General features: G+C 38.0%; 10 protein-coding genes across 11 annotated transcripts in view; 4 read left to right on the forward strand and 6 right to left on the reverse strand.

The window, feature by feature from the left end:
* Positions 1–20,343: 20,343 nt before the first annotated feature.
* Positions 20,344–24,872, reverse strand: LOC306760210 (zona pellucida-like domain-containing protein 1; the record flags this gene model as incomplete). Its single annotated transcript, XM_079246009.1, has 10 exons — positions 20,344–20,480; positions 20,626–20,655; positions 22,530–22,632; positions 22,732–22,903; positions 23,024–23,104; positions 23,187–23,284; positions 23,374–23,446; positions 23,548–23,732; positions 23,931–24,360; positions 24,859–24,872. The coding sequence occupies 10 exons, from the start codon at positions 24,870–24,872 to the stop codon at positions 20,344–20,346; spliced, it is 1,323 nt and encodes a 440-aa protein (XP_079102135.1).
* Positions 24,873–32,583: 7,711 nt separating this feature from the next.
* Positions 32,584–38,061, forward strand: LOC306760540 (heat shock cognate 71 kDa protein-like). The gene is made up of 9 exons (XM_079246427.1): positions 32,584–32,981; positions 34,931–35,140; positions 35,229–35,434; positions 35,579–35,731; positions 36,128–36,683; positions 36,758–36,960; positions 37,050–37,248; positions 37,337–37,569; positions 37,669–38,061. Exons 2-9 carry the CDS (start codon positions 34,936–34,938, stop codon positions 37,855–37,857), a joined length of 1,944 nt encoding a protein of 647 aa, XP_079102553.1. The 5' UTR covers positions 32,584–32,981; positions 34,931–34,935; the 3' UTR covers positions 37,858–38,061.
* A 482-nt stretch (positions 38,062–38,543) lies between these two features.
* Positions 38,544–130,793, reverse strand: LOC306760077 (lens fiber membrane intrinsic protein-like; the record flags this gene model as incomplete). Of its 2 annotated transcripts, XM_079245855.1 has the most annotated exons (5): positions 38,544–38,605; positions 38,679–38,813; positions 38,895–39,044; positions 39,365–39,540; positions 130,756–130,793. In XM_079245855.1, 4 exons carry the CDS (start codon positions 39,537–39,539, stop codon positions 38,544–38,546), a joined length of 522 nt encoding a protein of 173 aa, XP_079101981.1. The 2 variants fall into 2 exon arrangements, with proteins under 2 accessions (XP_079101981.1, XP_079101980.1); XM_079245854.1 differs by lacking the exon at positions 130,756–130,793 and having other exon boundaries at positions 39,365–39,539.
* Positions 49,356–128,809, reverse strand: LOC306760211 (roundabout homolog 2; the record flags this gene model as incomplete). Its single annotated transcript, XM_079246010.1, has 25 exons — positions 49,356–49,522; positions 49,828–50,007; positions 52,164–52,262; positions 52,454–52,767; positions 54,312–54,450; positions 56,287–56,574; positions 56,655–56,791; positions 56,880–56,922; positions 57,813–58,016; positions 60,234–60,411; positions 62,708–62,826; positions 64,696–64,912; positions 65,118–65,239; positions 65,547–65,713; positions 81,176–81,344; positions 81,544–81,625; positions 85,953–86,158; positions 86,547–86,718; positions 89,490–89,614; positions 95,271–95,398; positions 98,484–98,622; positions 98,702–98,822; positions 100,082–100,239; positions 113,728–114,054; positions 128,755–128,809. The coding sequence occupies 25 exons, from the start codon at positions 128,807–128,809 to the stop codon at positions 49,356–49,358; spliced, it is 4,056 nt and encodes a 1,351-aa protein (XP_079102136.1).
* Positions 130,794–150,719: 19,926 nt separating the features above from the next.
* esamb (endothelial cell adhesion molecule b) lies at positions 150,720–209,338 on the forward strand (the record flags this gene model as incomplete). The annotated part of the gene is made up of 8 exons (XM_079246379.1): positions 150,720–150,774; positions 196,137–196,282; positions 198,149–198,350; positions 198,817–198,984; positions 201,848–201,892; positions 206,732–206,854; positions 206,949–207,078; positions 208,867–209,338. The coding sequence occupies 8 exons, from the start codon at positions 150,720–150,722 to the stop codon at positions 209,336–209,338; spliced, it is 1,341 nt and encodes a 446-aa protein (XP_079102505.1).
* Positions 209,339–210,444: 1,106 nt separating this feature from the next.
* Positions 210,445–217,310, reverse strand: acad8 (acyl-CoA dehydrogenase family, member 8). The gene is made up of 11 exons (XM_079246486.1): positions 217,195–217,310; positions 216,542–216,642; positions 215,196–215,365; positions 214,764–214,873; positions 214,585–214,661; positions 214,364–214,501; positions 214,120–214,255; positions 212,496–212,593; positions 212,211–212,363; positions 211,555–211,657; positions 210,445–211,473 (listed from the first exon to the last, which is right to left on the reverse strand). The coding sequence occupies exons 1-11, from the start codon at positions 217,301–217,303 to the stop codon at positions 211,418–211,420; spliced, it is 1,251 nt and encodes a 416-aa protein (XP_079102612.1). The 5' UTR covers positions 217,304–217,310; the 3' UTR covers positions 210,445–211,417.
* Positions 217,311–217,883: 573 nt separating this feature from the next.
* thyn1 (thymocyte nuclear protein 1) lies at positions 217,884–221,641 on the forward strand. The gene is made up of 8 exons (XM_079246157.1): positions 217,884–218,019; positions 220,108–220,164; positions 220,235–220,404; positions 220,482–220,550; positions 220,970–221,062; positions 221,143–221,238; positions 221,320–221,470; positions 221,543–221,641. Exons 2-8 carry the CDS (start codon positions 220,116–220,118, stop codon positions 221,587–221,589), a joined length of 675 nt encoding a protein of 224 aa, XP_079102283.1. The 5' UTR covers positions 217,884–218,019; positions 220,108–220,115; the 3' UTR covers positions 221,590–221,641.
* A 2,921-nt stretch (positions 221,642–224,562) lies between these two features.
* On the reverse strand, positions 224,563–232,267 carry LOC306760420 (vacuolar protein sorting-associated protein 26B-like). Its single transcript, XM_079246254.1, has 6 exons — positions 231,560–232,267; positions 228,421–228,577; positions 228,075–228,239; positions 227,312–227,487; positions 227,044–227,186; positions 224,563–224,911 (listed from the first exon to the last, which is right to left on the reverse strand). The coding sequence occupies exons 1-6, from the start codon at positions 231,780–231,782 to the stop codon at positions 224,774–224,776; spliced, it is 1,002 nt and encodes a 333-aa protein (XP_079102380.1). The 5' UTR covers positions 231,783–232,267; the 3' UTR covers positions 224,563–224,773.
* Positions 232,268–233,827: 1,560 nt separating this feature from the next.
* jam3a (junctional adhesion molecule 3a) lies at positions 233,828–243,520 on the reverse strand. Its single transcript, XM_079246605.1, has 9 exons — positions 243,416–243,520; positions 238,111–238,182; positions 237,892–238,005; positions 237,538–237,690; positions 236,256–236,458; positions 235,620–235,719; positions 234,699–234,825; positions 234,524–234,575; positions 233,828–234,135 (listed from the first exon to the last, which is right to left on the reverse strand). Exons 1-9 carry the CDS (start codon positions 243,462–243,464, stop codon positions 234,100–234,102), a joined length of 906 nt encoding a protein of 301 aa, XP_079102731.1. The 5' UTR covers positions 243,465–243,520; the 3' UTR covers positions 233,828–234,099.
* A 15,563-nt stretch (positions 243,521–259,083) lies between these two features.
* Positions 259,084–266,702, forward strand: part of igsf9ba (immunoglobulin superfamily, member 9Ba) — a gene marked incomplete at both ends in the record, with an annotated part of 67,793 nt that continues 60,174 nt past the window's right edge. The window contains one exon of the mRNA XM_079245775.1: positions 259,084–259,147. Coding sequence (XP_079101901.1) covers positions 259,084–259,147 — 64 coding nt within the window. The remainder of the gene's footprint in view (positions 259,148–266,702) is intronic.

Raw genomic sequence — 266,702 nt, forward strand, 5'->3', positions numbered from 1 at the left:
AAAAAATGCTTAAACTTATCTATTCAAACTCTTGATAACTAAATGGGTAAATCAGCAACAGGCTAGTAATAGGATTTAAAAGAAAAAGGGCATCGGAGAGAAGAAGTCTTCATTTAATTGGACATAAAGAATCACATCTGAACAAACAGTGCAATGTGAAAGTCTTTAACTACTCCATGTTTCTTTATACAGTATTTTGACATGAAAACAAGAAAAGAACAGCAATTTATTAGAACATGCAAGCATAAATTAGAATACAGAAAATAAGGCTAAAACAAAGTTTGAAGCCAGTATTATTTGACTCCCTTCATCCTTTAATCAGGTGCAGTCTGAACCCTTCAAGCTTTCTGGTAATTTCTTTACCTTGTCTTCAGGAATAGTTCTCTTGAAGAGCATTTTGAAGCCCTTCTTTGGATGTTAGTGGTCCTTTCTTTTATTCTCTGGCAAGAGGACCTCACCCTTCAGTAATGTTGAGGCTTGGGTTCAGGAAAAGATTAATCACTCCCTAAGATGTAGTGCTACTAATTTGCCATCCAGTTTTTGTGTCTTCTGGCATACGTCTGCTTTTCCTTTGCTTTCTTTCCTTAAAGTGGAACTATTATGTACATTTCAGGCTAGTTTGTTTTTATTTCTGAGACCAGAAGGGCTGGGATTGATCGAGTTATTGTCACAAATCACTTTATTTACTTCAGACCGACCCTCTCCGTAGGCTGTCAGATCAGCCTGTGGACAAAACGAGTGGATTGAGATTCTTCCGCATTAAGCCCCGCCTCCCGCCACTGCACTACATCGGGAGCGCGCACCGCAGCTGCTTTCGCCGTCATTGTAACGTCTCATAAACAGAAGGATTAGGTTCATATGAACTCAATAAAAAAAAACAAAATACAATGTCAACACATAGCATACAGCCCTACATGTTGGAACCTGAATCAGACCCTGAAAACGAAGTGGAAAACAGCAACCCACAGCAACGAATGCAGCAAGATGTCTCTCTTTGGTAAACTCACCAGCCATCGTTGGAAACAACTTTATCCCACGTTTTCCGCCTGATGTATTTGTACATGCCCTTGTTAACCAGTAGAAGGTAACCTATCACCGAACCTTATCCCCGGGACGTCACAAGGATTTCCAAGTAGAAAAAACTCTCTAAAACGACGTGTTTTTCGTTGCCATGGAAACCGAACGGAGAGCGTGCTGGAACTCAAACTCAAACTCAAACATGCGTTTAGGTGATAAAAAAACAGTGTCGTTCACATGTCTGATGAGGATTCAACACTGTAACACTGTAGAAAGCTCAGAAAACTCCAAATACCATAATAGTACCCCTTTAAGAATGACTTTATGACAGCTATCGTTTTTCCGAGACACTTGATAATGGAGCAGCTGAATGGGCTAATACGTTTCCCAGGTTCTTCTTCACTTGTCTCAGGTCCTTGTTGGATTTTTCACCATTTCTCTAAAGCCTCACTTTCAGATACTGTTTATCTAGTGAATATACTTTTTAGATCTGAGACTTCTCCTTTTGTCCTGCCCAGTTTCCCTTTTCCTTAAAAAAGAACCACATGCATACAGCGTAGAAATCTGAGATATGCCATATTTTACAGCTAATAAACCCTTAAAAATAACCATCTCAGTTCTAAAATACAGTTGTATGTCTGTCAAACTGGGTTATCTTTGATAGTTTTTGTTAATGCAGTTAAAGACATGATAACAAATGATGTGCCACGGGACAGCCTACTAGTAGCAAAGCTGCTAATTATCAACTTAAAAATCAGTTCTTGGATAATAAACACAACACTGGTTCATCCAACTTTGAAACACAGTGAAAAAGCATAAAGATCATTGTTCAGGAGTACTTTTTAAAAAAAGTTGTGTTGCTATTTGTGAGTAAATATATGAAATTCGAAGTGGCTTGAGATGTTTGCCTCTTACTGGTGATTTGCAATAAATATATTAATGTCAGTGTTGCATCTTATCAACAAAATCTTCAGAGGATCCAAAGACACATCTAATGCACATGTATGATACATGCGTGGTTGAAAACTGGGACTATAGTTCATTTCCAGCTCTGTGCAGTTAAACAGGTAGCAGTGGAAATCACTGCAATGGTTTGTGAACACTTCTGAACTGTTAATCCTCACATGCAAGTTTAAAAAAAACTCTAACATGCAATGAAAATAATATAAACAGAAAATCCTTCTGCCATCTGTGTATCAGAGCTCATTTCAGATGGCCTGAGCTGAAGCGGAAAACTGTCCTATGATTCGATTAAAGTGAATAAATGAATTAGATTCTTTTTTGGAAGTAATGCACACTGTGTCTTCTAGGCCAGAGAGGACTACAACCACTGACCTATTTCTATCACACTTAAAAATCCAGCATCAGTGGTGATAAAGAGGTGTTTAAATATCTTGCACATTTGGGAAGGCATCATTAATACTGAGCGGTGTTTGCAGGTTTTGGACCAACACACAATCCCATATTGATTTTTCCTCCATGGGAGGGCTTCGTTACTTCTGCAGGGCAATGCCAAACTCTTTTTCAACATTGTGGTTCTGTGGTAAAGAATGTGTCTGCTGCTCAGACCTGTTGCCCACAGAAAAATTTGGAGCTTTATGAAATGATATACATAACAAATTAGGCCTCAAACTGTTGACAAGCTCTTGGTTTTTTTTTTTTCTGTTTTATCTGCTCTTGGCTTCATAAGTAACCTCATACTTGGAGATTAGAGTTCCATGTAACTGAATTAAAACAGTGTGAGATCCTCCATTCAGTCTAAAGAGAGCATTATGTTGATTTAATTCTTTCTGTGCCTCATTCAGCAAGAAATGGCTTCCTGCTTTTGCAGCGGGGAAAGAACTATAAATAACAGTGGTGCAGAAAACTTCTTGACTTGAGCACTTGCGTGCCTCCTTTGCTTTTCCCCAACAGGAAGCTGGAGACGGTGCTGAACAGCAGTTCGCAGACGGATGTCAAGCTGAAGTACCTGACAGGAGAGTGGTTTTATGAGGCCAAGTCTCGCAGACACAATGACAAGATCCACGGCTCTGAGATCATCCTAGCATCCATGAAACAAGGGAAAGCCGCCGGTTTAGGTGTGTGTTCTCTGTGCTCTTGCTTGTTTTGTTTTTTACAAAAGTGGAAAGAACCTAGTTTCATTTGCTGCCCCAGCGCTAAAAGATATAGTTTGATATGTGTCCTCATCCTTCCCATGATCTAAATAAACTCTGTTTCATCAAACTGTTATTAATCTGCATTATTGTTCTGAGATGTCTGTAAACTCCTTTCTCCTGCAGACGGGTCTCTTAGAATCGGCAGATCCAAGTCACCCAGCAGTCAAGGTTCAGACTTCATGGCTCCACCAAAACCTGCCAGATGTTTGGAGGCACCACAGCCACAGGAGATAAAGTACGTTTATTTTTAACTTTGTTATTTAAAACTTGAAAATTCCCATGTTTTCCAGTTCTTCATTAGCTGGAAGCCAGTCCTCTCTGAGACATTTCAGGATAAATGTTTGAAGTTCAAAAGGTACTCACATTGAGTTATGAGAGTCAAACATGCTAAAACATCTTTGAAAGATGTTTTTACAGCTCTGTCCAGATAAATTTATGTGTGTGTTCAGCTTGCGCTGTGTCTTGTGATTCAACGTGTGTAAACATAGGTGGTGCTGCTGCTTGAAAATAGTTTGTTTTATAACACAGCGGCTACTGTTCCACTCACAACACACTGCAACGAGAACAGATGAACAGTTTAGTAAAACATTTAAATATTTAATTAAATTTCCACTTAGTGGGGAAGTCACCCCTCTAAGTCAGCTGAATAAAACCAAATGTGGAGTTAACTGTGACACAGCTTCGAGTAAGGACAGTTCTATTTAAGCAGAGTCAATATTTGACTTGACTAAACCTCTCTGGGTATTTACTCTGACAAGGCTGCAGTTCCTGTCTCCTTTTGAAGTTTATTACTGAGTCACATGCGCTTTAAAAGCAGTCAAAGGGGTTTTATCCATTTTCTTCAGCTAAAATATGCAAGATATTTAGTCTTTGTATACATTTGGAGTACCATTGATGTCCTGCTTGACTGGCTTGGGTGGACAACTTATTTTTTTCGATGTTAGAAAGCCTCAGTCGTGCACATCTCAGCAAACATCTGAATAAAGAATATTATACGACTGAGATTCAGCCCAGTCACCATGTTGAAATGCAGGGTCTTAGTCAGGTTTTATATTGTAGTGTGTAACGCTGAAATACTTTATAAATCTCTGAATTTCAATATTTCTCTGATCATTTCATTGCTTACAAAACTAAAAAAAGAGAAGAAGAAGGAAACAGCCTAACAGCATGACAAGAGATGCATGTTAGGCCACACGGCTACATTTTTCCTCTAAGCAGCATAATCCTAGAAAAACTAGTGAAAAGCTTTGCAGAAATAATTATTGCAGCCTGTCTTTCAGTGGGAATGTCCTTATTGGATTTTGCCCAAGGAAGACACCCCCACTTGCTTCAGCTGTAGGCTACATTTTTGGCTGAAATGCAGCTCCAGATGGCTTTGGGTCAGCCTGGAGCCCTGTAAGAACTGTGTGTGGTATTTTTTCCACAATACTCACCAACTTTTTCAGAATTTTAGGATTTTTGTTGTTGCGTAACATCTTTGGGGTTTCTTTCCATCTCAAAAATTTTGATCAAAGTGAATTTGTTCATTTGCATGGAGAATATTGTAAACATTGCGCTTACTGGTCAGGCCTTTACTTCAGCCGATATTTGTTTTTGGTGCTTTTCTTTTCAAGAAAATGCAAAATCTTATTAATTCTTTCCCCCCCTTTTCACTCTTTTTGGTACAGCAATGCAGAAAAAGAGAATTGTTTTTCAGCAGTCCGCTCACCAAGAATGGTAGGCATCTGCATTAAAAAACAAGTTAGTGCAAGTTTTCTAAAGTCATCTGCAGCTTCTGTAATGTAAATAATTCATTTAATTTTACTTCAAGCCGAGGTACAACCCTTTTAACCGTGCTTCCCTTATTGTCATCGAGCCTCCTGAATCCAATCATGACTTTTCAAGCGGCCAGGTCCGGGAGCCACAAGAGACAGGTTGGATCTCAGATTTGGTCCAGACAAATTCATAAGAGTGACACATCTGATAGTGCAGTGATCTTATATTTCTTCTTCCCTCTTAGCGCCCGCCTCTCCACTGAAGAATGCTCCAGCGGTCGAGCCCAGTCTGACTTTAGGGGGCTCCATCACATCTGAAAGTTCCTCTGTAGGTTTCAGGCCAGTGCCAAAGAAAAGGACGTTTCTCTCAAGATGTGCCATCAGTCACTCAGAAAGCAATGGCCAACTGGGGTCGAACACTCAGGTAAGACCGGTTGTTCCTGCTCCAAGACGGAGCCTCCAGAAGGGATCCACTGTGAGCTCAGACCAGCAGAAGAACCCAGATGTAACACCTCAGACAAGTCCCTCTAATCAGCTAACTCAGTCTGTACAGCCAACCAGAGTGGCAGATGAAAACTCTTTGCAACCGTCACATGATGCAGTTTCTGCAAATAAAAGTCTGGAAGGAGAAAGAAACCAGCCCTCTATTGCAAGCAATAGGTCAGTGGATAGTTTTTACTCAAAATCCTTAATTAAATCCCCACAAAATTTCACTGAAACTCCAACTCTGTTGCGCTTCAGACCCACTACGTACACCAAGACTGATGTGTCGGCTGAAAGAGAAGCACCCCAGAGGTGTAAAGGTCAAGATGATCGGACCCAAAGAGATCACATAGCTTTGAACTCTTTCAGCAAACCAAGCATCAACATCCAGGAGAAAGAAAACAGCAGCAGTATGGGAACAGCAGTGAGGCTGGAGGAGCTCAGTTTACCTCAAAGCACTGAGGGTAGGTTTATTTATATGATACAAAACCCATTTTTGCAAAAGTAAATTCCTTTTTTTTTTTTTTAAATCTGTATTTTCCTGTGTCCACTGAAGGTTTTCCAAGGCAGAACTCCAAGAAATGCTCTTTTTGTTTTTGATCTATTTTCCTGATTGAAGCTTGCACAAGTGCATGATATAATTAAATGAATATTTACAAACCTACAGATATATGCACACATACAGGGAGGCATATATCTATGTGTGAACCAGAAACAAACAATAAGAAATAAAAAGGAAATACAAATAGTAATAGTTCAGTGTGATCGCCTGTTCAAAGGATCTTATTCTCTTCTGTAATAAAAAAAAAAACCACATATTTACACATATTTTAAGTTTTACAAGTGAGTTAATGTGTATTCCAGAAAACTTCAAAAGAAGAAGACTAAAGACTGAAAATTGCTTGATGTACTGCAGAATACAATAATGAAACATGATTACATTTCAACCGCATTGAGATCCTGCAGCGACTGCTTCCACCCCAAGACAGACTTTACCAAAGTTATGAAATGCTCCTTTCAGAGAAATTTCTACATAGACGTTGTTTTATGAGACAAAATATTGAATTACTGCAGGAGTCTGTGAACGGTTGTTTTGTGTTATTTTAATTGAGGAAAATAAGAGGTCAATGACAAATAATGCGAACCACCCTCTCACGTCCTGCTTTTCAGATCCAGATCCTCCCGTGTCTTATGACCTCAACTTTATTGACAAGTCTGACCAGCAAACCCAGAGATCAAATCACAAGCATGTGTTTAAATTATCCACTCAGACCACCAGTCCTACTGGTGAGGAGGAGGAGTCCATTGTGAAGGTGCTGGACTGGTTCAACCGCAGCACAGACAGCCGCGATTGGCTGAATCCACAAGATGGTCCAAAGGCCACAAAGAGCTCTGACAGACGACAAACTGTCTGCAAATTACAAGATGAAGATTTATTAGCGAGAGATGCTTATAGTGATAGACATGCAAGTGACAGAGAGGGGGAAACACTTGAAGCCAAGAGGACTTGCTTCAAAAGACTGAACAATGCGGATAAAGCGTTGAGAGAAAAACAGAGAAAAAGCAACAGGGAACTGACTGAAACGCAAGATGTGAAAGATAACCCTGATGAAAGCCAGCCACTAAAGATCTCTCATCTAAAGTCATTCTGGGAGAAAAGCAACACAGGTCCTAAGATTCTTATCAGCAAATCAGTGACGCATGATGACAAAGGACTAAACCCTGCTCACCTTTCAGCAGAGAAACAGGCTGATATGCCAACTGTTCCTGGAACGTACTGTGAAAAGGGGATAGATGATAAATTCAACTCATATCCAAATGATGAAAAGGAGCAGCAGCTGGCAATCAGTCCACAGATAAATATGGTTGGCAGCGTTTACCTAAATAATCACCAGCAAGGAGAAAGTTTGATGATTAATTCAACTCAAATGAACAATAATGATTCGGTTTATTCAAAGTTGCTCTCCAGCCCCCAAAATGTCGACCAAGGAGTTTCAGATGCTGAGACTTTATGTGTAACCCGACTGAGTTCATCAGAAAGAATGACCATCAAGCCAGTGTCTGACAGTGCTTCTATAGTCAAACCAAAGCTGCAGCCAGATGGTTTTTCACAACCGAGTGAGCTGATCTTACAAGAGCTGCTATCAAACACCGTTCCTGTGCTTGAGCTGGATACACGCATAGAGGTCAGTCCAGACTCTGAGAAGCTCACATTGTCCAGAAACAACCCAAATATGGACTTCAAACCAGGTGGAGATGATGTCCAAAGCAACACCAAAGCACAAATTTGCAGAGTTCCAAGTGCAGACATAAAGAGGAGGGACAGTGAAGATAAAGGTGTGCAATCAAGCATGTGTCCTAAAAGGAAAGAGGAGGTACCCAATAAAGACAAGACTAACAGTCCTCACTTAAACAGGCAGACATCAGCGCATCAGGAGAGCACAGCAGAGAGGATAAAGCAGCTTAAATCCTTCTGGGAGCAGGAGCGCAACAAGCCCATGTTTTACACTGGTAAACCCAAAGCTTCTGGAGAAGGTAAATTTCTTCATGGAGCCAATCTGGCCAAATTGAATAAAAGATTTACCAAGTCTGAGTTTGACTTGAGTTCAATTGGAAATGGGTTAGGCAGCGATGAGGAAGACAACAAAAACCATGCACATTTTACAGTTCTCCCACTAAATCAGAGGTTAGATAAACTGTCTCCAAGCCTTGGCGCAAGTCGTACCCAGTTCAACACTCTGCGGGAGTTCTGGGACGAGGCCAGCTCCGACTCCCGAGGATCGTTAACCCTCGACAAACCCAAAAGCCCCAAGCGAAAAGAGCCGGTAGGTGCTCAGCTCTCGTCCGTGGACTTAAAGAGCGTTGACTCTGAGATTTATCGCCTAAATCCCGCTCTGGAGAAAACAAGAGGCGCTGTCCTAAAGTCGTCGCCATCTCCACAGAATCGATCAAAGTCTCCGCATGATAAACAGATGGGGTCTGGGTCAAGACTGCTGAGCGACAGCAGGAACAACCTGCCCAATTTCCTGCCGGCCGAGTCGGGGCAGCCGAGACAGTCCAGACGAAGCTCAAAAGACTCCAGTAGAGAAGAGAAGCTCACGAAGCCACAAAACAATTTAGGTAAAGAGATTCGAGCTCCAAAGAACAAAAAAGACAGCTTTAGTGTTACCAGCAGTCGTGGAAATTCTTTGCGCCGTGCCACGAGCATGTTCAGTCTGAGTGTTGCCGATGAAAAAGATCCAAACCAACTCAGAACGGAAGGAAATCCAGTCCACTCCCAGAGCAGAAAACACAGGCAGAGTATTGATAAAGGCTCTTTGTCGAAAAGATCATCAGAGGAAGCTGAGACTGTGGCTCCACGTGCACGGGCATTTGTTCCTACAGACTACCGTCATTACCTGGGGATGACGGACAACACCAGCATCCACACATCGCTCGCCCCAGCAGTGAAGGACGAAGTGTCAGAGGTCAAGACCGGGTATGATCTTGACCTGAGCGGACCAGTGAGGTCCAGCACACCTGTGAACTCAGATGAGCGTCACAGCAGGAAGAGCAACAAGACTAATCAACGTCCAGTGTGGGCAAACTACAGTGGGTCAGACTCTGGCCAGGAGGCATCAATCAACAGCACGTCGGAAACCTGGTCCAACTCAAGGACCAGTTCAAACCGTGAGCACCAATTTTATTCTTTTTTTATTAAAAATTTTACCTAAAAATTCAGATCAGTAATAATATAAATACAGAGTTTCATTTTAAAAAGGAATTTAGTGTCTTTAGGAACGTTGGCTTTACTTTCTTGTTTTTCTTTTGGGTCTGAATTATTTACTGAAACCCATGGGGTAGTAGATAGCTCTCACCATGCTTTCACTCCGGCGAGACAACAAACACAAAATAACGAGGGGATGACTAGATATAAACATGGCTGGCAACCACCAGGAGTGACCGGAAACTGCATACAGCTGCTGAGTTTCCAGAAAGTCTGCCTCCGCTTGTAAACAAACCAACATGCACAATGACCATTCCTGTTATTAGATCAGCAGACAAGTTCCGCTACATGAGGATAATGCTGTTATCAAAATGACTGTACCAGATGGATTATTTCTGTTTCTCAGATGTGAATTATAGTAAGGATAAACTGTGTGCATATAGCATATTTATTTGATAATATGATCAAAGTTGGAAAAAAAGAAAAGAAAAATAGAATTAAAAACAACACTACAGCACTCTTTCCAGCAAAAAACTGGTGGATGCAAAACTGAAAATCATCTTTTCAGTTGTTTGTTGCCACCAATAAACAGAAAAAAAGTTAGACTTCTTGTAAAACAAGATTCCACATCTTCATGAGCAAATGTATTGTAAATTTAATGGCCCAATAACATTTTGTCTTGTTGGATGAAAAATCTGTATAAATGAACCATATATAGATTTTAATTATGATATTTCTAACTATGTCATGATGTATTCAGTGCTCCTGATGTTTGCATGCTGTTTATCGTCACCATGGCGAGGAATCCAGCAGTATCCTTGATATCATGTCCGTGTCGGGTTGTCTGTGTTTGCCGTAGCATTTCTTTGTAAACTGCCAATGTTTAGTTTGTGGGCTGAACAACACATGGCTGTAACTTTACTGAATCTAAATGTACAACTGGAGTTTCACCTCAAGGCAGAAATACTTCACACCTTTATGGTATTCCTCAACCCCAATATGTCAGAGAACATAAAAAGCTCATTGAATTTCATTTAGCTCCTAAATGTTGTTTCATTTTGGCAAGTCTGTTCAAATCCTATCAACATACACTGCTTGATTCTCAAGCAGATAAAAGTGGCTTTTTAGGTTCAGTCCTTGCTGCTTTCGTTGTTATATGTTCATTTTTAAATCTATACTTGCATATAATAATTATGTTTTGAGGAGCTGCAGTTTTAATCTGATTAATCCATGAATTGTTAAAAAAAAAAAAAAAAAAGAATTTTTCTTATTTCTCAAATTATTTTAAAAAAAATGTTTTTATTATTTATTTTTGAGAAAATAAAAAATTATTAAAAAAAAAAAAAAAAAAAAAAAAAAACTTTTCCCAGCAAAAATGACAAGCATTTGTTCAGCCCAGGTTACCAAATATGAAAAAAAAACACAACAACAGGCCCATTTAATTAGAGCTTTTTTCTCCAATATGAAGGTGAAAATGAGGATGACGACCAAAATCCTGTTAGGAAGGCATTGTGGCGAGCAGAGACACGTCCTAAAAATCTGGCTAAAAGTATGGAGGACATCACAGCATCTATGTCACCACGTGAGCACCTGCACTGTCAAGAACAACTTTTTTCCTCCTCAACTGTGCAGATCATTTTATATGACCGTTTTTTTTCTCTCCTTGATTATCCGTTTTCTTTTCTTCTTCTTTTTTTTTTATTTTACTGTTTTTGCAGGACAAGAAGGAAGACCAGACCCAACTGTTGATCTCAGGCGCAGCAGTGATGGTAAAGTATTCAGTTTCTTTTATATAATGAACATTTTGAAAAGGAAAATTTATCCAAATTTGTTCATTCTGCATCTCAATGAACCACCCTGCAGTTTCAGCCATCACATCAGCGTCCTCACCCCTGTTTTCGGATCCAGACCACCTGAAGAAAATGAGCAAATCTGTTCCTTCGTTCTTACAGAAGGAGGTAAAACATCTCCTGCATGCAATAATGCAAAAGGACAAAACGTGCTCTGCATCTGTGTGCACAGAGCTTTCTGCTCCTCTGTCTGTGTTTCAGCACAGATACCAGAGAGGAAGACTGATGGCAGGCAGCTTAGCAACTAACTTGAGTAGCTCTTCTAGCATGGTGTCTATGTCATCTGTATGTCCACACACAGCCGCATGAATTCCTTAAGCATGATTCCTGCATCCCACTCAGGGATTGTCCTGTTGTTGTGTGTGCTGCTTTACTGTTAAACTGAGCAGAGAAATCATCTGTCTTTATCTCAACTCGTGCTTTTTCTGCTTTCAAAATGTCCGCCATAAAACAGGGGTTTTAGAGTGTTTTCAGACTTTTAGAGATTGTCGGTGTACGAAATCCCAGTGAAGAAACCATGCACTTCAAGTAGACACTGGTGGAAAAATCAAGGAGTAAGCCCTCAAGTTAGGCTTTCCTCTTGCAAAGCCAAAAATTTAGTTTAAGAATGAAGATCTCAAGCCGTTGTAACCAGGGTTAGGTTTTCTCTAGTCTCATGGAAGTGAAATGAGACAATAACAACATAGCTCAATGAAACAAAGAAATTCCATCAGACTTACAGTCTTAAAGGTGAGGTGGCTTCAAGATGTATAGAAGACTCACCCAATGCCAGATGAGATTGTCTTCAGCCCCCCATTACTCTCAACAGGATAAAACAGGCATAGCTGATAGATGGAGAGACCTACTGCCCACATTATCCACAGTGGGACTCGGTCAACATCTCTGTCAAAGATTCACATAGAATTCTCCATCATTGCACTGAGAAATGTGTGACCTGTGTGTGTGTGTCTGTGTGTGTGCACTCTTAGCTGAGTGGAAGTGTGATGACCATGTACGGCGGTGACATCGTGGAGGTTCAGGGAAGCATCCAGTTCTCCATCAACTACGTTCAGAGGCTCAGAGAGTTTCACATCTTTGTGGCAGAGTGCCAGGACTTGGCTGCGGTTGACCCGAAGAGGAGCCGCTCCGATCCGTGAGTGACGTTCCTGATCTTTGAATATAAGATGTGGTGCAGAAACAGTTAGTTAGTCAAATTGCACAATATTGCAAAAAGTACTTTTTCCTTGCAAGATTCAGCATTGGAGCATTTTAAATGGAACTGTATTTAACGAAAAGTAAAGTAAAGTAAAGTAAAGTAAAGTAAAGAGGATCAAATAAGAGGAAAATTATTTTTCAAATCACTTTTCCAGCCAAGATTTCCATTCAAACTTCTTCAGGGACTTTACATTAAAAAAAAAAGCAGCTAGCAAATAGTTTTTTTGGTTCACTGTCTGATTTGTTAATGTTGAGTGTCAGTGCTTACTGGTTTTGTGGGAGTTTTTTTTTTTGTGGGATTTGTTGGGTTCTTGAAAAATGGAATAAAAAGTGTGAAATAATCTCCTGACAGACAAATGTGCTATTTGGATGCAACAATAAGTCTACTGTGATGTTAATATAAAAGCTTTGGTGAAATTTGCATGTGGAGTTACATATGTAAATTAATCTATCTACCCAGGCTAATATTGAATAACAAAATATGACTTCTTTTAGCCTGTTTTAGAAAATTGTTTTATAATTACTAGTGGTGTATTCCCAGTTCTTTGAGTATTGGATCATCTGTATTAACAAGTACATTTTTAATTGATAAAACATCTTTTGTATGCTTTTTTTTTCTTCGTGGTCACATTGAATGTGTTTTCTGAATTTTGCATTTTAAGGTATGTCAAAAGCTACCTGGTTCCCGACAAAGCTAATCTTGGAAAGAGGAAAACATCTGTAAAAAAGAAGACGCTAAATCCATCTTTCAATGAGATCCTCAGAGTAAGAGCAGAGACACTCAGAGGTTTTCCCACACTGTAACGCTTACCTGACAGACACACAAAAGCAGCTTTTCTGTTTTAACAGTATCGTGTTCGCATGGAGTATCTCAGAACCCAGACGCTCATTCTCTCAGTTTGGCATCACGACACCTTTGGCAGGAACAGTTTCCTGGGTGAGGTAGATGTGGACCTCTCCAAGTGGGACTTTGACCACACCCAGATGAATTACTTAGCTCTGAAAGCAAGGGTAAAGACAAACACACAAAGGCTGCTTTATCTGCAGCTGTTTTCTCATCAAATAACAGCTGTTTATCTTTGTAGCCAGCCTGCTTATTTATTTCCTTGAATCTATTCGAGCTGCTTATATTACATGCTGAGTATGTAAAGCTTTCTCCGTTTCAGACCTTACCCACTGTCGAACTGTCCAGTGGTCGAGGGGAGATGAGACTGGCCATACGTTTCCTGCCACAGATCACCCACAGTGAAGGTCTGCCATTTATTCTCTGCTTTTTAAAATATAAATGTTTAATATAGCTCGTAAGATACTAAACTTTAAAAGTATCCTCAAACAGACAAAGAGGAGCAGCAACTGATGGAAATCAGGAAATAAATTTACAAAGAAAATGTGCACTTTAGCATTCTTATCTGTTTCAAGTTGTATGGCCAAGAAACTAAGCTATATTTCACTGCATATTGTTTTGCTAGATGTTTGTGAATAATATTTACATCATATGTACTGGAATAAACTAAATCACTACATTTTGGACCATAATAAGAGACTTAACCACACCAAAACATGTAAATATTTACATTTGTAATAACTGTTTATTCTATTCTATTCTACAGTCATTTATCCAAAGCGACTTACATATGAGGGAGAACAACACAAGCACGAAATCAAACAGTAGAGGACATCGTAGGAAGATGCTAGTGGACTGTCCAGTTGGACGCAGGTCCTTACATGATGTGCTACGGGCTTTTTTTTTTTTTTTTTTTTTTTTTGTTAGTTTTGTGTTTCACTCTTCCTACCCCATAATATCACGATGTTAAAGTACAAAGATACCATAGGTGCAAAGAACTGGGCTAGGTTCTCCAACTTTCCAACAAATATAGCTATACTAAGTGTTGAAGAGCTGAGTCTTCAGCTTGCTCTTTTACCGAAGCTAATAATGCTACATTTTGTTGAGGTTCAGCAGGAATTTTTTATGCTTTCATTAGATTTAGCTGATTTAACAAGCTCTTAAGCTTTAGCTCTCTGACTGTTCCTCTGTGTACAGAGAGAGCACAGATGTATGCAGTCGCTTGCAACTGAGAGCAGCTGGCAAGCAAAGATGTTGCAACTATTTTATGGGGGGGAAAAAAGTACAATTCTGTCATGACTACCCAACACAGTGGTACTTTTCAAAGCCAGCCCAGAAGCTTTGATTAAAATAATTTAACAATCGTGTAGGCGAATGGATCTTTGCCCGACAACACTATCGGGGTTGTCACAAGATCAATGACAGATGTGCCAATCTTTAATCTGACTAATGCATTTTATCAGTGTTTGGATTGGGCTATAGTGTCTTGGTGAGATGGTTATGTCAGTTTGTGTGCCGCCAGCAGAACTGGTAACATATTTTGTGGTTTTCTGTAATTTTAGCAAGTAGATGTTGAACAGCAATGGGCCCTAAGATGGATCCTTGGCTACCTCCACAGGCTATTTTTGTTCGCTCAGATTTATATGTACCTTCAGACACAAAATTGTGACGGGGACTACGTCATTACACGGAAGCTGCTCATGAACAACGTAATTTCAGTTGTTCTTTTTTAGTAGTGGCTCGATGGCTGCTGTGTTTAGGGTCCGAGGGAACCCATCTGAAATCAGATATATGTTTACAATCTGCAAAATATCTGAGGCTGAAAGCCCTGTTGTCAAGACAGGAAGGGGCAGTTTTCAGATGGTGAATGACCTCAACCAGATTTTTAGGAATTATTGGACAAATGTGTGTCATGGTGTTCCTGATTCCTTTGAGTGGACACACTGATGACATTTGACCTACCCCTGGACTGTAAGCACTGACTGAATGTCTGATTTATGTCAGTAACGAAAGAAACAAAGTCTGGTTGGATATAAATTCTGAGATTATTGACATAGGAGGATTTGTTAGCCTGTCAACAGTAGTAAAGAAGGCATGAGCATCGTTGCTGTTCTTAGCATTGATGTCAGAACAGAACAACCGTCTTGTATATCTCATCTCCAGATTAAAACTCTCCAGTCTCTCTTAATGAATCTCACAGTGAACCTGCAACTTTGTTTTCCACCACCTGCATTCAGCTTTTCGATATTCTTATTTTTCAGCTCTGACAAGTGTGGATGTTTTCTTGGAGGACTCTTTTTATTTGGCAGTGATAACTTTCACCTTGGTGGGAGGAATGACAATGGTGGTGGTGGGGTGTGATGTCTCTGTGTGTGTGTGTGTGTGTGTGTACGTGTGTCTCTGTGTGTATTATAAACATTTCACTGGAATTCCCAGCAATTAACCTTTTTTTTTTTTTTTATAACCTAGGACTAGCCTTACTTGTTCATAATAACAAAACATGCCCCAAGCAGTGTCTCCAGGAAAGCCTTGTGGTCTTTACTATAACACCATGTGTCAATAGAAGTTATATTTTTTTCTGTAAAAAAGACTGATTCAGAGAATCAAAGCACAGGTGAAACCTGTCACTCTGCTGTTTTTGTAAAATATGGTCAATGGAAAGTTGACCATATTTTGTTGTTTTAATAAATAAACAAACACATAAAAGATGAGGGTGAAAAAATTCTTCTCAACGACAACTCGGTGGTTTTATAGGTTCTTTTTTATTTGTTGCATCAGCGTGAACCATGTAAGAGTTTAATTTGGGGTGTATTCATTGCAGCCTTGGTAGAAAATAAAGTAATAAAACAAACTCTTTTACTTCACTTCATTTCAATTTTGTTCTTAAAGAAAATTTTGATTGTCTCATTTGAAATTAAATTTTTTATAAATAAAATAGTGAATTTTAGTTATCACTTAGTTGTCAAAAGTCATAATATTTGATTACTGCATTTTGGCAGTGAAATCCAATTTTTTTTTTTTTTTTTTTTTTTTTTTTTAAATAAACATTTTGTGTAATGTAATTAAAGGTGTTGCCAAAGAAGTTTCCAGTACTGGAGAGATTCACATTTGGGTGAAAGAATGCAAGAATCTACCTCTCATCCGGGCCACCATTGATCCATACGTTAAGTGGTGTGTTCACGAATCATTCTGCTTTAAGTAAGTCAGAAATTTATTTTACACGCTGTGCAGTAATTCTCTTTTTGTCACTGGCCTTGTTTTAAGCTTCGTGCTGCCAGATACGAGCAGGAAAAGTCGACAGAAAACACGTGTGCTGCGAAGGACAGCAGATCCAGTGTTTAATCATACCATGGTGTATGATGGCATAAGTGAAACTGACCTAACTGAAGCCTGTGTGGAGCTGACTGTCTGGGACAGAGACCGGCTTGCAAGCAACAAGCTGGGGGGCCTGAGGCTTGGAGCTGGAACAGGTATTCAGTGGAAGAATCTTATATTTGAGTAAGACATGATTAGCTGATTCAAAAACATTTAAGCTCAAGTGGGGTCAAAAACCTGGTCGTGTCATTATGAGTCACACTGAGCCACCGAGTTATGCACTTATGTATTTAGTGTGTCAGGTGATGAAATGATCCTCTTGGTCAAGTTGTGTTACTATTTCCTAGAGTCTAACATGATAATTTTATGGTCTTCTCTCTTCAAAGGCAAAGAGTTCACCCAAACAGACTAAAGTCCAGAGATGTTCAGTTACATAATTAAATACAGCCAAATAATTTAAATGAAAGCATTAACATCAAGTTAACAACAAGGAGTGTTTTGATATTTCACATGACCTTTGCCTCAAGTTATTTAATGGCGCTCATCTCATCTCATCAACTTTTTCCAGAAGTCCACTTTACCACAGAAAACAGTAGCTAACTGCAGACTAAAATTTTACAAAACAACATTTATATCATCTGAAACCAGAAACTGATGATTACCAATGAAGGTGTGATCTATTTAAACTTTGAATAATGTTTCATGATTAAAGTATTTATCACAAATCAATTGTGAATGACTTTCAGTAATTGCAATGAAGTTATGAGGCAGAATATTTAAAAGCTTTTACTGATTCTCCAACAAAATGTGGAATTCCTTTAAACAAAGGTTACCAGGGATTAATGATGTGTTTTTCTGCAGGCCGAAGTTATGGAGCTTTGGTGGACTGGATGGACTCGGGTCCTTATGAAGTGGCCCTATGGGAGCGTATGATGGCTTCCCCGAATGAATGGGTGGAAGATGTGCTGCCACTGAGAATGCTGAATTCTGCAAAAACTGCTTTAAAATAAGTATTCCAAATTATAAAAAGACATTTATTTTTTATTACTGCTGATAAAAACATTGTAAATGAATTATTTTACAGATTTATGCGTTCATTTAAGCCAGCCATTAAAAAAAAAAAACTATATTTCTTTAAAAACTCAAGACAAAAATTCAGTTCAGACACTGGAGTAAAATGTTGCTACCCAAAGTTTACTTTCCTTTTTTGTTGTTTTTTTTTTTTTTTTTTACAGTACAACACGGTGCTTCCCAACAAAACCAGGTGTGCCGAGTACAGTCGTATGTCTGATAACATCACCCAGATTCACTTTGAGTTTTATCTTTAGTGCCAGTTCACAACAGAAGTTTCTGATGACTTTAAAGAGAAATCCAACAAGTTCAGTTCAAGTCCAGTTAAGTCCAACTGAATCCAGTTCATTCCCGTTCAGTCTAAAGTAATCCAGTTCAATCTAGCTCAGTGCTAGAAACACAGTGCTTCAAATCTTCAGTTAAATCCTGTGGGTTGAGGATCCACAGGCCAGCGACTCACAGTGGAGAGGAAGAACAGACAGAAACCTGCTGCACAACTAAACTTAGACAGAGCTGCCATCTATCCCGACTGGTTGGGACATGAGTGGATAGAGACACAAACAAAGATGAAACCATCCAGTCAGGGATTCCTACGTGACTGTCAGCACGTTCTTACACACATGACTGGATGTAATGTGGTCAAAGTTGAATTCAGTTAACCTTTGACTGGTGTCAGTCCCTGGGCTCACCCAGCAGACTGCTGCTTAGTCCAGTAACAAACTGTTCCTGCTAGGACCAAACCACCGGATATAATGCATTTCAGAGTAGTGGCACAGATGTTGGGGTGTGTGTGACAGTGCTCACAGTTGAAACCATATCAATGTTGTGTCCTTACAAGTGATCTTTATTGCAGCTGTATCCTCTAAAAATCGGGCTTCTCAGACTAACATTTGTTTAGTTTATTACAATTGTTAACTATAATGTTACAGAGCAAACTGTGTTTGACATTATATGGCAGTTAATATGTTAACCACAAGTGGGATTAAAGAAATTTGATGGGTAAAAAAAATCCTCATGTCCCTTTTTTTCTTTATGAATAAAAATAAATAAAAGTTTATCATGCTGGGTTGAAAATTTAGGACTATTACATTTATGATGACCTGTGCTTTATCGGGCGACATACTGAAGTTTTAAACGAGGTTTAGCAGCAGATCAGGATCAAACTTAATAGGTTTTTTCATTCTCTGCATTTTCAACTAGATGTAAATAGTATATAAACTCAATGTAACTAGAAGCACTCAGGGAGGGCAGAGCTTTGCCAAGCCAGTGATTGCAGCCATTATTTTTTAAATAGAAGCTCAAATGGTAAAATTGCCCACATCTGTCCATAACAAAGAATCCTTTAAAAAAAATTCCTAGAGCCAGACAGTGATCCGGATCACCCCCAAAATCAAATGATATGTTCATTTTTGAGATTTCCTGAAAATTTAATCAGAATTTGTCAAGACAAACAGACAGATGGACATACAAAACCAATGCTGGCAAATACATGACCTCCACCTTGGCTGAGGTGAAAATTTAATATTGTCTCAAAAAGAATTTGTCAAAAGATAACACTTTCATAGACAGCTTAAAACTGAAACTCTGAACATTACATCTTCTCAGGCAGATGTGAAACCAAAAAAATAAAAGTGAACTATAATCTTTCTATTTTTATAAGTGTCAAAAATTTTAGGCTCAACAAACCATCCTGACCCATTAATCCTATATCCTATCCTTTTGATCTGTCTGCCAGAGATCATCATGGTTGAGATCATAAAATGATCCATTTATACTCACACAAGGTCTTTCCTAAACCGAATCAGGAAGCTTTCCCCCTTAACCTAACCAACTTTGCCTGAAAACTATTACTTCTAGTTTCACAATGGATAAAATCTTCTGTCTTCTAGGTTAACATCCCACAGAAACCACCCATCCACCATTATTTTAAACTAGTAATATGGATAAGGTGCATTATTAATTTAGACTGACCTGATTTAAAACAATGTTATCAGTTAAACCCTTTTGCATAATGCCCTTGTACATGGGAAGTGTTGTGATGCATTTGAGATACCTGAATTATTTATATAATTGCTGTCTTTGTATTAACAGTAATACAATACAGTAATACAAAGGAATATGTGAGTGTTTAGAACATTTTAAAACAAAGAGGCCATCCAACAAATATTACAGGAGACCAAAACAGGAACTATAATTGTGTCATTATCATATTATAATATAATAGGTGTTTGCAAGTTTGTTTCTGAGGCATGAAATAGACTATAAAATCCACTAACACATATAGAAAGGTATTAAAACACGTCTATTAATGCAGAATATATTAATTCAATCATACACTTTCGTTTGGTTATCTGAGGTCAGGACAGGAACGACACCAAATCTACTATATTACGAATAACAAAGATACACTGGATTCCAGAAAAAATGAAAGATTTTCATATTTATTCTGTATTTCTGTGTACCTTAATAGTAAGGTACTTTACTGACAAAACAAGACAGTAAACAAACTGTCAGATCCATGCAAACTTCCCACATAATTGGTCCAATGATCACTATTTTATACAAACAATAAAACATTCTCCTCAGTGAAAACAATCCCAAAGAACAGTTCTAATTGATTACCAAAACATCTCAATGTGAGGCTGAGAAGCTAAATAAAACTAACATTTAATTACAATATACCATTATAATACAGATATATAAAGCCCTCATCTTCATATTAACTATGTGATTTGTACTGATTATAACATTGTGTGAAGAAAGCTGGTGACCCCTGTATTGTGACATTATGTTGGTGAAATGATAAGCCTACAGTAATGAAATGCAACATGTAGATGCGTCCTTTCTAGTGTCCCTTATGACTATCTAATGTAAAAAGGGTCATGCTTTGTAGATGCATTACGTTCACTGTTTGGGGGTTGAATAAAAGGGCTCCATTCTCAGTCAGAAGATGTTATGGAATGTGATTTCTTCTTCGTTTTATGTAGAGCCCAAAATAAACAGTCAGGGCAGCAATGAAAATAGCAATGATGACAATGCAGATGATGACAGCCACCAAAGGACTGCTGTAGTTGACCTCGGATGATGCAGCTGTTGGCCCAGGAAAGAAAATGAGAATTAATATCAGAGTCAAACATTGCAAAATGAGCAAGAACCAAAAAGAAGCCCGTAAGGGTTCATATCAGAGTACATGCATACAGAAATGAGGATCTTGAGATATAATTCAGATTCTTACCTTGAGAAGCTGCAAAAGGTTTAGCATCTCCTGAAAAAATAAACCAAGAAACCAATTAAACTTTGCTACTAGTCACTTTTTCTTTTACAGAGCAAGTTGTCTGCTTCAGGGACAAGTTTGTGGTAAAAATGCTTTTTCACTTTCTTGGATAAGAGTTAGATAAGTGCTTCAATAATTCTCGAATTCAACTTTCCTGTTACATTGAAAGACCTTGTTAAATTCAGTGTCTCTGGGTCTACTTTAATGCATCAATACAATTTAACTCCAAAATAATCTGAGCCATTACCATAGCCTGTATTCACTTTGGAGCCTTCCAAAGCATTTTATATCTAAAAGCAGTTTAAATGTATTTACATGAGTCACATCAAGAAAGAGAGACTTTACACTCTGTTGAGGATATGAATTTAAAACTCACATATCAAATAGCTGTTTGCTCCCATATTAAGATGTTTTTTTTTTTTTATTCCAATCAGAGAGTTGTTTTTTTAATATATAAAATCATAAAAGAATGTACTGATATCTGTTCTTGAAGGCTAAAATAGCTTTCAGTGACATGCTTCAATAAAAACATGCATCTTCAGCTGCTTCCTGAGATCCTGTTTTTACCAGAGAAACTATGTGTGTATTTAACCTTCCCATTAAACCAGTGTACCTTTAGGTGAGCTTAGCTTACTGCCAAACTTGAAAACAAAGTAAAATAATTTGACTTGTTGAGTAAAAACAACAAAAATCAATCCAACGACCCCTCCAAATCTTCCTTCCTTAACTTACCAGTTGCTTACTTTAGTTTAAGTTCACTTAAAGCATCTAACTGAGCACCATTTGCTTAGTTTTACTCTGAAACAATGAATATGAGTGTTAAAAGTCATCCTATTCAGATCTGGTCATCTTTAGTGGCCTGATCCGTTACCAATCACCCTTCTGCACCAGTATTTTAGTAAATGCAAAGTTACCATGACTTCAGCCTTGAGTGTAAGATACAATTTTCAAGTCAATTATTAATGTTAAAATAACAGAAAGACCACCGGAAACTACTATTTAGTCACTGATTACACAGACATATCAGTTGGTGCTCTACATAGCATGAAAAGACTTGAGAATCAAATGGGAATTTACTAGAACTTATATACACTGCAGCATCTCCTCCTCCTGCAACTTCTCTCTTCTTATTTTACCGTCTCTTTCTCAACAGAAGATGTGAGGATAAATTTTCATCTCTTTTGGGTGTCAAGACACCAGAAAGGAGTAGGTTTGAAGTATAAATATTTAATAAATAGTTTATGCTCAAATTGATTTTCAAAAGGTTAAATTAAACAATATTGAGATTGTAAGACATAATGCTCTCAAGCTTTGAACCAGAGCAACTGTGTTATCATAAACATCAAACTCAATATTATAATGAAGTGATCAAAAATGTCTTATGTTCTCTATTTTTACATTTAAAAATTTTTTTTTTTAAATGCAGCATCAAAGGACCAAAGTTTAAAATGAGGACTTTTTGGTCTATTGTGAGTGATGATACAGTAGATGAATAGCTAATTTCTCAATCCAAGGAAAACTGCTAAAATAAAGTACAATCCTAACAGATTTAAAGAATGCAATCTAACTTTCCTTAAATTTCCCAATGAAGTTGATAATATATGGTTAGTATATATTGTATATAGTATATATATAATATAATATAATATAATATAATATAATATAATATAATATAATATAATATAATATAATATAATATAATATAATATAATATAATATAATATACTAAAGTTCCTCAATTGATGAGAATAACAGACATAATTTTCTATTTGCTCATGACTTACTGTTATGTTCACATTTTAAGACTTTATTTGCTTTACTAAATAGATATCTTTATTTGTGGTTTTCCTGCTCTGCAGACATACCAGAGGTCTGTTCGCCCACAAGTATTGGAGGAGAGCTGATTGTAGCATTGATTGGCACATCATCCGCCTCCCTCTTTCTCCTTCTGTTTTTAGATCCACAGACCTATAAAAAAGGAGTAATAGTGAACAGACCTTAGCGCAAACAGTCAGCATTGTGTATTGAAAACTGAATAAGTTCTAAAAATACGCCAACTTTACTCACAGGCACCAATGAGCTACAGGTGGATGCTTCACAAAGTCTGGTGGCACAGTGCAGGTAGAAGGTGGAAACTGTAAGATTTTTGTGCATCACAAATCTGAACGCCTCAAAGGAGAAATGTGCTTTCTGTGAAACCCCATTGAGCTCCACTTTAGTCTGCTCATCACGCTCGCACCTTGGGTGCAATGAAAGATAAATGGGTTATTGTAAAATGGAAGTACATGAGTTCCCTTGGAGTTAGGTGTCAGTGTGGGTAAAAGGTTTTACTTTGTATGGTTTTATCTATGCAACTCACCCCACAAAGAGGTCATAATAGGCCGTTTGCATTGGAAATGGACTTGTTGTAGCATAGCATCTGTCCAACAGCAGGTTAAACCTTTAAGAACACAGAAGCAGAATTTAAAATAATCTTTGTACTGATAGCCCTGATTTGGAATAAACTGTGAAGGTGTAAGTACCTCTCTGTCAGATTGGTAGCTTTAACTGCAACATGAATCTTGGTTTTAAGGTTGAGCCCTGTTTGTGGAATTGTTAGTATCTCTTGGTACTGAGCATCCTGTTCCACAGAAAAGAAAATAGAAAATAAAGTTATGTAAAAGCTTATAATAAATGCATAATGATCCTGTAAGCTTGAACAGGTCTCACTTTGTAGAGCTGCATACTCAGCGTGCTGATGAAGCTACCGTTGTTGTCTCTGATGGCAACATTCACGCCTGATCTGCATTGAATAAAAAAAAAATCCATGATATTTTTAAAGTATATACAGTTTCAGTGGTGTTTCAAAACACTTAAGTTTTTACTGTCACACTTTATACTCACACGCCAAGTTTTGTGTTGTTGAGCAGGTACTGCATCGGATAGTTACAGGAGAACTTGTACAAGATCTGCGGGCGATAGGTGATCATACCCGCAGAAGGGTCTTTAGATGTAACCGTGCCAGAGATGTTCACAAACTGGACATTTGAGAAATCAGCAAACTCTCCAGTTCCAACTTTACTGCTTATCTAATTAAAAAAAAAATGGAAACATGAACTTTAGTAAAATATGCACAGATTTAAAATGAAATATATTATCATGACAGAACCAGAACTAAACTTTCCTCCAGTTAAAAATAATTTTATTTTATATTAATCTTCCAACGTGCTTGAATCATTCAATAAATCATCTATAAGATCAGTAGCAGAAGGTATTGAACGGTATACCTTGTAGTTATTGCCGCAGACTGAGAGGGAACTTTCATTAATAGGGAATCTGAATTTTAAAACAGGTGGCGTGACGCTCCAGTCGGCTCTCCCAGAACACTCAAGTCTGTTCTGATTATTGAGAACCATATGTGACTCGTTGTAAAGAGCGTGGTACACTGGACAAATGTAGATGGACAGGTCGACATACTGGGTGCCGCAGACTACAGTTATATCAGAGTTTTCTGGAAGACATAAAAATACAAGAAGCAAATCAAAGCAGAAGTTTGAAAAGGACAAAATGCAAAGCGAAAAATATGGGAAATAATTCAAACCTGGAGGTCTGTTTGTGTCACTAACAATACATTCATTTGGTATCTGTGCATCAGCCCGAAGAATTAGGCCAAGCTGGCACAAAAGGATGACCAGCTTCATTGTTGTCAGTGGGGACCTGTGAGAAAACAGGAGAACAAAGCATGGACCCATTTCTTTCAAAAAGACGTGCTTTGAAAGAAAACTTTTAAATAATGGCCACATTTTTTGGGGATGGAAAAGGAGTCAAGTCAACCTTTCTGTACAAAAGTGAAAAGCCCAGAAAGGTAATAGAGTTACATGAGGCCATTATGCAACAAACGGTAAGCAGTCACTCGCAGAAACAGAACATATGTGCATTGTAGTTAAGTTCAAAGAAAAAAATTCTCAATAACAAATTCAATTATATCTCAAACGATAATTTCTCATTAAAACTTTAAAATGTTAGCATATTAAGAAAACGTAATACTCTCAGATTTGTCATTTTATTTAAAATGCCATTTTCTTTTGATTAATAATACAAACACCATATTTATTCCATTAATGTCAAATTTTAACATTGGGTTTGAATCTTACACATCATAAAGAATATTGTCTAAAATATCAGACCTACAGATTAGATCTTGTTGGGACTTACCTGTACGTCCACATACTGCATCATGCTCTCCGTCAGCACATCGCTCCATTTATATTGCCAGGTGAGGGAGGCAGGGAGGGAGCACAAGTAACCTGAACTGAGTTCTGAGTATTGCATACATTTTTATTAAAACAAAACAAAACAAAACAAAACACTTTTTCCACTTTGACTAGAAATCCAACTGCAAAATATTTTCACCAGAAATTGGTAATGTAAAGGTTTTGTCATAAACTATTCTTAGTGGAAGCAATATCTAGTGCTTATACAAATACGCTGATTCTTACAAAACAAGTAGTCAGTAGTGTAATGTTATTCCACTACAGTAAAAGTACGACAAAAGTCGTTGTTAAATTAAGTGTTTTAAATGAGAAGTATACAGTTGGCTCATAAAGTTAGTCGAGTATAATAAGTAGCAATTAAAGGGGCATTCTTAAGTGAAAACTCAGGCATGAGCTACCATCCCCTGACATAAAAACACATGATTTCACTTTTAAATTGAACTTTAATTTTTTTTTTTTTTTTTTTGCTTTAATTCAGTTCATCTGAAATAATCTTCACTTACTAGATTTAAAATCTGATTAACTTCCTTTGAATTACTTATATCACAAAAAGATTGTCATGGTTTCTATTGGCATAATTTAAAATGTTTTGTCTTTTGGCCGTATGTCTGCAGCTTGGTCATACTAGTAATTTAGAATAGTAGAATTTATTTCTGCTCATTCCATCATATTCATATTCATCGCTAAGTTTCAATACTTATTGAGGAAAAAACTGCAAAGTGTGGTAGGTCTCATCCTCTGTTGCTCTGGTGCTCAAGGCTTGCTCCTGTGCTGCCATGATTAGCTCCTCTGCCATTCAGTCCAACCATCTCTGGCCATTAGTAGGATTTATTTATTATCCACCAATTCACTTATCTGTTGGTGCAGTGGTTTTTCCTCCTGTGATGAACTCTGAAACTCCTTCTCATCCAGTTTCCATTGCCTGAAATATTCACAAAGTTCTTCATCCCTTGGGATGGTCTTCCTGATGCTTTGATGTTTCATCTTGGATAGTGGCACTGATGATCTAGGGTGCTGAGCCCGAGTGCCTCTGGACACTCGATTTGGGGTGAAACCCTTCTAGTATCGTGAGCAACTTTTATGTTTTAGCCTCTGTGGTCTGAACTTCCACCTTTGGCCACCTTATTATCCAGCAGGGTATCTGTTCACTAGCAAGCCAGCCATGCTAGCTGGCTTGCTTGCAAATCCCAAATCCTTTTACCCAAATTCTTTTTCTTGCCACTGAGCTGACTTCTCAGGACCCGCCTTACTCGCTGCAGATATTTGACCAATTCAGTGTTCCTTGTGGTGTCTTCATGGTTACCATTTGCTTGTGGTATTTTGAGGTACTGGTAGTTCTCTTCAGCATCAGTCATTCTGTCCTCTGTGATGCAATATTTCCTGTATGGACTACCGTCCCTCTCTTAGTTGCCATTTGGCCACATTTATCCAGTCCAATTGACTTTCAAATGTCCTTGTTGTAGATTGTGGTGGTGTGGAATGATGGATACCAAAGTTTTTTAATCAATACTGATGGAAATACTTTTTGCCCCTTAAAGGAAAATCATGATTGTAAAGTGTGCATTCAGGTTTGTTTTTTTTAAATTTTATTTTATTTTTTTTTATTACAAAAGCAGTATGAAATAGGAATAAAACTCAAACTGTAAAGAAATGCTTTTAAAATAATAAGAAAATATAGTAATGAGTAAAAAAAAAATCTAAAATGATTAAAATACAATTTTCATCAATTTAAAGAAAAATTATTCACATTTACTGAGTAGAAAATTAAATAATTCTATTTTCACACGGTAAAATGTATTTGATTATGTTTTATGCATTTATTTTATTACCTAAAACTCTCACAAATGAAAACAAATGGCATATTTTGTATCAGCAGTAGCATGTTGGTATTCAGCTGAAAATAGATTTAATGTTTAATATATGATAATAAAATCATTGTCATCTGAATAAATAGTAATTGCTACAATTTTTTTTTTTTTTTTTTTTTTTTTTTTTTTTTGGTGTACCAAACTTTTTTTTCATTTGGTTTTTTTTTTGTTTTGTTTTTTTTGTTATGTTGTGAATAACAGATTTTTTTTTAAAGTTTCAGTTTTTCTTGGAAAGTTAAAAAAATTCAAATTAATCATTTTTGGCATTAATGATGCAAAACAAAAGATATATTTTGTTAACTCAGTACTTGTTGGAAAAAGGTGCTTAGAAATAAATTAAAGTGATGATGGTGTAAAGATCTTGCTCACTGCAGTCATTTTAAAGAAATAATTCAATTTTGTTATTAATTTCTAGATGCTATTATAAGTGAAATGTATACTGATACAGACAATGTGTTTGTCGTGTAATTCCTTTATTATATTCATTAAGTACAACCTTTCTGGCTATACAGATTCTTGATTGCTTCCTTGTGTGTCTAAGAAAATACGTATAACGTATACACACAAACAATGCTGCACTTGTCACAGGCGTATGAAAAACCAGGATCACAGATCAGATCTCAAGTGTTTTCCCTCGAGATATTTTGGTGTGCTAAAGTCTCATGTTTATTGTTCATAGTGCAAGTTTTATAATGTTTTTTGTTTTGTTTTTTTGTACACTTAAAATAGTGTCAGTGCTGTTTTTGTATCCTGTCCAAACAAAAGACACACCCATTTTAGACACAGAGGGACTCCTGGGACCCAAAAGAATGGTACCATAATACAGCCTGAGGATACATCCTGAATAAGGTCCCTGATAGACTTACTTTGGTGTATCTCATATCAAATGCCAGTTTTAATCTCTTCATTGTTGTCACTAAACAACATTTGTCTGCTAGCAATGCCATCAGTGTTACTCAGGGTACTTATTCTCAAATTTAGACCCAAAGGCCTTTAATGTGGTCACTCTGGGGAAAAAACATTTACCAAAGGCTAACACGCTTGGCTGATTTGGTTCAGGACCTCTACATAAAGCAAATGTTTTTATACACGTGTACGTGCTTCATTAGGAAATCCACAATAAGATTCAGCTGGGATTTTGCCATAACTTGAGTGTGATTTGACAAGGAATTAAACCTCAGTTTGTATCTGAAAGTCAAGCTAATAAACTGTAACATAAACACAAATTATTAAATGTTTACATCAGAAAAGATTAAATCAAGTAGGACATGTTGTTCTCTTCTGAGCAAACCAACGCCCATCGGAGGTTTTGATGACCCATAGATACTTGACCTGCCTTATCACTGATATATCAGTGTCAAAGTGACTCTATACAAGTATGTGGGTCAATAAGTGTTACGACCCAGACTGCTAGGGCAATTGAGCCGCACAAAAGAAAAACCTGTGGCCAGGTGTACATGTGGACCAAGACAGATTTATTGTCCAAGGAGGAAGACAAGGCAAGAATAGGCCAGGAATGGCCTCAAAATAGCCAAACCAAAAGCAAAACAAGCCCGTAAAGTGGTTATCCAACAAAATACAGCATTGGTTTAACTATTCCAAAACAAAAACTAACAGACACAACAGGACTGGATTTTATACAAAGTCAAAAAGTCCTTCCAGAACTACAACACGTTAGAGCCACAACACAGGCTGAGGGCAGACCACGACTGAGCCAGTGGTAGCCCTTGAATGAAAGACTCCTGGTGTCTTTTAAGTCCTGGTGATTAGTGGAGTCAGCTGAGTCCGGAGTTCCAATTATCCAATGGGCAGGGTGCAGATGAGCAGGTGACATGAAGGACCAATCCCAGCCAGAAGGCAGCAATCAGAGTTGTGTTTGAGCAGGAATCCCAGCTGAAGGTTCAGAATTAGTAAACTGAAAAACAATACAGGCAGCCATAACAATAAGAAAAAAAAAATCTTAGAGGAGTTGCATCAACTTGTCTGCATTTCATGAAAACGACCTTGACTCACATGATGTGGTTTCAAAGCACAATCTCTATGTAGAGAAGACCTATAAATGAATCTTGTTTAACATCATTTGAAGTCAACAGTTCCTATCAAGTACACACAAACAGGAGAAGCTTGAAACAACAAGGACTAACTCCAAGACTTTGTTTTCCAGGTTTGTAAAAAGTATTTAAACATATAAAAATACAGCATAATTTGCTAACTCTGGTTTGCTAAATGCATCCGAAATTGTAAATGGATAACTTCCCACCCACATTCAGTCACACAGCATTTCCAGGTCACTTCTCAACTCAAATAATATGTGATTTTAAAAGCATAGCTTATGCAATCACAAAGTGACTGTGCAGTAAATTCGGATTTGCTTGAATATGCAATAGTGTCCCACAAAGTAAGAGGCATCAGACTGTCTTGAAGTTTTTCACACACAGTTGATTGTGTGGCAGCATGAAACACACTGCAGTGAATAAAGTGATCCTTTTCGAGTGCATACTGATTCAAGCTGAATTCAGATTAAGTGATGGCAAAAATAAACATCTATCCACTTGTTAATCAAGGTGTGACTTGACCTTTCAGCTAGCTTTTTTTTTTAATATCATGGTTCATTATTGATCATGCCACACAAAACAAGCTATGCAATGAAGAAAATCCCAAACTCGAAGTCAATTTAATTTCACACCCAACTGATCCTCAAGAATATATTCAGGAAGTATGATGAAACCTTGCAATGATGCACATGAAACCTAAAGTAAATCAGTATTTCCCAGGGTTGCAGTTTCTGGAAGCTTTCTCTTTGTGCCCTGTTTTTTTCTTTTTTTAAACATCCTTTACACTATGTGAAAAAGTATAGGTACCATATGTCTCATGTGTCCTAAATGTAAATGACAGAAACATGAGAAATAATAGACTTTCAATGGACAACAAAGACAGTACTGATATTTACAATGAAGCAAGAACAGCACTAATGCATGTGTCAGGGGATAGTTTTGTTATAGGTATGCAATGAAAAAAAAAAAAAAAACACTTCATAACACTTCAATGGCTGTTTATGAAAGCTGTTCTTGGGAATATATTAGGTAAGATTATTAGCCTGTAATCACAAAATTGTGGCAAATGTTTTTCTTGTAATACTTTTAGCAACACTTAAATAGCTTGTTTTTGCATTAATGATGTAGAGGCATAAAATCTAATATTTATTCAGTCATTCATTTTCCTAACCGCTTAATCCTATTCAGGGTCGCGGGGAAGCTGGAGCCTATCCCAGCTGTCTTAGGGCGAAAGGCAGGGTACACCCTGGACAGCTCGGCAGTCCATTGCAGGCTAATACAATATAAGGATATTTTTTAAGTTTGATTATTTAGCAATAAAAGTATAAATTATTTAATTTCTTTGGTTTTTCAAGCCCCGAAAGCCAACTGCAACATGAAAAATAGTTTTTTCCCCACAATAGAAATTATGACAACAATCAATGTGACCCCAAAAAAGTACTTTTTCTGCTCCACTTTAGTAGAAACATGCACATAATACCTTTTGTTTAATTTTAGAATATGAAATTTCTCTTCCTTTCTCAAACACTTCTATAGGGTCATCTTAACTTTAAACTATTAAATTGTTTAGTTTTATTTTATGATAGGATTTCACAGAACTATTGCCTGTAAATAGACTGCTCTGTACTATGAGTCACACGTAAAACTAGATTCATGCAACACCCGAGTAGTGCCAGCATTGTAAGATGTTGTGAGAGGAGATGCCCTGTTTTTTAGAGGTCATATCAGGACACATGTACTGCATTGTAAAAGTAAACCAATCCCAATGTAAGTTATAAACTTGATCATCTGTGACCTATTTGACCATTTTCTTTTCGAAATACAGCCTGTGAACTCAGTGTTTATTATAATCTATCAATCAAAATATCAATCTATCAAGTAGGACTTTTCTGGTGATCATACATAGTCACAGTGTGACTACCACGCCAAGTAAAAAGTAAAAATGTGTGCTCACCACTATTTCACCAGAACACAGTGAGCAGACTGTATTTCACTTTTACTGTAATCATTGCTGGCTTTGCCGTGGGGGCACAAGGGAGGTAGTTCCCTTGTCTGATTGGCCACACCTGTCCTATTCACACCATGACCGTCTGGTTGGTTGCCAGAGAATTTCCCATATTTTAAAACCCAGAACTTGACAGGTATGCCCCTACCGACTGCAAGTGAATACACCCAAGACATTAGTTTGATCTTTTGATTGGTTCCCTGCATTTGGTTTGAAGAAGCTTTGAAAACATTTGCTGATGACAGAGGAAAAGATGAGCTGCTGCACTTTTGCATGATGGAGACTTTTGTCATAAGAAGTTTTGAATTGCATGAAGTTGGCTAACACCTGTGCAAAGTGTTAAAATCTACTTGCCTTAATTAGCATGGAAAATGTTTGTGTGGTTTGAGAAATAAAGAGAAAGAAATTAGACACTTATTCTTTACTATAGATTTATGTCCAAAGACCTTAAACTGAAAATATGCTGATTAATGCCATCTCTACAGATTATAGTGAACATGCCTGTGTTATCTTAAACTAAACCAGACAAACTGTTAAACTAGGTTATCCACATTTTAATTTATTCAACATTTCAGTTACTATTCAACTACATAAATAGTAGTTTATCACAATTAAATTATACTTTTGTCACAATATGTTTGACAGGTGATGAAATAGAGAATGTTGTCATGAAAAAGAAGTCATAGTTTGGAGCAAGGACGATGCAGGTCAGACAGACACAGAAAGGGCCTGAGTCAGCCTGGATGGAGGGGCCATCATGTGTAGAGATAACTATCCAGGGCCAGAGCAGTAACCATAAAACTCCATGTGAAAACAAATAAATAAAATAAGTGATGCATTTGTATTTATTCCATTTTAATGTAATTTATTTGTCATTCTGTCACAGCTGGATGAATTAAATTACATTATTACCCACCCACTCCACTGGTGGCATTTGATTTACTATCCACTACAACTTCCTATGCCACATTGTAAAACTGTATTTTTTTTTTTCTAAATATGATATTGGTTAAAGAGGTATTAACTTGGTTTCAATCCATACCTTTAGGAGCTGGACACATCTGACTGACAACTGTTCAGTATCATATAGCAGCAGCACACCTATCAGCCCTACCTCTATTTGCTGTACCCAAATGTCCCAGGGGGATTATCAAAAAAAAAAAAAAAAAAAATGTAATCAATGCAACATTTCAAGTCTATGAGGTTATTTCAAAATGACCATTGCATAGCAATGACCTAGTCCTACACTATGCTAACATTGTCTGTGGAGAATAATTCTGTAGCTAATTTGGAAACTTTTCAATATTAACAGATATTTTCTCAGGCAAGAGCTGCAGGTCCTACACAACCAATCCTGACAACTTTTGTACTCCCTCAAAAATTGGCACAGGGGTAGTAAAACAGTTGAAATGAAACATATTTATTTTATGCTAATAGATCATTTTTATCTTCTGACAGATTTTTTCTAGAATCCTCACTTAAAACAAACTTGTTCTGTTTTCCTGGTAGCAACAGTTGTGGAAATCAGGCAAAGGATTTTTTCAATTGGACAGTCTGAGGAGGCAGGAAAATTGCTGAAAGATGATTGGCCAACCTCGGTACTCCTGCGTTCTAGAGAATTCTGGGTGGGGAGGGTTTTTTTTTAAGACGAGCGGCCGCTCCAACTGACACAACTGGCGATTGGACGTCTAGTAAACGGACACCGACGGCGCTCGAGACTCCCACCACTCCCAGTGCTACAAGGCAGCCAGTTGCACCAGTTGCTGCAATCAGAAACTAAGAGAGTGTTTAAATTAAACAGAGCTGTGTGGCGGTAGGTAAAAGTTAATTTTAACAATAAATATTTGTAGCCCGCGAGGTGGACGTGAACTTTATAGTAGTACGAGTTTCTGAACGTTAACGTTAAAGTTGACAAGTGTTTCGTTTAATGTAAACTTTGGCTTATTTGATTTAAAAAAAAAAAAAAAAAAATCTTATTTAATCTCCTCAAATTCTAACTTTACGTTTACCAGTATTAAGACAGACTATCCTGTCGTGATAATAAGGCTGCAAAAGTTTGCTTCTCTGATAAGTTGTTTTCGACGCTGGATGCCACGGTGAGATTACACCCAGACTGCATCTCTTATCCCATTTCTAGGTAGGTATGTTTGGAAAGTTGCTGACGCCAGGGACCTTTCTTGACATTTCTATCGATATAAAATCAGCTGACAATCAGGAAAGATCCGGAAAGTTCGCAGCTCTCTAAAACACGTGGTGACACGCCCTCCTGCTGCTGTTGGCAGCTCAGGCTCATGTTGCAGCATCACTGAGATGCTGCTTCATCCTGCTGCTTACTGCTGGTGTCATCACACCCAGGCTCCTAAATCTAAGTCATTTTTTATAACTGCCATTGCTTTTTATAAGTATGTGATATTAGGAATCAAGTTGGATAGTTTAAATCGATCAATGTGATAATTATGCATATTTTGTCATGAAAGCATAGCGACCCCAACCAGCAGCTCCTAGATAAATGTAGCTTAAAGCAGTTTTTGTTGTTGTTTTTTTCCCCCCACCCTTCCTTTCAAGAAGATTGGTCTGACAGACATCAGTTTTTTACTTTTGCTTAACTTGAATGCTACTTTTCTACAGTCAGAAATTTGTATGTGGGCTGTGACTTGCATTTTTTGGGGTTTAATGCATTTAATTACTTTAAATCATTAAATTGTTTGAATCTGTGAATCTGTTAAATGTTAAAGAACACTGCTAATCTGGATAAGATGTAGGGGTTTGGTAGATGAATAGGGCTGGACAAAAAAATCCACTCACACTCATGCAATGTGTAAGTATAATCTATCAAGCTTTTGGTCATAGACCATTTACAGAAGAACTTAAAAATGGAAAAGAAATATATATATTATATACACACACACACACACACACACACACAGACCGAAGAAATGCACAATAGCAGAAACAGTCTAACGTCAGGCCTCGGAGATCATACAGTTAAATTCAGTTCAGCTTTATTTGTATTGCACAACTTCACAATAAAGCAAAAGACTTGAGTGGATGGGAAAAAAAGCAGATGTCTCAAAATTCTCACTGAATCTGGTTAAATGATAAATTTGGATTTATTGCACATCAGTTTATTATTGTAAAAGATGTTTTCCAGAGCTCAAACGGATACCCTCACATGTAATATAGATAACATTTCAAAGGCTGAGCTGAATGGAAAAACTGATAATCATCCCCTCTGATCATTCAAAAACTCTTGCTGATTTTACCACAGTGTTGTGGTACTCAACAAAAACAAATGAAAAAATCTGAAGTGAAGTCAGCAGACAACATGCATTATTTTTCATGGCCAGCAGATGGTGACTCATTTGGTTGCAAAACTTTCTTTTTATGAGAAGATTGCAGCTACAGAATGTGATTGGCCCTAAGAGAAGTCAGCAGAGTTTGATGGTTCGTCTTCTGTATGCTGTAGCCTTGCAACCCTGTTTGAGAAATACCAGTGTTAGTAATGATTCCCTTTTGGTTCAGCATAAAGCCAGTATGACAGTGTGTTGATAAACAGTCACTGTAGCAACAGTAAACAAGCTATTTAAAAGAAGGAAAAGCTGATTTCAAATCTTTTTCAGGTTCCTCAGCATTGTGTCCCGATGAACCCTTTATAATGCCTTTTTTAGATTTACCTCAAAATTGTATATTAGAATACATATTGTATAATGGTAACCAGAAAGTGTTTTAATATTCTTGCTGTCATAAAATATTAAATACGATAGAAACCTACATGGTAAGAAACAGATCCTTCTAAAATAAAGTTACTTGTTTTCTCAGACTTAACATCAATGTAGTCCGTCACCATAATGAAGGCAGTTTATGTTTGAGGCATAAAAACAGGTGCTGTGGACTTTCCCTAACAGACTAACAATGTTTACGCTTCTGTTTGAGAAGCTCAGACTCCGTTTATAGCCTTGTTACCCCATACCACAAATGTGCATGATGACATCTGCCTACAAAACATACCAGGAGGGTCATTGAGCCACATAAAATGTCACTCATTTTACAATTCATTGGTTTTTTTGGTTTTTTTTCTCTCCTCAGGAGCCATGTCCAAGGGACCAGCAGTTGGAATTGATCTGGGCACTACCTACTCCTGTGTGGGAGTGTTTCAGCATGGCAAAGTAGAAATTATTGCCAACGACCAGGGAAACAGGACCACACCCAGTTATGTTGCTTTCACCGACACAGAGAGGCTGATTGGAGATGCAGCCAAGAATCAGGTGGCCCTGAACCCCAATGACACAGTATTTGGTATGATTTATTTTCTCCTTTCACTGTCTTTTCAAGTATAAATGACTCTTGTCTCTACTTATCAATAGCATCTTTTATTTCCCCTCAGATGCCAAGCGTCTTATTGGACGTCGTTTTGATGACAGCGTTGTCCAGGCGGACATGAAGCACTGGCCTTTTACAGTAATTAATGATGCTTCACGCCCAAAAGTAAAGGTGGAATATAAGGGTGAGACCAAAACCTTCTACCCAGAAGAAATCTCCTCCATGGTGCTGGTGAAAATGAAAGAGATTGCAGAGGCCTACCTTGGCAAGGTACTTTTCCATACCAAACAGTAACAGAGGAAGCTGAACACTATGTCCTGTGTTTGCTGGTACTTATTTGATGTAAAATGGTTAAAATGTGTTGTCACAGTGTTTCATCATAATCTTTAACCTGCAAGTGTTCCTTGTTCGCAGACTGTAACAAATGCTGTAGTGACCGTACCTGCCTACTTCAATGACTCCCAGCGTCAGGCAACCAAGGATGCAGGGACCATTTCTGGCATTAATGTCCTTCGTATCATTAATGAGCCAACCGCTGCTGCCATAGCTTATGGCCTGGACAAAAAGGTAAGATGAACACTTGGTCTCTGTAGTGTTCTGGTTTTTTCTTTTTAATTCTAGTGAAGTCTTTATGTGAAAGGTTATTGTGGAGATTATCATTAAAATGTCAGATAAGGCTCTATGACTAGTTTCAACCAACATTTAGGACCATTTTGCCTTATGGCTTTCCAATTTTTTTTGTTTGTTTATTTTTCTAATTTAATTTTGGGTTGGTTTTTTTTTTTTTTTTTTATTTATATATTTTCTTTTCAACTTTGACTTATAGAAAAGGTGATGTTATTGGGTCACACAATTCCACAAATTTATAAACACATGATATCCTACCCTTGAGCATTTACTGGTCCCTTCAGTTGTTTTATTGAATAAATTCGAAGTCTCAGTCATGTCATTTTGTAATTTCAGGTTGGATCTGAGAGAAATGTCCTCATCTTTGACCTTGGTGGTGGCACATTTGACGTCTCCATCTTGACTATTGAAGATGGCATCTTTGAGGTGAAGTCAACAGCTGGCGATACACACTTGGGTGGGGAAGACTTTGACAACCGCATGGTGAACCACTTCATTTCCGAGTTCAAGCGCAAACACAAGAAGGACATCAGTGATAATAAGAGGGCAGTGCGACGTCTGCGGACAGCATGTGAGAGGGCCAAGCGAACCCTGTCCTCCAGCACTCAGGCCAGCCTCGAAATTGATTCCCTGTATGAAGGAATCGATTTCTACACTTCCATCACCAGGGCAAGGTTCGAGGAGCTGAATGCAGACCTGTTCCGTGGAACACTTGAGCCTGTAGAAAAAGCTCTCCGTGATGCAAAGATGGATAAAGCTCAAATTCACGACATCGTCTTGGTGGGGGGGTCCACACGTATTCCCAAAATCCAGAAACTGCTGCAGGACTTCTTCAATGGAAAGGAACTTAATAAAAGCATTAATCCTGATGAGGCGGTTGCCTATGGTGCAGGTATGAGCCTTGTGTGTCTGAAAACCAAACGGTAGATAATTTCCACAGCTCATTTCCACATGTTTGATCTGCAGCTGTGCAGGCAGCCATCTTGTGTGGGGACAAATCTGAGAATGTCCAAGACCTGCTACTGTTGGATGTGACTCCGCTGTCTCTGGGCATCGAGACTGCTGGTGGAGTCATGACAGTGCTGATCAAGAGAAACACCACTATCCCCACAAAGCAGACCCAGACCTTTACCACCTACTCGGACAACCAGCCGGGTGTGCTCATTCAGGTAAGAAAACTAAGAGTTTTTCCTTTGCATTTAACAAAGAAAAGGACAAAAAACCAGACCTCTTATATGGGTTAACCTGATATTTGCAGGTGTTTGAAGGTGAAAGGGCCATGACTAAAGACAACAACCTGTTGGGTAAATTTGATCTGACTGGAATTCCACCAGCTCCTCGAGGAGTTCCTCAGATTGAGGTTACTTTTGATATCGATGCCAACGGCATCATGAATGTGTCTGCGGTCGACAAGAGCACAGGCAAAGAGAACAAGATCACAATCACCAATGACAAAGGTAGCCCGAAAAGCCTACAAGCTCTTGTGGAATATGAGGCATAGTCTTATTTGTTTACATTAAATTGATATTTTTCATTGCTAACCAGGCCGCTTGAGCAAGGAGGATATCGAGCGTATGGTCCACGAGGCAGAGAAGTACAAAGCCGAGGATGATGTGCAGAGAGAGAAGGTTGCAGCCAAGAACGGCCTGGAGTCTTATGCCTTTAATATCAAGTCCACAGTGGAGGATGACAAGCTGAAGGACAAGATCAGCGAGGAGGACAAAAAGAAGATTCTGGACAAGTGTAACGAGGTCATCTGCTGGTTGGATGGAAATCAGGTCGGTTTGTTGGCTTTTGCAGATTAAACTTGAGTTATTGACGTACTGAATTTAAAGTGAATATTAATGTCGCCTTCCTTTTATTTTTCGACTCTTCAGACAGCAGAGAAGGATGAGTTTGAGCATCAGCAGAAGGAGCTGGAGAAAGTGTGTAACCCCATCATGACCAAGCTGTACCAAAGTGCAGGAGGTGTCCCTGGGGGAATGCCTGGTGGCTTCCCTGGAGCTGGAGGTGCTCCCGGAGCAGGAGGAGCTACTTCTGGCCCCACCATTGAAGAAGTTGACTAAACTACAAAAGTGGCAGGACCTACATGCTCAAATATATTCTTTCCTTTTGTAAAAGGTGTGTGTGAAGGGTTACCATGTTAGTATTGTTGCAAAGTTATTTAAAAAGTCAAGAACTAATAATTGTTCTTTGGGGGAGTTGTCTTGCTAATATATTTTGTATGCCAGGCATGAGGCATCATTTAGATCCTTTTCTTGGTATCTATGTTCCGCTTAAGCAGACTTGCTGATGTTTACATTACCAGTATTCTCTTGGTTACTCTGAAAGTGTTTCTTAGCTACTTATTCAAACAAAATAAAATATTCTTTTGACTTTGACCCTTTTTTTTTTTTTTTTTTTTTTTTTTTTTTTGGTCCATTATTTTAAAATCTGCCTGTAAAATGTGGCCCAATAAGATTTAGTGATCATTTTGGTATAATACCCACAGCTCAATCGGTTGTAGTAACTGGTACTGAACTGATGATCTGGCATAGATACTTAGAAGATAACTGATATGATGGCAATGTGATTAATAATGCAGACAAGTCAGAAAAATGCATGTTTTTCTTCATTTATTTAACTTATTCATGAATATATACTTTTAAGTAGGGATTGGTTGGAAAGTTCATTTGAATATTGGTTCCTCTTTGCCATGTTTCATGGATGAGTGCTGGTAAAGCTGACAATATGTGTGGAAGTATTTGGCAGGTCAGCGCGTATTCGAGTTTCTTGGGCATTCATGCATCCGGTAGGCGCACATGTAGAAGATACCTAAAAGAAAAAGGGAGTAACAGTATTGGTAAGAGTGCAACGCAACAAAGGGATTGTTATCTTCGATGCAAACCTGAGAAGAATGTGAGCACCACAGCCACCCAGCCCATTATATAGGACCAGGAGAATCGCCAGCTGCCATAGCGTTTTCCATAGTAGTTCACTGTTACTCCAGTGTACACAGCCATGGCCAACAACACAAAGAAGCCTACGCAGGAGGAAATCGCAATGGGTGATATTTTCATGGCAGCACAGAGGTCATTTTGTGGCTGTTGAGAGTGTCACTCACAGGAGATGAAGAAAAGGATGCCGGCTGCAAATGTCTTGTCAAATCCATCAAAGGAGGAGTAGTGGATGAAGGCCATGACACCAATCACAATGCCAATAAAACAGGCCAGCAGGGAGAGAATCATGAAGGCCCGAGTGGCATCCCAGTACGCTGTTAAAGAAAACAGAGACGTGCAATCTCCAGCAGTCTTTACACATCCAATCCTTGTCATATATAGTGAAGGTATGTTTAATTATAAATAATTTATGTCTGTCCTCATTTAAGAAACGACCTGAGATTACCATCTGATGGCTTTAATAATTTTAAAAAAAGAGACGCCTCAGCCATGTTTTGACTTCCCAGTTAAGCCAGGGAGTGAAGTAACCTAAGTGCTGATCAGTCATAGACCAGCTGTCAGTACATTAACAAATATAAATGTGGATCTGCCTGTATGTATCCATGCAGCGAAAGTACAAAGAGCACAGTCTCACCAATGCTGTCTGTGTGTGTCATGCACTTCCCGGGCACGCAGTACCGCCATAGGCCCTGGTGCATGTAACTGCTGGAGTGTCGATACTGCATCCAGTAGTCCGTTGCCGTGGAGACAATCAGGAGTATATTGCTAACTCCAGCACAGAATAACCCACCTCCCATGAAGCTGTACATCCTGCCAAAATACACTGACTGACACACAAGGAGTAAAAAAGAGCGGATCAGGGCTTCGCCACATCTGGCTGCCGCTGCACAACCAGTTACAACAAATGCTTCCTGTTACAGACCGAAGGCCAGCAATGGATATGAATAAAACAATGTGTAGATGTATTCAGGAAAGGGCAGAAATGTCATGCTAGAGATAGACATATGATTAGAGAAAGACAGCATTTAGTTAACACAGAGAAGAAACTAGTTTAATCTGACAAGTCATTAACACTGCCAGACAGAGGTCGTTTCATCTTTACACACAGTCCTCCTCAAATTTATTCCATACCCTTTCATTAAACAAAAGGCTGAATTTCAAATAACTGGAGACTAAAGAAAGGAACGATAACTAAAAGTTTGGTAAATTATAATTTAGTAATATAAGACACTTTTTTAAAATTTAATTAAGTTGAAGAAAAATCAAACAAACAAATCAGTCCAGCACAAATTAGAAGATTTTTCTGATTAACAGTGGGACAAAATACCTGTCAACAGGTGCAGAAGTCTGACTGAGAGGTACAGAAAACACCTGAATGAAGTGAAAACAGCAACGGATTGTTAAAAAAAATATTAGTTCATGAGTAGTGTACCACATTTTTTTTTTTTTTTTTTACATTTGTTTGCGTTTTAAAAGAATATTTGTATTGAGCCAGATTTAGAAAATAATGTAAGGATTTTCATAACTTTGTATTTATTATTACTTTTGTCAATTTCAGCTGTTTTTTTCATTCTTTAATGGGAGTGTATGAATAAATTTGAGGACGACTGTTCATATCTGAAATTCTGAGCGAGTTACATTTTCAGGGATACCAAATGTAGCATGCTAAACAGGGTGAGTTCAATATTTTCTTCCAGCTAGAATCAATAGTGCATCCATAAAAAGAGAGAAAAAAAAGTATTATGTTTGAATATTTTATGCAGTTTCATTTCTCAACCATTTTAAAAGGAAGAAATCAAAATATATATCAGATAATCACTTTTATCTCTAAAAATGCCCAATATTGGACAGACGTTTTTATGACTTATCACAGACTGATGACATACCTTTATCCTTTTTTTTTCTTCTCAGAAAAAGTCAGAGAATCCAATAATCCGGGTTGCCAAACCACAGAGGAGCCCAATATTGTCCAGAATGGCAGGAAAGTTTTGTTTGTGTGTAGGAAACCAAGCGAACAAACGGATTGATGGAACAATGGAGCAGGATGAGCCACAACCAATCACAGAAGATGAGTTTTTGTACTTCAGGGAATCTGCTGAAAATACAAAACTGTTAAAGCGCTGTGCACATCTCAGTAATACTGATGACACTGGGCTTTTCATTCAAAATGCTCTACAACCTCCCACAGTAAACTCATGGCCTCCACTGGGCTCATCTATAATGCTGCTGGGAAAAGAGTTGAAATTGTGCAGAAGAATATTCTGTCATTTAATGAGTTGTTGAGGGTCCTTCCCTTTGTGCCTGCTGCTCATAATGTAACATTCTTTCCACTCAGTATCAGGTGATTTCTGGCTTTAAACGCGCTTTTCTGCAGCAGATAATTATAATTGAAATTGTACAATTTGCATAAAATCGGTCCTGCATTTCATCTTTCAGCCATATGTGGTTATTGATAAAGCAATGACTGAAATTACTCTCACTGCAGTCTCCTTTTAATGTCTTCCCAACCCTAATAATGATAACTGAAAGACAAATTGTGTTCTCTTCAATTTATTATGCATTAAGTCTTACATTTTCAAGTGGAGGTCTTTTAATTTGCACTCAGCAATTCCAGAGAAGTTCATTTAATTAGAGTTGGAAAAATTGCTCAGACGTTTATAAAAGAAAACATATATGTATAATTAGGAAATTGAATGTCTCCAAACAGAATAAATTCCTGAGCCCACATGCATATGATTAGGTTGGCAGAGCAGAGGGTGTGATGAGTGAGGCTAATAAAGCTTTAGGTTTGTTCAGTTTGGGCAATGAACGTGCAATAAAAAATGACATATTTGTTGCAGCACCTTGTGGAAGGAGTGTTGGGTGGTTGTAGGTCAAGGTTAGTGCTGTTGCTTATCAATGACATAAAGTATAAGTGTTCAATTTGAAAGGATTTGAAGAAGTTTTGAAACATTGGGACATTTTTTCAGAACATAGATCAGATCGTAAAGAGTAGAGCCACAAAAATCTGGTATGATTGGTGTTTTCAGAAAGACATGAATACACAAAGAGACACGTTACATTTGATAAGACATTTGAGAAAAAAAACCCACTTTTCTTGTATACTTGGGCCTCAACACTCAAAATAAACAAAGGCAAAGGAAAGAATATATTAAAGGGAGAGTGTCATGTAGAAAAACATGGTTGTGATTCATACTTCTACATATAAGACAAAAATAAAATGTTCAACCTTTAGGAACTGTGCCAAAGGGAATTATCAGGACTAACAGGCAAGTGGATAATATTTTGTACCCACTTTACTCTATTCAGAGCCGCAGGTGTCTGGAGTCTATTCACTATCACACAGAGTGGGACTGGAAACTTGACTGTGAAAGGAAACCTGAGTGCTTTTGGGGAGGACACGAAACTCCACATGGAAAGGTCTCAGCAAAGATTTTAAGAAGAAACTGATCATCACAGCAATGTGCTGCAAAGGGATCCATCAAAAGGATGCTGCTGATGCGGCTGCAGTTGGTGGTTTGGGTTGGACTAGGTTGGATCATACAGATCAAGTCTAAAAAATTCCTGCGCCAAATTTGGGGAATAAGGAAGTTTAGTAATCTTCTTCAGCATTGTTCATTTGGACAAAATATTAAAGAAGCAGTGCTAACGCAGTTACATGACAGTTTCATAGTCAAGTTATTGACTCGTGCTTTTGTAAAATGACAAAATTTATCATCAAATTTTAGAATAATTGCATTCGAAGCAGTCAATAGAATAACTCAACTCCAGCAAACATCTGGCTTGCAACTTCTTTCCGAACTGTGTCTTCCAACTCTACAAACATGTCCTCATTGTTTATTTCTTACTTCTGTTTGAAGCTAAAATTAATACATGAACGAGATACTTTAACAGTATGAACAGTTTTCCGAACATGTCCATGGTAGCTGATGTTTTTATTATTCAGTTTATGTTCTATTGTGGGCACATTTATATAAAACGGCAAAATCATGCCTGCACCGAAACTGTGGTTGCTTTCAGAGACTGGATTGGATTTAAAGGTTTAGGTTACTCCAGTTTTCTTTTTCTTTTTTCTGTATTTGTATCATTTTGAAGTTTTCTGCTATTTTCATTTCACAGTAAGCCCACGCTGCATATACTGACCATAACTGACCAATCTGTGTGGAGTCACTGCTTATCACAATCATCCTGTTAGTCCTGGTTAAATCCACTAGGTGGCGCTTTACATTTACTCTTGCAACATTGTGACTTGGTGCTTAAGTTTTCTCTCTCATTAGCAGGTTTGTTCGGATTTCTCAGTGCTCCATTTCTGTGTTTGATGCTTCTTTCTATCAGTTTATGTTTAAATCTAGTCCTTATTTTGTACTCACTTTAAGTTATAGAAAGCCTCAGTGTATTTTGATGTTGATGTTGACATTTGATAAACCAATATTGCTTTATTTGATTTAGCTTATTAATTAATTTGGACAATGTTGGCATCTGCTCTTCCTGATGAGTTTACAGATACAATACCTGGGGTTGGAGGTTTGTTTCTGTAACCACGTAGCACATAAAACTTGCCATTTAATTTCATTTATGACACACTGTGGATTTTAAAGTCTTCTACCACTTGGAGCTTTGTCTGACTTTGACATCTATAAGCCAGTAATCATCAGAAAACAATCAGTGTCTGTAGAGAAGGTGGTGTAAATTAGCAGATTTGTGAATTGGCTTCATTAGCAGACTGGCTGGACAAGCCTCGGGGTCATTGTGAGGGAAGGATAAGCAGACCACAGAAACTCTAACCCATGCCACGGGCCTAAAAGCATTCAGTTGCTGTACCCCTCTAAATTGCATAACCCATTCAAATTGCATCAGATTAACATTATCCTTGTAGCCTGGCAGAGCCTAGCAGGTATTTGCTAAGGGCAGTCCAGCTCACTTTCCCCACTACTGAACTCCTTCCAAGCCAAAATACTGTAGAACTTCTACTAATAAGATCTGCATGCAGTGGGCTCACACACTGGATGACAGCGTAGACATGAGGAAAAGCCTTTCATATCCCACTGCTGTCACGTTTCAGGAGTCATACAGTGAGATGAAGGCTTCCCCCTCTCATTAAACCACGTTCAAAACCAAGCAGTCTCACGGTTCTGCAATGTGAAGAAGGCATCAGATCATACACAGTGTCTTACATCAGACAGCACATTACTGCGAACAGGATACAACAAACTCAGGGTTTATTTGGACCTCTGGGTCAATTAACACTGGTGTATAAATGTGAGCTCATTTTTTGGTCTTCTTGTTTTTCTCACCATGAGGCCACTGAATTTTCATGTAACAGAAAAAAATTATTTCTAGTTTACTTTGCTTGCATCACAAACAAGCTTTCTAACTTTTATGTATTTAATGTGACTCAATACAAAAATAAAAATACCAGATTCACAGACTGAAATCTTGATAGCAGACAGTTATAATTTCTTTTTTTTCTTCTCACAATTAAGAAATGTGTGCAGTCAATAAGAAATGTACTATATGTATGTGTGGTGGATTAAGCTTTGCCTTTATGATTCATGTACACTATGAGATACAGAGACTCACCCTGTCTTATAAGAGCATCTTGGAATTGATCATTCATTGATCATCAGAGGTGAAATGTGTTTTTTTACAGAGCTAAGGTGATCAGTACTATTATATGATGTGGAGCAATACATTTTGTGTTGCAATATGATATAATACACAATGCACAATACACAATATAAAGAAATGAAATTCAATTTCTTTATTTGTTTACATTAAAATCACTTAGCAACCTGTAAGGAAACCATGTCAACAGTAAAAAAAAAAAAAAAGGAAAGAAAAACATAATCTCAGCTGATTTAGCCTTCTCATCAACAAGCTCTCTCACCCACTCATAACATCAACTCACAAACAACTGACAAACTAAATGTAAAGAGACAAATCATACCTCATAGCATGTTAGGAATATTTACAATCATGACTCAACTCTTCTAATTTGTTACCATATTTATGTAGATCAGTGCGCCTTGTTTCTGCACCACTGAACTCTTCAATGTGCAATCGCCTTTGTAATGAGGCGTATGCACTGCAATCCAAGTATTAAATGCTCTTTATGCTCGTGCTAACAGTCTGATCACATCCCACATACGTTTTTGCAATTGCCTGAGAAGAAACTCCTCGACTGTTTGCCCATTCATATCACAAGCAGCAGTCTTATCATAGGATATATACTAAACATTAAAAATAGAGGAAAAACAAGTCTTCCAATCATGAGCAAAAAAAAGAAAAAAAAGAAAATATAAGTGAACTGAACTGAAAGCAAAACTCTCAGCTTGTACCCTGATGGATGGATTTTATTCTTTGAATTCATTTTTTTGACTTTACAAAAGCAGCGTTCCTTATTGATCAGGCTACATCTCTTTTGTTTATTAGTAGAAAAGCTTTGTGTTGTGAAGCCTTATCATAGATCTTTTATTTAAATTCCCATAATGAATTATTAGTCTGAGTGAGATCCAAACTGTATGACTGCTGGTGTGTTTTTTCCCCCGCCAAAAAAGTTTAAACTGTCTTTGCTCTGTACCAAGTTGCATTATAATGATAAAAAATGAGCTCATCTTCATTAAACATTCTTTGAAAGTGAAACATATTCAAAATTTGATGTTAAAAATAGGAACTAACGGTTCTTGTCCTTTAATCTGATGTATAACCTTGTAAAGAAATTGTGGAAACTCGTTAGTGGGGACCATTGCAACATGGTGAGCTGGCCTTGGGAGCTTACAGAATCCCCATTACAACAAGACCTGGGGGAAGGAAAGACACCAGTTGGTGCAGAAATAAGTCTGAGCAGGGGTGGAGGAAACTGGTACCAGCTAGATGAAAGGGACAACTGAAAGTCTAAGCAAGGGGACATGCCGGGACTGCATGTGCCCTGGGAAGACCAAATGGAGGAGATATTTGAAAGGAAGAAGGGGAAAATACGAGGAGCTTGTTGGAGAATGCTGAAGCAGATAATGGAAGACCTTATGCTACCCATACAGGTCAGGGGCTGAGGATTTACTGGTCAGTCACTCTGCAGGGCCATCAAGCAGCCGGGGATCGGGGGGGGGAGCACAATGGGAGAGCCATCAAAAACATTATTGACATTACCTAAAAAGCATCCTGTTAGCTCTGCGTTAAAAAAAGATGTGTGGTCTAGACCAAGTTCGGTCCTTGAGAGCTACCATCCAGTAACTTTTAGATGCAAGCCTTGAATCAAATGATTGGCTTGTTATCAGGCCTCTGCAGAGGTGGATGACATGCAGAGGAGGAAATTCAGCTGTTTGATTCAGGTGCGTTGGAAAAGAGACGTGTCTGAAAGTTTTCGGAAGGTAGATCTCGATGACTCGAAAGGGGAGCGGGTGTATCATGTCTGATAACTCCACTGACACCCAACAACCTTTGTTTTACATAACTGATGATGTGTATAGGCTATACCATAAAGTATAAGTACCATCCTGTTTTCCTGGTGGTCATATTTTTTTCCCCATATCTGTTATTTTCTGTTTCTAAAGCACGTAGTTTAGTTTTTTTGTTTTTTGATGCTTTCATGTTTACCTTGGTTGCTTGTCAGGCTGCATATTTATATTTTACAGCCTTCCCAGTTTGTTTGTTCTGGCTCAAAGCATCACTCAGCTGTCTGGTTCCAGCCAAAAAACTTTTGCCATTGTGCAACTTAAATTAGCCTGTTTAAGGAATTACATCATGCTTTCCATTGTTGCTGCTGACAGTGCCCAGGTCGGGGCTTCATTTCTTGCTAATCAGCGCAGTGCAGCAGCTCTTTTAATGCACACTTATTTGCATATTTGGACTTGCACAGGTATTTGGTTTAGAAATGCAAATTACTGGATGATTCTTGTTTTTTTTTTTTTCCATCACAGTAGAGTGATTCCATTTTATTTCTTTTCCTGCAAAAGGAAACGGCACAAGCAAAAGTTTTATTTCAGTTTTCTTCGTTATGTTTTACAAAGCCGTCAGGTTCGCTGCTAAATAAAATGGTAATTTAGTTAATTTACTAAAAAGTGGGTACAAAAAAAAAAAAAAAAAAAAAAAAAAGCTGAATTAGCATCCACTGATGATTCCACTATTTCTGGGTTGTATCTTCAGCACAAATTACACATATTATAGCATGAATTGCTCAGTCATGATGACTATTTTTAACTTGAATGTGTACTCCAAAGAAAGGCACGCATTATCATCCACATAGTCTTGCTGTGAAAAACACAGCTGCTATTGTTCCCTGACATTTAGTCCAATTCACACAATGTCTGAAACATTTTTGTAACAAATGCTTTATTATTCAGTTTAAAAACCAACACACACTGGTTTTCTACAGGATTACACTGTACACAGTCACACAGAAATGAGTTATTAAAACACTAACACACAAACATCACACACATGCACCAACACACAAACTCTCGCACACACACAGGCTCACACAAACATTATGGGCTATTAACATATTTTCTGCCTCATGTGCTTTTGCCACACATCATGATTTCATGGTTTGAACTAAACAGAAGATACATTCAATAATCTGCTGTACAACGATGAAACACTTAATCAACTTCCCTTTGCGTAAAAATACAGTATTTCTCCTGTACAACCCTTTTTACTGATAAATCTGATTACATCTTTTCTTAAAAAAATGTATCCAAGATGTTAATATATGCAAAAAAAAGAGGGAAATCACAAAAGAAATAAAAAGGAAATTATTAAAATAACATGAAAAAAAATGACACAAATAACTTGTGAAAAGGCAGATGGCGAGCCTTGATGCTTTCTCTTTCGTCTTCAGCCTTTCAAAAGATGCCATGGCAACAGATTGACGGTTTGCAAAGACACGATCACAGGGAAGAAAAAGGAGGATGTCACATCACGTAATCAGCTCCTGTCTACATGAAGTTCTGGGAAGAAAACACAGCACAGAGGGTAATGAGACAAATGCAAACATCTTCGCTGACAGGGATGTTTAAATACAGATTACACACTAATGCGTGGAAGTTCTTTATCAGTTCAAAGATCAATATGAACCGAATCTTAAGAGGCTGACAGTGATATGTGACATTCATATCAATATTTATCTTATTCTATTTTAGTTCCCCACCAGGTACACACAAGACACCTTTTCATTTAGAAATAGATATTCCTGAAGAATTCACATTCAGCAATAAAAATGATTATTATATAAATACCCCATTTCTTCTATGGTTCTGTTGTTTTTATTCACTGAGCTCTGAGTTCTGCTCAAGTGTGTCATGATTTTTTGTTAAATGCAGTCTGTTCATGAGTAGATGATGAAAACATTCAAATTCTTATAAAACTGAATTCAGACACAAACCTAAGATATGTTCTACAGTCATGTTTCAGACTACTTATAAAGTGTTCAAAGTTAATACATTTGGCAAAAAACATACACCTCTATTTTTGTTCAACCTTTAGATGGGATTTCTAAATGTTGAAAAATCTACTTTTTTTTCTTGCTTTTAAAGACTTTTATGCATTATTGTTATGTAAAAAATAAAACATATCCCCCAAAGTTACCAAACCGACATCTGTAAATACACTTTGAAATGGCAAAATACTAGCCATTCATTGTGATGAGTGTAAAGAAGTGGCTTATGCCTGATCAGTGTCTGGTATTAAGCATTTAGCTGATTAATTCCTCAGTTGTAGTGCAGTCATTTTTGTCTCAAGAGAAAATGAGGAAATTATGCCCAAACAACTCTGACTGGTCAGCTGGAAAATAAAAACAGTAATTTTGGCTCCATACCACAAACCCAAAAACTGTTTAAAATGTGGCATCATATGTGACATCTCCAATTAGGGAGCCATTTTTATTTATATATTTATTTTGCAATAATCGACTGTGGCTTTGAAACATCTCAGGCTCAAATGTACTGTCATCCAAGCTCAGACCTTTATAATGGCAAAGTAACTGTTAAAATCAGCTTTAGGTTTTAGCCCTTGAATGATTTTTGTTTAAGTGATTTACTGAAGCCTTCATGACAGCTGATGATGTGGGCTTCATCCATCTCTGATATGATCTATTTAATGTTCATGTACATTATGCATCATAAACAAGGCATTTGAGGTGTGTTCTGAGGTAAGGGCTCACTCCCCTTTGCTATGAATGCTTGCCTTTATTACGCTGCTGCCGTGTTACATGCACAGAAAGCTAATCTTAACATTAAGGGAAAAAGAAAACCCCATGAGGCCCATAACGTCTTCTTTCAACTCTGAAATTTAATCCATGTGTTATTTAATATTTCTGAGAAAACTACAAACACAAACCTCTTACTTAAACAAACTGGAATTCATGTTTGGTTTCTGAAACTCATATGACGGTGGCTCAAAATGATTTGACTGATTTCAATTAGTCTGTTTATACTTTTAAAACATTAAAACTATATAACAGCCCAGCCAGTTTTAAATTCCCTTTATTTTACCAAAAGTTCCAGCAGAGACAGGAAGGGTGCTTTGCTGCAGTCACTGTGTTGGATAACTACTTCTAGGCTCATGGCAAAACCCACATTTCACGGTCTAAAACCACCCCAGGTCTACAGTAGAACCAACCACGACCACGTTCAAACAAACAGTTCGTCTGCTCCCATTAGTCCATCTAGACGTACCTCATCTCTCCTCCGGCCAGCAGTGGAAGGTCGGGGAAAGGCTTTCCCACCAAGGGACCCATAACCTGACATCTGGACCCTGGGCAGACTGCTTGGCTGACCATACGGGATTACATTCTCATCTGCTGATGACAAGCAGATCACTCAAAGTTGCAGCTGCATTTATTTAGGTTAAATCCTAAGTGATGGGTCAGGCTGAAAATGGACCCCCTGCAACCACAAAGAGAATTACTCCAACAGGATAACAAGTGTGCCTACAGTGGTGGCAGTTGGGTCTTTTGAAGCTTAAAGGGATTTATATGAAGCTTCACAAAAATATTAATACACATCTACTTGTGGTCCAGCTGTTGAAGCTACGTGACATGTGTTGCTGAGGAAAATATTGTGTGCTTTTGTCTTTTTTCCTTTATACATGAATGTTTTGTACCTTTTGATAACCACTTTGTAGCTCCTCCTCTTTGAGGTGAGAAATGTTCTCCCCTCTTTGGAAGAATGGGTGAGTCACTCCCTTCTTTTCTTTCACTGTCTGTTCGGTTGCGGCTCAAAACATCCACCAAGAGCTGCAGGGAGTCATCTGCGGAGGGAGGGGTTGGTAGAGGCGGGAGTTCTGCATTTGATTGATCAGTGATGATTAAAAAAACAGACAAAAGAGGAATTCAGCTTAAAGGGAATGGTTTGACATTTGGGAAATATGATTCACTTTCTTGCTGAGACTTAGATGAGAAGATACCGCTCTTGAGTGTGTGTATTAAATATGAAGATGCAGCTTTGCATGAAAGACTGGAAACAGTGGGGAACAGCTTATGTGGCTTTGCCCTCATGTAGCAGTGAGTCTAAAACACTCTGATTAGCATGTTATACCATGTTTGTTTAATCATACAACAGCTACAATGTGAAAAACAACCACTGGACATGCTACAGTCATTCATTACCTTCATGACAAGTTGCTAGGCAACCAGAGGAGACAGTTAGATGGTTATCAATTATAAAAAATGTTTCAGCAACCAACAAATAAAATTTTTAAAGGCGCTCAACATTTCTTTACATAGCTGATGAAGTTAATGACATCATATTATTATTCTGACTCTTTTTGTCTTTAAAAATGAAATGAAGATAAGAAATACTGAAGGAGGAAGAGTGAAAATGATTAGTAGTTGTTTAGATCCAACCTAGGGATTCAGTCAACATCATTTCATGGTCTGCCTTTGGTTTGTCATGTTTTTCTTCGCAGAGAGCAGTGAGAAAAATCCACATTCCAAGCGGTGACAGTAGGCTTTCATTGCTTAAACTGGAAAAACACTGCCAGAGACCTCTATGCATAAGCTCACTATGTGACACACCATGACCCACAATTAAAATGTACATATCTATGTACATAAATTGTGTAAATGTAATTTTAATAAACAGATAACAGGCCATTCTTTGTGCATGGAGTAGACATTGTGTAGCTGTCTAAGCACCATCAGATAAACAGTCAAACATCAATGCTGGCTCAATACCCTAAACACAAACATGTAGAGATCTTATCAAAGATTTTTTAGGTTTCCTAATTAACTTAATTTCTAATAAAGGTTTTATAATTAGCCATGGAAATCCTAATCAATATTAGTTCTGAAGAATATAGACTATGCTCAATTAATTCAATAATAATAGATAAACCATTGTCTCTTGCTTTTAAACTATTTAATGCAAATATACACAAGTAAATGAATAGAACTGTACACAGACAGAAAAAAATCAAAAGGAGCTCTTTGTAGAAATTAAAGTTTAAAATGTCACATGTGCCTCTCATGAGAGAACAGATAAGGATCATAATATTAAGTTAAAGAATGAAGGAGACAGATGCTCCATGCAAGTGTAGCAGGTCAGAGTAACAGAGAGATGGAGAATACTTTGTTGTTTGGTGCCAAAAAATAAAATGTATTATTATTTATTTATTCTTTATTATCACAATTTTAGAACTACTAATCACAGTGGTTAAGTTAACTTGGACCCCTGCTTGTAGGTTCATGAGTAATCTGCATAGTTTTAACAATAAAAATCAAAATTAGGACATGCTTGTCTTTGTGGAGTTTTTTTTATTTTTTTAGGTAAGAGTGAGTAGTGAATGGACGACAGGGCTAATTAGGAAAGGATATGACGCTATATAAATAAAGTTGAATGAATTGAATTGAATTTTTCCTTTCACTATGTCTGGTAAAACTTTGTGTCTGACGACCAAAGTAAAAAAAAATAAAAAAATAAAAAAAACACCTCAAGGCAAGCACTTGTGCTGGTAAAGTAAACTGTTTTCTTGGAGTCAGGGGTTTCCATACATCACTTCTTGTTTGCTGTGTTTTTGCTGCTCATGCATCTCTGTTAGGTTTGCCCAGAAACTTTTATCCTTGCTTTGGTTTTCTCCCTTCTGCTTAATCAGCTGATTAGTACACAGGTTGGTGGCTAGTTGCCATTGAGGAACAAAGGATCATTAGTTTTTTGTAATCAGGACAAAACGAAAAAAAAGATCTACAGAAGAATCTGAGAAGAAATGCGGTGCGTCTATTTCTCAGCCAGAAGGTTTAGTTAATAAAGTTTTTTATGCATCAATCTTTTGTATAATTATTATTATTACTTTTAGGGCAATCTTAGTGTTGTTGAGCTATTTTACTTCAAACCAAAAATGATAAACTGATACACTAACAGAGCAATGCTGCCACAGCAATTAAATAAAGTCTTAAAAACGAGTACCGTTCCCAATTTTTAAAGGAAAACAATGCATCTTACCTGTTTCACTGTGCAGTTTTCGCTTGTTTAGTCCATCCTTGGGCACTCTCTTCTTACTTCTGGATCTGTGTGCCTGGGCTGCGGGGCCCAACTCTGCAGCTGCAGATTGTACTGACAAGAAAGCACACCAATGTCATCCTCAGAAGAAAAAAAACCCACAAGGTATACTGTGCTTTATCCTAAATAAATCTGACAAGCTTTTCTTGTACAAATACTTCCTGTTAAGTAACATCCTCCACTGTGAGACTTATTCTAATGATGTAAGAGCATTATAGTAAATTTAAACTGACCTTTGCTTAGGCTTTCCCCCCTGAAATCGTTTGCCCATTGGCTAGAGGTGTACAAATCACCGGCATCCCTGGTCTTAGTGTTGGTAAACAGATCCGGGTTGGATTGGGACACCTGGGAACTAAAGTGGTGACGGGCCAGGAGGTCAACGTGTTGACTGCCATTAGCTTTGGCTGCGTCTGAAGAAATGAGAGTTGCTGTGTAGGAGAGCTCTTCTGGTTTGAAAGACTGGCTGGAGAGTTCCTCTCTGGAAGTGTCCATTAAATAGGTTCTGGCTGGCAGTGGAGGACACCAGTCATCATCTTCTTCCTCAGAACTAAAGGACGAATCATGAGTGAGAGCAGTGTGAGCGTACGCCTCTGAGGCAAATGAAAAGACACATGAGATCCATAGGTGTCATATTGAGGTCCCAATTCTGTGACTGGAGGCTGAACGTGCAAGACAAAATTACATTTGCACATAACTGATGGGAGATTGTGAATTTTTCTGGTTACGTTTTTAAAGTTTTCAGACCCACATACTGTGACTGGATGGTGTTACTCACCTTCTGCTCAAAACAACTTAAAATCATCCTAAACACAGCAAACAACACCACACCACAACTCACTCCAGTGGGTCAATAGATGTTACTGACAGGAATAGGTTTCATAGTAGTTCATATATTTTACTGTTTTGTGTTAGAATATTAAACTGAATAATAATTTTAGCTTTATTTAAACTAAAGCCATTAAATGGGAATTCTTACATCTGTTAAGCTGCAGCTATGACAGTTTCTTCCCCTCTTCTAACAAACTGACAGTCAACCTTGTTTCATGCACAAAATATAATAAAGAACTACAACTTTGGGACAGAAATAACAGTATTATTATGTGACAGTAAATGTTTGATGAAATGAAAAAAAAATTAAATATAACTTTTTCAGTTGTAAGACCCAACTAATTCATTCAGCAGACGCCTACTACTCCCACAGGACATCTACGTCTAGGTTCCAATACTCCTTGCAAATCTGAGAAGGCCATATCTAATTTAAATGGCGTCCATACTCTGAGCCACAGAGGAGTAGCTGTGTTTGACCTTATCCAGCAAGCATCACCATACGTGCAAGTGAAGTATATGAGAAAAGCTCGACCTTCAGATTGCACTGGGCTAGCATTCTTTCCGCTCTCAGTTCCTGCATTTAGGTCTGCTGTCATCTAATGAATCCTGATAATTATTTAAAAACAATCTGACTCTATTTTACTATAAATGGTTATCAAGTGGCAACCTGCTTTTTGTATGGATATAATATAAGAGAGAAAAATAATATGTGTCCATGAAAAGGAAAGCAGCAAAGAGTTACAGAGAACAAGATCCACCTCCCTGATTTCTGATGTCACTTTAGTGCCATAAGGGCTAATTTAATGACCAACATGTCATTGAAAATGAAAAGTACTAATCCAGCCTGTCAGATGGATGCTAATGTCATTACAAAAGACGTGGCACAGTTAGAACAGCCCTCGGATCCCACCCCCGTTATGTCCGCAATCTAATGTGTCAGTATTAGTTAGAGCCAACGCTTCCTCTCTGCATCCCCAAAGCGCAATCAACTCGCTGCCTACGGACACAACTGTTAATTTGCAAACTCCTCGGACTCCAAACTTCGCTTAAGTTTCACTTGACAGCCTCTGTGTTGTTAGAGGGCAGCTTTGATATCCAGCGAGTTTTACTGCCTCTGTCACAAAAGAAATGTCAGCGACTGATGTTAATGACAAAGATAAATAAAGACCAGACAAATGAAAGCACAAGAAGTATATCTGCTCCTGAAGGAAAGGAAAAAAAAACAAACTTTAATATACATTTCAGTGTAGAGACAAGTCTCACCTGTGCTGTGCCTCTTCTTTGTCTGATTTTGTATGACCTCTGTCTTTGTTGGGAGGAAGAGGCAATGATAAAACATCCACCCAGGTGAGAGGAGCTGACTTGGATGAGGATTCAGTAGATCTGTGTTGTACTAGTTTGTCTAGAAACACAACATAAAATGTCCCATTTTAGAGGATTTTGGCATTCTTTCCCTCCATGATCTTACTTTTTTTTGCAAAGTCTGAGCTAGCTCATTCTACGTCATTAACCGGTTTGACATTATTTACAGCCCAAAGTTGTGTTTGAGTTTTGTGCTGCAGCTTGTTTCCTGTTCGCCCTGACTCTTAACCACAAACTGCTCACTAGGACCCATAATGAATATGGTCAATCAAATGTTATCTGTTAAAACCTCTTCTGTTTGCTTTGCTTGTTCATGCCTAAAGGACACTTTGCCAGGTTGACATTTTCATCTCTTTTCTCTTTATTTCTATCTGCAGAAACACCTTGACTGTCTGAGGATCCACTGCACATCGGGCTCACGCAGCTTTTTGCTGCTGCATTTCTTCATCTTCATATTCCTAGTTCCTAATAGTACCTGATGTTTTGTTTCTCGTTCAGGATGAGGCAAAAACTAATTTAAAAAATGACATAAAATGGATGTGTAGTGCATACTGTAATTGTGTTAATAGTACAAAAATAAAGCCAGGTGGCTAGAAACATACTTGCTATAAATAAGAATTAAGCCTACATTTATGAATGTTACTTACTTAACTATCAAAACTTTATACTTAAAGAATCAGACATAAATTTATATATGAACAATGATTAAACATGCATATCTGACAAGCTGCTGGAGGTTTCTAAGGCAACAGCACTTTTTCATGTAACCTAACCTGATTACAATTGCCGCCCTTGTAAGGTAGCAATTAAATAATAAACGTAACAACACACAAACTGTCAGATATTGCCACATTTGTGCCATATTTAATAAAATGTCAAATGGTTGCTCTGAAAGGCTTTTGGATTAAAAAAGGAAAAAATCTATCTGCAGACATTAAGTTGTATTTTTCTTTTTGTAGCCCACTTAAAATTTTTAAATGCTTGTAATTTTCTTTTTTTTTCTTTTTTTCTATACTTGAGAGGGCAAGGGCAACTTGTCACTTGACTGAATGACATAAATGAATACATTGTAAGAATATTTTCAATGTTTTTACATGTAAAGGAAGCAAAAACTGAAATATAAGTAAGATTAAAAATCTTAAATCGAGTACACATATGCTTATTTTTTAAAGGTAAGATAATTCTTAGTTTTTATGCCAGAGAATTCCTCTTGTTTTAAGAGTATTTTTACTTGTTTTGGGAAATCTTGACAAGCCAAATTTTCTTGTTCTGTTGGCAGATAATTTATCTTATTATAAGCAATTTACCTAATTTTTGTATTTTTTTTTTCTTGTTTTTTAAGGCTGAGTTTTTGCAGTGTTCAATATTAAAATACATTTCTCTCTTTATTGGGATGCATTAGAACAATTAATCTTGGTTATGTATTAATATTTTTAACAGATTGTTTACATGTTTATAAGCTGCATAAAACAAGATCATTCAAAACGCGCCAAGAGAAGCAGGAAGGGGGGACGGTACCGTTGGATCGGCTGTCCCTCATCACAGCTAAATGCTGTCAGCTTTTCTGTGAGTGTGGTACTTGTGAAGCTGTTGTTATTTGTTCTTCCTGTTTAACCTTTTCCATTGTTCAGCTGCACCAGGCACTCCATGTGCACCCTGACTTTTAGCCTGAAATATTCTTGGTTATGGACAACTACTCTAAATGAGTTATATATTATTGCCAGCTATTACTGTATTGATTTGATACAAAAAAATCTGATAAATCAGAGGAGCTACTGTCCAGGTACAAAAGACATTTAGATGAGCTCTATAAACATTTATCTGTGTTTATGAATGTAGGTTTTGTTCCTGTAAATCACAGACATGGGAGACTCACCGTTGCTTTTTTTGGTATACTGTAGTTTGGCATATTCAGACCCCGACTGACCAGACTTGATGGTCCACTGGTCCAGATCCTGTTCCAGACCAGAAAGCCCACTGTTTGAGAGTACTGGGTTGCTACTGTATGGGTCTGGACCCTGGTTGAAGGACACACTGGAGTAGGTGTCGTAGTATGCCAGCAGGTCATCCTCAGCAGTTGTGTTAATGGTGCTGTAGATGGGGCTGTCGTTGGACGCTGTGCTGCGTTTCTCTGTCTGACTCGGGTAGTTGATGATCCCAACAGCTGAAAAATACAGGACTGTGTTATATTATCAATCAAAACCATCTCTTCAGTACTCTAATGTATGTTACAACGGCTCTCACAATTATAATATCTGTCTGAGTCAATTTTTCCAGAGCAGCAGTTGACTGAGTCTTTGCTGATGTGGGGGAGGTTTGGAGTGGGCCAGGAGTCTGCCAGCCAGGGGTAGTTACCCACGTTTGATCCCAACAAGCCAGGTCTGGGAAGACAGGTTAGAGTACGTCAATGCTGTTTAGGACACAAAGTGGCGCTTGTCATCTGATTCCAAACCACAATGTAAAGTTTACCCTCCGTTAATGATTCCTGATCCTTCACTGTGAGCAAAACCAACTGCATGAAGAAAAAGAGCAAAGATATAAATCTTGTTTGACAGCAGAGAAAGCTTTTGCCCTAAGAGATTTTTTTTTTTCTTTGATTCAGTAGAGGATAAAGACATTTAGTTCTGAATCATTATGTTTCACAATATGATCCATTAAACAGTTTATCTCAAGCGGGGTTCACAAAAGCAGCTTTGAATTGATTTCTATGAAAATACACTGCTGACCTACATACGCTAAGAACGGCACAACAGATCTATACAGCGCAGTCTGCCTGCAATACATAAAATGCGGATGTTTTTCTTCTTCATCTATGGCTGAAGTCAATGTTGTCTAAACTGATGTGATCACAATGGAATCAACACTAAAATGTAATATAATAAAACAGTCAGTGTGAAATACTGGTGGAAAATCAAATTGCGCGTTTTGCTAAAGGCGTGGAGGACTGAACAAATGATTTGTTTATGTGCTTATGCATCACGCCAAAGGCCATATTCCAAACCTTCATTGTTGTCATTATATTTTGCATTGCATTCAGTTAGTCTCTGATGTTTTTCTACATTTCTGCCCTGCAAACTACCCAGTGGGGATAAATACATTTTAATCAACAGTATAAGAGTATGAAAGTGCAAGAATGGTTCTGCCAAACACAACCCGAAATTGAAAACCTTCATCACTGCTGGCGATACCCCTAGAGATCTGTTAGAAACTTTAGTTGAAACAAAATCTGATGGATGAAGCTTTTTTTTTTTCTCTGCATCTTCCTTTCTGTAAGACTTGACAGTTCTGAGCACGTCAAAGTCTTGAGTCATGGCGGTGTAACCTTATTTTTGCTTGTCTAAAACACAACTTGACAAAAACCCCAGTTCAGACAGACAAGTCAAAGCTTCTTATCCAGCTCACCTGCTGGTGTGTATGCAAAGGATGTAGTGTAGTGTCCCAGCTGCTTCCTCCTGCGGTGTCGACAGTACAGCCACCCGCTGAAGCCCATCAGCACCAACCACCCAGCTACACCCAGTCCTGCGATGAAGGCTGGCTGGCAGATGATGCTTGTGATCTGCTCCGTTATGCTCAAGTTACTGCTTCTCTTCACCTCCAGTGGTTGAGCTGAAAGAGTAGATAAAATACATCGACAAATGACAACTTGTCTTCATCAATCTTTGGAATTTTGTACAACAATCAGGTGGCAATCTAAGTTAATAGTTTAGCCTTTTAGAAATGTGCTTTTAAATCAGTTTCAGAGGTTTTGCTGTTGTCTCGAGGTTTTAGGTAAAACCTGTCTGCACAAATGGCATATTAGTTTGTATATTAGGAAGTAGGTCTGGGACGATATGCTTTTGTCCCAATTAAATTCAATTTAGATTTTATTTGGGTGCTGATTCAATTTTAATTGCGATTTGATTTAAATTGCAATTCTCCCGATTCTTCTATATTGCTGAATTTTGTAGACAAAAAACAAAAAAATGTCAGTTTCTTGATTTCAATTAGAAAAAAAACAACAACCCAGTAGCCAGACCGTCATTCTGCTGCTGTAATGCCCAAGAATACAAGTAAAAAGATCAATGAAAACAACAAAAATGACAAAAAAAAAATTATAATGAATTATTTTTACTTTGAAAAAAAAAAAGATTTTTTAACAAAAAAGTTGATTTTAAAATTGTGAAGCAAAAAATCTCGATGTTCGATTTTTCTATTTGATTTTCCCACTCCTATTAGGAAGCTAATTTGTATGTTCTTGTATTTTGTTTTATTTGATAGATTTTTTTATTTTATTTGAATTATGGATTTGGTTTTCATCCTTTTTTTTGTACATCACTTTGGTCCACTAGGTTTGTCTGCTCAATTGATCTAATCTGAGACAAGTGTGTTGGAGTATAAAAGCATTAAAAACCTGCAGAACAGCAGCCTCTGAGGAATCAACTTTGGACTCCCTGATCCAATGTAACCTCTTTCTTTTTATATCCAGTTTATGAATGTAACCCACTGATGTTGTGTTTCTCAGTCAAATCACATAAAAATTTTTGCAGCAGCAAGAAAAATAGCAGCAAGAATCGTGTATGGATGTAATAATGTAGGGATGAATAAATTGACTCGTTTTTTAATGTTATTTTACATATTGCCATGAAACTTGGGTGAATACATATTTTAGGTCTTATTTCAAATATCCACACTACATACTTTAGTACACAAATTACAGCTCATTGGCTTTTCATTCACAAGCAAAGAAGATAATGACGTTACTTTTGGTGCTTTCAATGAAAAACTGTGTCAATCTGACATTTCTTTAAGCCCTTACATTCTGACCCTGAAACTTCACAACTAAATGAAATGCAATTTATTTGGTTCAGTTTGAAAAAGTTGTATTTAGAAAATTGAATCTACATCTACGGAATAAAATGATCCTCTGTTAATACATACGAAATTGTTTCTGACCCTGACCTGACTGAACAAGTTCTGCCTTGCTTCACTAATTCAACACTGGATCAGTGAATGGTTGTTAGAGGCTTTGTGTTTCTACAGAGCGAAACATTGAAAAGCTTAATTGAAACTGACACTTTGGGTTGTTTTGGTTCTGGAGTGGATGTGAAAGAAAGGCTGGAAATGGAAACAGTTCTCCCCACATCTATAACTCCTAACTGCTGGCTGGACTGTAATAAACACGGCACTCCTTTATGTAGTAATCCTTGTCTTATCCTGTCTTAGTGCACACGGTCAGCTCGCAGGTTAGTCTGGCCTTCAGCGAACGGGGATGATTATAAATCAAGAGATCCTCCCGTCCTGCGAGGAGCTTTAATCCATTTGTTCACACATGCAAATCAGGAGCCTGAGATATGAGACAGGATAATACGGAAGAAGGTGGCAATGTTTTATGGACAAAGCTGAATGGATTCTTAATTATCACAGCTACGGGAGGATGAGTATTCACCCGTTCACCACCCTGTGAATGTAATCATACATCTGTTATCTAAAAGCAATATGAGCTTATTTGCATATATAAGGTTTACTTTCCGCAGGAAATGCTGTTGGAAATTGATTTCAATACACTATTTTCCACAACACAAGGAGCTTTACTTGGAAGTGATGAAAGCAGACAAGTAGAAAGAACTAAGGTTAACAAGGCTAATTAAATGATAATCTACAATATAAACACATCTACTGTGAGTTCTTCATGAACTACTTTCACATTATGGAAAAAATAGAATTGATTATGTAACACCTCCTTTTAACAGGCTAATAACATACCACATGCAGCTTTCACCTGCCGTACACTTGCCCTACTGAGAGTCTCTTTGTGTGGTAGCTATAACAGTTTGAGTGACTCACTGAGAAGCAGGCTGACAGGCTGGCTTTCAGTGCCCACACCCAGGCTGGTGATAGCAGCCACCACCACAGTGTAATGGACGTCAGGCTGCAGGTCCGTCAGCAGGATGGACAGAACTGCTCCATCCACAGTTCGGTTTATCTGGCTCTCAGGCTCCACATCATTAGCCAGACACCAGACCTGATTAAAAAGCAGACAGTGAGAGTTAACATTGACATTAAAATGACACAAGGCTTCTGACTGTTTCTGATTCCAATAAAAGGCTTTTATTAAAATCATTCTGGGACCAAAGCTTTATCTGGCAATATGGAGCTGAGAAGAGAGATGCAGGAGGCATTTAATGACCATTAAAAGACTTATTTGAAGAGGATTTTTTACATGTTAGATGAAAATGAAACATTTTAATTATATTACAAAATAAGCAAAAGAAACTGGATTTAAAAGTTGTGGACCTTTTTTTAACATCACAGAAAAAATGTAGTATTGATTATTCAGAGTTCAGTTTATTCAATATTGAAAACAGATTAATTAATTCTACTTCAAAGTTCGGGCCACATTTTCACACAAATGTTTTTCAAATACATTTAAATGAGTACTTTGCTAAATATTTCTTCGATTTTTTCAAGTGATTTAATATTATGTTTTTTTCTGAGCATGCCAAAATATTCTTTATGCTTATCTAAACATATTTTTGCATTTCAGTCAAATCCATCAAATATTTTTTATTAAAATGTTTATTAAAAAAACATATACAGTACCAGTCAAAAGTTTTGAAAACATTTAATAGTAAATTATGCCTAAACATTTGCCAGGTACTGTATTTGTATTCATTTGTGTAATAGACTTGCTTTATATTTAATCCATCTTTCTGTTAAAATTTTCTCTATTTTCTTGTGTGAACTTTTTTCACAAAATATTTGCAGCACTTATTGTGAGATTATGCAGTGCTTTGATTTATTCCACATGTAGGATTTCAGTTTAATATTTGGTTTTAGTTTCCTCAGAGGAGACAGGCAACAACTATCCACAGACTTTCAAGTTCAATGCATGAGAGTTCATTTTAATGTGATGCCGGAGAAATCTGTGTTAAAATGCAACTTGAGCTGTAATGTTTTTATCTTTAGAGAAATGATAAATGACAGGTGCACATCTGCAGTTCACTATGACATGTAAAATGTTTCACAAAGATTGCATAACAATTTGGAACACTGGGAAAAAAAACAAACTTTATTTTTATATCTTTCATAGTTTTGTTTAATTAAGTATATAACCTAATATTTTTTGACAAATAAAATCATTATATTTACAATTATTCTTGCTAATGATTTAGGAGAAATGAACAAAATAGAGTATGCACAATAGTTTGGAACACAATGTAATTAATGACAAGAAGCTTTTAAGTATAGATTTTTCAATGAGGACATTTCGGCCTAGTGACTAAACAAAGATAATGTATTTTGTTAAAGTAATTTTAGTAGGAACCATCAAACTGGTTTACTACTATATGTACACAATAAAGTCTTTTGCTTTATTTGCAGATAGTTTCCACCACAAAGTTTTGGTCTAAGAGCAACACACAGGGCTGAAAAAGTCAGACCTTCAGAGGTGTATGAGCTGAGAGACAATGAGCTTTCTTTGTTTTAACTGGTCACTATTAATCACATTGTTACATATCAGATATATTAATCAACAACAAAGTCATAGTTAATGCTCTGTTGATAACTCTGCTGTTATGTACATATATATTTATATTAATCAGCAAATCTGTAATTAATTAACCTTTTGCAAAGTTTCAATGATTAAGACAATGGCGGTCATAATGAAAATGTGCGCTGAAATACTCTCCAAGGGATTCAATATTTAATCTTCAACATTTAAGCCTTTAAAAATTCTCTGAAAAGAAGTATTTATAGAGACTTGATGTGATTTTTGTCTCCTGTCAAATTACAGTCACACTAAAAACATCCAGATGTTTACAATCCAGCTTGTGTAGCTAGAAGACACAGATGTGAAGAGTAAATCCAAACAGGAAAACTAAAGGTTTTCCTGATGATTAGCAGTCAGTGCTGTGCTGATGCAGACATACAGATAATCAGGACTTTGTTTTGTTCAGAGAATAAACAGATGAAAAGGACAGTCAGTGCTAAAAAAGAAAAAAAAAAGGATGACAAAACATGTACTGGCAGCACATGAACAGCCATGAGTAATTGCGAATTGTTGATTAGGAATCTTTTTCATTATCACCGAAAGAAGAAATCTGGAAAGCAATGAGTAATACCTGCATAGAATACAACTTGTTCCAGTTAGTCGGCTGACTCACTGTCTGACAGTCTCTAAAGAACACACACATACACACATACACACACACACACCCCCCCCCCCACACACACACACACACATACACACACACGCACACACACACACACACAAACACACAAATACAGACAAGAAGAGAAAGAGTTAGGTGTGGTCCAACCTTGTACTCTCGGATGTTTCCACTCTGGATATTATGAGGCGGTGGCTCCCAGGAAACACTGATACTGGAGCTGTTGGTGAGTTGAACCACCGACACAGCCTGTGGAGGATCACTCAAAACTGGTGACAGAACAACAAACAAAAACACAGAGCCATTGTTATGATTATGATTTATTTTTTAGGTCTATGAGTTTTGTGTGGTTTGCAGGAAACAGTGAATGAGATTTGGTTTTATTCTCATTGAAACTGCATTTACATCTACATCATTTAGTTTAATTTAACTCTCTAAGTGCCAAAGTAGCGACAGTAGCGACCAGGCAACGTAACTGAATCAAACAGGACATGCCACCTGAAAGAGAGCAGCAATCTGTTACCACTTTCTAGCGTACGACGACATACACATGTATGTACAATCATGCCACATTCCTTTTGAGGTTTCTACTTAGAGTTTATGAGGAAAATTGAGTTTGAGGTGATCCGGATGAGAGATGAGAGTCAGTGGCTACGTTTACATGGACAACTTTTCATCCATCTGCCTGAAATCAGTCTGATCAGAGATTCCAGCTGTCACTTTTACATGGATACTAGATAACATGACCCAGTCAGTTGTGTTGTTCACGGGCAGATTTTCTAAAATTGTATAATCATATGACCATTAAAATGCTCAAAAACTATTTTTTAACTATAAAACTACTTTTTGAGTTTCCGACAAAAAGTATGTATATGCCACAATCTTGAAAAATTGAAAATTGAATTTCCCTTTTGGGGATTAATAAAGTATTTTTCATTCATTTAATTTAATTTCATTCCATCTGTTTTGCTGCCATTTCTCATGTTTTCCCTCAAATACATTTTGTCATCTTAATCCCATGTAGCTCTAGCATGTGCAGAAACAACATCCACCACAGAAACAATCAGAACGAGCTTTAAGGCGGTAAAAAGGTTAAAACCACCCCTCTTAGATGGAAAACTCTACAATTCCGGCCGACTGGATAACCTCAGGTGTTTACATGACACATTTTTTAAATTATGATTGGACAATTGATTGGATCAAAAAGGCTCCATGTTGCGATACATAGAAGATCACAGAAAGCAGAACTATTTGCTAATTCTCATTCAATATGCAAAAGAGATGACTGAATTTTCTACCATCATAAACTCAGGTTTAAATGAATCATTTATACATTTCAACCTGAATATTGTGTCTCTCTATCTTTTTTTTTTATTTTATTTTTTTTTATCATTATTTAGTCTCCAACCACTTCTAAGCTACAGCCATTTGAATTCCTGATAGAAAAATTTAACATTTTTTTTAAATAAAAAAAAACAACACTTGAAACTAAGCTTTCTTAATTAAGCTTAAGAAATTAAATTCAGCTTTTTAAAGATTTTCTGAGGTGCGTTTAACTGTAACAAGTGGTTTATATATAAATGTTAGAGTCCAATGATCTGTTGAATGAGTTATGTAACATTCGGGTAAATATGTTAAACAACTTAACTGGTTCAAAAACACAAAGGTGGTAAAAAGAAAGGTTCAAATAACAGATTAACATTTCATTCCATGGTAATAATAGTAAGACATCCTTAAAATAATTTTTCTGCTTGTTGTTGGGTCAGCTAAATCTCTTATATCAAGTTTCTAAACTAACCAGATTAACTACACAGACAGAAAAGAAAATCAGCCTCAGTTGAATAATAAACAAACTATATAATAATTATTCCCAATAACTGAATTGGAATTAAACTTAAATAAAAATAAGAAATACTAAAGTAAATAAACTAAGCTTGAATGATGAAAGCTGAGATATCCTGCAGTCAGTGAGAAGAAATTGCTTTTCCGCTTTGTATTAAATCAATGAATTGTCTGAGTGACTCTCAAAGAGCTTGGAAGGAAAGGCTGCTCCACCGATTAGGAGGAAATTATTTTTTTCTTACAGAGTCAAAGTTTTTGTACACGTTAACTTGGATCCATTGGTGAGCATTTCTTACCCTCATCGGGCGTACGCAGCAGGACCATCAGGCTATCGTGTCCCTGCAGCTCATTGAAATAGGGCCGTATCTTAACCTCATACTCTGTGTTGCTGTGGAGATCTACCAAGACGCAGCTGTAGTCAGACGCGGCCTCGACATCTTGGACCAACCAGGTGCTGCCAATCGTCCGATAAAATATGCGATAACCCTGGACGTACGGGGACTGACGTGCAACCTGAAAAGAGTTGGCAAGACAAACAAATCCAGTAATCAAGTCAGCAAACTGTAATGAGCAATGCTTCTACTTCAGTGTAATCTTTTTCTGCAATGTCATGTTCGGAAGAGATCCCAAGTTAACGATTGGGGGATTTGCATGTCCAGACGACGCTACAACTGCTTTCAAATCAAAAAAACTTTTTTCTTTCCTGAACTGAACTCACTGTCCAAGTGATGCTGGCGCTGGCAGGAGACAGAACCACTGGCTTCTGCAGGTAGACAGAAACCTCACCCAGTTCTCTCTGCACCTGTCTGTGGTCCACACCCTGCTCTGCTGGACTACCATCTGAAACCATGAAGAAATTCGTTCAGTTCAGGTAAGACAGGGACAGAAAAATACAGCAATTCAGCCAAAGACGGGAGAAAAATACTTGCTTCTGCCCTACTTGCTTAGAGCAGAAAGCATTGCACTGAGAAAGCAATTAGTTATGTCTGCACATACAAAGCAAGTTTTTCTTAACCACATAGCACATTATCTCTGGCCTACATCCAGTAGCTTTAATTTCTTTAAAAGAAGAGACTGAAATGTGGTGGGACTCTTCTAATCCAAGTGAATTGTGAAGCAGGGATTTCTTTCTGCTTATGTAACTCACCCTGTGTCCTGACAGGCTCAGAGATTGGACTGGGGTCACTGAGGCCGTAAGAGTTGACGGCTCGGACGATGAAGAGATAAACGGTGTTCGGGAAGAGTCCAACAACTGTGTGCCTCTCCTGTTTGATATGGTCTGAGACAGTTTGCCAGGTGCTGCCCACTGACTGACTGCAGGATCACAAGAAATTAAAAACAGTGCAAAATTAGTCTGAAGAAAAAGGAAAACCTTTAATTATCTTAAAAAAAATCAGCTGTTGTGTCTGTGGAGTTTAAGAATAGAAGAGTTACCGTGAGTTAAAGAGTTAACATGATGGGACTTTTAATGTTTTATCACGCAATCGCTGAAATCGTTAAAACTTGGATACTATTCTCAAATTATAAAAGTTATACAGTAGCAAGTGGTCAATACTAAGATGTTTTGTTTTTTTTAACGCTGGGATGCAGCCTGATCTGGTGTGGAAAACTTTCATGGCCTTTACAAACATTGCGCTGAAATATTTTGTATATCCAATCAGATTTACAGGTGTGGTCATAATAAAGTAAATAAAGGTTTAAACAGGTTTTGGATCTAATTTTTACTCATCTTGGGAATAATTTTGCTGCACAACTAACATAACTGATAATCAAGCACACACTTTTACCACACAAATCACTTATTCATTTGTTTGTCTGTTTATTTATTTCTTCACTTATCCGTTGGGTTATCGAAATATAAACTTGCTCACTTCCGATGATCGGCAAACAATTCTTGAACACAATTCAGATTGAAAGTGATGCAAACTGCACACACACAGTCATTATTTTCTCTTTTTTATTGATCCAAATTTTTATTTTAGATCCAAACAGGATGAGTAAACTCTGTTAAATGTTATTGGAAGAGTTAAATTAGGTCAAGTTTATTTTTTTTTCTACGGTTGCCTGATTTTTTATATTGATTGGGTCATGAAATCAAAAATCTTATGGTGTTTGTTCTTGATGTTCCATAACTTCTAAAAAAAAGTTCACCTGAAAATCTATAAACTGCTTGATTTCAGACACACTACACTTTTGTGTGTGTGGAAAAAGGGTTTTAAAAGTAACAATTTAAAAAAAAAAAACTTGTAGGTAAGCTACTGATAAAACATCCTCATGAACACTTTTTGTCTGATATGAAGCTACAACTTCAGCCGATTAGTTTTAACATAAATACTGGGAAACAATTAAATAAAAGACAACCTTTTTTCCCCAGTGGTATAAAAAAAACAAAAAAAAAATCAAAACACATTTTACAGTAACTTAGCAACTCATCAAATATCATATGTGTTTTATTGGTAAATAAGTGTCACTAAGGTCCCTTTTGTTGAACAGATAAAGCTTTTTCCTAAATCTCTCCCTCATGTCAATGAGCAAAAGTACCGAACAATCTTTTAGAAACCATGATTAACAAAAAAAATGGAGGAATTAGTCATATTTCTTTGGATCTTTGAGATTCTTGTCGTCTAGCAATGCAATGCAGGTCTCAGGTGGCAGACAAAGTTTCGCTCGGCCCTTTAATGCAAAAGGGTTTTGCGAATGAGTCCAATGAGGAGCCTACAGTTCACAACTGCGCAGGCACAGCTCTCAAACAGCCTGAGTGCTGTTTAACATTTTTCCTCCACTCCATGGAGAGGAAAATGGCGAGGTAATTACATCACGCAGGTCACAGCTCCCATCAGCGCTGCTTTTCTCAACAAATGCTCTCTGGAGATGCTGTTTCACCATTTTAAAGAGTCAAAAATAATTTGCGATTTGCTTTTTAAGTGGAAACTGCAGTTACTGCTTTTCTCCAAGTATTCCACAAGGATTTCCTGTCTTTTAGACAAAAACATGTACATGATTCTTTGGATGACGTTCAAGAGATGTAGCGACCAAGAAATATTGGCTTACCATATGTGATTTTGTTCTTTTTTTTTTTTTTTTTTTTTTTGCTTCTGGTTGCTTATAAACAAGGATTTCTAGGCATTTGTAGGTGGTGGTCTGACTCTTTCTCTTACATACATATACTGTACATATTTATTTGGGTCTGTACTCTGTAGCTGTACTCTCTCTTGCTCCTGTAATGACTGAAGTCTCTGACTTGGAGTGCATCCCTACCTTCCATAGCCCAAGGACAGGAGAGAACTGCCAGGCTGTCCACTACAGTAATTGTCTCCTCTTTCACTTGCTGTGTGTCTTGCTGCAGCCTGTGGTTGGTTGTTAGAGCTGCTACAGCTCTTCTCAGGACAATGTGGCTAAACAATGAGGCAAGGAGTGTCACAGTTTCACTTCCTGATGTCACTTAACAGAACTGTGTCTCCCTCAGGGAAGGATGAGTCATTCCCAAGGTCTAACAACTCTAAATGAAGAAGACTTCATTATCAAGAAACAGTAAGTCTGAAAGTGATATCTTTATCAGAAGTGGAATGATGAGCATAGGTTGTCTGCAGAACCTTTATTCATGGATATGCAAAAGTAAGGTAGAACATGTAAAAGTAAGGTAGAACTGACAAAAATAACACTTAAAAAACATAACTTGTGTTTAATTGATGCCACCAAGACTTTTTAGCTTAATTCTAATTCAGCACCCAGAATTTAACAGCCTGGCTTTCTAAGATTTTTTCATCCCAGGGTTATGATCCTTTTGCAGACATTATATTCACGCTCATGGTTATAGAAATCAGGATTTAATCAAAGCTGAAAGATTTTTATGAGCTACAGTGAATATGCAGTAGACAGAAAGGCAGAAATAAGATGCTGCAAGTACTCATATCAGAAATGTTCAGATCTGCAAGTCCCACACGATAGTTCTGCAAAACTCCAACTTACTGTCTCTCTACAAAGGGTTTTTTCAGGGGTAAATTACCTCTTCTAGTGCTCTGTTTAACCTCTGGTCCTCTTGTTAAGGATCCTCGAAAAACCCGTAGTACCTGGAACTTTTTTTCTCCAGTCAAAATGCTGCTGCTGGGACCAAAACTTGCAAAACTTTCCCTCAGATTTTACAGTAATTTGACAAAATTTTGAAATGAACTCATTTTGCATCCATGTGGTACTTCAGTTAGTAGATGTAGTTAAATCTAGTCATTGATTGAGTTAGTCAAATTAACCCTCTTCAGTATTAATTGTAATCAATTAAAAAAAGTGAGTGAGTAAAGAGCAAAAGTAAAACTAACTGTACAAGACCACAAGCCAAACATTAAGGGACTATTTCTCAAAGTGTTGCATGTAATTTCTTGAACTTGTGTGAAGGTGTGAGGAAAATCAGTGACCCAGTTGTTTGGGACACAGAGGTTCAGGGTTTGATTTCCTATCTGACCTCAAACGACTTGCCAACAGCAGTTTATGTTTCATGTTGCACAAAACCTGAATAGATGACCCGGTCTACACCCAAATAAAAACCTCCATGGGAAAATTAAAAACCCACCCATTTGCCAAAAGGACAAACAGAAATGCAGCACCTCTCTGCGTGGCAAGGATTCTCGTCATGGCGATTGAGGGTGGACCACCCTGAGGAGAGCGTAACTGAAGACTATATGGAGTTAAACTAATTTAAATGGTTTTAATTTATGAAGTATAACATTTATTTATCTGATATTTCACTTCCAAGTGGGGCTGATAGTACAGCAAGAACCAGCAAATGTTCAACAATCAGCCACTTTTTCTGAACCAACAAATTATGGCAAGCATCAATTTATATATTCAGATTACCTAATTACACGTTTGCCAATATCTGAGGGGATCAATGAGCCAAAGCAGTACGCTAAAAATCCTTTCACTATATTTCTGCTATCAAATTATATGCATCAGGTCTCCAGAACCATTTTATATATTGTTACTTGATTTATATTTCCTAAATACTATGTAAAAGTTGTGATGCCAACTCTTCAGTGGAAGATGCTATTAGGAAAGAAAATCATTTCTTTTCTTTTTGGGAGAATATGTGGGTGAATGACTCATTCAGTGAATAGGCTAATGCTACAACTCGCAGTACCTGCGAGTTAGTAAAATCATGCTTTTATTGTAGTCTCTGAAGTGGAACGTCAAGACTTTTGCTCTTTTTTTTCTTTTGATAACCTGCTTTTTACAACACATTCATATATTAATGTGTCTGGACTTTGAAATATGATTTTTTTATTGCTACTTTGTTGAGTTTTTCACTGTTTTATTACACTGAAGTTCTACCTTTGAAACATACATTTCTCATTCTTTTTAATTGAATTGCAGTATCAGTAACTCACCAGCTGATCCTGGTATTGAAAAACAAATTTATCTTAATTTAAAAAATAAAAATACACAAAGGGACATGCTTATGGCGTCTTTATGTGATGGACAAACTGTGAAATGATAATGACACTAATAATATTTAGAAGAACTCAGAAAACACAGATCTCCACCAAGCCATTACATATTCTTTTTGCAGTGATGTTTCTTTTTTTGGTTAAAAGCTCTAATTGCAAAATTATCCCTACTCCCCCATAGTGAAGAATGCTTTGAAAAATATGCTGAATCCGGGCCGTCGCCTTGGTAATTGAATTATTTGTTCTTCATTTCATTTTCCTTAAAAATTTAATCGTTAAAATTTTTTTAAATAATTTGTGTTTTGTTACTCAAAGATATAAAAATAAACCAACACAGCTGAAAACGTTATTTCTAATTTTTACTTTATTAATTCCAATTGGGAAATTCACCTGCACATTTGACCCATCTCTAGATGTGCAAGAGAGCAGTAGGCTGCCATGTTTCAACACCCAGGGACCAGTTGTAGACGTCAAGGCCCCACAGGTAACAGACTGCCATTAAATTACATCAGTATTCAGATGGTGCAGTGTTTTAGCAAGCTGGGCCAATTTATTGCAGAATTTATGTCAACAGAGCTTCTAAATGAGCCCCCAAAAGCATGTAGTGATCTTGGCCTCCCAGGATTAAAAACATTCGACTGGATTAAACAATAGTTGTATTTCTTTCTCTGCAGTAAGATTGGTCCACACAGGATGAAGAGAGAGTGACCATTTGACCCAAGAGGCGTGGTGACACTCAGAGATTTACACCTTTACTCCCTACAGAATGCAGCTGTGTCAACACGAAGGATTAAAGCACATCTAACAATTTATGGTTGCAGGTCGGGGGAAATGCCGAGAGTCGCATCTGACCAAACCCTGGTTCTGGTCAGAAATGTATAGCAAGTGTGAATTTAAATATGCATTACTGTTATAATTGATAAGTTGCAATAGGCTAGTAAATATTAATCAGAAGACTAGATACAGCTACTAGAGGGCAAAGGTAAGTGACACAAGACAATTAGGTTGCTTTAGAAGTAATATATTTTGAAAGTAGTTGCAACAAAACAAAACAATAACTAAAACCATTAACCACAAAACCCAAAAATAATACAGTATTTACAATGAGAAATATCAAATGCACTTCTTATTTGTTACATCCTCAACCATTTCACAGAAAAGGAATCAAAATAAATCAAACATAATTTCCAAAATCCATAGTCCTGAGTTCTTTTTCCTGTTCGGGGGATATTCAACAGTTCGTTTGCACCGGTGGAATGTCCATAGAGTTATTCAAATTTAGAATGATGGGAAACGCGTGATTAACTGTTGAAAGATTGAGAAGTGGACTGGTGAAACGGGTGGAGAATAGGTGGGAGAGAGACAGGCTACTTTAGCCTCCTACCCAACCAGTGAAAGGGACTCAGGGTCTTCAAGCTCCTGGATAATAGCTCGCCATCACATCACCCATTAAAGGGCACCTGGCCAATTCCAAAGATCATAGATGCCCAAATGACAGGCACAGTCCCCCAGTCCTTAGATCAAGTTGGCCTCTTCAAAGCAGCTGTCCTCAGCTCCTCTCCCACACTACTCAGCTGAGAGGAAGTGAGGCAGCATAAGTATGGAACCATGATTGGCTGGAGAGACCAGGTGAACTGTCATGTGACCAGTGCATTCAAGGACTGAGTGGAAGAGTGGGAATTTTGAATCTCTCATGGAGAAAACATGTTAGATGTTACATTTTTCCCTTTGGTTACACCCTCCCCTCTTAAACCTATGCACGTCCCGTTGCATAATTCAAAGGACAACTAACTATTCGAAGTCGAAGTTCCTAAAGCATCGGATAAACTATGTAACAGAGTCTGAACGACAGAGATCAGCGGATTACCTAAGGAAACGTACTTTAGTCTCCTAGGGGGTGATCTATGACGAGTTGGGTGTCTAAGGCCGGACTCAGTAAGTTGGTTGTTTATACTGTCATTATCAGGTAAGTCGTTTATGCCTTCAAAGTGAGTTGGCTCAGCCAAATCGACTTCAGGGCTGTTCATTCCTTCATATCTATTTTCCCCAGGTACATCGTTAGGGACTGGATGATCCTCTTCAGGTAGGTTTTCAGGTAGATTTATCTCCACAGGATCAGGTTCATTTTCAGGTAAGTGAATCTCTCCAAAAGAAGGTAAGAGTTCAGATAAATCTTCCACAGGTGTTTCCACTGGCTCATCTTCAGATCCAGAAGACAATACAACAGCAGGAAAATTATTTTGTGGAACAAGCCCTTTATCCATAAGAGGTAAATCCTTTAGCGTTTGAAATTTCTCCACTGAAAACCTCATAGCATCAGGAACTAAGTGGACTGAAATCTCTTCAGGCGTTTCATCCTCCTCAGCAGGTTCCTTGGACAAAAGCTGTGCTCGTTTTTGCTGACGAGTTTGTCTGGGTTCTGCAGCAGGAATGGATTCAGACGAGGCACCCAATTCAACCTCCGGAAGAAACCCACATGGCAACAATAAGTCACGGTGTAGAGTACGGGTTGGACCATCCTTTCCTTCTGGCCTCACGGTATAAACCGGTAAATCTCCAGCTCTCTTCACAACAATGAAAATGTCTTGTTCCCATTTGTCGCTCAATTTGTGTTTGCCTCTAATCCGCACATTTCTAACCAGCACTCTGTCACCAACTTCGAGTTGAGAAGGTCGGACATGCTTATCAAAGCGAACTTTGTTGCGACCACTGCTCCTCGCAGCATTCTTTGAAGCAATTTTATAACTCTCCTCAAGTCTCGATTTCAGATCTTTCACGTACTGAGTGTGTGGTTGATGTTCTTTTGCATGCACAGGGAGTTGAAAAGCCAAATCCACGGGAAGACGGTGAGATCTCCCGAACATTAGCTCATATGGCGTGAATCTGGTTACTTCATTCCTCGTGCAGTTATAAGCATGTACTAGCGGTTTGACAAACTCGCGCCATTTTGATTTTTGTTTCGTCTCCAGAGTACCCAGCATGTTTAGCAAAGTCCTGTTAAATCGCTCGACGGGATTCCCTCGAGGATGGTAAGGAGTTGTTCTACACTTCTGAATCCCAGCAACATCACAAAGTTCATAAATCAGCTTAGACTCAAAATCTGGGCCTTGGTCAGTATGTAGCCTTTCTGGAATCCCATAACAGACGATGAAGTTGTCCATAAGGCACTTGGCCACAGTCTTTGCCTTCTGATTCGGCGTTGGAATTGCCACAGCGAACTTTGTAAAGTGGTCTGTAAGTACTAGAACATCCTTTGTGTTGCTGGTGTCAGGTTCTATGCTGAGGAAATCCATACAGAGAAGTTCCAATGGGCGTGATGTTCGAATGCTAACCAGAGGGGCAGCTTTCTCTGGCAAAGTCTTCCGACGTATACAACGTCCACAAGTCTTAACTTTGCGTTCAACATCAGTAGACATTCGTGGCCAGAAGAATCGTGTGCGAACTAGATCGAGAGTGCGCTCGATTCCCATATGGCCCATATGGTCATGCAGACTCTGGAGAATGGTGGAACGGAGTTCTTCCGGCAGAACAAGTTGGTAAGATGGTTGCTCATTGTCATGACGTTTGCGATACAGGATGCCATCGAGAATTTCCAACTTGCTCAGCTCCCTCAAGAAGAGTGAAAGCTCCGGCAACTCCTCTCTAACAGTTGGAGATACTCTGTCACCAGTCTCCAACTGATGGATAACCTCTCGAATGCTCTGATCAGCCCGTTGCATGTCTTGGAGTTCGTCGTTAGAAAATGCAGGGACAACAGGGAGCCCATGCAGATCTCCAGTGAAGGCTTCAGAAACTGACTCAGCTGTGATGGAGAGAGATTCAACGAGAGAGATTTCCGCTTGAGTTCGAAGAAGACTGCTTTGACAAATTGCTTCCACGACTGCAGGAGAGATCTGTTCATCACCATCTGGAAGATGTTGTTCAGCAAATTGGTGCAGGAGCTCATAGTCTTTTTGTATGAATTCATTCTGCGTGCTCTCATGAGGACGACGAGAAAGGGCGTCGGCATCCAAGTTATGTCGGCCAGCTCTGTACTGCAACTTAAATGAGAAAGTTGAAAGAGCTGCCAACCAGCGGTGGCTGGTGGCATCGAGTTTAGCGGATGTCAGAACATAAGTAAGGGGATTACTATCCGTAACCACTGTAAAGTTTGACCCATATAAATAATCAGGAAATTTCTCTGTCACACTCCACTTTAGTGCCAGAAATTCGAGTTTGTGTGCCGGATAACGGCTTTCGCTCTGTGACAATCCCCGACTGGCATATGCTATCACCTTTAGCCTCCCCTCTTGTTCTTGGTAAAGGGCAGCGCCAAGACCAGTGGTGCTAGCATCAGTGTAGAGTATGTAAGGCAAGGCAGGATTAGCAAACCCAAGGACAGGTGCGCTAGTGAGCTGTTCAATGAGAGTAGAGAAAGCAAGCTGGCACTCTGCAGTCCACCGGGCACCAAATGGCCGCCTGGGATCCATCTGTCGGGCATTGGAAACTTTGTTCTTCACTGATTTGTGAAGCGAATACCCCTTTGTCAGGTCATTGAGAGGTTTTACAATTTTGGCATATCCTTTAATGAATCGCCGGTAATAGCCTGCAAAACCCAGAAATGATCGCAAGGTCTTCAGGTTGGTCGGAATTGGCCAGGATTTCAAGGCAGCAACCTTTTCTGGGTCCGTTTCCACACCTCTCTCCGACACAATGTGACCCAAATATCGCACAGACGACTGGAAAAATTTGCATTTGTCCGGGGAAAGTTTCAACCCGTATTCTTTCAGACGGTTCAGCACTCGCAAAAGGCGGTTCTCATGTTCTTCAAGAGTGTTCGAGAACACAATCAAATCATCAATGAACACCAAGACCTCTTTTAGGTGAAGACTCCCCATGCATTTTTCCATTATACGTTGGAAGGTAGAAGGTGCATTGGTGACACCTTGTGGCATTCTGTTAAATTCCCAGAAGCCAAGGGGAGTTACAAAGGCTGTTTTGGCCTTGTCTTCTTCATGCATTTCGATCTGATAGTAACCAGATTTGAGGTCGAGCACTGAGAACCATTTAGATCCAGTGAGGGCTGAAAAAGACTCTTCCAGGTTGGGCAATGCGTAAGCATCTTTTATTGTTTGAAGGTTGAGTTTCCGATAATCGATGCACAGCCGGATATTCCCATTCTTCTTCTTGACCACCACAATCGGAGAAGAAAAAGGGGATTCTGACTCCCTAATAACACCAGCATCCAAGAGCTCCCGCAGATGTTTCCGTACAGCCTCAACATCATGTGGATGTATAGGTCTAGCTCGATGCTTAAAAGGGGTTGGGTCATGAAGATTAATGTGATGTTTCACTCGGCTTGTGCAACCAAAGTCCAGATCATGATGGGAAAAGACTTCTGGCATGGCATTGAGCTTTGATGTGATGCGCTCTTTCCACTCTGGAGGTATCAGCGAGTTGTCAAAGTTGAACTTCAATGGAACAGTTGAGTGTTCAGTAGAGGTGGAGTTGGTCACACTATGCTCCGAAATAACACAGTCGTATGCTCCAAGCTCTCCTATGACCGTAGAAGGGGAAATGAACACGTCTTGCTCCGGAATCTTGTGAGGTGAATGAGCAGGAAGAGATATCAGACAGCTGCTTACACACAAACCACCCGGCAGGCCTGACTCCGGATGCTGTAAGAGAGCAGACTGACTGGTCGAAACATGAACTTTTGCAGATCCTTCAATCACAACTGTGCGGCCAGCTGGAATAACCACTGGAGCTTTACTGAATAAAGTTACAACTCCCGAAGTGTCTCTACAACTCTGCTGGTAAACTAGCTGAAGTGTATTTAGCACAGCCTTATAACCATATGAGAGTGGTTGAAAGGTTGGATTCCCACTTTCACAAAACTGATCATAAAGAGTTTCAAGTGTGTTCATACCAACAAGAATGGAAGTCGGAAACCCTGGTCTCACATCGGGAACTACCAGAGCAAGTGTAGGAATGGTAAATTCCCTCCCAACAAAATCTTCAGAAAAAGTCACTGTGGTCTCCACATATCCCAGATATGGCACACTCTGGCCAGCAGCACCTTCTACATGAAGGAGCTCATTGATTGAATGAACAGGCTGGTCAGAGAGGTGATCATTATAAAATGAGACTGGCACCGTAGTGACTTGAGATCCAGTATCCAGCAGGCATTGACATTTATGACCAGCGACGTTGATCTCTGCGGTGCATCGTGATCCAATTAAACCTTTTGGTATGTGTGGTTTCTTGTTCAGACTGGACTTTAGCTCTGCACACTGAACTGACAGTGACTTCTTGGCGGGACTGGATTGGTCCGGCTCAGTTCCTGGGTGTCCCACACCAGGAACTCGAACTAGTTTAAAGATCCAGTCGAGTGAGAGCTTTGCTTCTTCCATTTTTGCTGTTTCTCCTGAAGTTGTTTACGTTTGGTTGCCATTAATAAAGGGTTTGGTTCCGAGTCACATTGGGGCTTAATGTGCCCGTCCCCTCCACAGCGGAAACAAAATCCAGGCTTAACATGTTTAACAGATTTTCCAGGCTTGGGTCCTTCAACTTGTGTGACAGCAGGAACTTTAAGGCTGCACTGACTGGTGGTCAGCATGGCCAGCTGCTGCTGTATAGCAGTCATTTGTTCGATGAGCTGCTTAGTGAATGACATGAAAGTGGCACACAAATTAGGTTCCTCGCCGGGTTGTACATATTGTGCATGGCTTGTGACTTTATGCTTTGCCACACCCAGGTGCTGCTTCATTCTTATTGCCTTTGATGCATCCTGATCTTCCTCAGTACGAAGGAGTAGGAGAAGCTCGGCAAACTGTGGTGGATCATTTTTCCTCTGCTTTAACTGCAGCTCGACAATAAGGTTGTTGTCCCAACATCCTCTACAAAATTGGGTCAACAGCCGTTTATTCACATCACTTACAGGAACTCCTCCTCTTCTCACGGCATGCTGTAAGGCAACCTGGAGGCGCTGAAGGTATGTGGATGGTTTCTCACCTATATTCTGGTAAGTATCGAGGAACTTCGCGTACAATTCATCTCCATCCTGCACCGTCCCATATGCAGATTCCAATTGTTGCAGGTACACCCCAGGTAAAGTGTCAGGACTGAGATGTTTTACCATATCCGCAGCAGGAGGCAGCAGACTGTCCCGGATCAATCTAGTGCGTTGCAGGTCGGAAATAGATAGATCTCTCAAAAACAACTCAACGCCAGATCTCCAGGTATCATAGTCCGTTTCCTGTGCTGGTCTTGGTACTTTTCCAGAGAATGTCCTCAGCTTATGGGATGACTGTGAACTGTCTCCACTCCGTACAACGTGTTCTACCACATAGCGTTGAACTTCCGGAGGGTTCAGATCACTGGCAGCCATGTTCACAGTGGGTTGCCTTTCTTCCCTCTGTCGATTCTCTGCTGGAACGCTGGGTGCAGATAAAACATTTGTTAATGGAGGTCCTGATTTTGTCACTGTTACAGGAAAAGTCTGTTGCTGTATGACAGCATTGGTAGCAGCCGCAGGATGGTAAAGCTCAGCAATGGACTTATTAATTTGTGCCATCATTTCCTGGAGAATTTCTCCATATTCCTTTCCGGAAAATTTAGCCATGTTCTTCACATCCTCCATAAAAGTTTCAGTTTTTGAAGCACAACCCTTTGAAGCATAAACGTCAGATAGTTTTTCAATAAAATATTTATTGCCCAGCTCAGAAATGTGAATATATGGTAATTTTGGTAAAAGCTCAAAAACAGAGCCCGACATATATTCAACGACAAGTCGACCTGAAAATTCAGAATCGGTACCAGTAATCGGAACGCTTCGTTTTATTGCGCCATGCGATTCTAGAAACTCAAAAACATCGTCGCGCAATTCAGACTCTGTGGCCCCATCTACCAAAAGTGCATTCGGAATTTTTACTTCAAGACTTTCAAAGATTTCCATCTTGGAATTGGTAAGTTTGAATGAGCAAAATAAAACAAAAAATTTTGTATTCACTGTACCAAATGCCCTCCTGGCTAGCTCGCCAAGAATATAGCAAGTGTGAATTTAAATATGCATTACTGTTATAATTGATAAGTTGCAATAGGCTAGTAAATATTAATCAGAAGACTAGATACAGCTACTAGAGGGCAAAGGTAAGTGACACAAGACAATTAGGTTGCTTTAGAAGTAATATATTTTGAAAGTAGTTGCAACAAAACAAAACAATAACTAAAACCATTAACCACAAAACCCAAAAATAATACAGTATTTACAATGAGAAATATCAAATGCACTTCTTATTTGTTACATCCTCAACCATTTCACAGAAAAGGAATCAAAATAAATCAAACATAATTTCCAAAATCCATAGTCCTGAGTTCTTTTTCCTGTTCGGGGGATATTCAACAGTTCGTTTGCACCGGTGGAATGTCCATAGAGTTATTCAAATTTAGAATGATGGGAAACGCGTGATTAACTGTTGAAAGATTGAGAAGTGGACTGGTGAAACGGGTGGAGAATAGGTGGGAGAGAGACAGGCTACTTTAGCCTCCTACCCAACCAGTGAAAGGGACTCAGGGTCTTCAAGCTCCTGGATAATAGCTCGCCATCACATCACCCATTAAAGGGCACCTGGCCAATTCCAAAGATCATAGATGCCCAAATGACAGGCACAGTCCCCCAGTCCTTAGATCAAGTTGGCCTCTTCAAAGCAGCTGTCCTCAGCTCCTCTCCCACACTACTCAGCTGAGAGGAAGTGAGGCAGCATAAGTATGGAACCATGATTGGCTGGAGAGACCAGGTGAACTGTCATGTGACCAGTGCATTCAAGGACTGAGTGGAAGAGTGGGAATTTTGAATCTCTCATGGAGAAAACATGTTAGATGTTACATTTTTCCCTTTGGTTACAAATGACACTTCTAAGCCAAAAGACGAGACTCCATGGCGCCAGAACAACCCCTCCCCTGACGGAGAAGGAGACAGAAGGAATCCAAACTTCTTTCCCCAATTGAAGGAACCGATCTAACTTAGTCTAAAAGACTGTGGTTAATTGTTTTGGTTGAATTTCTTCTTTTCCATTATTTTATCTTGATATGTGATTTAATTCTTTGAACTGATCACACACACACATTAATCATAAACACTGCAGTAAATAATTGTTGATTATGTTTTCCAAGCTTCAGACTTCTCTTAAGCTACTAATGTGAATGAATAAAATGCGAGTTTTCTTTTTAGGATCACCCAATGAGGACGAGTCATGACAATTAATTAATCCACCTTTAATAAAAATTACATGTAGCCAATCTTTTCATGTGTGAAAGTAATACTATAAAATGCTTTCCTTCCCCAGCAAACGAGGAATCTGCATAACTCTGAAAGAATGTGATTTGATGTGTATTGCGGCAGACAAAGCAAGGAATTGAAAGTATCCTGTTCACATTAATGAGATGCAGAGAGAAGGAACTGGAGCTGACCTGATTGGATAAGGTTGGTCAGCCTCTGACAGAAGCAACTCATGATTGGCTGGAAGTTCGAAAGGCGGGTCTGTTTAAATTAGACTGGCAGACCAACTTCCTGAGCTTTTTCTCCTCCAGGCTTTTTGTCTTCGTTTAAGCTTTTTGTCTCCTCTAAGTTTCTTTCTTGTCCTTAGCTTTTGTCTTTAGCCTTTCGTCTTCTTTTCTTTTGTTATTTCATTATAAGTTTTTACCTCTCCGTTCTTCCGAACGGGAGAAAGTACAACAAGTGTTTATTGGTAACCAGTATTTTTCCCGAGATCAGTAATTAACTAGAACCGTAGCTCCAACTTTTTCCATTACGTCTTTACACGTAAAATCTGGAACTATCTATTTTTGGGACAATCTGGATCATCATCACACCGCTCTGGAACTCCGCTGAACGGATCCAGAAGGCCAGAGTAGCTGCGTAGACCTACATCTTCTGACGCTCCAGGGATCCAATTCCCCCGGAAACGCGCCGAATAGGGGACCAACCACCCGCTTCGACCCACACTCCGGATTCAGCGTTCAAAGTAGGATCTGATAGCGCTCTGACATTTGTGATGTCCCAAACCAGTACATCCAATTCTAATTAAATAATTAAATTCGAATTCTTATCCAAATTTAGAATTATTGAACACGTTCTTGTCAAAGATTTAAGTAAGATAATCATCCCGATTTATTTGCTTAATTCCAACCAGTTTCTTCCTGCTCCATCTCATTTAATTAATCTCAGCGTTCTTTATTAATGTTATAAATGAAATTCCATGTTGACAAATTCATCATACCATCTCACCAATAACATCTCTCCATCATTGCTCATTTTCACTGCTGTATGTTTACCATCATTGTAAATAAATATGTATAATCAATTCATCCGTTATTGTCATAATTTCTGAATGCACGATTTCTGGTTCATTCGTTCTTAGGATTTACTCCTTTGAAGTGAGACTGTTTATTGAATTGAGTTTATTTCAGGTGTCTCATCCGCCTGAATTTTAAGTTAATTAAAGGTGATGAGTGGTGCTCCGAGGTAATTAATAAATTCATAATTTGTAGAGGCTATTCCGCTACAAGCATATTTGAGAGTACAATTGTCAGACAAGTATTTTTCTATGAACTTCCAAGACATTTTAATGGTTTTAAGAGTTGATGATTGTTCCATGATACAAAATTTCAAAAACAAAACTGTGGTTAAAAAAAAAACCACAAAAAAAACCCAAGTCAAGTAAAGTGAAACTGAAAGGCTTATTTCACATCATGAATATGAACAAGGGTGATGGAAGATGCTTTTGAAAACAATTTACCCCTGTAACACAAAAATATTGTGTAATTTCATTATTTCATTTACCATTTTCATTCTCCAAGACTTAAATTCCAACAATGAAGTCTACCTAGGCGCTAGCTAGGCGAGAGGCTAGCTGGTTTACTTTCTCTGGTTGATAAAATCTGAGAGAACTGATCAATTACTTGTAATCAGTGTTCTCTTCTCTATGAGAACAAAATACATTTTATGGAAATGTAATCAGTTATAATTATTAGTGTTGTATTTTCTTCAGTGTGAAGGATCAGGTGTAGGATAAAAACATGAATTCAAACAATACCCTCAATAAGTTATTCTGTTTTCTAAGCAGTCTGTGTTAGAAAATCTCAGAAGTTTCCATCATATGCTGACAGAACAAAGTCTGATTTCGATACAGAGACTCTTCTAACTGCAGTGCTTTTATGGAAGGTGTTTTATCATGTGGAAATATAAGCAATACGGGTGAGAGTGAATCTGATTACAATATTAAAAGGGGACTAAAAGCCACCAAAAGACTTACACAAATACCCAACTGTTCTTCTGTTTCTGTGTGTAAACACTTACCTGAAAGCCTCAATAATGTATGAGGTGACAGCTGCCCCGCCTTCATGTGGATTGGACTGCCAGGTGAGGGTGACGGTGTTTTTGGTCACATCAGTCACCACAGGTTTCTGTGGAGGTCCTGGAAGCTGGATAAACTCTGAGACTCTGGATGCTGAAGATGATCCGTCCTCTATCACACAAAAAAGGTTGATTCTGATCATCGGTTTGACTGAAACTGCTGTGGATTCTGCCTTGTTAAGGCTACAGATGGTGCTCTTATGAGAAATACCAGCTCAGTGTGTAGTTTCTTGAGCACACAAGCATTGTGTGAGATTGACAGAGTGTGAAGTGTAACAGAAAGGCAGTGTGGAGAGTTTTGGAGTAAGTACCTCTGACAGTAAGCATCCCGCTCCAGCTTGATTCCCCTGTGGCAGCAGATACCATGCATGTGTACATCCCTGAGTCTGTGTCCTGTTAAACAGCAGTCAGTGTTTATGACAGACAACACAAGTGAAGGGCAGAGAGTGAATGCATGAAAATGGTTTAGATGACTTAAAAACAAAATGGACTGCACTTTTTTTAAAAAAAAATCAAATTCATCATTCAAAGATGGATACAAAAAACCAAAAACAAAACAACAATAAAACAATGAATTTCTGAACAGTCAGACTGATGTAGACATTATTTGCGTCTCTACTTTACGGCATTCTTCTGCCAGCTGTAGGTGTGGGTTATATAAGACTTTTACATATAAAATCAGGTCAAAAAAAGGTATTTTTATGTATTTTTAATGTTAACCTTTTTCATCATGATAATTATAAAGTCAGTAACTTCCAAATAATTTCATAATGATGTCTGATCTAAGATGTCTTCACTGTAATGTATATTATTACTAAAAGAAAATACTCCTGAGAGAACTGCTCCATTTAAACTCATTAATTATTCTTTCATTATGAAATCATAATTAGAAACTGTGCATTTCCCATATCATACCACGTCTCTTTGCGACTTGAGCGAACCTGGTGCTTTAAATTATTGTAGCAATTATGCACACCAACAGTCTTATAATTAGTACAAAATTACATCAATCAAATTTCTTTGTAATAATTGTGAAAGTTATTCATAAAATTGTACAAGAATTGTTCGCGCTGAGCCGGCACAAACAGATAAACATGAGTGGAGCAGAAACAAGCCGTAAACAACACTGAAATGCTGCCACCCCATTAAGCCTGCAGAGCGAATATAAACCAATCCTTATTTAAGTTAAGGAGCAAATCCTCACTTATGTGTGTGATGTCTGCTTTTGTTTTCTTTTTCTTTCTTTTTTTTTTTTTTAAACTGAACGCAGCTGCCTGACAGTGATGAGAGCAGCGAGTCAACCAGAACAGTAACACTGCAGGTCATAACAACTAAAAATTGAGCTGGAGCACATCACAAAGCTCAAAAGAGCTGGGGGCAACTGCAGCGTTCCGTGATAATTGTACGCTTTGTTACCACAAACAGCACCTTTCAACGCATCGACAGGCTCATTATTCTGTGTTAAGATAAAGAAATTTATTCTAGCAGCTTCACGTAAAGGACCCTAAAATTTCTTTGACCAATAATTTAAACATAAGCTTGAAAAATCAAAGCATTTCCCTGCAGAAAAAAGGCTTAAATGAGAGTGAAAGTTTACCTTTTTTTTTTTTTGTCAGTATACCGTAAATACCAATTCTACTTAACAAAAGAAATACTTCTGCATTCTTCTGCTGTGTTGTTGTAAAGTTAAAGCGAGTCAGCATGTCAGAAAATGACTGAATTAATTCTTAACACTTTACACATTCGTTGGAAGCTCAAGTTAGGAATCTTTGGTACTTTCAAGTCCTCAACATGTAAAACCTCCACTTTGCACCATCAGCTTTGCTTATTCAAAAATGTACATACAGCTGAAAACCAGTGAACTTAAAGGGGCTCTATTATACACATTTCCATCTCATTTATTTTAATATGCAAGTCCAGAAGGGCAAGAAATAATCAAGCCTTTTTCACAAACCCCTTCATTCATTTTGTATTGATCCTCTCAGATCAGCCTCTGCACGAAACAAACGAACAGAGAAAGCTCCGCCCTATGTCCTGTCTGCGTCTGATTGGTCAACTACTAGGAGTGGTTATATTGAGCAGTGAAGGTGGGTGTGGCTTTCGTCTTGTGAACATGTGTACAACCTTGAGAAGATTACTAATCACTGAGTCCATCCCCTGGGATGTCACTAAAATTTCGAAGAAGAAAAAATTCTCTAAAACCAATTGTTTCCGTTACCATGGAAACCGAACGTGGAAAACTCAAACATGCGTTTAAGTGATAAAAAGAAATTATGCTACTCATATGTCTGATGAGTATTCAACACTATAACACTGTAGAAAGCTCAGAAAACTAGAAATAGCATCACAGAGCCCCTTTAAGCATGCAGCTGCAGGAAGCTAATCGCTTGTTTTAGGTTCTGTTTGTACCATGCTGCTTCCTTAGCCTTTAACCTCTGATGCATCAGCCCTGCACAACTGCAAATGCTGTTTCAATTTCAGACTTGACATAAGGGCAAATCTGGAATTGATCTCTCAACTTCCTATTTGGAAGACATCTGAAGCTCCTGCTGAGCTACAGTCGCTACCCGCTTCATATAATACTACAGCATAATCTTTGCAATTAAAACACGAGTATGCTGATGGAGCAACAAAATGCATAACGCCCATTTTAGCCTTCTGATCATATATATTGTGATACAAATATATTAGCTGTGAAGCACTTGTCTGGGGCCACACCTTTAAATACTCATTATGTAACATTCTGACCTTAAAACTCCACATTCTGGACTTGTTCAATGACAAAGTGACATCTATCATGTGCATTTCTACTGTATCCAGCAGCTCCCTGAAGCTGAGAAACACTATACATTATACAACTTTTACGTCCGGGGCACGAGGTGTCGTTGCAGCTTCACCGCTTCACGGTATAATAAGGATCTGGCTGATTTGAACACGTAACATTGCTGACTCAGCAAAGAAACACAAGAAGATTAAAAGAGAGAAAGGGACAAAACAAGAGTCATCATAAGATCGTCTTTTGCTGGCTGGAGAGAGCAGTTTTACTTTAGTGATAGCTTTTTATTTTAATAGTATATGTGTAAAATGCCCTGTTATTTTCTAATAAAAAGGAATACCTTATGCAGCTTTACTTCCGTATTTTTTATTAAAGGAACCATTTATACTGATGAACATGTAGATGTAAACATGTAAGATAATAGCCAAGGCTTACTTCAAGGCTAAGTTGCTTAGCAGGCCAAATCCAGCAAAACAAAGTGATGCATACAATATAACTAGATAAAGTCCATGGACATCTCCTCCCTCCCCCAAGGAAGTTCTGTCCTCTTTTCTGGCTCATTCTTAAAAGGCACAGAGGAAGGCGGTTACATATCCATAATTGATCATCATCTGTTTGCAGAGGAGCAGATGAAGATGAGGGCATTCAGTGTTGTTTGGAACATTAGGTGTAGCAAGAACACACACTGATATTCAAGTTTTCCAGTCGGTTCCAAAAGGTGCCTTTTTTTTTTTTTTACTAATGTAAAAAGGGGAAATTATTAATAACTATGAGGTAAAACATTGTGCCCTTTAAACATCTCACACAGTAACATTTACTTGAAGTATATTTTAATTGACCAACTTTTTAGATTTAACAACACTTTCACAGTTTTTCAGTAGCCTTCTCCACCCTGTTGAGACCTCCCCCACCTCCCCCCCCCCCCCCCCCCCCCCCAGCCTCACATTCAACCTGCCTTCCTGTTTATATCATCAACTGTATGCGCCAGCGCGCTTGACTGATACCCGTGGTGTTTGAGTCGGCGCTGTCCTGGCTGAGAGCCAGTCTGCTGGAACTACCATCAGACCATATGAGATCATCCGCCGCAGTGTTGACCTCTGGCTGACAGAAAGCACAGTATGCAGGCAGGTTAACTTTTTTAGATGACTTCAACTGTTGCTAAAATATTGATGGCTGTTAGGGGCATCAGCAGGGTAAATATTTTTAGCTCTTTGCTCGTCATCTCCATCCCCCCCCATGTCAACCCCTTGATGCCACACTAATGCATGTCTTCTGTTCCATTGAGCACATTGGAGCACAGACTTCCCCTGCCTCAGCGGTGCACTGGACCACACCATAATGCTTAAAGTTAGCTGCTGCACACCGCTGCTGAGAGGATGTTGGAGAAAGCAAATGCACCAAAGTCCAGCTAGGAGATTTAATTAAAAGCTGGTTAGATGATTAATCAGCTATCGCAAGTCAATTAATGATACCGATACTGCCTTTGCACTGTCCTGCATACATTCACTGACCTCCAGGTGGGGTTATAATACAAAAGGGCCTTTGACTCCTCTTCCATCAAAGCAGAACACATTAGCATTTATAAACAAGCACCTTCATTAACATTACAATTACACACCGCATGAGCACATAATTGCGCTGGAGAGATAATGCGCCGCCTTAGAGAGGCAGGTCTTTGAAACTCTGTCTCACCTTAATTTTGCTAACAAAAATGGAATTTCTGATCGAAATGAGATAAAATTCTGTGACTCTGTGGCCTGCAGAGAAGGCGACAAAAAGGTCAGAGATGAAACGTTCCATTATTCTGTTCAGTGTTTGTAATTTCCATCAGACATTCAGCCAGTTTTCCTTTCCATTTGAAAGCAGTTGACTTTCAAAGCTCATCCTTTTCAAGCCTTTTCCACTAAATGCTCTCTGCACACACACACACACAAAAACACCCACCTTTACATCTGTGATTTGCAACGTGCCATTCTCCATCAAGGTCAGTCGGGGTTTATTTCCCTGAAGCTTCTCTCCATCTTTCTCCCATGAAATCTTCACTGAGATACCTCCAACTACACGGCAGTGTAGCTGAGCTGCCACACCAGGAGATACTGTCTGGTTGGCCGGGCCTTGCCGAATGACTGGTGGGATGCGACCTGATGGACCTTGTAGTTTAGGTGGAAATGAGATCCATTGTTTAAAGCCGTCAACTTTGGTTCCAATAGCAAAAATAAATCAATTAAAATCAATAAATAAATTTAAAAAAAATATGTACAAAAGGCTGACCAAAGATGTTATTATAAAGTTACCAGCTGTTTTGGGTGAAAAAGGTCAAAATACTTCAGGTGCTTAGCATGCAGAGAACAATAGACTGCATAAAAAGCAAAAAAAACATAAATCAGTTGTTTACAAGCTGCCTGAGAAAGAACAGTAAGCCTTAAATTCATTGCTCCTCCACGGGCCTTACTGTTATTAATATGTTTCCCCTCATTAGCTGATGGTATATAATAAACCTCTGTTTGGCTCAAATATGACTCAGGATCAAAAGCTTACCTCCCTCCACCTCCAGTAGTGCCTTGTTCAAAACACTTCCTGCTACACTGATGGCCTGGCAGACATAAAAGCCTGAGTCCTCAGGGTGAACATCCGTGATGGTCAGCTCTCCGCTCATGGAAACAGAGTAACGGCCAGACTGCGATGGTGGCTGGCCGGGAAACAACAATATCTAAACAAACACAGCAAAATTAAGTTTCTGTAGTGATCCAGTTGATTAACACAGACTTTATGTATGATTGCAGATTTTCTGCTGCTTCAGATTAAAGATGTTATCACCTGATTCTTTGTATTGTTCAAGTAAAAGTCCAAAGAACCAAAAGAAGTTTAATCAAAGCTTTAATAAACAACAAAATGTTCAACGTTCACATTTCAGACAATGAATGCGACAAGTGTTTGGCAATTTAAAAAATTGATTGTGTTGAGATTAGCAAAGCAATTTTGTCCAATCAGAACATTCTCATGAAATGATTTAGGTCAAAACAGCCTGCAATTTATTCAAGAAGGAAATGCAAACACAAAATAAATGAAAAGAAAAGAAATGAAAAGAAACTTGGAATCATTTGTTACATTTGTATCACTGCCACTGGTCAGTGCATTTTAGCTTGATATTTGTAGGAAATCATCATGCAAAAATAGAAATGAGCTCTTTTAAAAGGTTTGCAGTGTTGCCATTTCCCTTTCTAGCCCAGATTTTGTCATTTTGGATGTAGGTTGTGTGTCTTTAAAATATGCCAGATCTTTCATTAAAAATTTCATTAGATTTGGTGACTTAAAAACCAAAAGCAGTTCCACATTGTGATAGAAACTCTGCCATGTCTAAATGTAGACCGGGTGTGCTTGTCCTCATGGGTGTTTTTTTATGCATGTAAACTAATGTACTAGATTTCCAAATAGCTCCACCACACCTGATGTTCAGAAGAAGACTGCGCTTCAAAATCATTTTGCAAACATTAGTCGGAACATTTTTTCTTACCTCTCTTTCACTATCAGTGTTTTCTTTGACTTTTGCCCACAGAGTCTCAGTGAGACATGTAAAGTGTGACACAGTAATATACCCCCCCCCCCCCCCCCCCCCCCCCCCCCCCACACACACACACACACACACATACACACATACACACACACTTTAAATTGCCCCAGAGCAGCCTGAAGCTCTGTAAATGTCCTGCATGGTATGTTTTGCACCATTCACACCAATCTATGCATGAAACTCCCACTGGGTTTCTTTTGTTTTTTTCCATCATCTCGCTACAAAAACATTAGAACATTTCTAATGATTATGACCATTTTTATTTTTACTGTTGTGGAAGAAACTGAAGATAAACATCCTGTTTTGTAGTAAACTATAAATAACATGATTCCAACCACCTGAGAACAAAGATTGGATCTGGATCGTTGTTTTTTTTTTGTTTTGTTTTTTTTAATTTCATTTTCATATTTCATTTTCAAAGTCTTAGCTGTTGTTGTTTTTTTTAAATAACAATAAAAGTTTTATTGAAATATTTAATAAAATTAGGAACATGCAAATAGATTTTTGAAGAATTTCTGAACTCAATTTTAAATTTTACTGATCCTGAAAAGTTTTATAATTTTACTGATTGTTTGACATCATAACTCTACAATTACAAGGTCAAAATGATAATTTGTTTTACAGAACCTTTTTAGGAATCAAACAAAATCAACAAATAACATTGACATTTGGCCTTTCTTTTTTGATAAAATAGCTTTGACATGATTAACATTTGAAAAAATCCAGCTAATTTTCCAATAGATTTTAATCCACTGCTTAATTAATGGACTAATTATTCAGTTCCTATTAGGTGCATTATATTTACATACTCATCCAATGCATAACCACTTAACTCCAAACTATACAGCTGAAAAGAAAAGAAATTCAAATATCTTGGAAGTGGTTGCCTTGTTGTTTTGAAACTTGATGTCCACTAACAGACGTTACATAGCTGTCCCATCCTGTTTTTCTGTGACTGACATGGATGTGAACAAGGGGGAAGGGATGCATCAGTCCATTCAGCCATCCATTTCATTCCTCTAAGAAGCTTAGATTTCAGTTGACGGTCCAAGGTTATAAGGCTACAGATAATCTCTCACATACAGCAAAAAAAAAGCCCCTCTACAAACAGCCAAGCCATCCTGCAGACTGCAGCTCATTCAAAAAAATACATGAAAACATTTGAAACCACTTCTCCGAGTCTATGATCCTGGTTGCTAATTGAGTGACCTTGTGCTAAAAGTTGAAGAATAAGGCCAGTGTTTGTGTGCAGGTTTGCCCTGGAGATACAGTTTCAGCACCTGTTTTACTTCCTGCAAGCCTTCATTTTTTCACTTGCTTCATTTTTCAACCCCCATCCCCATTATAGTGTGCTGCAGAAGCAAACAGGAGGTAAATTTCTCACCAACACAATACAGCAATATCCTCCAACTTCAGTCCTAGCTGCTGCGCCGAACAATGCATCTTGTTGTGTGTGGGCAACTTAACAAAAAAGGTGTCATATTAAATAAGAGAACACCTGCTCCTTTTCTAGTGAGTCCCTGTTGCTGTTAAAACAAAACTGCAGAACGTGGCTTTATGATATAACAAAAGTGCTTGAAACTTTGTTTTTCTTCTTAATCTTCCACCAACACAACTACAGCTTGAAACTGTAAGTTTGCAGTGACTAACTGTGAGATCCATGAACATGTTGCAGATTCTGGAGGGACAAAAGAGCCCAGAGAGAAGAAAAAACACCTACGTTGGAATTTATTTGATCAACAAATGTCATGGTTATAGGTTCAAAACAACCAGCTGATTAGCTTTTCCTGAAAGAGAAACTTCTCTAAGTCTCTGACTAAACAACTGTTATATATATTGGAGCTTTGAGGTTTTTCCTTCTATGTGTGGTGCCCCAAAAGGTTGTCTCGTGCTTTGCTCTAGTCTCTTACCTGGCTGCCCTCCTTCTGCCAGAAAATGGCAGGTGGAGGGTTTCCTGTGGTGCCACATTGGAATGTGATGCTCCTCCCCTGGGTGGCAATCTGGTCTCGGGGCTTTGCAACAATCTGTGGTGGTACTGAAAGACCAAAAAGGAGGGCATCAGTCCATTAAAAAGGCTTATTTTGTTCATTAAAACACCTGTTTGTTTGTTTTTTTACATTGTATGTTTTTATGATGTAAACATCGTAATTCCTTGAACTGCTGAGAAAAGTGGTAACTTCCTTCATTTCTATAAGTGCAAACACAACTATATAAACAAGTAACTCATTTGAATGAACTATAATAGTGTCTTGAGGAAACAAGCTTTTCTCATAATATCTAAATAATTATTGCCAAGAACAGAGCCTAAAGAGTTGCCAGAGGGTGTAAAACTGGATTTTAAACCATCAAATTTAAATCTTATCCAGTGTATGCTGACATCTACAGTATGCAGGTGAACCTCTGCTGACAAGTGCAATTGAATGCAAAAGCAACTAAAATCCTCTGAGAACTACCCCACCTCCCCCCTCGTCTTCCCTTATTATGTAAGCATGCCTGCACAGACAGGAACAACTGCTGTAAATTGCATTAAAAATGGCACACAGCAAGAAACGGTTTTGCAGCCAAAGACTTATATTAAATAGAGGGGGTATAAAAAAAAAAAACAGGGAGAATGGTTTCCCACATTACAAAATGCTAATTAACCCTGAAATAACCACTGCAACTACAAAACATGACACTGGGAAGAGTGCTGAGGCAGTCATCATCAAGGAACCTAAAGAAAGAAAATGCTTGTGGCTATCACAAACCATAATGCCAAGTCATGGCGCAGATGTAAACAGTTACACATTTGGTTGCAAGTGATCACACCATGTCACTATTTTTATCTGGAGAGTGTCAATCCCATCACTTTTCTTGATTATAGTGATGCATTCATGCAACACAGCCTTGTTTACATAAGTAAAAACATGCATCTGCCAAGACTGGCTGCAGGTTATTAAGAGGATGTAAATTTATATTAGCATCTGATGTTTAAATTTAAGGGATTAAAAATGCTGAACAAACACTATAAAAGCTTCTGATTGGGCTCAAGGTATTTTTGTATCTATTGGGGTAGCAGTGACTTAGGTGGGTCGTGGGTTGCTCACCCACCACCAGGTATGAATGGGTGCTTTAAGTGTCTTAAAAATTGCCCTATAAATCTAATGCATTTATTATTATTGCAAGTTTCTGAATAATAGTGGTTAACAGTTCACTGCTGCTATATTTTATGTGACACCACTTTGAGGATGTGTGTCCACATCTGTCTCCCCTCAATCTAAACATTTCTAAACTGATTATGTAAGGCAAGGCAAGATAGTTTCTTCCTACACATTTCTACATAAGGCAAAGCCAAACTGCTGTAAAAGGATCCTAATGTCAGTGTCTTCCTAATTGATGGAAGTGATGTTAACCTCTAGAACCCCAGTCCTGGGAATCTGGAGGGTAATGTTCTATATCTGTACAGATGTGTGAAAAATTCAAGGAGTAAGATAGAAAAAGGAAACAGCTCCTCAAAAAATTGAAGTGAGAACAACTTATCAATTAAATGCAGTAAATTAGATGCACTGTTGTCTCACAGTGAGGAGGTGTTTGCTTCAGTCTCATCTGCGGCATTTCTGTGTGGAGGTAGCATGTTGTCGCTCTGTCAGCTGGGTTCTCTCCAGGTACTACAGCTTCTGCCAACAGTTTGACCTAACATGCATGTTTTTAATTTGTGTTTTCTAAATTGACAGCAGGGTTGAGTGAGAGCGACCTGTCCCGGGTGGCTTGCTCAAGAAATCTCACCTATTTGCCTGATGGATAGTCACAGATATACACTGTGGTATGTATCCCCATTCATCATGACCTTGAACTGGATAAAGTCTGCATGTAAAATAAATGAAAGTACTCAGTTACTCTCCCCCAATCTGTTTACCCTGATCTTGATCAATAATGTTTTCATTAAGCGCCCATCACAAAAGAAGGACTGGATAACTGTTTAACTTTACAAGTTTGCTACTACACTCTTATTACTCTCTCATCTTTAATGAAATAAATCACTTCCAGCTCACCTAGTGTGAAAATAAAACAACAAGAATCATAGCAGCACAAGCCAATGCCATCCTCATGACATTTACTGAGTTATTTTGGGAAAGGTCTCTACAGAGCTGCCAATTTCCAGCTCAGGTCAGATCACTGCGTTATCACATCCTCTGAAGAAGATTTATACTGACCACTGCCTTCTACCCCTAGTCTGAATAATTGGTTCACACTCCACACCCAATGAGGAGCTTATCCAGCATGGTCCCATCTTGGTTACAAATCTTTACACACACAAACACACACACACACATACAATCAACATGAAGTGAGAAGATATTACACTGATCTACATCTTGTCTATAACCATTACCCAAACTCGAAACTTATAACGTGTCTTCAATTAAACGCAGCTCAAAATAGGAATGTGCAAACAGGTTCCACACCGTGAGTTATACCTCCACCTCACACAACAGCACAGCAACACATATTTGGCTCAAGAAATGAGAGAAATGAGAAAACTGAGTCATCTGAGTCGTGTCTTAATATGACATGAAAGTGAAGTAACTGTTGTTGCAAACGCTATTCCCTTTGAGTGCTGCAGCACCTTTAAGCAAAGGCAATGTGTTAGTTACGTATAGCATTTACTGATAACAAACTGTGCCTGCAGTGAGAAGGATTACAATTCTCCATGGACTTGGTATCTGATCAGTGCTTATCTGGTGTTTTTTTCTGTTTGGAAAATATCTGATCAAACCTGTGTTTGAACACCACTTCTGAGATGATGTTTAGTTACACTGAAAAACTGAAGTATTTACTAGATAAAAGCCTTCTCTTCAGTATGTATCTGAAACATGTTGCTAATGTTGATTACTTCAGCATCGAATCTGCTACAATATTACAAAACAAATATTTCTCAGTCAACACATTAATGAAATGAAAACTTCTCCAAAAGTTTCCAAAAATGTCACAGTATGAAACCGGTAATGGACGGAGATGGTCCGCAACTGTGTAGCATTTTCTTTTTTCCTCTTTCCTCCTCTGCCTTGTGTTTGGTTGTTTTATTGGAGAAGTTTTACCATGAATAATTTCCCCTTTATTCATTGGCATAATGTTTGAGAAATGCAAAAATAGCAAAGTAGCCAATAGTCTGTCGCTTTGATCCTACTTGATCTGCTGCCAATGTGCCGATGCTTTTGGTTGGTGTGCCAGACTGTTGTGAGTATTTTTCTGGACTCGCATCACCTTCCAATCGCAGAGGCCTTGGGATTTTTGATGGCCATTTCTGTTTAGTTTTGTTTCAGAATGTACCATGAGACACAACACATCCAGTTTTGATAATCCAGCTGTTTGACAGGCACTGCAGTAAAGAATCGTGTCATTTTTTTGTCATCTACAGGGTTGGCAGTGTCTCTGAGAAACAGTCATCAAACTAAATTTAGCTGTTTGTAGATCAAAAGTGAAATCTTTGAACTTCTGTTTGTAAATGAGACCCTAAAATGTGTGTGTTCATAGGATTTGGCGATGGATAGCGGCTGGTAATAGCAACCAACGTCCATATTTCTGCACCTAGAAACATTCACCTGTGTTTTAGTTTATACATTTAAGAGAAAATAATTAATCGTTTGTAGAGAAATCTGCTTTTATTTTCTTTGAATCTCCCTGTCTTTATTTACAACCACAGTATAGTTTAAAAATGTGGACAAGGTTTCAGTGCACATTTTCATTATCATATTTTTTTTTTTTTGTTTTCGTTAATTCTTTTGGCATTTTGTTTGTTGCTTTTCCCTCTCAGTCTCATTGATGTTCATGCCTGTTTGCACACCGCCCATTAGTCTTGACCTTATGGGAATTTTTTTGGTGCATTTAGTTATGCAAAGTAAGGTTAGTTGGTCTGTCCTCACACAGAGGGAAGATCCTGACAAATGTGCAGCCTGCAAACATTTTTATGAATCTGATGAAGAGTTTTTGTGAAAATCTCACTAGTACAACGTAAGAACAAATATTAGGAGATTCATGAGAAGGCATTGGTGAATGAGTAAACTCAGTGAAGCAGCAGCTGTAATCACAAACAAGACAAGGTGGTTTTATCATCAAACATTTAAAAAGATACAAAGGACACAATCTTTATGATTGTTTAATAAAGTTAGCCATAAACTATTAAAAACAAGGTATTATGCATTCATTTAGTGCACTACCTGCCTTTATCCGTGTGATCACATATTCATATACAACTGGCATACCAACTGAGTTTAACTTCAGAAAACTAAACAAATGTCAATAAATCAATCACAGATATTACTGTGGAGTTTTCTTTGTGGTCTTCTTATGTCTCTGATGTCTCTCCATACTTAACACTTTCTGCTCATCTGCATTTATTTGTGAAGCTGTGGAAATTGTTGTAGAGAATAAATGTGTGTCCCTTTTTCAGCCATAGTGGAAATTTGAGGAAAAATATTCCTGATGGTGTCACAGTGACATCCTGAGGGTCCTGTCTGAAACATGAGGCATCAAATAAAAAAATAAAAAAGTAAATAAATATTGCAAACCGTAGAAGTAAAACAAGAGTGGGGCTTTTTATCAGTTACACAGGAAGACAATTATAAAGCTGCACTTTGTGAAATTGGTTTCGCATAGTATTTCAGTGTTTCAGTTACCCCAAGGCAAGAAATCTCTCTTTAAATTGGTTAAATGGTTGGTAATGCCAGACAAGGGTCACGCTGCATTCTTATCTAAGCCCAAGATGTTAGTTTGGTTGAGACTGAAAGCCTTTCTGCTACATTTTCACTGACTTTCACTGAAGGAAGGATTTACATGTCAAATTATCGTGACATACTTCCATGGACACAGATGTGTACAAGAGGAGTCCTTAATCTGGTGTACGTTAAGTCACTCTGTCTAAAGCTTCCTTAATGCCTCACTGCAGCAACAGGCATGTTGTCAACATGTCCAACCCTAATGGAGAGACTTATTTACGGTATTAAGCAATGACTGTTGCTTTTAAAAACCATTAAGAATACCAGGCAGAAAATAGCTTTTTTTTCCCCCCCTTAAATTACAGTACAACATAAATGCCTCCTTTAGATAAGAATTAGATCACCCGGGAACTTGCTAAATGGGCGGACATGACTGGAATGATGATAGGGTTTGAAACATGATGGAGAAAAATGGATAATTAATGAAATGGATAAATAAAAAAAAAAGAGAGAGAGAATGCAAAAACTACTGGTTTTGGATTTCATTCACACTGATAAAGGCATTAAGGGATGAAGTCATCTTCGAATATTCAAAGCAAGACAGAGAGAGAATGAGAAAAAAAAGGCACGGAGAATAAGGCTGAAGGAGGAGGGAGATAAAGAGACAGGAAGAGAGAAGGGGGGAGTCATGTCTTATTAATACTGTGACTGCTCTCTGGCAGTGAGTTAAAGCACACATCTACCAAACATCTGTCAAATAGAGTAATCCATATGGTTTAACATAAGCTCCTGGCACAACCCTGAACATGGACTCACACAGATGCTCTGATATAAAAACACGATTCACATTGGACATCAAGTGGGAGTAGTCTTTGTGTGGATGCAGTAGTCATGCGACCTCACTCTGAGTGAACGCAGCCTTGGACTGAGAGCTGCTTTATGCATACTCAAGTATGTATGTGTGCTCATATTCAATATGCATGATGTGTTTCTTACCATGGACCTGCAGCATGGCTGAAGCCTCTGTCTTGCCCACGCTGTTCTCAGATGTGCAGGTATACGTGCCTTCATCCTGCTCTTTGACGCGGAACAAACGAAGGTTGTTGCCATTGCGGATTTCAAACCTGGAAATGAAGAAAGTGAGATAATGGAAGACCTAAAAGGGCAGCGCAGCGAAACCAGAAAGACTGAGAAATAAGTCCCTACAGTAATCTACACAAAGCAAAAAAATTACCCGAGTTACAAGAGAACATTATTCCTTTCCATGTCAGTCAACCCGTTACCTGGAATTTCTTTCTAATCACGTGGTGTTATCTGAAAACCATGGAAATAATGGTGCCTTATCTGTGTCAAATATTGCCTTTGGCCTCAAGAAAAATCTTTAGAAAATTACTAATCAAGAAAAATCTTTTACTTTATTTTGTGAACTTTTACTGCTCAATGGAAGATTTTAAAAAAAAGTCAGAACAACCTTTGTGGAGAATTATTTACAGAAATGAATTCAGTAGCCATTGTTTTTGAAAAGGAAGCCATGATTGAAATCTGTTCCTTTATTTGACTAAACTTCCTTCATTCATCAAGAAGACCAAGAAGAAAGTCCTTGAAGAAATATGACACATAAGATAAATTAAAAATGAAAGCCAGAAAAAAAGTCCTAGCAGCCATTAAATGCAACAGCTTCATTTTAGAACCATAACTACTACTTATTTTTTGGATAGGTAAAGCCTCAGACTGCAGCTACAACACTTGCAGCCTTGACCTGTGGATGCATGGACTCCACTGGTGTGGCGTGTGTGTTGTAGTGTCTTTTAAGATCTGTAAGCGAGCAGGTTTGAACTCTATGAATGCTTGTTCTGCACATCCCAAACATGCTCAGTTTGTTTGAGATCAGAAGAATTTAAATGCAAGGCTGCAGTGTGGTGCATTGTTTTCAACATGTTTCTGTCATCAGGGAGCAAGCATTTAGTTAATGTATGCACGTGTTCAGTAACCATGTTAAGATACGTAACATCCACATGCATGGTGGGACCCAGGGTTCCCAGCACAACATTGCCAGAAGCATCCCACTCCACCTACTGGTTCACCTTTTTCCCATAGTTCAGTGTTTCTCCATCCAGGTCCTCAGGACCCACTTCCCTGGATGTTTTAGACATGTTCCTGCTCCAAAGCACATGGATCAGATTGCTGAACGTCCTCATCAGCCGTTTATATCATTCAGGTGTGTTAAAGTAGGGTTACCTATAAAACATGCAGGGCAGGGGGTCCTGAGGAGTGGAATTGAGAAACACTGCCATAATTCATCCTGGTCTCACGTTCTTCCCAGTAATACAATGGTAAAGAAAAGATGATTCATCAGACCAGGTTTCCTATTTCACTGCTCTTTGGTCCGGTTCTAATCCCTGTGAATAAGCACATGGTTCTGGTCATGGGTCAGCATGGACACCCTAACCAGTGTGCAGCTATGCAGACCCATACACACAAAACTGTGCTGGACCAACATGAACTTGTTCAGCTCTCTGAGCTACAGTAGCTTTCTGTAAGACTGAACAACACTTGTCAGCCTTCACTTCCTGCCAGCATCAATGAGCGTCAGCCACCCATGAACCTGACCCAGTTTGCTTTTTTTGGGGGGGTTGTTTTTAAACTGTGAAGAAGCTATGACCCCAACCATCACCATTTGATCTTTTTAAAATCAAATCCTTAGACTTTCCTCTCTTACTGCTCCCACCACATGAATTTCTAAGAGAAAATATTCACTTGCTCCCTAACTCATCCTTCACACTGCCAGGTACAATTCTGAAAAATACACAAACAAAAAAAATAAATAAATAAAAAAACAATCACAGTGATGGACTGGCAACCTGTCCAGGGTGTACCCTGCCTTTTGCCCAAAGACTGCTGGGATAGGCTCCAGCTTCCCCGCGACCCTTAATCGGACTAAGCGGTTAGGATAATGAATGAATGAATTTAAAAAAACAATCAATGTTTTTTACTTTCCTGTTTTCAGTCAGAATGTGTTGACTGCGTTTTGCTAAAATAAAGTTGTTCTTTAGTATCCAAAAAGAAGGAATATTTGATAAACTACATCTTTTTCATCACAATTACAAAAAAAGACCAGTTAGGTTTCCATAGAGTGTAGCAAGTTTAATTTAACACTTGTTATGACCTTGCTAATACCACAGCTAATTTGGTATAACAGTAATATCAGCTAAAGTTTGGGAGCAGGGAGAATATTTACCAGATGGTCCACACTTTCATAGGAAATTTTAACCTCGTAGGTTGACAATGTGTTTCTCTTTCACATATTCACACAAACACTGACAAAGTTCTTATCACATAATTACACTTTGTAAATGCACATTTTTTAATTCATCTTCTTCGCAGTCACACACTGATGAGCATATTTTCAGTTAATGTAGGGGGTCCAGCGTCTTGCCCAAAGACATGCTTGACATGTAAAGGTACTGACAAATCATATCATCCATTTCCCAATTGTTAGAAAATGACCACTCTATCGTCTAAGCTCTGACAGCGAGAGGTCGTTCAGAAATACGCAGTTATGAAAACTAAACTCTGGAGAAGATAACATAGAAAGTAGGGATGGTTTCTAATCTAAAACCATCTTTTAAGGGACTGTGTATATTTCCAAAATGTTTAATTCTCAGAGATTCTATCAATTTTAAGAAAAAAAAAAGCCAAGTAAACAACAAATCAGATCTCAGTGACAGCACCAGGTTGCAGCGCGACTGCATCAATTAACTGATGATTGATTACATAATATGCTTATTCATTTAATGCAGATTTAACCACATCCAATTTACTTTGCTTAAACTGAGTAGTCCAGTGGTTCATGAGGTCTGGTAAAAGTTGCTATTTTAGCATTATTTTTATGGCTCTTATGGAAATGGAAAGTAAATTAAATAATTTAACAGGCTTAGCTAAATAATCGTGACATTATTATCATCATTGAATTTAAAAATGATGGATGAAGCTGGTCACTGAGGATTGTGCCAACTAATGAATACTTTTTGGTCTCTTCCATACTGCTGTATGAGGCTGATATGAATAAAAGAACAGCTACATTGTCACACTCGGTTTCTGGGTCATAAATGTTAATAACCCTCTATATGACTAAGCTGTTTTCTGATTCAGCTTGTGTATCTCAGAACCCTTTATTCACTGGTCTGCACTCATGTCCGTCACCCTCACCTCCCACGGGGAAGTTCCCCTTCCTCTCTTCGCCATCGCACAGTTGGAGCGGGATTCCCATGAACTTCACATATGAAGTCAACAGTCTCTTCCTCCATGACCACCTGGTTCACCGGTCTCCGCACCAACACAGGACGCTCTGCAGAACAAAGGACGGCTCAATGCTTGTTCACTTTATCCTCCCTGTGGGACTTACAGAGAAACTATCTGGCGCTTACCATACACCACCAGCTCTGCAGGATCGCTGTCCCTCTCTCCAACCATGTTCGTGCCCACACAAACATACATGCCAGCATCGCTCTTCCTGGTGTTAGAGATCATCAGTTTACCCCCTCGTATCTAAAAAGCAAGCCCAGTGACAGCTCAAGATTATTTTTCTCCACTCCTTAAATATAGACACAAGTCAATGCTGTCGTCTCCACATTTGATGGAAAAATCTATAGTTATTATTTATCATTTGCATTTAAAATTCTGTAAATCACTCTTGTATGTCTCTACGTTGTGGAGCGAACTGGATTTGTACTTGTGGAACTATGGGATATCTTCAGAGTCAGACTTCAGTTCTTACTATTAATGGATTTTTTTTCTGTTTTCGATAAATAGCTCGTCTACCACTACATCGACAAATTATGTCCTTCTTCAACGTGTCAGCCTCAGTAGGTCACCTTCAATGATGCTTTTCAACAATCACGAACGCAGCTCTTAGTTTTACGCATGAGAGAACAGAATGACAATGACCTGCAAAAACCAGAAACATTTTCCAGTTCATAGCGTAACAAGATGTTCACTTTGAATTATAGTCTTTTGACACTATTGTCAATCTAATTCAATTGTTTCTCCCTTTTGTATAATAGATTTATCCTTGGATGTTGAGTAACGAATGCTGCAAGAAGGAGAATAGAAACGTCAAAGAAAAGTGTAAGTCTGAGACTGAGATGTAACGGGAAAAAAGTGTCTTTATTTCTCATTTTTAATACATTTGAACCATAACTATAGTCTCTAGTCACATTTCTGCAAGTAGGGGTGGCTGTTGTTGATCATAATGGCATCTCAAAGTATTCCTGAGCCCATGTACTGGATATACTGTAGTGTTATTGTTCCTCAAGGCTCTGAGGTCAATGTGCATCTAAGAGTTATTATAACAATCTTAGACTTTCTCTCTATTATTGTTTTAAGCTGCTAAATGTGGCTATAATGCCACAGAGATTTTTCATTTTGAGCGTTTATTTCAACACACTGGCAAATGTGAAACACTGAAGTTATATTCACTGAAGTTACAAACATCCATACAATACCAAATATGATAATTTTCTTTTATTTTTTATCACTCTATAGTAAGTGGGCAGTGAATCTGAAACATTGATTTAAATCATCACTGGGATAATGTGTCAACATGTCTTATTAGACCAATTGGAAACATTGTGGACCATTTTATGTGTTGTGTTCTGATATGTATATGGAAACACAGACTCATTCACCAATATAAAATTAAAAAAAAAAAAAAATAGCATGTAAAGATGAGTATTGTTGGGCTTATGGAGATAAACTGTGTTGTCAGTTCACTTATTGCACAAAGGGAGTATTTGTGTGTAACTTACAGAGATGCGTTCATCTTTAGTGCTGACTCTGACGTTGTTGCGTTTCCAGGACACGGTAGGCTCAGGGTGGCCACGGGGCGGGACGCACTCCAACACTGCAGGCTCACCAGCAGCCACCACCACATCACTCGGGGCTTGCCGGAAATCATCTCTCAGTACTAAGAAGAAATAGCATATGAATCCAATTAGCTTGAGAGGTCCTGTCTTTCTGATGCGTTTAAAACAAAAACTGCATATCAGGCCAGAAAGCAGCGGCTGGACCACATAACCAGTACCATCAAATGAAACACCAGTTTTGTCTTGGGAATATAACTAAGATGGCCTCTTCCTGAGCAAACCGTCATTTTGCTGGGGGTTGACTGAAAACAACCTGATTGCGACTGAGTTCCTGCATGTGCATAGCCGCTGAAATTCCCAACATCCCGTTAGTCTGTGCTTGTTTTAATGTTTTCCCAAGCCTCTGTCTGTCCTGTCAGAGCGAATGAATTATGCACATCTTTCAGTCCAACATGGAGTAAACAAATAATATCCCATTCATAATTTAGCCCATGTGTGAGGTAGAGAAAATTGCCCCAGCATTCAAGAACGAACTGGGCCTCTGATTTAATCTCCATTTTGAAAATATGTAGTGCAACTCAGTCTGGAGTGAAATCAGTCATAAATTAGGAATCCTATCCCCATGTCAACCCTGCAGTTTGGGTTCTTGCCATCCTGTGAATGGGGACAGGATGAGAAGTTTGACACGGTGACCTTCTAATCTTTTGCTGATTGACAAATGAAAGCATCAGTGTGAACTGTGAACTGAGCCTTCTCATCAGACCTCCCCTACAATGGAAACTCATACTTGAATGCTGACAGGCTCATGCTTTCAAACAGACACACGTAACAGCTTCACCCATGACACTGGACCACATCCTGTAGCTAAAGCCTGCAGGCTTTTTATTTTGACCAACGTGTACTATTATTCCAGGCTAATCAATCAATGCACTCTCCTTTTTCAGTTTCATGAATATTTCAGCGATGTCTGGCTGGTATAAAGATAACAGATCGTCTGCATTTACACCCATGTTTGGTGTGTTGCAAAATATTAAATGTTATCCTTTCTGTCATGTGGTAAGTCATGCCAAATGTTTTCGGTATCAAGTTCACACTTGTGCAACTCCAAACCTGCTTTAGATACTGTCATCAAGCACTCTGAGAAAAATCTCTCCAAACATCTTTTCAAAAATCAGAGAAATGGTGACGAGTGTGTGCATGATGTGCCTGTTTTATTCAGATGGGAAAACCACTTTTAGTCATTGATTCCAGTTAAAAACTGCTAAAATGGGAAATTCTTAAAGAGGAGGAAATGAAAATACTTCAGGTTAAAATCATGATGAAAGTGAAGTTGAATGCAGCATCTTGTTGAAAATTCAAATTCTTTACCAAATAAAATTTTTAAAATCCATCAAACATACGTGGTTACAGGAGGAACACTGGAATAAGATAAGTTACTTCCTAATTCCTTTGGCTTGACTGCTGTACCAATGAGGCTCATGAGATTGAAGAGCAGACTGCTGTTTTGTGGAAGAAAATTGTAGTTCATACCAAATACAAGCATGAATTATTTTCAAACAGAATTTCAATGCAATGTTTTTAATTGATTTTAACCATTTAAGGTCCTGGTCTACCATTTGATGATTTTGTGGAAATAAACCTGCCTGAGCTACCTCTCCTGATTAGCTTGTATATGTAAAAACTAAACGTTTTCTAAAAAAAAAATAAAATAAAAAAATTCTGTTTATTTTGCCCAAATCAAATGGAAAATGCACAAAACCATTTTCTCTGGCTTTTTTTTTCTTACTGTGAACAATAAAGATTGACAGTGATTTTTCTGTATTTAGTTTTTGTTCCATTTCAATAATACTGGCACAAAAAATGACTTAAATTCAGAAAAATATCTTAAAATGGAGTCAACCCCCACCCATAAAAATAAAAAGGACAGAGACAGAAACAGAAACAGAAACACAGTTATTTATGCAACCCTAGTTCAGTGCAAATTCAGACAGTTCATATGCAAAATAAACCATGTGGATCCGCGATAGCAACGGGGGCCAGAAAGTAAGATAAGCACGAAGCAGAGTTCCAATCTGAGGGGAGCAAAACCAAGCAAGGTCCCGCTGAACCTTCCCCGCTTCACAGAATATGACATATGTATGAGTTCAAAGAATGAACCATCACAAAGTGCTTATTTTCCTCCCCAGTCCTGACTCTCTTATGTCACACCAGCAGATGGTTTTGTTCCTTTATGTTTTCTACACCGATCACAGTGAAGACACCAAATTTTTGCTGAAGACCTGCATATTTTTTTCTAAACGCTTTGTTTTACCTGCTACTTTCTCTTCTTCACCTGCAGCTACGACTCTGTTCAGCCTGTTCTCATGCTTCTCTCCAGACCTCCTCATAAAAGGCTGCAGTCATACCGAAACCTAATAAACCTTTTCATTTGTAGGTCTGTTGATGATATTAGTCACTAATTTACTTAACTGATGCTCAGACACACCAAATATATAAACACAAATGCATCTACTGTATTTGTTAATATATTGTCATTCTTTAACATCTTAATCCATTTTGAGCTATTTTATCTTTTTTAATTTGTGGGTTATATTTGGTTTATTTTAAATAAGACAGCAAAAACATGACTTTGTAGTCATACAACAAAATTTTGTTTAGAAACTCTCCATGAGACCAGCAGCATTGACAAATATAAATGGGCTTAGTGCAGACAGTACAGAGTAAACAGATATTTCACAGCAAACATTTGGTACACACTGTAAACATTGTATTGCTAGTCCTGGATGTAAGGAGTTCTGTGCACGCATGAGGCAGGGGTAGAGCTGATAACACAGGCTGGTTTGTTTGCTGTCTTCAGTCTTCAGCAGCTAAGGGTGTGTATATGTGGTGTGTGCGTCTGTGGTAGCTGGGTTAGATAATGTTACTCAGTCTGTTTGTGTGTGTCCTAATGGTCCTGTATCTTTCTTTTTTTTTCCCTGATTGGGGAGGGAGAAGCAGTCTGTGACCTGGGTGGATTGAGCCCTTAATAATGCCTCTAGCCTTCTAATATAGACAGTCAGCATTAACTGCATCCAGACTGGGGAGTTGGGTACAGTAACCTCTGCAGCCTTAACTATCTGGACTAAGTCTCTGTGGTTCTCTGCAGTGCAGGTGGTGTATTACACTGTAAGCACAGCAGCACACACAACAGTAAAAGCTCAGAAAAGTCTGTCGAGCTCCTTCAGAAACTCACTAAAATCTGAGAGGGCATTTGCCTTTTTTGAACTGAAAAGCCTCGGTTAAGCTTCCTTCACCTGGTAGGATAATATTAGGAGTTAACATCAAACCCTCTGCGATGTGAACCCCCAGGAGCTTGATCCTTCTGGTACTATAGAGATCCGTACCTTTTATTTGAATAAAAAAATGTGTAAATTACCTGGTTTTCCTGAAGTCCACAACAATATCCTTTGCTTTGGTGCTTTTAAATAGACACAATCACCCCTACACCAAATGCTGGCCCACCTCTCTGTAGTGTTTCAGCATTCGTCTCACTGTGGTGGTGTTCTGAACTCAGTTCTTTATATTCAGGGTAAGTGGACTATATCTGGTTACCCACCCTGAGCTTTTGTGGCCAGTCAGTAAGGAAGACTAGAATCTGTGAGCAATAAATACCAGGCTGCTGAGCTTGTTTACCAGTCTGTGGGGGACTACATCATTGAATGTGGAGCTGAAGTCAGCAAATAGCATCGAATGTAAATACTGACCAAACATAATGAACAATGAGCTGAAAAAAAACTCTGCAGCACCACATTTAGTGCAATGATAAAAACACCAAAAACAATAAGAAGCTCTTTTTTCCTTGTTGAGTAATTGACACATAATTAAACAACAGTTTTGAGTATAACATTGATGTAAGTTAGAACAGAACTTAAAACCTAAGTGAAAAAATAGCTTTGTATTATAAGTGTATGAATCTCAATTAGTCCTTTAAAAGGCCCTGCAATAGACTGGCAAGCTGTCCAGGGTGTACCCTGCCTTTCGCCCAAAGACTGCTGGGATAGGCTCCAGCTTCCCCGCGACCCTGATTTGGATTAAGCGGTTCGGAAAATGGACAAATGAATAGTCCTTTAAAAGTTGGTGTTAAACTGACTTGCACTACTTCACTCTCATTTTTCTGTATTCTTCTGCATTTCAACGTAGCAGCGTTGGCATTTAACCCAACTGCATTGCCAAACCCACTGAGTTTAAATAAATCCTCATCCAAAGTGACATTAACTCTGCTTGTCTCCCTTCAACCATAACCCAGCCACCATCCATTGCTTGACCATCATGTGTAATGGAAATTATCACGGTGCATGGAGGTGTGGATCTAAGAGACAGGAGCCAGGGATGCAGAATCAAGATGCTTTAATAAACTAGACTGAAAACAGGAAGGCTCATCTAAGGCATGGAGAACAGCATGAAGCAAACACAATGAACCAGCAACTAGGAACAGAAACCAAGGACCATAAATACTGGGAAACAGCACAAGACACAGGTGAAATGGTTGAATTAATTGAGTGCAGATGTACTTAATTAACGCAAAGGCAAAACAGGAAACAAGACATGAAGGAACTAAAGGAAAACTACAAAATAGAACAGGAAACCAAAACCAAGAAAACACATGAAATAAGACAGAAATACAAATTCAATAAAGCTTTTGTTTCAGAAAAGTTAAAGAATGCTACCAATGAGACACCAACATCTACTTTGTCCAAGAAATGACAAACTGAAAAATTATTACTGGCCCAGGTTTTGATATATCATTAATTAATAGAGCAGTACACCATATTTAAATGAACAAATTTAATTTTATTGAAGCAAAAAATGATTTCATTCTTTGTTTTAAAAACATTTAGCAGGAGCCCACTCAAAAGCATCCCAAACCCTGAAGATTCCTTTACAAGCTTGACAGAGCTAATGTTTAGATAAAAACCTTTCATTGTCAGCCCCTGAATAAACTGGAGACATCCAATGAAGATATGAAGCCTAAACCTCATTTGGTTGCCTTCTCTTTCTGTACATTGGTGCTCTAAAATGAATAGTTTATGTGTCTGAAAAAATGTAGAAAATAACCATATGAAACATGCTCACATAGCATCTGTGTTGAAAGAAAGAAAACACACAAATACCTCTTCAAGTCTTAAAAGGAGGCATACACAGATAAGTTGCATCGCATCTTAATGGCGAAATGGCTGAGACTGTCCTCGGTAAACAGCAATAAATATTCCAAAAGTTGGTGAAGCAGCAGACTGTTTTCTCTCAGGTCTAAAATAAACATCAGTCAATCCATTTACCTTATCTGGCTGCCTCTTCCACTCCGATTCTGATATAACTGCACCTCGTTGAAATAAAATGGGAGTTTACCTTCTTTATTGAGTAAGAAAATTGGATTTTCTTCCTTGTCTTTTTTTTTTAAGTCCTGTGACATTTGATTAAACAAAAACTGAGAAGTCTCAACAAAGTTAAAACTTTATTTGGTTGCCTATTTTCAGATATTCGACAGACTAATTGAACACTGCAATATTTTTAGACTTCTCTGTATGAGGCCTGCATAGTTGGGTGCAAAGAGACCTTTGCTTCTTTACCAACCAGACTGCAATGAAAAAAGATATAAGCATTCAATTAATCCATGACACACGTCTGCAACGATGACCCATTCACACACCTATAGCATTTGAATCTCTGGCCACAGATCCTCTGAAAGTGAGACATTAAAGAGTTTAAACACATGCCGGAGAGAGGAGTATATTCCTGACATCTTGAAGTGCAGTTTTCTTGGAAGCTGCGTTCAGTGTGATCTTTCTCTCCTCCCGCTTCAAAGTCTGCCACGCCAAACAGAGCTTCCCACAGATGTTTGCGTGTGATGACGGCAACACCATAGAATCGATCAGCCTCTTCAGAAACACAGAGACAATCACCCGCTCCCGTGGGGGGGAGAAGGGGAGGGCTGCTGACTGCAGGAACTTCTCAGACATAAAACGACTGGGTTTGCCGAGTAATCGGCTCTTGCTCCAGCTCGTCAGCTCTGAGTTCAGACAGGCAACACAGTTTCTGCAGGGCAGCTAAGGTTTCACCCTGACTTTGCAGAGACAAATCCTCATGTTCCCCCAAGGCGCATCCTGTGAGCTTAAACAATAAGCAGAGCAGGCCAAAACTATTTCAACACTATTCCTGTTGGTGCTATTCCGAGAGCGACCAATCATTTTCATGATTTTAATATTTCAGGGATATACAGATTAGGAGATTTAATCTCCCCTAGAATACTCATCACTTCATTTCTAAGTGATATTTATCTCTGTAATATATTGTTCAGCTCTGAAGCAAAACACAGCAGAAGGGCCATCTGTTAGTGTTTTTAGGGAAATGAACATTACAGAGAAAAACCTAATAAGATCATACCAAAATGCAAAGGTGTTGTCTTTGAGTTTGCAGCCCAAATGCATCCCCTCGACATATTTAAAGAAACATGGCAGATGAGTGAGACAAAAAGAAGAGAAAATAAACATAAAGACATGAGGCGACAGTGAGGGTGCCAAGCAGACAAAAGAGACAGATGTGTGAACAGAGATCAGGCTCTGCGAGTTCATAGCAGACAGGAAGGAAGCTGGACACACAGTTTTAAGGGCAGTGGAAGTGCACAGTTTTGATTCTGCTGTGACCCTGCTGCTTTCCTCCTATTGTTCTTTTATTTCATGAGCGGTAAACCCATTAGGGAGGTGGTCTAATCCCATTGCCATGATACTGCCCTGTCATAGCTAATGGAGGCTTTGCTTACAGAGAAGAGAGATTGCTTTAATCCAGCCATTGTCTGATTGTGTTGATGGGGGACGAGAAGACACTCCAGGGCGAACAGGCTTCATGATGCAGTTTTAGTTATAAATTCCTCCATGTTCCAAAGTGTGATCACATTTTAGTTATAAAAGCTTCCTCTGTGACGACAACACTGTGAAATAGTGTCTGGCCGAAAAAAGGCTCAAATCAATGGCATTCATCAAGCAGAGAAAACATGTAAAATATATTGCATAAATTACTGTAATCGGGTTATGAACTGTCCAATGTATTATTAAAAACTGAAAGGATAGTGGGAAACTGTTGTCTTCCAGGAAGGAGAATGGTCTGAAAAGCATCTTGAATGATGATGACTGGTGATCATAAAAAAAGAAAAAAAAAAACAATTAAACAGTAAAACTCATCAGAACACGTTTAATAGTGAGAGTAAGAACCCTTCCACATGAGCCATAATAGAACAGCTGTGGAGCCATGAGAAAATCACTAATCAGTGAGGCAAATTCAAGAAAAAGCCTTCAATTTGCCAGGGAGCATAAAGATTGGAGTCTGGAGCAAAGGTCATGTGGTCTGATGAGTCCATATTTACGTTGTTGCAGAGTGATGGGAGCATTGGGTATGAAGAGAGGCAGATGAAGTGGTGCATCCATCGCCCCCAGTGTCTATTCTACAAGCCTGTGGGGGCAGTGCTATGATCTGGGATTGCTGCAGTTTGCCAGGTTGAGGTTCGGCAGCATAATAAGCCCAAAGAATGAGGTCATCTAACCGTTGCTCCGTTTACATGGGAGTTTTAATTCCTGTTTAATTCTGAATTAAAGTTAATTCCGCTTTAAACTGATGAAAAACAACCATGTAAACACTTAATTCCTAATGCAAATTTCTATTCGGAATAAACTTAATTCCGGTGTAAGTGGCTGGTTTATTCGCATTTTAATTCCGAACTATTTAATTCCTCTGTCATGTAAATCTTAATTTCGCTCTAAGTTAATGCCGGTCATTCTGCGCATGCTGGTTACCTCGTCCTGTCCCGATGATGCGCATTGTTTTGCCTCCCCTGTTCAGTGGTCTTCTTAGTTGCTGCAATAAGTGAAGTAGTATGCTCGTGTTTAGCTGGTACTTCAAGTTTATAATTCAAATAGTGGCAAAACTGGTACTTATTATGTAGTTTTTACAAATTACAACTGAAAAGACAAGAAGCATTTATTGCCGGTATACGTCATACATCATGTGCACCCTCTTGTCCAATCAGAACCCTTCCCAACCCGCCGCTCTAAAGAGGAATTCACGAAGGACGTGTCTCATGTAAACCTTCATTCAGGAATTATTATTTTAATGTAAACTTGTAGGAGAATACGTTAATCCCAAATTATTTAATTCCAAATGATTAATTCCGAATTAAATCACATCACATAACCATAGCCTGTCTGAATATATTGGAAGACCAGATTATTCCATCTTCAGAGGTGACATTATGCCAGAATTCATGGGGCTCAAATTGTGACAGAGTGGTTCAGGGAGCACAGGGAGCACCATTTTCACACATAAAATGACCGCCACAAAGTCCAGAACTGAGCCCGATTGGGAATCTTTGGAATGTGCTGGATAAGGCTTTGTGCAGTGGTTGGACTCTCCCACCATCAATACAAGATTTTGGTGAAAAATTCATGCAAAACTGGATGGAAATAAATGTTGCGTCACAGCAGAAGCTTACCAAAACAATAACATAGCAAATGCTTGCAGTTAATAAAGCTAAAGGCAGCCCGACAACATACAAGTGTGTGACCTTTTATTGGTAACTATCTGCACAGCATTCAGATACACATTATACTTGAACATTCTCTTTGTGAAATGAAAACACCACACACAGGAAGATAGAAAACAAGTTGCATTCACAACTTTGATTCCTCTCTAATCCCTCATCAGGAGTAAGAGGAACATCTGCCTCTAAAGCCTTTTAAGCAAGTTTTATTTTTCATTTGTCCTACTTTATTCTAATCCTTCCACACACTGTGTCACTGTGTGTGCTCTGAGACAGACAGGCATTCACATTCATGATTGTGGAATAGGTACCCCTTCTATTTTTACTACTTCCCTTAAAAAAAAATCTAAGAATGAGGGAATAGCTTTCAGTCCTCTCACACTGCCTTATTATTCTGCTTTTACAGCAACCTGGCAAGTCAGCTGGTTACTGGCAGCTGACAGTGAAAAGCACTGGAAGAAAAAGATAGTGTAATGACTGCTGCTGGCATTTCCGAGCAATGCAAGCTTTTTACTACAGCATACTCTACAAGGGAGGAACTACGGCTATGCTAAAAACATGACTTGTGGACCTCAAGGTGTACAACGTGCATTTAAGCAGAAAAGCATTAATTAACCTGCAAATATGCAGCAAATAGGGACTGCCTGCACTGAACAAAGAAATAAATTTTCTTGAATTCTTTTAAACCGTATGACTCAGAGGTAAGGTAATCACTTGTTTGTTTTTTTTTGTTTGTTTTTTTTTTTGGTTATAATTCAAGTCTTAAATTAACTTTTGCATATATTATAATCAAGATTTACAAATAACTACAATGGATACATTCTGTAGAAAATCCAGTACATGAACACAAGGACCAGTATAATAACACCTCATCCTTCTACTACATAGAGGTGGGAGGATGTTCTGAAGGAGTAGCCACAAAGAGGAGAAACTCATGTGAGAAATACCCGGTGACGAGCTACACTTCGCAGCTTCCCTTTAAGAAGGTGAACAGATTGCATTTTATTCAACACAGAATGAAGGATTATTCATGTCCGTGATGGTGTCCCTCCTCCTCCTCTATCGTGTCTCTGAGCTTTTCACACTGTTTATTAGAACAGAATCTGCATGATCACAGTAATCCAATTAAGGAGCAAAGGGTTTGTGTTCAAACGCCACCCATTCCCCAAAAAGCTTCTGTAAAAAAATTATTACAATGCAGAAAATTAGCATTTTCAAACAAGGCACAAGTCTTGTTCAAACCCTACGCATGTTTTGTTTAGACAAGTTTGCATGTATGTTTCTTTCTGACTTTGTCCACAGAAGTCGTTTAGCATTCATAACCTTTCATTTCCATTCATCCCAATGAAAAAACCAAGCTATGAATTACTGAAAACTAAACCTCTGAATATGTATTTTATATGAAGATATTCAGAAGTGAGGCAAAGAAGCCAGTTTGCTCATCAGGTATCCATGGCAATGTGCAAATTATTGGTGTTTAAAGTTGCTAGAAAGCACAAAGAGGAACAAGTAGAATTGCTTGATGGTTTTGCATGTTCTCTTGTTTTTTTTCCTTGATTGAAAACCAAATATCTTCAAACATTTCACATAATTTAACATACTCTATCTGATGTATGAAGTAAGTGTCTCCTTTAGAAACATTAATAACAATAGACTTGTTTGTAAAATTAGTCAAAAAGCCTTTTTATTGTAATAATTAGGCTTTTTGGCTTTGGTTGAAATGTGAGAGGAGAAACAAGGTCTTGGACCTGAAACTCTGATCTTGTCCTTCATATTTTTGCAAAAACACATCCATGTTGTCCACGGTGAAGCAGTCACACATTTATTAAGAAGTTGTGAAAAAAAGGAGAATTGAATTAAACTGAAACATCTGGGTTGAATTGGAATTTATTAACTTCAACCAATCAAACAAAGAGACATTTGTCAGCAATGTTTTGAACTGATTTTTCTAAACTAAAATATTCTTTGTGTCAGTACTATGACAGCAGAGTGCACCTGAAAAGTTAAAGAAAAGTAGAAAAAAAATTTCCAACATGAGACCTTTGCAGTTTACACCTGTCATATGGTGGAATAAAACCATTTCTTGCTGCAACCAGAGCAAAAGAATCACAAGGGTACAAAGAGTACAAGTCTTAGTCATGCAGTTCAACACATTACGCACCATTCACTTAAAACAACTAACGCGGATAAAACCAGGTTAGTGTCAGCTCTCCTGCTGCCTCCACTGGGCTGAACTAGTTGAACAGATGCATCAGTATTAATTACTGCTCAGTAGGAGTTTTAAGCTCTTCCTCTTCCCACCTGTTGGTTCTCAGACCTCTGCCTCACACACAACCCCAGCAAACACAAATTTCTGCAAGACCACCAGCTTAAAACTGGCTTCTCATTAACACTGCATACCCCCCCACTCCTACCCTCTGTCACAGCTAATTGGGTCACTCTTTACCCCACAGTCAGCACAACCTCACACGATGGGGAGGGGGGCTCTCAGACCACCACCATGCTGCCTTAGCATATGCCCTGGATGGCTGCAGGCTCAGAGATTAGAGCAAAACAGGCACTTATTAATACTGTTACTCACTCGTGCCTGCAGGTGAATCATCCCTTCTACTATATGACCATGCTGTAATCTGCCACAGCACACAATGCTAAGTTTAGTTATCGACAATTCAAAGGAGGTAATATACAAGAATACACATTTTATCTGCTCCCAGCTTGGATATCAGCATGACTTGCAGATGCTTACGCCTCCCAATATATATTATATCTGAGTAGACAGTCCCTATTTTTGGACACAGCTGCTGATGAGGTCAGCCAGCCATAAGGACACACACACACACACACTCAGTAAGGAAGCCTCAGCATGGTGGAAGATAAGGCCAAGCTCAAATTGCTGTTTTGTGTTTTTAACAAGGACAATTCAACCTTGCTAATCTGTTTTGCTCTTTCCCCTAATCAACCCACTGACTAATCCATTTCCTTGTGCCAAGGAGCCATGGAGCCCAGAGCCATGCCACGCTGGCACAATTAGCAGTGGGGGGGATGACAATAGCACAATCTTGTGCACTTTCACCAACATTTGAGGAAGCTCACATTTCCCAACAATGCTCCTCAGCAACTGACAACATGGCAACAAAAAAGCTAACACGATCTTGTGACTGGTGATGTGATGGCACACAAGCTGTCGAAAAGCAGTCCAGCAACAATACTGGGATTGTTAGCATTTACAAAGCACATCTGTTCCACCATAACTAATCAGGAATGCTGCATTTTGGTATTAAATGTAAAAATCAATGCATTTTAGTTATTAAAGTTTTCCAAATGTTGATGGTTTTAGTTTAGAAAAAAATCACTGTGGATAAAAGAGAAACTCAGTTAAAGAAAGTAAATATTGCTTTTATGTGCTTTGAACTTTTTTTTTTTTTTTGTCTTTTTATGAAGTCTACTTATATTTAACTTGATATATTCCCATTAAAGTGACTGTTTGTAACATGAATGCAGCGAGTAAAACCCAGCCAATCAGGTCTGGGAGTGGCTTTTGAAAGACCTCAGGATCTGCACATCTGGGCCTTTTTGGGCACTTGCCATTCACACCATGTTGGTATTGTACATTAGCTTATTGACATTGTGGGTTATATGTTGGTTATTGTGTTTCTGTTTAATATAACCCTGAGCATTCTTCTAGATAGGCCTTGTAGGGGAGAGCTGCCATTTTGTTTTATCATATGGGGTTCTTTTCTCTTGTTTATGTTACTATAGAGTAGGTTAGATGTAAGTTTGTACTTTGTTTTGTTTGGTTGGTAGGTAAGTTGTCCTTTTGTTTTGTAGGTAGGGGTGTTTTTTTGTTTGTTATGTTGGCCTTGGCTCTCCCTGACGCAAATGGCTGTCTGGTTGTGGATCTGTGACTGTGAAGGTCTCTGAGCAGTGAATAAATGTGCCCAACTCTGACCTTCTTCTGTGTTTTCATCTGAGGTTGTAACCTTGCTTCTTTAGGTGTTACTCCTTCTTAGGGACGTAACAATTTATCTTAAATATAAGTATAACCATGAATTTTTAAATAGCCTTTAACATTTAAATAGCCTTAACATTTAAATAAACGTTTCCTAGTATTTTCTTCAAATTCCTGCAAATTCATTCAGTTGCTACATTTTTTTAATCATCCAATATAATTGCAGAGCTCAGTATTATTTGCTTCATAGCCTGCAATTTTTTTTTTTTTTTTTTGTAAAATTAAAAGAACATGTATATATTTTTTTCATCTACTTTTCCACACTTAAACCATGTTTGACTGAATTCTCCCACACAAAAGGCTACATAAGTGATATTTTTAAATCTAAAAGGACAAACTTTATTGTCAAACAGTCACCTGTTGAATAATGATCAAATGATTGCATTCAGTTTGCCTACACTCAGTGTAAATATGTTCATTTTTAATTAAAAACACGTTTAAATGGAAAATGTGCATGACACCGGAATCAAAGTGAGATGATGCATTGCTAACAATGTTGGTCTAAGCATGTAATCTTATTGTAAGACACATGACAGTATAAAGTAATATGGCATTCAATTATGAGATTGATAACTTCAAGTTATTTTCAAAGTAATATATTTTCAAATTATTTAATATTTCCTTAAAAGTCAAACTATGAAAATATTGGAAAACATTGTAGTTTTAGTGTTTTGTTTTTTTGTTTTTTTTTTACCAAACCAGTTATGTAAAAAAAAAAAAAAAAAAAATGCAGGTGTTGTCATTAGGACAAAGCAGATAAACACACATAGACAAAATACATCACTGTTTGTTTTACAGCCATGAAACCAGAAAGAAAACCAAAGGTCATAACCTATTCTAATAAATATGTCCTTGTTCAGCAAAAGTTGCTATCTACAGTCTCCACAAGCAGAATTCCCTAGTGCAGCTCCAAAAGGAATCTGGGACACAAGTGTAAAACTCATATATATACACACATACAAATGTAGAGCAAAATAACACACTTAGGTAATTATCAGAAGCGTAAAGCCTTACCTGCAACCTCCAGTGAAGCGTTGCGACTGATGGCCTCTCCAAGGTAGTTGCGGGCCACGCAGGTGTAGATACCCTCGTCTGGTTTGCTCCTGCGCCCGTGTACGATCCGCAGGAAGAAGAGGGAGCCGCTGGGCAGGAGCATTCGGTGAGAGCGAGGGTCATCCTTATCTGTCTCCACACGCTCGCCATCTTTATACCACTCTATGCTCGGAGTAGGTCTTCCCTCCGCCTTGCAGTTGAGAGTAGCGGGCTCCCCCTTGGAGACAATTAAATCTGAGGGGTCCTCCACAATCCGAGGAGCACTGTCCTCAAACCGCGCTCGGTACCCTGTGAGCAGGGATGAAGACAGATATTACATATCTAGCTGACCATATTTCATTCACCCAAACATTTAAGGGTTTTGACAGAGGATAGACAGATAGAAGGAAAGTCATTTGAAAGACAAGAACATCCTCCTTGTTGGTATTTTAGACTTGACATTTTCCCAAACTTTAATACCCTTGCTATATCTGTGCACTGAAGGTTATATCATATTGTATATAAGCTGTATGGCGAGTGAAATATTTTACTGATGTCACTCCCTGCTCCAAGGATGCAATCACTCATGTGATATCATCATAGCCAATCCCCACGTCAGTCAGGACTTTTGCAGATATTGAGATGATGGCTTGTGGAAAGCTGAGAATAAGAAGGGGAGTTCTTAGGATTTAATAGAGGAAAGACCCCAGTAGAGAGAAATTGCAAGGCAGAAAGGAAATGGATAACTCCCATAGCCATCTCCCTGGGGATCCATTACTATCTTTGCTTGGCTGTGAGGGAAAGGCGCACTGCCTCAAGACCCGAGGTAAGCTCTTAGCACACAACAAAATGTCTCCAACAATGTGTTACAGTCAGAAAAATGAATAATTCAAAATGCTGCTGCTTTTAGGTAGCTCTGAGGAGCAGATGGTCTCTTGCTTACTTTTTTTTCTTTTTTTTTTAAATAAAAAGGGAAATACAATGGTCACTGTGCCACAGACCATAATCATGCTCCGACCGAGGCATTAAAATCAGGACATGATCCAGACTGCATGAAAATCCAGGAGCAGTCAGGAGGAACCTAATGACACACATGATGCCATTACATTATATTTAAACCAGAGGCATCAGGATAAACCAGCACTTTTGCTGTAAGCAGATTTGTGCCTTTTCATGAAGTGATTTGATCCATGCAGACGAAAGACTCCACATTAGAGCATAAACCTGAGGTAAATAAGTAAAGCGCAATCTGAGTGCTTATGGCTCACACCCAGGGGTCACAAAGCAGGACAGCTCGAAACACTAATGCAGAATGAGGATGAATACTAATGAAAGTGAGCTATTAAAATCGGTCATGGTGCTTTCAGGACAACCTGGTGTAAAAAAAAACAAAAAAACAAACAAAAAAAAATCCAGAGTCTGTCAGATAATCCCTCAAGAAACCACTATGCGCTTTCTTTTAGATCATACAGCATTTAGTCATTTCTGTGGGGTCTATGTGTAACTTCTGCCATATTAACGAACTACCTTTGCCCACTTGAAAGTCAGTCCTCACAGCTTAATGATGTGTTGAGTTATGCATTGAAAGTACACAAAGATTTCAGGCTCATGGAATTTGGTTACATCACACTGTGGTCCTTTCTTCCCCAGTGCTATGATGGGTTTTATTGCATGCATAGAAAAATATTACTACCACAGACAACTGACCTCTTTAAAGAGTCTTCCAGTAGCTATAAATTACATTCACATACAGGTTCCTTATTTTGTATACAGATCTTTAAAAAATATCAAGATTAAAAGCCCAAATTCTCTGGTGCTGAAACTGAGGCACTAATACTGAACAACTCCTGATTTGAGCTTTAAAAACAAAGACGCATCCAACACTTCCTACAGTATAACTAAGCAGCATCTTTTAATAGATCTTCACAGCATGGGAAACACATCTATTCAACAAAGAACCCCTAGTTTCTAACACCAGGTTGAAACGTGGGTGCAGTGTATTAAAAGGAATTGGAGATTGTATTAAAAGATAGTGCCTCATTCATTTGAAAGTCAGATGCTCAGAGGTGCACACGCAGCAGAAGTGTAAAATAAAATATAAATAAAAAAAGAAAGAAACTTGGCTCCATGAGGTAGTTGTATTCTGCATACACCGTCATTATTTTGAGCCCACAGAGTTCAGTGTCTTAAACTCCAGCAGGCTGAGAGCACACAAACAAGTTGTGAAACAATATTCATACAGTTTTTTTAGACTTAAAAAAAAAAAAAATTAAAGTCAGCAAATGAGTCATAATCTCAATAATACACAATTATTTCACAGTGCTTGAGTGGTGTATTTGGAAAATTGCATTTTGGTCAGTCTGAACAGTGTTGAACAGCGTTGGGCTGTCATGTGACTGTCATTGCCAGCATAACCCAGCGCTGCGCTGTACTTGGTTTTTAAACTTCATATATTTGAGCCAAAATCAATATAACCTACATAGTCATTCTCTTTAAAGAAAGGTCCTCCGAAGTCATAAAAACTTTGTGTAAAGCAACCTTTTATTTTACAAACTAAATATCTTGTGCCAGATAAACGACTAATTATTAGCAGAATTAGCAGAAATTTTCATCTTAGAAATAACTACAAAAACAGAAATCTTTCACAGAGACCAGAAGTACGGCATGATAGATTATAGATATAAATCATATTACAAAGAGAATATTTAGCATTGATGATTTTTTTTTGTACTCCAGACCAGGGTTTAAGAAACCATTACAAAGGAGTTTGCTGTATATTTATATAACTAACATTGAACGATGTTGACATTCTTTATCTGAACTTGGTAAACTGAAGTTTTTCCTTAAGAAAAGATACACGTGCCTTAAATACTCTTGAAATAATGCTATATCTTTACACTATGATTCAGTTTAGTGTGACTCAGACCAAAATTTCCCTAACAGGGACTGTTTGGACAAAATTTTGAACTAAGACCTATTTAGGATGTTTAAGTGTCTTATCTGAAAATAATAAAAGTATAAATAATTTTAAATAATTATTTTAGAAAGTCACACGTGTTTACTTTTTTAAGTTTAACAATACTTGTTTTTGGACACAAACATCTACTATCACACTGTATCACATCTAATTTTTTTAAAAAGACATAAAAACACAAGTCATGATGATTTCAATATGTTTTATAGCATTTTAAAATTGTAGGAACACTTTCAAACTGTTGCGCATTGAAAATATGATTACAATCATTACTGGAAAGTGAATATTCCTCATCTGAACAGTCGCCTTCAGTATCAGCCTCCTCATCACAGAAGATCAGAACCTTGTTACCATGACGTCATTTCCTAATAATGCCAACGAAGGTGCCTTTATAATGTTACAAACCCCACACCACCCCGGGCCTTCTGTTGCTAACTTCTGTTACTTATGTACAACAGACATGATGATTGTGTTGTTTTCCACAAACATTCGAAGATCGGCAGGTGTTTGCCTCTGCAAGAACCTGAGCTAATGTGGTGGGTCCAGATGCTTCTCATTACATGCTCAAGGTTTCTATTTGAATTCAGTACCCATTGATCCATTAGGCAAACATGATTTTATAGTTTCACTAGTTCAAGATCCCCTAAAACAACTATTTTCTTTCATCTGGCCAACAATAACAGATAAAAAGAAATCCATCTGAATAGATTTGGGACTAATTTGATCTGAAAATGTTTCAGTGTGCAAAAATTTGGAGAACCTGTATGAAAGTGTAAAATTACAAAATATGATTTTTTTTTCTCTAAACCAAAGATAAAGAAAAAAATGCTTTCAGTTTCTGGTGGCTTTTGAGTTTGCCAGACACAAAAGAAGCTTTTAACCAAAATACCTGCTACTACAGAGTCCAACATGAAACAAAAGATTTTTGTTTTGAGCATATTTAAAGCTCAACACTGATCAACACCAACATTTACTTAAACCCAGTAATCAGTTGTTGTTCTGAGTGTGGTTGCCTCTTCCTCTGCAGGGACAAGCCTGCCTTGCTGGCTGGTAGATGTTGTAGTGAATAATAGCGCTGCTGTTCAGCAGTTTAATGGTTTCAGCAGATCTTCTTCAAGCTTCTATGTGTGAACAGCTGGTGTCTGTGGTTGGAGACAACTCTGATGACAGTTTCAAAGGGGTGCACCTCATGACTCGATGGGATTCAGTGTCGGGGAGATGTATGGAGTGGAGTGATATTTCCATTGTCATACTGTATATTCAATGTATACAGTGGTGTAGTCCAGGTTATACGTGGGTATACGTGGGTTTGGCCAGGTATACGGAGTATACCCACTTATTTTTCAGTCAGCATTGAGTATACCCACTTCTAACCCCCCTGTGATGCTGCTGTTACAATGAAAAACGTTCCTACACATGTACTTATGTCAACCAGCAGTTCAGCTAAGATTAGCAATGCTACACTGGTGCATTCAGTTAGCAACTGCGTTAACTTTAGCCTGAACAGAGACATAATAAAGATATAGGTATATATGTCTATGAGCCTGTCTCTTACTGGTCTGTGTGCCAGTATTGGTCATTTAATAACTCTTCCTCCCTGATACCAAAGAGCAGAAATTATGTGCAGAGAATGAGCAGATATACTGATGAATCTTTGGGGTAAACTAAATACAGTAGTCTTACATGTTACTTTTTTATAAACAGCGTTGTTTCTGTTTTTTTAAAAGAAGGATGAAAAATTGAGAGTATGCTTACTTCTTGAGGGACCACTACAGCACTGATTGTATAGATAAGGGGTGTCCAACTTTGTTCCTTGAGATCTTCCATCTGCAGTTTTAAATGATGTAACTTCTTGTTACCAAGCCTCTACAGCGCTGGATGACATGCAGATGAGGGAATTCTGCTGTTTTAGCAGGTTTGTTGGAAAAGAAATGCATCTAGAAGTTGCAGGATGATAGATCTGGAGGACTGGACTTAGGCACCCCTGGTATACATGAAAAAAAAATGGCAGAGCATCGTCATGAAGCAAAAATGAGGTAACTTATGATTTTGAAAGATTTTCCACAAGTGCAAAAAACATTTCTTTTTTTTTTTTTTTTTTTTTTTTTTTAGGAAATTAAGTCTAATAGTTATGTGATTTAATAAATATTTTATGTCTTACCAACAGGAATACTGCCTTATTTCTGTGGTTTCTGTGGATCTAATAAAACCAGTAATCTTTCATTAACAAAGACATAATCTATCATCATTAGATCATTTTAATCCTTTTATAATTCCCATTTCTGGCTGCCGTTAAGGCTCTTTGTCTTGCAGTGTTCAGCTTTGTGTGGGCAACTGTGTGTAGGCAAATTGTTTTGTGCACAGCACTTTGGTCCAGTGTGGTTGTTTTAAAGTGCTTTATAAATAAAGCTGAATCTGAAATGCTGTGAAGTCCTTGTTGCTTTCAGTCAGTTTGAAAAGCACAAAATGCCACTGTGACTTATTTTTTTGTGACCCGATTTTATTTGATGATTTGAATGAAATGATAGTTGCCTTCAGATATATCACAACCGATTTTAAGCCTCTGGATATGCAGAAACCAGTCCAGCTGAGATATAAAGTTGTGTTTGAAACACTTCTTTTTCAGATAGAGACGGCACTGAAAATATTAATGAATCAAAAGGCACAACAACTACAACTGCCACACAACAGGCACAATGGAGCATCATGCTGTTGTATTACAGAGAAATAGTGTTGTAAAAGAAGAAGAGAAATAAAAAGAGAATAATTACAAACAGCTTCAGGTGGACTAAGTGACAAGCAACAGCCTGCTACTGTGACAAGTGTGCAATCAGCGCAAAGTCTGAGTCACTTTGAGCTCGGCAGAAGCACATTTTCTTTGTGAAGGAATATTTTCACACTAATGTTTGCTTCATGACAGGAAGATTGTGGTGCACCACTTGAAAGCACCTTTTAGGTAAAAAGAAGCTCTGCCAACCCTGTTTGTGTCACAGAAAAATAAATGTCACGGGCAGTGATGGGGATCTCTGTGAAGGTATGTGTTTAGTCAGATCATAAACACGGCCCATTAGAGCCAGTGGTGGGTCCTCAGAGATATTTGGTAGCATATGGGAATTTAGAGTGTGACTTGATTTGTGTGAACTTGATTTGGGCCATTCTGCTGTGAAATAACTTTCACATTTACAAGGGATGAACAAGCCCAGAGGGACACTGGCTACACATGAAGTGGACTTTCAAAACTATTAACATAACATGGAAAAGATGCTTTGGAAAGTTCTGCTTGTGACAGAAAGACATATAGCTATATGATAGTATTGGCATCATTAACATATTTCTCCTTTTTCTACAGGTCTTCCTGGATAAAAATTGCAGCACATATTTATCTCTCTTTCCTGTCTGCTCCACCCCAACCAGTCGAGGCAGATGCCTTCCTTAAACCGGGTTCTGCTGGAGGTTTTTTCTTCCTGTTCAAAGGGAGTTTTCCTTTGCATGGTCAGGATGAAGAATTGGATCAAAATCAAAATTCTATGCAATCTTAGCTTGGCTATTTCTTATGAATTGACTTGAATTGATGTGTATTTAAATTGCCCTGAGATGACATTGCTGTGAAGTGGCGTTATACAAATAAAAATGTACTGAATTAAATTTACTTCATGGCGAATGAGTTTTCCATTGTAAAATGCACGGCTGTATTTTCATGTTTTGTGTCAAATTACTGCATTTTTCAATATTTTCAGAGTTTAAGTATTATTTTAAATACCTCAGAGTAAGAAATTAGAGCTCCATCCAAGTGTTCCTTCTGCCCTCTAAGCAGTGAATAAAGCAACACCTGAGCATTTCAATGTGCATACACAGCCACAGCCCCACCACTTCACTCTTTAACAGATTTTTATGTAACTGGGCTCATCCAGCATTAAAATCCAAAATAAGTCATTGTGAGACTCCTGCAGTTGCAAAACACACTTCATCTCTGTGCTATTGTGTCAGGGTAAACAAATCCATCATATTTTTCAAATGAGTTAACTTCTACAAGAATGAGGGGCAAAACAGAGTTGAGATAAGCCATAACAGTGAATGGCAGGTAACCTTGAGCTGTCACACAAAATGGAGGCAGCTTTAGGAACGAGAATGTGCTAAGCTCATGCAAGGTTACTGGTCTTTGATGCACGCTCAAGGCAATCCAGAGCACAAACAAATGTGTTGGAGTGAGACCAATTTTCTTTAATATTCTGAATAAAACAAAGAACTACCATTTTCGCTATGCACACTATTTCCTTTTCTAAATTACCTACCTGGCGTAATGGGGTTTTTACAGGAAAAACAAAACTTGATGGATTTTAATGTTCTTCATTATTACAAGTGTTTCTATAAGTGAGGATCACAATCTCTTTAAAAACTAAAATACACTGTCTGGCCAAAGAAAAAGTCGCCACCTGGATTTAACTAAGCAAATAGGTATAAGCCTCCTATTGGATAATTACAGCATGAGCAGTTATCTTTCAGCTACAAGTTATTTCACCCTGACTAAGAAGGCTGAAATCATTAGCATGCATCAAGCACAGAAAACAAGAAGATTGCAGAAACTACTTAAATTGAGTTAAGAACTTTCCAACACATTTTTAATGGACCCATAACCACCGACTGCAAATATTGTCTGCTGTTTCTTACAGTTCAGTTAGTTTAGCAAACTAAGTTCAGTTTGTGATGACTTTATTCCTGGTGATTTCTGTAGACTGCTCTAATATGTGTTTGTAAGAGGCGACCACATTGTGAACAGCACTGAAGTGTAGGGTGGCGCATGTTGTAATAGTGTTGTTTACCTTATATTTTGTGTTTCTGGTTGACTCAGAGGGGAGATATCTTGCTGTATTAAATCTTATGTGTGTGTCCTAGCATGAAGGCTTTGAATTGAAAAAGTGATTTCATGCATGATTTCTTTTTCTCATTAAAGTTAATGTGAGACAGTTATTTATCTAGTAACAAATGCACTTTAATGTAAGATCACTGTCAAATGGGACTTTTTTTGTCTTTATTTTGGGACAGGTCACTACTGTTGTCTGTGCTGACTGAGTTTACTATCAACATATAACCTACTGTGATCTACACAGAGCAAATACACTATTTCTAGTATTGAGATCTTGCCCATTCCAGAGTAATTAGGCTGAGCTACGGACTTGGTATGTATGATAGCTTGTTTCGAGTCAGCAGCCATAGCAGCATGTGCCTGTAAGCTGTACTTTCTTCCTTACTTTGAGTTTTGTTTAATACATCTAAACATTGATTCCAAACCAAACATAAAAATGAATATGGGGCTTCTTTGAGTAAATTATGGGAATAAAAGACCCACAAAAGAATATTTTCTGTGTCCTGACTCATCCCTCATCACCAGGTCACATCTATAATTTTACATGGACATGCAACACATGGGTAATTCCACTTATAAAAGCAAAGCAGGTAGATAAAGCATGGTGCTACAGAATGGCTGATTTAAAAAAAAAAAAATAAGAAAGATACACAAAGATCCAAAATATCTAAAGGCATCTACAACTGAAAGCAAAAAAGCTCCAGAGGAGAAAACCCAAAAAGAAAAGTAACACACAGATCCACAGACCACAGATCAGCAATGGATGCAACTCTTTAGTTTAAGTTTACAATTAAATCACAAAACTGTTCTAGTTTTATCTTTTAATGACTATTATTACTGTGAACATCTGTCTGCTAAAGTATAAAAGTGGTTAAAGTAAATTTATTGAGCAGGCACTTTAACGGTAAGCTAAAAGTCACTAACAACTCACAAGACAAGCTGTAGACGGCCTCAGTTCTAAGAATCTGTATATTCATGCCTGTTTCTTCAACTCATTACCACTTCATCATTTCATTGCTGGCTCTTCTTCTGGTGAAAAAAAAATGCTTTTTTCTATCCATCTCTACCAGGTGAACATCAGATGAAACATCTGATGTCTTTGCTTCCTTTTCAACAGTGTTTGAAGAGTTAAAATGGCTTCAGGGTAGAGACGGATTTAATGTGCTATGAGCTGATTGTGTGTTCAATGATTAGATGAACAATTTAGATAATTGAATCTGATATGTGAAAATTTTCTCATTTATTCACAAAAGAAATGAAGAGAGAGACAGCAGAGTTAAATAAAAGCTCATTAATGCCACACGCCGCTCTGACAGACAAGTTATTGCATTGGTCCTAATTGCGAGCTGACACACACCCACATGTTTGCTCATGGCATTTCCTTATTTCTGCCTCATTGAGCACACAGTGCAAGCTGGGGAAGAGCTGTGAAGGAGATCACGCTCATGTCTTGAAAACCCTGTTGATTCAGGCCATATCTGGCGTTTCTTGGCTCCTAGCTGTGGCATTATATAACCGGGATGAGGGAGTCTGAGGGAGGCTTTCATTAATTAGTATTTACAATTATGAACCCTACATCCTCCCCAGGGGCAGAAGTGTACTGTCACGTTAATGCATGAAAACGCCAAAGAAGGGACGTCCCGTTTTGCTTCAGATCCCTGAGCTTTTTAGTGGCTGCCAACTCAGAGTTAAACAGATGCAAGATATCGGACCTGTCTAAGCTCATGGCTTAATATCTGTCGGAAAAACAACAACAATTTTAGAAATAAAAAAAAAAAAAAAAGGAAACAACCTGGAGGAAGTCAGAGACTAACCTCATCCAAGTTAATGCGAGCAGGAGCGGAAAGCTGGCTGCTTGCCTGTGGGGCTGGTGGCTGTCTGCTGAGATTTCCTTGAAGTCTTTTTAAATTTCACTTCATTTACATACTTGAATAAGCCAAAAGCATTCAAGGTTCGTGTGACATTGCCAATTAATTTCTAACATGTCACAGCAAACTTTATTTTAAAGCAAAGAAGTCGGGTTTATTTTCTGTGGTGTGAATCTGAGAATTTTGAGACCTAGTAGTTCAATACAGCCGTCCTCCTCATCCATCATCTGATCTCTACATGAAGTCATCAGCCAATGCAGAAGAAGTGGGACATCATGAACATCCAGCAACATGACTCAAGGCTGTGGCACATTACACGACTAACCAGCTTCTGCAGCGGTTTCATCATCCAGAGTTGTTTCATCAAGCAGTAATGTGGGAGGCTTTAGTCAGTCTTTGCTCACATGTGTCACAAAGTAATGACCAAAAAGGACAGAGTGGACACAAAACACCAGCAGAGGATTGTTTTTACGATCCATTAGTTCCACAGCTTAAGATACCGGAAAGTTAAATGAGATATTTCGAAGCTGATTGATATTTATTTTGTGTGTATAAGCACTGAGCTTCTGTAAAGCATACTATTTTTTCCTCACAATCACACAGGCTTTTCAGAAGACACTGAATACACCTTCTGCACATTCCTCAAAAGCCACACAGAGCTACTTATTGACTGAGAATCAACATAAACAAGGCCCATCAACCTTCAGCTGTCGTATTTCTATGGAATAATATGTGTGAGAGTCTCATCTCCGCTCCAGCAGAGGTCTTCAGGTTTGTCCTCTTTCCAGTACTTTGTTGCAAATTACACACATTACTGCTGGAAATGTGCACAATAACAGGTGAGTTTGAGAGCAGATACCCTCTCCAGGTTATTGGATGAAGGCAGATGATATGGATGTGAAGTGCCTTTGATGTTGAGAAATTGTGCAAGTTTATCCCTGATAAGGATGGAAAACGGCACCTCACATAATCTACCGGGTTTATACGCATCAACTGTTAGTTGCTTATTTAACATTAAGTATATGATTGTATATGTCTGCCAATAATCAAAGTTATGCCAGACAAAAATGCTAAAGCACAAAAAAAATCTTCACAGTACATGAGAATAAATAGGGGATCAAATTCAAGTGCAATCACAGAGGAAAAAAGTGCATATCTCATTTATAGAGCAGTGCCTACGTATGGCTCTATAAACAACAATCACAGATGAATTATATTCATGCATGAGCTTGATATCAACTTCCATTTTCAGCGACAAAGACCCTGAATAGTCACTTACATTTAAAAAACATTGCTTGCACAACAACTGAAGAGATGGCAACAAAACCTAAAGTAAAGCAGAAGCGCAACTTTAACCTAAGTGAAACTGACATCCTCATCAGTAGAGGAGAGAAAATCCAGTCTATTTCATTTGTTGGTCTCAGCTCAGGACCAGAATAATAAAACAAATGTATCAGCTCACACAAAGACAGCATCAGGGTTACAGATGAAGGATCAGCTGCAACAGATAAATATGACTCTAACCTGCTTTTTTTTCATGTCCAAAAACAATCATCAAGACCATGTCGATCACTAGCTTGTGAGCATAATGGAGCAATTTTCAGCTTTAGAGATGGATATTCAACGATGGAATTGATGGAGACTAAAAGAAAGCTGGAATGGCATTATGCTATTAGAACTGTAAATATGCACGCGGTACCTTAAGGGAATCAGTTATGAAAACTCTCTGACAAGGAGAATAAAGCGGGATGAGTTGCGTTGCAAGAGAATAGCAGCATCAGATACATCCCTGCAAGAAACTAGAACTCTGACCTTGAGGAGAAAAAAATGGCTGCTATTCAGGAATCATTTTTTTATATCTACAAATATCTGGAATATTTGATCATATCTGGAAAGATGCCAGTCGACAATATTAGTTTATTGGCGTATTTTAGATCAGAAACAGCTGGCAAGTAGCCTCATTTGAATCTGTGCCATATCAGATATGCTTTGCAAAGTTATTTCTATTCCCCTTAATTACACCCATACTGCACTCTGTCCACAGCTTTTTAAAATGTTGCTGTTTTCTTTTAATTACCTTAATGGACAGTCACAGCCACACTTAGCTGACCTCTTACATGGCTGGTTGGGACCTCTGGTCAGCCAACCAACTGTTCCTTGATGTGTCTTGAAGCAGGCAAAAAACAAAAAAGGTGTTCACGCGTTTGCAGTGGCAGCTTCTGCATCGTACACCAGCTTACTTGTTTTTATCAATTCTGCTTCTGAAATTCAGATCATTGATAAAGAAAAATCTCTTTTTCTCAGTTTTCAGGTTAAGCAATGTTGTTCTCTCAACAGATGTTACTATTATTTTGTTGTATATTAGTAATGGATGTATAATTGTTGTACTTTCATTCTGTGAAGCACTTCGGTAAACTTCAGCTACCTGGAAAACAGCTGTAAGAATTATTTGACATGACATTATTCTCCAAAGTCAGCCACATTATCTTAAAAACTTTAAATAACTCTCGGGCCTTCGGCTGTTTTGCAGACAGTTGTAAATATGTCAGTTTTTTTCACTGCTAAAGAAACCTTATTTGCTTCCCTGATCTTGCAGTAACTACAGAGCAATCTGTAAAATGTTCTTGTTTCTGAGGTTCTGGAGAAAATCATCTCTGCTCAAATGAGATCATTTATGAGTGATAACAGTGTTATTAACAACTTCTGGTCTGGTTTTAGGGGCACTTTATCATACAGTTGGAGCACTTGCTGAGGTGACCAATGGCCTGCTGCAGAGGGCAGATAGAGAAGACTGTATGATTTTATTTCTTTTGGATTAATTTATTGCATTTGATACTGCCCATAACAGAATCCTCCTACAGTGTTGTATAGCATCCTGGACTGGAATTAAGGATTCGGCTCTTTGCTTATTAAAGTCATATCTCTCTGGCAGAACCTTTTGGTCGCTGTGAGTAAATTTACCCCGGCAACAGCCAAGCTGATTTGTGATATACCACGGGACTCAACCTTAGGCCTTCCTCAATTCTTTGTTTATAAACTACATCTTGTCCAGATTATCTCAGACTATGATGTGAATGAACATTTTCATGACTTATGCTTGTGATTTCCAGGGTTTACAAGTCTCGCTTTCTATCCTAAATCCTGGATGCCGCAAAATTTCTTTAAATTCCATAAAGATAAATCTGATTTTATTATGTTTGGTTCCCTAAATGCTTTACAGGCCTGTTAATTTTTATGTTGGTGATCTTTCCAATAACATCACAGACACTGCAGGAATTGAGGCGTAAAATCTTAATCAACCTTAGTTTTCAGGCTCTTCTCAAATATGTTAAATCTGTTTCTCACCATCTAAAACAATCAAGACATTTCTTTCACTCATTCATTCATTTTCTGAAACCGCTTATCCGATTAAGAGTCGCTAGGAAGCTGGAGCCTATCCCAGCAGCCTTCGAGCGAGAGGCGAGGTACACCCTGGACAGGTCACCAGACCATCGCAGGGCGACATTTCTTTCATCTGCTAGCAATTAGAAACATTATTCATGCTTTTGTCCACAGTTACTACAGCAATTTCCTATACACAGGTGTCGCCCCGTCATAGGTTACCTAAAAATGCTGCAGTAACAAGAAACAAGGACATAACTCCTGTGCTTGCCACCTTAAATGGATTGGATTGGCTCCCTGATACATTTTGTAGTGATTTTAAATTCGTTCTGCTCACCTCAAAGCCTTAAATGGCCTTTCTTCCAAATAAATACACTGGAGACTTATTGCATGCGCCCCTTCGACCAGTGAAAACCACAGATGGTGGCCTGCTAACAAATTGTAGGTCACACATTGTGACAAAGAGAGATTGGGCTTTCTCCTTCAGAGTCCTCAACTATGGAACTCCATGTCCACTGAAGTCAGGGACACTATGTATCTAACTTCCTTATATCCCTGCTTCCCACTTTCTCTTTGAGAAATCAAATTGGTGTTTCTGCAAACTTTTCTCTAGTAGTTTTGTTTTTCCTTAAAAACTGTCAAATAGGGAACGCAAGGAAAGGTTTTGACATGTATGAACTAACTTTTTTTTTCTTTTTACTCTTGCACTTTTGCCATTTTTTGATCAACCTTTGACTGTGGCTGTCAGTGTGTTGCAGGTATGTCATATTTTAGTCTGGAAGTCAGTTGTCTTCAGTGCATCCATGCTACAAACTCTAAATTTAAACATGAATTAGAAATGAACGCACCAGCTGGATGTAAACCATGCAATAAAATGTAGCGCCAACATGTAAAAGCACTGCTCTGAACATCTAGTGGTCAAAGATGCAACTACCTTTCAGACATTATAAAAAAAAAAAAAAAAGTGTATTTGTTTATGTTTCATAACAGCGTCTTTCATATTATTTTCTGTTTTTTGGTTTATTTTTTTATATGATAACTTTTCTAAGAAATTCTAAATAATTCAATTGATTCATGTCTACAAGGTTAAATAGCCCCTTAAGTTTCAAACTAAAATACACAATTCAGTCAAGTGTGAATTTAAAAAAAAAAAGTCTCCATTCTAACTAAGTGTTTGTTTGTTTGTTTGTCTGTTTTATAACCCTGATTTTCTTTGTGATTTGCATTAAGGCTTACAAATGTAATCTCTAATTAGAGCCATGGTTAAAATAAACTATTTCTTTGAGAATGCAATCAAAATCAAGGTTATTTGTTGTGTGTTTTTTTTCAACTATGTGAACATAACCAAAGTAGTTTATTACATTGTCACCAAGAGTTAATGTGCATATAACTGCACTGAAAATAAAAATTTGGTTTTTTTATATTATTATTATTATTTATTAGACGTGGTGCCTCCTCTGAACTTTTCTGCTGCCTGATGGCGTCCCTTTGAGGCCACCTCGGGGATCAGGAGGACATTATGACAAAGTGTGAATCTTCCTGGCATTCATCCACGGTATTTCAATATCATACAAATTAATGCGCATGTGACATTTCTCTTAATGATCCATCATTGTTGGGAAGATGCGCTTCGTTCCCACAGCTGCCAGAAAAACGTGTTAGAAAAGCATCTAAACACAACATTTGCATCCATCTGGAAGGACAGAAAACAAGATAAGACATGTCAGCTACACTACGGCAAACCTTGCCATATGGGCTCTAGATGTGAATGGGCTTTAGGATTGTGTGTGTGTGTGTGTGTGCGTGTGTGTGTGTGTGTGTGTGAGAGAGAGAGAGAGAGAGAGAGAGAGCGTGAGTGAGAAAGAAAGAAGCAAAAGTGCCTTATCAATAGAATTCATCAATATACACATAAAATATATTACCTGAGGCGAAGGTGAGGAATGAAGTAATCACAAGTAGGAAATCTCCAAAGTTCATCTCCACACTGTGCTGATGCCAAACCCGGAGTCTGCAACCTCTTGACCGTGAACTCTGCGTAAATTCACCAATTAAAGCGAACCTCCGGTCACTGAACCGAGCGCAGATTTGACTAAAAACGGAGCAAACTGAACAAAACTAGAGAGCGAGTCTCAGCTGGAACACCTCAAGCGAATATAATAACCCCGAAAAACTTTGATGTCACTCCCAGAAAGCCATGTCAGCAGCAGGATCAGCAGCAGCAGCAGCATCAGCAGCAGCAGCAGCACCGCCCCGGAGAAACCTAATAACTAAACTCAGCAGCATCACTTCTCCGCTCCCGCATGGTCACACACACGCGCGCACTGGTTTCAATTTAGGGTGCCCCGCTGCCGTCGCCAAAAACAACACAAAAAGGAGAGTTAACTATATTTAGCCTAGTAGTAAATGGCAGCACGGTTGCTCTCCTTTTGATGCGCGGAGTTGCAGGTTGGTGCGTTAGTTGGAGCGAATCTGAAGCACCGCACATGTCGGGAGGAGCAGTGCTCTCTCAGTTATCCGCAACAAATCCCCCCCCAACCTCCGGGAGTCAGCGTTTTAAAGAGACAGAGACAGCAGCAGAGCTCTGAATCCCGGGGTTAAAATTGGGGAGCCTCCAAACACACTCAAAAATAGAGGTACCAGCTTGTACCTAAAAAGGTACAAATGCTTGTCGCTGGGGGTGTACTCTTTTGAGAGACATTTCTGTACCCTTCAGTTCTGGTCTATTTTTGTACCTTATCAAGTTCAACCTTACCTTATCAAGTTTTGTTTTTTATGTTTATCACAGGATTAGGCCTGGTCCATGCAATTTAACAATATTATCTTATCATTAATCTCGAAATAATCTTCAAAAACTCAAAATACTGACCAGCCATACACTTAGTTTGCAGCATCTGACCTTCGTTGTCTGGTGTAGTAAATGACTGTTAAGTAGTACTACTGTCATCGCTCAACTCTGCTCCAGTTTGTAACATTACAGCCATTAACACTACATTTTTCAATGCTGCAGGTACCCTTATGGTCGAAATGGTACAAATTTGTACTTTATGTCATTTTGAACCGTTTTTCGTACTCTGAAGGTGTGCTTCTGGTCTCTTAAAGACCAGTATTGTACTTGTGAGAGAACATTTCTTTAAAATGTACCTATAGGTACATAAATGTCCTTATCTTGTACCTCTATTTTTGAGAGTGAAGGATATGATTAACAGTGTTGGGAGACATAAAAGCCCCCCTAAAAATATGAATTATCTGGTAAAATGTTGACTTTAAGAGATAAAGCTCCTGTGTTGTGGGAAATTTATTTCCATTATCTCTCATTCCGTTTTGTTTTTTTGTTTTTTTTTTTTGTTTTTTTTTTCAAATAAACCAGATTTGAGTGTTGTATAGTACTATTATGAAATAACTCATTCCCAGCATGACATGGCTGCTGTTGTGTTAGAGCATGTCCAGCATCATACTATATGCCATCCATCAAATACCTTCCCTGACTGTTCATTGAAGCTGCCATGAAATTAAATCTAGGAATTGGAAGATGTTTACTGGATACCCAAAGGGTTTGGTGTTACATATAAAGCAGGAAATCCAAGCCCATCTTCAGTTTGACCAATTTTACGTTTATTTGTCTTAAAACCTAAATTTGATTCATGTGTTTCTGTTGCTTGTTTCAGTTATTGTTCAGTTTAGTAAAACGGATGTGGTTAGTTGTAGAAGCGAGGACTTGCTTGAGGACAAGACAATATTGCAGCATATGTTAAAGGACAATAAGATGATGCATAAAAAAATCTGCTTATTCTGACCTAATGGAGAGATAAGCCTTCTGGAACTAATAATGTGCAAAGGGCACAAACAAACCCTTCCCTGCCACAATCTTCATTTTCAGGTATTGCAGGATGTCCATCTGCTTAAAAAACTACACACACACACACACACACACACACACACACACACACACACACACACACACACACACACACACACACACACTCAAAGGGGGGACAAACAATTGCAAATCAACCAGCATGGGAAGTCAACCAGTGAGGAAGCATAGAAAACACTGATATAATAAATTTTGAAAAGATGTAAAATAAACATTAAAAAAATAAAAATAATAATAACTGATAAATAGATAAATAATACAATAAGATGAGATTCAATAGGAAAAATAAATAAATGTCATTAAATGAATAACAGCCCTTTATCATGTTATCTTTAGAGAAAAAAGATGGCAGCAGTTAAATGCATCATATGATGTCAAACATTCACGATAAAGAGGTTATATGTGACGTGTTGGAGGTTCTAAATATTAAAATGTTCCATTCAAAGCAAGATTTTGCATTTAGAAACCATACCTTCAAACAGCCTGGATGTCTGTTATCATCAGCCATACATTCAGTATGCTGAAAAGGTCCTTGTTGGTATCTGTGACACTGGAAGAGAATGGTTTAAGCGCTTCCTCAATGGGACGCCAGAATCATTTTATATAATCCCTATGTAACAAAGAAAAGCACCCGAACCTCCAGATAACATGTCAGTTTGATCCCGACTGTAGTACTCGACAACGATTCACAGCAACTACTATTTACATTTTCTACTCACTGCTTACATTTTATTATTGACTTCTATTTCAATAAGATTTCATTTCCCATATTTTGTTTATTCTACATCAAGAAACACGTTCCTTGTCTACAGGCCTGTCACCATCACATATTTCACTCTCTTGCCTGTGAGAGCAGCTCTTTCTTTTTTTCTGTTCCAAAATGAGGCGTCTCACAGTGGAATCTTCTGCTGCATTAATAAACTTGACATACTAACAGCGGCCATTTTTTATTTATAACAACATTGTTCAATTCAGCTGTAATCATTTTCTCAGTTTCATCATCTTCTCTGCTCATGCTGATGCTAATGGAGAGTGTCAACTTGGTTTACTAACATGTTCTCAGCTCTCTGCATCATCTCAGTCCTTCTGCTGAGCATCGTCTCTCAGATTCTGAGGTTATTTGTCCAGCAGCTGTTGTTTCACACCCACTTCTACACAATCTGGCCTCACTGCGTCTTCTGGTGCCATGGGCTTCCTCTCAGAGAGCTATGGACACAAACAGCTCCCTGGGGGGTAAGAGCTCAGTTTCACTCTTTCCCTCTTTTAAAACACTGACCAGACCGGTTCCTCAGTGCCATTACGTCCTCTCTCTCCTCTTTGTCTTCATGTCAGGCGATGGGAGTCCAACATGATGGAGAGTGACTTTTAGATGGTCAGACGCCTGCTCTCTTTTGTTTCTTTGAATAGAGCTAGAAATTGAGCAACAGAAGAGGAGTCCAGATGTCTGTTGCAAGCAGGGGCACAAAGAGAGATCCGCAATGTCTTCAATCTCAGTTTCAGTGGAGCTGTGGACCATATTAAAGCCCACAATGGCTAAATAGGCATGAAATAGAAGCATCTCAACTGGAGAGTGGCTGTCTCTGAGGTGTCAGATAGGATCTGTTTTTTGTTTTTTTTTACTTTCACTCTTAAACCCCAGAAAAGTAATCATCAGAAATTGCTACATTTTTCATTGGGTTTCAGCCCATGCTCTGTCCGATTCTGTCCCTCATTGCATGTTTTCATCATCATTTTTTGCAAATGAAAGGAGAGTAACAAAGGCATTTAAGCACATACTGTATTAGGCAGCCATCACTTTGCTCTTTACAATGAGCTCCTTCTTGAGGTTGTGCTTTTACAGCTGGACATAATATAAAACATTAAATCTCATCTCCTTCATTTATGAGATTTTGTCTGACGTAGACACGCTCTTTGGAGGAACATAACCTGTTTGATTAATTCTTTTGGCAAAGCAGATGATGCCTGTTTTGTGTCTCCTATGTGTGGAGGACCCTGTTTGTTTGTTTTTTTTACCTAATTTCCATCTAATCTGTTTTTTGCTTTATAAGCAAGTTTCTACCTGAATGCACTTTTATAAAACATTTACTTCCAGAAAATTTACAGAAAAATATTACATCCATTCTATAAGGTTATGCTAATCTCAAAGATATGCAAGAATCCTCGTGCCATCCATCACCCTGTGTGCTGTTGGTTGTTATCAAGCAGGTATTACAACCTGTAAACTATGCTACCTGTAACCATGTAGACATTTTTCTCACATCTTTTATTTTTCTGCGAGACTGGGTTGTGTAAGTCTATAAGTCATTTATAGACTAAACCTAATCAGAGTGAGAGAAAATGCAAGAGGAAAAGAAAAGCCCTGTGGATGGTATCACATTGAAGTTGTCTGATTGGCATTCCGAAGGCAAGTTTTATTGTCACAAAAATGGCAAAAGGCCATGTGGGTTTTTTTGTTGTTTTTTTTTACTTTTTTCAGAACATTCATCCCTGTTGTTTCAAGGATAACCAGATCCTTCATCCATCAGTACAGACGTACACTATACAGCTCAGGTTCATTTTAATTGGGGGATTGATTTATGTGTCATTTGTTTAATCCACAAGGATCATAAAGATTTGTGCTTGACGAATTGTTTGCCATCAGTTTTCTGTGTGATGATCATATTGATCTTTTAATTAAGAAGCTAACAATCAATTTTTTTTTTTTTACAAAAGAAAATGGACAACTGCCTCAAGAAAATGTATTTTTTTCTTAAATTAACATGAGATTTTTTCATTCTTTTCGGATTTTACACCTCTTTTGCACCTGGGTTTCCGGACTCATGAGCGTTTACGGAGCCTTTCTGTCTTTCTATTCCTCTCTACTGAAGGTTAGTGCCTGGGAGTGTATGTGTGTTGACAGTACAGGGAGGTACAGATGGTGGGATGTGGCAGTCTGTCTGACTGCAGTGAAGAATGTGAGATTCAGCTGTTGGCCTTTCACCTTCTGAGCTCTGACCTTGTGTGTCTCTGATCACCGTCTGGCTCCATCTCATTACCACCGAACTTAAATACGGTTTCAAACTGCTGCCACACCACTTCCTCAGCACAAAAAAAGGAAAACTTCACTGATGAAAGCTGACATTCCACTCAGGACACTTGGGTCTTGTTCCACCACTAATTAAGCTCCTATTTTCTCCTTTACCTTTATCCAGCCTCTTTCCCGTTGACCTCTCAAGAAATCTGTCAGCGGATTTCATATGTCACAGCAGCAGGGCTGTTGTTTCCCTGCAGTGTGTTTGTGTGCGTGTGTGTGTGTGTGTGTGTGTGTGTGTGTGTGTGTGTGTGTGTCTGTAAGAAAGTACAAAGGAACATTGGATAGCAAGGAGTACTCACAAGTTTATTTATATGTTTTGTGTCCAACCATGTAGCCAGAAGAGAACCCCCCCCCCACCCCACCCCCTTCCCCTCCAAAATAAAAAACAAACAAAAAAACCCAACAACAAACAAAAACATTGATGCATTCAAAAGAGTTATTAATGCAGAAAAAAACACATTTTTAATGTCTTCTCTCACTGTAGTCAAATCAGCTTTTTCTCAACACTCAAAAAATGTTGGAAATATGATACTGATATCTGAGCACTGTCATCGGCAGATCCCAAATTACATATTGATCCAGATGTAAAATGGGTCATCCTTCAGCCATTCTCTAAGTGTGAGGCTGGAAAACTGTCAGAATCTTCATAAATAAAGACAACAAAGTAGTTTTTAGTAAATGCAATTCACCACTTATAGACAAAGCACCTATATGGCCAAAATAAGGTTCTGGAGCTAATGCCAAATTTGGGTTTTTAATATGACATGAGTAATAACTTTGTTAAGCAGAATTAATAGAATTAAAATCTTAGGTAAATGAGAAAAATTCATATAAACTAAATAGGTTTATTGAAGAAAATGGTAATACTGATCATTTTTCTCACTTAAATTCACGGTAGCAATAAATGCACATAGCTCACACTGATCATCTTGTGATCCAATTATAATTTCAAACCCCAGAGCTAATCAAGGAGGGTTTACCAAATGGATGAACTGCTCTGCCTCATTCATTGACACAGGAGTCACCCTGGTGATGCAAAGTCTGCTGGGATACAGAAGAAATTGCTTTAATCCAAACTTGTAAAGCTAGTACATCACTTCACTATCACTATTCCTTCCTCTGGTTGGCCAGTTCCCAGAGTTGTCTTCATAAACTCAGAATGCATGGGCCTGGTTAATGCAGCATCCTTCTCCTCCAATCTTGTGGACCAGGTCGCTGGTAAAAAGTTAGCATTTTTTTCCAGGCCTTAGTTTTTAGGGTGGTACCGCAGTGAGCCAGTTCACGTGAGGAAGAGAAGATTTCATCATCAAAGCCTTTTGCAGAAGTTGCAATAAGAACTGTTTGGGTCATGGATGTTCAAATCCATTTGGAGACCAGTCATCCAAACATGGCAGTCTCTCCTTGCGTGAAGTTTTGATGTACTTTAGCTGCAAAATTGGGCACAATGTCCCATTTGTTGTTGAATTCATGAGGAAAAATGTGGAACTCAAAGGATACGATTGATCAGTGCTCAGATCAGAGACCTACAATGTTGCGTTTGCAGACATGGGCATCAGTTCCATACTTTTCACCTGGTGTAATGGTTTTTCAGAGGCATTGAGCAGTAAACCCAACTTTTAATAACCTAAACGATTAAACCAAACAACAAAACAAAAAAGACACACATTCTGTCAAACAAAAGGTAGGTAGAGTACTTCAGAAAGGTGGCTGTAGAAGGAACATGTGATAGATAAACTAAGAATGTACTGAAATCCTCAGTAGAACAACTTCTGTTCATTGTTCACCCACAGGAAGAATGTCAACTAGTTGCACACACACTCGACTCACAGTGCAGAAGAGAGCATGCAGCGTCTCATAATAGGATGGGAAATTGTCACAATTAGCCCTGCTTCCTTCTGCTTTGCTGCTAAAACACACTTCTCATCAATTAACTGCCCTCACCTGCCACCGCCGTCGTCATCATCAGTTAAGCCTGTATATATGCAGCCTCCACCGCTCTCTCACTGCCAGATTGTCATTGCCTTCATACCTGACCATCCAGCACTCTCACGAACTGCCTGCTCCTAACCTGATCTGCTCCTGACTGCCGCCTTCTGCTTTGCCCCTGGAATCTGCACCCCACAGTCTTCTTGACCAGCAATTGTGAGTTAGTGGTTTTCTTCTCTAACACCACTTTTGCTTCCTGCCTGTGCAGTTGTCCTGGAGGATATTGCTCTGTTTGGCACACTGGAGACCAAAGTTTGACTCCGTCACTAAACCTGCAATTCAAACTGATTCAAATAAAGTCTTTAAATCTGATCTTTTGCGCTGCTTTCAGGAACTGTTGTCCGACTGAGTTTCTGGTGCTGCTTTTGGGTCCCAGCTCCTTACAGGAAATATTCAAATGGCCAACTGCTACAATATAATACATTATACACTTCATAGCTACTACATGTGTCTCTTCTTCCAATGTGTGCAAAAATTACCCATTTCATATTTCCTGCTGAAGTACTGACTCTCATACCAACACTTTGGAATCTATGCTTTCATATTTGCCAGTCAAAATACCAGTTTGATACTTTTTTGAGTACTGACACACCACTCAGCTGATACAAAACATGTGATTTGTTTTCACTTCTGGGAGCTTTAGGCAAAAACAACTGCATGCAAAACCCAACAGCAGTGTACCGGTATTCTTTCTGTGTCACATGACTATGGTAGCCTATCAGATGTCATGACGTTTGTATTGGTGGTGATTAGATTATCATTTTGTATGTTACTTGTACAATGTAGCTCATTGTTCTTTTATGTTTAATTACACCTATCATATTTACATATTCAGTCATTTTCAATTTAATGTGATTATGCTTATACCAGTCTGTGGCTTAAGTTATTTTAAAAAGATTATTTAATTTTATTTTTATTTCATTTAATAAATTTTTTTCAAAAGCATTTCTCTCAAACACTTGTATTTATATTCCATATTGCCCTTGCAATAAAGATATTAATACACATACTATAGTTGTGAGTTTCCTTTTGAAGGGTATAGATTTCAGTTTTGGTATCGATGGAGAAGTAGGCTACAGTACCGTATTGACCGGAAAATTTTCTGATCCTCTGCTTCTGCGAGAGTTCTCTAGAACTGATAAAGCAAAGCTACGGAGATGTGCTGTGAGTGGCTCCAGGAAATAGACAGCACACATGATTTTTATGCTGCTCTTGGGTTCCAAGGTCAGGAGGCAGAGCAGGTTGGAATTTTTAGCTATCTGGACATCAGACTCTAATCTAGTCAGCAAGGTAGCATGCTGACAGTGTTTGTATGTGAATATGTTTCAGTGTCAGGACACTCTTACAGCAGAATATGGTCCTCTGCTTAAATTTGCAATCACTTCTAATAATGCTTCTTATTAAAACCTTCCAAGCAATTGAAAGAAAAGTAAATTTACAAAAAATGATCAAGCAGGCATTTGATCTTTAGCTGTGCAGTGACAAGACAAGCATGATCAATGATATTTGATGCCTCTTGAATCATTCCTTTGAGCTTCTTTCAACAGGACACTATTCATTGTACATTAGATTACATTGAAAAATAAATAAATAGAAATTCATGTTTACTGCAATATATATTCATGTATTTTACATTACTGATGTACTTTTAACCTGGCCATCTTTTTAGATATATATTTCCTAATTTTCAATGTATCTCTGCAATGTTTTCTGTTGGAGATCTCTTAATTTTCTATCACTTAGTGTTTGACAATATTCTTTATTTGAATAGATTTTTCAGTGGATGACATGGTTTGTACTGCAAACAGGCAAATTTAGGTTCCTATGGACAACATATGTAAAACTCAACAAGCTTGGAAGCGTGTTCAGACAAGACAAGTGAAGATAATAAACTTGTACAATTCTGCACAAGCTTATTGACACTGATATTAAACATTTCAATATTTTTGGACCAGTTTTCTCTCACTGTGAGAAATGGCCTTGTCACATGCTTCACATTTATTTGACTGCATCACCAAAAGTTCCCACAAAAGCCGCAACGGAAAAAGAGGGGTTGTCAACCTCAAACTTGTGGACCTATTTCAAACATTCAGTCACGATACATTTCTGTGTAAACTCCACCACAAACATGTATATGTAGCATCAGACAGTTTTTGGTTTTGAAATATGAGGAACTTTTGAGTTCTCAAATGTTATTTTGGGGACAATTAAAAGCAAACAAAGCACCGGTAGTAATGTGGCATTTAGACAGAAACAGAACAAGATGATCTGCACTTAATATTCAATCTTCAAAAAAATGTATTTTGTCCTTCCGCATCTTTGGCTGCTGATTGCTTGAAAACAGATCTCTCGTGTGATTGCCACTTATGCTTGAGAGCCCATTTATCTGTTGTTCCACATTCCGTCACAGTCTTGCTTCTCCTCCATGTTTCTGTTGTGAAAATGCCTGCTCTTCATGAGCCTTTAACATAGTTAACAGGTTATTCATGGACATAATGTCTGTTCTGTTCTTGTTTTCTCTTGTGCATTTCCCTTTTGTCCATTTATGGACTATCTCCTGCTACCACTGCATGTTGTGCACCTCCATCGGCAGCATGTGACAGCTTGCGATGACCTTGCCACACACTCCAAATGAAACACACATTGAATGGAGTGCATTACAAAAGAAGCAAAAGAAGAGAATGACGTTAGACTGAGCTCACTGGTCAGCTGTGGCTCATGGGGTCCATCTGCTGATATTACAACATAACTACATGTTTCATTCCTGCAGAAATTGTTGAAAAGCTGAAACTAGAGCTGCTGGTTGAACCACCGTTCTCACTTCCAGATCCAAGCATCTTAAAGAGAGCAATTCTATGATGTCTGAAAATATTTAGTTTCCATGCTGGAGGGATTATATCTCTTGGCTGGCCTGAGAACACCTTGGGATCCCCCCTGCAGAGCTGGCAAATGTGGCTGGGGAGAAGTTTGGGCTTCACTGCTTAGGCGCCTCCATGACCCGACCCCGGATAAGCAACAGAAAATGGATGGATGTAAGGATGGATATTTAGTTTATTCACGTAGAAGTTGATGCAAATTTATTGCAAAATGTATTATTGTGTTGTATTATTACAACACAAACTGTTTCAGTTTCTCAATAACTGCAAGGATATACAAACACCAAGAAAAAGTCTGCAAAGACATTAATTTATACACTTTATGTCTGAAGCACACAATGAAAACCAAAGGTGGATTTATGCTGTAAACTTTTTTAAATTTACTAAACTTTATTCTCTGGTGGAAATGATAGATTTTACTGAGTACAACTGGGAGGAAAAGTATCCGCTGACTTCATGTTGTTGGATTTAGGTAGGAGGATATCTAGTCATTATTAACCATTTAAGGTCCTGGTGTACTATTTGGTAGAGGTACATTAGCAGTGACTTTGGTGAATTTCTTCGGAAAAAAAAAATTGGAAATAAACCTGTCTGAGCCATCCTTGACTCAGGCAGACCTGAGCCAAACTTAGTGTTTGTTCTGACACTTTTGTTTTAAATTTCAACCATTTCACTACTGCTTTGTGACCTTTACTGTCTTCTTTTTAACATCTCAACCATTTGCTAAAAAACGTTTATTTTTATTCTTGTCCAAAACAAATGGAAAAACGCAGAGTAACATTTTTCTCTGGCCTTTTTGTTTGTGTGAAAGTTAAAAAATGAACTGTTTGTGTTTGGAGGGATTAAAATAAAAGTGCCATTTCAATAACGATTCATTTTTTGTTATCTGTTTTTTATCAGGTTGTATTTAATTAACTTCATTTAAAAAATAATCAACCAAATGCAAGATTAGTCAAGAATTGCTCAAACATTTTTATACTGCTTAATACGCTGATTCAAAATTGTTCCAACTTTTCACTGGAGCTTTGTGGAGATTATTTCCCTAAATTAGGTGATGAAAATTAAATCTTGAATCTATATTAAAAATCTTGAATATATAATATTATATATAATTTGTATTCAACATTCTACCCATGTCTAATCTCACATCAGCACCCAGACTTTGACAGGAGAAAGTGGCCTGCCAGCACCATCCATGAGCCACATTCACAAGAGCTTTCATGGAAACTTGTTGAAATAATTTGGTTATTTAGACAAGTTATGTGATTTTTAAGAATTGCTCTTGCATGCTGAACTACCATTTCCTTCCTCTTACCTGGCACCTTTTTGGAAATATAATGCTTACAACCATTTTGATTAGTCTTTTAAATGTAGATGTCAGAAAAGACTTTATTCCTTTGTTCTACTGTAGCACAGTTGTATCTAATGCCTTACACATGCAAACATATGTGGCTAATTACACAAAAGACCACATGTAACAATCACATGGTAATGAGAACAATTTTGACCTCTTGGTTCCCATGGCAACAGTGACCACATGGTGGTCACCAGCCACTCACCAGCCACATGGTGAGAGAAATAATATCTCTGCAGTCATCATGCTTTCCCCCATTGTTTTGTTACCTCAGTTGGCACTGATTCGACCAAGTGGTAGTCCTGGACCTTAAAGGGTTAAACAGTAATCATGTTGAGTTATATTAGTTTGAGCACAGAACTTCACATGACTTTAAATGACTTTAAATTAGACCTGTAAGGCAGATTATAATGAGTAATTATTAATATAAGGTGTCTGCTGATGATATTTCCACACCTTAGAACTTCTATGGAGCTTCAAAGCTTTGGTAAGTCACCAGGCGTGGGCCTGCTGAGCAGCTGTCTGAGGATCTGAAAAGAAACTAATTGATGCCAACAAAGCAAGGAGGAACATAAAAAGGTATCAAGGCGCTGTCAAACATTTTCCGCCATCTGAAATGTCTGTAAGAAATGGAAGACAGGGAGAATTATAGACAAGGAAGGCCAAGAGAATTTCAGATGAAACTTTATTGCAGCTGAAAAGCAAAGAAAAAAATGCCAAAAATTTGCAAAGGAGTTGAAGAAAGTTTAGACTAATAGATCAGTTGTGTAGCGCAAAGCAGAGCACAAATTACAGAATACATTTATACAAAGAAACTTCTGGATATTTTTAACAGATATAATGCCCAAGTGAAGACTCCAAAAAGTCCTTGATTAAATCTTATTAAATCAATGAAGATTCTGCTTCTCAAAATATTTCCAACAGCACTACAACATCTATCTGTGCCGATTAGAAAAGTCAAACATGTGAAGGTATGAAGGAGGTCTTCTACACAGACTGGTTTGGTGTCATGGGAGTGGCTTTCATCACACAGGTTTTGTTGTGTTTTCAGATGTCACAGGGAGAGAATTAAAATGAGAGAATGACGATTAGGGAAATTAATAGCATGATCTGACTGAGTCACATTGAAGCAAAGTGTTGACAATGACAGAGCTTTCAGAAAAGAAAAGAAAAAAACTGAATTAATGTAACAATTTGGAGTTAGGTCAGTTTATTTATAAAATACACTTAAAAACACAACATATCTAATCTGCTGCATAAATAAGATGAGACAAATTTAAATAAATTAAAAATTCAAGGTAAATAATAAAATAATCTTGCAAAGTAATTTAAACACTGACCAGGACATTTTTATTGGTCATAGAGAAGTAAAATATAACACATTTGAAAAAGCCTTTCAAAGAGAAAGAAAAGACTTTGTCATTCATTTTCTACACCACTTTAGTCCAGTTCAGGGCTGCGGGGACGGGATTCATCGGAAGAATTTAGAGTTAACCTGACATGCATGTCTTTGGATGGTGGGAGGAAGACAGAGCACCATGCATACATGGGAAAACATACCATCTCCACAGAGGAGCCTCACTCAACCCCCCCCAACCGGGCCTTGAACCAACCTTCCTGCTGTCATTTCATTTCCATGTTCCTGCTTGACATTTTTTTATGGTATTTGCTTTTAAAATAATTGAGAACAGATTTGTTTTTAGTTGAGAAAGGAATACTGGTCACAGCCTGACCTGGAAAGCCAGACTGTTTCTGAGTGTTCAGCGTGATCACCATGGGATTCAAGTCTGAATTTCAGAATAAAATGTAGAAACTACAGACCCTACTTACCTAAACCAGTGATGTAGAGCAGTGGTTCTCAAAAATAATCACACCAGCTGTGTTATGGTTTGGACTTTGTGTGTCTTTGGTTCTTGTTCCTGTTTTATTTTGAAACTGTGATTTCTGTCTAGCCTTGTTTCCTGTTCATTACTTTCAACTGGACTCAATAAGTCTAGTCAGGACACCTGCGTCTTGTTCTGATTCTGTCTGCATTTATAGACTTGGTTTCTGTTCTTTGTGCTGCTTCATGATGTTTTTGTGTCTGTAGTTGCCTGTGATTTTTCCATCCTGTCTTCTGTCAAATTGATTTTAGATAAAATCCCGTTTCCTGCATCAGGTCAGCCTCTTGCCTCTCTGTTCCTGCAAATGGGTCCCCACACTTTCACGAACCTTGACAAGCTGTTGATTCTCAGAAAGTTTTCTTCTGACTCTATTTCGATTTAAGATCTTCCAGACCTCTTCCTGTCAGTTCCCCGCATTTTCTGAAAGCCTTTTGATAAAGTAGACTATAGTTCTCAAAACCTTTTTTTTCAATTCCAAGTCAAGTCACTTTTAGTTGTAATAAATAATCCGTTTGCTGCCTGTTCGGCTTGGAAGACTGCATTATAAGGAATTTAAACTCCATACTCCCTTTATTTACCAGCATTTTGTAACAGCACTGACTTTTAGCTTTAACTGTTCTGTCGCTTTCTTCTGGAGCTCCTTGGAGCTCTGGGGGCAGTGCCGTCCACTGCAGAAGAGCCACAACAGTTACCTGGAGAAACATCAGACATCTCTGCAGGAGAGTGCAATGCTAGACATTACTGCTCACAGACCCTCAAGCTCTCAGGTGGGGATATTTTGGAAATCTATTGACTGAATGATGTCATTCTGAAAAATAAAACAATCTTCATCCCTAGCTCAGATGAGGTCATCTCCACATTCTTTATTCTCGCCCAAATCTAATATCCCCTGCAATGACAGCAGAGAGTGATGAATGACTGAAGGCCCATTACACAGAGAGGCTGAACGTGGATGACATTCAGCCTCTCCCTCACACACATACACACATATAATTCACAGACTGTCATAGAACTGTGTGTCCATCCTGTAATATGAGCGTGTCAGTATGACTCCTACATTTTCATTAAAAATGTAGGAGGAAAGCAGTCAGTGTCCAAAGCAAACTAATAGCTCCCATTTCACAGCAAGAATTCCTCAAACCCCTGTCACCTTTTAGTCTGAAGTTTCCAGTTCATTATGTGTGAGCAGAGATGGCTTCTGCTTCAGAGAGCAGGATTAAATTAACAGAATTCAATGACACCAGAGGAAGATATGTAGGTAAATTTAAAATTTCATTCCGGTTCACCCAAGCGAGGAAGAAGTCCTTTTATTTGTTTGGCTTTTATGCAAATGATTATTTCCAATTTAAGTCCTCAGATATGGCTCAACTTCACCAACTTTGTCTTATTGTTATGCTCCTGATGGTTAAATGTTAGCAGGTATCAGAAGTTATACATGTAGCAGGAATTCAAAAGGCTCCCACCATTTTTACTGATTGCTTCTTTCACAGGTGGATGAAGATATTCTAAAACCTTCAAAGATTTATTATGATTATTACCTTTTCTTAACAGTGTAGCTGCCTTTTCGGAGCCCTGACTTCATCCTTTTCCTTCTTTTGATATCATGGCAGTTTTCCAATGACTACAGAGAGCGCTTAGGAAAAGACAACGGAAAGATCACTTGTTTTGCATTTCACAACTACTAAAAATGAAGACTTCAGTTCACAAATCAGCAGATCTTTTCTACTTCAGTTTTTTTTATTTAGCCTATTTTTTTTAATTACCTTTGTTTCAGTTTCAGTTTCCAAGCGTCTTTCCTTGGTTTGAACATTACATTTAAGACAAGAAAAAGATCTTGGATGGAATTTTAATGCACAATTAATCCATGTAACAAATACTTTTTTTAGGTCATCTTGTTGCTTATACAGCTCATTTTGAAATTATTGTAAAGTTGTCGGGCTCTCCAAGCTCTTTTTCATACTTCTGACTATTATGATTTCTTTGTCACCTGACTCATACCAATGGCCTCCCACTCCTGATTTCTAACTGGGGGGGGGTCACTTTAGCAACCACTGTTAATCAGTCATTTGTGTTTTATATTTGCAGTGTATTTGCAGTAATTTTGTTGACCTTTAAAATGTGTGTGTCTGAGTTTTGAATTTATCCAAAAAAAAAAATCAAATTTTCTGCCCATTTTTTCTTTTTTTTTTTTTTTTCTTGGGTGGAGCTTCAAATAATTGAAATGTGCTGCATGGACTAAAAGAATTTTCATAGGGACTCGATAAACATTAATTGTCTATTTTCACTGGGTATGTCCATCACTTTGTTTAAATGAAGCAAATAAAAAAATAATAAAAAAAGAAAAGATCAGGAAGCATGTATTAGACTTAGCTCACACACTCTCACATTAGCCTATGGCAGACTTAAATGAAACAGCTAAAATGTGCATATAAAAGTTCACATAGTGTATCTGTCCACTTTGTTGTTAGTATTTTTAGCACTTACAGTAGCTCATCTCATTATGGTGAACTTCTTAGAAAGAAATATCTTAAAACAGACATGAATAAAATGGTTAAAACATTTGATTAATTATATTAATTAATTATATTAATTATATGAAACCTTTTCATTTATTAATTATATGGCAAGAGTTATAGCTTAAAGTGAATGTATTCAGTAAAGACCTCAAAAACCCATTTACAACTTACAGTCTGTCTGCATACGTTGCTTTGTAATGGGCTGAATTTAAACTAGAAGATTATCCAGAAATGACTAATCTAAGATCCTGTGCTGCAAGCAGTTGATGTTAATTTTCTTTAGGCAAGGCAACGCTAATTTATTTCTTTTGCAAAATTCAACATTAAAGTTATTTAAAGTGCTTTACACTGACAATTAAAATGTTCCAAAATAAGATGCATAATCTATGCATAATAAGCTATAAAAATGATCAAGTTTTATTATTTTAGTGATGTGTGTTCAGTTGGTTGCACTCTGTAGCCTCATCACCACATTACTTCATTATGTAACGTTGAGATATTCTGTCGTGTGATATTTGTAGTGGTTCATCCAGTTTAAATAGTCATCCCAAATAGTAATTCCATCCTTAAAGGGAATAATTAATGGCGTCAATTACAACATTCATACATATCTTTAAGGAAGAATCATCCAACTTAACTGCAAATCAAAACAATTTGACTAAAGTTAAAAAAAAACCCAAAACACTCAGTTTATATGAATAAGATGACTGACGCACAAATTTCACATAAAAAATAAACCTCTTAATATGTGTATGAAATAGGTTGGGTTCATTTTTTGTTACTGTTGTTTTTTATTTGTTTGTCTTTTACACCCTGTTAGTGTTGCTATGGTGTTTCTGGGCAGCCATGATGCCTCTCACATGGATGTCCTCTGTGCTGTGGGTTTTCTTTTTCTCACTCTATGGCATGCTGGTCAGGAGTTGAAACTTAAAATAACCACCTGGTGTGAGCATGAATGAGGGTGTGTCATTCATCATTAAATATCCACAACATCTCCACTAAAGCAAACACTAGTAAAGGTGACGGTGAAACGAGCAGAGAAGGTATTGCTGTTTTGGCTTGGCACCACTAGGTGGCAAAAAAGAATCTAAAAAGCATTACACTTTATAGCAATACCCAATATTGCACTTTTTCACTCCACACAATCTGTAAAATGAATGTGGAGAGGAGGAACTGGTCCTACAAAGCAGTACTGTTATGCTATCTAAATGCTGACTGTCAAGGCTAAGTTGCTTGTGACCACTGAGCACAGAGGTAGCAGCATCTGAGTCAGTTTTAACAATGGATGTATTCAGGGGAAAATGCAAGGAGTCTTCCTTTTCATATAGGCAGCCACAGAGAACTGACATAAATCAGAGGTAGTGAGAAAAAAACTACCAGAGAAACATCTCTAAATGCCAGCTGAGATTAGGTTCTGTCGTGTCAGTGTCTTTTCTTGCAGCAGTTTATCATGTGCACTCAGCATGAAAGCACAGGTTGTAGAGAAGTCAGTTACATGTTTGCAGAATTAACCTTTAAAATGTGCCTGACCTCACAAAAATGTAACTTTATGAAGAAGGAAACAGGCTGGAAAGGCCTGAACATGCAAGCACCGCAGTTTTGGTTTAGTACTTTTTTCACACATAATCACTCAATTATTCACACATTGCACTGACGTCTATTTCCTTATGCATGTGCTTCTCTGATTTACTTTTTAAATGAATGGTTTTGCACAATCTTATACAGAAATGTAGACATTAAAGTCACATTTTGATATAGTAAATATGAGAAGGCTTCTGTAAATCCAAGACATCATGCACACTTTTTTTCTTTCTTTCTAAAAGGTGCCCTTTTAGAGAATTTGGACATTTATTCCCAGCTTCTCTCACCTCTGTTTTTATCCCAGAACACTGTACCTTATCTAAACAGCATCTCCGGCCATGTCCTACAGATATCAACAGAACGATGTGTTCCAGCTCCTATTTTCAAAGATCTGAGTGGCAAACTTGCCTAAGTGTTAAAAAGGTCCTGAATGACTTTAGGATGATGACTCAGCTTTCTTGTGATGACGGGTTTGGAGAGAGGTTCATAAAAACATGCCACAGTGTTCATCCTGGACGCTGTACACATGTACCGGAGCAGCCTAACGCTACAGCCATCCAGCATATTACAACCACACAGCCTGGTGGAGAAATTTCCACACCACTCCTGTATCATTCTGTGGATCATTGGCTTTCTTAACAGCAGTTAACAGAGAGTGCTGGTCAAACACATCTTCTCTGACCTCGTCATCACCTCTTGTTGTTTATTCCTTTTTTGAGAGTATCACATACAACAGGTTTTACTCCATAAATCAACAAAAGAGTCCCCAACTTTAAAACACAGTGAAACCTTGCTTTAATTTAGGTCACGTCCCACTGCGTAAGACTGGCAGACTGAGGACAATGTGCATGTCAAGACTCCTCACATGCACTGTTCCCAACATGTACGAGGCCTAGACAGGGTTACGCTACCCTGGCTGTAGGACACAGAAGAAGTTCTCAATGTTTGCTCTGATGGCTGATCCGCCTCCACTGTAGAGGCAACACATCCATCTCTGCAAACTCCCAAATATTTACACTTTTAAGCAACATAACTGAGCTCAGTATAATTCAGCTTAAATATACAACAGGTCAAAGTGACATAAAACCACTGTCTTAATGGATCAGTAATAAAAACTTGGTGTCATTGTAGTTTTCCCCTGTGGGAGCTTTGTAAATGTTGTCCAAATTAGAATGTTTTTTTAAGAGTAGCATTATCTAATATTTAACTTGTTTTCTCAGTTTTTTTTTTTTGTCTTGTGACCCAGTAAAGTTAGTTTCTTCTCAGACACAAATGTTGTTTTCCCATATACCCAAAAGTCTTGTCTTATTTTTTATTCTCTCATTTATTTTTCAATAACCCCCCTCACTCCAAAATAACAGCACCATACTCATATACTATCACATCCCTTAAAAACACGAGCTTTGGTGCATCTCTTCTCATAACTGATTGAAATGGTGCTAATGCATTATTAGCTGTAGAATGAGGCATTACCACACAATCTGCCCTGACAAACGTGGATATTCTGGAGGCTCCCAGCTGCAGCATATTTTATACAAGGTATCATAACTTATTCAGATAGACTAATAATATTTTTTTTTTTTTTTTTTTTGTCAGGAAAAGATGGCCCTTTTACAATGTTTTTGCATGGAGTATCACCATATCTAACTTTGAAACCTGACAGCAACGGAAGAAAACAGGTTTCACAACATGAAAACAACATGAATAAGTCAGAAACATGGCTTCCTGTTTGACTGAAAAAGAAAATATACAAAACTAGACTGACAGTACCTCAAACATATTTCTAATGAATTAAAGTTTTGGTGGCATCATTTGCTTTTAATAGTGTAACTCACCCAATATGCAGGAAATGCTCTCATTAAAAGATGCAAAGCTTAATACCATTGTAAATCCATTATATTTCATTAAAAATACAGCACGACGACCCACCTGCATTAATATTTCACCTGACAACATAATCATTGTTAGCTATGCAGCAGCCTCACTTACAGTAGATGTGAGACCAGTGTGTCTCAGAAAACCCAGTGACATCTGAAGCTACTCTGAATTAGACTTTTTAATGCATCAGGTAATGCATAGCAACTGAACTGACATTAGATTTTAATGGATCAGTGAATTTGAGGTTTGCTGGAAGAGAAGTTCATTATTTTAATATTTTGTGATGTGTTTTTCTTGCAAATAAGTGAAATTCCTATAATTTCAGCTGGTTTTATTTAGAAAGCGTCCATCAGGTATACCTGCATTTTCAAGTGTAGAAAACATAGATGAAAAGGAACCAATTCCCTTTTCTGTTAGTTACACCCTGGATAGGTCACAGTACAGTAAATCAGAACATGGCAGACATCCACTCACTCCTAGACACAATTTTGAAACACCAGTTAACCTAGCACACATGAATCATGGACTTTGGCAGGAAGCTGTAGTGCCAGGAGAAAGAAACCTACAAATTTCACAGTGTGGTTTGGAGAGAGGATTCAAATGCAGAACCAGAAAGGAGGAAGGTAGATGAAGCCTGTGGATGTTGACTGGACCAAAACAAAAAGCACTACAGGTTACAGGACCATAAACCAAATGAAAAATAAAAACAGAGCAACAAACCGGACTGAGGAAAAACATAAGAAAACAAAACAAAGCACTGATGAAGATCTGGCAGAAAACACAAATGTAACGCATAAACTACGACAACAGATGCATGAGGAAAACATACAAAAGACATCACATCCACAAAGAAAGGACATTTAAAACACATTTTTTTTTTTTTTTGTGAGGACACAATGCTAACCTTGCCACCATCATGCAGCCCACCAGCCTCCAAATCACACACAGAGTCAAACACAGAATTAGCTTTTCAGGGCTAATGATGTGGAACATCATCATCTAAAATTAGCAGTTAGCAAGACAGTATTCGTGGTGTGCAAAGAGTGAAGAGGAAGATTCATTTAAGTTTATTTTCTAATCCCGAACCCTTCTTATAAATACGTCTATGGCTGTTTTACTTGTCTATCTTGTGTAGTCGTGTCTCTCTAGACTCAAAAACTAAACAGCTTGTAGTTTCTCTACTTTAACAGACTTAGCCTTGGCAAGTAACAAGTGGGGTTAAAAGGTATTATTACAGGGTGCTATATCATGTAAAACTGTGCAATCATATTTAAGTAATCTAAAGGCACAGGATGAAAAACTTATGTATTGATATGCAAAATTGATAGAAAAAAGGTAGACAAGATGCATTGAGAAGATATGTAATATTAGACCATTTTCCTTCAGGCTCAATATTTTGCAATTTTTAAACAAAGAGATCCAAACCAAGACCAAAATTTAAAACCCTTATCTTTTGTTCATATCTAACCACCCCATCTATTTATTTAATTAAATTCTACAGGAAAAGTTTTGTGTTACTTTTCAAGTTTTTTTTTTCATGTTGTTTTGAATTTAATTTGTATTGTTTATTTTATATCCTCTTTTACGCTCTCCTCCAAAAGATCTTTCCTTGTGTCAGGTGGTTGTAAATAAATTTGTTCTTCTAAGTTTGTTCTTAGTTTGTTTTGCCTGGTTAAACAAAGGTTAAATAAACTAAATTAATAAACAGAAAATAAACAAAAGGAATAGAAGACCCTAGAGGATGTGCTGTCCTCTCGGGGTCCACGAGTAGCTGATGTGATCCAAACATTTCAGCTTCATGTTACAGTTAGTTTTCATACTTTTTACTGTTCTTTACAGTTTATGTTTATATTGTTAAACATAAAAATACATTTTTTTCCCAGTGTTTTCAGACTGAACTCAATAAATAACATCTTCCCTGAGATCTTCAGCTGGTTTGAATTCTCTTAACTTGCTGTTAAGCTGAATAAGACACAAAATAGTTTATCAAACTTCTTTGAAACTTTCTGCCTTTTTGTGAAGTACAATTTTTTTCTGCTGTGGCATTTCTTGGTATAATAGGCAAAGTTTATGAATGAATAAAAAGGTTGGGTCATGGATTTAATCGGATTTGTCTAATTTGTTAAGAGCAAAGAGATGAATTGAAGTGTTTTTGCTGTCAATGGATGTTTCTCTCAAAATAAAACGAGTGAAAAGCGTTAAGAGATAAACTACCCCAGCTTTACCTCTCAGGAGGTTTTCTGTTCTGGAAATCTCATTTAAACAGCATTTCCATACAGTCTGGAACAACAAAATGTCAAAAACAGAATAAAATTTCAATATAATGCAAATAATAACGTAAATAATGATAATCATAATAAAGATTATGATGATAATAATACTGATAATAAACTAAATGTTCAGTAGTTGACATTTCAAGCAAGTACTTGTGATTGTTTCCAAGAGGGCGACACTGAGCAGCTCAGGTGGGTGAATAAGCTCCTACACTATACTGTAAGAGCAGTGCAAGAAGCGCCAACACACTCCAGCACAGACCGACAGCACAAGTAAAGGTGTGTCAGCCTGGCTTGAAGGCATCAGGTGCGTGAGAAAGAAAAGAAAACTTGAACAGCGCGATCCTGGTTGCTGTGCGCGCAGTGGAGGAGCGGAGCCGCCGGTGCGCCCTGCCATGTCAGCCGCTGTCTGCAGGCGGGATGGGAACAGGAGCGGCAGCTTTACTTGCAGACCTCCACTCGCTGCTTTCTTTAGCGGACAGTTAATTGTTACCTGAAGACAGCTTGCCTTGAAACATCAGCTTTTGGAGTGCGCCGAGTGTTTGGTGTCAGCTTTCAAAGAAGCTGCTGGAGCAGCCGGTGGATGTTGCGTCATGGAGATAAAGAGGAGACTTCGAGCCATGCTGATGTTGATATGGATTTTTCCAGGTAGGCTAATTAATTCATTTAACATTCAGAAAGCGACATGACCAGCAGCAATTTGATGAGTTATGGAACTTTATTACTTTATTTCAAGGGAAACTGCTTGTTTTTATTTAGTCACGGTTTCCCTGTCGCCAGACTCCCCTTTTGCTCCTGCCACAACGTAGAATAAATAATAAATAAAAATAAAATACTCCTTTCCTTTCTACCAACGTATGTCCTTCATAACAGTAAGTTGTGATGGTTTACTGTGATTAATAAAGGCGCGTTTGCACTGTGGCCCTCTGAACTGCACTCTTGTGTACTTAAAATTCCATGCAAGCTGTTTGAAACCCTGAGGGAGTGTAAATGCATTCAAATGCATCACTCATATTACTCCCCACAAGACTTTTAAGCATTAGTTGCCTGTTCAGGTCCCAAATAAGTGTCTTGCAAGAGCACACGCCTTTTATTCCTCTTTCCTCCAAGAACCTTTTTTTTTTTTTTTTTTTTTTTTTTTAATATAAATGCAGGAACAAGCTTGCAGACAATTTACAAAATAAGCCCTATGTAATTTTTACTGCTGTGAATTCCACTGTGGCAGTCCTCACTTGTGTGTGTGTTTTAACAGAGGTCCCCTTTTAAGCTTACAGCAGAGTACTTCTCATCTTAAGAGAGCATAATGTTGCTGCATGGTTGAATGCTCAAATGAATTTCAAAGAAGTCAAACATTGTTACTTCTCTGCTTTCTTTTGATGATTTTTGTCCGCTATGAGGTTAGAAATAGAATAGACGCAGGAGTCTACCTGAAGAAGAAGGATGTCATTAAACAAATCTGAATAAGAAATCCCAGCTCTCTAATTAAATAGGCTTACTTAATTACTTACTTAAAAGCCTTGCTTTTCTCTCCTGTGAGTTCTTTTGCACACTACAACGTTGCATAAGAAATTCTACTAGTTTTAGGAGAATTAGCCATAAATATTGTTTGAAAAAGAGAAACATTGCAGTTTCAATACGCAGAGTTTTGGTGACGGTTGATTTTGCTAATCTCCTGTGAACCCATACTTGCATCATGTGAGCTGCTCCAAAGCAAAAAAGAAGCTTCTGTCTTGCTGCTGTCAGCTGTGATGCACAGCGCTTCCTTCCAAAATGCTGGCTTCCTCCCAGTATGGAGGTCAGGCATCAAGGTTTATGTGTCCAGATATGTTTGGTTTAAACTGAGAATTAGAAAATGATAAAAACTTTAAACCCAACTTACTTAAAATAGCTTGTGTGTGTGTGTGTGTGTTTTGATGTTTTTCTTTTAGTACAGCAGTAGCTACCTGCTTACCTTATCTGAAATGTATGGTTTTAATTCGGTGTTCCTGCATAGAAATTGATGTAGCGTTTCATTACATCTGCTGTGCTGTGGTTTGCTCTTTAGTGGAATAAAACAGATGAACTCAGTTCACGGCTCACTGAACAACAACTCCAGCTGCTTCCCGTTCTATTGATTCAATGGTTTTCTTCATTTGGACCTTGGATTTTCCTTTTTTCCTGCCTGTCAAGGGGATCCTTCTTGTCAGAAATTCGTCTGTCCAAAATTGAGCTTAAATGAGCATAGGGAGCCCAGCTTGTATTGATGAAACAGAACATCTCATTTGCTTTCCATGGGAAGAACCGTGGCTAATTGGCCACTAAAATAAATCTGTTAATACTTGGCTGCCTTCTGGATCCTGTTTTGTACCCATTAACTGCAATAAATTTCATCTGAACTGTACTGTTCAGTAGCCTGCATGTTTAATCATACATATTGTTGCCCATCTGATAGCTCAGATAGGCTTGAGGATTGTGACAAGGTGGCATGGTGTGCCGAACTCACCCCTGCCCCTCCGGCTAAAATGTCTTCCTCTCTGGCCAGGCTATTAAAATATTGTCATGTCTTCAGCTGATTGTGTTTACTGACGGCTGGTTTATAATGAGAAGGAAGCCACTTGGCTGTGGTGTAAGCTGATGTTTGTGAGCCAGCTATATCCCTTTTCAGAGAAGAACTTGCAGAGCTTAGGGTAATTCTGATTATGATTAACTAAACAAGAAATTAGTCGGTCATGGTCCGGAGTTGGAACAAACAGTATTTTCTGCAAGCTGCTGCATGAGAATTAACTATCAGTGCAGAGCTTTGGCAGGCCTCCACAGCTTCCAGAGGATGGAAATAAGGAGTCTCAATCCAGTAGGGCTGGGTGATGTTCACATTTGAGCTGATATCCATACAAGCACCAGTACTTGGAATTTTGTACCAGCCCTGAACAGACCTTGTTTTCAGTGCTCTCCGTATAAACAGCAAAGTCTAATTACCAGATCTGTATCATTAAAGTTCTCTGACTGCAAAGCATTGTATGCACACAACTGTCATTAAGCGCTACAGATTTAAGCGGAGATTGTTTTGCTGCTCAGTCTCACTGTTGCTGGTTTGACAAGATTACAGGGTAAAAGCTCAGAGAGAGTTCAGAAGAAGAGTCTTTGTATTTAAGTCTGTCTTTATAAGTTTTGTGCAATTTTTCTGCTGGGAAGTTGCAGTTTTGCCTTTTCTGTTACTCTAGTTCAATACACAACCTTACACTCCAGTGATCTGGTTTCTGCAAGTGGAAGTCAAAATACTTCAACAAGCATGTTGTCAAGCCTGGTCTTTCACAATGTATAAAAACGAACAAACAAAACACCACAACTAATCACACAAGGTGCATTATGCTGCAAACTGATGAAGCTGTTTCCTATTATCCAGCTCTGGCAACCCAAGAGCTGACTGAGACTGACTGTATTCAGATCTATAACCAAGAACTGCTCATGCCAATTGGGTGCAGGAATGATGGAAAAGAAAAAGTGTTAGCCTGATTATTGTTGGATTCTTTTGACTGTCTATAGCAAATTTCTTCAACGTTAGAGTGTGGACACTTTTGCAGTGTTTATTCTAACTTTAGCAGGACTTCTGCTGATGTTTAAGATTTTTTCCCATTTAGAAAAACTGCAAAGGAAAAGACTGAGCCTAATCTAATTATGTACACAAGCTAAAACAGAAGCAAATCTACTTAATAGTTTGACTCTGACACATTAGTTTCAAATTGCATGAACGAAGGAAAACAATATGATGCCCAGAGACGAGATGCTAGATGGAAGAACAGAGACAGGAGGTGGCAGATACTTCATTTGTATTAATATGAGAATGAAATGAAATGAAATTATATGTAATTACATTAAATGAAATTGATATGGATATTGGGAGAAGGCAGGTAATGTGAATGCCACCTGGAGACAGAATGGTAGACCAGAGGGCAGTTCTAATTTATTTTAATCACATCTATTGGATTAAAAGTTGCAGGCAAAAGATAAGAAGATCTGCTGTTTACAAGTTCCTTTTTGTTTCCATTAATTTGTCTATTAAACTAGGATGAAAAAGTTGTATCGTGTCATTTGTCAAGCCACATACAGATAATAGATTTCACTGTGCCATCAAACAGGTTCAGAAAGCAGAGTTTTAAGGTTTAAAATTTATGTAACTCGTCTTTCCATCTGCACCGATGTTTTCTAAAAGAAAAGCTGTTAACTCTAACATTTAAACCCCAGAAGAAGAGAACATTTGGTACTTCATCTCTGTTTTTGTCTTAGAAATGACCTAATTCTACCTCAAATTAGTTGCTGATTATCTTGCTGCTGATCGACTAATCGATTCAGTGCTGTTTACAAGACAAAGTGTCTCAGCTTTCTCCTCTCCTGCAGGCTAATAATCAGAAAACCTTTCATGCTAGCGTGTCAGTTATCACTCTTCCTTGTCAGTTGCTGAGATAACGGCCCTGGCCTGTTGCATCTTCGGAGCTTCTTTATGGGGCTCAATTTATTTTTTCTAGCGTACGTCTGAGGCTGACACATACCTCAGTGTGGGCGTTTGATGAAGGAGCCTAATTGACCACAGTCTTTTCTGCGTGTCATGAACTCACAGAAGACCCCTGTAGAGGGTACAGAAAGACTGCAGGCAGAAAGGGCCACAGCCATGAAAAAGGATTCTCTCATGTAAAACTGGGTCAAATTAATTGGCTTACGCTCACCACACACTAAAAAGGACAATGGTGAATAAAGACATGTTCCCACACACAACAGCTGCTGTGTGTTTAACTCTGCAGTGACATGGTTGCATGGGAACATAAAGTCATCCGTGTGGACAGTTGCAGCAGTGGAGGTTGACAGGCGTTGATTGAAGCCTTGGATACCGGCTCACTGAGCTGATATGACTTTGAGGCAAGCAATCTGTGATAAATGTAAAACTATGTTAACTCTGATGCTTTTTACACTCAGGTAAACACAGTGAAGCCGCATCCTGTTGCAAGAATATTGCACATTTTGCATATATGGCACGTTTGCAGCAAAACTGTTGCAGTTTTCTGGCTGTGTCTGGCCCCATTTTAAACGCACATTTTGTCCCCTTTATCAACAGGAAGATCATGACCCAAAATGTTCACTGCATCTGCATTTTGATTGCTGAATGGCTCACTTTGATTTTTGCTACACTAACTACATTATTGATTTTCTGTCCGCTGCACACAGTCCAGATCGACTCAGCATAGTGTTAGTGTATTCTCTTCATAGTAGTAAATACGTCTCTGACTGCGAAGGAATTCCTGGCATTCAGGAGATGTAGCTCTCTTCCCTTATTTCCTTTATTTTAAATCCCTTCCTAAGACCTTCCTCTGTTCATTGGCGTTTTACTCAGAAAGAGTTTGCTTTTGTTGCTTGTATTGTTTTTATCGTGTTGTTTAATTGTTTTTTGTTTTTTTTTATTGATATTGCTTTATATCTTTAATTTTTTTAAATATTTCTGCTGCTGTTGGAAAATGTTTTTTGATGCAATGAAATTGTGTTTGTGTAATACATGGCTTGTAAATTGCAAAAACTCATTTTGTGTGTACTTTAGTGTACTTGCAAATGTATTCTTAAATGCACACACAAAAACTAGAAGTTATGAACTCAAAATTAAATTACCACATGCACAAATTACAAAAAATGCACAAACATTAAAATTCGATACAAATATTTTACCTTCAATATGGAATACTTTTATGTTCAAAAAGGCCTCTATGCAGACAAAATGTTAAATACATGTGCATGAATTGCCTGGTACGCACGGAGAAAACTGCCTTTGCACACAGATCAGTTTATATGTGCGGGAAAGGTTTTAAGACTCCTTTAATGCTTCTGGTTGCTGCACAGCTTTGTGCATATGGTGCATTTAAGCGCTGGTGGAAATCAGGGCTCTTCTGGATTTTTGTCAATTTTTCAAGTGGGAAAGATGCTTTCAAGCCAAAGCTGCACAAATAAGTTTAAACAGTGCTTTATACACACACACACACACACACACACACACACAGTATTGTGCCATCTGAAAGGCTTCTGCAGTACCTGTCATGATGTGATGTTTTGTGTTCTCTTTTTTTTCCTGGTTTCCTGCTTTTTTTGTACTTTTTCCCTGTTTAGTTCCCTCATGTCTGGTTTCCTGTTTTACTTTCCTCTTTGTTAGATTCACCTGGTCTCATTTAGTTCATTCACTTCACCTGCGTCTCGTTTTGTTCATGTGTATTTATACCCTTTGGTTTCTGTTCCTCATTGCTGGTTCATTTTGCTAGCTTCCTGTTTTCCTTTGTCAAGTTCATGGAATAAACATCTAGATTCAGCATTCCTTGCCTCCAGTCTTGCATTTGGATCCTCACCTCCACCACCTCCTCGTGACAGTACCACCTGACTCTTGGGGAGTCTGGGACCGTTGCTTGATTTACACGTTAAACGTGAAAGGTCAGCAGTTTTGTAGCAACTGTTCTTTCTACCAGGTTTGGTTCAAGTTGGCATCTATCATCTGATGACTCATCCTCAGGCTTGTGTTTATTTAATATAGGTTATTTATTTTTGGTATTTTGGCTTGACAGTTTTATGTTGTTATCGAAACCGCATCAATCCCATTTTTCAACTTGCTTTTATAACAGTAGTCAATGGAAATGCTGTGTGATCCACCCTATTTGAGTACCAATGTACTGGCAGTCAGCTAAGGCTGGACTGACACCAAGCCACCTGGATAATTGTTATCCTTTCATCAAACCAGACTTATTGAAACTAGCAACACCTGAAGCGGCTTACAGACAGGAGTGTCACCTCAGGTGATGTTACAGTCATTAACCCTGACTGAGTTCAATCCTCCAACATCCCAAAGACCCACATATGCTTGGGTTTGACAGACTCCTGAGCTTACAATCTACGGTTTAGCCTCGGATGCAGCTGGGATTGTAACACTGACCTTTGAGTTCCAGCAGATACAAACATGCACCTCACATAACAGGAGAGAAAGACGAAATGAACAGTTGTAGAAAAAAGAAAAAGTCAATTTAACTGAAGATAGAGAAGAGTGGAGTAAAAATAATTAAAGTTTACTTCTATGTTTTTAAGTGACAGTGAAGATGAGGCAAGTGGGGTTTCATATGTAAGAAAACAGAATATACTGTTCCTTGGAGACAGCTGTGTATGTTGTGACCTTTTTGAAGGGTGTGACTACTGCCATCAAACAAAAGCAGGAAAAACAAACATTTCCTAATATAATAAAATGTTATGAAACCACTACGTGACACTTAAGACGAAGCAACTTATTTAAGATTCAAATCAGAGGCAATTTATCTAAAGCTGTGAGTGAAACACGAAGCCAATCAGTAAGACTTTTGTCATATTAATACATCAAACTGTCTCGTTACCTCCAACAAGAAGGTTGTAGAGGTTTTGTTTTGCTGGCATTTATCTCTGTTTTTACACAAAAATCATTGGATGGTTTTTAATTATGATTTTTTTGTGGGTTTTTTTCTTTGTTGTTTTTGTTTTCTTTGTTTGCTTTTGAGTGAGTCTTATTCTGACTTAGATTCCACTCAATTTTGGGAGCGCAGGTGATCTCCATCTGGATCCAGGAATTTGTTGAAGGACTCTATAATTGCAAGATATCACCAAATTTTAGTATATATGCATATAAGTCCGCAATAAATGGTCAGAGTTCTTGGCCAAAAAATACAGAGGTTTCCAATAGATTTTACAAGCTGTCAAAGACTGTGTCCTGGCTAATTCTGGATACTGCGACCCAGAACAGGAAAAGAATAGGGATATTTGTCATTTTAACCACCGCAGGAGCAAAAATGAACCCATAAAGCCAAATGTGTTAAATTTGATGCATAAAGTTTCTGAAACATTTTGCATCACTTTATGGTAAAAACTTTACTCAAACCATGTTGCACACCATGTAATACTGGTCTCCAACCCTCTGGTAGAAAGCAGAAGATTACACTACAATCATTTTGACCTATCACATGGTAATAAATGATGACAATACCAAAATCTAAATTGTTAAAAAAAAATTCAGATTTTGTAAAAGGGCGAAATAAAGACTTCATATTTATAAAATTGGACTTTTTGCCCAGTGGTTCTAAGGTTAGGCTCCAAGGGGTTAAGATATAAACATACAACAAACACCACGTTATAGCCAAGACACAGTGGAGTCATTGTCATTGTATCTTGGACTCTAGGAGGGCTGTGATGATATGTTTTTGTCCCGATTGGATTCGGTGCCGATTCGATTGAATTTGCGATCCTCATGATTCCCCGATATTGCTGATTTTTCTAGACTAAAAACAAACAATCAAAAAAATTGTACAAAACATTTTTTACTAGTCATTTTTCTTGATTTAAATCAGGAAAAAACAACACAGTAGCCAGACCATCATTCTGCTGCTATAATGCCCAAGAAGACAAGTAAAAAGATCAATAAAAACAATAAAAATTACCAAAAAAATTACAATGGATTATTTATTTGAAAAAAAAAAAAAATGAACAAAAATTCTATTTTAAAATTGTAATGCAAAAAAATCCAGATTTTTAATTTTTTTATTCAGTTTTCCCACCCCTAGAATCTTGTAGTGTATATTGTTATAAATTGAATGTAGGGCTACAACGCAAGGTTGAAATCACAATATCAGTGGGAATGAGCGGCTTGGTGGAGGTCTGCGCTGCCCAAGTACTTTTTTTGTTTTAAAATACAAGGATCTTATATAATGTGCAATGAGGATTTAGACTGATGTATGTTCTCACACATAAAAGAAGATGAACTCTTCCTACATGGATCATTAAATGTTTTGCTCCATATAGCAACATCAACATTTTATGTCAGTCGCAGAACTTCAGCTCATGAACGGCCGTCGCTCACTGACATGTTCTGATATCTGATAATTGTTTTGCCATCATAGTATGACTTTGATGTTTTTGTTTGTTTAAATAAAAATATACATTCATTGCCGTGAGTCATAAAGAATCATAGCTGGACTGAGCGTGTGGAGAAACAGTTTTGTTTTACTTTCTCATCGCTGTCCATGTTCACTAATGATGCGACCATCATGTGTGCCTCATCTGGGGAGAGGACACAGGCTGGACGTATTTTCACCAATTACTTTGTCACGAGGCCGTTCGATCTCATCGCAGATATGACACCGTCACAGCTTTTAAATTGCAGCTCTGCGTAGGAAACTGCATCAAAATGAGGCGAGCTGCATTTGTACCGCTGCTGGTTTCCCTGCTGATCGCAGGCGATAAACGCTGAATCTTAGCGGAGTGTGTCATTTACACCTCAGGCGTGGGTGAGGGTCGAGATGATTTAGTCCAGGTGCACTATGGGAAAATGGCACACACTAATGAGGACCATTCCCTCTATAAATGGGACCTTTGGCCTGGCTGGAAAAAAACTGTGTGAAGTAGAGATACACACACACACACACACACACACACACACACACACACACACACACACACTTACATGCACAGTACAAGACTGCTTATTGCATTTGCTTTATGTTGAGGTTTTGGACAAAGAAGCCAATCAGTGCTGGTGTTCATAGCTCGACAAATGTGTTAAACAAGTGAAACAGATCTTCACATAGTTTCTGCCATTCTTCACGCATTACAAGTGTATTCAAGATACTTTTTTATTAATCTATAAAAGCCTTGTTAGCTTGTCAGCATTTGAAATTATTGTTTTTAACAAGGAGAAGGGTTGATTTCAAAGGTAAATGGAATAAAACTGCTGGCTCCTGAAGAAAAAACAAGTTTTTTTTTTTTTTTTCACTTTACTGTGCAGTTTGAAAATGGGTTGTCTGTGAGGAGCAGATGAGTTTTGCACTAAGATGCCAGAAGATTATAGTTCTGTTGGGCTGGTATCGTGAAGGGGATGAGCTTTTTTTTTTTCTTTGTGGTGTTGTATGAGTTTTCTGCCCGGCCTGATAGATGATAGGTTAGTTTTAAAATGCTGAATGATAACCCTCCAAAACTGGTGACATTTCATGCGTATAAAGACGAAACTGGGGTGTTTGGAGGCAGAGAGGTTTTTGTTTTTTGTTTTTTGTTTTTTTCTGTCCAGACCATAGATGGGAGATTAGTATTCATTGAAGAGCCGGATGCATCCTTGTCCCTTTTTCCTGATGCTTGGCTGTCTCGCCAGATGGAGGGGAGGGCTGTTGGGGCCAGATTAATGCTGTCATTTAGCTGAGGTGCAACCTTTGCGGGCTTCAGTCGTGGTTATGTGAGGCTAAAAAAGGGCCTTCAGGTCAATCCTGCAGTGGATAGGCAACTTGGACCCATAGATTGTTGTTATTCTGTCTTAGATTAAAAGTAGATTATGCCGCACTCCTGCAGTGTCTCCTTATTCCCATGTAATGCCTTCCAAAGGAAAATGCATGTCCTCTTCTTTTTACTTTACTAAAAACATTTTTAAAAATATTTCACTGCGGATAATAAATATGATCACCTTGCACGTCCATCATGAGGTTTGTGGTTCAGTAAAACTTAACAGGACGTCAAATAGATTAATTAAATTTTGATGCCTGCCTGGTGAAGCGCACTTTGTTTTCTGCACCATTGTTAAGTTAAATATCTGGCATGAACTGAGCTGAACGTCAGACTCCTACCTTTCATCTAGTCATTAGATTCATTCTTATCAGCAGTTTTTTTTTTAATGCAGTGCAGTTATTTGTGGAGGCTGAAAAGGTCTGAAAATAAAATAATCTGAAAAAGCTTCCTCCACCTATGCCAGCGTGACGAGGTTCATGCCTTCACAAAGAGTTTCGATGCTTTAAGGTATCAAGCACATGAAAGCCATTACTCACATGACCGATCACACAAACAGTCGCTTATTTCTTAATCGAGTAAGCCTACATTTTCCCTTCAACATGACAGAATAGACCCAACATCCCAAGCTGAAACCCATTCCTCCAGCTCTCTCTATATTATATGACCACGTTTATATAAAGTTGTTTTTTGTGTCTTTTTGTATCTAAATATGAGGCTACAACCCATTTTAATACAGACATGTGCATTGCCTAGACCACCTGTTGATAGCGTTACACTTTGATGTTTACTCATTCCAAACCAGATAATGAAAACATATTTTCTATTCAGTGACATTTCAAAAGTCTGTCTTGACTTGGCTTTGCTCCTGGATAGAAACTCAGCTTCTGTCCAATCACAGACTCCAGATTCTGTCTTGTAAACGTTATGCCTGCCAAGCACAGCTTTGCCACTGCATACTGAAATGTTCGTATGAAGAATGAGTTATTCACAATCCACTGCTTGCCTCCTCAGGGCAAGTGAGCTGCTTTTGCCAGAGATGCATCGGATTGCACTGATCAGACAACAACAGTTAAACTATGGGTAAAATAAATAGAAGTGATCTTCTCATTACAACATTCTGCTTTGAAGCCTCGGTTCCTGCCATTTCTGTGGATAGCAATGGGAACTGGCAACCTTTTCCACCAGAGAAGTAGTTCAGATTTTTTGGTAACGTCACATTTGTACGCCTTGGAGCTTATCTTATCAGTTTATTTATCGATGTTGGCAGGTGCTGGAAATGTTCACTGATTGCATATCAGCAATGAGAAACTATTTGTATGTGGTGCTGTGAAAAGGGAGTCATGGCAGAGGAAGAATAAGTAAAAAACATGAGCTTGTTTCACAGAGAAAGGTGATAACAATGAAAACAAGGTAATAACAACAAACAAGTGTTTCAAAAAGGGGTGGAAATGCCAGCAGCATGTTCAAAAAATAACATGGGAGTTCGGTGAATTTGATGCACTGTGTTACTGCTACTATTCGCCAAGAAGACGCATAATCTGCAAGTTACCATAAATGTCTTGCTTCATTTAAAAGTATTATTTCACTAAGAAGCCTCAGTTGAAACAATATTTTCAATTTCTTTTGTTTTAGATGTGTACTGCGAATCTGTTGCTGCACCCAGCATTAGCTCTCTGGCTGCTTGTATCTCAGCTAAAACTCATCACACTTGCTGCGCAGGCAGGAAACGTCAAGGGTAAACGGATATCTTTTTCACAAAAATGAGTTGTGAAAGGCTTGCATCCTTTTCTGAACGATCAAAAACACACATTTCAGAAGGTCTAGGTTATGAGGTCTTTCAAAATCTGATGTAAAACAATGAAATGTTTAAAATGAGCAGTTTTATGAGATGTGAGAAAGTTCTTCCTCGTGGTGCAGAGGAGATAAATGATAATTAGATATTGTTATTGGCATAGTTTAAAGAGACAATTTAGATCTAGGATTTCAGATTATCAGTTGTGTTGATATTCATAATCTTTGTAGTACGTATATTTGTTTCCTCATTTAAAATTAGCTGAAAAATCAGTATGAACATTGATAAGGAAACTGGATCAATTGCTGCATTCACAACGATTTTGGTATCAATAAAAAATCTTAAACTCCCCACGTGAACATTTCTCCACCAACTTTCTTCAGCCCTTTCTGAGAAATAGGGCGCTCCTTTCAGACCAGCTGGAGAATGTAATCTCTCAACAAGTCCTGGGTCGACCCCAGAGTCTCAGCTGGCCATGCCACATAAACCTATAAAGTGAGGGCATCCGTATCAGGTGCCTTAACCACCTCAGCTGGTTCATCCTAATGTGGGCTAGGAGAAGTGGGACTTCTCTGAGCCTCTTACAGGCTTCTGAACTTCTCACCCAACCTCAGAAATTAGAGCGCCACAAGGAGAGAAGTCAGAATGTTTCGCAACATTTCATGATTTGTGATTTTTTCTTTTCATCCTCTCCAGTGAGAAAGTGATGAGGCGACATAGTTGAGAATTGGAAGTTCTGTGAAGTACTTTTATTACATAAAGACAAAATATTTTCTGAAAAAAAAATCCTCTGTAAATGACTCATATTAAAGTTGGCATGCAGCTAAATCCTTTTATTTTGAAGGCACGGTGTCCTGCGCTTTACCTCATCTGCTCACTGTGTATGTTACTGCAAATCCCCCTGAAACAGGCTTTGTTGTTTCTATAAATCCTCCGTCTTTGGTAGCTTTCTAGCCCCCTGGTGCTTATTGCAACTGTGACATCAATTTAGTTTGTGGATCAAACTTTCACTCTTTATGGTCCCTGTGGTGATGGTGAAGCTGTTGCCATTAAAATGAACACCTCAGGCTGCTGATGCTGAAAATAGAAAGAATCTACCAAGCAGCAAACAAGGCTGAACCAAAGATCATAATCTCAGGAGTCTGTCAAACCCAGGTATATTTGGGTTTTGGGGATGTTGGGGGATTGAACTCAGTCAGGGTTAATGACCATAACATCCCCTGAGGTGATGCTCCTGCCTGTAAGCCTCTTCAGGTGCTGTTAGTTTCAACAAGGGTGGTTTGATGAGAGGACTTTCTTCTTAGCACCACGAGGAACAACCATGCACCAGCCTAGAGGTATTTCACATTGCTGGACCCCAGAAGAAATCTGCTTCTCTGCAAACTAACAAGTTTGGGAGAAAAAAAGCTGAATCGCATAACTGTTTTCAATTTTTTCCAAACTTATAACATGAAAACCAAAACATCCAAATTGTACCAGCACTGCTGTGGAGCTTAAACCAGAAGCATTTAAACCAAATGGGAAAAAAAGCTATGCTTCAAATGGTTTTGCACATGATGTTAGAGATCAGGAGGATAACGTGAACGTTGTCACTGACCCTGAGATGTTTCTGTCCCTGGAATTCCATTTAGAGCCAGCGTTAAAGAGTATTTTTAACCGAACCGATTTTAAATGTCAGCCCTCTCACAGAAGTCACATTAGTGATAGCTTGACCGGCGTATTAATTTCTGGTACTATCATCTGATGTTGTTCAATAGTTAGCAATTTAATTACTCTGTATGTCTCTCTGAGGGACACTGAGCATTTCAGCTAATTGATGAATGATTTGTGCAGCAGTGCCGCTGCTTCTTGAGTGAAAAAGCACAAAGAAAATCTTAATTCTGCTGCTGGTTCTGCATGACAATGCATTTTGATTAACTAGATATCCAACAATAATAATTATACCTCACTTGCGTCAGAATAAATAAATTATTAATCATTTAAAAATGTTATAATATTACAGAAAATGTACAAGTTTATCTCATATATGTATGTACCTGACCATTTACTGGCACTTAGACAGCTATAACTGACTCATTTCACAAATATATATATTTGTATATTTAATGATATGTCAGACTGTTTTGAATAAAGTGACTGTTATTTGGATCTGTGTCCGCAGGCAGCTGTTTTTATCCCAGTTATGGTGTCTATTTTCTACACAAATCCTATTAGTTCTTCTTTCCCCATCACAAGAACGCCCCTGGCAGCCAGCATTTTTTTACACTCCCAGTTGAAATTATTTAAGTTTTGGAGCCCAGCTGCTGCTGTTAATGTCACTTATCTAATCATTTCCCAATCAAAGGTATTGACAGCGGAGAAATAATGATTGGAAATGTTATGGGAGGCAGGTTTCTATTATCAGCTCATATGCCCTGAAACTACAGATATAGATGCTTTTTTCTTTCTCTTAATCCGCTCGGTTTCAACCTGAAGGGCTCAATGTGCATTTCTTGTCAACTTTCATTTTCTAGTACGCATTAATCTATAACATTCAAACCTGCAACACAATAAAGTGTAAGCTGGGACTGTAAAGTTTTTACCATTTTCTGTTGTTCCTTCGCACAAGTTAAAATACTTTTGTGTGCTGAGGATCCCACTGAATAAAGTTTCAGTTGTTTTGTCCTGTTATTTCAACAAACATAATCTGAGGTGCAACAGTATGGGATTGCCATTGTCCAAATTTCCTATAAAACCACTCTTCTCATTTTCTGACAGGTCAATCCAGTCCTTGCACCATCCTCCACTGCAACCATGCCTTGGTATTGTTTGCAGAATTTGGTTGGCAAAGCCTTGTTGAACTATAGATGAATGTCACTGGAAATTATGTTCTCTTAAAGACAGCATAAGTAGCTCATCTATCTCACAAACCTTTCAGGGATGATACAAAAACCTGAAACCTTCCCAGTCCTGAATGTCTTTTGTTTATTTCTTGTAATTTTTTATAACAGGGCATCCCTTTCTTTCAAGAAATTTGAAATATTTATTGGTCTGTCCACATGGTTTGTTTAGTCTAAGCGTATTTGCCTTTTTGCAGACTAGTTGTGTTTTGAGTAAATTCTAAATCAGATTGGTTTCCTAAATTACCAGTTTGTTTCTTTTTTATTAGAGCTGTTCACTGGAGCGTAATTCTATGGCAATGCTATGTGTTTGTGTGTGTGTGTGTGTGTGTGTGTGTGTGTGTGTGTGTGTGTGTGTGTGTGTGTGTGTGTGTGAGAGAGAGGCTAGGATGTTTCTGTCATTGCAGCTGTACTGTCATGTGAACCATTATGTATTGACTGGCACAAAATCACCTGAAATGTGAAGCGTGACTGTGTGAAAAGTGATTGATCAGTCCATCTCTAAACTAGAAAAGCACTCGGAGAGCGCAAACTTTGGCTAAGCATAATATTAAAGAATCCTTTAAAAAAATTCCGGGATCCAAACGGTGATCAGGATCACCACCAAAATGAAATCAGTTCTTTCTTTTCACATTTCCAACTCCTGAAAATATCATGAAAATCCGTCCATAACTTTTTGAGTTATCTTGAACACTAACAGACAAACAGATAAACGGTGGGTAAAACATAACCTCCTTGGCGGAGGTCATAATCATGCATGTACGTATATTAGGTTAAAGCTATTAAAATTAAATGAAAGGGTTAAACTCTTTGATCTTCTTTACCTTTTTGGATCAAAGACTATCTTTTAATACATTTGCTTATCTCAAACTGTGTTGAAACTGCTTTGTACAAGAACTGGTCAGCAACACTGGTCAGATTAATAACTTTTTTCAAAAGTTATTAATCTTCTGTACAGGTTGCATAAAATTAGGAGAATATGACCTGCTTTGTGAAGATCTCGTTTGCACCTATGTCAACTAAGGCAAAAAGTCAATCATAAAATCACATACAATATGAGCTATATATACATATATATAAATATACACATATATATATATATATATATATATATATATATATATATATATATATATATATATATATATATATATATATATATATATATATATATATACGGCACCGTTTTTTATCACCTAAACACATGTTTGAGTTTGAGTTTGAGTTCCAGCACGCTCTCCGTTCGGTTTCCATAGCGACGAAAAACGCGTCGTTTTAGAGAGTTTTTTCTACTTGGAAATCCTTGTGATGTCCCGGGGATAAGGTTCGGTGATTGGTTACCTTCTACTGGTTAACAAGAGCATGTACAAATACATCAGGCGGGTGGAAAACGTGGGATAAAGTTATTTGCAACGATGGCTGGTGAGTTTACCAAAGAGAGACATCCTGCTGCATTCGTTGCTGTTTTCCACTTCGTTTTCAGGGTCTGATTCAGGTTCCAACATGTAGGGCTGTATGCTATGTGTTGACATTGTATTTTGTTTTTTAATTGAGTTCATATTAGCCTAATCCTTCTGTTTATGAGATGTTACAATGACGGCGAAAGCAGGTGTGGTGCGCGCTCCCGATGTAGTGCAGTGGCGGGAGGCGGGGCTTAATGCGGAAGAGTCTCAATCCACTCGTTTTGCCCACAGGCTGATCTGACAGCCTATGGAGAGGGTCGGTCTGAAGTAAATAAAGCGATTTGTGACAATAATTTGATCAATCCCAGCCCTTCTGGTCTCAGAAATAAAAATAAATTAGCCTGAAATGTACATAATAGTTCCACTTTAAATATATTCTATTACACTCAACAACCAGGATGTTGTTTAAAGTAGTTCCTAACATATGAAAATAATTTTTACCAACTTTAACTCCTTAACCACAAATGGAAAATCATTCTGGTTCACATTTGATGATTCAGTAAAATCAACTTAAATGAAGCTGTGTGCTATTTGCCGCAAGTAAAAAGCTGAAAAAGCATGTCAAACTGTCGAAATGTCCTGGGAAGGAGGGATCCTGCTGTGATTCTGAGCAAATATTGTACACAGCAATAGACAGAGCCCCAAATAAAACTAGTTCATGAGAGCCATATGGATCAAACTAAAGCATGTTCCATTAGGTTTTGACTCGGTAAGCTTTTGCAGGTTTCAAGTGACATCATTGTGAACCATTAGCCAAACTGTGATTTTTGTTCCAGGTTTCATTACTTATGCCTCATGTTCGCAGGTAATGTAAATATTACTGTCAGCAGATGAAGCTCCATTGACATCTCACCAGAGGTGTTCACAAGTCCTTTTTTGCAAGTCCAAGTCAGGTCTCACGTTTTTGAATGACATGTACTAGTCACAAGTCACTTTCAGCTAGCGCTGTGATGACATGCTTCCATCCCAATTCAATTCTATTATGATTTTTTGAGTGCCGATTCGATTTTAATTCCAATTCTCAAGTTCCTTCAATATTACTGATTTTTGTAGACTAAAAACAAAAGAAATGTGCAAAATATTTTTTTATAGTCATTTTTCTTGATGTTAATTAGGAAAAACCAATCCAGTAGATAGACCATCATTCTGCTGCTACAATGCCCAAGAAGACAAGACAAAAATTTTATATTGTATTATTTTTATTTACTTTAAAAAAAAAACCAACATTTTTTTAAACAAAACAAACTATTTTAAAATGTGAAGAAAAAAATCCAGATATTTGATTTTTTTATTCGATTTCCCACCCCTACTTTGAGCTGTTCAGAAAATGTCTCCATATTCTTCTGAACACATTCAGTGGAGTTTCAGTGGATTGGATGGAGCTCAGCTCACATCATTTGAGTACACAGATGTAGCCAAGCTAACGTTTGTTGCTGCTGCTCTGCTGCCATCATCCTAGATTTTTACAACACGGACATCGGTATGTGCTGCCTTTTACTTGTCCCTTTTAATTAATTTTTTAATACCCAACATCTCAAATCATAGCCCAAGTCAAGAGTCGAGTTATTGGAAATGCAACATCAGCACAACTCGAGTCAGGGTACCAGACTTGGATTTGAATCTCTGCATCTGACCGATTGTTCTGTCCACCTTCTGGCTTACTTTACCCCTTACCAAGAAGCCTGCCAGAGTGAAAACATCACGAGTCAAAGTCTGAGACCTTGCAAGCAATGAGACTTAAGTAAATAACATCTGTTGCTGTTGCACATTGAAAAAAAAAGGTTCGAGCTAGGATTAGGTTTTATTTACACTTTACTTCCACAAATCTTGAGTTAGACCATGAAAGATTTGGGGATTATTTTTTAAGTATTACCAGCAAATTAACATTAATTGATTATTTTTAAATTCATACTCTAGCCACAAAGTGGTATAAGGAATGGTGTGAAGTATAAATATGTATGTAGGTGACCAACACATTTGTGATGGAGCAGTGACAGGCTGAACACAACTGGAGCTACTGTCCACGGTGAAGTGCAGTACTCAAATCATTTCTCCAATATGTCAGACTCATTTCTACTTTTTTGGAAGGGGGAGGGGGCAGATTTGTTACTTGAGAAAGTTCATGACATTTCCTTCCCATCAGAAATGAAGCATATTTGATGTCTGAGCTTGCCATGGTAACTGAGCTTATCAGGTTTGAGCAGGTTTCTTAGAAGCAGCTGTGTTCACTAGATCAATTTAGAGGAGCAACCAACCCCTGGGCTTGAAATAGAAATGAGCAATTTCACCTATATATATATATATATATATATATATATATATATATATATATATATATATATGTGTATATATATATATATATATATATATATATATATATATATATATATATATTGTACTGAGTGAGGGTAATATGTTCAACATTGTGGATATGTGTAAATCATTCCTACACAGTGTATGTGCAAGATTTTTGTTGTGCTTGTAATTTATTGGAAGTAACCTGCAGAATAGAGGAGATGAAAGCGTCTCTTTTTCGTCAGGCTCTGTTTTTAGGTCTTCCACCATTAGCAATCGCAAAGCTTCAAATGTACTGTACACCCTTTCTGTGTCTCTTTTATTCACAGTCAGCGTTAACTGACATCAAAGCGAGGAACATTTGCTTCTCAGTGTTTTGTAAGATTCCTTTTTATTTGCTACAAATGGTTTAATTAAAGAGGACAGTTGTATTCTGCCTTAGCAAAAAAAAAATCTTTTTGAGCTCAGAAATAACAGTCTTTCACTTTCACATGCATGTCCTGGGTTTTATTTACTCCATTATTTTATGATAATTAGTGATTCTCACCTAAATATTCCATTATATATTTGTTTATCTGCACAACAAGACCAGGTTATTATCCAAAAGAAGGACAGGGTCTGATTGATTAAAAACAAAACAAAAAAAACCAAAAAAAAAAAAAAAAAAAAAAAAACCCACACAACTGTAATGATTAATTTTGATCTTCTGTTCAGAGCTCTCATATGTCTTAAAAAGAGAACAGTAAGTGTTGCAGTCACAGAAAAAGAGATGATGCATGTAACAACACTTATTTACAGTGTTTTCTTTCAAAGTCTTATACAGTAAAATATTTTATTTGATATTTATTTCATAGTTTAATTCATACATTGGAGTTTGTGACACAGTATGTTCACCAGCTTCGCTACATAAATGATAAATTAGTGCAGCACCAGTTGAAAATTAGGAACCACTACATCCATCAAAATTTCAGTTTTCACTGAAGAGATGTTTTATTTTTTGCATCTGTCTTTATTTGAACATTATTTCCATGTTGGATTTGCAAACAGAGCTCAGAGTAAACAAAAAAAAGTGTTTTGTTTAGGATTATGGTTTTGTGTTGGTTTGTCACATGTGCCTAGCTGAGATGTGTTACATAACTTCACTGTCTAAAACCTGCAGTTTTCATCAGAAACACATGAATTATAATCTTTATCTACATTTCCATGGAGGATTTTTTAAAACTTGTGACCAATATATTTCCGAAAAACTGTAAAACTACAGACTAACTTTAAGTGAGTTATTTGACTCACCATTGCCACCAGTCATAAACTGCAAATTCTGTGGGATTTACAAAAGTTAAATGCACTCAAGCATTTTAGTTTTACAATTCAGTGTTGCCTTTGCATTTAGAGAATCAAGATACAATCAAGATGACAGCTCTTCTTCGTGTCTTTTATAGAGCCCTTTCTCCAACTGGCAGACATTTTTCTGCATGTTATTCTTCATCCACAAGCAAGTTTCATGTTTCATATTCAGTGTTGTCAGCAAACTAGTTTTCCTCGCACAAATAGGACATTGCAAGACATGGAGTTTCTCTTCTTGCACACACTGTATAGCCTTTAAACTCAGAAATTGTGGTTGCCCTTCTCATTGCCTGCTGATTCCTTGTCTCATGTTCTGATCAGAGATTTTGTATTTGGAAGAATTGCACAGACTGAATGGACATTTAGATGGAATAATTGTTCCTTACCATCTTGTTGTTTGTGTTGATGGACCCCCTTCTTTTGATGAAACCCTTCTTATTTGCTTGCACATACCAATACACATGCAGAGTCCATTTCACAGTTGGTGGAGGAATTTCGACCTAAATGCAGGCTGATGATGCACGAGGCAGGCAGATGCAGGAGGCAGGAATCCAAGGTTTGGTAAGAATAAAAGCCAAAAAATGTGGAAAATTGAAACAGATACATGCACTTTGCTTTGTTTTTCATGAGCTGTAAGAGGCCATAGTAGGCTAGAATTACAAGTCCGTATCCTATGGAGCCAGTTTATTCCAAAGTGCTTAGAACCTAAATTTAGACAAAGCTATTGTGTACCTGCTCCAACACAGTTGTCTCAAATAAGAATAATACAACAGATTAATTTTAGTCAGATGTGTTGGAGTAAGGAAACATTGAAAACTTGCAGCATTGTGGCCCTTTAGGACCAAAACTGGAATCCTCTGAAGCAAACTTAGAGTTTCTCCACAGATTTCTTTTTGTGGTATTTAATTTAAATGCTGCAGGTTACACCACACGGACACAAATAAATATGCAGTTGGGGCAGAGACAGAAGGATTGCAAAAACTTGTAAAAGTGCAACAACTTCTACATGTGTTGTCAAGGCATCTCTACATCTCAGTAGGTCCAGTGTGTTTTGCTCTGTCTGTGGACATTGTGTTGTCTTCACCAGTCATGTGCAAGTACACATGTGGGCTTTGCGTGGAGGCTCCTTAACATTAAGTCAAGGTAATGCTTTAGTGCTGTATAATTAGATTATCATTAGCCACAAACGGCAGTCAGCTGAAACTCATTCATTTGAAGGGAGCTGAGTGAGTGTTTCTGTAATCACTCTTCAAAGCAGTTTTTAGATGTTTGATTTCAGACTATTTTTCCCTATTTTTTCCTCATTTTCATTTTTTGTGTTTTGAAAAGAGAGTAAAAATGATTTACTTTTAGCCATGCTGGCTTCAGAAATAAATCACAGTATGCAAAAATATTGGTAAAATAGGCACAACTAATCAGGAATATCAGATTTAAACAGGTAATACCAGTTTAGAGGCAAAATCTTAGGTGATAATTGGCAGGGAGGCCAACTCACCCTCCCTGCAGTTCCTGCAGTTCCTCTTTGGCCTCTTGGGCCATGGACAGAGGACTTTTGTGGTGTCCTTTGATGGCTCTGGGATATTAGAAATGGACTACGTTGGCTCTGTGAGTTGTAGGATCAGACTTTTTCAGGTGCAGAGATGCCAGTCCGACTAGTTTCTGGAGTCTAAAGTCAGGGCCGACAGTCCCTCAGCTCCTCCGAAACTCTTTCCAGTTTGCTGCGTCACATTGTCTTGGCTGGAAGACGCCAGCTTTGGCAGGAAGGGCCTTCGCTGTTTGGGGTAGACTTGATCTGTAACAAGATAATCAGTGTTAATGACTTTGGTAGTTTCATTGTCATTGTTGATTAGTGTAGACTTTCTTTTTTGGCCACCAAGATAAGGAGCTATTCTCAGGTTCAGGTTTATTTATACTTCTTTGGTAAAGACTGCGTAGAGTAAGACTTTAGCAACGATTGTTCAACATGTAATTGGATTAGTTGAAGGTGAGGACAATAGTTTTTTGCCCTTGGGAGATCACGAGTCTCTTCCAGGTAGACTGGTGAATGGCATTACAAGGAAGCTTATAAAGCCAGTTATCTTGGTTTATAAGATAAACTAAGATAAATGCATTCATGTCTATCATGTGCCAGATTTTTTTTTTTTTTTAAAAATGGTCTCACATCCATATGCTGCTTTAAGAGTTAGCAAGGTTGTTTTTGCATTTATGCAAATGTGCGCGGTAGAAATGTTCATAAAATAATTCTACCTTTGAATACTAGAAATAAGAAATTCAATCATTTAATGCTGCTTTCAGTATATTTCTAATAAATGCTCTTTTCCTGAAAAGTACACTGCTGTACAGGCACATAAATTACATTTTGAAATTACAAATCAGCATTAGGATTATTTTTGATGCGCTAATCTTGCAGTAAATTTGAATTTTCTGGTAAATTTAATATTTTTGCCTTTCAATATGCAACTTCCTATAAATTGGCCAGTTCAAAGAGAGTTTTTTTTGGGTTTTTTTAACATGAATAATATCATCACTTAATATAAAAGAATAGCAAGACCGGCTGCAAAATCAGTTCAACACTGAAAAATAACATGTGCCAAGCAGTGTTGAAGTCTCTACTTTTGAATATGCAACGTATTCAATCAACGAATTGTCCTGCTTCACGCATCCTCTTACTCTCATCATTAACTTTGTCTTTCTATTGTAATGAGATAGTCTCTTGAGTCAAATGACAGTGGTCATATTATGATGTTGTGTACGACTTTTGTCCATCCCTACTCCCTCCCTGCTAAAGCTAGCTTGGGCTGATAATAAGATTAGAGTTTGGAGAGGCGGCTTAGTGACCTGGCCTAAGAAACAGTGATCGTTTATCTGTAAAGCTGTTGCAGATAGACATGAGTGGGGTAGGAAGTAGCAGGGGGTGGATGTCAGGCTGCTGGGGTTAAAGGGCAACGGGCGCCACACAATCACAACAAAAATGTGTTTATTAAATTGGTTTGTTTCCATCTCTTACAGATGAAAATGCACAGGGAAGTTGTAGTTAACCCAGGAAAAAAACCTCACAGCAGCACATGCATACGTGTACCACTGATGATGCATAAAAGTACACAGAGACATGAATGAATGTCATTTTCACTGAATGTTTTGTTTACTTCTTCACACCAGAAAGTTTTTGCCTCCATCAATGGCCTCATTCATTCAAAATAATCAATGTTCTGTTAAAGTGTTGCAGAATTAATCTATATAAAGTCAACTGTCTACAAAGGAGGCATAAAGCACTTTAAGCATCATTTAGATACAGCAGTTCCAGGGTTTAGGCTTTGGAGCACTTCTGCACTGATTTGTTTTAGTTTTGTACCTGATTTTATATGGTTGCAGAGATTTTTTTTTTTTTTCTCTGTTAATCGCATCAAAACAAATATCACCAACTGTCAGGTATCATATTTTAGATCCATTGCGAGATAACACTCTCAAAATAGCCTCCAGATGTTGATGCACTTTATTAGTTTGAATAATTACTTCAGATAAAGCAGAACACTACAGAAGAGCTTTGATGTAGTTATTAATTTATCTGGAAAGCTGAAATGCACCAGGAAAGAGAAACAAACTTCAGAAGTTAATTCTTACAACGTCAGAAACGGGGAGCAAACGGACATCCTGTTGATGCTTTTATCTTCATGTCCATTATATTTATCTGATAACCAAGTGAAGTCAGAAATAGGGCTGCACAATAGTGGAAAAAATTATATTTATGAGTTTTTTTTAATCAATACTGTTATCTCAGTTGTTTATATGAGTTTATTACATATTTAAAGGAAAAAAATGTTTAATTTAAGGAATTATTGTGTTGTATGAAAACAACACAGCTTTCACATCCATGTTGTGCCGCATTTCTTCTAATGTACAAACACATCATTAAATTTATTTTCTGTATTCCCTAATCCAAATTTTAATCAGTAAATTTGTCAACACTTTATTCAAAGTTGGGATTTGTACCACCAACCTTCCAATTTTAAGATGGTCACCCTGCTTCCTAAACTTAAGCCGGCCCATCTGTGAAAACCAAACTCAATCCATAAAGACCACCCTACAGCCCACCAGCCCAAAGGATTTAATGCTAACATCTCAGTACTACACCCTGAACTGTTTATGTTCACACTTACAGGATTAACTGTAGCTAGTACAGCTAAAGTACCTTTGACTGGTAAAAAAAAAAAAAAAAAAAAAAAAGATACTTTTTTTTGTGTGTGTTTTTAAAAAAAAAACAAAAACAAAAAAAACCACCTTTTTTCTTAAAAAAAAACAAAACAACTTTTTTTTTTTTTTTAAACAAGAATGCCCAAAAGTTCCATTTTTTCTTTCGCTCTACTTTTCTTTGTCACACTCAATGACACTTTTGAAAAACAGAAATAAAAATGTGTTCAGTTGTGACAAAGTTGCATCTTCAGAAGAACATTGTGAGTTAAAATCACATGAGATGGAAGTGCAGTCTAATTTCACACACTTCACCCGTTTCCTCTCGGCTCACTCAGTGATGTAAATGCCACTTGGCAAACCTGCCACCTATTAAGGAAGCAGCTTTTTTTTTATCTGTCAACTTTGTAGATAACAGTAAAGTAGCTTAAGAGGATTTCACATAAATCTCTTTCATATATCTTTGACCATTAGACAGATAAACTACACGTTCCGTCTCAAACCGTCTCAAGGGAGCAACTGTTCTTCATCTAATCCCAGCGCTGAATGAACCACTGTAACAAAACTACACACTGTAATGCATTCACTAGCCACGAACCCTTGAGAGGTCTTAAAAGCCTCTCCTGCTTAATCTGGCCAGCCAGCGCATGGGGGCCATTGAATCCTTTTACACTTTGATATAATCCGTGTTGATTGTGGTCCTTTCACCGCTGCTACATTACTGCATGTCTGAATTGTGTTGAATGCAACCAGACATTAACTTTGCTTCTGTCTTGTGTAATATTGTCTCTTCTTGGTATTGGAAACAATTTCATGTAATTCTCTTGGAAATCGGAAAGGTTACTTTAGAGCTGCATTATGTTTCATCATGTTGCAGCAGTTTTGGCTTTGTTGTGTATTTATGGATCTATTTTTTTCTTTAAAGGGAGTCTGATAGTTGTCTGGGGAGGGAAAGCCTTCTTTCATCTTTTTGATCTTTACCACTCAGTCCATCCTGCTTTACTCACTAATGATCATTCCATGTGAGCGGAGTGCACTCAGGCCGGCTGGCAATTTAAAGAAAATGTACAATTTTACAGTCTTTACAAAGAGACCACCAACAATCAGTGGAATATTTGCCCCCCCACAACAAGTCAAGACCTTTAAATAATGACTATATCTTTTTCTGATTGAACTTGTTATTATTGTTGATTGCTGGGGAAAAAAAATGTTCTTTACCATTTTGTTGAGATTATCAAATAGCTATTTTTGGTCCAAACTGATGTAATACCAGTAAAAAAAAAATGAAGAAAACCCTGTAATGGATATGAAACAGAAGCCAAGTTAAATTCAGCTTTTCAGTTTTATTATTTTTTAAATAATTAGATAAATGTAAAAATCTTCTAAGACTAAAATCTGTATATTACTGGGGGAAAAAAAAACACAACATATTTTATTAATATTTTAATTTCTTGTAAAGTAAATTTTGATATCAAACAATTGATGGATTATTTAACAGATTATTTGAACAAGTTATTTGGAAAATATCAATCATACAAAGGTAGCTGGAGTGACATTTTTAGGCAAGCAAATAAAACCAGGGAATGAGTGAGAATTTCTCAATATTTTGCAATAATCAGTGCAATTGTGGAAAGCAGAACAAAGAACTGGATGATTTTGAAAGGCGGCTCCTTGTGTATACGTGGGCTCTGTCCAAATACCCCGGCTTCCTCCCAGAGTCTAATAACATGCATGTTAGCATACCTGATCACCCAAAATTGTCTGTAGAAATGAGTGCGAGTATGCTGCTGTGGTCACTTGTTTTTCTGTGTTGGCAGACTGGCGGCCCATCCAGGATGTACCCAGCCTCTCCCCTGCTAATTGCTGGGATGGGCTCCAGCTTTGCTGCAACCCTGAAATGGAATAAACAGATCAAATTAAATGGATGGATGTGTCCTCACTTAGAACCTGCATATCACTTTGCCAGAAAACATTTTCTTCAAAGAGCATACTTTTCTAGAGCCATTTTGACTCACACATACTTTTGTGTAATAGTTTTGTTAAATCAAATTATTTTGGGTGTACATGCATATTGTTTCATCGTGCAGAAGTTTTAGTATGAGTCGTTTTAGCTAATCTGTTGTGGGATGTGATTATAACAAATCAAGCAGACATCACATTGTCAGTCCTGAAACTACATATTGCTTCAAATTTAACTTATGCTGGATTAATTGTAAATTGTTAACCAGATTTTATTGTTATTAATTGCAAGAAATGTTGTGAAATTTTTCTGTGCTGCACATTTTCTCACTGCTAAAAGAAAGAAAACACCACTTGTCTAATGAAGTTAGCTTTCACTTAACCTCTTTTACCTTGAGCTGGCTTCTCACAGATGTGGATGTTTGAGTTTTTATGAGCTCCAGATGGTCCAGTACGATCGCAAACTAAATATTATCTAGAGTTTTATTTATTTCTTATCAGTTATTATTGTAACTGGGAGGTTTGAAACTCAATCAAGTTTCTGAGGACCTGAAAATAACTTTGTATTCATTGAAATGCTAGTTTCTTAAAAGTACCATTATGAAGCAGTCAAATGGCACTTTTTATGGTAACTCAGTGGAAAATGTGGTAAAACTGAAATACTAGAGAGCTTCTGTCTGCACAACGAGTTTGCTGACTTTTCTGCAATCACCAGGGCACAAAACTGAGGCCTAACGTCAGCAGGCATCCTTCAACATGACATGAATCTTTACCAGCCCCAGGGCAGCTCTCCTATTAGTGAACCTGCACTTAGACCTGGCTGTGAAGAGAAAATTTCCCTACTGGGATCAATAAAGTGTCACATTAGCACAGTAATGCACAGCAAGGCAGTAAAGCAAGACTGAAATTACCTCCACAAATCACTGCACCACATCACTCACGCTGTGATTTGTGAGCATGTCAACCAGGCAAATACTTCCCTCAGCAGAAGAACATCATGCTTGCACGGCCATCCGGAACAGCAGAAACTCAGACTGTGGCACTGCTGCAATGCTTTCTTTAATCTTTCTTTCCTTCTTTTCATTAACAAGTGCAGCGTGATTGTATTTTCTAAAAATGTTCAGGCTCACATGAGCTTGAAAAAGTTAAAAATCAGATGCATTTCATGTTGTATAAGCACAATATTTCACTTCAACAGACAGAAAAGTAGACTATATGTCAATTATTCTGTCAATTATTACTGATTCTGTTGCTATGCGCCGGGCCACTGGCAGCAAGTTCTTGCAGCACCTGATCTGTTATTCGTTTTTTAGACATTTTAGACATTTTTATCGTTTGTTGTTCTTTTTTTGGTGCTTGTATCAGTATCCTTTTTTTCTTCGGTGTTTTGTTTTTTGCAATGTGCGCCGAGTCCAGAGTTTTTGAGTATACAAAAGAGCGACTGTTGGAGTAATGAGGAAGGCTAAAAGAAATGAGAACAGGTGGAGGTACAAGCTCTTTCTACCCAGCATAATAATGGGAAATGCCAACTCGCTGCAGAATGAGTGCGATGAACTGGAGGCGCTGTACAGAGTGTGGCTTAATTTGTTTATTGGAGTCTTGGCTGAATAACAACATGCCGAACTCATGTGTGGATCTACCAGGCTTCACATCTGTGCGTGCCGACAGACGCGGAGAGGAGCGGAAAGAGGAGAGGTGGGGGTGTTATCCTGTTTTTTTAATGAGAGATGGGTAAATCCCCGTAACGTGACAGTCAGAGAGAAAGTTTACTGTCTGGACATTGAACTGCTTTCTGTTGGCTTCCAAGCGTACTACATGCCACAGGAGATTCCATACGTCCTTGTTGTTTTGTTTTATGTTCCCCCCAGATCAGCATCGACAGTGGCATATGACGTCATACACGACACCGTTGCTTGGATACAAAATCAACACCCGGAGGCGTTCATTGTTATTACGGGAGATTTTAACCAAGTCTCTCTGACATCCTGCCTGACTGATTTGGTACAGTATGTGGACTGTCCAACACGTGGAGATGAGACTCTAGATCTGCTGTATGCCAACAGGAAGGACGTATACAGGGTTCTACCCATAGACTGCATACAAAGAGATGGAGGGAGCCTCCGTGACGTCACTCATAGGTTTCTGAAGAGCTGAATTGAAGCTCGGTGGGCGGTTCCTGCCATCACCATCTTGGCAGGGGCATGTGCGTCGTCTTGCCCGGAAAATACAAATATGGGCAAAGAGGTGGAGCTGAGAGGGGAGCCGTGAGTGTCATGGCGGATGATTGACATCGAGCGAACTCCGAGGTTTCTGTAGCTAAAAGCTAACCAAGCTAGCCCCGAGATAACGGGAGCTAACCAGCTAACGGAGGTAAGTGGGCTAAAGCTAAGTCACATTGTTAACCGGCTAGAACCGGTTGTTCTACGTTCTTCTGACTTGAAGCCGGAGATCGGTTCCTGTCAATCAAAAGAACCCGCCCCTAAATATACCGAACTTCAAGATTAAATTACTTTTAAATGGGCGAGTTAGAAATAAAATCACTCCCCCCCACAGTTGTCATGAAGGTAAACCTGACCTATAAACCGAAAATGGATTTTTGAACCAGACTGTAAACATGTTTATTTCTGCTGTGAAGTTGGCCTTTTTAAAATGCGAGTCTATGGGGATTTGCTGTTTTGCAGCCAGCCCCTAGCGGATGAAGGGGGAACTGCAGTTTTATGCACTTCCGCATAGGCTTCACTTTTTACTGCTGGAGGTTGCCGCTTGGTTCTACCCATTCCACCACTAGGCAGCTGTGATCACAACATTATCTATCTTCAACCCACATACAAACCTTGTGTACAAAAACTTGCTTTTACCACCCAAACCTTCAGGAAGTGGTCACCAGAGGCAATGGATGCACTGAGGGACTGTTTTGGCTGCACTTACTGGAATGTATTGCTGGAGGAGTAGGACTTGGAAGGGAGTGTTGATACCATCACAGAATACATAAGTTTCTGTAGAGACACTGTGACTGTTAGGTGCTATCCTAGTAATAAACCATGGATAACCAGTGACATCAAAGGTCTCTTAAACCAAAAAAATAAAAAGGTATTCTAGTCAGGGGACAAGGAAAAGCAGAAAAATGTGCAGCAGGAGCTTAAAAGGTCTCTGAGGCATGCCAAGATGGAGTGCAAAAGGAAGATGGAAAAGTAACTGGAAAACTAAGACATCAAAAAGGTGTGGAGGGGAATGAAGACCATTACTGGCTACTAGTTTGAAAACTGTCATACTAAAGAGGATGATGTAGACAAAGCCAACTCCCTCAACCAGCACAGGTTTGACAATGCTCCATCCACCTTTGTGTCCCTTTCACCTTTGCTGCTGGCTCCTCCATCTCTGCGTCTGGTTCCTGCACCTCTGCTGCTGGTTCTTCAACATCTCTGGCTGATTCCTTCATCTCTGCAGCTGGTTCAAGGTCCTTTGATGTCTGCAGTGACCTGCTGCAGATGTTCTATCACACTGTCATTGCAAGTGTGATGTTTTACTGTGGTGTCTGCTGGGGGAGCAGCATTACAAACAAGGACTGCAAACGTCTGGACAAACTGGTCAGGAAGGCTAGTTCTGTCCTCAGCAGAAGTCTGAACCCTGTCAGAGCTTTGTTGAAGCAGAGGATGATGAGAAAACTTCAGGGTATTTTGGTTAATAAAAAAAACATCTCCTTCAATAATACCCTGGAGGTCTGCAGGATTGAGAGGTTCAGAAGGTCCTTCATTCCAGCCGCAATTAGACTGCTTGATATTTAACATTAACTTAATCTATGTATCTTTTTCTTAAGAAACTGTTGGAACACCCTGAATATCCCCCTGGGGATGAATAAAGTATCTATCTATCTATCTATCTATCTATCTATCTATCTATCTATCTATCTATCTATCTATCTATCTATCTATCTGTCTGTCTGTCTATCTATCTATCTATCTATCTATCTATCTATCTATCTATCTATCTATCTATCTATCTATCTATCTATCTATCTATCTATCTATCTATCTATCTATCTATCTATCTATCTATCTATCTATCTACCTAACTATCTATCTACCTAGCTATCTATCTACCTAGCTATCTATCCACCTAGCTACATAGCTATATATCCACCTATCTAGGATTTATGAATGAATAGTAAACATAAGACAAATAATATAATGTAGAATATGCAGGAGTAATTTTTTTTAGACCCACCAAAGTTGCAAGATTGTATTTAATTTCTTTACAACCCCTAATAAAGTGGTCACAGTTATGTGTTCTCAGCTGCTCCTCTCACCTCTGGTGAAGCCCCACAGCTGGACTGTAGGTGGACATTTGGGTGGGTGGGCCAAAGGGGCAGTGGGGTTCATCTGCATATTTCAGACGACTGGATATAATGAACAGAGGGATGAGGGCCAGCAGAGCCATCACTGCTAACCATCTGAGCCTGCATCTGAGCTTGAGTTCACCCCGTCAGGCACATATGTAGGCAGAGAGATCAGAAAGCTCATTAGGTGCATTGCTAACTTTGCAATGGTCATGTGTTCCTCTATAAATATCACGTATTACTCAAATATATATATTTATTATTTTCAAATTTGGAAATATTATTAGTAAATAATTAACAGACTTACTTATCATATAAATGGATACCTAAAGTGTTCACTGTCTGCCATGTGCTGAATACATGTTAACGTGACATCCTATTATTAGAATTTTTGTAAAATATTGATATAGCCTATGTAATAGCTAGTGGATCGAGTGATGTTAATTATTAATCACCTCATTTCTCTGGTTAAGGTAAAGACAGACATTGACATGTATGTGTGATGAGCAAAGATCTTTCTATAGTTTAATGAGATTAGGCACCAGAGCAAGATGCACCAAACGGTGTGTGAATTTATGACTTAAACTGTGTGTATGTACAAAGGCAATGACGTGCTTCCACTTCACCGCCATTATATTAAATTGTTAAAAACCATCAGGTTGGCAAGTTTAGAGCAAAAAATCTTGCAGAGAAGGAAGAAAAAACTAGATTACAAACAAGGAAAATATGTTTAAACAACTTCACAGTATTCAGCCTTGTGTGGGGATGGTGGTGACAGAAGTATGAATGTGTAAATGAGTAATATATTGGTTGTTTTATGTTACAGCATCGGCTCAAAGCAGAATATGAGGAATCGTGTTCCAGTAAAAATGTGAATGATCTTGAAATGCTTGCTTTTTTTTTTAAAGCCTCAGTTGTAAGGGGTTCTTACATCCATTAGGTGCAGCTTTGATGCACAGCTGCAGGTATAGTGTCTGCAATTAAAAAGCACGTTGTATCACAGTGTAATGAACAGGCTTGTTCATTTCGGGTTCACGCAAGCACTTTGCACATTGCACTTTAAAATATTCACAGCATTTGGTTATTCACTCTGCACTTGGGGAAGTGCTAATTTGCACATAAAGAAATTGCACATGATTGTTGTTTTAAAATAAATATATTTGTTTGTTGGGATGTTTGTTGCCCGTGGGTCCGGCCGGGGAGGCGTCACTTCCGGTAATGGCGGCCGCCGGTGCTGCGGGGCAACACGACAGTTATGATTGGATAAGTGCAATATATGTGTACATCTTTTAAATTGGTACTTTCTTTTAGGTGTGGGGCACATGCGTGAATGTTCGAAGTGTGGAGTGTAGGTGAGAGTGTATGTCGGGTTTTGTTTTTATTTATGTCCTCCTCTTGTGTCCAGGGAGGCGGCGTCTGGCCAAAAGATTTCCCAGGGACCAGACGCCGCTGGAGAACGTTCCGGGCTGGACCAAGGGGAGGAACGAGACGGGGGGGGGGTGGTGGTTTTAGGATGTAGTATTATTTAGTCTTTAGTTATCATCTGCGTGGTTTTGTTTGGGGGTATATTTCGGTTGGGGGTTTTCTTTTTGTTAGTTTTGGTTATGGTTTGGCGTTAGAGAGTCTGAATATGAGTTTATGGTTAATGTTGTTTTGTGTTACCCCTGTAGAATTTTATGGTTTATCCAATTTCAGCAGACGGCATTTAAGGCACCGTGAACAGATCAGGTTTTTTTTTCTTCTGTCTTCGGCTGCTGGAGAAGCCATCTTCTGGTTTTAACTCTCTGATGCACTTTATTGCACTTGGCACTTTGCAAAGAAAATAAAAAGAAAAGACGTGGACCACCTTCAGCCTGCCTCTGCCTCCCCTCGTTAATGGTACTCACTCCACCGCTCGTGTCTTTCCTGGCTTACACACAGTATGAATGAGTCTAATAGAAAAGACTGCAATAGTACATAAAATAGTGAATTAAACACCTAAAGATGATGAAAATCTAAAAGATTGCTATCAATTAATAATCCAGTGATATGGACATCCTTACCACTTCGTCTTTATAAACACAGTGTGTATTAGAAAAAGCATTTGTAAAGTTTTTGTGTGTATGCATTCTTTATGCAGGTGTATCATAGAATCGCTTCAGTTATAAAATCCTTTGCAATGCTGTCAGGATAATTAAATGTATTGGTAAAGCAGAGTCTCAGTTAAAGAAGACTACTTGCATAGTTACTATGCTTATTCATGATATAAAATAAGTAAATAATATCAACAAAGGACAACTAAACATCACAAAACATATTTACACAAAGGGAAAGTAGAAAAGCACAGGGGGAGTGCAGACCTCCACCACATTGTAAGTTCCACTCTATGTTATAGCCCTGCATTTACTTTATACACACTCAATCTCAGAAGTAGTGCCTACCTGGTAATGACAATTTTTAGATTATATATCCCCCCACACCAGTACTCTGCTTAGCCACTGCTTTGTTTTGTTGGAAATGGAGAAGGTCAAGATGAAGACCACCACACAAAAAAAGACTGATTAGAAAAGGTGCCTGCAGCTCTCATACGGTCTCTGTTCTGGCAGATTTGTGGAGCTGGTGCAGGTTTATATATAGCCGTGGTGTTTGTAGATGGAATGCAGCACGTGCCCAACACCCGCACACCACGCCTGCAGTTTTGATCAAACAGAAGAAGTAGCGGATGAGATGCAACACCAAGAAGCTAAATAGTCAAATAGTTGCTTCAGAAGTTACCAGACGGTTAGTGTGATGAATATTGAAAGTAAATGTAAATGTTATGTTGTGAATGGAACACATTGCATTAAGTTGAATGCAGTGAGCAAAGTCTTAAAAGAAAATAAAATAAAATTCTAAACTCTTGCAACTCTTCTGATCCCCAACACCTCCTTTCTGTTTGCTGTCACTGAGTTGTCCTGTGTGTAGATTTACTCACTAACAGCCATTTTCACTTTATTTTCTTTGTGCATTTCTGGCTTTAGTTAAAATACTTTTTTGCTTGTTCATCCCTGGTGCTTCTGACAGCCGTTGACTTTGTCGGGGCTGTAGGATGTCTAAACTCTTGCAACTCTTCTGATCCCCAACACCTCCTTTCTGTTTGCTGTCACTGAGTTGTCCTGTGTGTAGATTTACTCACTAACAGCCATTTTCACTTTATTTTCTTTGTGCATTTCTGGCTTTAGTTAAAATACTTTTTTGCTTGTTCATCCCTGGTGCTTCTGACAGCCGTTGACTTTGTCGGGGCTGTAGGATGTCCATTGTTGCATTTTGTGTAGTCTACACCTGTAGAATCTGTGGTTGGATTAGAGTGTTTTCTCTATGGTTTATCTCTCATTTCTCTTCTATTTTCCTCTTCCTTTCTATTCTCGTTCTATCCTTTTTTCTATGCCCTGAAATCAGGTCCAGCAGTACTATGTAAATTCTGTAAAACAAACATTTCTTTAAAGTAAACAAACAAATAAAATGTAAATTCAGATTATCAAGGGAATCATTTCAGCAATAAATAAATAAATTCTAAACATAATTTGATTGTTTTATTTTAAATGGATTTTACACCCCCATTACAGGGTTGTGATGCTGTGCACCAGTTTCCTCCTCTCATGACTGTATGCCGTGTCTGCCCTAAATATCCGTTAAAGAACAAATCACATGCTTAAAAAATCATGAGCTTTTGTCATTTTTAATATTTATAAAGTCAGCTGCAAAAGTTGAGAAGCATGTGGAGCATATTTGTTATTCTGACCTAACATGCACTCATCCTGAACTGACCAGTCACTTTGCAGCATCCCAGAACATTCTCCTGCTCAGTCTCCTCATCATACAGTGTTATGCTGGAGGGGCTTCGATATACAGTCATTATTTCCACCTACCCATCCACCAAAAGGTTTAACAATAACATAATATTGAATGACATGATGAAATGCTTTTATCAGGACATTAAAACAGTTAAACCATCATCTGTGCAAAGTGTTTTGTTTATTTATTTTTGATAAATAGAGAACTGGTCCAAGATGAAGTTTGAAAATGTGATGCGACCTCACAGCTGAGCCTAGCTGTCACGTGATGTTTAAATAACGCTATTTTCTCATATTCAAACTTCGATGCTATAATGAATAAATGACATGCTAAAGCTATAGAGTCCATGATTCAGCGGAATTGGGATCAAAGTCAAAATTTACTTCCTGTCCGTTCAGCTTACTTACACACATGAAACTAAAGGGTCAAAATAAAGTAATTGTTATTTTTTTTGGGAGTGGATGTCCTTTCCTAAACATATGCTGGTGTGAACAGTGAATTGCCAGTTTCCACTTCTGACCAGAAAGCAATTCGAGCAGCAAGTTAAAATAAAAATGCAGGAAACGTGTGGCTGCAACTTCAAACCGGGAAAAGTTTTGGTGCTAAAAAACCCTCATCCCCCATGGGTGCACACGCATGACAGGGTGCACACTGCTGCACATGATGCAGCAGTTTACAGTCAAAGGTTGATCCAACAAGAACCAATCTTATAAGTCAGTTTAAAATGAATGATCCGTGTTGTTTAGGACTGGTCAACTCTATGATGGAGGCATGGTTTAAAACTGGGCTTGTTTGTTCCCAGCATCCCTATCAATTCTTTATTATACTATATAAAAAAAATCTCAAACAATCTTTTCATAACAGACATGAGCCAAAGATCTGTTTCGCTTTTCAGGAGTCTGAACATGCATCCAAATGACATTCTCAGCTTTCACTTTTTCACGATGAACTTGGGAGGCTTGATCTTGTGTACAGATTATGAACCTCACTCTGTGATTCCTCTTAAGTGAGAGCTCAGAGAAAATTTGAAATCAGATCACTCAGCTTCTTAATTTCAGTCTCACTGCATTAAGTCCTCCTCTTTTCCCAGAGGCGGTAAAGTGGTGGGGCAGTCTGGGCCATCAGCCATCACGTTCAACCCCTACACTTGAGCAGCAGCAGCAGCAGCTTCATCGGGCTTCATTCTGTCACTCTTGTCAGCACAGCTTGCCTTGTACTCAGTAACACATGACAGATCTGGGAGATAAAACGGCCATGCCTTGCCCACTGCCACATTGATAGTTTATAAATATCTCCTTCAAAGACCCGAGATGGTGTGAGAGGTGGCGTGGTGGTTATGAGCTCCGTTGTGGTGCAACATCGCAGACCCATTTCAGCCCTCGTCTTGTCTTTAATTCCAAGCCACCGGGGCCCGAGAGCTGGCAGGAAAAGGGTTTAGAAAGGACACGGGGGGACTTGTGATGGACAGCTGGGATGAAAAGGCCTCTTGCATCCACTAGTCCAAGTCAGACTCACCAAGTCATCAGAACTTCTGGAAAGGATCAGCTTCCATCCTCATGTTCCACTTTTGTCCATTTATAACATTTAATCAGTTCATAAATTGAACCGATTGAAACCTTTTTAAGTTGAAACACAACAGGAGTCCTTCTTTTCATGGCATAAACACTTGTCTGGTGTTGACTTTTGCATGTGATAAAAGCTTCAATCCTGTCCGCTTGTTTTGCTTACAATTTATTTGTGTTGCGCTACGTCCTGCTAAGAGCGCATTGTTGTTAAACATGTCTGATGTCTGAGCTATAAGAGGATATGTAAGCAATTTAGCATGTAAACAACACGTGTTTCTGTTGCTGCAAGTGTACACACGGTGCATGTGCAGAAATGCTCTAAGGAGAGTTCAGAGTACAAATGCCTTGCGTGTAAAAAGGTTTATAAGGTTCCTGATCTCTAGTAAGCCCCTGTAGAGAGGAAGGGAAAGGCCAGAAGTACACATGCACATAGTTATGCAATGAATAAATGTGTGATGAGAAATATGAGCATTCTGGATGATCATCAGATGTTTGATGACAGAAAGGCATCTCTGATGATTTAATGTTTCTGGATGATGATGTAACCGGGTAATTTTAGGGCTTCTTATGTTTGAATTTGATTGATTTTCACAATATTTCACCAAAATTTGTCTTGGTCTATAATGCCAACTGGGTCCCATTCTCCCACTTTGGGTGTGGAGACAGTGAGAAAATGGAGAGTCCAAGATAGTTTTCATGTCTAATGGCTTTCCTTTAACAGAATTAAGTGTAATTGGAATAAGAGAAATATAAGAAAGTTTTAACTTGGGGGAAAAAACTTCACTAGGTATTTTTTATAAGTTAAAAAAAAAAAAAAGTAGACTAATTCTGCTTTTGTGTGTGTCTTGCAGAAATATATATGCTGAGTATCTTAGCTCACCTTTGTTCGAAGTTCACATCACATATCAGTACAGCTCAAAAACAGAAATCGGAAAAGGTCAGTTTGTGGTCTGAGGGCATGTTTTAACCTTTTCTTGGCAAACAACAGCTTTGTGCAGAAAATGTTTCCAAGCAACCAATCCTGTATTTAGGGATGTCCAGAAGCATTAGGTAGGTGGGAAAAAAATCCTTCCAAATATCCTTGATAAAACCACATATTGCTTTGTTTTTGTCTGAATTAAAGCAGAATACATGTGAGTAGATAATGCAGGAATAGAATGGTAATGCCTCAAGATAAGCTTCTGGTAGCAATTATTCTCTACCCATGTGCTACTTAACTACAGCAGAAGACACAGGAGCAACAGGATAACCTCATTAAATAGTTTCACCTATTTTAAACAGTGGAACACTAATTGGAAGTATAATGCGTTTGTTTTTGCTTTTATGCAAGAAAACAAAGGCAATTGTGATGATTATAGAAAATGATAATAATTTGGATTATATGAATATATTACAGATAAGAAATCTACAGGATCATATAGCAGAACATTCGGCACAGATTACAACTGACTCAAATAAATAATTCATTGTCTTTCTGACAGTTTTATTGCAATTTCGACTTTAGTTATAAACAGAGTGTAATGCAGCTTCATTTGTCTTGTAATTAAAAAGTATTCCATTTTAAAAATATGGTCTCACATTCGATTGGTGCAATGTAATTGGCTGTTGCCATAGTTACACATTTATTATGGGTGTATTATTGGTGCTGCCCGAAATAATGAAATTACAGACACATTATTATTTCTACTCCTTTAGATAATGAATGAAAGACATTTTCTTATTCTCCATCAATGTTTATGTATAATATGAGTAATTCTGAAAATCTTAATGAGGTTAGTAAGAAGTAAGACTAAAGTTGCAACATCATAACCAAAGTGTGATGACCAATATAATTTAATGTTATAGTTTAATGTTTTTTTTAAGAGGATTAACATGATTTTTTACTTTTGTTACAAATACTAAAGGTACTACTTTATAATTTTCTAGTGAAATTTAAAATATTCCCATTACTCATCCTGAGTAATGTCTGCCATCTCATTCCATATATGATATATTTCTTGTATGATATGAATGTTTAAAAAAGAAAAAAAAAGCTCCTGGGGGGGGGTTAAACCATGTGACTTGGCAGTTAGAACCAGAGGGAAGTGATGGGAGTTTGGAGCCATGTGTGTGAGGAGAATCAATTTGAACACAATCAAAAGTTATGAGGGATTAAGTCACTTTGATGAGATAGCTCACTCAAAATGGTTTGAAATAGCTGCAGAGATTACACTAATGTAATCCAATTTAAAGGAGCCTTCCCCAAATATTTATTATTAAAGCACCATCTGCTTGAAGCCTGTAGGGCCACTCCAATAGCAGTTTTACACCAACAACGCTTTTTGTTGTCCTACATTCCAGTCTGTCCTGTCATTCAAAAAGTCAGGGACAGACATACATATATATATATATATATATATATATAAATGTATATATATATATATATATATATATATATATATATATGTATTTCTGTGTGTGTGTGTGTGTGCATTTTTTCTACTTTGTAGAATGTAGAAAAAAATCCCTCTGAATCCCTTTCTTTTTTTTCAACATTTTGTTAAAAGTCATCCGCATTTCTGAACAAGCTACAATGATGATGCTTCAATAATTCATAATAATGTTGTGCTTTCTTGCATGTGTCAGCATTCATGGGGTCATTTTCAGACTTTGCTGACACCATTCTGACACCAATTGCAGCGCAATACTTTCATAACATGCTGTGGTGTTCGGAAAGCCCATTCAATCACAGTAGCTGTAATTTACTTTTTAATTAATCATGTAGCATGGAGGGAGAGCATATCAGATAACAAAAATCTGTCAGCTGCTACAAATGTTTTCATGCTCATTGTAGTAATTCAGATCTGTTTAATCTTTACTCGACTGGCTCAAAAACTCTTGATTTGATGCAGATTTAATTTCCAAGCAGTTAGAAATTCTTATATAATATTAAATAATATCACAAAAGAGGTTACAGATGAAATGTCAATCTGTCTTTCAGTATAAGAAGCATCATCACCACATCTGCTTCATGACGCCACCAGCTCCATGCTACATTTTGTGCCAGAAAAGCATGAACCAGTTGGGACTGGCAAGGCTTCTTGCATTTTCCTCCACAAATGAATGAACAAAATTTGAATAATTTTATGCCTGCTGTACGCTTTCTGATAGATAATAAATTCAGCTCAAACAATTATTTCAGGTTATTTTCCTAAATATTGTGTATGGGGAAATGATGAAGCAGAGAGTAAGACAAGATACAGTGGATTATCCTGATAAAAAACAATGAAGCCCAACCTTACAGCCTGGCTTGACTCCTTCCTTTTTTTTTTTTTTTAATTGTTTGAATGAGTGGCTGATAAATGGTTAGTTTCCTTTATTGTTGAAATAATTGAACTCATTTATCAAATAATAAAGTCAAAGATCTTCAAATATCTTCTGGTTTAATCTGAAATTTTGCTGGAAATTTTGAAAAATGAGAAATAAAATCTTTGAAATCTTGTTGATTTCCACTTATGATGTCATGACTTTTGCTTGGCCTGTGAGAAATAACTTTTTTTTTTTTTTTTTTAATAATTTTTATTAATAATAAACCAAGTGAGTCTCTTTAACAACTTTATTTTTTTAGTCTCATATTGCTAAATAGCATCGGTTGCTCAGACACTTGTCCATGGGCTCATTTAATCTAGACTGGTGTTCGGGTAAATTCCACCAAATCTCTGACTGGTACCACTGGGTATTGGCCGTCTGAAGATTCTTTAGGGCAAGACCCCTCAAAATAAATACTGCTTTTGACCCTTCTCTATCAGATTCAAACATGCATGCTGTAATGCTCACAGAAAACACTCAGTAGGTTATGAACCCTGGTATAAATATTATTTTAAAGTTGTTTTATCTTTTCACAATAGACATCTTGTGACCTGTAGAAATTAGGTCACAAGATGCCCTCCCCCCCCCCCCCCCCCCCCCCAACCACCCACCCCAATGATAAAGATAATCAGTTGATTTCCATGGAGACTGGCTGTTGTGTTGTATTAACGAGGAAATAAGGTGTAAATGGAAACTAAATCTGAGCCTCAGCTAAAGCTTTAGCTCCAGAGAGGGACTCACAGGAAAGAGAGAGAGCGAGAGAGAGAGAGAGAGAGACAAGGGTGGAAGCAGAGATTACTCTGGGAGATAGATTGCGGCTGGTTAAAGAGGATCAGTTTATCTTCACACAGTCCTACATGGCTCCCTGGGGGCTTTCAGAGAGGGACTGACTTTTTATCCTTCACTTGATCATAATGCAGCAGCATTAAGTCTGAATGCCTTGTTAGACCTGCAAATCGTCTGTTTTTAATAAGGAATGACACACATTTTATTTTTTTTTCTCAGAGATGACTTGTGTGTGCGTGTGTGTGTGTGCACACGTGTTTTTCTGTTTTTATACTTTGTCCATTCATTTCTGGAGTCTTGCATTTAGAGATGTAATTGTTTTGGTGATGCGATGAGTTCCACTGTGGCTTTATCGCATAATCAGATGATGTGTTTTTCAGAGTAATGTGCTTCCCCCTATAGACAACACGCAATATTACAACAACCACACATTTGCTCTTTGAATTGTGCCTCAGCTTCAACATGCATGATATGGTTGACAGATGGCTGCAGTGTTTAAGTTTGTTCATTCCTTCTTTCATTGTATTTTAGTTTTTCAACTGAGACTCATAGCCAAGATGCCCAGCAGGAAAATAACAAGTAAAAAAGAAGAAACATTTATTTAAAAAAAAAAAAAAAAACAGAATCCAATTAGCAGATGTAAAGTGTGGCTAGACTGAGGTATAGCCTGTGGTAAATTGTAATTAGGTAAAGATGAATGAGGCTAAATAGTATGATATTGGTATCTTCTTTATTAGCATCTCCAAATTTTCTTTTTTTAAACCTCTAAAGGATTTAAGTTGACTTCAGTTATATCCACATCTTGAACTGCTGTTTCTTCACCCATACACACAAACACACCCCAGATGGAGAGGCCTACGGCTTAGTGAAGATTTAGCTTCATTTAATAAACAATTGAATGACACAGTTCTGAGGATAAAGCTGCTCAAAGAAACACAAGAACAGTCTAGACTCTGGAGTGTGGACACAACATGGCATTATCATCTTGCATTGCAGTTTCTGTGTGCTATTCTGAATCACTTTCTCCATGCGTCCTGCAGACTCCCTGCAGGCTCTCGTCAACATACAGAACAACTTGCTCCGTTCTGGTTGTCTCTCTTCTGATCAAAGCAAATGCATATCAATCAACATGCAACACCTGTAAGGTGCTTTAAATAATTTATCGTTCACATAAATGTAATCAAATACAAAACATGATTGTTTCGTCAGTGAGCAGTTGTTCCAGCAAATACACCTCTTTGTTGTAGGGTGCGACAATGAAGACAATAGTGGAAGGAGATGAAATTGGAGCTCTAATAGGATTTGTGAATGAAAAATTGTCTTTTAAATCTGAAAATACATATTTCATCTGCAGTCTTGGTTACTGTACATTATCAATCAAAACAGGCTGACTAGAGTATGATTGTGATGAAGATATTAATCTCACGCATGCATGTTCAGTAGATGGCCTCATATTTTAATGCTACTTACTCGAGCAGACTTGGAATATGAAGCCTTTTGATTGATTTCCACAGGATTTTTGCACTTAGGCTTCACAAAGCTTTACATCTCCTCACTTGATAACTATAAATGCACTAGATTTCTGTTACGAGAAGCTACATATTACTTAGGTAAATTGTTGCTATTTTAGGCTTTATTACAGCCACATTAAAAGCTTGGTTTACATGCCCGCTGTAAGTCAGACCAGTTTCCGGTGGGTGCGGGACTCCTCCAGAGCAGCCCTTTGTAACAGATTCTGTTTAAACTTCATGGTAAGGAAATCAGTGGTACAGCCCAGGGGGGTGGAGGGTTTCCAGTTTGGGAAACAATAGTTTGCATCTTTGCTTTTTGCACATGAAGTGGTCCTGTGAGCTTCATTTTGACAGCCTCTAGCGACCACTTGGTAGTTTACATGTAAAGCAGCTACAATGAAGTCATGGTCCTTATTTGGTAAAATAGTTGAGCAGGCATGATATTTCAACATAAGAGAAGGAGAATAACCCTTTAAAATCTGACAAAGAAAGGAGGAGCAGAATTCACATTATTTTTAATCTGAATTATTTTCTGGCCTTAATAATAATAATAATAATAATAATAATAATAATAATAATAATAATAATAATTTTTCAATTAAATGGACTTTTCATTAAAATGCAGTCTGATTTGATGTAGTACAAAAAGTATCCACCAGGGGGCTGAAGATAAGCATCAGATGTACAGAAATGGGTTTGAGCACAGTTTAGTATAAGAAAAACCCTCAGTTATAGTGTGAAGTTACTGAAAGAATGAAAATGTGAATACAAGTAGCTAAGCTTCACTTGTGCAAGCTGCAAAGAGCTTGAACATCTACTCCTTCCTCTCCAGTTGTTCTATGAATCGTTCCATCAAATGGCATCCTACTTAGCAAGTTAAAGTGATGTGAGGATCTGCTTAGGATGTTTTCTTGATTCGTTCCGAGGGATGTATTTCACTGGAAGGAAGTTTCAGGCCAGAGCCATGACCTGCTGGAAAGATAATCCTTCACAGCCACCATGAAAATATCATCGTCCTCACAATGCTGTTTATCACATTATAAAATTATCATAATAAATGTATTAATAAAAACAGGATATTTATCACTATTGTGTTGCTGAGTGCCTTTTACTTTATTTTCACTTGAAAATTACAAAAATGCCACTTCGTGTCAAATCTTTGACCAAATAAATTAAAATCGACAGTAATGTTCAGACAGCAGCAACCAAAGATCAACAGGAGGAAAAAAGTTATATGTGTCTGAACAGAAAAAATAATTGTCTTCTGTGGCTAAAATAAAGCCTAGAAGATTTTTTTTATGCACAGTGGCACCTAAAGTGAGCTGGTATGGAGTTGGTTTGGGGAGGATAGTTAGTCAATTGCAGCTTCAGACTTGAGAGAATGATATGCAAATGACAAAAGGCTTGGTCACTGTTGATCTGCGTTTTATTGATCCAACGTGTTGTTTATACTGTTATATTCTGTTTTTTTTTTCCAGTTGGCCTTTATGGTGCTATATCTGTTGACACATTCATTTTACATCCTTTTCAGCTAATAATCTGACAACTGAGGCTGTCCTGAAAGAGAAATATCTGAATGTTGACATGATTTAAAGGCATCTTTACATTAAAAAAAGAATGATTAAAAAAAAGATAAACGCAATAAAAATAGCTTGATTCTTTAAGAGTTAAATAAAGATGATAAACAATGAACGGTAGATCTGCTAAAGTAAAAGGCTAGCATGATAGCATATTTCTTCCCAATGAACTACATTTCAGTAACAAAAGGTCAGACTTCAAGTCCAAGTTCAAGAAATTTACCCAAAAGGACAGTGCGTCGGTGTTTGTTAAGAAAGGAGTCATTATACTCCAAGCTTTTTTACAGTTGTAGATGTTGTAGTTGTTATAGTTTCATTAAATTTTGGGAGTGATGTGAAAGACATTGTGGCTGTTCGGCGGAGGTCTGCGTTGTCCAAATTCTCTTGTAGTTTTCTTGTGAACTTTATGTCAAAGTTTGATGGAATGAGTTTTGGCATTTTGAAAAAGCCAGATGTACAAAATCACAACACGACAAACCATGAACATTATTGTAAGTCCAGTTATTCTTTTTTTCTTGCTTTTTTGCTGAGTACCTGAAGGAAAATACTCATTTATCATCTTTTCAGTTTCTCATTTAGACATGTTAACTTCTGTCCTGAAGAGTTTACTTTTCATCCTACTTTTGTGTGTGTGTGTTTTTTATGTGTCAAGATATCTATTTTGCTTTTAATGCGTCATTTGGTCATGTAAAAGTTATATTAAAAAATATAGTTCAGTAGGAATCATGTGATATGAAATCTTAAAAATGAAGCAGTGATCTGCTAATTGCAATGTAGAGAACATACGTGACGTCCCGATTATGAGGGCAGCAACAGAAACAGTGAGGAGATGACCATATGTTACATAATGTTCAGCGTTTACTCGTGTGAAGTGAGCGGACTGAGCCTGGGATTGTTTGGGGATTACTCAGCAGGATTTACCAGACTCGGAGATTCAGAAATTAAGGGACCCCGTTGGTGGGTTCACACACTCCCAGGAGGAATGAGGTAACCGCTGACACAAAACTACATGTGAAAAACAACTTCTGCTGCTCCTTCTTTTTCTTTTTTTTCTTGCTTTCTGGCTCTTTGACACAAAGTCAGTCTCTTTCACATAGACGTACATTTTTTTTTACTTTGTATCGATGTCCACCACCTCAACGCACCACTCCAGCTCTGCCTAATTCTCCCGCTCTCAGTCAGTAAAAGGAGGAAGGCGTGTCCAGCTGAACAGATGTGGAGATTTTAGCTGGCTATCTATGATTTATATTGCTCGCTCTCTTTCATCCCACCTACCCGTGATCCCTGAGCAGCTATCTAAACGCATGAGGAACACTTTTCCCAGCTTTCTCCTCTGCAGCTGAAGTGGCAGCAGCAGCCATCTTTTTCAGTTCTTGCTGTAGTTTTTATAACCAAGCTTCAAACTGGAGGCGCAGACGGACCCCGGCTGCTGGGATCAGCTGATCCAGCTTCAGTTGTCTGGTTCGGGTGACTGGGCGCCCTGTGAGTTGGACATCCTCCTCACTGCTTTTTTTTCCCCTTTTTAATCCACATCATCTTGTTTCTCTTTTTGTCATCAGCTGTTGTGAGCATGACCACATCCTGATGGTTGTTATCGTTTTTCCTTCTCTGTTTGCATGATTTCTCTTTGGAAATATCTTTAAGTCTTTGACGTGTTGTATTTGTGAGAGCATATTTTCATGTTTGTGTACGTTTTCTGGTCTGTAGATAGATGGGAGCTACAGAGACATGGGAGACTCAGCTACACAGCAGTATTTATATATTTGTGAATATTACTCTGTAAAGTGCAACTCTGTTTATTCATAGCTGTGAGGGGGAAATTTTCGGTCAAATGAAAATTGATACCAGTTAGCTGAAAATTTCTCCAACTTAAAGTGTAATTTTTAGATGCTTCAGATCAACTTGGTTCTTATGTTTAGTTTCATTTGGAAGTGTCCTTGTAAACCTGCAACTCAACTAAATGTATACGTATTTTCCTTTCTAAATCATAGACATTGAGCTTTTTTTGTGATGCACTTTGCTTTTGTTTCCTAAGAAAAGATTTTATTTTGAGCTCATTTTAAAAGCTTCGAACAAAATATTATATATATATATATATATATATATATATATATATATATAATGTATATATATATATATATATATATATATGTATTTTATATGTATATGTATTTATATATATATATATATATATATATATATATATATATATATATATATATATATATATATATATATATATATATATATAAATAATCTGCATATGAACTAAAGAGCTGAAGATTAAAATGAGTAAAAATAACAAGATTTTAGCGAAGTGAAAGTGTCTTGCACCATGCAATAACTATCCCATTTAGTCTTGTTTATGCAATATTTACATTTGGTTTATATTATATTATTATTATACATTTATATATTTTGTAGTACTGGTTTTTCAGAACCTTAGTTATTGTATTTATTACAAAAAGTATTTTCTCTTTGTCTTGTATGATATTTCATATTACTTTGTACTAAGAAGCATTTTTGTTCTTAGAACTCAAATTCAAGAATTTAAACAAAAGGTGCAAAACAACCATTTACAAAAAAAAAAACCCACAATATGGATAGCAAATAAGCTTAGTGGGTAAGTATAGTTATCTTCTTGCAGTTTTTTCTGACTATATAATCACATGGAAAAGTACCAAATATTTGCCTCTTCCAGATTCTCAGATAGAGGATTTGCTTCTTCTTAATACATCTTTGAAATTATGTTTGGCTTTCACAACAATTTTCCCCTCAACACAGTAAGGAGTACAGTTAATACAGCAAGTACAAAGAACTATAACACTCTAGTTAACCCATATGGGCCTGTGTTGTTATTGTTCCAGGTGACACCCAGAAGGTGGAGATGCCCAGCAAAGAGATGGAGGTGGTGAAGGGCCAGATGGTAGTGTTGCAAGCCTGGTACAGCCCCAACTCAGACATTTCCCAAAACACGGTCATTTGGCACTTCACAGGAAATGAGTCAAAGCAGGTGAGAATCTCTATCACCTGTCAAATGTCTGTCTCTACTAATGTCTGTTTGGATCATTTATATTTATTTATATTAATATTTTCATTTCATTTATATGAGAAGAACACAGGTAGTTTGAGGTTGAAATATTAACCCCTTAATCATCTAGACTCCTCATCCGGTCCGTTTTTCTGTATTTTTTAATATAAAAAATAATATCTACAATCTGGGCTGCACGGTGGCGCAGTGGTTAGCACTTTGGCCTCACAGCAAGAAGGTCACTGGTTCAATCCTTGGCTGGTTTGGTCAGTGGCCTTTCTGTGTGGAGTTTGCATGTTCTCCCCGTGTATGCGTGGGTTCTCTCCGGGTACTCCGGCTTCCTCCCACCATCCAAAGACATGCATGGTAGGTTAATTGGTTACTCTAAATTGCCCCTAGGAGTGAGTGTGAGCGTGAGTGTGGTTGTTCGTCTCTCTGTGTGGCCCTGCGATGGACTGGCGAGCTGTCCAGGGTGTACCCTGCCTGTCGCCCAAAGCCAGCTGGGATAGGCTCCAGCTTCCCCGCGACCCTGAATTGGAATAAGCGGTTCAGAAAATGAATGAATGAATATCTACAATCTATTAAACGTTTCATATTTCCAGTGCACCTGTCGACCCGTCAGTAGCATTGAAATATGGTATTGATCCAATTCTACGGTATCAATGCTTTTCAGATAAAATAATAATATATAATAACTGTATTTGCTTATTATCCACAAAGGCTGTGAGAGACCTCCCTTCTTGGACCATAAAACACAAATAAATAAATAAATAAAACAACATCTTTGCACAAGACTTTGTCATCATCTTTGCTGGTTAACATTCCTGGATATATGCACACATCTGTGAAAAATGGCTCATACATTGTCAGAGATTTGAAAATCATCTACTGGGTAAAAAAAAAAAAAAAAAAAAAAAAAAAAAAACCCAAGAAACTATCATGTCAACATATCAGTTGTGATAATATCTTAGTTTTTTGGGGTTTTTTTTTAGCTTTCATTAGTTCGGTTGTGTATTTCTCAGAGTGTATTTCTCCTCCGCTGGCTTCGAAGTTTTCCTTTTAAATCTCCAATAAACATATGTTGTCATATGTTTGACCCTGCTCTAATTTCTTATTGTACAGAAAAGGAGCGCTTCTTTAGGGATTAAAAATTACAATAATTTACGGTGAGTTTGCTAATCCTCACACTAGGTATCAGAGTTCAGCTAGCTCGAAAGTACTCGGCTCAAACTGCGCTTGCTCATATTTTAATCAAAGCACGAGGAAGCACTTTTATATTGCATAACATAGTTTTTTTTTTGTTTTTGTTTTTTTTAAATCCATCTCATAGTTTCTAGGTGTAAAAGGATAATCCGTAGTTCAGGATTATTGCAGTCATCACTGCTAATGTCTAATTCCCAGCTGAAGGAAGTAAAGAAGAAAGGATGGCTGCCATTAAGGGAAAGACATCACTGATGAACATTTAACTCCTTTCTCTGCTTGACATATTATGAACTGCTCATGAAGTTGCACATTTCTGCATGTGCAGCGTGTGTGTCAGCATGATTAATATAATCTAAACAATTTCGGTGTGTGATGCCTGTGAGCTTATCTCAAACAGAAAATCAGCCTAAATTTCAACATCCACCATCTGTACATGTCAGGATTATCTTCATGAAGGACGTCAATTTCTGTTGTTAATCTGCACATCTTGACATGACGGCAGCAAATAGAATTAAAGTCGTTTCATACGAACAGAAATATGCATTCATTTCAAAATGGTGCCATTTGTGATGATGCCGATAATTACCAATGCAGTAAATGCAAAGAGCTGCAAGTTGCTTCCATTGACTGACTCTCTTTGTGCAGGTGATTAACTTCAGCTCAGGCAAAGTCGGGCATGGGCAAAACGAATTCACAAAAAGAGTGGGGTTCAGCGTGGCCATGCCCTCTGCCAACCTCTCTGTCTACATCAACAACACCCAGGAAACTGACTCTGGCCTCTACTTCTGCCATGTAATTGTCCCTGGAGGTCATGGCATTTCTGGAGAGATGCGGCTTAATGTTAAAGGTAACGGGTCCATAGCATCACAGAATTCTCAAAGGTTAGATGTAATCAGTAAAGTCTGTGACGCAGCTCAGTCATTTCTTTGGATTTAAAAAAGTTCAGGCCTTTGTAAGCGGAGGGCACACTTTGAGGGTTTTTGGATGTGCACAGTTTGTTGAAAATAATTTATTTATGTGAGAAAGCTCAGGCCAAATAAAACTCATCTGCTGTTAAGGGATCCAATGGGCTCTGAAGTCATTATGTCATCTTCCAGAAGCAGATGGAAATAGCAGAGGGAGGAGGACCAAACATCTACTTATTTTTATGCAATCTGGCTACTGCTCTGAGAAATCTCCACATTGCAAGCAGTGGATTAAAACTAATGTACATGTTCAGGAAGAGGTTACTGATGTATATCCTTATCTTACATGTGTGAACATTCAGTAATAACCATGTCTGTCTGTCTGCTCAGTCCCTCCCTCTCCTCCAGTGTGCAGCATGACACCTCCCTCTCCTCCAGTGTGCAGCATGACAGGAAACCCTGTGGTGAAAGGCAACGTGACTCTAAGCTGCATGTCCAGTTATGGAAAACCCGCTCCTCATTACAAATGGACCAAGGCGGCGCCCATGTCTGAGGTCTTTTTCTCCCCGATGCAGAGTGAGTATGTCTCCTGTGAGAATGCACACTTACACACACACACACACACACCTATCATGTGTGACCTTCCAGATAATTTTTATTTGCCCTGAATTCTTTAAATGTAATTGTTTTAATACTTTAAGTACATTTATTCAAGTTCTATTTACTACATTTTTATTTACATTTTATTCACAGCAGACATTTAAGAAGTTCAAAACTAAAAAAAAATCTGAGTTCATTTGGATAAGTAGTTCCACTGTCATCATATTAATGTGACAGCTGATGCACTTGAGTCATTATTGATAAAAATATGATGAATAAAAATATTTTGTATTCACATTTTATCTACTTGTGCACAAAATACTTTTGCAGTTTAAACAGTTAATTCAGTTTAAACAATTTGCTTTCGTGTTGTTGGAATTTTGTCCAGCCATCATCATCACAGCAGACAAGGTTTTTGTACCAGAGTGTGCAATAAAAGGTAAAACTGCCTTCTATTAAAGACATAATTACATTATAGACAGATTCCACAACTTTACAAGCAAAAAACCAATATTCACAGAAAGAGAGAAAGTCACTGCAGGATAACTGTCAACAAGATAGCAGGACTGCAGCTTAACCTCAAGGGCTGTTTAAGTCATCTGTTGATAATTAGTGTATTTTATCATATCACAAAGTGAGCAAAAATTGCGATATTTGTTTTTTTCCAATATTGTGCAGCCCTACTTAAAAGTTAGAGTGTCAAAAATGAACCCGTGAGAACCCAGCATGACATATAGGATACATACAGTTTCTCAGACGTTAGACATCTTTTTACAGTACAAACTTTGCTCATGATCCTGTGGAACACAATCAAATTTTTGTCTTCTGGCCTTAATGGACACCAGGAAGCAGAAGAAATGTCCTTTAAAAAAATAATTTTTATTTTACATTTTGTTAAATGGATAAATAAAGACCTCATATTAAAAAATAAAACTTATCTTTATGTTGTTAGTATATCATAAAGAAATTAATAATATTGTAACAATAGTGAAATGGTTGAAATTTGAAACAGTAGTGTTACAACACTTAATTTGGGTTTTACTAACCAAAATCAATTGGTAGAAATGGCTCAGGCAGGTTTAAAGAAATGCATCAGTTACTGAAAATTTACCTCTACCAAATGGTAAATTGTTGATTTGTTTAGGAGTTCAATTTGAGACTGATTTTGTGCATGATAATAAAAGACAGAAATATGTCATTAAAAAGATATCATGTTTCATTCATATGAGAGACTCTCACCACACAATCATAGAAAGGCAGAGTCAGAGGTAAAAAAGAAAGCAGAGGTAACCTTGAAGAGATTCATTTATTTTTTCTCTTTTCAGGCAACTTAACTGTGAAGTAAAATTTTTTTATATATATATATGACAATTTGTATATATATATATATATATATATATATATATATATATATATATATATATATATACGTATATACACACATATATATATATTCATATATATATACATATATATATATATATATATATATATATACGTATATACACACATACATATATATATTCATATATATATATATACGTATATACACACATGTATATATTTTTTATATATATTTATATATATATGTATATATATATGTATATATATATATATATATATATATATATATATATATATATACATACAAATATATATTATATATATTAAATATATATACATATATATATACATACGTATATATATATATACACATATATATTATATATATTAAATATATATACAATATATACATACAATATATATACATACACATATATATATATATATATATATATATATATATATATATATATATGTATACAAATATATTTTTTATACATATATATATATATATATATATATATATATATATATATATACATATACATATACATATATATATATATATATATATATATATATATATATATGTATATATATATATGAAGATTTAAAAAAATAAAAAAAACATCAAACTCTCATTGACTTGTTGTGAATAAATACTTTGCTGCAGCTGTATGTTATTTAAAAAATAATTTTGTCCAGAAAATTTGAATAAACTTCACAGTTTGAGAGTATTCAGACATTTTGCCTGCTGTTGAAGATGCTTCAAATATGTATCAGAGGAAGATCTTTGATTTTCCATAACATGCTGCCTCAAATGCTCTACTGAAGTAGACTCATAGTATCCCGCTCTTTAATTGCTGTCTGTGAGAGAGTAAAAAAACATGTCTTGCATTATTTCATAGATGCTTATTTTAAAATGAAGCTGCAGAGAAAACACAATCTGTTTCTGAACAACAGGACTTAGGCTGATTGATTGCGTATTGACTTAACTGCTTTGATCCCTGGTCCTGATCTCTTCATAACAGAAAAGTCCACAGAATCATAAGATGAAAACTACTCCATCTGATTGTGCATTAACCCAGGCTTTCACAGTGTTGTATGCACACTCAAGCCCACATCACATTTGTGTGTACATTGTCTCACATGCCACGCTGTCTCATAATGACACACATTCAAACGCTTCGCTTTTATCTGCGCTTATACTAACTCTCGTGACTCTTGAACTCTATTCTGCCATCACTGCTTATCTTTTTCAGCAATCTCTCTCCGTTGTCTCTGCTGATCCTCATGCACTCCTCATTTCCTGTTGATCTCATCTAACAAGCCCCATGTCATTACTTGATCAACCCCTCTAAGAAGCATAAGTTGGATTTGGGAATAAGAGTAGCACACATTTTGCCCTCTTCCCATGAGTTTACACCACTCCTTCCCTACTTTTCATTCATGCTCCCTTTCTCTCTCTGCCATCTTCCTTCTGCACAAAACCCAGAATGGAGAGTCTGCCCCCAGCCTATACTTGTCCTTGGGTTCATGGGTAAGGGTTTTCATCATCTTCCACATGTTCACCCAGCTCCAACAAACCCTGGTCCGGAACCCTTGACATCCCCAATGAGCCACATGTTCTGGATTCAGCGTATTCTGGCCTGTAGAAAAGCTTTAAAGGAATAAATATCAACCCAACTTCTAATAATAATAAACCTAAGCTTTTTAGCCTTGAAATTTCCCTCATTTTTTTAATTTTTAGACATTTGACAATTATTCATGTTCAAGCTTTGTTTTAACTTTGATCGATAAGTAGGATTTTTCTTCTTTAATGTATTCACATTCTTTTTTTTTTTTTTTTTTTATAAAGGGTTGAATTTGTCCTTTAAATCTTGGAATATGTATGTTGTGTTAGATTTAGTTGTTCATTTGGCCATTGGCTGTTTTTAATCATTATTATGAGCAATAATCTCAAATGTTCTTGTTTTTTTAACCCCTTAGCATCCTTGCAATCCTGCAGGAACATGCAAAGCATCTTACCTTCAAGTCACTGTGATTCCAAAGAGTTACATTGTCAACAACTAAAAATAATGCTTTATTACAACATTAATAATGAATAATATTTCAAATGTGGTTTTATACGTATTTAGAAAATCTACCTCCATAATAAAAACATTGCTAAGAGTTGTCACTTAGCCTAGCTGGTTATCTAGACAGCAGGCTTCAAATAGAAAAACTAGTTTAGCCAAGCATTGTGCAAACATTAATAATCCACTGAACACTACAAATTATGTCAAATTATTTTTTTTTTATCCAAAACAAGTTGAGAAAAAGTAAGTTAATGGCGTTTTGAATTAGATGGTTACCCAAATTAGGTGCTAGTAAGTTTGTAGGTTTTACTGTTTAGACAACTTTAGCCTACTGGGTTAATAAGCTAGGCCTTGTCTTTAGCAATTCTAACTGCTAATAAGCTTCTGACCATAGACTGTATATAAAGAGATGGACGGAGCCTCTGTGACATCACCCATAGGTTTCTGAAGAGCTGAATTGAAGCTCGGTGGGCGGTTCCTACCGTCGCCATGCTGGCACCGTCATGCGCATCGTCTCACTCGGAAAATACAAATATGGGCAAAGAGGTGGAGCTGAGAGGGCAGCCGTGAGCGTCATGGTGGATGATTGATATCAAGCGAACTCCGAGCTTTTTGTAGCTAAAAGCTAACCGAGCTAACCCCGAGATAATGGGAGCTACCCAGCTAACGGAAATAATCGGGCTAAAGCTAAGTCACATTGTTAACCGGCTAAAAACCGCGGTTGTTTTACGTTCTTCTTACTTGAAGAGCGAGGTCGGGTACCTGTCAATCAAAAGGACACGCCCCTAAATATGCCGAACTTCGAGATTAAATTACTTTTAAACGGGCGAGTTAGAAAAAAATTCACTCCCCCCACAGTTGTCATGAAGGTAACCTGATCTATTAACCGAAAATGAATTTTTGAACCAGGCTGTATACATGTTTATTTCTGCTGTGAAGTTGGCCTTTTTAACATGGGAGTCTATGGGGATTTGCTCTGTTTTGGAGCCAGCCCCTAGCGGATGAAGGGGGAACTGCAGTTTTATGCACTTCCGCATAGGCTTCACTTTTAACCGCCGGAGGTTGCCGCTTGCTTCTGACTGTTGAATATTTCATGCATGCTAATAGTTTTCAATCATCTCATGATAAAATGAATCAGATTTATATATATATATATATATATATATATATATATATATATATATATATATATATATATATATATATATTCTTCAGCTCCACTTTTATTTGAAGATTACTTCTCGTGTAACCGTATTCTATAAAAACCAAGAATAGTTTTGCTTGAATATTTTTTTAACATGTCTTTCTCAAGAATATGAAAGATCATAAAATTCTTATTTCTATTGTTCTATTTTGGCTTTTTTACTAGTTTCAAAAGTTTCAGTGAAACAAAATTAGTCTTTGTAAAGTTAGTCAGGACAGTACTTCAAAGCTAAAGAAACACTTATTTAAATTTTATTGTTATAGTTTCTGACCAGTTGCAACTGTTTACAAATAAATCAGGTGCTAGCCGCTCATTTTCAAGCTCACCTTGATCTTAAAAGTATATCGCTTCTTACAAGGCATCACACTGTCATAGGCCTTAAGAATGTCATGCGAAAGTGAGAAAAGAATCAGTAGAAAGTTTGGTAATTCCCTGTGAATGAAACAAAATGTACCAAATAATTTTGGCTGTAGACTTTTTTCATAGTTTTTCTCAATTAATTCAAAGATTTTACTTAGTTACCTCCGCCGCTTTTACGAGCGTTTATCTGTTTGTTTGTCTGTGTTTAAGACAACTCGAAAAGTTATGGACAGATTTTCATAAAATTTTCCGGAGTTGTTGGAAATGTGAAAAGAACGAACTGATTTCATTTTGGTGGTGATTCGGATCACCGTTTGGATCTAGGATTTTTTTTTTTTTGACGGATCCGAGGTTTTGCGTTCTCCAAATGCTTTTCTTGTTTCATAATGAAACATTTGGTCAAGATATTTGCAGTAATCATGAAAATAAATCCCACTTTTCTGATAATTGCATGTTTTATGTATACTACAAGCTGCAAGAGAAAATGTGCTAATCGCACAAATCATCACCAATTCTAATGGTGATGACAGTGCTGCATGATTTTTGTGCAATGATCTCAGGGCTCTGCAATGGGTTAGCAACCTGTTCAGGCTGTGTCCTGCCTTATGCCCAATGATTCCTGGGATATCCTCCAGCTTCCCTGCGACCCTTAATTGGACTAAGCGGTTAAGAAAATGAATGAATGAATTATCTTAGGCAACACCTGCTGTAACATCAGCTCCTCTCAGTTCTTACTCAACTGGGATCTGATCGGGCTTGAACTTGCTCCAAGCTGAGAGGCAGCTGACATGCAACTAATCTGTCTGAATTGGGTTTGGTGTTGTGGCTAGGGGCCTAGCCATCTGACAAAAAGATCCAAGAGCAGATGCTGCAAGAACAGAGGTTGAGTACAGACAAGGTTTAGTAAATAAACAGTGATGGGAGCCAGAGGGACGATGCAAGAACACAAAAATTCTCTGGGAGGATTTGGAGGTGATTAATGGGCGTTTCAGTGAGGAACAAATCCAAATAGTGACCTGGTTAGTTTACTGAGTCCCGGTGGGAGTCCGTGCAGAGGGGAAGGTGTGGCTGGTGAATAGTTAGAAGATAGAATACGGGGAAGGACAGAGGAGCTTGCTCGAGACACAAGGAGGCAGGTCAAGCAACTCAAGTGAATGTTTTTATAAGTAAAACACTCAACATTGACCAGTCTCTGGTCTGGTCTTCCTGGAACCTGCTTTGTCCCACCTAAGGCTCAGAACAAGCACCACAGCAAACATGACTGTGACAGTTGGTTCTTCACAGCTGGTTTTCAGGCAAAGGGATTAAATAATCAGAGTAGGACAGGTGCACAGCATATTTGTGCACAGCTGCTTTACTGGCATTCCCTTGCATTTTTTTTTTCTCCATTTCCCATAATTTAACCCTAAACATAATTATAGATATAATCTAATTATACTTTAAATTCAAGAGGATAATCCTGCAGCTAGATTCAAACATTCATTTTTGTAGTTAAATGATTCAAATTAAGCCAAAAATCTGTTGATATTTATGTATTTATTTATATCAAACGATCAGATTATATCATCTACTGCTACAATTGTAGCTCTGAGGAAAATTTGTATGTGCATATACAACATTTTTGCATGTATAACATATGTTTACATGTGGAAATGGAGGGAAAATCCTGCACCCTTGACCCACACAGTGAGGAAATCTGAAAAATATTTATACTGCAGAGCTGGTTCACTGGGGGAGAATGGATGCATTTAGCTGCTTAGGGTCAATGCTCTAATTGCCTGCATTCCCACATTTGATTCAATTCTAGTGTTGCAGCAGCAGATATGCAAAGCTTATCCTTGCTCTTCATTCCCCATAACTTTGGAATGACAGCAGCTGTTTGGACACAATGATTTTAAAGAATTTTCTTATCTCTTTCATTAATATGTTGTATGCTGGCATATTGTGAACCATGACTTTTCATCTTGGATGATTAAGATGAGCATTACTTTTCTCGCTTAAGGGATTGACAGTGCAGAGGGCAGCAAACAAACACAAACACTCATCTCTGCCTCAGCCAGAGATGCAGAACTTGGAGGTTTAAATCATGAAATAAACTGAAGGCAGAACTCCCCAGGGAAGTATGGTCTAACACACACAATGATCCCACAACTGAAAGCAGAAACCAAGCCGTATATATACACACACAAACAGAACAAGACATGGGTGGAATGACTTAACTAATGAGTCCAGGTGAGCTATTGAACAGAAAAGCAAACAGGAAACTAGACATCAGGGAACTAAACCAGGAAAACTACAAACTAAAACAGGAAACCAGGAACTAAAGAGAACACATCACGTCCTGACAGCAATATGATGTTGACGATTGGATTTCAGAGGATTTGTTCTGATAAGTCTCTCATGAGGCTTGTTTATTTTTCTGCCGCCTGTATTTGTAACGTCGTATTTTAGAGACAGACGTCATAAGAATAAGCTGTGTGCAAGGTGCAAACAAAAGGGGTCATGACTCTGGGGTGGGAAAGTGTTAAAACAAAAGTAATGCATCTGCAGAAATTTCCAGTGAGTGTCTATATTTAATATAATTAACTCATTTTGTTAATTCAGCTCAATAGCTTCCCAACATCTAATTGTGTGTTTCTGATATTCACTGTCTTCTTGTGTAGATCCCCTGGTTTGCCACACTTACTTAAAAAAAAATTATGAAGAGTTTAACTGCAGTCTTTTTATTGTTTTGCAGATGAGAGACACGGCACCCTCAGGTTGAGCAACCTTACCAAAAGTATGTCAGGAAAGTACATCTGCAGAGCCAGCAACACAGCCGGCTCAGACAGCTGCTCCATTAATCTGGAGGTCATCACCTGTATGTACCCCTCTTAAACTCTGTCTCTCAGTTAGCGCACACTGCAGCTGTGATGCTAATTCACTCTAATTGCTGTTTGTGTTGTGCTTCTCAGCTTCCAATGCAGGCATGATTGCAGCAGCTACTCTGGGGTCAGTTGTGGGACTGGTGGCCATGGTGCTCTTCCTCATATTCATACTAAAGAGAAGACGGGACTCAGAGGAGGAGATGTCGAACGATATCAAGTGGGCATTTCATTATATACACTTAAATGTGGTTGCTGTTCACAAGGAAGGAAACTACAGAAGTATTCTAAATTAGTAATCTGGATATTTTTGTTGGACGAAAATAGCAGCAAACACCAGATGCATTTAAGCAAATCTTAAACATTGAAGGCGGAGTTGTCTGGTTGTGTGTGTTGTGGTTGGCCATTTTCCCCAGTTTGGCATGTAATGGTGAATAAGTATTACAAGGTAATTTGGTTTATTAAGGTTTTGATGTTTAAAATCCTGTAATATATACTTGCTTGGGATAAATGTTGTTACTTCTGCTGACCTGAACTGCAGACTTTTCTTGTTAGGGAATATTCTCTATAAAAAAAAAAGGGATGTTGCAATAAAAGGAGTTTGTATTTAACAATAATCAGTTTTACTTTATTAAATCCAGTTGGGAAATTGCTTCTGTGTTGCTTCCGTCTCTAGATTTACTTGAGAGCAGTTAGGGGGTTAAAGGCCTTGCTCAGGGACCCAGATTGGATCACCTCTGTGAAACTAGTTTATTGGAATTCATTTTATTAATTTTTTATTTTCATCTTAGTTAGTTTTTTTCCTGATCCACTAAAGGTTTAAAAAAGAAAACAAATTAAAATCCACTATTTTCACAACCTTACTTACAAAGTTCTATAAATTTCTTAATAAAAAAAAAAGTGTAAAGTTTTGTAAATCATTTAAATCCAACAGAATTTTTTTTAATTCCTAATATGACGAATAACTTCAGTGACAGGTCTGGACAACAGGTGGACTACTTTAGCATGGAAGGTAATTTACCACAGAGCTGTGATGAAATTCAAATTATAATTGTAATTTTTTTAATTATTAAGGTAATCTTTAGAAAGATATCACCGGGCTTTGCTCAGTAACATTTTTTTTTTCCTAAGAAATATGGTCCTTTCCTCTGCCCCTATTGAATGCAGGAATCTGGTGCAAAGCACAGTTCTAAGGACATATTTTAGTTGACGATAAGGGTCCCGGGAATGGAAATAACTCTGAAACTTCAGAATGGAGCTCGCAGAGCTGAACCTTTCTGATTGGTCAAGTGTTCTCAGCATTTCTTGCCTCAGTTTTCACCACATAATCTTATAAAGTTAAACAGCTCGTTAAACAGCCACATAAGCTCATGAAATGTTTGGTTTAAGCAGCAGGAATACTGTTTGAAGAAACTAAATGTAGACTTCACTCTGTAGTTTTGGGTGTCTGTCCCGTACCTAATGTCATTACTGTTTCATATGGTTAGCTTTCCATCAAAAGTTGTAGTACATAAATTATTACAGCTGATATACTTTCTGGAAGGTCTCAGAAAAGGCTCCAAACAGCTGAGACAGTGGAACTGTATTGTGCTGGAAAATAACACTTGACCTTGAAGGAAATAAAAAATGTGTAACTGCTTAAATGAAAGCTCCAGGTCATTAAAAATCTAGTTGTTGTTGGCTGAATTAGGAATTTACAGAGTATATGCAGTTATTTTCATGACAGAAACATATTTCTTTTTAATACGCTCTTTATGGGTCTAAAGATCACAACCCCTTAATATACATGTATATCTTTTTTTTAGCTTCTCCCTTGTGTGCAGAGATTTGTTTGAATCTTTTTTTTTTTTAATATTATGTGCTACAGATGATGAAAAGAGTTGTTTTTTAATACTATTTGCATTTCTAACATTTGATGTATTGTCTATGTACCAATTTTTGTTTAAAGATATTTGGTTTACTGCACAAATGGTTAAAGTGCTTTTTTTTTTCTCTTTGTCGACTTCAGGGAGGATGCTCAGGCACCAAAGCGAGTATCATGGGCAAAGAGCAACACTGGCTCTGACATTGTGTCCAAAAATGGCACGCTGTCTTCCATAGCCACCAGCCCTCGTTCACGAGACCCCCATCAACCCAACTTTCCATACCCATACTCCCCTATGTCTGTATCAGACACAGGCTCTGTCATCAACGCCTACCAGCTGCGACTTGGAGAGGCCACCTCGCTGCAGGGACTTCCTGGATACAACTTTGGAGGCACACCCACACGTAAATACAAGCGACCTCTAAGTGCAAATGGGGGCCCTCCACAGCTTCTCAGAAGCCCTTTAGTTAGCATTCCCAAAAGGACTGAGGGGGCTCAGCCTCAGGTACCACCTCCACTCACCGTGTCCCCACAAATCAGCTCCTCCACTCTGACACGCACAGGAACGGTCACCGTCATGGTGCCTGCTCAGAGCCAAGCCGGCTCCCTGGTGTAGCCAGCAGAAGCAGCTCCGACGGGCGGTAAAAGGACAGACAGAGAGGATGCCTTTAGGTGGAAAGCACTTTCTCCAAGACCTGAGAGGTTGTCTGAGAAGAAAACATTTCACCTTTGGTTTGTGCTTCATTTGCACAAGTTGTACCTTTTTAGTTTAATGAAACTGACTCAGTGCAGTGTTTCAGTTTCTTTTCAGCTTTCTTTTTCTATTTGCATTCAGGCTGACTACAGAGATATTTATTTTTGTTTGTGTGCTAAAGAAGCTAATTCCAATTTGAGTTGCAAAGTTTAGGCCAGCAGTTTGTCTTGATACAGTCAACCACAATGAATGAATCCGTTGTTTTGCAGTTCTTGCAGAAATGTTTTGGCTACATTTGTTTGGTTTGTATGCTAACTGGAATATGAACCATTTCTCTTTAATATACATACTTCATTTTTATTTAACTTTACCTCCCTGTACAAGGATCATCTCCACTTTTCTCAGGCTAACTGCACTAGTTCTGAGCAAAAACCTACAATTCAGGTACTCAGAAGTATTTCACTTTCTGTCACCCCACATTAACATCATGTTGACTTAGAGATGGTTTAACTTCTATCAATGTCAATATGATTTTGTTTGTACTGAGGGTACATACTTACTGAGTTTTTTGCCTGTTATGGTAGCTGGAATGTAACCAAAGTAGTGAGTATAACATGGTTAAAGTTTATGGTTTATGTATTTTCTGAAGTGCTTGGTTCAAATTCGTCACTGGAAATGTAAGATGCCATGTGATGAAGATGAACAACAGAACACAGCAGCAGATTATTCCCGATGATTTACCAGTAAATCTGCTTAGGATTTTCTTGTAATATTGAACTCTGGAAATACTATGGCAGTGTTTTATTGATGTTGAAAGGCTAAATGTGTCAATTTTAATGCAGTTTTGACTGTTGACAGTTTTTTTTTTTCTTTCTTTTCTAAATAAAGTATTCTGGCGTGTTCGACTGCATTGTCACCAGTTCACATACAGACACAAGCGGACGTGTAAGAGCAACAGAGATGAAAGGAACTCAAGGAAACAAAAAGCAGACTGGTTCCTTTTGGGAAAAGTTTATTTTGGAGTGTGATTGCAAATCCAGAAAACATAAAACTCACACATTTCCATCATTCTGCAGACAAAATAGGGCAAGGTAACAGATTCAATGCAGTAACTATGACATAAATACGATCAGAAAGGCCACTTGGGAACAGATATGCTGCCACTGCATGTGATACAAACATCTAGACGCTCATGTTAAAATAAAGTTGGTGTTGAATCACTGTAAAGTAAGTAGGGAAAAGCATCCTAATCTGTTTATACAAAGTGATTTGAACAGCTAAAAAAAGAAAAGAAGACAAATTCATACCACCAATCCCAGTTTAACCAAAAAAAATGTTACGTAGCAAGAAAAGCAGGAGACATGGATCAACATCTCAGTCGGCTTGGTATTACAAAGTGTCCTCAGTCTACTTGCAAGTTGAACAGTAACAATTACAGTTGTGTGTAATGTTGGTGCTTCATTAGCATTGGCTTTTAAAAGTCATGATAAAGTCTTTCATTACTTTAAGGGGGAGCACTGTGGGAATTTAGCCTCAAAAAGTGGTACTGCCTGACAGGTCAGGGAATGTCCAGTATTGCATCTGCCTGCAAACGGGGGATAAGGGGCGTGTTTGCAGTCTGACCAGCCAAGTTTTAGCAGCATATCTGCAGGCTTTTCCAGAAAGCTGCAAAACACTGTCCAGACATAGAAGATGAGCTCCCACATCACTCACCTATATGAGAAACGTAAGTGTATAATATTCATGATGATCTATGCAGCAGTTAGATGTTTCACTTTGTATCACTGATTAAACAGCCGGTTCGTTACTCATCATTGCTATCCCAAGGCCCCCTTGTCTAAACTGGAGCTAAAAACACAACAGGTGATCTGATATTATGCTAGAAAATCCTATTATGTTCTGAATGGTTTACCTCAAACCTCCCAGCCACTTTTGTTAAGTGTGTAGAGTCACACAGTCACAAACAAGACCACAACAAAATGGTCCAGGAGAAAAGATTTATCAGGACTCTGACAGCAGATTTCTGGATATAATCATCCTCATCACCTCGTTGGTTCCTTTAAGACAAACAGGAAGAGTCATGCAGTCTGGAATTGTTCTACAAAACCAAAACAGAGAATAGCAGCAAATAAACTCACCTTCAAGTATCTGATGGACTCTAATGTCCCGCACAAACTGCTGCACAGCGTAGTCTTTCAGATAACCGTACCCACCGTGCATCTGCAGAGCCTGGTTGCAGATCTGTTGATTGAGATCAGGAATAACTTAACATAAATCTTTCAGTTTTTGGTTTTAAAAGTTTGTAAGTGAGCAGGACAAAGCCAGGGTCGACACTGAATGAGAACGGTTCAGGATGCTGATGACACAGAAAAGCAACTTCTCTATTTTAATGCTCTGTCACTATTTCAGAAAGAAAGAAAAAAACAATCGGATAATCCTGCATATAAGAGATGACCAATCAGTTATATTACATCCCTGTAGGGCAAGCAATGACTAAGAGGTTTAAAAGAAAAACAAACTAGAAAAGAAACCTTTTGCTCTGGATTCTGAACGCACGTGACGGATTTGTGTTTTGTGCTCCCCGTCATCCCGAAAACAAAAACTGTGTCACACACGAGAGGAATTTCCTTTTGTCTGTGACTCTTATCTTTCATATTAACGCCGATGTAGATATTTTATATAAGCAGAGTACAAATGAAAAAGAAATTAAGCGTACCCAGAGAATAAAGCTGATATTATTTGATATTTTTATTTTCGTACAAATGAAGACATAATGCTTCATGGCAATACTCACATTAAAGCATTCATCTGTGACGAAGAGCTTGGCCATGGAGCAGAGGGACACCGCATCGGGCCGGTTCTCCTGCAACGCCTTTGCAGCTTCACGCACCAGGAGGCGGGACGCAACCAACTTGGTGGCCATTTCTGCCAGTTTGAATTGAAGAAACTGCACACACCAACACAGAGGCAGCAAACATGTTGAAAAAGATTATCAGCAGGAAGGAGAGCAGTGCAACACTTCTGAATTGTTGTGGGAGTAAAAAAAAAAAAAAAAAAAAAGAAAATAACATCACGTCACCTGGTTGTTGGCGAGGGTTTCTCCAAACTGCTTCCGCACCAGCATGTGGTCCTTCGCAAGCAGCACGGAGGCATGTGCAGCCCCCAGAGAGCAAGAGGCTGATGACAGTGTTAGAGATAAAACTGATGAGTGACCTCATTACAAGCTAATAGCAGTAAAATGTCATGTTTTAGCAGGATGAGTTTCATGTCGGCGACATGTCCCGTCTATTTGGATTGAAGCGCAATCACCGGTTTTTCACAGCTCGAAATACAGACATTTCTGCTCATGCTGACGAAATCAAGAGCGTATGTCTCTGCTTCTAAATTCACCTTTTTATTCATAAAAACACACAAGTTCATCCAACTGCGATAAAACCTTTTGACATGCTATAAGCGCCTAAAGGCACCGCTGCAATATGCATGTAATTAATGCAAAAATAAGCTGCCATGAAGCTCATTCAAAGCTGATTTAAAGAATGATCATCTATAAAATCTGGATTTCTATCGGACTTTGATGATATCTGAAGTGTAACCCTATTTACATTTTTAAAAAAAAAGAAGAAAAAGCTAAATGAAAACCAAAAGCAAGGATGTAAAACTTATTTCAACATTGCTTCTATTTCATAAAACCTCAAAAAGTCAACATGAGAAATTATGAAACTGAGAAAAGCTTTAGTTTTTAAGAGGAAAAAAAAAAAACGTAAGAGCGACATATTTCAGAATTAATTGGACAGAGGCGTTTTACGACCGAGTTGCATCACCCCATCTGTACGTGTTTGGGGAACTGAGATTAAAAAAAAAAACAAAAAAACACTGTTGTGCTTTTAAAAGTGAAATGTTTTCTTTTTCTTAACTCAGATAGTGTTTGAGCTGCTCAACAGTTTGGTACCATCTTTGTTATATTTCACTGAATGACTCAAATGCACAAACTATTCTTCTCTTGCTGAAATGATGCTAAATTGGGATTTTTAATACGGCATGAATAACTTTTCTTTTTATGAATACATTAAATACTAGTGCATTTATTTCCCAGTTTAATCTCTTTGCATTAACACATTAATGTTGACAACTCTAATATAAATCACAAATTTATCTGATAAATAAAGGCTACAGTCTTTTTTTTTTTTTACAATGATCTTGTGAGCCGGGAAATAGTTATGGGACCTTTGAGTGGGTCAGCACACCCAGTTTGAGACAGGCTGCCTTATAGACCATACTGCTCATATACATGCAGGATGTGGCTTAGTGTGGTTTAATATGTCTAAAATTATATCTGCACACAAATATAAACTATTTGTGGGCAAGGGACAAGATTTTCAGGTCATTTTCCATTATTAGTTTGCTTTTTATTTGCCGTTTGTTGGTCAGTCAAGTTAGAGCTGGCTTTGGAAAAATACTAGTAAAAGGTCTTATCAAACCCAAAAAATATAGAATATATTTTGGGAAGTACTGTCTCAGAAATACAATTATTTAGCTTTTATATTTTATATTTTCACTTGTATTTTATACTTTTTTTTTTATTTCTGTTTATGCTTCTTATTTATTCATTCAGTTATGTATTACTAAGTCTGTAAATCAAGTCAATGCACAAAGCTTCCTCAGAAATTCTTTTGCCTGGACGATAAGGTGCTGTAAGTCCTCACCAATGTTAATCCTTCCACCATTCAGACCTCTCATGGCAATGGTGAAGCCCTGTCCTTCCTCACCGAGCCGGTTGGCTACTGGCACTGCACAATCCTCAAATATCACTGCCCTGGTAGGCTGAGAGTTCCAGCCAACCTGGAGAGCAAGATTGGATGAGATCCGAATCACTGTGACTCAACTCTGCCATCTAGTGGTTAGCTGAAAACACACCCAACAGTTCAGATGAGCAACAGTGAACTCTACCTTTCTCTCCTTTTTGCCAAAACTGAGTCCTGATGTTCCCTTCTCCACCACCAAACACGAGATGCCTTTAGGTCCTTTACCGCCTGTTCTGCACATCACTACATAGACATCAGTGTCTCCTCCTCCACTGATAAAGGCCTGAAAGGTCAAATAGGCACAAATTTAAGCTTATGGGAGTTGCACATACTTAAAACATCAGAGAAAAGACTAGTTTGAATTACCTTAGAGCCATTTAAGATGTAATGGTCACCTTTCCGCTGTGCAGAGGTCAGGAGCGAAGCAGCATCACTTCCACTGCCTGAAAAAGATAATCCAGGTTTTATCAGTAAACAACCTTTTGCTGGTTTGCAACAGATATGAGAGAAAAGTAACTACAGTTTCTTTGCACTTGCAGACTGACCTGGTTCAGTGAGACAATAAGAAGCAAACTTTTCCATCGTACAGAGATCAGGACAAAATTTCTCTCTCTGCTCTTTATTGCCAAAGGTGTCGATCATCCAGGCACACATGCTGCAAAGACAGAAGTATACCACAGATTATACTCACATTGATTACTGAGCGTATTTAAATGTTATGACACACTTGCAGGTGGAAAACGTAGAAAGCCTGAGGAGAACACTTAAATATTTTTACCCCTTGTTTCTTTCACCTGCGATGAAACCACACTGACTCAAAAACTATAACTTTCACTGACCAAGATTAGGTCATTTGGGACATTTTATGAAATTCAATGATATTAAACATCTGAGAATTTTATTTCTTGACTTCTTACTGGCAGAATTTGATTTGAATAGCAGGAACATGTTATCTTTGCTATGTGAGCGAGCCATACTTGTGGATACTGATGTAAGCTGTAGTGCTCACACATCCCGTGGACAAAGCCTCAAAGATGATCGATGTGTCCAGCCGTGAAAGGCCTGATCCTCCGACGTCTGGCTGAACGTAGATCCCACCAAACCCCAACTGAGCTGCTTTCCGCATTGTCTCTACCGGGAAGATTTCCTGAAGGAAAAATGAAGAAAGTGTCTGTGAAACAGCCCACCCAGTATCAGATTTATAGGGAAAGCAAACAACATGACATTTCTTTAATTTGACAAAATAAATAACTCCTTGCAAAAGAACTGAAAAAGATTAAAAGATAAGTGTGTAAGAATGACCAACATCTATTAGTAAAAATGGTTGTGAATGGATGGTGGATGCTGCAAATGGATCAGATGGCCTTGGGTACACTAATGACTGCACAACAGGTAATTACTTCAAAATATTCAACAATTCAATATATGAATTGTTATCTACATTCACAGACACCATAGTAAAAATGGCAGCACAAATATGGTAGCTACCATTTAGGCTGACCCAGGGCAAGATATAAAATTATGTTCTCAGGTCACAGAATGCATAAATTTTCTCATTTATAGGCTTATTTAGTGATACCACCACATCTACAATAACCTAATTGTGCATAAGTATGATTCATCAGTTTATTAGAAAATTACCATATAAGGTTAATGTCAACCAATTAATTAATAGATGATGGCCAACCTAACTGTGCTGTTAGTTCCAGCAAAGATACAGAATGTAGCAAAGTCTGGGATGATCGGCTAAAAGATGTTACTCTGCTCCAGTAGAGAGCTGGTGCTAAAATAACACCAGTTATTTTGGTGTTTTGTTGCTTTTGTGGCTGAAACAGAAAAAAACTGGTTCTAAGTTAGGGTTTGTCTTCAAATCAACACTGGGGATACTGGGTGTGAAAAAAGGCTTGCAAATTATGCCTCCTTTACTCACATATAATCTTGCTAAAGAATAAGAGCTGGTTGCTAAGACATCTGAAAATAAGGGCCTAATTTCTCCAATAAAGGAGATCACAGATTATAGGTTGAATCTATAAAATTCCCATTTTTAGTTTAAGGTTAGGTTAGTTTTTCCAAAAATCTGCATCTCTCCTTTAACAAGTTATTGACGTTATTATGCATAACATACCAAATTTTAGTATTTAATCTTGAATAACTTTAAACTTAACTAAATAACAACTAAAAAGCTGCAATCCTAAACTAATATAGAACAACAGATTTTATTTATTTTTATTGTAAACTAGATTTGCAGAACAGTATTAATTGTTAATAAAGATGTCTCATGCGATTTACCATGAATAAAATGAGATGAATCTCTACAACCTACCTTTTGGTCCCATTCGGCCATGTGAGGAGCCATTTCATTTGCTGCAAAATCAAATGCTACTTTCTGAAACTCTTTCTGTTCATCTGTGAGTCCATAAGCAGCTGTGAACAGAGCAGAAGATGTTCAGTAAATATGAAGAGAGACAGATGTCACATTGTGTGTGGTTTTCTCCACATTCATGCAATCACCTTCCTGAATCAGTGCTGCCATAGTGCTCTGGAGCAAGAAAACAAACCCCAGCTGCAGACACTACATCTATCCAACACATTTTGTATGTTTAAATACATGACTACAGAAGTTATTCAAGACTTTCTGTCTTAATCAGAAAAATATGAAATGATGAAATGGATTTTAAGTTTTGTGGTACATCATCCTGTTTGTGAGGAGGGCGGCGTGAAGGAGGGGCGTGTAGCCTCTTCTGCTTTACAACTGGAGGACAGAAGAGCCATGGCTAACCAATGACAGCAAGACAGCCGATTCTAGGTGAAGTGTATTTTAATCTTTAATTCCAACTCTTATGTTGGCTTCAGGTGGAGCGACTGGTGCTGTTTATGACATTAGCTTGCTGGCTAACTAAGTTCTATTTGGATTTTCTTTAGCAAGACAGCTGTCATTCACATAAACCCTTAAAGTCTTAACTTCTTCAAACTTACGGTCTATACATGACGCTATCCCTCTGCTCTGTGAGTTTCTGCTAAATATCCAACGATTGATGTTGGAGCCCAGTCTGGCAATTCTGGATAGAGGTCCGACCACAGCCATCTTTACCACCACAGTCTATGATTATGACACTCGCCGCTAGTGCTGTTGGGTAATGTAGTTCAATCAGATACGGAAGCACTAGTTGGGGAGTGCTTGATTTAGCACAAATCACTTTTAGATAACGCTCCTTCAAAGCGGAGTCGATCTGGTCAAATGAGCCTCTAACATTTTAATAATGAAACTTTATTCTAATATTCCAAATATGTTTATTTGACATATTTATATTGCGAGTACAGTTTAAAATAAATTTAATAAAATAAAATTTAAAAAAATTTTTAAAAAAAACAAAAAAAAACACTGGAGCCACCGCGTGCTCCTGTGGCTGACGTGAATATGCAGAGGGGTTAAGCTAAAAGGCTAACGGAACGGAAGAAGCCGGTACATGATTCGAGCGCACCTACAAGTTTGTTGACAACACGTGTACATGGACTTTTCGCGGGATTTGATGGTGCGACACTTTACGTCTATTAAGGTAAGACCTGAGGTGATGTGGAGTTTATGTACAGGCTAGATTTGGATTTAGATGGGAAGTAAGTGTGTGAAGGTTTCACGGACAGTTGTTGATAAGGTGTATACCACGTGGTGATGTTCCACATTATTTTGGTACACAGTACTTCAGTCTGATCAAGGCTACGGTTATTCTGTCTAGAGTTATTAAGAGCATTTTTTGTTTACGGAATAAAAAGTAGCGAACATATTTCTTCTCTTCATACTGCGTAAGTTCAATATATGAGCTTATATACCTAGTCTACCGCAGGGCTAACACGGAAACAAACAACCACTCACTAAGTCATTAGTGATTAAATTGTTCTGGGCAACATTCGTAAAGAAATTAATCTTAAAGAGACAGCAAAACCAGAAAGTGTTCATCAAAATAATGATGATTATGTAAACTAATTTCCAGAAAATGATTATAGAAAACCTTTATATAAATAAGATCTAAAGCAGGACTGCAGTACTGGTCTGCTTTGGTTTCAGATACGACTTCTGGCCAAAAAAGAAAAAAAAAACAAAAAAAAAACGAATCAGCCCTCTTATAGGATGTACAGTCAGTCTTTTTATTTTGCAAACATATTAGTAAAACTGCACTAGACATGTATCACACCAAAAATTCTGCCATTATTTCTAAGACCTTTGAGATTTATTATGCATCACTGAATGTCACATGTAATAACCCTCTGTCCGTGTCTGCATCTCTTTATCCCACTGTAACCGTATTTTCTCTTTGGTCAAAGGCATTAAAACCTGTTTCTGTATCTTTGCTTTTCATTTTTCAATTATCAAGGTATATTGCTTTGAGTTTTCTGTCCTGGTATGGACATTCTTTTTTTTAAATTTTTTTTATTATCATCCCATTTTGCTTTTGTCCCAAAATTGACGATGCTAATTGGAAACAACCAACATCTCATTGCTACTATCCAAGTTGGAAGACGTTTTTTGGTCCTTTCTGTTAGTAGGAGACATAGATAAGAAGGAAATGCATGGTGCATTAGTGTGTGTGGGGTGTGTGTGGCTGAGGTGGTGGTTTGCATGTGATTGGGCATGTGCATGCACAGAAGTGTATAAAGGCACATACTCACCTGGGAGGCAGATGAGAGAGTTAGGGTGGAGTAGCCATAATTTTGTTTACCGCTATTCATTCATTCATTTCTGTCTGTTTATCTCACTGGTTAATTTCCCTTTATCCATCCTAGTTGCACTGTTATAGCTTGGGAAATGCATTAGAGGTACATAAAATGCATCCCTGGATCTCAGCGTTTCTGTCTGAGAACTTCCTTGCACGTCACAAATGAGCAAACCCGAGGACCTGACCCTTACTCTCAGCAGCAAAGTTGGTTTGGAAGCCGCAATACTGTTGTTTTCACTGACAGCTCTCTTACTGGTGACATGTTTTCTGCCAGTCATCCAGCTACACAGCATATGTAGCTCTGCAACTGCCCCCTCTGTTGAATATTTAAAATATAAGAGACAAACAACCACTTATACCTACTCCTAGGTGGAATTTAAAAATGGCGATTAACCCAACATATGTGTTTTCAAACGGTAGCAGGAAGCAAAATATTAGGAATACATGAACACAAGCACAGTGGGATACCACATCACTGTGCTTCCTGCATTTAAACATGTGCATGTAATTGTTTTGGAAGTATCAATTTTTGTTCATGTGTAGTCATTTTTACCAGGGGTTGTTGTAAAAAAAAAAGTGATTGTTTAATGATTGCTTTCCATTTTCCTTAACTGGAGAAGTAAACTGGGTCATTACATTATTTATTTTGTCAAATTAAAGAAATGTCATGTTGTTTGCTTTACCTATAAATCTCACACTGGGTGAGCTGTTTCACAAAAACCTTCTCCATTCTCAGTGTACATTAACCTTGACTCTTAAACTGTTATAGTGACATCTAAGACAAAGAATTAATAGAGAATAAATATAAAACCACAAGGACAATAAGAAGTTATGCATAAAACGGATGGTATGGCCTCCACATAGCTCTGAGTTTGGCATAATGGAGTCAGACTGGTTTTACACAATGGGAGGGAACGGGAGATATAGAAACAGACCGAAGTGACTCAAAATTTTAGTTTATCATTTATTTTTAGGAAGCTGCTTCACTTCACATTTAGTACTTTGAGTTGATGCACAGTATTATAAACAGGGATAAAATCACCTATGAAATACTGATTGCATAACGTTAGCATAAATTTCTGTAAGCTAGAAGGCGGGTTATCAGTGAAAAACAATTTGACAAAATCCCAGAATATACATCACACACATCTCTCAAAGTTTCTGTTGATCTTTACAGATTGGGAGATGCCACCAAGGAAAAAGGCCAGGTTGACTGATAAAACTGCAAGTTCAGGTAAGAAACTGATCTCATAGATTTAATTGTGTCCGATTATATTTTCTTACAAGTGTTTGCAATAATGCAGACAAAACTGATAATGGGAAAACAGCTTCTGTAGCCGGCAAGGAGGAAAAAGCTGCAACTTCTGTTGGGAAAAATAAGGAGGGCTCCAAGTCTGCTGGATCTGCAGAGTACAGCCACTGGCTGATGAAGTCTGAACCGGAGAGCCGCTTTGAAAACGGTATTGACGTAAAGGTACGAAGCAGTGCAGCCAGTTCAGACAGTGGGAAACTCATCGGCTCTTGTCTTGACAAGCATGCTTTGTTCCGCAGTTTGGCATCGAGGATCTGAAGGGTCTGCCTGATCAGACTAGTTGCTGGGATGGTGTACGCAATTATCAGGTAGAGCCTAAAATCAACTTCTGTTATAAATCAATTAAAATCAAATCAATCAAAGATACTTTATTCATCCCCGAGGGGAAATTCAAGGTTCAAGCCAGCTATTCCAAGGTTTGACATACAGACATGTAACATTTATGACAAGTTTACAGAACCAAACTGAAGCTAAGGCCTCGCAGCCAGTTTTACCGGCGCCGCCTTATAACAGATAAGAACAGAGACACATTAGGATCATCGGGGTCGAGGGAAAAAAAAGACATGTTGCTCCGGCGCGGTCCTAAGAGACAGGACAAAAAAGATGTTGGTCAGAAGTAATTGATATAGCCTGCTTTCCAAAATCTTTTTTTCCATCTTATTCTCACCTTCTTTATCTAATTATTATATCAAGAAATTTATTAATTCACTCAGTCTCGTGTCTGCAGGCTCGCAACTTCATGAGGCAAATGAAAGAAGGGCAGCTGGCTTTCTTTTACCACAGCAACTGCAAGGAACCAGGGATTGCTGGAATCATAAAGGTGAGTCACTCCTTTTTTTTTTTCTAGTAAAAATAAAACTCTTTATCAGATTTGACATTTAGTTGAGTTTCCTCATCTAGATTGTGAAGGAAGCTTATGTGGACCACACTCAGTTTGACAAGAAAGATGTCCATTTTGATGCAACCAGCAAAGCAGACAACCCCAAGTGGAGCATGGTAAATAAAAATTATTCATTCAGCAGAGCTGCTGATAATCATCATACAGTCTGAAGGCTGAACTCGCTGTCTGTTTCTCAGGTAGATGTTCAGTATCAACGAATGATGAAGCGCTTTCTTCCTCTGTCGGAGCTGAAGAAGTACCACCTGCAGCATTGCACCAGTGGGGGGCCACTAAAGGATATGGCACTGTTCACGAGGGCCAGGCTCTCCGTCCAACCGCTCAGCTCTGGTACGTAAGAACCAGTCTCTGGGCTTCGTCACATAGTTAGTGGCTGGTATTAATCGCTGTTTCTTTCTGCAGAGGAATTTGACTTCATCCTGAGTCTGGAGGACAAAGAGCCGCTGTGAAGATGAGCTTCATGACGCAGCGAAATGATCCAAGAATCACAGCCATCGACCTTATGGTTGCGTCAGATGTTGCTGCTGTAATAGTTTCTGTTTTATGGAATATTAAATGTTTATTATGACTCAGATTTGGGATCTTCTCTTTTTTGGAAAAGAATCAGTCACTGTTATTTGTGCTGTACACTGAGATGTGATGTAAAATGTATTCTAAAGTGTTGCTTGGGGTGACTTTTTGCACACTGACCTCATGCAATTTGTTATTTGTACACAGTGTGAAAAAACTTTACACATTGTAGTAATTAAACCTTAAAAAAGTATATATGTTGTGTGTCCCATTTGAAGTTAAAAATAAGTTTAATTTATGCACTATGATGACGAAGCCAATGGAAAAATAAATGTGTTTTTACATCCTGTCCAACTTGTGATAATGCAGAGAATACTCCTACCCTACTGGACACATCCATGGGAGTTGTCCTGTTTTTGTTCGTGAAGAAAAACATCAGAAAAAGGTTTCAAAAACTACCATTTATTTATTTGTCTAATTTCTAGTAAAGGAAATCTTGGTTTTGATAGTTTTAGAACTTTTCATTTGATCATTTTCAAAACATGCACAAGTTTCATGAACTGAACGGAGGAAGCTGTTGCTGAATTCTGGTGTTTATGTTGCAGGAAGTGATGTTGAAAAGTTTAAGGTGGTTATCTTAGAGAAGTCAAAGTTTGTTTTTTTTTGTTTTATTTTGAGTCATCATTTTTAGAAATTGATGAAATGAAGGAACTTTGCAATCCCAGAATTCATTTACATGTAAAACAGGTTGCCTGTTACTCTGTAACTTTATCATTTCAAATGTTTAAGTTGTTCTGAATAGTTTTACCAGTGTGACTTCTCTTTAAAAATCCAACAAACATTGCATTTTAATATTTGCATATTCATTATGTTACAGCTTCCCAAGAAGACTGCAACTAATACTTTTATTTTTAATGAAAGTGTTCAGTTTAATTTCAATCATATTTATATTTCTTCATATAAAACAGCAGCACAAAGCACTTTACATAATAAAAAAAACAACTTTTGCCAATTAAAACCACATGCCTTCACACACCCATGTAAATAGCCTACCAAATAAAAAAAGACATTCATACATTGTCACTCACTTCAACATGCATGAGCCCCCTACCCTCCCTTTTCATGTTTCATATTATATTTAAAGTTTTTAAGAGAAAATATTAGCTATAAAACATATTGTTCTTGTCAAGGCAAAGCTGAGAATGTGCATAATGAGCCATAACACAGCCACTCCTCACATCTTCAGTAATTGCTGTCCACACTTCAGGAGCTGATAAAGTACGTTCAGACATTTGGATGTTGTCAAACTCTTCATTGAGAAATGTTCCCTCCAGATCTGAGACTGGTATTTTTTTTTTTTTTTTTTTTTTTTTTTTAAGCATTGCTGAGTTGGAAGAATCTCATCCTTGTCAAAAACTGACTTTTTTTTTTTTTTTTTTTTTTTTTGTTTGTTTGGTGTCACATTAAATAAACTCAGCTATAAGGGAAGCAATAAAACTATGACACAACGGCTGTGGAGTCAACCAACTTTTTTTTCCCCCATCTAACAGTCTAACCAGAAACTTTGTTAAAAAGGTGTAAAAAAAAAACAAAAAAAACAATGTTGGCACCACTAATGGTTTCTTTCTACGCATCACCAGGAGATCCTAGAACGACAACAGTACACACACACACACACATACACACAAGGTGCCTTCTTTTATTCAGACCAGAGCAGTCAGTCTGCATCAGTCTCAGCAATGTCACACTACTGCTACAGATGCAAGCTCCAGGAAAAACTTCTTCCACTAAAGACCAGCCTGGAGCGGATCAGTGGTTCTGACAGCTGTGCGAACATGCAATGATTTCACACTGCTCCTTCATTCTTTCCAGCTGCAGACCTCAAATGGTTTTAGTGAAGGCCAAGGGTTTGTCACCTCAATTAAACACTGCACAACTTCGGAGAAAATCATAGTTCTCAAAAGTTGATGTAAAAGAACGAGCATCTTACTAGTAATTTAAAAATACCAAAGAAAAGAAAACTAACTACATACCAGTGTATTTTTGCACAGTTCATGGCACATTCAATCATTTCAGCAACACAACATCTGCGGTTTTTTTCATTTGGCATCAATTTATTGGACTTTAGGGGACAAGGAGTTATTGATTAGCATTTAGCAAAAGATAATTCCACTGTAATTTTTCTCTGGTTAAAAGACTAAAATCATGTTAGAGGCAGGAAGATTTCATTTGCTTAATACACAACATAGGCACAACTTTCAAGTCTCTAATAAAGAGGATACAGAAGACTCTGTACAATCAGACCTTAATAAAACACTTTGACAGCCTTTCTTAACACCACTGGAATGCTGAGGTAAAGCATATGGACATGAAAGGTAAGTTTGTATCACTGCATACTGGATAATCAATGTATACAAGGTGGAACAGGATAACAGGTTTAACTGGTCTTATTTACATATTTAAAAAGAAAAAAAATCTGATAATACCTTAACCGTCCTACTTAAATAGGAACAGAAGATTCCAGTTTCTACTTCCGACATTTTTGTTCAGACACACATGAGAAAGCGTGTTCAGCAAGATAAACCAGTGCAAAGTTAACTGTCATTTCTTGAGTCTACAACAATGTCAATGAATGCTTTCATTAAACGTGGAATGTCAGGTTTGCGTGGTTGAAAACTTGTGACAGATCATTTATAATAACAAAGAGGCTGGAAATCAATTAATCTCAAAAGTGTTAGAATGTAACAAACGAGGCTTTAAAAATGCAGGAATTTCTCATGATGTTACTCAGCAGACATGGCGACAGGTGAGTCAGAAAAACAAGATGCATGAACGGAGGAGGACAGGACCAGCAGCCTGAAGCCACTCTGAATGCTTCATGCAAATTGTTTCATAGTTGACACACAGATTTAGTGTGCGTTTGTGTGTGTGTGTGTGTGTGTGTGTGTGTGTGTGTGTGTGTGTGTGTGTGTGTGTGTGTGTGTGTGTTTGCGTTGGTTCTCCCTTCTTCCTCCTTTCACCAGCAGCGGCTCCAGATAAAAACAGCTGCCTCGCCAGATGTTGCACAGTTGTCGGGTATCTCCGCCACGGACGCTGACGAGTCTTGTGAGAGGAGTGCGGCGGCTATCCACTCTCCTCCTTTGCAGCTTGTTCCAGCGCGCTCTCTGAAGCAGCCGAGCCCTCGAACCTCTGAGAGGCGATGGCGGCCTGGTGGGACATGCTCTTCCTCACCACGTCTCCTTTCCTCCACAGTGTGATTTCCTGCAAGGGTGGAGAAAATAATAGGATTGGATATTTACATCTGCATGTCTTGATGATAATAATGCCTCTGTAAATCCATGAAAGCTTATTTAGAAATGAGAATTAATTGGTTCAGCGAGAACAATTGTTTTGTCCTACATTTGTCCCTTCCCAACTGCATACAGCTCACTTGCAAATGCAGAGAAAACACACGGCTTTTTATATTTATAACTTTATATTTATAACTTTCAAACGGTAACATTTTAATGCTAATTTTAAATTCCATGCATGCAGCATTTACTTAAGATTGTCTTTTGTTGCTGCTGTACCAAAGATTTGCGTCGTGATTTAAAAAAAAAAGCATAGATTGTTTAAACAGAAACGGTTATGTTTAAAGTGTTATGAACACACCTTTTCTACAGAATCTGGTCTTTCAGGAGTAAAAATGGAGATAAGTTTGGTACTCTTATCTCTTGTCTCTAATGTAAAGTACATAAGATTGTAAAATTCTGGAAAAATCTTGAAAAATTTCAGCATACAATCTGAAAAAGGCGACAACATACAATGAATACCTGTGATTTTGGGGCCCTCGTGGCACAAAATTATAAATAGACCTGATCTTTGTGGGGATTCACACTTTAGAAAAAACTAATTCATTTGCCACTGCATACATAGAAACAAGTAAAAAAAAAAGAAAAAAAAAAAAGGAACCACAAATGACAATGGAAAAGAAAAATGTACATACAAATAAGATGCAACACTGTGTTTTTATAAAAAAAAAAAAAAAAAGCCTATCTGTGAAAGTTTCATCACACTGAAAATCATGTTTTAGTTTTGGAGAAAGACTGACTTGTTTCAGGCGCCAACATGCCGTTTTCCCTTCCTTACTTGCCTAAATGCAGACTCCTCGCATTATTCCCGTCTCTCCTGTTCTTTTACCTCTGACCCTGAATCTGTTTGCAGCGAAATATTTTGAAGGATGTTTGAATTTGTAAACATGCCCAAGAGGAGAGAGCGAAGCGAAGCGAGCGGAGGTCTGTCAGAGGAGCTATAAGCAGCTTTTTCCTAACACTGGTGAGTAAACTGAATTAAAAATACATGCATGAATTTCAAAAACAGGTTTAATTTTTATTTCACAGAAATATAAATGGGTAAATGATGAAGATAATGATTATATTGCAGAAATAGTCATGTTTTACATCTGTTTAAAATGACTTTAAAACCTGTACCTATCCCTACTCTGTTGTCACCTCCTCTATGGTGGGAACTGCAGAATTTTCCCATTTTCAGAGGCAGGGGTTTTAGGGTACCCTGAAGGGTCATGTGTGAAGGGATCTTTTGTTTCTAGGCTATTTAGCCTCAGAACAATGTTTCCTCTGACCCACAGAGGAAGGTTAACTTCTATTATGATGCAGTTTCATGCATTATGCAGCAGACTGCTGCTGGTTGTGACTACAGCAAGAGCCCCAGCATCCTCAGCTGTGGCTGCAGGGACACAAGTGTGCATCATTGCATATTAAGAGATAAAACAGAGGAGCTGGTTCAGCAGCACTGAATGCTGAAGAGAGCGCGTAGCTGCAATGACAGATGTCACAATGGCTGCCCTAAAACTGACAACATGCAGAAGTGGTGCTGCATTAAAGCTGCAGTGTTCCTGTGCTACAGTTTTAAGTTGGTAACAGATCATATGGACACTGCAGGAAAGCTGCAGCTGTTCTCACGGCCATCAGCTGGATGCAGTCACAGATTCATACGCGTTTTAAAATGAATTAATGAGCACTAAATGGAGCACTTTAAGTGTAACATCAGCTCCTCACTTTGTAGTAGATCCCTTCACTGATAGTACACTTAAAAAGGCAGACTGACACAAACTGGTCGTATTGATCAGAGGGAATGACATTCTCTTTTAGTTGACATGAGTTCAAAAATTAATGGACTCTAATAGATCAATTTTATAGATGAATTCAGCTCCATGTGTTGGAACAAATGCATTTTTGCAGCTAATGTTTCAACGTGTTAGGCCAACAGGAAACAGATGCAGTGCGTTCACAAGCAGCAGTTAAGCAGGAAACATGCCATTTCTCTATCTGACAGATGCCACACTGGGATGCATAGAAACGCAGACTGATGCAAGCTGAGATTTGAGCTTCTACCTGCTGTTTGAAGTAGCGTCTCTCCTCCTCATCGATCAGCACCAGGTTCAGGTAGTAGCGCACAGAGAACTTCTTGTTTATATCTCGCATGGTGGGAGTCAGATCGTATCCAGCCAGAAATAATCGGATGGGAATAGACTCCCCTAAGAAGGAAGAAAAAACAAAAGATTACCATCCACGCAGGGCTGGGCAAGGTTGTAGTTGACTGAAGAGGAATTTGTTACATGTTATGAATCATTTAATGTGATTATGTATTGGTAATGTTTACCCCTGACCGGTGCTCCATCCATGATCTCGTACTTTGCAATAGTGTCGTTTTCATGGTAAACACTGGGGCCAGTGCCTGTCGTCTCACGTTTGATGATGTCAATCTCCATGTGCTTTATCTTAATCCTCACCAGCAGGAAATAGATTTTTCCAACAATTACATCTTTCAGATGGTACCTGTTGGAAAACACATGACAAAATGAGGCCGGCTGGTGGATAACCAAGCCCACAGTCTTCTCCAGTGTCAGGATGTGAAGCATTCTGCTACTAAGAAACACCAAATAATTCCATCAGTCAACAAATAAATGAACTATTCAACAGAAAATTTACTTTTATTTTCATGAGAATTTACTTGCAGGTATCGATTCTTGCAATAAAAATTTATTTGAATAATTTTGATGGGAATATCTTTGTTGTTTTTTTTGTCTTCCTCTCATTCGAGCTGAATTTTAATCTTTACGTGTCTGATCAACAGTCGGAAAGAGCAAGACACTTTCAGATAAACTTCCTGTTTTTCTAACATTTTATGAATCAACCCATAAATTACAAAGACTGATCATGAGAAATATATGTGCTGTGTTTATAAATGTATAGTTGTCCCCACTGTTAGAGCAAAATAGTTCACAATTACTGCCAAGTACCACCCAGTAACAACTGAACATCCCTTTCTCCTGACTATGTCATTTAATGTAAACATATGAGGATTTAGGAGCTTCAGCTTGTTTGCTGAAAATAAGTGCATGTTGCACTCAAACAAGTCTTACTTGGATTTGTTGTACTCAAACTCAATGTGCAGACAGTCCTCAATCCCAACTTCCATCTTTATAGAGGAGTTGAGCTCAGGATATGTGCTCAGCGTGTGGACCACAATGTCCATCTCTTTACTGATGTCGTTTAGTCTTCTTGTCACTGTGGCACGAAGAAAATATCTGAAAAAGTGGATAAATACACACTGACAATTAGCTCAACATATGTGTCCTGCAGACAACCTGTCGCAAACGTCAGGGGTTCAAATGTTCAGTTTAAATGTAACTAAATAACAGGCAGGTTAAAGTGTGACACGTAAAATCCCCCATCTCCTTGTCAAGCAGAATTAATGATGCAACTTGCCTTAGCTTGACATTCTGGCCTGTGTAGGACTCGTAGGGCTTCTCAACATGAGTGAATTCAAAGTCGAAGGTCTGCGACTGAGTTATTTCACCGGGTCTCGCAAGATCTTTCACCAGGGAAACAAATTCATGATGGTTTCCCCTGTCGTAATACAGCTCTAAAAAGGAGAGGTGAGAGTTAAAGAATTGCAACAATATACCTAAATAGAGTCCAAAAATCTAACTCCTGTACCACAGAGAGCATTACACAAAATTAAAATTTAATCCTAAACTAAAATATGCACACAAAAATAGTGCCGATCTGTTACCAAGGAGATCAAACAAAATTCTCTGACAGAAAATCTGTCCTATAAAAAGGTAAGAACAGAAAATCTGTTATTTAGACAGTCCTATCAGGCGTGGCTACTGTGAAGTAAGCTTTTTGATTATTCTTTATACCGATGAAGCTAAAACAAAAAAATTTTATATATATATATTTATATATATATATATATATATATACACACACACACACATGTAAAAAAAATGATAGAGAATTCATAAAAAACACATCTTAGACCAGGGATTCTCAATCCTTTTCCTCGAGGGCTGGCTTCCTACAGGTTTTCCAGGTGGCCCTCCTGGAATACACTTCTACTCAAACTCAGACAAGCTGTGCACATGTCTGCTAAATACACATGAATCTAAATCAGGTGTGTTGCAACATATATACTTGGAAAGCCTGCAGGATACCAGCCCTAAAGGGACCAGGACTGAGGATCACTGTCTTAGACGTTGATCAATGAAATATTGTGGTTAAAAATCTTTATTCTTATTCATTACAATGAGAAATGTTTTGAGAACATATAAAAGCTTAATGATAATTCAAAGTCATGGGGGGCTGGACTCAGGATCATACTCCAATAAAGAAGGTGGAATAATGAGACTACAAGCTAACCCAACGCCTGTGGAAATTCCTCAAGACAAATTTAGCAAATTGAGCAAATTCAAATTGAGCTTCAGGAGTGTGTGTGTGTGTGTGTGTGCTCCATGACCCAGTATGCACTCCCTACAACATCTGAAGATGCATGTTTTCCAGAAGGATCTTCTCCTAGGCCTGGATAAAAACATCAACCAACCCCTGCACAGTTTCTGATGCAACACTGCTGCAGTGAAAGGAACAAGACATGATGTCCCAGAGGTGCTTGACCAGATTCAGGTCTGATGAATGAGCAGATCAGTCGATAGCATCAATGCCTTCATCATGCAGGAACTGCTGACACACTCCAGCCATATTAGACTGAGCATTGTCATGAATAAGAAGAAACACAGAAACTCCAGCAGCATATGGTCCGACAAAGGTCTGAGGATCTCATACCAGTATGTAATGGAAATTCAGGGTACCATCCCTTCCCAATCATTAACCACACTGATGGTGGAGGATGTTAGAGACAACAGAATGTTCTCCACAGAGTTCCCAAACTTTCCAGAGTTTCTCATCTGTCTCATGTGCTCAGAGTAAACCTGCTCTCCTAAGTGAAAAGAACAGGGTGCCAATGGCAAATCTGCCAATCCCAGTGTTCTCTGGCAAATGCCAATTGGGCTGGTATGGTGTTGAGATGTAAGCACAGGCCTCATTTGTGGATTTTGGGTCCTTACACCACCCTCATGGAGTCTGAGTAGAAGCATGCACATTAGTGACTTGCTGGAGGTAATTTTGTAGAACTCTGGCAGTGATTCCTGAGCAACGGAGCAAATAGTGGTTCTGCTGCTGGACACGGCTCCATCCAAGTAACCAAGTAGCTCCACCATGCTCTTAACACTGTGCTGGTAGACACAGCAAACATTCTTACCACAACATACATTGATGTGCCATCCTGGATGAGCTACACTAACTGTGCAACATTTGTGGGTTGCAGACACTGCCTAATGTTGTACCACTCGTGGTGCGGTCTCAGGCAAAATGCAAACGTGACCAAAAAGCAGCCAGAAAGGATAAACACAAGGAAATGATCTGTGGCCACCACCTGCACAACTCTTCCTTTACAGGGGCTGTCTTGCCAATTGCCTCCCACTTACACTTGTTGTCTGCTCGATTAGTACAACAAAAATTAAAATTGATTTACAATCAGTGTTATGTCCTAAATGGACAAACTGATATCCCCTGTACAAAAACACACAGAGGAGAGAGAAAAACCCCACACTGAAAAAGAAACTTTTTTTTGTGGATGCATTTATTTTATAAACCTACAGTTCACATGGAAAGTGTGAGAAGATGAGTGACTGCAGTCAAAATGCAGTCACTCAGATCAGCGATGTGTCTCAATCCTACAGGTTTATGATGAAGTAGGTGTGTTTACAACATGACTTCTAAAGCAACCTGAATAACACATTTCACTGATGAGATGTTTGATAACTCTGATATCAAAACCACCTATCCTGATTCATTCTTAAACCACTTTGACCACTAAAGGTTTCATTATGTGTGAAACAGGCTTAAAGGACTAAAATTGGATATTTCATTTACAACCACACAATTCAGCGTTAAGTCATCAGATTTTATAAGCTAAGACACAGAGACATAGTGAGTACATGCACATCATAAATCAGCAAGCCCCAGTCAGACAATGCCAGTTCCTCAAAAAAGTAAAGTCTTCCATCCTGTTTTAGAGAATAAAAATATGTCCAGTCCTCAATTTAATGATTGCTCTAGTAATAACATAAGAGAACATGGACTAGACTTAGGTCTACATTCTTCTTGGAAATGTCCCTGTGATGGAAACAGCTACAGGCCCTTTAAAACCATTTTTTGCTTAAATCTTTAGGATGCTTAGAAGTGGGTATCTCACTCCAGCATTTTAGCTGTGTTCCTAGGATGATCAGCTTGACAGGGAAAAAAATTAAAATAAACACCAAAATCCTTTGCAGCATCCTCTGTTTACGACTAAACACCTCTTTTGCCATTTGTTGTACTATCTGGTATGTCTTTTGCAAGGCAACATGTATTTTAAATGAGCCATGAAAATAAACAACACACATTAGAAACTGCACATATCTAAATTACTGCTTTCCACAAACTTTTCAATTTTGTTGACTCAAAACAATCGACTGGGGAACACCTGTCTGTACGGTGTACGTTAAAAAAAATCATTTCTACTCACCTATTTGACCGACAAATTCAATTTTGATGCCATAGTGCTCCAGCCTCTTTCCAGGGTTCTTCAACGTGACATTCACCTTCCCGCTGACAGTCTCACCGTCATAGAAAAGAAAGTATTTGTCTTTCTTTCCATCTTCGGTCTTGTGTTCAACCTTCTTCCTCGTTTCAGCGTCATTGAGGACTACATCGATTTCTGCACTTTGTCCAAAACTGAAGAAACTCATTATAACGCTCCGTTTGCGGTAAATCTTAATCTCATGCAAGTTATTCTTATGGTTAAGTTACTCTGGCTCGATAGCAAACTATTGCTAAAGACCTCGACGATGTTTTCAAATGTAAAAACAATCACAAATTAAGGCCTGCAGGGAGTTAAGAGCTCACTTCCCTTTCTGAGCACAAATTTCACGGTTAGGCATGGGAAACTCCACAGATATTTCACAAAGAAAATATTGAACTTCAACTACATGTCAGTACTCACGACAGAACTAGCAATGCAATGGCAAAAAGAAAACGCTCATTAGTTTCTCCATTAAAAAAATTAGCCGCTTCCCTTTCTTCTCTTCTAAACTCCCAGTCACTATTAAAACTGCTTGTAATAATAGTTTTTAGAAAGAATAAAATCAACCTGCGGTCGGCACTTTTCACGCAATGTGAATGTATATTACATGTTTGAGCTCTGACAGAGAAGACTGTGTATGTTGTCAAACGACCAAGAGTGATGTTAGCTTACGCTGTCTGCGCTGGCTAAAGTACTTCCGGGTAGGGTTTTCCAAAATAAAGCCGGAAGTGAAAGGTTTCAAATTTATCGTTCAAATAAACTTGCCACAGAAAAATAGGGAAATTCGTATATGTTACAATTCTTTTTTGTTGAAGTAATACTTCTTGAAATTAGATCAAATATAGTTGGAAAGTCAGTTTGTACCAGTTTTAAATGTTATATTTGTAAAGAAAAAGTGTGTGGGATAAAAAATAAAAAAATAAAAGCAACAGTAGCTGTAGCAGTGCCTGACAACTGACCAGGTTGGTGACCACTGACCAGCAGAAGATGCTGTGCATCTTCACACTTCAATCACCCAGTCCACTAAAAGACAATAAACTAGTCAATGGCAGCAGTTAGATTATTAAGTTAAAGGGTATAAATTTACTAGGAAAAGGAAGTTTAGAGAAATGAATTAATTTAGTTTTTTTTTTTTTTTTTTTAAAGTAGGTAAATGTGTGTTTAACTGATTTCTTTGTTGTTATAATTGTTTACATAAATATTATTGTATTTTGTAATGTATGCATTTAAGCAACATTGAAACAGACATGCACTATATGTTTTACTGTTCATTCTGTGACTTTGTATATATTCCTAGTATAAAAAAGACATTTTAACATTGTAACATACCTACTACGTCTCAAATCATCAAAGACAAAATCTGGCCAAATGCTAAGTAACTTTCAGTTCAAATGTATTTAATAGTAACAAAATAAGAGTAACATACAGCATTAATATCAAATGAACAGCAGACATTTTACAGCAGTTCCTGAGTTGTTACACAAAACATCAACACAAATGTCTGAAATGACATACTGTTATTGACAGGCTCAACACTGCAAACATACACTCAACAGTATATACTGTGGATTAATCTCCAACTAACAGGTTATTGCAATATTTACAACAAGGTATGGAGTGCAATGCATTAAAATAAAAAGAAAAACGTATGTGTTTATGTACATATAATACTGAATATGAACTCTTGACAATATGCTCAGTATTTACAAAATAACTGGTAAAGCACAAAAGGTCACTTATACAAAGAAACGGCACTCCAAAAACTCATACTTCACCATCTTCATAGGACATTAACTTTGCAGCATAGTGGGATACAGGGTATTCAAATTTATAGTTTAAAGTGTAATTATGCATATATGTTACCAGTTGCGAATATATTGAAAGTCTGATCAACTGTGCCTTATGTATTTTTACTGATCAACCTTATAGTCTGCTACTAATTGCCTGTATATCTACAGTATATACAAAGACATGTTTTGACTCATCTGCATGTGAAAATAAATGAAAGACGTGTTTGTATGGTGAAGAGTTGTCAGACAATTTCACAGTAAAAAATCTAAAGGTTATCAAAAAGGACTTGTCAGAAAAAAGGTGTGGGAATGTTGTTTACAGTAACTGGTGATAACACTGACAGCCAAATATCAAATTTCACAGCCTTGAAATGCTTATATTGTAAGTTACAATTATGTTGGAAAATGAGTAAGAAAAAAAAAAAACAAAAAGAAGAAGTAAACCCAACTACTTCAAAGAAAAGGATACAAAAGGAGGAAAATGAAAAAATTGGTGGCAGTATAAATATATATAAATATATATATATATATAAAGAAACCTGTGCCACAAATTTAATCAGTAATGCTTTGGCAAGTCAGTTGATTTGATTTTGATGTGCATCAGAGAACAATGTGCCATGTTACACCTTAACTTCATCACCTGGAGAATCATCACAAGAGCTTTCATTTTTTGCTTTTATTCAGTGCAGGATGTCAAATGATGAATGAGGACTTGTGTCGAAAATGTCCCTGTAAAAAAGAAGCACAGAATTAGTGTCATACTGCCCAGAGTTAAATTTTTTTTTATGAGAAATAAGATATAAGGGGCATATCATGCGACATGTTGATGACAGTCAGGCTTCCTTGAAGCATTAATTGCTTAGTTAAACCTGACGACAGAAGCTGTCACAGTAATTTTGGTCTGTCTTTTTTTTATCTAGAATTTTCTCTCTAGCTTCTGTAAACACTGTGTATAAAGGGATGTACTATGATGTTGCTTATGGACAAAAAATTCCAATATTTATTTAAAAGAAAAAGCAGTTTTTACAAGAATTAATCTTACTTCAGGGTCAACAGAAAATTATTAGGCTAGTAATGTGTATTCTTATGCAGGAAATGCTGTGCATGTTTTGTTTACCTCATCCGCATCACCATAATCAACACCATCGTTTTGTGCTGGCCAGTTGTAGCTGTAAAGGGTAGAAAAAAGAGGAGGAAAAATAAGAAGAAAAACAATGAAATACTAAAATCTTTGTTGCACAGATTTTTTAACAGTTCTTCTGCCTTTCTTCAGAGCCGCACACTGTACTCACTTATTTTCAGTGTGATCTTTACTATGAAGGCACATGCGTCTAAAGGAATAAATGCAAAAAGCCAAAATGATGAATAAAGCCAATCCAGCAGCCGACTTGAGGAAAATTCCAAGGATGTCCACATCATCTGCAACAGGAAACATAGGGTAACATGAAGTTCCCATGAAATCATATATGCTTTTACTAAAATTCACATAAGGAAGTGTCCCAATGCAAAGAAAAAAAGGACATTTTATGAATTTTTCATAAGTCAGTTTATGGTTTCAACTTGTTTTTATTTTCCCTTTTGCTCCTGGATTTTTTACTCTTGATTTCTTTCACCCTTAACGAACCCTTTTGTGAGTAAGACCTCTCACTGAGAGCCTACCTGGTTGTAACCCCTGCTTAGTTAGTACTCAACCCATTAGATTTGACCTAACAGGTCTCTAGAATTTGGGACCTCATTCAGTAACCCTCCACACATATGATCTTTTAACCAATGAGCTGATGAATTTCATATTTTATTATTATTATTATTATTATTATTATTATTATTATTAATAATAATAATAATAATAATAATAATAATAATAATAATAATAATAATAATAAATAATTTTACCTAACTATAAAGTCAATATGCCAAGCAAAAACCTTCATTGCATTTGATCAAATAAAGTAAGACAGCTTTGGTTGTCTGATTTCCAGACATGGTGAAAAAAAAAGAAGTACATTGGTACTGCAACCTTCTGCTCTACACAGCTTTCTTTTCACTATAAACCCTTACTGGTTTCTCTTCTACACTCTGACAGCCTGTCCAGGGTGTGTATTCAGGGTTAGTGAGCATTTTAGCATTAATTCCATCGCTCCACTGACCACTGACAACAGAAACAACTGTGTGTATGAAATCCATAAAGCTGTTCATGTGTGTATGTCACTCACAGACTTCCATTATTTGCGGAGAGCACTGCGCATGGCCTGCATCGTTCTTTGCCTGGCAGTAGTACTCGCCTGCATCTTCTTTCCTCACGCGTCGAAATTTCTGAGTAGAAAATAAAAAAGACAGATGTACTATATGAACACAAAGCAATAGGATGACTTCATGAGGTTCTGAAAACTGAATCTGCTGTAATGAATCACCATATGGACCAGACAATATGTTTGGCTTTATGGTATGATAAATGTCTGACTTCTACCATATGGGAAATTTCTATGTGGCTATGAAATCTTTAAAGTAAACCAAACATGTCAGCTTGACTCTGAAAGCAACATTATCCTGTTTGCATATGCTACAGTTTTTTTTTTTGGTAAGCTTCCTCACTGGTTATCTTTACACACAGGAATTAATCCCGCACTTAGTCATTCCATGGTTAAGGTTTTATTCTGATTAAGCTGTTTATGTTACATAAGCTGTAATTGATGATCCTGAAAGCAGAAAGAGCTTCATTCAAAAGAAGAAACATCCTCAAAAAGTAGTTAATTTCCCAAAATGTAGTGAGAAATAATAACTCTTATTCTGTGATAGTTTGAACAGATAAATGAATAAATGTTGCGATAGTAGGCAAGGTTGTGGCTCACCAGCCCTCCAGTGTCGGGATTGATGCTGTAAGAGAAGTTGACAAATCTTGGGCTGTTTTTGGGATCCTGTGGAAGCTCCTCATTGTTGTGGAACCAGCGATACTGGGGAGCAGGGAAGCCCTCATTCTCCAGACATCGTAGCTCTGTTGAGGTTCCAACTGTGACAGCCTCTGGTACACTGCACCGTGGTACCACAGGCTTCACTGTGTGCACACAAAAACTCCCATTAACCTTCAACAGCTTGTATATGTTCACAGTCCCTGTTATTTAAAACTTCTTTGTAAGGAATAAAGACTTAGCAGCAAGTAAACAAAGTCCTCCTTCTGGTGTTTTTAAGCATTCATTTGAAAATGTTGTGCATTAAATGTGATATTCTGACTGAAACATAAAGCCTGACATCACAGAAAATAATGTTTTTACTCACTTGCCGAGCATTAAATGAGAAGATTAATACAGATGTGACAGAATATCATTCCCACTGATATGTGTGTGTGTGGAAGATTTCATGTCTCCTGCCACAGTGATAGGCTGTGAGTCAGAGAGTTGATACTCAGCAAGTATGTCTGTGTGTGTCTTCATACTGTGTTGTGCTCATGCCACAAGCAGCAAACACTGCTGGCACTTATTCTTTTGGGTTTCTCTGTGTGCAGGCTGGGGCCTGCTCCAGAAACTGTGTCTAAGGACAAGGTTAAAGTGAGTAGCCAGCTGGCCGGTGGTGGTGGATGAGAGTTCTGCCATCACATGATTAAACAGTTTTCCCACTGACTGTGATGAGGTAAATGGGCAGAGTAGTGGACCTTATCACAATAAGCCAACACCTCTTCTTTGTCCAAGTAGAAACAGTCTCTTCTTCTTTCAAATTGGTTTAACATATACACTATCTTCAAAAAACCCACATATTCCCTTTTTATTGAATAATTAAACTTTCAACGTCCTCTACACAGTATTTTACACCTTACTGAATAATGAACAAAGAAGCTTGCAAGCCCACTGCATAGTATTGCAGCTTTCTGTCCCTTTGGCCCATTAGCTTAACCTACAAGCAACTCCCACTGCAACAACTGGTTGCCAAGCAACCTCACAGTCACTACAGTTGAATGCAGCTTGATGTTTTAGGAACAGAGGGGTATTGATCTTCTCATCTAACCCTGGATGTGAAAATGAGCAAAAAATGTCCATGTGTACAGCTCAGATTTATAAAGCGGATTATAATTAACATATGATCTTGTCGTTCTGGTCAGTCGTGAACAGGTCAGTGGTGCCATGCATCTACTCTCCATACCTCTAACTGCAAGACTTATAAGTATTTCATCAAAGTCTCTTTGATCATCGATGGCGGCGACTTCGCAGCGGTACTCTGCCGTATCTGATCGAGTGGTGTTGAAGATCAGAATGTTGGCTGGCTCTCTGAGTTGAGCTCTGTTCTCCAAGTCCCCTTTTTCAAAGATAGATAAAAAAAATTACAATAGCTCATTCAAAAACACAGTTTTACTTCACAGCTCAGGCAGAGTTGGTGCCAAGTTCTTTAAAGGTACCATTCATTTGGTTCAGCTTGGAATTCTGAGACATTGCTTTGGAGAGCTGTGGTCTGCCAGTTGAGGGGTTTTTACAAAGTCTTATTTTCCTAGAGGTTTACCTGCTATCTTGTTTTGAAAGTAGACATAACTGGGGACACCATTTTTAATCTTTTTCCATTCAATCCTTGGGTTGTTTGTTGAAATAGACTCTATTAAACAGGTCAATTCGATAGCTGTGGAGTAAACACAATGCGTGAGAGACAGAGTAAGGCAACCCAAATCAGCTGAATAAAAAAAGGTACTTTGGCTAAATAGTTTAGAGTGATCCTGCAACTTACGCTCGAATTCATTTGCCCAGACAATCTTGTCTGTGGTTCGGAGGATTACCCCAAGCGATGATGGAATGTGGCCTGTGGCGAAAAAAGAAAGAAGCAACACACTAAAACGCTGCGTGACCCTGATTGCAAACACGAGCATTTTCATCAGCAGACATTATCAACTGGGCATGTTGCCTAATAACCAGTGGATTAAACTGATAAATAAGAGGAGTGTGAGAGCCTTGGGATCTGGTTTAGTGTGAAAATATCATTAATTACTTCCCATTTCTATTTAAGGAAACCAGCGCCTGGGGCTAAAACGCCTATGATCTACAGTTTAATGAACATGTGGACCACACAGAATGCGGTTTTAGATCAAACGCATAACACAAAGATTCTGACTTCATGTTTAATTTGATTCCTCTCTGGTGGTTATTAAGATGAATATCTTGATCATAATAATTTGTTCAAAGATAAAGCTAAATACCAAAAAACTGTGAAGGTAACATTAAACTAGAGGTGTAAATATTTTAATAGTTTCTTTAATGTTTTGGCTTTGATTCAACCCACTGCATCTTTGATTACACACCAACTAAAAGTGTTGATTTCAGGCTTTTTTTTTGTTTGTTTGTTTTTTGTTGTATTTAAAGTGGTTGTTAACACACATATTTGAGTGCATTCAGCGGTTCAATGAGGATGTGCTGCACACACGGGTAATATTTCAAGACAGGATTTAGTCTTTTTGCAGCCTTCTTTTTAACTTGGAACTCATTATTGATAATCATTTAAAATTCTGATGCTTTTACATAACGTCATATCAAATACATGAGAAAATAATGAGTGTTATCAACTGATTTAAAATAAAAAATAGAGGTTAATCAAAACTGTCAGACAAAGAAAACAAAGACAAGTTGCGTTTGGATGGTTAATTTCTGTAAAATCACGGTGAAAATGTGATCAGCATCACTGGTTTCCATTGCCTGACTTGCATCAGGATGATGATACGCCTCTGAGGAAAAGCTGGAAATTGATTGATGATGTGTCACCCATTAGAGCAGAAAGCTCACGTTTCTTTTCCATGAAATGTAACTCAAGTGCCTGAATAAATGAGCTACAAAGCACAATGCTTTTCCCTTTAAAGTGTAAGGTTTAAGGTTAGGGGAAGGGCTTTGCACAATTCTTACACTTATTTCTACTAAGGCTTACAAAATAAATAATTTACCAAGGTCCCAAAACAAATCAAAACAGAAGCATGAAAATAGCTTAACAGTGGGAACGTGCTTGCTTTTGAGCCATGCTTAATCTACCATCTAGTTTTCCCTCTGGCCCAAACACACAATACTTCATGTACTTTAAGTTCAGTTCCTGAGTAAGCTGCTTCAAGCAATCAGTGTTATTTTATAGATGACAGACTTTAATGGCAAGTGGTTTAATTCACAGGTTTTGTCAAAACTAAGCAAGTAGAATGTTAACTTGAATTAAAAATGAGTAAATTTAAAAGGGAGTAGAGTGTACGGTGTAACAACACATTAAAATAAACAAATCTGAAAATTACAAGTCTGTTTAAGCCTGCTAAGGATAAATACAAATTATTCTGCCTTCTACTGGTACCCTACACTCAACCTTTTTTGTCTGAGTCACATCCAAATGCTGTAATTGCTGGGCAAACATGCTAATAACAGCACCCACGCTGAGTAATGAAGGCATTCCTGCACCCAGTGGGGGCAGTACAAAGGGTTTAAAATGAGGGCAGAAACAAGACAATAATAATCAGCCGGGCATCTCCTGAATACAACGAGACATGCCTGTGTGCCCGAGGCCCTGTGCACTCAGAGGTATTTATTCAAAGCAGCCTTGTTAGCAGACGAGTGACCCTGAGATGGGTTGCACACAATGACAGAGGGAGCTAGCCTATAGCTGATGCTCAGGCGGAAAATGAAGAAAACATGGATTCTGCCAAAGCATCCGGTCCTATAAGCACAGCTGAGGACACTGATGAGATTTGACTCCCAGGTCTCAGCTTCCGTCTCTGTTGCTGACTTTCCCACCCTGTACATCAAGATCTATTTTTACCACAGCTGTGACTGGACATCCTGTGAGACAAGAGGAGACCTCGTCCAACAAAAGCTCTCTCAGCATATGCACGTTCTGGGCCTTGAATCTGCTTTCTAAACCCCTTTTCTATCACAGCTCAGACAGCAGGGCTAAATCAGGACTTTAGGTACAAAGCTGGAACAAAAAAAATCTAGCTCTCCCCATATAATATGACACTTAATCAAATCCGCTATAATAACAGCCGCTTTCACAAATGTACGAGTTGCAACACAACTGGGTGTCATGTGTTAATTCTAAGTTCAGAGAAAACAAGATTAGCTAGAGAACATCTGTTTTGATAAGTGCTCACAAAAGGTCACTACCCTCATGTTCATTTAGCCAAAAAAAACAAAGTTTCTAGTCCTTCTTATATGTAATACAAAGAACTGAATTTGTGGTTACAGGGTACAGATTAAATACAAACTATGTACCTGTTGCAAAAATATTAATACGTTAAGTTTCTTCACATCCAGTACCAACAAAAAAGCTCTAAAATATAGACCGTGGGAAAGATTTACAACAGCCAATTAACAAGACAATGTGCAACTAATTATTAATGCAAGCTTAGAATAAAAGCATTCAGACAACAATGTTTTGTCCCCACATGACACAATGTAGGCTCAAGAGAAAACAGTAGTTCTGATTTATGAAAATAATCTCAGCACTAGCTGGAAAGCAAACAAAGCCTCATTTTAATCCCTCTCTTATTGTAAAGCACATACAAAATGGGTCTATAGCCTGTTCTAAGAGAAACCTGCTTTTAAATAGCCAAATTCTGCAATCCTCTTATGTGCTGAGTCGGAAAACAACCAGCCATCCCCATCCCTGCAACAAAAGTTGGTGAACAAGAGTGTCTAAAAAAAGCTTATTCCCAGACATTCCAGTGCAGTCACTGCAAATATGCTAAAGGCTGACGATGGAGCGCTGGGATTCACAGGGTACTGGAGTGACTGTGTAAAAATCCTTCCAGTAGATTAGATTGAGACAGTCATGTTGTCATTATTTCTTAGGGGAAATGTAAGAAAGAAACACATAAAATGTGTTTTTATCTCTCTTTTTTCTTTATTTATTTAGTTTTCAATCAATAGAGGCCACAAACATGAAACAGATTAATCACAGTAGGAGCCAACAAACATAGAAGATTTATCTCTGCAGCCTTGCTGTCCTGTTAGGCCCCAGAAAGAATTAAAGATAATCTAATGTAGAGATACCAAAGATTTTCTAAATACAAATTATTTCAACATTTATTTTTTATTATTGTTTTGGAAGATGTAAGAAAAACAGAAGTTAGTGTTATTTTTTCAAGCAGAATTAAATCAGAACATTTCATAAAGTTTATTTTATTATTATTTTTTTAAATTAAATGCCTTTCAGTGAAACTTGAATGCATCTTCTCTCTCCATGATCTCTGGATATGTTTTGTTTTTTTTAATTTACCAATAAAACTCTAATCTATCAATTACAAAAAATGACTAATATATCAAAATGCAAAACCATATTAACTGCTTATCTAGACATGTGATGCTTATCAGACATCACATTATTTTAGTTAGACAAAAGAGTTGACTAGCAAAGAGATTTTATACACTGATGTGATGCTCTCACTTTGTCACAGGCATCACTGAAGCTGCAGAAAAGGAAAAAATGTAAAGATTACCATCAAATACTCTTAAATCTGAATAAAAATAAAACAGCATTACTTTGATTTCATTTTACCTAAATTATTCTACCTTATACCCTGCTAATGTCTCTCAGGCATTATTTAAACAATACTCATGCTCCTTATTCATTATTCAAACATAACAGCAGTCTAAAACTTGAGGTCAGACTTAGCTTGTCAAAACATGTCTAAAAGCATGAATGTTAATGATTTCTCCTGTTACTGAAGCTGTGAGCAGCATTAACCCACTGCATTACCAATCATGTAATTCCTGGCTATCAGTACCAGAGGAGTTTGTTAGTAGAGATGCACAATATGGCATTTTTGCAGAGATTAAACATGCTGATACTTTCCAGATCATTTTGGTCATAGCTGACCAATGAAAGCACCAACTGTTTTCCTTGCAGAAAACAACAGTCATATCAGTAAAGGCATTGCCAAATTATTATGTCTATTCTAGAAGTGGAAATAATGTATAAAGAAAAATAAACAATATTGCACTCATTGGGCAAAACAGTAAAACTACTTCAAACACAGGTAAATGACACCATGTCTGTATTGTGCGATGTGTTCAAACTAAATCATCACATCATTCTGATCCTAACAGGCATGGATGAAACTCTGCAAGAGTCAGAGCAAATCTGACACTCTGAATACAATCTGAATATCATTACTCATTTTAGGTAAATACCATGCATTGTTTTTGAAGACAAATACATAAAATTATCATTGTGGATCTGTTAACAAACGAAGTTTTGCACTTATATTGTCAAAATTTTCAACTCTATGGCATCCATCCCACAGCCAGTTTGTTAAAAGGGAGGGAGGATAAAACAAATAAAATTGTTTCAGCTGATCAGCCTAAATCATCAGCTGCTGTTGTATGTCATCATCATGCTGACCCAGGACCTGACTCAGTAATGACAGCCAACTCAGCATCATATAGATCAAGGGATCAAGACGGGTCATTTGAAAGTAAAACAGGATTCAAGCCAGTAAGTTTGATCTGACTGTGCTTTTGTTTTCTACAAGATCAGCTCAATTAAACAGGTTTAATGTATTAATGCAGCAGATGTATGATACTCAAGTAGGCCTGGGATTGCTGATACCCAGAGGTCACCACCATATGGCTGCCCCTTTGCTTTTATGACCAAACCGTTTTCACTCTGGAAATTTCCTGAGATACAATGACCAGACATAAGCAAAAACACGTTGCTTATATTTTCCTATAAGAAAGAAACGCTGTGATATATTTTTTTCTGCTATAATATTAGCAAACTGTAACATTTAAAATCTTATTGCGTCTTTTTAGCTAAATTATACACATTTTTTACTGTTAAAATGTCACAATGACAGTGAAAGCACTCGTAAAATAAAAAAAAAACAAAAAAAAAACTACACTTCACAATACCGGTAATTAAGATCAGTGGCTATTTCACAGCCTGTTCGTGTCAAGCTAACCTCTGGTGTGCCATTAGCCCTGACAGTCCCGTTGTTTCTTTTACGGACGGAAGCCTCACCTCGTTAGGCACGTCTTAAGGATAGCTGTCAGAAAAAGGGAGAATAACTTACCTAGACTGATGTACAGAGCCAAACAAGCAACGAATCTCGCATTCGCCATCTTGCAGCGTAGTGATTTGTCGGCTACAGCTGCACACACTCAGCACCTCTGAGAGGTATGAGGATGGGGGCAGAAAAGACTGGTGGATGTTGCCATCGACGAGTTTCCATAGCTACAAGCGGGCTTGTGTGAAGGTGCCCTGAACGCTGTCTGAGAGGCGGGAGGCGGCGCCAAAGAGGTTCTCCTCCTCATCCGCCTCCTTCATCCAACACACGCACACAATTACAAGCCCGCATAAACTCTCTCACAGGGTACTCTGACCGTATGCTGTCGTGGGAAACCGGTGACCTACACCCTCTAGTGGTCAGGAAAAATTAGAAGCCCATAGCAATTATTAGATTATCTCTTTAAATATGCTTTATTTTCGCTCATCTGTTAATTTTGTGCTTCTTTGAGGTAATTTTGCATATCTTTATAACCCGACATGGAGTCAGCCGATGTCTCAATTGTTTTTTTTTTTTTTCTGTCTCATTTTTTTTCAATAACAAAAGCACAAACTGAGCTGCAGTCATAGCTCATTTAGCTTGGTCACTGCGTTTATCTTTCTTTTCTTTTCTTTTTTCTTGTGGAAGTGTTTTTGGACACACAATTTATCCTGGAAATGTTTGGGCATGTTATGTTTGTTTTTATAAAAAGTTTAAGTTGGGGTACATAAATTAATTAAAGACTTAAACTGCAAGCACTCAACTGTAGCTTGGAAGTATTCCGATGTAAGGAGGATTTGCACAACTTTAATCTGCTAAAACCTACTTTGGGGGGGTTCAAATGTACTTGGGAAAGCTAGCAAATATACCTTAACCACACCTTGTTGAGGTCATTCTTACCTACACAGTGTGTTTTTGGTACCTGGCCTGTACTGTTACACAGCCATAAACATCCCTGTATTTACAGTTACAAGGGAGACAAGTCAATTGTATTTCCTTTAACCTCTCAGAATTCATCCAGATTTTTCTGCCATCTGTCACGTAATCAAACCACCACTGGTCCTCTGACATAAGAAACCATACCATGCTACCACGATGTCTCTGCATGTCTTACAGATGATGTTAAGCCTGTGATCATGAGCTTGTCTAAGTCTTTTCTAAACATTTATCATCCCATCATTGCAGAGGATTTACATGTGTCATCTGTCTAAAGAATACTTTTCCAGAATGACTGAGACTTCTCTTTTTCTTTCTTTCAGCCTTCTAAACTGATTTAAAAAATATCTATATTAAAGAAGCATACATCTTTTTATCCGGCCTTTTAACCAAACCTGTCCATGAAACAACTTTTAAGTCTGTCATTCAATTACACTTGAAGTCCTGAAATTGATGGTTCAGGTACATAAAATAATTGTAATTTTGAAACATTTATTTGAATTTAGATACAATATTATGAAAGCCATATCCCCAGAAGAGATTAGTGCTTGACATAGCAAACCTATTCAGCAACCTTTTGCATCAAGCTTTTTGTATTTTATCTACTTAATGTTTTGGCCTCTATGATTTCACTGAGGGGCTCAACTTGATTGATTATGTGCATTAAAAATTCCTGCAAGGGCATCAAGGTGGAAGTTGTACTCTTCAATGACCAGAGATGCTTGTATGTATGGATCAATGTGCCAATATGCTCCTTGATCTGTAACATGAATACCAATCTTAGGTCCTCGGGGCCAAAAAAAAATATAACTGCTCCAGATTAAAACCCTTAATATGTAAAGTTAAATAGTTTTCTCATTTTCTCATGATCAGTAAAACCCTCTTTGCAGATTCAACACAGCATTTATTTGAATTTTGCATTTATTATTGGTAAAAAAAAAAAAAAAAAAAAAAAAAAAATATATATATATATATATATATAAATAAATATATATGAACAGTAGGAGGCAATGTAAACCCAGAAATGATTACATCCAATCATTCTTTAAGTACACCCATGTAAAAGCATTATCAAGTGCAAATTTATCAAGTGCGAGGTTCTGGATATTCATGGTATTTGTTGTACATTATAAATTTACTAAAAATGCCCTCACAGTGCCTCCTTTAATCAAATGCTGAAAAAACCTAATCTGAATTTAAAACATTGTTACAGTGAACTGACAGCCATACTGATATGTAAAATTTAAAAATCTGGTCTATTCACCCAAAAATGAAACTAATGGTCTTTGTGAACATCCCTGCAACATCATAGCATCATGCTCAGCTGTAGTAAACGTTGCTAGGCAATCATTCCTGCACTATGGCACCCTTTGTGGCAATTGCAGTCTCTTTGTTCTAGTCCAAAGAATGCTGCATGGTGTAATAAGATATAACTACAAAGCAATATAAAGGTTTGGAAGAAATGCTGGGGGAGCTTTATTTTGCTATTACATTCAATCACATAAAGAAAAATTGAATATATATGTACAGAAAAACAAGCTATTTAGCTTGTTTGTACTTTTGTTAAATACAGTGAGTGCATTTCTGAATCAAATAAGTGATACATTTCAGTGAGTCCAGCTTGGCAAAATGTTGTAAGAGTTGCTTGAGCCTGCTTGCACGCATCATTTACACTGAGAACTTTTATATATTTGAAGATATACATAATTTAGTACCATCACTTTGGATTTAATATCCCCATCCAGTTGCACACCCAAGGGCCTTCTTCCTGCAAACTTGACAGACACATCTAATGGCGACTGAGGACAATTTAAGTTGTTGAAAAAGCATAGGATATAAAAGTATAACAGAAACTAACATCATGGATTTTTTTACATACTGCAAAAAAAGATTAAAATACCTAAATTTATATTCATAAATAAGTTTTAATATCTGGAAATAGTCTATGCATTGTAACATTTTTTTGTACATATATATATATGTATTATAATGTATAAAAGAAACAACACAGTGAATAGTACCATTTAACAACATCAGTTAAAATGTGGGCTAATCCCTTATTTAATCAAGGTAAGAGTAAGTAAGTCATTTTACTCTATATTCTTGATTATCTCCTTATCTGTCTGTCTCCATTACACACTTTTTTTTCATTGTACTGACTTTCCTGATTCATATTTTCCAACCAGATTTCCTATTGTTTTCCATTCATGTCTTAAATGTACCTGAAAAGAGGGTTAGTTGTTAACTTGTTCTTATGCAACTTCTTCTGAAAGCCAAAGTAACCTGTGACATAGAGTGCTTATATATATACTTGCACTCATAAACACAAAGGGGATGTGAACATTTATATTCCCCCTTTTTTTTTAACTACAACTTTAAAACACCCGGTGATGGACTGGCGAGCTGTCCAGGGTGTACCCTGCCTGTTGCCCAAAGCCAGCTGGGATAGGCTCCAGCTTCCCCGTGACCCTGAATTGGAATAAGCGGTTCAGAAAATGAATGAATGAATGAATGAACTTTAAAACACAAGATTCTATAACCGTAGTCTTCTAAGTGGACATCATTCTGGTCAGTCCAGATATTTTTGTCAACATCATATATGCTTTTTATCCACTTCTCAGTAATATACCAGGAAAATAATCTCTCTGTGACCATCCCCATGCAGTAATCTCCTGTGAAATCCTCACTGCAATATTCACGATATCTTGCAGAGACATCTAATCTTGTGACCAATAGTCATATTCGCACCATCTCTGCAGTGAAAAGAACTTTTCCACCAGATCTGGGCTTGAAAATTAAGTTGGAAGAAATTTTTTTTCATATTCAGCTACACAATCCATAAACATGTTGGTGAGGTTGCAAACGCAATATGACAGATACACAACAACTGATTCTGTTTTGGGGGGTGGGGTGGCGGGGGCGTGTATGAAGGTGTAGGAAAGTGGGTGGGCGATGGGGTGGTGGACAGGAGTGTTTACAGATGGGTGGGGGTGTGTATGTGGGGTGTGTGCTGGTGCATGGGGGCATGATGGGGCATGTGTGATGAAGTGTACTTTTGTGTAAGGAAGAAAGTAAGTGGATGGAGGGGAGATGGTGTGTGTGTGTGTGTGTGTGTCTGTGTGTGTGTGTAGAGTAAAGTGTGTGAGTCTGGGCAGGTCTGGTGCCCGGGGAGCATGACTGTTGCATTGGGCTGTGGCCTGGCTGCCTCTCGATGGCGGTCTGGGTGTCCTGGCTCTCCGTTGGCTGGATCCTCTGCCTGCGGAGGCAGAGGGGTTGCTTTTGGGCTCTTTGGGCCCCGGGTCTCGCGCTCTGTCTGCCCTGGGCGGCCGGTGCCCGGCGAGGCCGGTGTGGGTACCAGATCTGCTTCAGACCCTGTGCCTGGCGACAATGTCACACCATGTTGCCCTCAGAGAGGTTGCATCCCGTTAGAGTCTAATAAAATCCTCGTAGTGTCCAATTTATCAATAGATATTTTTGCTTTTTATTTTAAATTTCCTTTGGCAAACTAAACATATTTTTTCCTGACCAATCTGAAGATATATTGATTTCATTATTGTGGCAATTTATTTCTAACTTATTTAAACCTCCACCAAGTGGAGCATGCCCTGGCAGTGACTCACTTGTCCATGCAATGCAACAAGCAAAAAAATGTTATGTTAAGATTTGTGGATGGTAACTGGTCAAATTGTGAAAAAAATATTGTAATTATGAACTAAACAGGAGTGACTAACATTAACATTAAGTCACATTGCTATTTTTTATTGGGTAATTTTTTTCAATTCCTTCCGAAATGTGGTCTTTCTGCTCTTGGGAGTTTTAGAAGTGATGGTAAGGCTGGGGATCAGTAATGATGGATTTCTTTATGAATGTTGTTCATGTCTCCCACAAAAAAGAACTACAGTCCCACGTTGCTGAACAATTACTTCCATAACAAAAAACAACTACAATCCCAAAGATATACGGACCAATCACAATAGTGTACCTAACGTCCAGGCAATCATATACCACGACATACTTAGCAGGTGCAGGGCCCCTAGCAAATCTGACCACCCAAGCAGATCTGGTACCTACCTTTGCTGATCTCAGCCTGCTGGGGCATGTTCCCCAAGACTGCAGGGGACTCTGGCTGGGGCCCCCTTCTGCCACCTCCTGGGTGGGTGCATGTTTGACTCAGGGGTGGGGCAGTTGGTGTCTGTGCTTGGGGGTGGCTGCTGATTGCCTGGTCCTCCTAGCCTGAATCTCACATGAACACGATCGCTCTTCTCCGAACACATTTCACTCCCTATGTTCTGCGTGTGACACTGTCACTGAGTTGTTCTGCAGATTTATTTACCAACAGCAGGTAGTTTTCTTTCCGTGTTTCTGATTCATATTTAACTTGTTTGTTTCTGGTGCTCCTGACAGTTGTTGGCTTGTCCTCCTGCAGGGGCACCATGAATCTGTGGTTGGCTCATATGTGTTTATGTCTGTGTGTATTTATGTGCATATGAATGTCATTTCTCTCTCTCTCTATGGGGTGTTTTCTCTGTCTCCTCCCTACTCTCTGTCTGCTGTCTTCTCTTTTTCTTTTTTTCTTGATTCATTTAATTATTTTTCCTTTTTCTGTCCTCTCCGACCTGGTCATGCAGTACTATACAAACTCTGTGATACAAACACTTTTGGAAAATAAATAGAAAAATAAATAGAAAAATAAAATAAAAATCTAGAATATCAAGGGGCTCATTATATCCATAAAGCTCCCCTTGGCAAAGTAAATTGCTCAGCAGAACACAGCATCCAGACCATCATTATGCTTGCTTAAATGCTGGACAAGACAAAAGAAAAGAATTAAAGCTTCATCTTGGATGAGCATACTTTAGTGTGGTCATTCTGGCACAGTATGCACCACAATACACAAAAATTGCTTTAATCATGAGACATTTATAAGAACTTAAGAGATTTCCCCTACATGCCAAAATTGGAACACCCTATCTCAGAGATGCAGAAAAATCTATCCATGGATGGGCAAGCTTTTTTCAGCTTCGCCAGTTGGCCAAAGTCAAATCCTTTCTCACTCATCAAGACCTTGAAACAGCCATCCACGTCTTCATCAGTTCACGTTTGGACTATTGCAACACCCTCTACATTGGACTCAGCCAGGCTTCTCTGCACTGTCTACAGCTTGTGCAGAATGCAGCTGCCCGCCTTCTCACCAACACACGCAAACATGACTATATCTCCTCTGTACTGTTCTCTCTACACTGGCTCCCGGTTCAGTTCAGAATTCAATTCAAAATCCTTCTGTTTGTTTTCTGCTCCATCCATGGCCTTGCACCTCCGTACCTTTGTGACCTCCTGACTCCTCACCAGCCCAGCAAAGCCCTGCGCTCCTCTGATCAGCACCTCCTGGTGGTCCCTCGGTCTAGGTGTAAACAGTGGGGCGATCGGGCCTTCGCAGTGGCAGGGCCCAAACTCTGGAACTCTCTGCCTCTGGAGTTACGCTCCATCATGAACCTGCCTCTGTTTAAGGCCAGGCTAAAGACTCATCTATTTAGATCAACCTTTGGCTGTTGAGATTTTTACATGCGAATGAACTGCTATTTTATATTTTTACTTGTTTTTATCTTTGTTCAGCACTTTGGTCAACTAAGGTTGTTGTAAAGCGCTTTATAAATAAAATTTGATTGATTGATTGGATTTGTTAAGTCAAGATTGAACTGTTGCAGTTCCTTGCTACGCGGCTATCTATAAAATGCTCAAAAAAGCCATCAGCTGATACAAAATGCTGCACGGTTCTGATGAGAATTAGATGGAGAAATCATATTTTTACAATTTTAGCTTTTCTTTGTTGGCTATTTATAACATCCAGGATAGCATGTAAAATTCCCCTTATCTAGTAAATATTTTGTTATAAAGCTCCACTGTATCATTGTTCCATATTTTCTTAACAGAGCTCTTTGTTCTCAGACTCCTTGTCTTACTTATAGTTCCCAGAGTTTCTCCAAGTAGAATGGGAGGCAGAACCTTCAAATATTAGGCCTCTGTGGAATCAGACCCAAGTTTGGGTTTGGGAGGCAGAAACCCTTTTTCTCTTAGACTTACAGCTTTCTTTTTTGATAAAGCTTGCAGATAGGCCTCACATTGCTTCAGTGACCCTCAGCCATCCCTTTGGTCATGCAACTAATGCTAAAACTGCTGGGAGATGCCCCATGATGCACTGAGCACTTTCCTACATTTCTCTCTCTTCACTCTTTTTCTCAGGATAGAAATATTATGTTTGACATTAGTATTGCCATTAAATTGTTTTTCTCTGTTTCTTTCTCAGCAGGTGTCCCAGGCCTCAGAGTTATGGCGCTGCTTGTTGACCCCTCTGTCATTTCCTCTCTACCCCATTCAGCTTAGGTAGGTGGCTGCTTTCTCTCAGTAAGATTTTTTGCCTCCCAAAGGAGATTTTTCCTTTTCACTGTAACCTGCCATCCCTTGCATGCTCACAGCCAGGCATTGAATAAAAGAGAAGATTTGATGCCATCTGTTGCTTTCTCTAGCTTGGATTGGATGGATTTGCATATGTGAACACTGTTATTATGGAATTTGACACAATTAAGGATTTACTTTAATGGGATTATAAGAGGACTACAAGAACTTGTCCCGACCTGGACAGTCTGTAAAAGTGCTTCAAGATGATTTTGTACTTTATTGATGCTAAATAGATGGAGGTCTGTTGAAACTGTATTTAACTGGGCTAACTTTGAAAAGGTATTTTACTAAACAACTGATGAGGGAAAAAGTAACTTCTGAATGATTACATCTAGAGCAGGTCTACAGAAGCTGGTTTCTCATATAAAAAGACATCTTTGGAGCATCTTTAGTTTTTAATCTCAGTTCAAACCATCAGAGAAGTTAAACATATGAAGTATTCTGCAACATTTACACAGATCTGAATATGAATTTGTCACAAGTATAATGGTATTAAAATGCAGATTTGTATTATTACTGTAATTTACTGTAAATATATCCAGAATTTGAATAATTACAGATGCAATTTGCAAAAAGATTGATTTGTGATTCATAAGAATTTAAAAATAATATGATTTGCACACAAGAAAAGTGATACACAAGTTGGATAAACAATGGCATCTTAAGTATTAACAGATTCAAAGAGTAATTTTCACCTTGTTTTATTCAAATATATTTTCTCATCTTTGCGTAATCTTCTCCGAGCCAAAAGAAGCTGCTTGTCCAGGATTCTCGTGACCCAAGAGCGCTTCCTTTCAGCTTTTTATTTGTTCTCATGTGAAACAAGAGGTCTCCTCCAATATATTTTTCTGCTTATTATTGTTCTTCTGCTAGTTCCTTATTTAAGTATGTTTCAGCTGCAGTCTGTATTTAGAACAGTGGAGATTCTCTGGGCCGTGTGGTGTTTGATTTTCATTCTGCTTATTGCCGACTGCAGCTGACACACATTTGGCTTCAGCTTTAAAAAGCTGCAGGGCTTCTTAGAACAAGAGTGAGACTTAAAGTAGCAGGTTGAGGTGCAGATGAGGAGGCAGCGCAAATTCCCAGACTTGGCGATCAGGTGAAATAGGCTAACAAATCATCACAGGAGGGGAGGTTAAAGTTTCACATTCTGGTGGGCTCACAGGACCTCTTTTATCGTTTTATTCACATAAAAATAAGTGGGAAGGGGGATTCTGTTTTTACTTTTTTCATGTATATAAATTCAATATGTTTTGGCATGCTTGGGCTGCAAAATGTGTGGGTTGAATATATATCAAGAAATCCAGTTGAATTTTAGGACCAAATGTTTTCCATTACAATTTCACATGTTTTTCAATTCTCCTGTTACTGTTAACTGTGGCAGATATATTATTAAGGTATTTATTTTTACTTTATATAAAGTGTCTAGCATGTGCTATACATGAAGATGATAATAAGTACAATACAACAAGTTACATGCACTTTTTTAAAAAGTTAAGATGCTTTATAACATTCAAATAAAAACAGAATGCAATGATCTAAAAATCTCATCCATTAATATTTAATTATAAAAAATGTTAAAATGTTAAAAAACGAGACATCTTCCATTTCATGTGAAAAAAAACCTTATTATTTGATGGCAGCAGTATCTTATATATATATATATATATATATATATATATATATATATATATATATATATATATATATATATATATATATATATATATGTATATATATATATATATATGTGTATATATATATATAGATATATAGATATATAGATATAGATATATAGATATATTTTTTATATGTATATATATATATATATATATATATATATATATATATATATAGATATAGATATATATATATATATATATACATATATATAGATATAGATATATAGATATATAGATATAGATATATAGATATATATATATAATGCATATGTCTATACATACACACATACAATAAATTGGTACAAATTTCTGAAAAATTTGAATAATAATTGGTGTAAAATTTCGAATACTTTGAGTATTCCTTTACCTGCAGAACATCATTTGATAAGAACACAAGAATCTGTGGACATCTCTGTGAGCTGGGAACACGGCTTAAATCAGTGCTAGATGTGCATATTCAGGCCCTCAGCTAAGGCGTAATTCTGTCACGGAAATCACTGCATGGACTCCACAAATCACTTTCTGTGAACACAGTTTGCAGATACAGTGCCACAAATGTAGGTTAAAGCGGCAAAGAAGAGGCTGTATATTAACATAATCCAGAAATGTCAACTTCTCGGGTCAAAAGCTCATTGAAAGCTCTATGTGACTGCAGACAGCATAAAGCTGATGTGATGTGTATTGTAAGAAATTATGTTGTAAATGCTGTGTTTTCTTTCTTTATTTTTTTAAATGGATAAAAGATTCCTTGTAGACCAACTAATATACTGAACTATTTTTATTGGATCCTTACTGATAAATTCTATCTGCATCTGGTTAGAAACAAATGTTTACTGAATCTACAAATATAATTGTAGCCTGGAAAGGGATACATAATTAAAATCAAGTAAAATACATATTCGATTGTCATTTCCCACCCACGGGACATCTGGTACAAATGGGTTGAAGCTTAAATATAATATAAGAACTTATCAGAAGTGTTATCTTTGAGGAAAACTCAAGTCAATTACTGTTCTTGTACAATAAGCAGACACCTTTTCAGGGTTTAAGTGTATGCGTAAAAGTCACAGCGGTGTAGAAGTGTAATTAAATGACTGTGGTATATTAAAAGCCTGTACCACTGTCATTCAGGAACACACTGTTCTGATCAGGTGTCTGAATTAGAAGCACAACAGAAAGTTTCTCTATGTTCTGCAAAGTAAATTAACTTTCTGAAACGATAACTGACTAAACGTGTTCTCTTGTCTTGTGCTCACAACCACACAGAGATTCTCCATACGGCAATAGCAGATGAACTCCATCCTATTGTGAAGATAAAAGATCTTTTCAAAGAGTTCTGCTCACAGTCAAGCTTGTCACATTCACAGAGGATACGAGTCTCTGGGATGCTACACAGATCAAGAATCTCTACCGTTCTCTTAGTACTGCGATATTTATAGATTTCACAAATGAGCTGAAAGATGGCGTGATGCACAGGAGAAAAATGTCTCCTTGATTTCCGTGTGAGCAGAAGAGCTTTAACTTTTGATTTTTCAATATTCCCTGTGAAGAAAAAGCAGTTATTTGCTTCTGATGTTAATAGCTGGGTATGTTTTAATTAGACAAACAATTAAGAGATGCCATTTCTGGCAGCAACACACGACTGCAGAGATAAGTGAAGTCATGGCAACCATATTGCCTACAGATGGATTTAGTTTTCATTTGAAGCTTATATTGGAAGACAGCCTCTTTCTTTATCACTTTGGAGATACAATTCACTTAATGGGAAGACTTAAACAACTGGACACTGACTAACCACTTGAGGCATCACACAGGCATACATGTATAGGAGGGTGCTGTGATCCAGTTCACTGTTCACAATGACGAGAAACTGCAGTTATTTTTCTGCATGTTTTTTTGCACACTGAAGACTTCTGTAGATTAAAACAGCTAAGATTTGTTCATTTTATGAGCAACACCCACATGCCTTACACACACTGCAAGGCATCAGGACACTTCCAACTGATTTTCAGTTTTGATTTTCAAAAAGAAATTTAACAAATCACTTCATTCACCTCATAAATGCAACATTTGGTGAATAATATGTCAATATACAACAACATGTGCATTATAATTTCCCAAAGCAGATGTCATCTTTTAGTTTTCTGTTCAAGCCTAAAAAAAACTGTTCTTTATTTCTAACATTTAAGATGATGAAAGTGGCTACATTAAACATTTTCTTCTTGGAAAAAAAAAAGCTCTTTTTGTTTCTTTTCCAGTTGCCAGTCACCTTTCTACCAATCAGATTCCTCAGTAGATGTACAACTTTTGTGATTTCTAGCGTCACGTCACCATCAAGGTCAGCGATTGTTTCATTGCTAGAGGTAGGCGTACTGAAGAGCAAAGCAAGCAAATATAAAAGCACATAGAAAATCAAATAACTGAAAGAATATTATTGCATTTCATCCAGATTACACACATAACGTGTATGTTACATTGTTTTAGTGTGTCCTAATAATGTTCATATGTAACATATAAATAAAAAACTAAAAATCAAAGACTACTTGTCCATGAAACACAGCTTTCCACTACTGACCACCAGCACGAATCATGCTTAGAAGGAGTGTGAGGCTTTGGGAGCACACAGAGATTATAGAACACCATAAACAGACATGCAGTTGAACATGTGTTTAGCTGCTGGCGTGCTCAACCTGCTGTGTGCTGCAGGCAGATTAGCAAGCCGCAGGATGACTGCCTGATGTTGGATGGGGCCCTCAGCGTACACATCCATATGTCTCTGTCACTAAAGCATCTCGTCCTATGGAGGCATTTTGGCCTTTAACATATAAACAGCTGTAAAGTAAAATAAAGGAACAATGACAGAATTGTCATGTTACTGGAACATTATGGATCACAGATGCTCCAACTGCTGTTTTGTAAAGTTGTTCTCTTATTTCTCTGCTCTGGAGATCATCTAAAAGTATTTTCATTGTAGGCATTAAACAGTTGTCTCCTCATACTGGTGATAGATCCAGAAGATCCCACAAATGAATGAATATGTTATTCTCAAAGAATATCTTTTAATTTTTCATTATATCATATTTCTCTAGCCCCCCCAAAAACTTAAGATAAAGACTTTACTTTCATATAGTAATTATCAGATTTGAATTATGTGTTGCCTTTCATCAATTTTGGCTAAAAATGACTGTGCGCTTGTTGTTAATTAAAGCACTATTTAAAACTAAAAATTCACTTTAAATCCTTCAGTTATGTTACATATGTCGGTATTTAGCCGCTGCATATTAGTCAGTTTTGTTTAGTGGTTTCCAGTCTAGGCAATCAGGCCCTCCACAAGAGTGACAATACAAATTTGAGTGTCAATGAAATGATTCTCATAATGATGATCAAGATAATTGGGGCTCAAAACAGGGAGAAAAATCTAATTTAGATATGCTAAACTGCTCAATTTGAGCGGTGGTGCTTTTCTTCAGATCTTTGCCTAATTTATTGAAAATTGGATTATTTCAGTAAGTTTGGGCTACAACCATTTACAAAAGATATGAAGGGAGATTTCACCTTAAAGCTCAAAAAGTACTTTTCCCCATGACTGACCTGGTGAAATATCCTTCTCTAAAAACGTTCACTAATCCCAACATTCAACTTATGGGATATATTTCTACAGAAAATAATCACTGCATCACAACTGGGATGTGGTGCATTTGCGGTTTAAAACATTTCAACCTCTTGTCCTGCCTTTTGGTAGCAGCCACCATCGGGCTTTCCTAACAGAGCTGTAAATCTAATACAGTTACTTAAGAGATTATATTTACTGTTCTTATCTCCTGCCTGCCTTGACTCGTAGAAAAAACCCTGAAAATAAAAATCCCCCCTGTGGTCCTGAAGCAAAATATCAAGGACTCCGGCTACTGAAGGCCCACACTGCGTTGTGATGTTGTGTCAGCACTGCTGTAACTTTAGGTGAGGGTTGGAGGGGGTATATGATGGTAATATGACCTTGTTTTGCTGTGCAGCAGTTGGTCAGTGGCAACTCCTCCATGCAGTCCTTTCTCCAAAGAAGAATTTAAAATGCAGAAGTGTGACTGCACAGGGATTCCCTGCCACACGGCTATTAATAATTAGGATTAATAATTTACAACTCATACCTTGTACTGTTTGTTCCATTGACTCTTTCCCTCCGGCTGTAATAGTCCTGGTCATAGCAGGCGCAGTGTTATGAGTTTTTTCTCGAGCATTCAACACTGGATGTCACACCTGTACCTGCTCATTCTGAAACATCTACACAGCACGGTGAGAGCTGCTGTGAGGGAGGAGCAGATGGTACCTATTCCATATCTGCTCATTACTGCATGTAGCTGGCTTTGTTGTAGAGAAGCTATTCCCAGCTTTTCTTCTTCTTTTTTTTTTTTTTTATCTGGAAACCCTTCAAAGAGAAAAGCTGCATCAATGTTTATCTCCCATGTTCATCACTGTGAACTCTCTTCACAGAACTGACAGTGAAGGGATGCAAAATCTAGGATTTTAAAGATGAAGTCACATTATGAATGTTTTGTTGTTTTTTTGTATTTCTTGTTTTGTTAATCATCTGGTGGTAAGTCAGAGTGAACAAATGGCATGGAAATTAAAGCTACTGTGAATGAAATGCGATGTAAACCCAGTGCTGCATGTTTAAGAAATGAACTAGTGTCTTCATCAACATCCACATGGTTAACTGACGGGAATAATGCAAGAAAACGACTTTACTGGTGAAAACTGAAAAAAGGGGGAAAAAAGTGACTCAAAGAATCAACTTGACATTTCATAGAACCTAAAATGGGATTATGCCACATGCAGGGTAAGAGGCAGTGCACCCCCCTGACAGGTTGCCAATCCACCACAAGGTCATTTGCTCTTTGCGTTTAGCTCATTCTGTTTTATTCTATTTTTGTTCTTGTTTTGTTTTTTCTGATTTCTCTCTCTTTTACTTTCTTTCAGGTCAGTTTTTGAGAAACATTTTGTTTTTGATGGCGACTTGTGTACACTGCTCCGTGCCTACAGCTGCTTTAAGCTCCAGCACCTGAAATGTAATTTATGTGTTTTATTCTCCACTGAGCGACCATACATATAAGGATTTTCATGGAACATGCTATCAAATATCTCCTGTAACATGACACTGGATGGTCTGGAGCTACACGGACTTGGAGGACCCTTGAATATGCACAGTGATTAGAAAATAAATGACAGTTTGATGCTGCATTTAGTACACAAATGGAGCTCAAGCAAGCTCAATGCATAAAGGTTAAAGGGTTCATAAACTCCTGCTAAACAGGAACCATAAGATCTATGCAACTTAGTTAAGTGATAATATCTTCAAATGCTTTCGATGTTACAATTTCACTACAGGGCTGAAAATGTTTGAGGAATGAAGTGAGGAGTCTGATCTGTGGTTTCATTTTTAGATTCTCTCTGATTTTATGGGAGGAAGATGACAGTCTTGAAAATAAGGAGGGAAGGGGGTGGGGGCAGAAATGTAGAGGCAAAATTTAGACTTATTCTGCTGACAATTAGTGGGGGTGTGGAGGGGGGGGGATTTAACTCGAAGCTCTTTAACGATAAATCACCCATCCATGTTCATGCTCCAGTAAAACACCACCAGCAGCAGCAGGCGGTGTAAAACGGGGTTATTTGGGTGAGATGTGAGCTGATTTTGAACAGTCAGAGGCTTTATGAATCCTCTGTAGCCGTGCATAGAAGGAAACCGAGGGAGATGTCTTATCAGTGCTAGACATGTGTGCGCACAGGGCAGCGTCATGGAATCGCATGTCCTCGCGACCGTCGAGGAAAAAACAAACAAACAAACAAACAAACAAAAAAAAACCCAAAACAGGCGAACCGTGTTGTGTGTATCGCCACACCCATTACACACAGCCAGGCGAGGCAAGGTGGCAGCAAAAGGAGCGTTTTCAGTCGGCGACATGACAACAACCGAAGGCGGATGAGTCACACGCCTCCACCAGCATCCCCCCCCCCCTCTTCTTCTTCTCACCACCTATACAGTTAAACCTGCAGCAAACATGGTTAGTGGCTGCCAGCGTTGACACGAGGAACACACGCAAAAAAGCTGCATGGATGAACTGACGATGGGCGGTGATGGTGCACGTGGGGCCAGTTTAGGAGAGGGTGTTTAAAGACGTGGACGCGGCTCTCCGTCAATGCGCATGATACTGCGGTTCCACTACTACGGCACGCTCCAACTCACCTTGAATCGGCGCACGGCCGCTTCGCTGTCATTCGGGTGCTGGGGCGTACGGAGAACCAATACACCGCCCCAAAGCCTCAATCAGCAGCCAATCCGATGACAGAAGAGGCGGACCTGTGGCTGCATTCTCACACTTGGTTTCACTATGCGCTCGTAAAACGGCTCCGTCTGCTCCAAACGCGGCGGTGCAGGTGCTCTGTCTCTTCGGGAGAGGATGCGGATGGAAGGACGGGGGAGGGAAGGGATGAAGGGAAACGCCACGAGGAAAGAAACTAGGATATGAAAAAGGGGGCTTTTTGCTAAGAGGCTGTGAGGTGCAAGGTCGAATATGAGAGATTGGTTGAACGGGGCACTTTGCGTGGTAATAGCTGGTCGGCAATAGTACTATGATTTGGTATGTGGCCACTCTGATAGCAAGTGTATTCAGCACGAGAGGAACGGCCGCTCAAGGTGAGTTGAAGTGCAATATATCTCGTGCCTCTCGTAGCGTGTGTGTTCTGCTGTGTGCGTTTGGTGCTGCTGGTTTTTTTTTTTTTTTTTTTTTTTTTTGTCATCGTGTGGCATTTTTGCATGGCAGGTCCCTATGAAACTGTAAGGCAATTTTCATTCTGACAAATGGCTGCATATCTTATTTGTCACGTGCAAGTTGAATCATATCAGGGATGCAACTGGATTGAAATGGCCTGGCTCGTATCCATGATGTCTGAAAGGGACTAATTCACATGCCTGTGATGCAAAATCCATGTGTCCACCACCGTGAGAGATCACAACAAAGATAGCCTGTTTGATATACTAGGATAAGGTCGGTGGGTGTAGTATCTGGAAAGCGTTTTTTTTTTTGGGGGGGGGAGGAATCAGCCAGCGAATTTGATGGGAAATGTTTCATAGCAAGCAGTCCCATTTGAGTTTCTCCAGAGAGGGGTGTGACCGTCTCAGCTCTCAAGATGGAAAAGTAGCTAAATAATGCATCACGTGTCAGACGAAATGCACTCTTGAATTTGATAGAAGCCATGGCTTCATGCATGGGGATTGAGATGCTGATTTTTCACGCTGCACACGGATGGAGTCACACTGCTGCACGAGACGCACGGAGCCCCTCCAGGCTGCTTCTCGCCTTGTGCTGATGTAAGAGCTTCACGGGATAGTCATTCCTGCACCTACAAACTGCACAGTATCCATTTTGTTCATATTTTTCTCTGAGCAATCCGTATTGACCCGTGTACTGACTTAACCTTGCTTTGCTACTTTTGTCCAGACGAGGGAGACATGTGCCAGGCTGTCGCCTGGTAACTGATCCCAATGACCCCCACATACCCAGTCAGAACTGGTCTGCACACAGGTCTGGCTCCTCCTGTGGTGCCAGACAGGGCCAAGATAAGCACAACATGAAAGCTTTCAGTGAAACGTGTGTGATTTATGAACAGATCACTAGAGTTTTGCTTTATATTTAATTTTTTTTTTACCTTCTGCAGGCGTTCATATGGTTCAATCCTATTGATTCAAAGGGGTTTTGTGTTAGTGCTGATATAGGTTTAAGTCCCACATGCTGAAAGAGAGAGTCACAAATCACAACATTGCTTGTAGGTAATTAGAAATAAGAGCCGGGGAACTTCTTGCCAGATGCTTCACTAAAGAGAAAAAAAACATCACACCAGCTGTAACTAAATTTTCAAGCAGGTAAAATAATAATACAGACAGGACATGACTGTCACAAGAGTTTAAGAATAAGTTTGCAGGTTTAATGGAATAAGGTGTAAAAAAGATGGCCATTCTTGTAAATAGTACCAATAATGGCAAAGGATAGTTAATTGGCATGAGATTAAAACCTTAAATGAAAGTGTCTGTTCTGGCACGCTCCTGAGCACTTCAGCTTGCAGCTGCCATAAGCTAAGGTAACATCTGCTGTCTCAACTTTTTTGTGCAAGACAAGACGGTGGTAATTTGTGTAGCCAAGTTTTTTTTTGCAAGAACGCAATTGATTGCATTTCTTTAAAAAAATGTCTTCAAGTACGCCTCTATCTTAATACAAAGCAGTAGCCATGCTTCCATGCTAGACCTCACCAGTTGTCATTCTGACAAAATGTTGGTCTGTACCTAATCTTAATCTTTCTAATAAGAATGAACAAAAAACAGGTTTAACAGCATCGATCACCTAATTTTACTTTGTTCATTTTACTCTGTGTGTGGAGGCTGCAGGTCAGATCTCAACTCCCTCCAAAACAAGGAGAAGAAAAGTTGGATCAGAGCAGCTTAGTTGAGCTGAAACTTGGCTCCTTTCTCATGAGTGGTATTTTGCTGCATGTGCACTTTGCTCAGTGTCAGGCATAAACAGGATCAGTGAGCCTACAAATAGATGTTTTCTTCCAGAAAAATGAAAGCATTGAAAATGTTATTATATGGTTGACGTTTGATGTTCTGTTTTGGCACAATTTTCACACATCATAATAGCTTAAGTGCATGACTGTACAACGTATATGAGATGGATCTACAATAATTTGGGGGTACCAAGACATACTATAAATGCACTCTTCAAAGTTTAATCATAATATTTAAGACAGTAATAACTGAGTCTGATGAAACAAAACAAGAGTGATTTGTAATATATCTTGGATATAAGAGTGCAGACATAAATCACTCAGCTTTTACATTTACCTAACTCAGTCAGATCATTGCTGTTTGTGTTGTTGAGGCTAAAGGCTGGGAACACATACGTGCAGAAATGCAATGAAATATGTGATATTTTGGCAAGAACTTATATTTAAACACTTACATTTTATTGGTGGTGCAGCAGAAGGCGAAGCAGGTCCCGTTTCCCTCTTGTACTGCTTTAAATCGTAAGGCTGTGAAGGTCGTATCATCTGCAAATTTGATTACTTTGAAATGGTGTGACATGTGCAATTATTAATATTCCTGGAGGCAAGAAAAAAGCATCTTTGATCATAAACTGACAAAGACGGTAAGTCTTTTAAAAGTGTTTAAACTGTTGCAGCACAACATATGCTTCTGGCCTTAAAACTGAGCTTCTGAAAGTGGCGCACTAATATTCATTATGTTTATTCCTGGAGACGTCATACCAAGATTGCTGAAGCTTAAATGACCTTTGTTATGGGTTGCCAAAGTGTAAAAATTGGGTTCAGTTCAGTAGTTTAGCTTTAAAAGTTGCTCTGGTGAGACAAGTATTTGCTCCTCCTCTGCAATGGGCGATTCATTGAATATTTGCACTGTAAAAACAGCAAAACTAACGACTACCAATCAATAAGTATATGCCACAGTTTCAGTAGTTCTGTTCTTCAGAATATTACCATACACCTGATAAAATGCTTCTTTTATTCTAACATTTTCAGGTACTTATACAATCAACTCAAGCTGCATCTATTTTTTTAGTGAAGTGATTTTGACATGATCTTTTAAGTGGGCGGTGAAATCCAAACCAATGTTATTAACATATTCTTGTACATCTTTGAGGAATGGATGGCTGAAGAGTTTTTGTCTTATAAAAGCTGTGTTGTAAGGTAGGCTTGCAGTAAAGAACCTGAAATTCTGGTGCACTGATTGCACCTATGAATGGTAGCTGCAGACTGATTCTGGGCTTTATCTGATTGATCTCTGCATCTCTACTGTAAAGTGCAAAAATACGCCTTGGGTCTCGGCCTGCAGTGCTGATAAAAGATAAGTCTTGTGTCAGATTTCCGTGACGTGACTGAAGCCCTATCCACTCTGTCCATTAAAAGCGGGTCTTTGTTGTGCTTCACTCTCCTGTTTGTAAAGACCAAAGGCGGAACGAGTCTTAAGTTGTTGCCGATGAGCCAGCAGCGAAGGTACTGTAGTCAGAGAACCAAGATCAATGCAAATGTGTTAGGAACAGCCGGCGTGGTGCAATATGCCCCGTTTACCAACAATGCTATTTGAAAGTGTGCGCTGCAATTCAGCCACTGACAGCAAAAGGACAATCTCCTTGTCAAGGGACAACTGATGCAAATTAGCTGCTAGGCTAACACTGTGCACATTTACATTTAGGATTTTTTTTTCCTTATGCTCATTAATATGGAACATGTGCCTCTCAAATAAATAAAGGGAATCAGCAAAGGCTTAATGAGGATGTCTCTTTTGCTTGATGGCTTGTGTGAAAAAGGCTGGTGATATGCTGCTGAAACAGCTCCTCTGTAGGCATGTTAGTAGTCATTTTTGTGTTACGTTGGTGAATTGGTTGCTTTCTATGGCTGCAGCATGCGCAAGTCATTTCATGAGTTTACTGATTCGGCACAGTTGTGAGATCACGTAGAATGGAGGAAAAGTTGGGACCTGGTAAAGCTTTTGCCTTAAAACAAATTTAAGCAGGCACATATTGCTCTAGGATTACTGTTATGTGATTTTTCAAGGGATATCAAAGCTTTCATCACGATGCAATATTTAGAAGTCTAATGGGATCCACAGATCTTTCACTCAAGCTGAACGTTCTTAATTTTTGTTTTATGTGGCTGCAAACTGAAATAACTGAGCTCTGTTTCGGCTGAATGCCATAAGTAAATGGTCCTGTTCACAGAGGTGGCAATTCCTGGTCCAGACAGTAAAAGTCCTGCCATGTTTTTAGATCTACCTGTACATTTAGAACAGGTGTTTTCACTAACAGACTTGTTCACCTGGCAAATAAACTCTGTTCATTAAATTCAGTTTGTTTGGTGACTGGTCAGAACAGCAGCAGGACTTTTACTCTCTGGACCAGGAATAGCCACTTCTGCCTGTTCACCTACATCTGCCAAGATGGCGATGGTAGGAACCGCCCACCGAGCTTCAATTCAGCTCTTCAGAAACCTATGGGTGACGTCACAGAGGCTACATCCATCTCTATATACAGTCTATGGTCACACTCTAACTCTCTTATTATAAGTAAGCAAAGTAAAACTGGTAGACTTTGAATTGCTAAACTGTTGCAGCCATTCGTTATTTTTTAGATTTAGCACTGTGTAAGATACAGTATTTTGGCCATAAAACCACTTCAAAGTCCACTGCAAATTGTTCACCTCATTCAGAGATTCACACAGAAAAGCTCAGGTATGAACAGTCAGTCCCATTAAATGGACATTCAGAGACATTGTTCAGTGCCAAGTGCCCATTGGGGAGACAGCATATGGTTAGAGAAACCTGGGGTTTGTTCAACAAAGTCAATGGTGACTTGGCAAGCAATCAAGATGAAGCAGGAGGGACGCTGATGGCAATATAGAAGTAATTAAATGTCATTGGAAAGTGTTGAGAAGTGGTTTATTTGAAGGGACTATTTTCAGCCGGAGTCACTGATGGCATATCTCTCAGGTGCTATGCTGGTGCTGTTTTTTAAGTAGCCATTGACCTGGCTTTTGGACAGCTGTTATTTATCACAAATACCTCTTTGTGAGCTGCTTCTCTGATTCACAGGTTTTTGATCTTCCTCGTGTGATGTGCCATGCCAATCTTTAAAGGAATGTAGGTGAAACAGAATGTGTAAAGGTGGAAGATTTGTCATTAACATATCTGGAAAACCCATCAGAGTCAAGGAGGCAATTGGGAGTCCTCCTACAGTTTCTGTTGGTCCAGCCTCGAATTATTGTTTAGATAGATGGTTTATGCATAAATATTGAAGCTGTTAGTGGTTTTAAATCAGGCTGATTTTGAAAAGGAGGTTGAGGAAAAGTTTTGGCAGCAAAGTTTAAATTTGTTGGACATCGGTAGTGGCTCCTAAACTGTTTCTCTTTTTTCAATTTCATCTTACTTTCTAAATTTTGTTTAGTTTTTTTATTCTCACCATTTAACAGTAACAAAACAAATTAAGCTTTGATAGTGTAAATCTTGTGATTGCTGCTGGAATATTTTTTCTTTTAAATGATTAAAATAAAAAATGAATGTGGTAATAACAGTACCTGAAGAATGCATTTGCTTTCAATTTCTTTTTTGACATGATATGACTATTAGCACTTTTAAAAAATAGCTCTTTTTGTCACACATGTTCTGCAACAAACACAAAATATGTTACACTCAAAAGTCATACTACATGAATATGGTGTGTTAAGGAGCATATTTATGACGCAATTACATTGAATTTCCATTTGCGTTAGCTCTTCACATCTTATTCTCTGCTCTCGTATGCTGTCCTAATACAGCTGAAGTCCCAGTAAAGCTGCTTTATTAACATCTTTTTCTGTTTGTGCAGTAATGAATGAAGAGAGTTGACCCATTGGCAACTTTTAAGGCATTTCCAGGCTAATGTTTGACTCTGAAAAACCCTCATTTTATTAACACATTGTCAGTTTGGTAAATTATGTTGTAATAATAGCAATGTGTGCGTTCTACTTTCCACTGTACATGGACGTACTATCATAGAAAACATAACTAGTTTTTATGGTTTCTCTCATATAGTGCACAGTCTCCAAATGCATCAAATACTAAAGCAAACAACATTTGCTACTTTTTTTTCTTCTTTTTTCCTCTGAAAAAACAGAGATTTTTTGTAGTTCCTGCAGCAGGAGGAAGACCTCATTCCTTCGGGGGCAATTGTAGCGACAAATAACTAAAAGTTGCTAGATTTATAGCCTGGTGCTTTGCAGTAATAGTCGAGCAAAGTATCTAAAAAGTGTCTCAATCCAATGATAAATGCACTGAGTGAAAAACCATGTTAATATCACCATCAGCAAATAATATTGTCTTCAGTGAAAATACCGTACACCATAGTTCCTCCTGCTCATACGCCATTGATATAAACAGAAAATCAACATAAGAAAACAGTCAACAACCACCACTTTTGACAAGTCATAGTTTAGCACCAAGATTGAATGTAAACAATGAATTAAACAAGATATTAACACAATCTAGTTGGTTCTGATTGTACAAAACTTCAAAATTCACACAGACACACACACACACACACACACACACACACAATATGTTGCCATTTACTTTCATAAACTCTGCATGTTGAGTCTGATGTCATGACTTCCTCTGTCCATGTGGGCCACTTTAGGGTTGTAGACTCTCTGTAGACCCACTTGAGTCTGATGTTCATTTTAAAACAATATTTTCTATTAAGTTTTAAGTACGTAACTGACCAACACAGTACAGCATTATGCACATGTACTCAAGTTAACACACAAACCAATACCCAAACACAAAAGCCTGCCTGTTAATCTTAAGGGAGGAAAAAGGAAAAGAATACATGTAAAGAGGGGTCAGTCATGAGACATGTTAAGAGTAAGCCAAACCTTACATGAGAATATCTTCTGCTATCACTTGAAGTGGTTTCCTAACATTGTTCCACCAGATCCCTCACCACAATGGCTGCCAATCCAGTATCTCATTTATAAGTGATGACCAAACCTTATAGAAAATCTTTATTTGCATGTCAAGTATTGCATTGGTGTCATGTCAAAAATAATGTTGTGGAAACTAGATATTGGAAGTTTGTTATCCATCAGTGGCAGTCACGTTTAAATTATAATGATAACAGCAATGCAACAAAAACAAACAGACAAACTAAAAATTTAGTAAATAATCAGAATTGCAGTGTGAATGTAGCCCAGGATGCTGTATACTAAAGACCAGAAATGAGTAACCTGTATAGGTAAATTTATAAGTGCCCTATAGCTTGTTATGGTTTCAACCAAGTTATTTGTATTAATGAAGAAAGTGTTTAATTTTTGTCAACATTAGTAAATAAATAAATAAATTAAAAACATGATTCAATAGCTGTGGTATTTAGAGGATGTGAATAAGAAACAGTAAATTTCTGCTTGTATGTAAGACTTGATATGAATTGAAATGGGAAATGGAAGCATCTCAGAAGCATGTCTGATCTTGATAAGATTAAAATTATATGACATAAGTTGAACTGACAGTGAAGTTTCTAAGTTTGAGAAAAACTCATCAAAAAGATACAATTTTATGTATTAATCGTATCAAAAAGGCTGGTGTTAGAGTGCCTTTATTTACTGCAGATCAGTCAAGAAAACATCCAATTCACATATCTTTTTTGTTGATT

Source organism: Telmatherina bonti, assembly GCF_933228915.1.
Source record: "Telmatherina bonti genome assembly, chromosome: 9".
Classification (NCBI taxonomy): Eukaryota; Metazoa; Chordata; class Actinopteri; order Atheriniformes; family Telmatherinidae; genus Telmatherina; species Telmatherina bonti.

Bases quoted from the DNA above. Each gene is read 5' to 3' on its own strand.
- LOC306760420 (XM_079246254.1), bottom strand. From the start codon at position 231,782: ATGAGTTTCTTCAGTTTTGGACAAAGTGCAGAAATCGATGTAGTCCTC. The intron at 228,578-231,559 runs GTGAGTAGAAAT...TCTCCTTTTTAG, and splicing joins TGAATTTGTCGGTCAAATAG to AGCTGTATTACGACAGGGGA. The intron at 227,187-227,311 runs GTAAACATTACC...CTTCCTTCTTAG, and splicing joins GGATGGAGCACCGGTCAGGG to GGGAGTCTATTCCCATCCGA.
- thyn1 (XM_079246157.1), top strand. From the start codon at position 220,116: ATGCCACCAAGGAAAAAGGCCAGGTTGACTGATAAAACTGCAAGTTCA. The intron at 220,551-220,969 runs GTAGAGCCTAAA...TCGTGTCTGCAG, and splicing joins ATGGTGTACGCAATTATCAG to GCTCGCAACTTCATGAGGCA. The intron at 221,239-221,319 runs GTAAATAAAAAT...TCTGTTTCTCAG, and splicing joins ACAACCCCAAGTGGAGCATG to GTAGATGTTCAGTATCAACG.
- jam3a (XM_079246605.1), bottom strand. From the start codon at position 243,464: ATGGCGAATGCGAGATTCGTTGCTTGTTTGGCTCTGTACATCAGTCTA. The intron at 234,826-235,619 runs GTGAGTGACATA...TTCCTGTTGCAG, and splicing joins TCCGCAAATAATGGAAGTCT to ATGATGTGGACATCCTTGGA. The intron at 234,576-234,698 runs GTGAGTACAGTG...TACCCTTTACAG, and splicing joins AAAGATCACACTGAAAATAA to CTACAACTGGCCAGCACAAA.
- acad8 (XM_079246486.1), bottom strand. From the start codon at position 217,303: ATGGCTGTGGTCGGACCTCTATCCAGAATTGCCAGACTGGGCTCCAAC. The intron at 214,256-214,363 runs GTAGAGTTCACT...CTTGCTCTCCAG, and splicing joins TTGGCAAAAAGGAGAGAAAG to GTTGGCTGGAACTCTCAGCC. The intron at 211,474-211,554 runs GTGAGTTTATTT...TTTGTCTTAAAG, and splicing joins AGTCCATCAGATACTTGAAG to GAACCAACGAGGTGATGAGG.
- LOC306760540 (XM_079246427.1), top strand. From the start codon at position 34,936: ATGTCCAAGGGACCAGCAGTTGGAATTGATCTGGGCACTACCTACTCC. The intron at 36,684-36,757 runs GTATGAGCCTTG...TTTGATCTGCAG, and splicing joins GGCGGTTGCCTATGGTGCAG to CTGTGCAGGCAGCCATCTTG. The intron at 37,249-37,336 runs GTAGCCCGAAAA...ATTGCTAACCAG, and splicing joins CACAATCACCAATGACAAAG to GCCGCTTGAGCAAGGAGGAT.